Genomic DNA, 283,910 nt, shown 5'->3' with positions numbered 1-283,910 from the left:
AGCAAAGTGGCCGAGTCGTTTCGTGACTCGTATTTCAATAAAGCAGATGCCCCCTGTTTGTTAGGTCTCGTCAAATGGCAAATGGTCTGTACTTATATCGAGTCTTTATACCTTTGTGGTCTCAAGGCACTTTACAATTTGCCTCGCATTCACTCATTTATGCACACATACGCACACACCAATGGAGGCAGAGCCACCATGCAAGGCGCTCACCTGCCACCGGGGAACAACTTGGGGTTTAGTGTCTTGCCAAATGGACAGACAGGAGAACCTAAGGGATTGAACCCTGCTCTACCATCTGAGCCGTAGCTGCCAAATATGCAGCCTCCTCATGTCTGTACTCTTTAAGCCAAGAAAGGTACACAACAAGTATGTGTACATTGATGGACGGTCAAAAAACATGGAAGTAACACGAACTATGCCAGCAGCTCTACCACTTCAAACCGCACACTTGACAAATTCTTAACAGCTGTGAATGTATTGGCCCTCTGAGTCAACAACTACACCAAGCACAACGTGCATATCTCAGCCCAAAGGTCGTGGCAGCAAGTTTGTGAGCATGCAAATATCGGCCGCACGGGTCTGTCTGTTTTTCTTGTGATGCAAAAATCTGGATCAATTGTGTCCGCCCTCTCAGTCCCACCGGATCACACAGGTTGAACGAACTATCTATGCTAGCACGATCCACACACTGTGACTAGGACAGCATTTGAGTCAAAAGGATTATTATGTTCTCCCCCTTAATGATCGGCCCTCCATCGTCTCAGAGACCTACTATCTGATGCTGTTACCTAAAGTGTCTGCAGAAGGCAAAAGGTCGGGGAAAGTGTTAAGGCTCCCGCGAGGAATGATGTGGGTCACTGAAGGATTTTGATGGGATAAAACTTGTCATCCTCTCGGGTTTGATGCTGCAGTGAGGCCTCTGTGGCAACAAGGGTAGCAGAAAGCTTTACCATGTTTTGTTCGGTGCCTAAGTTTGACAAGACTTCCTTTTACTTTTCACCTTGAAGACTGCGTGTGATTGTGTCTGCATTACCTGCTTTATAGATGTCATCCAAAAGCTGAAAAGCATCTTAAAAAAAAAAAAAAAAAAAAAAAAAAACATACAGTAATTAGCATATTAAAAAGGTCAATCAAAAAGAAAATACCTCCTTTTAACAAAACCAATGTGTTTTACCTCACTGTATATATATTATTGATTTGTTTACTCCAAGTTTGCAATTTATCTTTCTCTTTTGTTTCTATGAAATGCTTAGAAAGTTGATGACAATAATTTGTTTCCTTTTTTTCAATGGTACTTTTTTTGTCCGATGGCATTGTATTGTGTTTGTGTGGTGCCCAAACAGTATACTATTCCTCTTTTACCATGCTCTGTGTATGACCTGTTAGTTGCTTTCTGCGTGAGCTGTACAGTCAAAGCGCTTTACAAATGTCCAAGCCCCCTTTTTGAGCTCTGGTTACAAATGCCTTGTTCAGTGTGTTCTTTTTGTTTAACGGGAAAAAAAAAAGAAAAAAAAAAGAGGGGCGAGGGGGGGGGGGTGAAGTAGTGCTGGAAGTGAGGGAAGGGGACTGTAAAGCAAAAACCCCAAACAAATGTGGAACCCTCCTCACATTTACAGCCCTCTTGGATTTCTAAACATAATATAATCTTGACTTTTTTTATATAGTGTGTACAGATGAATGAGAGATCAACATAGGAACTAGAGGATTGATATGTTAACTTCTAACATAGCTGGAGTAGAAAATGGTGTGAATAAAGAAACAAAGTTTCACAACAAAGATCTGTGTGTTGCTTTTTATTTTATTTATTATTGTAGCTGCACACTGGGAACCACTCAACAGCTTGCAGTCCAAAGGGTAATTCAATTAGAGCAGTTCCAACTGCTGACAAAATGCTCTAAATAGTTTAAGAGCATTTGGAAACAAACTAGTGATGCTTCACATCATACATAAATTTCAATGTTACAGTGTAATTTTCAGTGCAGTATGACAAATGCATGAAGCTAAAAGGGAACATGTTTTCAACAACTGGGGGGAAAAAAAAAAAAGAAAAAAAAATCTCTATATAGTTATTTTTAACTAATGGGTACCTGTTTCAATATTATGGATACCAGCAATCATCTGGCATCTGGGTGCACCTAAAGGAAGAGGAAAAAATTAGTATTTAAAGGTGGATAAAACTCATTTTATCAGTACAATATGAGGTTGTTGCAAAGGTAATGTATTTTGCCTACGATAACCAAGAAAGCAAAAGGGTACTCGCCTATTAATTCTCATGAAGATGGGTGAAAAATCAGCACATCTGGGCTCACTAAAGTCTTGTATTCCCAAAATGCAATGTGAAAAATATAGTATATTACTGTTTTCTCTCCTCTCCACAATCAACACTGTGAAGTACTGTTAAGAGTTCACCCAAAGTAATTTCCCCAACCAAAATTAACGGTAATGTACTGCTTTAGATATAACAGGATTATACTGTTGATATTATGGCCGTAAATCAACAGCAATTTCTAACAGTGTAGGCCTACATTAACATGCAGGCAGTAGGTTCACACAAGGTTTCTGGTAACTTATGTTTGTTTCAAAGGAAAAGTCCCTGTAAAAAAGGAGCAATGTAATTTGCCCCATTTCCTCATTTTTTAGGAGATCTGTTAGTAGTTTATGGAGATTTTGATATATACATTGCTGAGAACTCAGCTTAAATATAACATATTTAATGATGAAAATGAACATTATGGTTTGTGTTATGTTTACGTTCAGCCTTTTGTAGTGAGGTTATAAAGTTAAACCACTCCCAAACCTCCAGATATATTTCCCAGAATGCCATCGTCCACTGTACTCCTGATATTGAAATAAGAAGTCTGTTATATAAAAATATCTAAATTATTAAGTTGCTACTATCGCTATCCTCCTGGAGATTTTGTCTGAAAATGTGCACCGTTGTCAGTTTATAAACAATATTGTGTCTCTCTTCTCCCTCTATGATTGCCAGTTTTTCATTCTGACCTTGGCTTTTGTTTTCCTGCATGATCAGAAAGCACGACTGAAGAATTGCTTCAGGCAGACCATTGGCTGACACTCTAGTTTGGGTTCAGGTTTTGGTTTAAGTGGCCTATTGCAATGATTATTGAAAGGCAAATGATCAGATGTGTTCTATGTTGGCCTGTCTTCTGTCTCATTGTCTGTGTACGAGTATTGTTCGTTGCAGTGAGCTCTCAGGGCCAAAGTAACAAATGGTTCTGTTTGCATTCCTGTAACATAAAAAAGGACAATTACAGAGGTTAGAGAAGTAACTTTGTGAAACAAAGTCTTGTTTGAGGAAGAACAAAGCATAAAAGTTTAATTTAATCCAAACGTGGATTTAATTTGTGGGTGGAAGTGACTTCTTGTTCTGAAGCTGACCGAACCTGTGGTGCTGGTGTGAGGCTCAATCTGATCCATCAGCTACACAAACACACACACACACACACACACACACACACACACACACACACACACGCACACGCACGCACGCACACCTTCCGGCCACCTCTTCCTCTCTTGTTCTATTTTGACTGTGGCTTTATTTTTTCTTAATCTTTTCTTCTGATTTGTTCAGTTGCTATTGCTGGACATCTATTGTTCTGTTTTGGTCCTTCTTTTCTCTTCAACCACTCCCCCCCCCATGCTGAGTCAGTTTACTTCATGAAGCATCAAACGTTTCCATCTGGATTCCCACAATATCAAGAGGGACAAGAAAACATGACAAAGCCACAACAGAGAAGAGGTTTTGTATAAAAGACCAGATACAAGTCTTGCTGATGAGTTTCTGACAATATAAAGCATCTTCCTTTATTTCAGAGTGAAAATATGTTTTTGGAAACGTTTGCAAATCTATTCAAAATCAGAAACTGAAATCTTTCATTTATAACTCAATCTGATGCCTCCACCATGATGTGACTTCAGTCCCCCCTAAATAATCAACAACCATCCTGAAAAAACATGATCACAAAACTGCTTATCAACTAGTATTAGCTCAGTTGATAACTAGTTAAGTAGTTGAAAACTAGTTAAGTAGTTAACTAGTTGATAAGCACCTCTACCTCTGGCCAGAAGCATGTTCATGTGAAAGAGAAGGAGTTGCTACGGAATTATTTCGTATGGTGTTATATGAAATGGTCACACCTGAGGGTGTAGTTTATAACAACAAAAGGTAATATTCCACTGAGTGAACTGCAAAAAACATGATCACATAACTAGAATTGAAAAAGAAACTATAAAAACAATTTCAAAATATTACTCTAACATTATAAATAGGGTTGTGATTTAGGTATTTGATATGTGATTTAGATATTTATATAAATAAAATTGAATTGAATTGAAATAGTTGCAAATATCATAAGTGTTACATAATTTCTTTATTTTTTGTCTGATGATGAACAAAGTTGTATGACTTAGTGATGCACATAAAACAGTGACTTGTAATGTCAGACTATTTCTGCTGCCACAGCAGAGGAGAGGAGAAGAAGAGTTGATAAAATGTTGCATTCATAACTGTGGGAAATATATTTAAGGAACATATTTAACATATTTTCCATGCTATCACTGTGATGTCTCTGTTATTCAAAGGTGCAGTTGTGAAACAATAATGTAAAAAGCAGTTATTTTCATTATGTTGTATTGCTACTCTTCATAACACCCCCCATTTGTTTACGTGACAATGTATAGCCTAGGACTGCAAAAATATATTTAACTTATAAACTATCTCACAGCAACTGAAAGATGAGAGAAGAAGAAAAAATAATTTAGTAATGTTGAGACTTCTTATCCACAGAAATACTGCGACAGATTATAATTTTTATTATGTCTATGAAATCTCAAGGATATCTGGACAGCATGATTACAGCATCTCCACTCATCAGACGAGTGCTTTAAGACGGTGTATAAGCTGTATCCCGAGGCCTTCCCTTTCCTGTTTTTACCGTGTGTTTTTCTGAGTTTGTCTCAGTCAGGCAGTGGGAAGAAAAGGTCAATAGCAAAATGAGGAAATCGATGCAGTGAATCATTAAGCTGCTGCCTGCAACCTGCACACTGCAGCGCTGCAGTGCCACACTTTGCTCGAGACCCATTGAGTTGAGCACTGCAGCAGCACTGCTTCTTAAGGTATATAGTAAGAGTGCAAACGGGGGGTTCTATATACAGTCCCACACATTTACTGTGCATGTACTGCAGGATGTGTGATGTGGTGCTGCGGCTGTATAGATTTCCCGGGAGAGTGTGATAACTGTGCTGCAGTCTGGTTTCTTCATAATTGAGGTGTGTGTCGAGAAGTATGCAGGAACACATTTCTATGTCTTGACAATTCAGCCATTCCTGGGAATCGTTGGTTTTTGTGATTTGGCACTATATGAATACAAATTCCCTGAATTGAAATGGTGCACGCATATGTCTATGTCTATGAAACATATCAGTGTGTGTGTGATGTGGTATGTTCTTTCCCAATAATCCTTACTGAGCATTTGGGTGCTGGATTCAGTACCACCAATAAATCATTCACAAGTGGTCTGCTTAGAGCTCTGATACTCTAAATCCTCTCCAGGAGCTTTACCACCTTCCACTGTACTTATGGAAATTATTATATTTGACCTGCTTTGCATTGCACTAAGCGTGCCTCAGGGAGAGCACAGAATTTGTAGTTGGTTGCTCATGAAGCAGGGAGTGGTCCTGTATATTTTCTCCTTAGTCAGTTTGTGTTGAGGCTAAAAATAGCTGACGGGCTCTTTGCAGAATGACAGTGATGTATGGATGCGTGCCTGCTGCCGCTGCTGCTGTGCACTCAAAGGGCCCTATTTTCATACCGGGCGCAGCGCAGGCGGTGCAATTCAATTTTAAGGTGAAATTGAACCTGCGCTTCCGCCAGCTCAAAGCGGGTCAAAGTGCAGCAGTGCCAGTGCGGGACTATAATGTGTGAACGTGAACAGACCTATAACCAACATCCCACAGGTTTGGTGGATATCCAGTGTATTTAATCCCACTCGCATAAATTATTTAAAACAAGGCGACCTCCCGATTCAGTGAATCATGTCAAAAAATTAAGATCTTGTAAATGATCTTGGAATGAAATTACCCATAAAGGAGTAACAATTCAAAAGCCTTTTCAGCAACTCGTCAGGTATAGTGATCTAGCCAGTCAACATCTAGCGAGGCAACAAAAGTTTAGGGCAGTTTATTGATTGTAAAGTTAATTAGGCACACTCTAAGCTTCAACTGAGGGTAATTTACTTCTGCGTGCAGGTTTTTGTCATACATCATTGAGCCTATTCCGACACTGCGCAACAGTTCTTGTAATACCAGGGGAACAGGTATTTATAATACAAGTTACTTATTCCCGAGCTGATTTAACATATTTCATTAACGCTTTAGGGAAAAGGTTGAGTTCAGGGGAAACACAGACTGAAGAAGAAACAGTCGTGGTAGCAGCAGGTTGTAGACTTCCCTCTCCACAGCAACATTTTCCAGCTCATGGTTGAGGGATCCCGAGGTGTACCAGACGAGACGAAATCCCTCCAGCATGTTCTGGGTCTTCCTTGGGGGCTCCTCCCAGTTGGGCGTGACCGAAAAACCAGCAGGGGGCGGCGCCCAGGAGGCGTCTGGATTAGATGCCCCAGCACTGCAGCTGACTGATTTTTTTTACCGTTACCTCAGCTCACCTCAGCTCAGCTCAGCTCAGCTCAGCTCACCTTACCTTACCTTACCTTACCTCACCTGCCTCGAGTTCGTGGTCAGAGGTGATTTGAGAGCTTCGCCTTTTGACTTAGTTCCCTCTTCACCTGCTTTACTGCTGACACAGCCTGTCAGTCTCCCGCTCCATCCTACCCTCACTTGTGATCAACAACCCCCCGCCCCCTCTTCCCCCCCAACCAGAGGGAGCAATCCACCGTTATCCAGCAGAGCACCATGGCCTCAGACTTGGAGGTGCTGACTCTCCTCTCCACCACTTCACACTCGGCTGCAAGCCGTCCCAGTTCATGCTGAAGGTCACGGTCTGATGAGGCCAACAGGACCAAATCATCTTGCAAACAGCAATCCTGAGACACCTAAACCTGACAGTTGCCTCCCCCTGCTGTGCCTACAAATCCTGTCCATGAAATTTACCAACAGGATTGTTGACAGAGGCCACCACCCACTGGAAAAGTGTATGACTTATAGCAGATACTACCAACACAATGACCAAATGGCCCGTTGCAACGGCCCCAGAATTCCATACTCCCGCAGCACCCCCCACAAAATCTCCCAAAGGACCCAGTCGTAGGCTTTCTCCAAGTCAACAAAGCACATGTAGACTGGATGGGTGTACTCCCATGACCTCTCAAGTAACCCTTTAAGTCTTCCATGGCCAGGACGGAATCCGCATAGGTTAACACTCGATATGTACAAATATGACTTTTAGTGGTATGGAGGGACCGGGCCGAGCTTGAGAGCTGCCTTTCTCAGACAGTGTACTGGTGTCACTAAGTAGAGGGGAGTTGTTATCTGTGTGGAGATGTGTCTGTGTATGTACAGTGCATCCGGAAAATATTGACAGCGCTTCACTTTTTCCACATTTTGTTATGTTACAGCCTTATTCCAAAATGGATTAAATTCATTGTTTTCCTCAAAATTCTACACGCAATATCCCATAATGATAAAGTGAAAATAGTTTGTTTAAAATTTTTGCAAATCTATTCAAAATAAAGAGCGAAAATATAACACGTACATAAGTATTTACAGCCTTTGCTCAATACTTTGTTGAAGCACCTTTGGCAGAAATTACAGCCTCAAGTCTTTTTGAGTATGATGCTATAAGCTTGGCACACCTATTTTTGGGCAGTTTCTCCCATTCTTCTTTGCAGGACCTCTCAAGCTCCATCAGGTTGGATGGGGAGCGTCGGTGCACAGCCATTTTCAGATCTCTCCAGAGATGTTCAATCGGGTTCAAATCTGGGCTCTGCCTGGGCCTCTCAAAGACATTCACAGAGTTGTCCTGAAGCCATTCCTTTGTTATCTTGGCTGTGTGCTTCAGGTCGTTGTCCTGTTGGAAGATGAACCTTCGCCCCAGTCTGAGGTCCAGAGCGCTCTGGAGCAGGTTTTCATCAAGGATGTCTCTGTACATTGCTGCATTCATCTTTACCTCCATCCTGACTAGTATCCCAGTTCCTGCCGCTGAAAAACAGCATGATGCTGCCACCACCATGCTTCACTGTAGAGATGGTATTGGCCAGGTGATGAGTGCTGCCTGGTTTCTTCCAGACATGACGCTTGGCATTCAGGCCAAAGAGTTCAATCTTTGTTTCATCAGACCAGAGAATTTAGTTTCTCATGGTCTGACAGTCCTTCAGGTGCCTTTTGGTAAACTCCAGGTGGGCTGTCATGTGCCTTTTACTGAGGAGTGGCTTCCATCTGGCCACTCTACCATACAGGCCTGCTTGGTGGAGTGCTGCAGAGATGGTTGTCCTTCTGGAAGGTTCTCCTCTCTTCACAGAGCAACGTTGGAGCTCTGTCAGAGTGACCATCGGGTTCTTGGTCACCTCCCTGACTAAGGCCCTTCTCCCCCGATCGCTCAGTTTGGCCGGGCGGCCAACTCTAGGAAGAGTCCTGGTGGTTCCAAACTTCTTCCATTTACAGATGATGGAGGCCACTGTGCTCATTGGGACCTTCAATGCTGCAGAAATGTTTCTGTACCCTTCCCCAGATCTGTGCCTCGATACAATCCTGTCTCGGAGGTCTACAGACAATTCTTTGGACTTCATGGCTTGGTTTTGTGCTCTGACATGCACTGTCAACTGTGGGACCTTATATAGACGGTGTGTGCCTTTCCAAATCATGTCCAATCAACTGAATTTACCACAGGTGGACTCCAATCAAGTTGTAGAAACATCTCAAGGATGATCAGTGGAACCAGGATGCACCTGAGCTCAATTTTGAGTGTAATGGCAAAGGCTGTGAATACTTATGTACATGTGATTTTTTTCGTTTTTGATTTTTAATAGATTTGCAAAAATTTCAAAAACATTTATTTCACGTTGTCATTATGGGGTATTGTGTGTAGAATTTTGAGGGAAAAAATGAATTTAATCCATTTTGGAATAAGGCTGTAATATAACAAAATGTGTAAAAAGTGAAGCGCTGTGAATACTTTCCGGATGCACTGTATATGTACTGGTTGGAGTTGCATGGGTAAGCATGTGATATTGATAAATGGGGAACAGTATGTGTGAAATGAGTGAGATTCCTGTTTGGGATTCATGGTAATTGTTGGTGCTACCAGCATTGGTTGTTTGGATTTCAGTGGCGGTTCAACTGATGACAGATCTATTTGCCGATAGATCTACCTGTTTGTCTACCTGTCTGTCTGTATGAACATGTACATAGCAGGAGTGTATATATCTATGTAGGCACACACACTCAAATAGACTTCTCAGAATCGTAATCAACATTTCTGTAAGTGCGCTGAACACACTGATGAGTGTATTGTCGTTGGGGGCTGAGAGGGAGGGATGAGGAAATCCAGGTATTACATGAAGCGGTATCACTACTGCATTTTTTTTTTTTAATGAATTATTTTATTTCCTCATTGCCAAGAGTTCAGGGAGATACTTTGTATTTTAGTATTTTAGTTCCCGGACGACGTAAACTGAAGTTTATGTTCTGGCTTACTTGAGGGATGATTTAGCTTTTAGCCCCAAAACAGGCTTTTACAGCCACAGTTAATGAACTATAAGCACTCGTTATTATTTTCTCAGTTAGAGGCTGAGAAAAATAGCCATCACAACTTAGCCACACTGAACCACACCGACAGTCTTAAATGACATCTTCAGCTTTCTTAGCCAACAGTCCAGACCCCAAACATATTCTGCTAAAGGAAACCCGAACATATTTCAATTTTGAGAAGCTGGAACCAGAACATTTTTGCCATTTTTGCTTTGTCTTTCCCCGAATTCATTATTAAACCAACCATTGCAGTTCTCACATTATTTTTTGTGCAACACATTAATTCAGCTCATTTAACTTGTGACTGAAAACTTTGTTCATTTCTGCTTGTTCTGTTGACGTAGACTTGAACTCTGCTTTGTTAATAAATGTAATTTTCAGGGTTTTGTTTTTTTAGCATTTGATCACTTTTGTCAGTAGTTTTTGTCTCAGCAGTTCTCCACTGGGGGGTGCTGCTGTCCATGACATCACCTGTCCACACCAGTGCTGCCAGAATGTGTGAGATTGTTGCTTGTGTTGATGCACGTTTTAGAAAAAATACTACCAAAGCAAAAGTATACCTGATATTACTCCTAGACATGCTCTCTGTCAGTACTTTACAACCAGATGTGGCTTAAATTCATTCCGAAATCAACATGCAGTGTAACTTCAAACAGTCTACGTTAAAGTGTGAGCACGCTGCTGTTTCGCCGCAGAGTTAGGACTCCTACCTGCCACATTCAAGAGCTTGAAATCGCTACATCAGGTAGAAGAGCCAACAAAGTTTCTAGAAAATACTGAGCAAAACATCACATTGGGACACGGATTGTGACAATTTCTTTACCTGTTCTGACTCATAGTTGGAAGCCTCTCTCTCAGCCACTTCCTCCTCAATCAATATTTCAGCACAAATGGTCTGGCAAAAGCTTTTCACAACTCTTTGTGATTATGAGGAACAGAACAGAAATCACTCTAATGTCATTTTGCCATGTAAATGTTGACATTTACGTGGAATGAGAGGAATGGAAAACTGAATAATTATGTAAATGCCACATATTTTTTTGAAAAATACACAGGTGTTTTATTGGATCATTTGGGGCCACTGTAGTACTGAGGTCTTGAGCTGTTTTAGTTCACTTGGACCTGGTTATGCCTTATAGCAGCAGAACTCAAGTAAAAGGTAATAATACATATCCTTGTCTTACTGTCACTGTTGATTTTGGACATGATGTCACTACATGTAACTATTACTCATCACACTTTTACAAGTTATATAAAACTGTAAAGGGAACACTACTTTAAAACGAGCTGTCGTTGATGGTGTCAAACAATGAAGCCACTGGTACTGAACAAAGTGTATATAATTGGAAAGCAGAGTGGACTTTGTACACATAATGTGATAAACAGTGTTTCATTTTTAGAGTCCTATATTGACATTGACAGAATATCAGCATGCAGAATAATATTGGACCGAAATAAAACAGACATTATTTCTGTATTTTATTTTCACCTGTTTCTGTTCTTCTTCTCTTGCCTTCATTTGTAACACATGCCCCCTCCCCCATTTGATTGGATTGGTCAGGATCAGATTAAAATCGATTGTTCTGTATTGATCCTCAGGAAGGAAATTCAATTGCAATCTCCTCTCACTTTCTCCTCTGCACATGCTTCCCCTGCCCCACCACAGTTTTGAAAGACAGTGTGGTAATACAGCTGATGAATTACATTGAATTTGGTAAATTGGGAGTATTTTTGTAGTATTTGTAAGGTTTTTGTAAACATTTGTTGTTAGAGAAAGGTGATTAACATGTTATTAATTGGCACAGTTTACCGTATTAGGCCTACTTTGATTGAAAAATGCAGATTAGAAAGGCTTTTTAGTAAACCCGTGCATGTGCATGTGCATGTGTGTGTGTGCTTCTCTCTGGCAGCAGCTCTTTTAATATGAATGTGAATGAGTTTGAATATGTAGCAGCAACAGTGTTTTTAATTTAATGAAAGTTCAAGCAGTGTACACTGCTGAAACTCAACTATGTTTCCTGGAAATGTTTCCATAATTGGAAGCCTCTCTCTCAGCCGCTTCCTCCTCAATCATCATTTCAACACAAATCGTCTGGCAAAAGCTTTTACACAACTCAGAACAACAGAATTCACTTTAATGTAATTTTGACATTTAAACTTTGACATTTACTTGGAATGAGAGGAATGAAAAAGTGAATAATTATGTAAAATGACCAATAAAAAAAAGATAGTGAAGAACAGGAATATTTTTTATAATAGAGAAAATTAAATTTTTACAACAATAATGTTTGTACTGTAGAATTGTTATCAGTACCATGTTAATGCAAATAAAAATTGCTAAATTGGGAAAAGGGGCAGGCGGAAACTTATTGTTTCTGTCTTAATCAAAATTCACCACTTTTTATGTTGAAATATTCATAAATGCTCTGTGTCTCTGGGAAGCAGCTGCAAAATGTGTTGTCCTCCCAGCACCAGCGCTGCCGTTTGTACGGCCACACAGGAGGGCGGAAGAATCCACTTTGCATTTTTTTTTACATTTCCAAAAATGTTAGAGGTTTGGGTTTTAATGACCGATACCGCCTGTTTGTGGTACAGGGACCTCCGGAGTGGAAAGGATTTAAGACACCAAACAATCTGGCTGCTCAGCTTGGATCAGTCAGCCACAATCATAAGGTCTGTGTTTTGTCCATCTCGTGGACTGGTAAATGTCATTGGTTGCAGCCCAACTACTGTTCTGATTTTAAGTCCACACCTGGCTAAACATGGTGCAAATGACTGGTAATGGGTGTTTTAAATAAACACCTATTTGATACCTTTCTCTGACATTTTCCGAGGCTTTAGAAATTTGAAAAAATATGTATGAAAGAAAACAAACAGAATCACTGTGCTGTATACTAAATTCAGTTTTTTATCAATGTGCCTGAGAGTGTATCTGTTTTTTTCCCCCCCACCAAAACACCTATAAACTGGGATAGTCTCTCACATAGCAGTGGTGCAATGTGTGGATATAATCACCAAAGCCCAGTTGAGATGTTGATGTCAGCAAGAAGACTGATTTCCCAATTGCAACTTAATCGTATTGCATCCCTCCATCCTCCGCAGTCGGGACTCAGTGAAAAATTTCAGTCTGAACTTATCATATTCAGAATTGAGAAAAATCCAAGAAATTAAGGAATTTCATTGCCATCATACATTTTTGGTGTGACTGGGCCTTTATTAATTCAGTATATTTGGTCTCCATGGCGTGTCAAAACAGATTTCTGTTTGTATTTTTCTTCCCGTCCAGGTTTTAAGTAACTAGCAATATGGTTCACATGTAAAACCCACCTACTATCATGAGGCAGTTTCTGTAAAGGGTATAAAATGTAAAAAGAAAAAGAAAAAAAAAAGTGCCAAAAATTGACTGGATTTCCTCAGCCCCCAATAACAAGTTTAAAAAAAAATACAAGATATTCTCAGGGCTTTATTTAAGGTTAATAATCGGTCCTGGTACCTCGGTGATTACATGTTGGAAGGTGCCGGCTTTTAAAATTCACTTTATGGTCTTTATTGAACAAAAGCTCATTTTCTGATAGTATTGTGGAGTTTCACAACATTTCCACCAACCCACACCATCTGTTATGTATCACTCAGTAATAGAGGATATTCTCAAGCACAACAGTCTAGTAGCAGAAAAGCATGAGCTCTATTAGTGCTGTGCATTTCCTGCCAGTCACCAACAGAGGTCCTTGATTGATTGCAGCATTTTGTAATGCCTTTATAGTGGGGACTTGTTTTATCTGCACAAAACCATACTTGTACAATAAGAGCACCTGAATAGAGATAGGACGGAGGAGAGAACATCAGTATACTGAGGGACACAAGAATCATCTGTCGAAAGAATATTTCAACTACTTTTATTATAAAGGCAAAAATAAGATGATTAAAAAAAAAAAAAAGCTATTTAAATGAAAGAATGTGGGAAGTCATTAAATAGAAAACAGAATTTGTATTTACCTAAGCAGCACTAGCAAATCATGCACTGCTCCCTCCTTTGGGCCCAGGAGGTTTGTATTGGTTCAGCCAATACAATTAAATCTCTCATTCGGTGTGTTTTGATTCATTGTTCAGGATGTGGAAACAGACTTTAAAAAGGAGGAGATTAGAAGACAATGCAGGAAAAGCAGAAAATTTAAGTATTTTGGCTACATTTCTAACAATAACTGACACTGTGGTCCACATGTTCACATGTATCTTTAGAACAGAGTCCTATACATCAAATTTAGTCAGTCAGCCTAGTTAGAGTTTGGCTGTATATTTATGACACTGGTGGTACCTTATACATCACATATGGTTTCTCAGAAATCATTGATATAGTATGATATAGGAAAGCAGTGACTAAAAAGGACGGGCTTGGGTGACTGACAGGTGGCTCCAGATGGGGCTGTTTAGGGAACTGAGAACAGGTGAGGTGGGTGTGGTAGGATGGAGACCAAGGCAAGGAGAGAGACACGGAACTGAGAACCTCAGGTGGAAATAGGGAGAGATACGAGGACTGACAAGGAAAGAGACAGAGACACACAAGGGACCACAGGTATAGGCAGAGGGAGTGACAATAAGAGGAAACCCCCCAAAAAGGTGAGGAAGACAGATAACATCTGGGACAGTAAGCACCTTGTACTGTATACACTGTATTTGAAAAGTAGCTTCAGATCAATGTCTTCAGTAGGAACCTTCGGTCTTAGAGGTGAGGAAGTCAGAAAGTACTGAGACTGAAAATATCGTTAGTTCTGATCTTGTCATAGGATTTGTTCAAAAATAACTTCTCTTCATGGCCCTGCAGAATCATGGTATCCCCAAACCCAGACTGAGAGTCCAAAACACTGAGAATGTCTGTCTCATTAAATGTCTAAGACTGAGGAGTGACCACTGGCCAGAGGTTATTATCCTACTCTCATCTTAGCAGCCCACTCCCTGATTAATTCCTGTATGTGTGTGAGCGTAAAAGCAGCAGTGGTGGGATATGGCCGCGCTGCCTCTGCTGCAGCATTACGGCAAAAATCACATGCCAGGTCATCATGGCGACAGGACTGTTGCCATGGTGATAATCGCCCTCATCTCATCCAGAAGTTGCAGTATCACAGCACTTGTAGATGGGAAAAAAGGAGCAGCAGAATGGGGTAATTTTTAGGACAATATTACCCGTGCTGGTTACAACGGGTAATGCAACGATGAAATAAAGCAGAAACTCGCTAAAGGTGAGTTTCTTAAAGTATGGCTGCATTTGACCTCATTGATATGGCTGGTTCTCGGAAAAGGCAAATGCGATCTAGCGATGTTGTAACAGATCGTACATTGACAAACCAACCTTACATCAAGGTCCATTTAGTTGAACTGAAATCGTTCATGTTTAAATTTCTATTTTTTTTCTGAGCACTTTCAGGACTTGAGACCATAAATGACACATAAATAAAGGGAAACTGAAAAAAGTAAGAGTGAGCCAAATTCAGCGACAAGGGGTGGTGGGAAGGACGACAGCGTGATGCAGAAAAACTCATTCATGCATTTGTTACTTCTCGGCTAGATTATTGTAATTCCTTGCTGTTAGGATGTCCAAATTACTCATTAAAAACCTGCAGCTGATTCAAAATGCTGCAGCAAGAGTACTGACAGGATTTAGCAAGAGAGATCATATTTCTCCTGTTTTAGCTTCTCTTCACTGGCTTCCTGTGAAATCGAGAATAGAATATAAAATTCTCTTGATGACTTGCAAAGCCCTACATGACCAGGCTCCATCATATCTTAGAGATCTTATAGAACCATATAATCCCAGCAGAGCACTTCGCTCTCAGTACGCTGGTCTACTTGTGGTTCCTAGAGTTTACAGAAGTAGAATGGGAAGCAGAGCTTCAGTTTTCAGGCTCCTCTCCTGTGGAACTAGCTCCCAGTTTGTGTTCGCGGGGCAGAAACCCTCTCTGGCTTTAAGATTAGACTGAAAAATTTCCTTTTTGATAAAGCATATACAGTGCATCCGGAAAGTATTCACAGCGCTTCACTTTTTCCACATTTTGTTATATTACAGCCTTATTCCAAAATGGATTAAATTCATTTTTTTCCCTCAAAATTCTACACACAATACCCCATAATGACAATGTGAAATAAATTGTTTTGAAATTTTTGCAAATCTATTAAAAATCAAAAACGAAAAAAATCACATGTACATAAGTATTCACAGCCTTTGCCATTACACTCAAAATTGAGCTCAGGTGCATCCTGGTTCCACTGATCATCCTTGAGATGTTTCTACAACTTGATTGGAGTCCACCTGGTAAATTCAGTTGATTGGACATGATTTGGAAAGGCACACAACGTCTATATAAGGTCCCACAGTTGACAGTGCATGTCAGAGCACAAAACCAAGCCATGAAGTCCAAAGAATTGTCTGTAGACCTCCGAGACAGGATTGTATCGAGGCACAGATCTGGGGAAGGGTACAGAAAAATTTCTGCAGCATTGAAGGTCCCAGTGAGCACAGTGGCCTCCATCATCTGTAAATGGAAGAAGTTTGGAACCACCAGGACTCTTCCTAGAGTTGGCCGCCCGGCCAAACTGAGCGATCGGGGGAGAAGGGCCTTAGTCAGGGAGGTGACCAAGAACCCGATGGTCACTCTGACAGAGCTCCAACGTTGCTCTGTGAAGAGAGGAGAACCTTCCAGAAGGACAACCATCTCTGCAGCACTCCACCAAGCAGGCCTGTATGGTAGAGTGGCCAGATGGAAGCCACTCCTCAGTAAAAGGCACATGACAGCCCACATATACGTAAATCACATATACGTAAGTATTCACAGCCTTTGCTCAATACTTTGTTGAAGCACCTTTAGCAGAAATTACAGCTTCAAGTCTTTTTGAGTATGATGCTATAAGCTTGGCACACCTATTTTTGGGCAGTTTCTCCCATTCTTCTTTGCAGGACCTCTCAAGCTCCATCAGGTTGGATGGGGAGCGTCGGTGCACAGCCATTTTCAGATCTCTCCAGAGATGTTCAATCGGGTTCAAGTCTGAGCTCTGGCTGGGACTCTCAAAGACATTCACAGAGTTGTCCTGAAGCCATTCCTTTGTTATCTTGGCTGTGTGCTTCGGGTCGTTGTCCTGTTGGAAGATGAACCTTCGCCCCAGTCTGAGGTCCAGAGCGCTCTGGAGCAGGTTTTCATCAAGGATGTCTCTGTACATTGCTGCATTCATCTTTCCCTCCATCCTGACTAGTCTCACAGTTCCTGCCGCTGAAAAACAGCATGATGCTGCCACCACCATGCTTCACTGTAGAGATGGTATTGGCCAGGTGATGAGCGCTGCCTGGTTTCTTCCAGACATGACGCTTGGCATTCAGGCCAAAGAGTTCAATCTTTGTTTCATCAGACCAGAGAATTTAGTTTCTCATGGTCTGACAGTCCTTCAGGTGCCTTTTGGTAAACTCCAGGTGGGCTGTCATGTGCCTTTTACTGAGGAGTGGCTTCCATCTGGCCACTCTACCATACAGGCCTGCTTGGTGGAGTGCTGCAGAGATGGTTGTCCTTCTGGAAGGTTCTCCTCTCTTCACAGAGCAACGTTGGAGCTCTGTCAGAGTGACCATCAGGTTCTTGGTCACCTCCCTGACTAAGGCCCTTCTCCCCCGATCGCTCAGTTTGTCTGGGCGGCCAACTCTAGGAAGAGTCCTGGTGGTTCCAAACTTCTTCCATTTACGGATGATGGAGGCCACTGTGCTCATTGAGACCTTCAATGCTGCAGACATTTTTCTGTACCCTTCCCCAGATCTGTGCCTCGATACAATCCTGTCTCGGAGGTCTACAGACAATTCTTTGGATTTCATGGCTTGGTTTGTCCTCTGACATGCACTGTCAACTGTGGGACCTTATATAGACGGTGTGTGTCTTTCCAAATCATGTCCAATCAACTGAATTTACCACAGGTGGACTCCAATCAAGTTGTAGAAACATCTCAAGGATGATCTGTGGAAACAGGATGCACCTGAGCTCAATTTTGAGTGTAATGGCAAAGGCTGTGAATACTTATGTATGTGATTTTTTTTTTTCATTTTTGATTTTTAATAGATTTGCAAAAATTTCAATTTTTTTTTTTATTTCACATTGTCATTATGGGGTATTGTGTGTAGAATTTTGAGGAAAAAAATGAATTTAATCCATTTTGGAATAAGGCTGTAATATAACAAAATGTGGAAAAAGTGAAGCACTGTGAATACTTTCCGGATACACTGTAGTTAGGGCTGGCTCAGGTAGACCTGAACCAACCCTTAGTTATGCTGTTATAGGCTGACGCTGCTGGGGGACCCCAAAACTCAGAGTTCCCTGAGCATCAGAAGATGATATTTTCTCTTTTTTGTGAAGAAGGTGAATAAAATGTTTTGCTAATTTTTTCTAAAATCATCACCAGCTTCAAGTTTACTGATGAATAAACAAGTGCATGTATGCATCAAGGAAGAAGGTTGAAATTTGAAGCTGCCAATTTCTGCATTGGCTTTAGTTGTTCAAATTACTGCATCTGTCATTACTGCAAAGAAACATACTGCTGGATCTGACAACACAACGTGAAAGTGAATAAACGCTCACCAATATCATATCAAACTGAGAGATATTAAGTCTTTGAGAATACTACAGTGAGGCATCATCAGTTCTTACACACAAAGAGAAAAAGCTGAGCTGAGCAGTTCTGGTACTCGATGTGCAAGAGCTGATACTGTTATATCACTAACAGTGGAGCACAAATGAGAATGGACCTTCTTTCCCTCATGGGTAAGAGAGGAGTAAAGCAAATGGCAACGTAATAACTCAAATATCACGTTTAAATTTGTCAAATAAATGACAAAATGATGACATCTCTCCGCCACTAGTGATGGGTCCGAGGTGGTTTTAGCAGCAGCACTAACATGCTATGTGAATAGTTTAACACCATACCAGTAACTGATGTCCAAGAAAAAAAAACAAAGTTAACCAAAATTACAATGTACTGTTGTCATTTTTCTACCCACTGCTTCTGTTAAGGCAAGTTTCCATTTAATAGTCAATGATGTGTGTTTCTGTCACTTTAATTTCATAAATTAAAAAATATCATGTTATTTTCAACAGTTGTTCTGGATGACTTATCTGAAGTGTTATTTTCTGATCTCATTCACAGCGGCTGTACAATGTGTTCTTGTCTCAGCGAAACTGTATTCTGTCAAGTACTGTCATGAGGTGTGGCTGGAATGGACCCAAAAGCAGACACAGACTCGAGTAAAAATACAGAAAAGTCTTTATTTTTACAGGTGGTCAGGTGCCTAATGTCTTTTCCCCGCTCTTTTTCCTCTTCCCAAGTCGGGAGGGAAACTCCACCGACTTCTCACCGGATTTCCGGTGCGACTACGCACTCAACTCTGGTCCGGGCAGGTTCAGGTGGGAGCTACAGACACGGCAGGCAGGCAGCAGAATGGAACGACTTGTGTGGTTTCCCGAGGTCCGACACAAGAGGGCAGCAGACTGGATCACTTGCGTGGTTTCCCGAGGTCCGACACCAGAGGGCAGCAGACTGGATACTTGCGAGACAGGGTAGCAGGCAGGATGAAGTGTGTGGTAGTCCACGACACGTCACCAGCACGGAACGGGAACGGGAACAGATGGCTGGCGACAGGTTGTGGGTGAGGCGATGTAGCTGAGAGTATGATGAGTTGGGTTGATATAGTCTAGGGAGGTGAGTAGTGAGATGTGCAACCTGCAGGTGGTGATCAGCAGGATTGGTGGAAACTGCTAGGACTGATGAGGGGCGTGGCCATGGGAGGTGACTGGAGGCGGGCAGAGGAGGACAGAACAAAACACAAGCACATGGCCAAACACAACAAATACACAGGGGAATGACAGGACACATGAGGAAAGGAGGTCTGGGGAAACAAAGGTCAAAACACACTAGACAAGTACAAACGCCAAAGAAAGGCAATAACTACATTTCAAGAACAGGATGGAAACCTTGCACATCAACGAGTTTTCCACAACACCTCCCTGCAAATATTTCACAATAAAAGCCTTGTCAAGAAAATTAAATGTTTCTGTCAATTTAGAAAACTAGAAGGCTTAAAACAGATACATGAAGTGCTCAGTATGTGGGGTGGATCAGAAAGTTCAGAGACTCACGCATGGTAACGGTGTGCAGCACTTTAAAGGGGCACGGAGGAAAGAGACGTTTTTACCTTGGTGAGTGAGTACTACAAGTATGTACGCTTTCATAAGCCATGGACCGGGTGCGTCAGCAATTTCTCTGGGGAAATGACCAGAAGCGGCACGTCACATTTTGTGTCAAACTCTAGAAATTGGCAATGGAGACCCTTGAAATGCTACTAGAAGCCTACGACAATTAAGCAAAGAGCTTGGAGAGGTGTTCTGAGTGACATTCACGTTTCCGAGGGGCGTAAAATATCACTGTCCAAAACCGAAAAAGGCGTATTAGGCCAGGCGTGCAATCAGGGTTTTTTCTTTTTTTTTTGCCTTGAATTTCTCACACAGGGTTCACAGAGTTCCACTGTGACGTTCCTAGATATCTGAACGAAGCTAATGAAATATCAAAGCAGAGGGAATTAGAAATAAAGGCCAGTTATATTCAGCAGTTAAGGTAAAAGCCAGTAACTATTTAAAGAAACATGATATTCATGTGAATGAATGATAGAACAGTAATATTAATGTTGTGTTATCATCAATAATGCTAGTTTCAGTTAGCATTTGTAGAAGCCAACCCTTTATCAAACAAAAACCTATTGTGGCTGCGGTGGTGTAATAGCCATATCTCTGCCTGCATACCAAGGAGGAGGACATGTCAAAAATTAGCTGTCTAATTTAACTGCCCATCAGTAAGATGATCAAGAAAAGAAAGACTCCTTTTCAAGTCTTTGCTATTTTTAGCCTGCAAACACTGCTGCAGTTCTGCAAGGAAGGAAACAATGTTCAGTGTTATTATTAAAAGATCACACTGAATGACAGTTTGAGTTTATAAAAGCAATGAGTGCATAGCCTCTGTTAATGCCCTCAGGCTGACCCTGCACTGTGCTGACCCTGGATGACTAACCCACCGGTCACTGCAGGCCGAGCTCCAGTTTATCATCCTGCTGGGAACTTGAGCACCCATTTGCTTCCCCTTCCATCTGAAGCATAAACTGCTTCTTCCCTGTTTCCCCCTGTGTCAGTTCTCCCTTTGATCAATGTCTTACTGCAAAAATGTTTAAGACTTTTGTTTTACGTTCAGTTGCAGGAGAAAAGACAGTTTATCATACTGTGCTGCTCTGATCAACCTTGTCAATTTCTGCTGGGACTCCCACAGATGCACGGCATTATCACAGCATGCCTGACAATGCCATGGCAAGCATTTACATGCATGTGTTGCTCGTCTCCAGGGGATTAGAGTGTCATTACCGCCCTCCATGATTCCATCAAGAAATCTCACACTGAGCACTGGATCAAGAAGGGGAGATGCTCTGCAGAACAAAGTGATCAGGTGGTAACAATGACTGTGGCAGGATGTGGTTAATACTGCGTACATTCAGCAATGAACCATGTGAATTGCTCAACCAGCAGAGGCTGTGGCAGTTCGGGTTGCATTGTCCGTTTCCATACTTTGAGTGCCAGAGTAGGAAGTACACTTTTTGCATCGAAGCAGGAGAGTGTGGTAATTGGAGTGGTAAATGGCAAATTTGATCATTTGGACAAAGCAGCTCATACATTAATTGTAGGTGATTCAAATGAAACACATTTTACATTTACAAAATCAACATATTGTAAATTCTGTTTTTCTTATTCGTTTTTTATCAGTGAACACAATAAAACCACAGGAAAACTGTTTTTCTATGAAAGTTTTTTTTTTTATTTTTTTTTTTTTATTACAGTGTAGAAGAGCATGCAGTCTTTCATACACTACAGTTAGTTAAATTCTTAATTTAAGAAAACACGAAAAGTTATTGAACATACTCAGGGTGGCAAGATGGTTCTACCATAAAACTCACGCAATGGGTTGTTTGTTCAAGTAGCGCATAGCTATATATATTGTTAAGTGACTTATGGTGATTGTTTAGAGTCAGAATTAACGTTTACCATCAAGTGACTGAACCCTCCAATGGTCATAGCAGTTACAATGAAAGCAAAATAGGAAGTCAGATAACGTTGCAAATGAGCTGTCATAAAAACTCAACATTTTTGCTGATAACTATGCTGATACTGTATTAGTAACTGTATGAACATTTTTCTGCAATAAATGACAACAGATTTCATCAAGTGTGTAAGGGACTCCAAATAAAAAGAAAACAAATTGACTTTTGTTTTATTTAAATCATTCTGACCTCAACCCTATTCATTCAGCAATAGGGAAATACTGGACCAAAAGATTTAATTTGCCCCCAAAAAATGGTAATTATCAGCAACATGCAGGCAAAACTTAAGTGGTTTTCTGTCTTTCCCTGATGTAAAGATAACTATCATACAGTTTACTCATTTAGAGCTCCTCCATTTCCTCTGATAACTATTAGCATGACTGAAACAAAAATACTGAAACCTTCACTGCAGCATCAGATACTGGCGCTCCAGAAGTATTGGACTGGATTACTGCAATGGTGCTCTGGAGATATAAACTCTAAGGGCAAGTGTTCAATGGTAAATAGTTGAATCAATGTGCCATTAGTGCTCCGATCTCACTAATTGCTGGTGGTCAGTCCAGCGGAAAGAGGGAATCAGGAAAGCATTGATGTAAAATGTTCTTGGAAATTATATTTGGGGGGAAACCACGTGTGCCTTCATCAAATTGATGAAGACTCAAGTTTTACTCTCTGGATGCGTTTAATCGGATCCCGAGGTTTTGAAGCTGAAAAATGCAGAGTGGGGGTGTTGGATTTGTTTGCTACATTGCCTAATCCAGGCAGAACAGCACAGCATCACACATCAACACCATCTGTCACCATTCACATTTTGGAGTCAGCTGCCCGGGTTGCTGGGTATTGACGGGTACCGGCTGTTGCGGGTGGGTATTGGGCTACTAGTGTTTTTATTGTGTTGTTTTTTTTTTAGGAAACCCCCTGCACACTGTGGTCTATCCGCACGGAGTCTGTCTTTGAAGCCGCGGGGGGAGGTGGAGAGGGGTATTTTCTAATTTGCGGGAGCAGCATCAGCAGCACTCTGATGGTTCGCTGCTCTCAGTGAGGAGCGGGGAGGATGCAGAGGAGGGAGAGACACTGATGCGGTGACACATGGCTGCCAGTACCGCCTGCACGCTTATATGACTGCGGCCCCCACTTTCCACTGAGCAGGAAACAGGAGAGGCTGGACCCTGGTGAGACTGAGGGACGCTGCCGCAATCAGCGACCAGGATCAACCACACACAAACAAGCTCTCCGGGACCGGGGACCGTAGACTGCTGATCGGACAGATCAATCTGCTTATTGGTAAGCCCGATGCTGGCTCCACCTGTCTTTAGCTTAAAGCCTTTACCTGCTGTAGGCTATTTTATGATTGCAGATGGGGCTGCAATGATCTAGGGTACTGTAAGCTATATAGGCGAGTATAACAGCAACCACAGTAGCAACAATTGTTCTCTTTTTTTCCAATGAGAGCATGCTTTTGATCTGCATTGCATTACTCTGAGTTGACCATCACATTTCATTCCAAACCAAAACAAAGGTGTTCAAAATTCATCAATTTATCATGTCATTAAAATGTTTAGCATTAAAAAATTTTTTTTTAACAAATTAATAATTGACAGGGCCTTTATTGAAAGCTTAGCCTATAGCTACACATGGTGACATTCATTAGATAAAATGTTTAAACTTAATGTCTAATAACCATCTATAACATTAACTGGTTTTAAGTTTCAAGTTTCACAAAACTCTATTTTTCTATGAATTTGCGAATCGATCATTTAAACAGCCCTGTAACCCACAACCAAAATCATCAGACCTACTGCTGAATTAAAATATTGGCTACTTTTAAGAAGAACCTTGACTAAGAAACATTCCAAGGTTTTTGTGTTTTCTTGGCTTAGTGTAGACATGCTTGTTCAAGGAAACCAGATTGGGTGTGAAATCTGCACTTTTAAATGTAAAATGAAACATCTGGTCATTAGACTCCAGGCTTTCAAAGCGGTGCAAGCTCTATTGGGTTAAAACAAAAAAGAAAGAAGTATATGCTTGTGCAGCCTACATGCATGAATTTGGCATATTGTTTGCAATTCATGAAACACAGGTCTATTAATAATTATTTTGTGTAATGAGCCCAGATGTTTGACTTTTACTACATAGCACAGACTCGCTTTCAGGACCACATTCCATTGTCATGCTATTGGTTCGTGTCACTTTTGGTGTGGTTGAACTATATAGTAATTTAATCTGTAACGCGATTTCTTATTTCCATTCTAATAGCCCTACAGTGTTGCCCTGGGGATTTTTGTCCCTGCCGAGCTGCCGTAGCGATGGGAGATAACATGTCTAAGCGGCTGAAGCTGATTTCCGCTACAGAGGCGGAGATGGAGGAGCGCTCTTTTGCGAACCCCTACCCGGAATGGGACCAAGGAGTCCTCACCTCCAACTCCGAGGCGGACGGAGGTGACAGTGAGCCGTTGGACGCAGAAGGAAAGGTGAGAGGTTCGGCTTTTGCAGCGGTTTTTGTTGTCGTAACGTCTGCGGACGTTGCTAACAGTAAGTAGAGTTAGCTTTGGCCCAGACAGCAGGAGAGAAGTGGTCGCTGGTATGTCACTTTATGTGCAATACTTATCAAACGTTTTATTATTAAGTGTAGTGGGAGGCCAAGATCGTGTTGTCGTGTGAGAGAAACACTGACTTACAAAGGTTCAAACTTCTTCTGTGCACGTCCCGGTGTTGTGCAGAACTTTTTGATCCACCTTCGTAATACAGCCGTGGATGCATTTGTCTGTGCACCTATTGAAAAACATGTATTATTCCCTTTAAAAAGTAATGAAATAAAATCAATTGTGTCACATATCTATCTGCATTCCTTTCATATGTCATCTAGTAAAGATAAGCAGTGCAAACAAAATGATAACTATTTGCTTCCTCTGCAAAGATATTCTGAAATGTCTCAAATTACTATCGCACGTCTTCAATCTTGTAATTCAGCCTGTTTCAACAGAGAAAAGTCGTCACTGCTGTTTGGTGTTATCACGTGCAGCACACTGAAGATGGGCTCCGTAAAGCAAAGCAAAGGAGTTCAGAGAGAGAATGATAGACAACCATGTTAAAGGTGAAGTCTATAAGACAATCTTCAAGCAGCTTTACGGAGCATAAAGCTGCTTGAAGATTGTCACCACTGTTGCAAAGGAGTTTAAGGTCCATGGGATTGTAGCTGATCTATGAACTACTGAAACCTTATGCAATATTTCATCATTAATGTTTGCATACCTGAAATCTACATTAACTAAATAAATTATGAAATAAAGTAAAGAGCTCCATGCATTGCTTGAATAAACAACAAGTTGCATTACAAATCTGTTATCTGTTTCTGGACCTGAATATACACCAAATTTTCTGGGCGCTTCAAATATACAATTGCTGTAGTTTTAAGGTATAGTACAGTTGGTACACATATTTATGTGGGTTGTCCGGGCAGTGTGCTGGGGGGGGGGGGGGATGTCCAGACAAAAATTATTTTGGAATATTTCCACAAGTCACAGACAAAAACAATGAAGTTTTCCAAGAAAAGAACACCATCCTTACTGTTAAACCTGGAGGAGGCCCAGTTATGTTTTGGGTCAGCTTTGCACAGGTTGCCTTGAATCTGTGAGGACACGATGACATCTCCAGCCTATCAAGGAAACAATGCAGTGAAACATGCTGCCCAGTGTTAGAAAGCTCTCCGTCACAGGTCATGAATCCTCATTAATTACCTGATTAGTGATACAATCCTTAACGGAGTGTAGCCAGACTCATCTGTTCAATGCGGGCCTTACCGGGCTGGTGTCGACGAGTGCTGTGACTCTTTCCAAAAATTCAATTCAAATGAAAAAAAAAAGTGACGTTTGAAATGCTTCAGGCAGGGAAGCAATGAGCCGGCTGAAGGTGCTTTGAGTGACATTCACAGTTCTGAGGTGCAGACGGACACCGTCCAGAACCGAAACAGGCGCAGGGTCAGACTGCTGTGATGGTTGGAGGCGTCTGACGGTCCACATTCAGTGCAAAAGTGGGAGCCATGTGCACGGCTGGGACACCGGGTTGTTCCTTTTGTTCTCCCTGGGAACAAATAAACAGACAAGTGCAGTGAGTGATTGATTGAACAGACTGATTGCCATAATATCTAATTAGTTATGTGGCAGATCAACAGAGTAAATACATTGCCAAGCTAAAGATAAAATTTGCTTGAAATATTGCAATAACTCACTTGTTTCCCCTTCCCAGGGTGTTCGGGCAAAATAATTCCCCGGGGGCTCGAGCACCCATTTATAGTACAGGGGAAGTTGAGATATGCGTTACTCTGTTTATTTAGGTAAATTATGTATTGTTGGTTTCTTATATTTATAGCGACTGTAAATATGTGTAAAATACTGTTGATATCTTTGGGTTGGTGAAATAATGTAAATATTGATTGTACATATTAATTGTTGATATATACTTACCTGTAGATGGTATGTCCGGGCTAATTAGAGTAATCAGGTGTATACACGGAGCCCAGTTTGTTTGTGTAGGGTGACTGGTGTTGTTTTAATGTAAAAATAAATGAAACTTCACCCGAATGTTGTATGTTAACACCTACATCTACATTATTGCAGCTTCTCTGGCTCCCTACTACTTCTTTCTGTTCCCCAATAAATTCTCATAAACCTTGATTTTTGCTCTCTGCTCTGGTTTCAGGTGCATCAAACATCACTGACGCACCCGGAAACCACTGCTCACAAAAACGTGTGCAACTCCTGTGGTGAATTGGATTAAACGACAGAATTTGTGACACTTATTCATCGGGGTTTTACCTTCCTCCTGCTTCATGAACGTCACAATACTGTGCCTTGTTCATGCACAAAAGGAGCCGTCTCAGAACTCGTAACCCTTGTAACGTCTATTGCCTGTCTGGAAATGGCCTCATATTGTTTTAGGCCAACAAAGGCAGTAAGAACTAAACTGTCAGTGTGTAGGTGGTTCCAACCCACTCTGCAGTGTTGTGTATACAATATATCTAAACAGTCATAATAATGAATTGTGTTATATTGTGTGTGGTATTGTATTGTGTTGGCGGCTGTAGCAAAGCATTGTGGGATATTGTTAGTAATGAGCTCATTCTCGTCTTTGGCTTTTCTGAACATATGACTGTGATGCTAAACAATAACACTTATTCTTGCATCCGCCGCTCGACTCTGCTTTGTTCTCCTCCACCATCGGTGCCTTCAGTCGTGGATGACCGTAGCCATGACTCAGAACAGAGAGAACAGACCGTCTCGGTCATAATCCTCCATGTCTGAGGACAGAGGGCACACTGTGGTCAGCCTCTCTGGGGTTTTAGCCTTTCAGCCTGTCTGTTCTGTTTGAACTTGTTTTGGGAGAAAATAAGGATTTTGTGACTGACAAACCACCGATTTGAAGCAGAATGTAGGCTACTGGCAGATAAAGAATGTCCTGTATGTTTATTGATGAATGTGTTTCCTGGTGATGATAATGCACAATGGTTGGGGAAAGGATTCAATTTAGAGGGAGGATTGTCTATATCACCCCCCCCCCCCCCCCAACCACACACACACACACACACACACACACACACACACACTCCACAACCATTGATTGACCATTGATGTAGTTGCTGTTGCTGCCCCTTGCATGGCACATATGCAGTCGGTGTCAGATAGGACAAAAGCACTTTATTTTTATCGACAGTGACTTCCTGTTTTGTTTCCTTTATGATAACTGTTGCAAGCAAATTTTAGCTGTAGTTATTTTATAGCTAAATTTGATTTAGGTCCAGTCTTTTGTTGAGGCGTTATAGATGACTCCCTTGTTCACTTGTTCAGTACTCCCTACATAATACACACCCAGTAGTTCACCTTAATAGTGAGATTTTGTTCACTCCTCACCATCATTTTGAGTCAGGACTGACAGCTGTAGAGTTGCGCTGTCATTTTCACATTTATGGAATGCAGACCAAGGAATTATGTAAAAACTAAAGACTCTAATCTCACATTTTTCCTGAGCATACTTTGGTTATATGGATTGTATGGAGCAGAAAGTAGTGCGCAATGATATGTTTCTGGAATAAAGTCAGTCAGATGACAATCCATATAACCAAAGTATGCTCAGGATAAATGAGAGATTAGTCTTTTATTTTTACATACGTCCTTTTGGCTGCAGCACAAGAGTGTCTGCTGCTTTCCTTGTATTAATATTATTCTAAAGTGAAGCCTTGTATTCGAGTAAATGGGCTTTGACAAACAGCTCCTGCCTTTCTTGTGCACTCCCAGACTCGCATCTGTGTCAGTGAGAGAACTCAGAAATCTCTTAAGGTGCTTTTGACTGAAGAAGCTGCCCAGTCCTTCAGTTCACACTGTAGACAGAATTTAGAAGCAGTGTTAAAGAGAATTAATTAACTCCATGTCTACGATCAAACCAGCCTTTAAAGCACAGTCTGACCTACGATGTTAAATTTGCAAAGGGTAAATAGAGCCTTGAGTCTTATGGGGGAAAAAAACTGAATTAACATAGTGTGCTTGCTGAAATTAATCCCATGAATGGGGAAGTACGGGCCATAACCTACCGGCTGATATCGAAGCAATTATCAGACTTACCACCGTTGACTGAAAGTTACAGAAGGCACACACTTTCAGGCGTTTTGTGGCTGCTGGAATTGAAGAAGCAGACGTACTGCAGCTTGATGTAAACATTCAAGCCAGTGGTGCCAGTTTGGCTGCAGCTGTGAAGGGAAGAAGTGTGTTATATGTATGAGGGAGATCAGGAACCTGTTTGTGAATCTGCTATGCTCATGGTGCCTTAAACAGGCCTTCTAGTTGACCTTCTAATTAATATGTCCCAGAAGGAAAAAAAAAAAATCATCAGTTAAAATAATCAAATGACTAATGGCTGAATTACATTTAGCTGCCTTAGTTTCACAGTTGTGGTATTGTGCCTGCTGGCTCACTGTCACACTGGAGGCATACTTGTTTCAGCTCTACTGTATTTACTGTAGACAGACCAAAACCAACGCAAATCTACCACCAACATGTGAAACGGAATCTATGGTCAGATTTCTCTCTTCAGTGAATATTGTAGCTGCCTGACTGTGTCTATCACTGTGATCTTTGCTCTCTCAGGTTAGCGCAGCCTTCCAGAAGAAGGTCCAGAGTAAGATCAAAGATCTCCTGCAGCAGATGGAGGAGGGCTTGAGGACTGCTGACCCCCACGACTTCTCCACTTACACGGGCTGGACAGGTCTGTCCTCGGCCACCACCAAAATCCCAACGAGATGCCAGCTCCTTGATCCGTTGGCCCGACCGTAGCATCCACCGCATTTTGCTCTTTTTCCACTGCAGGTATCGCCCTGCTGTACCTTCAGCTCCACCGGGTCTCCAATGAGGACTCCCACCTGCAGAGGGCACTGGACTATGTGAAGAGGACCATGAGGATCCTGAATGGCCGCAAAGTCACGTTCCTGTGCGGAGACGCGGGGCCGCTGGCAGTGGGCGCAGTGGTCCACCACAAACTGAGCAACACCGCTGACAGCAAAGACTGTCTGTCCAGGTAAGAGGCTGTGGACGGATTGTTCAACACACTGCCTCTGATGTGGGCTACGCTGCAGTCTTACAGCAGTATTTGTAATGCCATTGGGGATGTTTCGTGATCTAGCTGTGTGCTTTGCAAACCTCAGAAAGGATGTAAAGATTTGAATCAGTGGTAGACATGCTAGGATTTAATATTCCTGTCTGTGTCGGACATATTTTAGACACACTGACAAAGAAGGGAATTTTTTTGTACAGCCATGTCCGTGATTATTTTTCTTTTTTTTTCCTTTGATCTGTAGGTATTGGTTGTTGTCTGACACTGTTATACATTTTCAGATATGAAATGGCTCATCTTTACACCCCGGAGTAATGTACTTGTGTACTTTGACTTAAAAGGCTTCAGTTTTTTGTCCAACAAATCTCATGAAACGTCTGTACTTTCTGACCTCACTTACGCGACCTGCACCTTTCAGCTCCAGGCTCATCAGTTTCTACTAAAGACATAAAAGAAAAAGACAACGTATTTGTCACCATCACACTATGGATTTTAGCAGATGTTATTCAAACAGAAAGAAATGTTCATCCCCACTAGGTGGTGCAGTGAGGAACTGCAGCGTGTGTGAAATGAAGCGGATCATTGATGTGTTTGTAATAGTTTTGGGCAACATTGTAGCTCTCTGCCACAGAGGAATACGACCTAGTAGGCTGTGACACACCCGATACCTATCGAATAGATTCACTGTTGGTTTGGGTCTGCGCATGGGACTTGTTATTTGGACCTGCCGAAGTGCAGCCTGTGCGTGGGGAAGTGGGATCGCCGTGTTTTTTTAAATGGTAAATCTGTCTTTAACGATATCCACAGCCCTTTCTGCAGTTCTTGTCCAAACGTCATCACCCGTGCGTTTCTGTCAGACTTCTCCAGCTGCAGCGGTCAGTGCTGAGTCCAGAGTCCGAGATGCCAGATGAGCTGCTGTACGGTCGGGCCGGCTACCTTTACGCTCTGCTGTATGTCAACAAAGAGATGGGAGCTGACACCGTGGATGAGAGCACCATTTCAAAGGTGAGAAACACCCACAAATTCAATACCTTGTTGTATCCCTCTGTTTTTTCAGATTTCTCGTGTCAAGCAACTTAACATCAGGTTACTGATCTAAGTATTACAAAGCATGAACATATTGCAGTTCCCAGGTGTAATTGCAGTCTTGTGATTGCAATAAGTAATATAAAAATAAGTAATAAAAAAATCCCATAAAACTCAGCAAATTGCATCACAATTTTTGAGAAAACTGCTGCAAAATTAAGCATTTTTATTTTCAATAGATTTTGAATCTTCTATTTTATATTTATATTTAGTTAAATGTCTGAACATGCATCTGTAACGTTGCTCTCCGTCTTAACAGAGCTCACTACTGAAGCCAATTTACTGCAAGCAATCCATTATTAGTGACAAGCTGTGATGCGTTCAGGTGTCCCAGCCTAATATTAATGGCCAAGGCCAGCGAGGGCGACCACACTGATCGGACATGATGTGTTACTAGTTAACATTGATTGAGTTTGTTCATAATTGGAACTTTCATAAAGATCTACCCGTATTTCAGGACACGTCTATACATTAATGCAGATCAGTAAATGTCATTGTAATATCTGCTGATATATCTGTCTATGCTTTATTTAATTGACTTCACAAAGAGAAATCTGTAAATTTGTGTGAGCAGTTTTTAAATAACACCAAAATAATTTGTCTGTGTTTTAGTATTACAGTTTATCAGATCATTTGCTATCTGATAAGTAATATGAGATGACGTGCACCATATACCGTATGTTAATATTGACATACATGCAGAATGTGTGAGTTTCACCTTTGCCTCTCTCTGTATAGCCGAGGAGGTGAAACTGTTCTTACAAAGCATCTTCGCATGAAAACAACATGTTTCTTTGTCAGGCTGGGCGGGGACAAAAGTGGACTAATAACCAGGGAAAACAAGTCCCAAACACACACACACACACACACACACACACACACACACACACACACACACACACACACACACACACACACACACAGCGATTAATAATCCCTCCCCAATAATATATTTTGCCTCTTCATCTAAACACGCAAACACTCACTGCAGAAACTGCGGGACAAGCTGTCCACTTTGGTATCGTGCCAGACCAGAAACACACACATACTGTACGCAGACTCACACACACGAGGACTGAAGGGCTCAGAATGAAGGCAGCAGCGGACTCACTGCTGTTGTGTTAGATGATAAGTGTTAGATAGCGGCATGATGATGAGTAACGATGACATAACATTTTGGAGCTTTAATGCTGAAGTTTCTTGCAGCACGAGCCTGTGCTCTCATCCTTGTACCTGCCACCAGCCCACAGCTCAGCAGCGCTCTGCAGGGGTTACCAAGCAGTGGCTTTGCTCCAGGACGCTCTTGTAAAGACGCTTTTATTTTCCTGGCTGTCTCTGGACTCCTACCTTGGTGTTGTTCTTTCTGAAGCATTGTGCAACTGTTTCTTCTTCATGTCAGGATTTTTGGTTGCTGTGCAGGCTGGTTATGGCAGCTTGTAGAGAAGCTCTGTGCTGAAAAGAATAGTTTGTGCTGAGGGCTGTTTTTTAAGGGTTTTGTGGGGTTTTTTCACCAGCAGATGGTCTATTATTTGGGTTGCAGCCAGATGCAGCATCTCCAGTTTGTGACAGCTCCAAAAGAAATGAAGAGACGATGTGTGTGTTCTGCAGCAAACGCCAACCTATCAGTTCATATTCCTGCTGTGTTCATCCCTGCATTTGCATGAGGAACAAAAATCAAATCCAGCTCAATGCTCAAAGATTATACGTCTAAAACCTGATAGATTAGCAGTCCATAATCAATAAATACCCACCACAGCTGTATTCAAATTACATAGGAAACGCTGTGGTTATTGTTTATTTACTTATTTTGGCCCGAGCACCAAGTGGCGCGAAGGCCTTTTTGTTGTGCAAGGAATTATTTTATGTTCCAATTGGTGTCTCTCCTCCATCTCCATGGTGTCCCTTTTTTTTTTTTTTACTTTGGTCCTTTAGAACTGATGACGTGTTCTGAGAAAAGCTTTAAATATTGCATTTGTACACACAGATGTCTGTGTGGTAGTCATTTAAAACAATTCCTCTATCTGTTTTTCTGTATATTTTACAAAGTCTTTATCTTGTAACCATTTGTGCTGAAAGTGGCATGTGGATTTTTTTTTCTTTTTTTTTCTTTTCAGTTTTACATTCTTCAGTTTTAATGGGATTGTTTTGTGAATAACCTCCCTGGCCTGGGATGAAAACAATGTTGTAAATACGATAGCTCTGCCACCTCCCAATCTCCTTACAGTTCACCTAAAAGATGAGTTGCTTGTCGAAATCCAATTTTGGAGCCCATAACCTTTATTTTATTCATGACTTGTTTGACCTTCCCAAGCTGTTGCGGACCTCTTCGGGTTCACGAAACAAAATTTAAGATTTACTCTTTGAAACATCTTGAACAAAGAATGATAGATTACTTTGCAATCTAAAAATAACCTGGATTCAGAACATAAAACATAAACAGATACCCTTTCCCCAGTTTTGTTTGAACCTTTTGATACCGCTAACGACAATTCCACACCTCGTGAGGATCAGTCTGTCCACTCTTTACTACAAACCAAGTAACAACAACCGCTGACCTTATTTTAACATCAATTAATACTCATTTGCAACCTTTCAATCTTCTTAATGAGCTGCTGTGCTGCCGACGGAGTCAAGGAGGTATAGTTGCATCGTTTATGTGTTAACAGTCTCGAAGGATGAATCACTCCATATCGAATCTCTTGGTCATGCAGTTCCTGGCGCATGAGGTAGAACTGTTTCCTCAGTTGGTGTACTACTAACTGTATTACTGACTACTAAGTTGGAGTAAAACCTTACTTGCTGTTTCTTGAATGTCTTTTTGAGCCCGTGATGCAGCTAAGACTGCCAGCTTGTCCTTGTTTTATTAGTGTCCTCAAGAAGCACCTTCAACTAGACATTGTGCCATTCCAATAACAACTGCAATCCATCTTTAACCCCTGGAAGGCCCCCCATGCTCAGATTGTTCCATCGCAATCTGGTTGAGTTTGTCCTCCAGAACTTTATTTTTTGACTCCACCGTGTGTACTTTAGCTTGCAGTTTAGCCAACTTGTCCGTGATGCTCGATGTTTGTACTTCCACCTGCGACACTCCTTCTGTTCCTTCGTCACATCTTCTATTACCACCTTACAGCCATCAAATCTGAATGAAACTATGTTTTAATAGAGTTTAGGGCATCCAATATTACATCTGCCTTCTCACCTCCTTCGTTAACTCAATATACCATCAAACTGATGGACTCTAAAGATGTACAGTATACGGTGACATACCGGCAGGCTGCTTTCCGAACTTCAGCAAGTTTATGTTAGCATATACTGACACTGACAACCACACATTCAAGTAACTCTGAGTCCATGTTCTTCCTGTCCATGAGAGATTTTTGTCACTTTGAAAATGCTGTAGTAGTTGGTGTCACATTGTGAGTGACGTAAGAAATCCAATCTCAGCCGCCAGAGCACATCTGTACAAATGTAATTGGAATTGCATTTCAAATCACCTCCAAGTGTTTTTTGGGTAGGATTTGCAAAAATAACATTTCATGTGTTGTTGTTTTTGCTGTCTGGACTTTCAAAAATTAATCTAGGTCCAATCTGGATGTGAAAAAAAAATGGATATGGGCTGCAAATCCGAACAAGACCTTAGATTCAGCCTGTTCAATTCTCTTAGTACTGGGTACCGTTGGCTTCAGTTTGTTGCAGAGTTTAAATCGTGCTATAAACAACTTAATTCCCTTCTAAATTACATTTCCTCCCTTCGAGAGAGAGAGTCAATTGTTTTTCTAGGCTTTTATGCATGTGATGGAAGTGAGAGAGAAGTGGAGGGATTATGGGTGGTGCATGTCATCACAATACGGAGAAAGAGATGCCAAATGTAAAGTATAGGAAGCCCTTGAAGATTTGTGAGTGTGAATACATTTAAATAATATTTGTTAAAGATGCATCTTTTCTCTACATTGAATTGTAAATTGTCAAGATTAGATTTTTTGGGGGAGGAAAAAAAGGGAGCAGTTAGGACATGGACAGTGAAGAATGAGAGTATAGATCTGTATAGATGTGCAGGGATGAATATAAATCTGCTCTGTCATGAGGGAGGCAAAGCTCTCTGTCTTTCATGGGGACAGCATACTGCTGACTCAGAACCCTGAGCCCCTAAACCCTCATTTATACTGTATATATTTTAAGCAATACAGCCACAGACCCACAGTATGGCTTGTAAGAAAATCTTCAACACAACTGTGAAATGTGTCCATCAAAACCACCCACCAACAGAAATTATCCTCAAAAAGTAATTTATAAGTGAAGCAGATTAGATCTTTTGTCTTTATTTTGTCCGGCTTGCGGCAAAATGATTTTACTGAAGAAATCAGCAAAACATTAAATGTTGTTACTTTTTTTTTTTACATTTTTTTTTTACATTTTTTTTTTATTAATGCTTAACATTCTGACAGTTATATGAAGGAAACTTAAACATTATCATCAATTAATGTTTAAGTGATGTTCATTTTACTTGCATTGAGATGGATTAATGGCTGCAGGTGCTCAGTCAATATTTGAAAAATGGACAGACAAAATTAAAATCAAACAATTGTAATTTTACAAAACCTTTAAGTGTCAATGGAGGAGATAATGATATTAAAATAAAACTTTAGGGTATATTCAGTACTTAAACCCTAAGACTCTGTTTGGTTAGACTAAATTGGCTGCACTTTTCCCCTCTCCCTCTCCACATATTGGATTCCATGTCAGTTTTGCAGCACATGTGTTGCCTGGAAGCAGATGACTGGTACAGTCAGACAGAGAAAGCAGAAAATTCCTAATAATTTCAATTTGAAAATAACAAAACTAAAATTTGATGCAAAGCTTAAAGACTTAACAAACCTGACCTGCAATCTGATAACTGGCAGCAGTTAGTCAGGTAGCAGAACTTAGCCGTTTAAAAAAATATATACAGTGGGTACGGAAAGTATTCAGACCCCTTTAAATTTTTCACTCTTTGTTTCATTGCAGCCATTTGCTAAAATCAAAAAAGTTCATTTTATTTCTCATTAATGTACACTCAGCACCCCACCTTGAAAGAAAAAAACAGAAATGTAGAAATGTGTGCAAATTTATTAAAAAAGAAAAACTGAAATATCACATGGTCATAAGTATTCAGACCCTTTGCTGTGACATTCATATTTAACTCAGATGCTGTCCATTTCTTCTGATCCTCCTTGAGATGGTTCTACTCCTTCATTGGAGTCCAGCTGTGTTTAATTAAACTGATTGGACTTGATTAGGAAAGACACACACCTTGTGACCTTACAGCTCACAGTGCATGTCAGAGCAAATGAGAATCATGAGGTCGAAGGAACTGTCCAAGGAGCTCAAAGACAGAATTGAGGCAAGGCACAGATCTGGCCAAGGTTACAAAATAATTTCTGTAGCACTCAAGGTTCCTAAGAGCACAGTGGCCTCCATAATCCTTAAATGGAAGAAGTTTGGGACGACCAGAACTCTTCCTAGACCTGGCCGTCCAGCCAAACTGAGCAATCGTGGGAGAAGAGCCTTGGTGAGAGAGGTAAAGAAGAACCCAAAGATCACTGTGGCTGAGCTCCAGAGATGCAGTAGGGAGATGGGAGAAAATTCCACAAAGTCAACTATCATTGCAGCCCTCCACCAGTCGGGGCTTTATGGCAGAGTGGCCCGACGGAAGCCTCTCCTCAGTGCAAGACATATGAAAGCCCGCATAGAGTTTGCCAAAAAACACATGAAGGACTCCCAGACTATGAGAAATAAGATCCTCTGGTCTGATGAGACCAAGATTGAACTTTTTGGCATTAATTCTAAGCGGTATATGTGGAGAAAACCAGGCACTGCTCATCACCTGCCCAATACAATCCCAACAGTGAAACATGGTGGTGGCAGCATCATGCTATGGGGGTGTTTTTCAGCTGCAGGGACAGGACGACTGGTTGCAATTGAAGGAAAGATGAATGCGGCCAAGTACAGAGATATCCTGGAAGAAAACCTCTTCCAGAGTGCTCTGGACCTCAGACTGGGCCGAAGGTTCACCTTCCAACAAGACAATGACCCTAAGCACACAGCTAAAATAACAAAGGAGTGGCTTCGGAACAACTCTGTGACCATTCTTGACTGGCCCAGCCAGAGCCCTGACCTAAACCCAATTGAACATCTCTGGAGAGACCTGAAAATGGCTGTCCACCAACGTTCACCATCCAACCTGACGGAACTGGAGAGGATCTGCAAGGAAGAATGGCAGAGGATCCCCAAATCCAGGTGTGAAAAGCTTGTTGCATCATTCCCAAGAAGACTCATGGCTGTACTTGCTCAAAAAGGGTGCTTCTACTCAATACTGAGCAAAGGGTCTGAATACTTATGACCATGTGATATTTCAGTTTTTCTTTTTTAATAAATTTGCACAAATTTCTACAGTTCTGTTTTTTTTCTGTCAAGATGGGGTGCTGAGTGTACATTAATGAGAAATAAAATGAACTTTTTTGATTTTAGCAAATGGCTGCAATGAAACAAAGAGTGAAAAATTTAAAGGGGTCTGAATACTTTCCGTACCCACTGTATATTATGTATATATTATGCCAACAGAGAAAAGGATAGGATCTCTGGCTCCTCAATTACTGAGTTGTTGACCTTCTCTGCTAATTTGCTCCTTTCAGGGCTAGCTTGGCCTTCTGTTACTGTTACACATTGGTGCTGTCATTATGGAAGGCAGTGATGCATGTGTCCAGAGCTCAGTTTGCCCTAGATAAATTTCAAGGGTCAGTGCAATTTACCATATCCAGAGGTTTTTGGGTTAAAAAGCCTTATTTAATGTGCATATATTTACATTCACATATTCATCATGTTGAGCTAAAACATCAACCACAAGAAAGCTATATTTTCAGGTTTTTAAAAAATGTGCCTCTCCAGTATGTGAAATGCCTTTTGAAACTTCTCTCTTAACGTAAATAACTGCAGTCTTGTCATCTTATCAGCCTGTGCCATTGTTTAGAGAGCCCAGTATTCTTATACTGAATGAAAAGGCAACTGCAACTGACAGAAGAGTGAGAAAGTCAAAGATGTTTATCGTCACTCCACTTGTACAATAAAATCATGTGGAATGCTTTGGCTGGGTGGCCCCATAACAAAAAAGTACATATATGAAAACAGTTGAATATATTAACAAGATTTTTAAATACTGCAAAGTTAGCTGGTCACGTCGGTTACAAACTGTCAGCTAATCGAAATGGAAGAGGTTTGGACCTTCTTAAGCTATCTTGTATTTCAATCAAGTAAGCAAATAGGCTCCACTTTTTTAATTGGATGTCATTTATTCTCAGGTTGAAGTTTAAGGTTGTAAATTATTATCAGGCTATCACTAAAAACTGAACAGCTTGTGCTTTCTCAGTTAATGAAAACCTGATCACAGGTGAATCTAGTTATGGTTATTTTTAACTCTGAATTGGCTGCAAAAGGCTAAAAGCGAAACCAGTTAGCTTTGGATTCAATACAGAATTACAATCTTATAAAATGCTATTAATACCAGACCCTTTCTGACCATGGTCTCCCACACTGTGATAGTAACCGGGAGAAAATGTGAGCATCTATTCTGTGTGATACTCACATTTTTCATCCAATGCTGAAGTTTTTCTAACTTTAAATTCATCGCTGTTGTAGAAATATTGTCACATTTCTCAGAGACTTTACACTTAAGTTCAAATCTGAGTAAAAGTTTCTGATAATTTGGATAATTCTGAATCAGGTCAATTGGTTTCCTTCTCAAGACCTTGAGGACACAAGCTTTGTGAAGCTGGAGTCATTTCCCTGGAATGAGATGAACCCACATTCTGCCAGAATATATTTAGATGGAGAGACTTTTGACCTCTCTCTCTCTCTCTTAGGTGGTGACAGCCATTGTGGAATCGGGGAAGAACATGTCAGCAGAACAGAAAAAGACTGATCGTTGCCCTCTGCTCTATGAATGGCACAAGAAGCAGTACATCGGTGCTGCCCACGGCCTGGCTGGCATCTTTTATATGCTAATGCAGGTAGGGTGTGTGTGTGTGTGTGGGGGGGGGGGGATTGCTTACTGTTGTTTCTCTGTCAGATGATGGTTGGATATGTGCACCTCGTTGTCAGTAACTGGGCTCAGAACCTGTGGTCTTCTCCAGAATTGGTAATAATGGTTATATAATTATTTATTTATTATTTTTTGTGATGGGAAAACACTTAAGCATGTTGACCTTTGTGTTGTGGCATTTTCTTCTAATGCAGCCTTAACCTTCAGAAAATAAGGTTGTTGCTTTCCACCTAATCTTTTATCTTTTTGCATCGAATCTTATGCTGACTATCAGAATCAGATATACATAACTACAACCCTGTTTCCATAAAAGCTGGGACATTGTGTAAAATATAGATAAAAAAGAATGCAATGATTTGCAAATCACATAAACCCGTACTTAATTGAAAATAGACCAAAGATAGCATTTCATCAAATTCAAAATTAGTATAACGATAACAATAACATGTCTCTGTTTCAATATCTGATATATTGTCTTCAGTCTATTTGCAATTCAATATAGGTTTTCATGATTTGCTTGTTTTTATTTACATTTTGCACAACGTCCCAACTTTTTTGGAAACAAGAGTTGTAAAATCAAGAATCAGAGTGAACATTTAAATATGAAATGAAATCATAATTTGACAATGACACCTTCCTGACCTTGCGTGACCAGCCAATTTTTTTTTTTTTTTTTTTTTTTTTTTTTTTGGTCTACAGATGTAAGAGCATTTTGGAAAATCTAATAATTTTAACCTGACAAAAGTATTCAACTTCCATCATTGTTTAGTCCATATTGAATAAAAATCCAACTTTTCTTTTAATTTTTGATTCATCAGAATGTTTTACATAAAATAGCAATTAAAGCAGTCGACCAGGGTAACAACTTAACTTCGGGTCTCTCCATATCTGCCTTTAAAAGCTGTCTCTTTCAACAAGACCTCACTACAAAATGTTTACTACTTGATATTCGTAACAATTAGTCAGTCTTCAGTTGTTTAGATTCCTCTTTGAGTTCATGCATTGTCATAATGTCTAAAGATTCAGCTGCAGTCAACAATGAAATGAGGCCAGAAGTTGGAGGAATCAATAGAAGTTTATGACAGCTATACCCTGGGTGTATTATAGTCTCTACTGGTAATGTAGTTTGTTTGTTTCTCTGCTTTCGACTTCACATCATTATCACAACATGAAAACAATGAAGCATGCAACGTTGCTAAAGTGGTTGTGACTGAGGGCATTGTGTTTTTTCATTGACTCAACATGCTAGTTCTGCATGCTACCTAACAACAAGGAAACTAAACCGAGAAAAACACGATTCAAGTGGTTTCAGAAAGCACCAATAATGATTCCTATTTCAACTGAGAAGACAACTTTTTGGCAAAAATCTCCTTCATTTATAGTAATGTGTCAAAATAGGTTAAAAATGTATTGATGTTTATATATTAGCCAAATAGCATAATATTCTCCAGTAAATTAGCTTCATTGTTTCATCTTTTTATTAATAGACTTATTCCAAAACAGTGCCACAAGAAATATCCATTACCATGCCAGTTTGTTAATGTTGCCTTGTTTGGAGCATCTCACTGTCTCCTCAAGCCAGACATCATAAAAGTGTTGCTGGCTGCTGAGCTAAATCACTTCTTTTCTGAGATGCCATGAAACTGTGGCTTGCAAATGAATATGATTGGGGAAAAGGGAAGTTTACTCTTATTATTTCTTGGTCATACCTAAGATGAGAGAGCGAATAAAGACTAAAGTAGATTTGAAAATTTACTTTTTAGTTTTTTTTTCCTTGTATATGTCTGATATAGTTTTTAAATATTCTGTGATTTAAGTATGTGTGGTGGTTTTAGTATCACTCAGTGACAGTTAAACAGTCAGTTTGTTGTGGACACATTTAAAATAGGAGCTGATTTGTGTGTTAATGTGTTAAAGGCTTTGCGGTCAATCCACACAGTTGACTGCTGTGTGTCTCGGTTTCTGTTCACTGATATTCTCATTAACACATCAGATTCCTTCTGGCTGGGAATTAATAATTCATTCCTACATCTGTGTGAGTGTGTGTGTGTGTGTGTGTGTGTGTGTGTGTGTGTGTGTTGAGTCCATTCAGACCAGTTAAAATCGGCTTTCCAAGTATGTGTGTCTGACTTGTGCTCTGTGAAAACAACAGAGATCATTGTTCAGCATAAAAGCGTTCATTATTATATGATTTCAGAATGCTGCTTCGGTGTTTGAAGAGAATTTCTGATAACAGGAAAGCAGGAACTATTTTAAAATAACTCTTTCATAAATGCTATATACTCAGTACTTTTAGATGGCTCTGGATCTGGGGCTTGTCTGTGTGGAGTTTGCCTGCTTATTACCTTATGAGTGTCTGCTATCGCTATCAATTGTAAACCTCTGATGACAATTCTTATTATGCTTATTCTTGTCGTACACGGTGATATCACAGTATTAACGCAGTACGAATTCAATTCAGCTCTGTCTCCGTGTCCCTTCAGCCCGGAGCAAAGGTCCTTCCAGATATTCTGTCCGAGCTGGTTCGACCCAGCATCGACTACGTCCGCCACAAGAGGTTTCGTTCGGGGAACTTCCCGTCGTCACTTAGCAACGAGAGTGATCGGCTGGTTCACTGGTGCCACGGAGCGCCTGGTGTCATCCACATGCTCATCATGGCCCATAAGGTGAGACCAAGCTGTTCTTTGTGCTGTGAAGTCCACTTGAACAATGTCAGTGTGCATCTGTCCATCTCAAACACACAAACAACACTAACACCTTGTGGCATGGCTGTGCACTGCATGGACACTTTATTGTTATATATTTTATATTAAAAAAAAAAATAATTTCTGTATGTTTCCATTTCACGAGAACAATTTTAGAATGTTTTTTTTTTTTAATTTTCAAATAAGTGACAGATCTAAAATGATTTTATTTGCACACTTTACCATGAAACTATGACAAAACTGAGTCCTTTCCACTTGACTGGATACCAACGTCATCAGCCTGGCTGTGCATACACATATACATATACAAACTGCAGCAGTGCACCGTAGGCTAATTTCCTCTTTTTTTTCTTGGTCTATTAGGAAGCCACTTGGCAGCTAATGTGCTGCCATTCGAGCATTCACATTCCTCTCACTAATGCAGAGACTCTTTGGCACCACACAGAGAAGAAAGCATGACAGGAAGCACAGTTGCTAATTGCTGTCTCACTATCACCAGAACATCACAACGAATCAAACAAATTCGTTTTCACAGGAATAGCATTTGAACCGCTTTCTGTTTTGGTCGCAGATTGGTCGGGTGTTGTGTCTGCACACTGTGTTCTGTTGAGCTTTAGTTTTTACAGTAATTCACAGTAAACTGTAGGTTGCATGATGGTTTTAGAAAACACACGCATATTTGATGAAATGATTGTTTGTTTCACTGAGTAAACAATAATGGCGATCTCTTCTTAGACGAGAGATTAGAGGCAGTTTGTCAGTTACATTCAGGTTGTTAACGGGATTGGATGTGGCTGGTGACCAACAATAGTGGAAACAAAGAGTATTGCCACACACTGCTGCTGCCAGCTGAAAGTAAGACGAGGAATAATATTGTTTGCAAAGAGAGAGTTGATGTTTCATCTTAAAGAGGAAAAGGAAACAGGATGTGTTTTCAGTGAGAGCACCCACATTTCATGTTTCATATATATATATAACCTTTTATGAAACTATGTCGCACGTGGAGCTGATGAAGAGAAATGTAGAGGAACCTGAAGACAATTCGTCGCTCATGTCTGCACTTTCGTTTTCATTGTATGACAGCTCTACAATAGCGCGAGTACAAGAACACAGGATGCTGCTTTACAAAGCATCATTTTCCCTGTTTGAAGCCTTCGGGGTCTTCACAGCTGTTGGAGGCTGGCTTACATAATCACATCTAATCAGACAAACTGTCAGGCTTCCACTGTGTTCATACAGTGTCTGTTTGTCTCATCTGCTATATAAACGGATGATAGGTCACCTGTCTGCTCGGTTATGAAATGCAGCAGCATTGCTCTTGACTGGATTAGATTTCCTACCTACTAATGAGGCCAGGGCATGTGGGAACATTGAGTCTTTAATGTGGCCTCAGCTCTTACCTGTTCTCCAAGGAGAGATGGAATATGCCAACCAGTCCCTCAGGAATCATGTTTTGTATAGTACACAGCTTAAATGATACTGGGTGATAGTACTGTAGTCCTTACTGGTTTCCTTGGCTCATATTTTTTTGCTGATGTATTGAGCAAATAGCCAGCAATAATTATAAAGAAACAGTGTTTTCAGCCACATAGTTCAAGGTGAACAAAATGATCAGTTATATCTACGATTTTATTTTTGAATACTGATGTTTTTCATGAATTTGAAGGGAATGTTTTATACAAACTTAAACTGCCTCCCCTGAATAAAAGTGGCTTTTGTTAGGTGAAGCTGTTAATGTGGCTGAATGTGTTTCTTCCCAGGTGTTTAAAGAGGAGAAGTACTTGAAGGAGGCTGCAGATTGTGCTGAGGTGATCTGGCAGCGGGGCCTGCTCAGAAAAGGCTACGGTATCTGCCACGGCACTGCCGGCAATGGCTATGCCTTCCTGTCACTTTACAGGGTGACCCAGGAGAAGAAATACCTGTACCGCGCCTGTAAGGTAAGACAACCAATCAATTTTTTGTTTCAATGATAGGAAAGAAGAGGAGAGGACTCCATACTGTAATATCACGGTAAACACGCTCATTTGACAGGAAATACACCCTTTGGTAAAATTGGAAAAGAAAGAAAAGAGATCATATAAAAATATTCAACTGAAGTCTTATTCTGTGTAATTTCTCTAAAATTACTGCACAAATCAACAAAGTCCTCTTGGTTATACTGCAATCCTTGGCGGGGGAAGGGGAGGGAGGGACGACGACTACCACAGTAACAATAGCTTGTTAGTCAAATCAATTTAGAATTTTCAGATTTTTCTGTATATGGGTGGCTGCTAATATGTATTGTTGTTCAATAAATGTCACGAATTGTAAGATTCTTAATGTTCAATAAAAGTTAATTTTCCTAAATCTTGAGACAACTCATATTTTGGCAAGATACTTTACTATCATTACTGTTCATAAATTCAATTCAATTCAACATTATTTATAAAGCGCCAAATCACAATGCAGGTTATTTCATGGCACTTAACACATTAAAGTCCTTACAGCAAGACTTTACAACATTAAACAGAGAAACCCAACAATTGAACAATTCCCACATAAGCCAGGAGGGAAAAAAACCTCCTCTTTAAGAGAGAAAAACCTCCAACAGAAGGAAGGAAAAACTCCCTTTAACAGGAAGAAACCTCAGACAGAACCAGGCTCAGGGGCGGCCGGCCATCTGCCTCGACAGGTTGGGGTGAGAGGAGAGCAGAGAGAGAAAAGGACAGCATAGAGATAGAAGAGAAGAACTGTTGGTGGAGATGACAAGCGCAGGGCAGAGACATGCAGCTCCATGACGGGACATCTGCAAAAGAAAGAAGAGAAACTACGCGAGCGAGGGAACTAAATGGAGACAACAGACAATAAGAAAAAGCTATGGGAGAGAAAATGATGGTGAGGTATGAGTCAGTTAAAGAGTAGGAGGAAAGAAAAGAAGCTCAGCATGTAACGAGGTCCTCCAGCAGCCTCGGCCTATAACAGCATAACTAAGGGTTGGTTCAGGTCTACCTGAGCCAGCCCTAACTATAGGCTTTATCAGAAAGGAACGTTTTGAGTCTAATCTTAAAGCTGGAGAGGGTTTCTGCCCCTCCAACACAAACTGGGAACTGGTTCCACAGGGGAGGAGCCTGAAAACTGAAGCTCCGCCTCCCATTCTACTTCTGTAAACTCTAGGAACCACAAGTAGACCAGCATACTAAGAGAGAAGTGCTCTGCTAGGATTATATGGTTCTATAAGATCTCTAAGATATGATGGAGCCTGGTCATGTAGAGCTTTGTAAGTCATCAAGAGAATTTTAAATTCTATTCTTCATTTCACAGGAAGCCAGTGAAGAGAAGCTAAAACAGGAGAAATATGATCTCTCTTGCTAAATCCCGTCAGTACTCTTGCTGCAGCATTTTGGATCAGCTGCAAGGTTTTTAATGAGTAATTTGGACATCCTAACAGCAAGGAATTACAATAATCTAGCCTAGAAGTAACAAACGCATACATGAGTTTTTCTGCGTCACGCTGAGGAAGGATTTTCCTGATTTTAATAATATTACGAAGATGAAAGAAGGCAGTTCTGGAGATTTGCTTTATGTGGTGGCTAAAGGACAAATCCTCATCAAATATGCTATACTGTACAACCCCATATTCAAAATAGCTGGAACGCTATGTAAAATGTGAAGAGAAACAGAATGCGATGATTTGCAAATCATATAATTGAATATAGACCAAAAACAACATCAAATGCTGAAACTGAGAAATGTTATTGTTTTATGAAGTAATAAGCTCAATTTGAATCTGATGCCAGCAACACATCTCACAAAAGTTGGGACGTGCCAAAAAAGATTGGAAGTTGTGTAATGTACCTGGTGGAACATCTTACAACGAATTAGGTTAATTGGAAACAGGTCAGTAACATAATAGGGTATAAAAAAGAGCATCCCAGAGAGGCAGCAGTGAAGATGGAGAGGGGTTCATCACTGAAAGACCGCGCGGGCAAACGATTAAAAATAAGGTTCCTCAACATAAAATTGCAAAGAATTCAAAGATTTAATCATATAAGGGACATAATATTATAAAAGGATTCAGAAAATCTGCAGAAATCTCTGTATGAAAGGGACATGGTCAAAATCTAATATTGGATGGCCGTGATCTTCGGGCCCTCAGGCGGCACTGCTTTAAAAACAGACACAATTTTCTACTGGAAGTCATTGTATCATTGAATCATTACATGTGATTCAGAAGCACTGCCGTTTTCTTTGGACCCGAGCTCATTTAAGATGGACTGAGGTGAAGTTGAAAACAGTCCTGTCGTCTGAAAAATGTGAAAGTGTTTTTCGAAATCATGGATGCTGCCTCCTCCAAGCTAAAGAGGAGAGGAACCACCCAGCTTGTTATCAGCGCAGATTTGAAAAGCCAGCATCCGTGATGGTACAGGGATTTATGGCACATGGCATGGGTAGCTGACACATCTGGAAAGGAACCATAAATGCTGAATGATATATTCAGGTTTTGGAGCAGCTAATGCTCTCACCCAGACAACGTCTCTTTCAGGGAACGCCATGCCTATTTCAGCAAAACAATTCCAAACTGCATTCTGCACATATTTAAACTGCATGGCTTTCTAGTAGAAGAGTCCAGATAACCTGCCTCCTATCCATATCTGTCACCCATTTAAAGAATTTGGCACAACATGAAGGGAAAAATACGACAAAGGAGACCCGAACTGTTGAGCGGCTGAAATTCAGGCAAGAATTGGACAACATTTCACTTTCAAAACTCCAGAAAATTGTCTCCTCAGTTCCCAAATGTTTACAGTGTTGTTAGAAGAACAGATGGTGCAAATCAGTGGTAAACATGCCCGGCAGGTGCATAGCAGACTTCCAGGCCGAGCGGGTTTTGTGAGCACACAAAACTTTTTTCACACTCACACGTGCTCCACCTCCTCTGCCACAACGTCCTCGGGGAAACAGTGGTGACTTGACACAAAATATGCACAAGACAGATGTGGTAAAATGTATATATTTGTAATGAATCAAAATCTTGCTAATTAAGAGGAAAATTATCTACTTACAAGCAAAAGTACAAAAAGAGAAGATGGAAAAATGACAACAAAAATAAGTGAAGGAGAGTAGGAAAGGGAAGAATAATAAGTCAATAGTTTGTCCCCTTTGCTTTTGACACTGTAATTACCAGAGATCTTCTCCTTTTTAAAAAGAGGAAGACTTTTTTGCGTCGTGACTGTGCTGCCGGCAGCAATAACTTAATTATCTGCAATGTCCTTTTTTTTTTGCATTTAATCATGCACTTTCAGATACATTTTCTGTGAATGTTGACATACAATTGTTTCTATCTTTCTCCAGTTTGGCGAGTGGTGTCTGGACTATGGGACGCACGGCTGTCGTATCCCCGACAGACCATACTCTCTTTTCGAAGGTACCAAATTCTTGTTCATGCATGAATTAAACTTTTCACTGCATTGATTAAAAATAACTGCTTTGGCATTTTTCATTCCTCCGAATGAAAGTCAGAACTGCAGGTCCTTAATCGATGTAATAATGGGCCTGTGATTTGTTTAACATTAAGTCTGCTGCCGCATCTTCTTCCATCAATGGCCAATTATACAGCATAGCCTCAGTCAGTGTGTCTGTGTGAAGTTAGAGTGGCCTTTCACTTCGCTGTAATGAAAGAATTCAGGACACGACTGGAAGCACAACACAGCAGATAAATTCCTTTGAGTGTAAATGAAGCTCTGAGCCCAAAAAAATCGGATGTTTAATCACTGCTGTTAAAGTCTGAATGACTGAATGTTGATAGAGAAACAAAATACTGTTTGTTATATGGGGAACTACACTTGCAAATAGGAATGCAGCGCATTCATCAGCTCCTTGGCCACCAGCTGACTAGTGACATCCAGTAAAATCATATTACAGGTAGACTTTTTCACTTAATATGTCTACACTGCTGCTATAATTACAGTGGTGTAAAAAAGTGTTTGCCCCCTTCCTGATTTCTTTTTGCATGTTTGTCACACTTAAATGTTTCAGATCATCAAACAAATTTAAATATTAGTCGAAGATAACACAAGTAAACACAAAATGCAGTTTTTAAATGAAGGTTTTTATTATTAAGGGAGAAAAAAAATCCAAACCCCCATGGCCCTGTGTGAAAAAGTGTTTGCCCCCTAAACCTAATAACTGGTTGGGCCACCCTTAGCAGCAACAACTTCAATCAAGTGTTTGCGATAACTTGCAATGAGACTTTTACAGCTGTGGAGGAATTTTGGCCCACTCATCTTTGCAGAGTTGTTGTAATTCAGCCACATTGGAGGGTTTTCCAGCATGAACCGCCTTTTTAAGGTCATGCCACAGCATCTCAATAGAATTCAGGTCAGGACTTTGACTAGGCCACTCCAAAGTCTTCATTTTGTTTTTCTTCAGCCATTCAGAGGTGGACTTGCTGGTGTGTTTTGGATCATTGTTCTGCTGCAGAACCCAAGTTGGCTTCAGCTTGAGGTCACAAACAGATGGCCGGACATTCTCCTTCAGGATGTTTTGGTAGACGGTAGAATTCATGGTTCCATTTATCACAGCAAGTCTTCCAGGTCCTGAAGCAGCAAAACAGCCCCAGACCATCACACTACCACCACCATATTTTACTGTTGGTATGATGTTCTTTTTCTGAAATGCGATGTTACTTTTACGCCAGATGTAACGGGACACACACCTTCCAAAAAGTTCAACTTTTGTCTCACCAGTCCACAGAGTATTTTCCCAAAAGTCTTGGGGATCATCAAGATCTTTTCTGGCAAAAATGAGACGAGCCTTAATGTTCTTTTTGCTCAGCGGTGGTTTTTGTCTTGGAACTCTGCCATTTTTGCCCAGTCTCTTTCTTATGGTGGAGTCATGAACACTGACCTTAACTGAGGCAAGTGAGGCCTGCAGTTCTTTGGATGTTGTCGTGGGGTCTTTTGTGACCTCAGATGAGTCGTCGCTGCGCTCTCGGGGTAATTTTGGTCGGCCGGCCACTCCTGGGAAGGTTCACTGTTCCATGTTTTCTCCATTTGTGGATAATGGCTCTCACTGTGGTTCGCTGGAGTCCCAAAGCTTTAGAAATGGCTTTATAATCTTTTCCAGACTGATAGATCTCAATTACTTTCTTTCTCATTTGTTCCTGAATTTCTTTGGATCTCGGCATGGTGTCTAGTTTTTGAGGATCTTTTGGTCTACTTCACTTTGTCAGGCAGGTCCTATTGAAGTGATTTCTTGATTGAGAACAGGTGTGGCAGTAATCAGGCCTGGGTGTGGCCAGAGAAATTGAACTCAGGTGTGATAAACCACAGTTAAGTTATGTTTTAACAGGAGAGGGCAAACACTTTTTCACACAGGGCCATGTGGGTTTGGATTGTTTTTCTCCCTTAATAATAAAAACCTTCATTTAAAAACTGCATTTTGGGCTTACTTGTGTTATCTTTGACTAATATTTAAATTTGTTTGATGATCTGAAACATTTAAGTGTGACAGACATGCCAAAAAATTGGAAATCAGGAAAATCAGGATGTCTACTTTTTCACACCACTGTATATCTACACCGCTTACTGAAACAGTCTCCTACAACACCCTAATCTCCTGCATGAGTTATTATTAGTTCGTCTACACAGCCGTGACATAAATTTGATATGTAATGCTGAAATTAAATGTGAATTTTCCTCAAAGATCCTCATGGACTATGTATGCAGCTGGTGCAGACCACAAGTGTAGTGATGCATAGTTTAAAAAAGAGATTTTGTCATTCAAATTGATCTTCACTTTAATAATTCAATTTCAATTCATAAAATCCGGAGACTTATCTTTTAATATGTGCCTTTTACAGTCTAAGGCCTTAAACCGTGGATGCATGAAGCTTTCACTGCGTTAATCTCGTGTGACCATGTGCACGTGAGAGATAAGAAGCATGGCGGCGGATGCTGTTCCACCGAATGCAGCGGCAAGTTGAAAGACTCCAAAATTTGAATGCATTTTGGATTTTAAAACTTTGAAGACAGTCAAGAACTGAACTAAAAGCAAAACCCTGTCTAAGATATGCGAAAACAGAGGTGAAATACTGTGTAAATACCAGAAATCTCTTAAAACCATTTAATAAGGCCTCATCCAGATAGGCTGTCTGCAAAAACATCAGAGCAAAAACCCGACCCCGTCGGAGGAGGCGTGTAAACTCCCATTCAGTTTTCCACGTTCCCAAAAAATAACTTTCACAGGCAAAGATATACGCCCACAAACATTTCAGTGAAGTGGTAATCCCACATGTAAAACATAGTGTCACAACTTCACTTAAATTGGCAGAGAGAGTCACACTAACATCACATTCAGAGGAATGTATTTTGTTTCTGACAAATAGTTGTCATTTTTATCAACGATAACTGGAGACTCTCATCTCCTGTTTTACAGACAATAATGTAACTGCTTTGGGTCCTTCCTTATTATATTAATATTGTTAATAATGTACTAAGTTGTACTAAAATTTTAGAGAATCAATTCTGTTTAATGTCCCTAATCCCTAACCAAATACATATTTAATCAAATCGAACCTGAAATCGCATCCAATCAGGACCTTGTGAATCGGAATTGAGAAAGCCTTAATTCATATACGCCCTTCTCACGTTGGCAGTTTTAGCCGCTCTAACCTGTTAACATGGGAACTGAATTATTTTGTTATGGCAAAGACGAAAAGACTGCCATCACCAAACAAAGAGAAGTGTCGCTAATGCAAACTTGGCTTTGTCTTTCCCAAGTCTGGGAGGAAGCACTGACTTAAAGTAACATTATGCAACTGTTTTACCTTAAAGTAACAGCTTTAAAATCCTTTTGATGGTAAATGTTAGGCATTACGCCACCACGTCACACACCAACTACTGTGTCAGTTGCTGTTCAACAGTGTCGGACTTCCGAGTTTTCATCCCTTCATGTCAGAGCAATGGAAGTTTTGCTGTTCATTTAGTTTACTATCCCATGCAGTCTAACTAGACATGAGTGTAAAAACGTGACTGCTGGTTTGTATTGAATTAATAAATGTATTTCATCTGTGCTTCAGCCTTAGACATGATAATCACATACTCGTGGAACTAGAGTTACATCCAGTCTCACATAAACTCTCTAGTGCCTTTTAAAAGAGCAGGAAACCACAAAGTTCAAAGTGACAGTCGTGGATGTTTCTCCCCACAGGCATGGCCGGAGCTATTCATTACCTATCGGAGATGGCAAGTCCTGAAGCTTCCTGTTTCCCTGCCTTTGAACTTTGACCTGCCAGCTGACAAGACATAATGATGAATGGGACAAACGGTGTTTGGCAGTCAACTTGGAACGCTGGGTTGAAGAGGACGATTTTGGATGGATGATTCTTTTGTTGAGGATGGACACTCATCCTGTGGGGTGTCTCGATGAAATACTGTCATGACTTGTGGGTCCTTCGGCTCTGAGACGCCCTGTCATCCTCCAGCTAGGGTAAAGACATGGTCCCCGTGTGCCCTCCTCATCCATTGCAATTTATTGCCAGCTGGTATGGACAGAGAAGAACACACCCTACGCCCAGCTTTTAATATCCTAGCACTTCGGCCATGAGAGAGGCTGTGTCTGTGTGAAGTAAAACTGTGTTGGTTTTTCGAGCCTCTGCATGCTCCTTGTTTTTGACTCTTGGTGTCTCATTTTGTGTCAATGTAGTGATTTTCCTTCTTATAATTAGTAGTGCTTTTTCAGTTCTGCAGGCATTTGTCTCAATGCAGGAATCTGTCTGTTTTTCTGTCATCTGTCATTTCATTAACAAGTATAAACTAGCTCAGTAATAGTTTTTTCAGGCTCAACAATTTACGGGTTGTAAAATCAAACTTCGATTTCACTTCTCTTTCGTTTTTGTGCAAGGAAATACATACTGGAATGATTTTGCAGGTTTTACAAGTTTCACATGTCAGCTGTTCATTTACATCAGAGTGAGTGCTGATAGGAGATTTTCAACTTTCATATTGCACTGAAGATCACAGACTTTACTGACCTTATGTAGCCCGCCTCTTTAATCTTTTCATTCATTTCCTGTTTGTCTTTTACGGTAACTTCCGGTTAAAACGTTCACACAGTCTGCTGCTAATTACAACTAAAGTGACTTCTCAGCAAAACTCTGTAAATTTCAGTTTGATATCAAAGGTTTCTACGTTAGCTCGGTTTGGTGTTTTTTCTTTTTTTTTTACCCAGCTAAAACAGAAAAAGTTTCTCCTTAAATGTGACAAGTGTTTAAGGATTTGGATGAAACGTTTGCAGACAGGATTAGATTCATAACAACAGTCACGTGAGAACAACATTACTTTGCTTTCGAGTTTCAAGATTTTACTTTCAAGTGATTAATTGAGCTCAACTGTCAGCATTTTTTATGAAATCTGATTACACTCAGTTTGTGTAGTACCAATGCGTAGTTATAACGACATCTGTACAGTTCATCCAATAATTCCAACAGCACATGAATGCACAAAAAAATGCCTAATTTTCTCGCAGAGATCTTGTGATAGATGTCATTGCATGAGGATAAAGTCACATGTTAAAATTGTGTGTGTTCATCTGTCGGCGTGTTTCCAGGCTCACTGGTGCCATCGTGTTTGGTGGTGATTCGTATCCAGAAGTCTCTAAACATTAGAGCAGACAAGTTAAGTGTTTGGCCTTTATTCCTGTCTGTATATCTGATTTGCCCTCAGAGTATTTGGTGTCAAGATATAAATGTCTGGTTATTTTTCCTCATCCAGCTTCGGGGCTTCAGTGACAGAGCAGTCACAAGATGTCTTAATTGTTCTTCTAATTTTGCTTTAAGTCGGTGGTTATAAAATGATATAATTCATGCAAGGTTTAACATTACAAAATAAAACTGAATAGAGTTCCTGTACCACTCGTTCAGTGTTTATTATTACTTCCTTTCACATTAAATCATTTAATTTATCTTGTTTTCTGAAATTATATTCATATGTGACTATTTTGAATGGGACAATATTTCACTTTCAAAACTCCAGCAATTGGTCTCCTCAGTTCCCTAACGTTTACAGAGTGTTGTTAAAGGAAGATGTGATGCAACATATAAAATTCAAAATGAGAGTAAATTCTTCAAATCACAATAAAACATTTCAGTTTTAACATTTGTTATGTTGTCTTTGGTGTATTTTCAATTAAGTATGTGTTTACATGATTTGCAAATCATCGCATTCTGTTTTTATTCAAATTTTACACAGCGTCCCAACTTTTTTGGGGAAATGGGGTTGTAATTTTCTAGCAGTCCATCTGAAAATAATCTCATCATTAATAATTAAATGTTAGGCCTCAAAAAGCCATATCTTTGGGGGGCATGTCTGTTTGATTGACAGGCCTGCAGTGCAGTCAGGTTTCAGCAACAAGAGGGCGGGAATAATGTCCTCAGGTTTACGATCAGATCAAAGGAAATCCACTGCTTGCTCCTCCACAGCTCTTGGACATTTTTGGCTCCAAACTGCTCTAAACACTCAAGATGGCCAAAGATGAAACTCGAGGCTTCAGTGTGGCAATGAACAAAATAATCGTTGGCTTCAAGGTTGGTTGCCGCTTGATAAGGTGCCACAGCTGCTCAACTCACAGGGTCAGGGCATGACTTTCAGTGATGTCATCTTCTATTGTAATAGGTCGGTATTGACGAAATAATATAACCTCGTAACGAGTGATGCCGAACAGTTTTGTGGCTCTATAAAAAGTGTTACTTATCCACTAATATCTTATTATGTCATCATATTGACACTCCAAGCAGTAAAAGCAGTTTTGCACCATACAAAATTTATAGAACTGTACCTTTGATGATTTCATCAAGAGAATTTCTCTTCCTTGTGTTGCCATCCTCCGGTCAAATGCAACGATGCCCCCTTTAAGTGAACACTTGCATCGCCCGATTGGGAAACTCCAGGTTGATACTGACTCGAAGCAAATTTGCAATTTTGGGACTTTTTTTCTACACTTGCATCTAGTTGCTATTTTCGTGGCTCAACATGATCTCGGCTGGGCCAAGATGGGTGGAAAATGGCGCAGCGAGGGCTGTGTCGGTAAAGACACACTCATGCATTAGAATTTTTTAGGTAAAATCTCACTTCAATTTCCACCAGCCCCAACCAAGTGTAACTGCAACTTAGCTGACTGAAGCCTATTTTCATGGCTTTAGTGTTTTCCACTAAAGCCATGAAAGCCATGTGCAAATGAACAGAACAATCCAAAATCTGTGGGATTTTAGATCGAAACCAGATTTTTTTTAATGCAACCATCTTATTTAGTTTATCATATCAATAATTTAACTGATTCTTGTCTATTGAAGTGAATGTGAATCAGACAGTTAGCATGCGTCATGATGCAGTAACCAATCCCACCCATATCATGTAAAAGGAAACTCGGGTTAACTACAAATTAATTGCAATTAAATTACACATTACAATTCAAAAGTCTTTTCACCTACTTCTCTGGTTTAGTGATCTTTCCAGCCATGTAAGACCATAGACGTCATTTGCGCAAGAAAGGTTCGAGCAATTTACGTTCAACCAGCTTAGGCCATTTAAATCAAAACTATAATACCAATGATGTTTTGAGCACATTGCTCTTCTTCAGTGTTCTAAATAAATCAAATGCATTGGAAGCCTTGAATGTGCGTAATTTATGTGTGCGCCACCCTGATTTCATTATATTGTGTGAGCGTTTTTAGTTCACGTTGACATTTAGGAAACCTTCGACACTTTGACTCGTTTTCTGCCAGTGAACACTGAGCCCGATGTCACAACGTTCGCTCTGCTCTGCAGGTCTTTGACTGTGCAGTGCTGCAGGAGAGACCAGTTCCACAGGACCGGCTGAGTTTCAGGTTTATGCAGATATGGAAATGAAATCAAATTTGGTTTTATCTATATAAAACTAACATTGGTGATACTAAACCCACATTAAACTCAAATTCAGTGATTGATGAAACCTTGTGGCTGAAGAGTATTGAATTGAGCGTAGCTGCTGTTGGCACATTGTAAGGTCATCTATCAAATATCAATAAAAATGGTATCATTGGTGACAATGCCAATGTTTACTAGGATGGAGACTTTTTTTATGTGGTGGAAGGTAGGTGGCAAACCAACGTAAAAGTAGTAGTAATGCAATATCACATGACTGAATGAAACTAAACATGAATGTGTTAGCATGTTTTGAGCACATTGCTCTTCTTCAGTGTTCTAAATAAATCAAATGCATTGGAAGCCTTGAATGTGCATAATTTATGTGTGCGCCACCCTGATTTCATTATATTGTGTAAGCGTTTTTAGTTCACTTTGACATTTAGAAAACCTTCGACACTTTGAGTCGTTTTCTGCCAGTGAACACTGGCAGAAAACATAGCACGTTTGACATAGCACGTTAGCATCTATCTCAAAACACTCTTGTCCAATTAAAGCCTCACAGAGCTGCCAGCATGTCTTATGACAAAGGGTTTAACATGTAATACTCTCCAGTATTTTAACCTACATGCAGAGAAATTACATGTTTACATCAGTGTGGTAAAACCAAAAAGCTTTAAATGAATCCAGCCAATATTACATTTTATCAGAAGTGAAGTTTATTTACATATTTTACAATCTTTTTATGTTGAAAGCCACAAAACAGATGAAAATGAGGAAGAAAAAAAAAGGTCAACAGGGGGATGATAATAAGCACAGGCAACACAGGGTTAAGATGCTTTTCCAGTTCCAGTACATGTTGCATAGTTTGATAAGATTAAACTGAATACCTTTTCTAATAGTGTACTTTGTCACTGGTTTTCCATTGGAGCCCAGTAACCAGATATGGCTCACAGGGCTCTCTAAAGTGGCATTCCATCAAAACAACAGCACCAGCACCAAAACTGTGTCCAGAGCGTGGAACATAGGAAAACTAAAACATGTCAGTACCGGCTCTGCAATTGTACAAATCTTTTACAACCACATCTGGTGCCACATGGGGAGCCTACTGGATGACAGTTTGTTAATATTTAAGTATAAAAAGACAGGGAAGAAAGAGGTGCACAGAGAAAGAGAGATTTCTAACTGTACGAAATAAGGAGCAAGAAATGGATGTCGTACTACTCATCACCTCCCATTCAGCTTTTGGATCAGTCCAGATTTGTTTTTTTCAGTTTTGGCATCTGAAGATTTCTCATAATTTTACGTCATAATAAGTGTTTGTTGGAATGTCACGTAACATTTTTTAAAATATGTACATGCAGATTAAGAAACTGTCCACTGATTAGTAAACGTGGGTGATCTACCAATTGATGTGATAAGCAGTACATTGTCATCCTTTATAAATCTGTGAGCATGGATTTTCACATACATATATTTTCCACCAAATTACGCCTTTTGGGTACACAATGAATGAACACATTTTGAGATACTAAATCACTGAACCACATTATGACATGGACCTCAATAGTATCAAGAAAATATGGAAATGATCTTCCTTATTTAGCTCCTCATTAGTTCAAAATTTAAACTTGTGCAATAAATGCTCAAATCATGTGGAAATATGATACATTTGATTTTATGAAACAGGTTTTTCCCTTTTGTCTTTTTTTTTTTTTTTTTTTTACTTTGTGCATGTTACCTTAATAAATGAAATTAACCATGTCTTCTAAATTCTGTTAAAAAATTGGGATTTTTTTTTTTTTTTTCAACATGGAAATGCAACAGCCTAGGAACCCCATATGGCTACCAGATGAAATTACAATAGCTTACAGTTTACATCAAGAATCAATGTGTCTCATGGAAGAACACTTCAAATAGATTTGTGTGGCACAAACAGATGATGTCAGAGAACGTGTTTCGTTCACCCGTTTCTCTCATATTTTCTCATATTCAAAAATGCACGATTAGTCCAGACCTGTTGTACCTGTTGTGTTCAGACAGTGGGAATGAATCTAGAGTTTAACAAGTGTATCAGTGTGGTCTTCATGTGGGCTTCCACATGGACTTGAGGCCTGAAGAATGAAGCAAACCTCATAGAAAACAAGAGGTTTGAAAAACAGACTAAAGTGTTCTTGCATAAGGCCCACTGTGTTTTTTGTTTATTTCAGAGTTGGTGGTGCTCGTTAAATATGAGCATCAGTGTGATGGTGGTGGGAACAAAACTATGCTACAGAGCTCAGCTACCTCATGAAACTCCCGTGTCATCATCAAGGTAATTATTGCAGCACAATCGTCCAAAAGAGAACCAAAAGTAAAAGCAGTCATTCTGTTCTCAGCTCAATGACACACAACACTCTGTAAACACTGCAGATAACATGTCACCTTTTTACAAACAAAAGCAGCAAAGAGCCACAAGTAAGCACATGTAGACTGATTTCTGATTAGGATTTGACCTGTCTGCCGTGCTGTGCTCTTTAACATGATTGTAAGGATGTTTGATCTTTACGGGAAGCGTCAAACCTGAACTAAATCTAATGAGACAGTTTTAATCAATTATTGTTTTGCCTGCTGCTATCGTGGATATCACGCTTTTTGTGTATGAAGATGGTCACGCTTAATGACGCTGATTAGCCTTGATCCAGTTTACAACCATGGTGTCATCTCTCTCTTGGATGCTCACATCTGCTCATGTTATTAGTGGAAGATTTTTTTTTAATATGAAACAAATGGTTGGAAAACTTAATGAGTCCAAAACTGTAGAAAAAACCCCATCAGACAGGCAGCTATAAAGCAGGAATCTATTCAAGTCAATAGAAACCACAGTTGTGTCCCAAATCTGTGCTCACAAATATATTCACATTACAGTATTTGGTCATAGTGTAATGATGAATCAGTCAATACACAAAATAACCTTTTCTACTAACAATACGTGTAATGTGACTTTGGAAAGTCACTGATAGTTAGATATTCACAATGAGTTGCTTTTTTTTTTACAGCAGTGAGCAGCTACATCATATTTATTCTGCATGCTGTCAGGTTTGAGTGAGATTAATTTTTTCAGTGTGAGTGTGGATGTGAGGCATGCTGCATTGACAATCACAGATGGTACAGGACCGCTTCCTCCTATACAAATGCTGCCCAGTACTGCCAATGTCTGGGACAAAAAAAATGAGGTCCACATTCTGGGTGATAGCCATGATTATGATGTCAAGTGTAGAGTCCTGAATCCGAGCTAGAGACACATTAGTGGCATACAGATGACGACCCTTTGAAAATGTGCACCTGTTAATCCCTGGTGGGGAAGTCTGAACTCATTATATAAATTAGAAGCCTCGTGAAAGCCATGAAAACAGCTGTGTGTAATGTGTTCTGTTGCAGAATAACCTAGATCAGGGGTGTCAAACATACAGCCCGCGGGCCGGATCCGGCCCGCCAGGGGGTCCAGCTCAGCCCGCCGGATGACTTTGCTAAGTATGAAAATTACAGAAAGACATACAGTAAATTGCATTTCTATGAGAATATGGAGGTTTATGAGTACAAACATTTTGTAATTTTTTTAATCGATCCAGTAATTGCTTCAAAAACAGCGTAAATGCGACGTCTGCTCCGGAGGGAGCAGCGCTCGCTGCTAGGGAATCTGCAGAGGAGAGCCCAGGCAGATAAACAGTGGGCTAATGTCTGAGTTTTTGGTCTTTATGTTTCTAGTTTATTGTAGAAAGACCTTAAAATAGGGTTTATCATCCAACAACCTTCACCAATGATTTAAACATAGAGAAATATTGTCGTTATGTATGCGTTATTATGCTATGAATTTACTGGTCTGGCCCACTTGAGATGAAAGTGGGCAGTATGTGGCCCCTTAACTAAAATGAGTTTGACACCCCTGACCTAGATAATGTCATATCACATGTCATCATGGGTATTTTATCAGTTAATTTATATAACAGAAGGCCAAAGGAACCCATTTAAGTGAGGAATTCAAGACACAGGTGGTTCAGTGGAGTTGCAGGATGGCAAATGTAGGATCCAGTATTTTTTAATCTGAACCATATAAAAGTTTAAATATCTATCCATCTTTCAAAAACGGAGTCTTCCAACTTTATGACAGAGCAACACTACATTTGGAGTACCACTTTAAAGTAGAATGTTTAAACACAAGCATACTGTATGTGTGTGCATGTAGGTGAGTGTGCATTGGAGAGGTTCATGTTGGTAGTGCAGTAATGGCTCTAGTGCCAAAGGATGGATGTCCTGCTGAGAGCGGTTTTATACTTAGCATAGAGACTACATGTGCCCCTTTGCTCCCATACAAACACACTGATCTGGATTACTACTTGTGTGTGTAATTGACTTGGTATTGATCATCATATTCAAATCCACCATCAAGCAGAGGTGGTAGTATGCCAATAATAACACACACATAGTACTAGGGGTTGTACAACAACATATCATTAAAACAGAAATTAGATAAAAATATTTTACATATAAAAGGAAATCAAATAACTCAATACAAGTTAATAAATAGCAATTTAGGTAAGTCTGAAGTACTTTTAATTATTAACTTTATAATGTACTGGTACAGTTGTAAATTTAAACTGGACAATCCTTTTTCATAGTCATTTCAATCTGCTTCAATCACAATTAGGGTTTGATTTACCAGATCCACTATTTTATCTTTAAGACATTTGAGATGTTTGTTGCAACAACTTGGAGGAAAATTTTACATTTCGACATTAATGTTAAATATTTCAAATCAATCAGGTTATACGAGCGACTCGTCGAAACCAAACCAGTCTCCACTGAGAGAGCGTTGAGCCATCAAACAGCATTTCTTCAGAGAAATGGTGGCTGGTTTTATGGTTGTTCTGTGCTGTTGGCACTCAAGTGATTGAGCAGGACTGACAGATGAGGGACTCTGGATCACTGCTGTCAGCTCCATCAGTCAGACAGAATGACCATGTGCATCCACTTTTCTACTTCCTCTCTCTTATTTAGATATTGTTAATATATCTTTATTTTTTATTGCAAAATGTTCCTTTGACACTGACCTCCATTGTTACCCATAATGTGCAGTGTAACATCAAGTCAGCCACTTGTCCTTCTCGGAGGTGTAGCGGGACGCTCATGCAGAGCTGAAAAGGAAAAGTGGCTGATGATAAGTGGTTTTAGTGTTTATGTTCATTGTTAATAGCATGTTGTATGTCATAGCCAGCAGACACTAGTCAAACAGTAGGCAACTCATGCACCACTGTTACACTCTCCACTTCCATTCACTAGTTCTGACTGACACACTTCAGTGCTGTGACTATGGTTCTAGTGCAGTGGTTGATGTTGACTGTCGGAAGATCAACTATTATCTTGATTCTAGCATCTGAGATGTGAGGATCTGTTCCTTTGCCTTGTCTACTGTGATAGTTGATTGAATATCTTTGAGTTTTACACTGCTGGCTGGAAAAGTCAAGAACCATGAGGGGTCCTGAGGTCCTTAAGTAACAGACCAAATGATCACATATCAATACTGTACATAACTCAACAAAACTAGTTAATTAACCACCATGGCACTTTTCTTCACCACAATACACCATTTCCTTCAAATTTATTGAAGAGGAAGTCTAAAGCTGTCCAAGACAGGCAGCTGGTTGATGGAAATACAGTTCACACTGCTCATTAAAAGAGGTATTCTTAGCATTGACCTCTGTCTTCAAACTGTCTGCAAGCTACTGCTCCTTTGTGGAGCCATTCAAACTGCAGTCTGACAGAGGAAGTTAAATAAAAGTGAATGGTGCGACACAGAGCACACTGTGAAAGCACAGATTCAAAGCATACAGCTTGCGTTTTCCCACGCCAGTGCTGATTTGCTATTTTTCGTTGCTCAACACAGAGCTGGCCACAGGCAAGATGGGATGGGACCGGAGCAACACGAGGCGTGTCAGTAAAGATAAGCTCACGCAGTGCAATTTTTGTGTGCTTGCTGAAACCAAGACTAAGTGCAGCGCATAGAAGTATATTTTACTCCTAACGATCTATTTATCCTACACTGCGCCAAAGAGGGGCTTGTGTAGTTGTTCACCTGGTTACCAAAATCATTGGCCACATCTACAGGCGCTCCCAGCACACTGAGCTTTGACCTGCATTTGTTCTGCACCTAGATACGAATGAAAATGGAGCGCTATAGTTCTCTATTAGGGAGGCTTAATAATAGTCCTTCTTATTGTCAAGGCTCTCTTTGAGACCCTTGTGGATGGTCCTGTTGTAACAAAAATGGGAACTACTTGTAAATCTAAACTATATCTACTTTGAATCCCTAATAAAAAATGATAGTAAAAAAAAACGAATTCATTTGTCAAAGTTTACGAAAGCTGAGCTTTCGGCAAAAATACATAAATTCTGTTGGAATGAATCATATTTGCTGCTGTTTTGGGGCTGATGGTATATAACCATTTTGTAACAACACCTGTCCTCCACCTAACAAAAATAACACCAGCTTTCCCTGTTCCACAAATGGGGGTGGTTTTCTTCCAGTATTGTGTATAAATGCATAAATGACGAGTATGATGGACTAAAAAGTGAAAAAGGGACACATATCAGTAGAACTCTACTGGCAGAACTAGTGAATGGCAGCAAGTAGTGGTGAAACGGTGACATACCATTTCATTTCTCATATGTCAGTCGGTCAGTGAGCAGCAAACAGAACCACCATCAGCACGTGACACACAACCAACAATGAGAGTCCATCTGAAGGTGTTGAGGTGAAGTAAAGCCTTCGTCGCTGCTCACAGAGAATGAGCCAGCATCTGCTGCAGCAGCTCACTGTCATTACATAACTTGACTACAAAATGGACCCAGAACTCACTATTAAGTGAGGAGTCAATGTTACAGTAAAATGCTAGATAGAAAATGAATCAGCGTCATCCTTGAAAATGGTTTTCAACAGCCATTTACACACACGCAGTCCTTTCACTGTCTTTTTATAAGTATGCTTTTTAATTTAAATATTATTAGTTGAAACTATTTCTGAATGGTTATCATAATAACCATTACAAATCATGTTATCCAGCATTTCCATAGACAATGAGTGTGCGTGGCATGTTCTGTTCCAGTCTGCACAGTTGTAGCTCTAACTGCATTAGGAGTGTGAAGGAAACAGGTGACCGGACCAAGTCCATCATGACTTGTCTTCAGCTGACCAAGGCTGGCACAGTTCACTGTACAAATCGATCCACATACATCGAGAGTAAATTAAGCACTCCAGATGAAGCTCTATGTGTGTATGTTTGTCTGTGTGTTAAAGAAATAAGTATGTCTGCTTATTGTACCTCTTTTGTTTTGTTTTTTCCACAGGACAGAACATTTTGTGTTTTACCATTCTTACATCTATAAACAGTAATCATGAATTTGCAAACAACTGGCAGGTGTGCCTCATCCTCGTCTTCCTCTGAACTTCCTGATGATTCAGCCTGAGTGCCTCCTTCCCTTCCTCCCTTTTCCACATCAAGTTCCATCCCCTTAGTTCCTTTCTGATGTTACTTCTTGTCATTAAATATTTGTTCGTAGGACGGTGGTGGGTGGTTGCAGTAGGATGGAGGTGGTGGATAGGAACCCATCATCATATGGGCCGAACCGGGCTGCGCAGGGTACGCCGGGTGGGTCATGTTAACCCCCGGGTCACCTCCTGTCATCCCATTGACACCGAAGCCTTGCATACTCCCTGGCTGCTGGGAAACTGTGAAGACAAACAGAAGCGGTGATATCATTCCTTCCTAGAATGTCTGACTGTTCACTTTGTTTCAATTCAAGTGCATTTCAAAATTCAAATTTTCAGAAAAGGGGCAGAAAAATTCATCTTAATACCTGCAGAAGTCAAAGCTCAAAAGTGGACATTGAAGCCTTATATGTCGTTATTTATTCACCAAGTCTGATTCTATTGTACTTTGATGGAACCTTTCAAACCTCAGTGAAGATTTCTTCCACGTTTACTGTCATTTCCAAACTGGAAATGTGTATAAAAACAGCACCACATGATTATACATGCTCATATCTCATATACCACATCAAATTTAACAGCATTATTAAAAAAATATCACATTAAATCCAAACAATAGATGAGTTCTCCAGAAGAGAACAACATTGCTTTTTAGTTGGCTTTAAGATTCGGTTCTGTTGGACTTACTGACCTTACCTGTGGCTTCTAGCGATCACAGCAAGTGACCTGCATTGTGCTAAATGTCATTTAATCAAAAGGCAAAATGTCACATGTAACAACCACTGTGACCAGCAAACGCAGTTCATATTCAGCAGTTTACAAAACGATCTCACCATCCATTTAGTTGCTTTTCATATCACATCAGACTTTATTTTCCACCCGGCTGTGTCTCAATTCACATACTTTTACTTGCTGTTTTGAGTGCATTAGTGCACACTGTCAAGTAAGGAAACAAGCAGCACACTACGAGTAACCAGATCGTACTTGTGAATGATGCGGAGTGAGAAAGATCAATGATTTCCAGTTTATCCAAACTTAGTTCTGTACAGAAAATAAAATACAAATAAAACAGGCATTATGGCATTATGTATGTTAGTAGATTATTCCTTTTGAACTGAAGGATATTTTTCTATTTTCTCCAGTAAATACTTTTTAAAATAGAATCATTCAACCCTACATTGGGTTTCTGTCGTGATTATATAGTGCACATGTGTTCGCAGATCTTTTTTGCTGGTAACCATGCACGGCACATGTAGAAAAATAGATGACGGGTTTATTCTCTGGGTGACGTATGTGAGTCAAGCCTGAGTCTGGCAAACCTGTTAACGTAGCCGCCAAAAAGAAACTCAAGATGCGACGCATACGCCATGCAGGCAGTGTGTACTGGGCCTTAGCTTTTTGTGGGAAAAATTAGACTGGGTTTAGATTCTTTTTCATTCTGTTCACTTTATATGCACATTCATTTTGTTATTTGCACAGTACAAAAGTAAGTTCATTCCCTGTCCTCAGGCTCCTTGTCACCAATTAAAAGGCTCAGTAGAGTTTAAATCTCATGACTGACAACTTCCATTTTCAGTCGTTGATAAAAGCTTTGGTCGACAGGCTCATGGCCAATCACATTAGAGAAATTGCTTTTTACACAGCCAGGCAAAATGTGTGTGTACACCTCTGAATTAATTCTGGTGCTGCCATTTAATGGGCAAGTGAGTCAGTTCCAGAAGCAGCGATACTGCACATGGCCAGGCCATGACATGATGATATGTTTCAGTGATCAGCTGGATGGTTTGGATCATGGCCACTTTTGGCTTTCCATCACTTTGACAAATGTTCATTTTGATCTCATCTCCAGAACATTGCAGTGGGAGGGAGGGGGGGGGGGGCTTCTTTACAGGTCCAAGGATTCTGCTGTTGTCAGCTGCAGTTGTTTTCTGTGGGTCACAGGTCCTGTGTTTATTTAAAAGTCTGGCAGTGGTATCTTTTTTCTTCAGAACTTTCCCCACTGCTGGTCAGTTGCAATTTCAACTGATTTTTCATCTGACTGACTTGAAATTAAGCCAGAACAACCATTGACTTTCATGTGACAACTACCCATGCCAAAGGAAACACGTCAGCAAAAAGTTACATCTGTCTGTGAGTCAGTTGTTAAAACTGACAGCCGCTCTGAACTTCCTTGCCACCGGCTGTTTTCAACACACCTTGGGCCCAGTGGTTGGTGTAAACTAGTCCACCGTCAGTTCGGCTATACATGCTTGTTATTCCAGTCTAGTCCGACATGCCAGTGACCTCATCGTTTTCCCGATAACACACGAAAGCCAGCTGAAAACTAAACAAGAATTCTTGCTGAATCGTGGATTCTGAGATACTTGGTGCAATTGACTGCACTAATGTGCAAGTTGCGTGTTACAGCTACTGATGCTCTCACTTATGTGAATTTTAGGGAGTCCACTCCATTAACACTGAGGTGATTTGTGATGAAAACTGCCCGGTGATACAAGTGTATGCCAACTATCCAGGGTCTGCACACCTTTCATTCATCTTAGCGAATTCTATCATTCTTACAATCTTTAAAGCAGATGCCCCCTTGTACTGGTGGCTGCTAAGTAACAATAGCTATCCATTAAAAATGTGTCTGATTATGCCATACATAATGTCCACAATGAGAAGTCAACGTGTTATTAATGGTGTTTTCAGTCGTGCTGGGTCAGTGACAGAACGCACATTTGGAATGATGAAAAATGAGTTTCAGATGTTTCAGATTACAATCCGGCCTCACAGTGTCAGGAAACACTTTGTGGCGTGTTTGTGTTCTTCACAATGGAATGTCACACTGACCCCATAGATGAGACGTTATTGGACTCAAAACGGAGAACAGCTGGGTGCATGGGAGAGATCGTACCTGCTGTCTGCTCAACTGGCTCCATAGTGTAGTGAGTGTACTCCTACACCAAAACAAATGGATGTGTCTTTATTATTAACATATTTACAATTAAATAATATTCAAAGTTTTTATTGAAATAACTAATTCCCGCTTTTTCCTTTCCTTGCCCTCCCTCCTCTGATTCACTGTGGGCATGCTGGGCGTGGCTCAGCAGGGGGAGCAGAGGTGGGTGCTGCTGGGTGGGGGGGAGACAGCCGTTCCACTGCATCTGCTAGCCTCCTGAGGCAGGCGTTAACGGAGACCAGCAGCGGGGGGCTACAATTGCAGGCAGGAGTTGAGCGACCCCAGCTTCCTCTCCAGCATGTCTAAACCAGCTTGCTGGAGGTCCAGGAAGGGTCGGTCCTCCTCCCTTTGTCCCTGTCCACCTCCTGCCAGCCTTAGGTTGTCTCCCCCCTCTGCTCCCACTCCACATCTACCTTCTGCTCCTCGCCCTCTTCTCCGGGCTCGTGGAGAGGGACGCCTGCGGTGCTGATAGAGACCTGCCTTTAATTAAAACGGACAAGAGTCAATATTTTTTTAATGAGTGCATTTAGTTACTCATTTTGTTTATTTTTTCATGTTCAAATCAAATGATTTGACACATTCTTGATATTGTAGTTTCTCTAATCTCTAAAAGGCTACCTGGGTTAATTTTTTAATAAAATGTAATAACATTACACATAAAGGGGTAATAATTAAAAAGCCTTTTCACTGACTTATCAGGTTTAGTAATCTTCCCTGCTGCATGAGGCTACAGTGTGACAAGGCGTAGTTTATGCAGGGTAAATTAGGGTGATTTATGCACAGCAGGTGAATCTATTTAATTGATGATTGGACAGCAAATTTTGCACAGTCGTCAATGCTACTATGCAATTCAGGTACCAACGCCACAACATCTTTGACATTTTGAGAACATTGCTGTTGTTAAAAATTTATAAAAAAAAAAAAAAAAGTTTAAAGTAAAATTATCCACATTTCCAATGTAACACCTGGTACGTGACATCAATGCCACCGAAACCCTCTAAACTCACAGCTCAGACTATCGTTGCAGCTACCTCCTCTGCTGAGGGCAATAATTCTCATAATACAAGGGGGAGAGGCATTTATAATATTAGTTACCTCTTCCCAAGCCAATCTGACATCATCAGCCTGCAGAGGCCAATTCATAGTTCCATAAATTAGATGTCACAGACAAGAATGTCAGTTTTCTCCTGCGTAAAGTTCGGATGGCATTGCTGGTCTGCTCCTTCGTCTATCATTATGAACCCGACAACAAGCCGCACCAGAGTGGGTTTAAAGGGGATGAGAGGAGTTGATTTTAATTGCCCATGATTGAAGTTCACCGAAATAACAAACAAGTTGGTCACAGGTACGCACTGTGCCTGCACTGCAGAAAATAAGGTCCTAAGTGACAAACTAATGTAATGTTTGATGTACAGAAATCTTTTGGATTACAACTTTAATGATAATTGTTATTCATAAAACAGAATATACAACAGAATATACTGCACCTCCAAAGTAACAGCAGGATAGATCATAAAGTTAATAAAACAAACACCAGTAAGAAAACATTTTAAAAAAAAATGAATGTAGTCATTGGCAGGACATCCTTCCCTTCATTTTGTTTTTGGCCCTGCCACAACTGGCGAAGTTATATCACTGAGATCCCTTGCAACCCAAAACCTCGAACGAACTCTTATGAAATCCTTATCCTATTTGGATTCTCCAAGAAGAGTGTCAGAAATGATTAAAACAAGCAGCCTGTGATGCTGACTTTATGTTGGAGTTCATCAGAATGAGGGAAGCTCGTAATAACCTCCTCCCCTGGTCACCTTTCCAGTATGTAGTCTGCTGCGCAATAGAGTTTAACATCGTGGTTATTATTGGAGTACTCGTTTCAATTTTCTGCTTGGTTGACTGACAAAGTAAAATTCTATTCATATAATATTAAGACTTGAGTTTTATCAGTTGCCCTACTTTCTCCCCAATTCTCCATTTTAAACTGAAGTTTAAAAGATTAGAATTTACAATGATTGTAAAATGTCAAAATTATTGTTCCTGAAGATTTGGTGGTTGCTTTGAGAGTATCAGCCAGAGGAGGCAAGATTTACATGTCTTTACATCCAATTAGCTCTTTTCATCAGACTGCCTTCCAGTCAATTTGTACCGTTTACAAAAGGAAAATATATTTTTGTGAATGTTTTCTTCATCTGTACAGTATGTGTTCAGTTCTTAAGGAGAAGTCATTCCTAACATACACATTTCCCTAATACTCCCTCAAAACCTGTTGTGCTGACTGTGCAAAATAAGTGTTTTAGTCACCACTAGGTTAGATCAGATCTAATTGTACAGATAAATTGATCCTAGTATGTAAGTTTAACATTCATGTTGATGTGGACGATGACAGCCTCAATTCTGCCTTCACTTCATTTTTAGACAGAATTGACTTTTCTCCAAATGTCAACAAGTGTGTGATCACTGTTATGATCACATACTCGATCATGGAAACCGAACATTTAATAGAATTTACTCAAAACCCTCTTTTGCTGAATATTCTTTAAAAGCATTTTAATTTACAACAATAGACTACACAGCATATGGGGTAAAAATGTATAGCAGTAGATATCTTCCTGATAATGCTGTGGCCAAATTTAAGGAGGTGATTCCATTTTCATCTTCTTCAATGCCAATAAAGTGGAGTGCAGCTACGTTGACTTTACTCTCACACAAGTAGATCATCTCATTGACTGCGCTGCAGTCTCTCTGCGTACGACACTCGATACTGTTGCCCCTCTCAAAATCAGACTAATGAACCAGAGGAGGCTGTCCTCTTGGCACACTTCAAAAATACGCTCTTTAAAGCAGACTACGCTAGAGCTGGAAAGGAAGTGACGTTCCACTAATTCAGAGGTATTTCTAAATTAGATCATATCATATAAGAAAGCGCTCTGTAATGCTAAAACTGCATGTTATTCCTCATTAACGGAGGAAAACAAGAACAACCCCAGGTTTCTTTTCAGCACTGTAGCCAGGCTGACAAAGAGTCACAGCTCTGTTGACCCCTCCTTCTTTCCTTCAGCTCTCAGTAGTAATGACTTCATCCACTTCTTTACTGACAAAATTATTATTATTAGGGAAAGAATTAGGCATAACCTTCCTGCCACTGTCAGGAATGTGTTGTCAAGCACAGCAGCCTTAGAAACAGCCATGGGACTGGATTTATACTGACAACACTTCTTTCCTGTTGAGCTCTCTGCTAACTGCAGTAATGACTTCATCTAAATCATCAACCTGTCTCTTAGACACCATCCCAACAAGACTGCTCAAGGATGTCTTTCCCTTAATTATCACTTAATTTATCAGATCAGATCAATTCATCTATTTCAACAGGTTATGTACCACAAACTTTTAAAGTTGCTGTAATTGAACCTTTACTTTAAAAGCCTATTCTTGGTCCAGCTGTTTTCGGAAACTTTAGGCAGATATCCAACCTGCCCTATTTAAAAAACAACAACAACCTTAAAACGTAATTGCAAATCAACTAGGTGATCATTTACAGAGGAATGATGTGTTTGAAGATTTTCAGTCAGGATTTAGAGTTCATCATAGCACAGAAACAGCTGAAACTGGTGAAAGTTAGAAATGATCTTCTGATAACCTCAGACAATGGACTGACTCTGTACTTGTTCTTCTGGACCTCAGTGCTGCATTTTATACAACTGATGACACGATTTTATTGCAAAGATTGTAGAATGTTACTAGGATCAAAGAAACTCCATTAGACTGGTTCAAATCTTATCTGTCGGATAGTTTTCAATTTGTTCATAACAACACGAGGCAAATTAGTCAGTAAAACTGCAAGAATATCCTGAAAGAACTAAAGGTTGGATGGGCTTAAATTTTTTATTTTTGTCATTGTATTTGGCTCCAAACACCTCAGAAACTCTTTCTGTAATCACTTAGTTACTCTAGATGATGTTGTCTTGGCCTCCAGCAAAACTGTGAGGAACCTTGGAGTCATCTTTGATGAGGATTTGTCCTTTAGACACCATATAAAGCAAATCTCCAGAACTGCCTTCTTTCATCTATGTAATATTAATAAAATCAGGAAACTCCTTCCTCAGCGTGACGCAGAAAAACTCATTCATGGATTTGTTGCTTCTAGGCTAGATTATTGTAATTCCTTGTTGTTAGGACGTCCAAATTACTCATTAAAAACCCTGCAGCTGATCCAAAATGCAAGAGTACTGACAGGATTTAACAAGAGAGACCATATTTCTCCTGTTTTGGCTTCTCTTCATTGGCTTCTTGTAAAATCATAAATAGATTTAAAAATGATCCTGCTAAATTACAAAGCTCTTCATGACCAGGCCAAAGACTAATTTCAAAGACTTCGCTCTGAGTGCTGGCCTGCTTGCGGTTCCCAGAGTTTCCATAAGTAGAGAGTGGAAGTTGGAACCTTCACCTTTCAGGCTCCTCTCCTGTGGAACCAGCTCCCTGCTTTCGGCTCAGGAGGCAGACGCCTTCTCTAGCGTTAAGATTAGGCTTAAAACCTTCCATTCTGATAAAGTTTATACCTAAATTCAATCTTAGTTATCCTGTTAGCCTAGGGTCCGGGGGAATCTTCCATGATGCTCTGAGGCCCTTCAGGAGCCTTACATGGCACCGTTACATCTTATTAACTCCATGCCTTCTCTCTCCCATGGTTTTGTTTTCGTTTGTTGTTTCTTTTTTGCAGTTTCACTCGCTCGTCTTGTTTTGTACTTTCTGCTGCAGTGTTTGGTTCAGTGGCCCAAATTGTTTTGCTTAGAATTCATTATGATCATGTTTAATGCATCAATAACATTGATGCTGTACTCACTTTAGTTAATGTTTTAACTAATGTGTTGTTCATGCACAAGATCATGAATGAAAGACTTTGAACTGTTACTTTCTGATGATTGATGAATTATTAATGCATGAAGTAATGCGTAAATCATGCAGGATTTCATCATGAATTTATGGTAGTTCATGTAACTTCATTATAAAGTGTTAAACAATGGTTGTATTAGGATCCTGATTGTATTGGATGCCAACTTAAAAGAAAACTCCAACTAAACTGGTGCAGCTTTTTCCCGTGCAGTGTATTTATTACTGCGGCTATTTGGGCCTCCAGAGCCTGTCAAGTGCCAAAAGCGCTCATTAACACACACATGGCACGGAAAACATTTTAACCCAATCTATGTCAACTCTAAACTCATTTAAGCCATTTCTCCACAGATGTGCAGGTATTAATCCAATTCTCCCAGTCTCACACAATTTTACTTTTTCTTTGTCCATTTATGTGTATTTTGAACCTTCCACCCTTTTTAAAAGTGCATTTTAGTTTGTTTTTGCCACCCTTTCATTTGTTTACCCATCTGAGCCCTACCGTACCTGGTGAGTTCGCAGGATGCCTGGTAAAAGAGACGTTGAAGGCTGGCTCGTCTCTCAGAGAAGATGGATACATCCGTCTGCGAATGAAGAAGCCAGCCCCGCAGCAGAACAACACTCCCATCATCAGGAGCACCCTGAGAGAAAATGAAAGCATATTTTAGAACTTTCAGCATCATCACGGCCTGAGCAGCCGGAGCCGAGAGACTCCAGACTAGAAGGAGGATGGAGGAAAAGATCAGGCTTAAGGTTGGGTTTCACTTTTATTATCCACCTCGTTTCTTACCTGATTATTGCATCGTATACATCTATTGACGACAAAGGTTCCCTACCACTACAAGGATTCACAAGGTTACACAGTGTCGTCGCTCTCTCAAAACCTGTGACTGACTGAGAGCAACATTGAATTCAGTGTGTCATTTGAAGGATTTACACTTTCAAGATAGACATTAACAATCCACTCTCTTGTCTTACATACAGGTGCACAATATTCTTCTGTTTGTGTTGCAGGTTGTTTGAAGGTCTTAAAACGCATTCATTTCTGTTAATTATAATTTTTTTCTGTCCTTTTCTATTGTGCTCTAAGCAGTAAACATAGTGTTAAAATGTTTTTATATTATCAGACTGTAGGTCTGAATGTTGCCTTAAATGGTTGTCTGACTTTCTGTTCATGTATACATACAACTAAGTTCTGTTCTTTCTTTTGCAGATGTCCCGCCATGGAGCTGCACGTCTCTGCTCTGCGATTGTCGTTCTCTCGTATCTCTATGCTGTCCTTTTCTCTCTCTGCTCTCCTCTCACCCCAACCAGTCGAGGCAGATGCTCCGCCCACCTCTGAGTCTGGTTCTGTTGGAGGTTTTTCTCCCTTAAAGAGGAGTTTTTTTTCCCTCCCAGCTTATGTGGGAATTGTTGAATTTTTGGGTTTCTCTAATATTGTAAAGTTCTGCTGAAAGGACTTTGATGTGTTAAGTGCCATGAAATAACCTGCGTTGTGATTTGGCGCGATATAAATAAAATTGAATTGAATTTAATTGAAGTAGTAATCTGTATTAAGACATTTTTATTCATTAAATCTTAGCGGTGAAATAATTATTCATATCCTTCTGCGTAAGTAAAAAAAATACCAATATAGCAATGTAAAAACAAATAAGTAAAAGTCCTGGATGAAAATACCTACTTAAATAATATTACAGAAGTTTTAGCAGCAGTAAACTGTAGCTTACTTCGTAGTAAAAGTATTAATTTTATTCCAGTGACTGATGTTTTATTATTATTATTTGACATCATTAGTTTATTAAAAAATATAAAAGCACGTTGCTGTTGCAGCTGCTGGAGGTGGAGCGAGTGTAAACTAAGTTATATCCAGGTTTATATACACAGACGCCAGATGAATCTGAGGGGGTCGTGAGGTGATTATTGGGAGAGGAAAGGAAAAAAACCAAAGTTTTAATACACAAATTCTGTTTTTAGTTTTTGAACATTTAAACAAATTTTTGGCTTTTCTGACATATTGGATCATTTGGACATTTGTTGAAATTAAACCATTTGAGAGGTTCAGGGGGTAAACATAATTGTAGGGGCAGTTGTTAAACTGAACCATCAACAACTGGCCATCTGAAATGTGACCCCACACACTGCTTTTTGTAAAATGTCACCCCTAGGTTGGAAACCACTGGATTAATCTAATCTATCTGGATACATCTGCGCATATTTCTTGTGAATGTTGGAAGTATATTATTTCTGTTTATTTCATGTATTCCTTTCAGAGGTGGAAGTTTCTTTGTCAGTCTGCACAGACCTGAAGTTTTCATCTGCTGATAAATTCCATCTCTTCAGTGGAGCAGGAGCTTCAGTCACATGCTTCATGTACTTATTACTTATTATTGTTCATTAAGTCTGTTCCATTGCACTTATATATATATATATATATACACATATTAAATGTTGGCACTTAAATTTATGGGCAAAACGTGTTTTTATGTGCAAACCGAAACTACAAACAGGCAGAGGGAGATGCAATTGATGAAATGATAGCTTTTATGTGGGCATTTTACATTATTTAGAAATAAAGCAATTGCTAACAGCCAGTGAAACTATTGTTTCGACGCAAATTTTTATCCTGGCACCAATCCTGGCATCCCACTGCCCTTTGGCAGACAACCATTGATTCTGGCGCGCTACTGTAAAATGAAACTGTTATCGTTGCTCCACTTTATTACTGCCAGCTGTGTTAAAACACAAGTATCACTTTACACCTGTTAATAACACTTAGGCAGAGGTCTTAACACAACCATATCCACCGCACATATCAGATTCAAAATGACCACCTTAGTTGTTTATGACCATAACGAGCTTGAAACTAGCTCAACTATAGTCAACTGTGCGGTGTAGCAGTGTATTACAAAAGTTTTGATCGTAATAATGTTCCAATGCATGTTCCATCCAAAGACCGCAAAAACTTACAACATAGCCTGAAAAATGTGGACAATATTAAAGTGAATGAATATATTTACTAAAACAATCCTTTGTACTGAGCTCTTTTCCCCTCCCAATAACATGGTAAATGTTTTATCTGGCCGCCGCTTTATACACCCCTTTACAATGCTTGTCTCTAATTCACCCATTCACACACACACACACACACACACACACACACACACACACACACACACACACACACACACACACACACACACACACACACACACACACACACCTCACCTGACATTGGTGTGAAAGCCACAGGTGGTAGCGACTCTTTGAATGAATTAATGTGAACGAATGTATATTAATATATATATTAAAATGTTGGCACTTGCATTCATTCTGGTTTAGCATATGCATTCATTATTTAAATAAAGCAATTTGCTGACAGCCAGTGAAACTAAAACAAACCACGGCATTTTAAAAAGAACAAAATGCCCTGAGTACAAAGCCCAGTACAAGAAGTTGAGGAAGCTGCTCTGGAATCAGTATTAGAGTTCACATTTCCACTCTGAGTAAAGGTGGAAATTACATTTCACTTTTCGAAATCACTTTCTTCAGTTCACTGACTGGCATGTTGCTGATGTTCATACTGAATGGTTCAGAATAAATAAAAGAAAAATGTAGCACACACAACTCACCAGAAGTACCATAGTCTCTGGACGGACAGGGCTCTCACACAGCAGCGAGTCCCACAGCAGTCCTCATAGGAGCGACATCTGAAACACAAAGGCACACAGCGAGCAGCAGGTCAGCAGCAGCACTAATACCATCATAATATGATGCAAGCATCGTATTATTGTTATCCAGTCTCTTACAGTGTGCCTATATTGTATTTTATACATTATGAAAAATGTTTGCCAAGAGTCTGAAACTCTTTAAAAATTTTTTTTTTTTTTTTTTTTTTTTTTTTTTTTTTAAGTGTTCACAATTGGTGCCAAAGGTCTGTTTAAAGAAGGTTTCTCTCAGCATGCTCTAGTCTTAACCTGAAAACGTTTATTTGACATGCAGCAAGAGTTTCTCAATGTCTGGATTACGCTGTCTGAATAGACATAGTGTTGTCTACATCTACTGAATTACTTAAACTAAACTCCGCCCCCTGTTAGAACTGTAAATTTGTTCACTCAGTCACTCCTCACTGTATAGTGCAGATAAGTTCAAATAGCCATTGACACGTTTCGGACACTATTTGGATGTTCTGCTGCGACATTATTGTAATCGACATACATCATCACAATGTTGAAATAAAACTTTTCAAGACATATCTGTGCACACATTTACAAAATAATTTGTCAGTACTGTATCCACCTGCCGGATGGGGAGCTGTAACCATATACACATTTTTGATACGACCAGTTCATTGTGAAGTTACATTACCCATACAAAGCAACCAGATATTAAAATAACCTTAAAGCAGCGGTAGCCTTGCCACTGTTTTTATAGTTCACGTACATGTATTTAATGAGTCAACTGAATATGGTTCAGAGAGCTGTTTTCATAATGTCTTCTGAAATTCTTCTGCTCAGGCACGGGAGGAGACGAGCTGCTGCACATCTGAGGAACATAATTATATGCTCACCAGGCAGTGTCAATGGGTACAAAAAAAATCTAACAGGCTAGTTAGTTCTATTTAGAATTTTTTATTTTTTTGATTACATTTTGCTGCCATTAAAGTATGCAAAATTAGCTGTAAGCAGCTCCTGCTTGTAATGTTTGGATGCACAACTATTATTGTATTCCTGTGATACTAAAAACATGATGATTCTCAGGCAGGTTCAGAGGCAACTTTGTCAATTTTAAGACGTTAATATGCAATGGACATCAGAGATGAGGTTATCGTCACGGGGTGTAAAAGTCACAATAGATGCTGTCAATATTTGTTGTGTGTTCAGATTTGACTGACTTATGACTCCGAGAAGCAGTGTGACTTCTGACTAATTCACCTCACACAGCATCTTTGATTCATGTTTAATTCTAAGGGTGGCTTTTGGGTTTTGTCCTGCTTAGATGTCCATGTCTATTACAGATTATGTTGTGTCAATTTCCCAATGATTAAAATGCCATTTAAAATAATGACTTTAATTAGAGAGAGGCAGAGTGAAACCCCCATCCGTCCCCACACACAAGTCAAAGTTACACATGAACTCATTTTCCCCTCTGGAGTTTTCAAATGACCGGCAGCTGTTGGTGATTAAAGAGGAGATTGTCTTTGAGCTGAGCCCCAGTTTGTGAGAGGGACCTGACATTAAAGAGGAACAGGAGGAACTCTGAAGCAGTGAGGAGGAAAGGTTTCCATTCCTGTCAGTCCCTGTAAAGAATGTAAAGCTTCCTCACAGCTTTACTGAGGCCAGACTGAGGAGGGCTGAGAAGCGAAACTTTGAGCCAGCTACTTAGCAGAGCACATGGACCCAGAATCAGCCAAGAAGACCGTAGAAATGGCCTCTGAAACTAAAGTCGGTGATAATAACTGAAAAAGGTTTAAACACTGAATATGCAAAAGATGGCGCCGCGTTAGCGGCAGCCTGTTGCAGCAGCTCCCCTCCCCGAGTGTGTTGTTATTAGTATTTTTTAAGCCTTTCTCCTCTCTTCGGAGTTATTTTTTTTCTTTCTCTCGTGTGTTAAGTTAACGGTCAGACAATGGACCGTAATTTTTCCACGTTTCTGGCTGGGGGCACTGTTATTGTTTACTCGCGTGATCAGCTGATCACACTGAGTAGGCCCCTACTGCTGCTGCCCGGAGCGAGGCCTGAGATCCCCGTTGAACTTCGGAGAAGACGGCGGGGTTGCAGAGCTGGAGCTAAGCTAAAGGCGGAAAGGAGGAAATATAAACCAGCGGTACCGGCGATCTTAATGGGGAACGTGAGGTCGTTGGCCAACAAGACGGACGAGCTCGGCGCGCTGGTAAAGACCCAGAGAGAGTACCGGGAGTGCAGCATCATGTGTTTCACCGAGACATGGCTGCACTCACATTTCCCGGACCACAGCGTGGCCGTACCCGGCTTCAGGACTGTTCGGGCGGACAGAGACGTTGTTCGGAGCGGTAAGAAGAAAGGTGGAGGGATTGCAGTCTGTGTGAACGAGAGGTGGTGCAATCCCGACCACGTGTGTGTGAAGGAACGTTTCTGTAGCCCGGACATTGAACTGCTAGCCGTGGGGATGCGCCCGTATTATTTGCCGAGGGAGTTCACGTCCGCCATTGTTATCGCTGTGTACGTTCCTCCATCAGCTGACGCAGAGGCAGCAGTGGACACCATCCACTCCACTGTGTCTAAACTGCAGACTAAGCATCCCGGTGCATTTTTGGCAGTTACTGGAGACTTTAACCACACCAGTCTGGACAAAGCTCTGCCAACTTTGCACCAGTATGTGAACTGCCCCACCCGGAACAATAAAACTCTGGACTTACTGTATGCTAATGCCATGGATACATACAGTACTACTGCCCTTCCCCCCCTTGGTAGATCAGACCACAACCTGGTCCTGCTGACTCCCAAGTATGTTCCCCTGGTGCAGAGACAGCCTGTGAACACCAGGACTGTGAGGAGGTGGACACAGGAGGCTAAAGAAGCCCTGCAGGACTGCTTTGAGTCCACGGACTGGAATGTGCTGTGTGGACCACATGGGGAGGACATCAAAAGCATGACAGACTGTATCACAGAATACATTAAATTATGTGAACACTCCACCGTACCATCCCGGACTGTACACTGCTTCCCCAACAATAAGCCGTGGATCACCAGTGACCTGAAAGTTCTTCTTAATAAGAAGAAAGCAGCCTTCAGGTCTGGGGACAGGGACGAGCTCAGGAGAGTGCATCGCTACCTGAAGGAGAAGCTCAGGGAGTGCAAGGACTCCTACAGGAGGAAGCTGGAGGCCAAACTCCAACAGAACAACGTGAGGGAGGTGTGGACCAGAGTGTGGAGAGAGACAACCAGGGGGCTCCCTGGAGAGGTCAAATGAGCTAAACTGTTTCTTCAACAGGTTTAGTTCACCACCCTCATCTGTCTCCTCCACACCTCACACCTCCCAAACACCTCTGCTGCCTCCCCCCCTCCCCCCTCTACGCCCCCTGGTGAACTGCATAGAGCCCTCAATCTCAAAGGGCTCTTCCTCCATCGACACCTCGACCCCCCCCCCCCCCCACCCCTCCTCTCTGTGACGACTGGCCAGGTTAGGAGACAGCTGGAGAGAATCCACCAGCGCAAGGCTGCAGGGCAGGACCTGACGGCATCAGCCCCGTGGTCCTGAAGACCTGCGCCGTCCAGCTGGCTGAGGTCCTACAACACCTCTTCAACCTGAGCCTGAAGCAGGAGGAGGTCCCGGTGCTGTGGAAGACGTCCTGCCTGGTTCCTGTCCCCAAGAAGACGACTCCATCTGGCCTCAACGACTACCGACCGGTTGCCCTCACATCTCATGTGATGAAGGTGCTGGAGAGGCTGGTCTTGGCCCACCTCAGGCCGCTGGTGAAATCTTCTCTGGACCCTCTGCAATTTGCGTACCAGCCTCGTGTGGGAGTGGACGACACCATCATCTACCTGCTGCAATGAGCTCAGTCTCACCTGGATGGAATCGGTGAATCTGTGAGAATCACTTTCTTTGATTTCTCCAGTGCATTTAACACCATCCAACCACTGCTGCTGAGTGAGAAGCTACGGGTGGTGGGGGTGGACGCGCCCACCGTCTCCTGGATCAATGACTACCTGACAGGCAGACCACAGTTTGTCCGTCTGGGCAGTGTGCTGTCTGATACGGTGATCAGTGGTACTGGAGCTCCTCAGGGAACTGTTCTGTCTCCCTTCCTGTTCACCTTATACACAACTGACTTCCAGTACAACTCAGAGTCAAGACATCTGCAGAAGTTCTCTGATGACTCTGCAGTGGTTGGGTGTATAAGGGATGGATGGGAGGATGAGTACAGGGCAGTAGTGGAGGACTTTGTGGAGTGGGCGGGAAGGAATCACCTGCTCCTGAACGTGGCCAAGACCAGAGAGATGGTGGTCGACTTCAGGAGGAAGACGACGGCTCCACAACCGCTGAGAGTTCTGGGAGAGGAGGTGGACATGGTTGAGGAGTACAAGTACCTGGGTGTGTCCATCGACAACAGACTGAACTGGAAGACCAACATCAATGCTGTCTACAAGAAGGTGATGAGTCGACTCTTTTTCTTGAGGAAACTTCGATCCTTCAATGTGTGCAGCGAGATGTTCTACCAGTCTGTTGTGGCCAGTGCATTGTACTTCGCTGGGGTCTGCTGGGGGAGCAGCATTGGAGCCGGTGACACCAACAGACTTAACAAACTGGTTAAGAAGGCCGGCTCCATCATCGGCTACAAACTGGACAGCCTGGAAAAGGTGGTGGAGAGGAGGACGCTGAACAAACTTGTCCATATTGGATAATCCTGTCCACTCTCTCCACCACCTGCTGCAGGGACAGCGGAGCACTTTCTCTAAAAGATTCCTCCAGCTCCGCTGTCACAAGGACAGATACAGGAGATCATTCCTGCCCACTGCAATAAGACTGTACAATAACTCACCTCTGGCAAAATCCATCACAGTACAATAACACTGTTGACTGTGTTTCTTGGTTTGTTTGTATATAATATATATAGATATATAATGTACTGTATATACTGTGCATTTTATATTTTATATTTATATTTTTTACTGCTATTTTATTGCTTTTCTATTATTCTATTCTATTCTATTATTTTATTCTATTATTTATATTATTATCTTATTGCTTCTGTATGCTGCTGTAGTGAAAAAAAATGTCCCCTCGGGGATTAATAAAGTAAATACCTACCTACCTACCTATTTATGAGGACCATGTAAATGACACAAGATGTAATAATGACAAGAAATCCTTCAGCTTAACTGCGTGCAGTAATATAATTGACCAGAAGTGATATCTTCAAGGGTCGACAGAGGTGAGGAACCCGTTGGTTTGATGTTTGTGGGAAAATGTTTTACATCCCAAGGAAATCTCAAGAAATATAAACTAATCCATTCAGGAAAGAGACCTTTTGTTTGTGATGCTTGTGGGAAATGTTTTACACATCTAGAGGATGTCAAGAAAACAGAACATATGCATTTTTATTGTTTTGGTTTGTGTCTGCAGCAGCAGTAAATGGCCTTCTATTTGAGCTGATCACCATTAAAAATGAGAAAACTAGAGAAACATGGTGAAAATGATTATGTTATACAAATCTTAATAGCATAGTTCCATGCAGTTAATTGTACAAATTTACTGTACCTTTTTACTGCTGGTCATTTCAACTCATATTTGTTTTGTTTTATTGTTTAAATATTTAGATTTGTTCTTCGACATCTTCAAATTTCATTAAATTAACCAAACTCTGCCCTTTGTTATTATTATTAGCACATAACCGTATTATCCCTACGTTTCTCTTTTCCATCAGAGTTATACCAACATGTCGATACATGTGGTGATAAATCTGCAGGTGAAACATAAAAACAGCTGTGGCTCGCAGGCCCTTTAAGAATCACTCATATATATTTTATTTGTCTTGCTCAAAGACAAATGTCGACATAAGGAGATACGGATTGGAGCGCGAACCCTGCGATTAGTGGACAACCCAGCCAAGCCGCTATATCAACACTATTAAAATCCCCATTGACATTATATATTGTCATTCTTCTAAAAGTATTGTTTAGTGTTCCTTGAACACTGGTCAACAGGGTACGTCGTACGGAACAGAAGAAAGAACTGAACGTTTCCCTCTTCAGTCACAGATTACTTCCAGTCTACACTGTTTTATGACAGAACATTACTACAACCCCGTTTCTAAAAAAGGTTGGTGAGTGTGTAAAATGTAAATAAATAAGCCATATTTCATTGGAAATAGACCACAGACAACATATTAAACATATCAAATGTTAAAACTAAGAAATGTGGTTGTTTTATTAAAAATATATGTTAATTTTGAATTTCATGGCAGCAACACTGGGAGTGCACTGCACTGACATGACAACAAGGCGTATACTAATGTTGCCATTAATCACAGCTTCTGCATCGTAAACAGAACTTTAAAGTTTTGTTTTAAATGGCAAACCCAGCAGCCTGGGGGCCAAATATTCAGAACAGAGGCCAACCTTGATGGCTCAGCCTGTGGAGAGCAGCAGGAAAACTGCATTAATACAGCTCAAACAACAAGGTGTGTGTGTGTGTGTTTCTGTTTGTGTGTTTGCAGAGTAACCTCGGATTTCCAGCCCCTTTGGAATTTCATCACCAGACGAGGGATGGAAAATCATTGAGGCCCCGGGGTCTGTAGCCAGTGGAATCATTGCACCATGCCTTATACAGTAGATATCAAGCCCTGCCACCTTGCTTATATAGTCTGATTCTGTGGCCCTTTCAGACAACATCAACATAACTGCCCCATTAGAGACTATCAAAATTTATAAATAGTTTTTTTCAGATAATAAAATTGTAAGGCATAATCCTGACTTCTGTATTCTGAGCAGTACTAATTCCGAATGGGTTTTTGACACTTATTGGCTGGAGCACAACAGCTCGGTCAGCCTCGCAAATGCAAATGTCTGTCATGGACTGGGCGATCAAAGTTTCACCATTGATCTGCTGAATACCAGGAATATCAATTTCAATTGGAAAGCTCGTCTTAGTATCAATAGGGAAAGCAGAAAAGCCCAAACATCCTTGTTCCCAGCAACTTCCTCCACCCCACTCTTTTGGTCATTACTCACAGTTCACGACCAGAGGTGAGGGTTGGGATGTAAACCAAATGGTAAGAATCTCTTCTTACTTTGCTTTAGGGCTCACCTCCTTCTACACCCCTACAGTCCAGTGACTAACCCTAACACTGCTTCTCTCAGCCTAATGAGGGAAAACCCTCTTGTGTTTTCCAGTTGTGCCAGATGTCTTGTTCTTCTTACTTAGATTGTGGGGACAATTAGGTTAGGTTAGGTTAGGTAGTTACTTTATTAATCCCCGAGGAGAAATTTGTTTCACTACAGCAGCATACAGGAAGCAATAAGATAATAATAGAATAATAGAAAAGCAATAAAATAACAGGAAAAAACATTAAATATAAAATATAAAATGCACAGTATATACAGTACAGTATATATCTATATATATATTATATACAAACAACCAAGAAACACAGACAACAGTGTTATTGTTGTGTGATGGATTTTGCCAGAGGTGAGTTATTGTACAGTCTTATTGCGGTCGGCAGGAATGATCTCCTGTATCTGTCCTTGTGACAGCGGAGCTGGAGGAATCTTTTGGAGAAAGTACTCCTCTGTCTCTGCAGCAGGTGGTGGAGAGGGTGGTCAGGATTATCCAATATGGATAATAGTTTGTTCAGCGTCCTCCTCTCCACCACCTTTTCCAGGCTGTCCAGTTTGTAGCTAATGATGGAGCCGGCCTTCTTAACCAGTTTGTTAAGTCTGTTGGTGTCTCCGGCTCCAATGCTGCCCCCCCTCTCCCCCCCAGCAGACCACAGCAAAGTACAATGCACTGGCCACAACAAACTGGTGGAACATCTTCAACATCTTGCTGCACACATTGAAGGATCGAAGTTTCCTCAAGAAAAAGAGTTGACTCATCCCCTTCTTGTAGACAGCGTTGATGTTGGTCTTCCAGCTCAGTCTGTTGTCATGGAGACACCAGGTACTTGTACTCCTCAACCATGTCCACCTCCTCATGTCCACCTCCTCTCCCAGAACTCTCAGCGGTTGTGGAGCCGTCGTCTTCCTCCTGAAGTCGACCACCATCTCTCTGGTCTTGGCCACGTTCAGGAGCAGGTGATTTCTTCCCGCCCACTCCACAAAGTCCTCCACTACTGCCCTGTACTCATCCTCCCGTCCATCCCTTATACACCAACCACTGCAGAGTCATCAGAGAACTTCTGCAGATGGCAGGACTCTGAGTTGTACTGGAAGTCAGTGGTGTAGAAGGTGAACAGGAAGGGAGACAGAACAGTTCCCTGAGGAGCTCCAATACCACTGACCACCGTATCAGACAGCACACTGCCCAGACGGACAAACTGTGGTCTGCCTGTCAGGTAGTCAGTGATCCAGGAGACGGTGGACGTGTCCACCCCCACCACCCGCAGCTTCTCACTCAGTAGCGATGGTGTTAAATGCACTGGAGAAATCAAAGAAAGTGATTCTCACCGGCTCCATCCAGGTGAGACTGAGCTCGTTGCAGCAGGTAGATGATGGCATCGTCCACTCCCACATGAGGCTGGTACGCAAATTGCAGAGGGTCCAGTGAAGATTTCACCAGCGGCCTGAGGTGAGCCAAGACCAGCCTCTGGTAGTAGTCGTTGAGGCCGGATGGAGTTGTCTTCTTAGGGACTGGAACCAGGCAGGACGTTTTCCACAGCACCGGGGACCTCCTCCTGCTTCAGGCTCAGGTTGAAGAGGTGTTGTAGGACCTCAGCCAGCTGGACGGCGCAGGTCTTCAGGACCACGGGGCTTATGCCGTCAGGTCCTGCAACCTTGCGCTGGTGGATTCTCTCCAGCTGTCTCCTAACCTGGCCAGTCGTCACAGAGAGGGGGGTGGGGGGGGGGGGGGGGGGGTCATGGTGTCGATGGAGGAAGAGCCCTTTGAGATTGAGGGCTCTATGCAGCTCACCAGGAGGGGCAGAGGGGGGGGGGGCAGCAGAGGTGTTTGGGAGGTGTAAGGTGTGGAGGAGACAGATGAGGGTGGTGAACTAAACCTGTTGAAGAAACAGTTTAGTTAATTTGACCTCTCCAGGGAGCCCCCTGGTTGTCTCTCTCTCCCCTTGAACCCAGTAATCTCCTTCATACCGGTCCACACCTCCCTCACGTTGTTCTGCTGGAGTTTGGCCTCCAGCTTCCTCCTGTAGGAGTCCTTGCACTCACTCATCTTCTCCTTCAGGTGGCGATGCACTCTCCTGAGCTCGTCCCTGTCCCCAGACCGGAAGGCTGCTTTCTTCTTATTAAGAAGAACTTTCAGGTCACTGGTGATCCACGGCTTATTGTTGGGGAAGCATTTTACAGTCCGGGATGGTACAGTGGTGTGTTCACAGAATTTAATGTATTCTGTGATACAGTCCGTCATGCTTTTGATGTCCTCCCCATGTGGTCCACACAGCACATTCCAGTCTGTGGACTCAAAGCAGTCCTGCAGGGCGTCTTTAACCTCCTGTGTCCACCTCCTCACAGTCCTGGTGGTTACAGGCTGCCTCTGCACCAGGGGAACATACTTTGGTGTCAGCAGGACCAGGTTGTGGTCTGATCTACCAAGGGGGGGAAGGGCAGTAGTACTGTATGTATCCATGGCATTAGCATACAGTAAGTCCAGAGTTTTATTGTTCCGGGTGGGGCAGTTCACATACTGGTGCAAAGTTGGCAGAGCTTTGTCCAGACTGGTGTGGTTAAAGTCTCCAGTAACTGCCAAAAATGCACTGGGATGCTTAGTCTGCAGTTTAGACACAGTGGAGTGGATGGTGTCCATTGCTGTCTCTGCGTCAGCTGATGGAGGAATGGACACAGCGATAACAATGGCGGACGAAAACTCCCTCTGCAAATAATACGGGCGCATCCCCACGGCTAGCAGTTCAATGTCCGGGCTACAGAAACGTTCCTTCACACACACATGGTCGGGATTGCACCACCTCTCGTTCACATAGACTGCAACCCTCCACCTTTCTTCTTGCACAACGTCTCTGTCCACCCGAACAGTCCTGAAGCCGGGTACGGCCACGCTGTGGTCCGGGAAATGTGAGTGCAGCCATGTCTCGGTGAAACACATGATGCTGCACTCCCGGTATTCCCTCTGGGTCTTTACCAGCGCGCCGAGCTCGTCCGTCTTGTTGGCCAACGACCTCACGTTCCCCATTAAAATCGCCGGTACCACTGGTTTACATCTCCTCCTCTTCGCTTTCAGCTTAGCTCCAGCTCTGCAACCCCGACGTCTTCTCCGAAGTTCATCCGGGATCTCAGGCCTCGCTCCGGGCAGCAGCAGTAGAGGTCTACTCAGTGCGATCAGCTGATCACGAGAGTAAACAATAACAATGCCCCCAACCAGAAAAGTGGAAAAATTACGGTCCATTGTCTGACCGTTCACTTAACACACGTAAAGAAAAGAAAACAACAACTCCGAAGAGAGAAGAAAGGTTTAAAAATACTTAAAACAAAACACACTCAGCTGCTGTAACAGGCTGCCTCTAGCGCGGCGCCATCTTAGCGAATTATGCTCAAGATATGGAACTACAGTTCCCATGATGCTTTCAGGGATATAAACAGGAAATATAACATCGGCATGGATTCGTACAGTTAAACTGTAGGCTACAACTTGAGTCTTGGATTTTTTTTATCCTATATTTATTTACATTTCATCAAATTAGCAGTATTAAAATTAGGCCAAATTAGCTATTAAGAGGTCCTGTTTATAATTTAACCATGGATGTGCAAAACCATTAATGGATTACAGTAACAACTGAGGTGAATTCTCAACCAATTTCTTGAGTTGTATAAAGTTTTATAAGTTATGACTGTCATTTTATATGCAAATATAGTAAGTCTTACTGCATGAATTAAGCCTTTGGAATTTGTCTTGATCGGTCGAGGCAGGGCCATTTCATTTTAAGTGTATTAAACATGTGACACAACATCACATTTCTGTCTTTTAACCTGCAAATTAGCAAATATTAACTTGCTTGATTAAGTTGTTTAATGTGGTAAACACTATTACAGCAAAAGATTGGCGTGTTAGCAGCGTACGTGAAGCGAATGCATACGTTCAGTAAAATTCCTTTATGGGTGACCATGGGCCTTTCTGCAACTCTATTCTATTCCTCCTTCCTTTCCACGCTACCAAATCACTCATTCACAATTTTGTCGTCACTTTTCGAGGGTAGATCAATAAGTTACGAGAGTACTGCTCATTCGTGCGCACACGTGACGTGCATGGAGCAGGAGAAAGATATCCTACCCTAATGAGTAACCGGTACAAATTTCGTGGCTTGATCATCATCAGTTCCTGTGATACACATGTTTTTGTGAGCAGTGCACGAGCAGTAGTCCCGGAACTTATTAATCTCCCCTCGTATTCGTGAAACCCTCTCCTCCTCATCACCACCTCATCCTTCTAGTTTTACAGTCCCAACATCTGAAGCTTCCACTGTCATTTCCACACTGCCCTCACCCCAAACCGGTCAAGGCAGATGACCAGCCCCCTCTGAGCCTGGTTCTGTTGGAGGTTTCTTCCTGTTAAAAGGGAGGGCATTTTATAATCCAGTTGTTGCTCCGGTGGGAATTGTTGAAGATCTGGTTTCCTGTTCAAAGTGCCCTAAGATGTTTTATGGTGTGCTTTGGCGCCACATAAATACAAATTTGAAATTCACCTACTAAACGGCCAAATGTATCTATCAACGGATCAGATTATTGTTGATTTCAAATATGCAACCCCTTGTTGCTATAGCAACACATGAAAAACAAACAAACACCCATAGCTGCCAATAGGTCCTAATACTAATACTGATTGGTCCAAACCACTCTGGTTCAGCCAAAAGCACACAACTTGAAGCCAGACACGATGACAAATCAGACTGCTTTACAAGGTAAGAGATTCAACCTCCAGGTCATATCTTGGGTTGCAGTTTGACCCAAAAATATGACATGACCTGTTGACATGATTTGTGTTTTTGGAATTTTAATATTTTAATTTGAATAGTTGGTACAAGCTTCAAATAAATTTATTACAATCATGAATTGTTTTACTCTTAATTAAAATAGACATGCATGGGTATTGTTTCTCTGCAATTAAAACTATGTGGAAAAGCTTTTCTGGCTTTTTCCTTAATTTATTTGAACATATTTCGGATTTTTATTTGAAAAAAAACCCCCAGATCTCTGGTGTCATTGAATCGGAAGAAATAAACAGATATTGATGGGGGAGGGCAAGAGTTTTTCATTAGCGAGGTAATCTCTCTTCCCTAATGTTCTGTGTCTTCGTCTCTCTTTCTTCCTATAATCACGGCCCTTGCTGTGCCCAGCAGCTAGTAAGCAAAGTAAATTGATGAAAGTAAATTGGAACTGTGGCAGAAGCCTGTCGATTGCCGGAATCAGTAAAACACACTCGGTGAGTTTTAAGCTCCAGTAAGCAACAGCTTTGGAAAAAGCGTTGACTCAAACTTTACTTTAGTGTCCTGCGGTCGCAAATGTTGATGAACCCACTGCGAATTAACATCGTGCACTCTTTTTAGTAATCTGGTTCGACAGCCATCCAAGTTCCAACAAAATGTGATTTAAAGAGGGTTTTTTCCCTTCCTCTAAGAAAGTTAGGATATTAGGTTCATCAAGATAAACATCTGGTGGTGTTAATTCTTCTAATCAAGTGCTATTAAACCATCGCAGAAGAAAAGGAAACAGTAAGATCATTGCTGTGTGTTTTGTAGGAGTGCTGGTTTTAAGAAGTCTGTCCGAGTTGGTTACTTTCACCTGAGGAGGGAGTATAAAAGGGCTATTTCCTGTGATTGCTGACTGCTGAGAAGCCTGACCACTGACCACATGGCCTACATTTAGATTAATTTGCTTGTGTTTTTTTCCTTTATACTTGCATTCCCTCTTCACCCATCCACATATGCTTCCATTACTGATATCTTACATTCCTACATTTTATTCTCAATTCAATTGAATAAACACTCTTTTCTCTTTGGATTTGTATGTGGAGTCTCCTTTGTTGCAAGTCTGGAGCCAGATTTGTAACACAAATAATAAAAAATGTGACAGAAAAAAAAAAAAATCACATTTCTGTTTTTTACGTGTGTAAGGGTGTTTTCTCATCACTATTCACAGATGTTATGTTCTCCCCTCTGAAGACTACTGTTTAATTCACGAGTCCGCATCATTTAATCAGTTATTTTGACATATTTTCAGAATTATGAGTCATGTTTGACATCTTTTATGTGCCTAAAACCAGGCGGATAGAAACACACCTACAGTACATGTATACAAGGTTGGATCCATAAGTTCCAAGGCTGATCCTGTTGGCTGTGAACGATGCATCGCACCTTAACATGCACGGAGCACAGAGAAGCTATAACCTTTGTGAGTAAGTATTCTTAGTTTGTTGTTTGATAAAAATCAGGGCCTGAGTTACACCTGCATTTTTGAGTGGGCTGGCACGATGTTTTAAGCGCCAGAAACTTAACCCGAGAGCGTACATGATTATTTGTGACAAATTATTGGGGAACAGAAAGATGTACCAAGGAGCCAAATCCGGCAAGTAGGCATGGTGGGGAGCGATGATTGTGTTATTGTGGCCGAGAAACTTGTGCGTTTTCATTGCACTGTGAGCATGCTAACTGTCATCTTGGAGAACCCAAGTACCATTGCGCTACAGTTCAGGTCAGTTGCACTGAATGTTTTCCCTCATGCCTCGAAACATCACAATAGAAGTCAGTGTTGACAGTCTGACCATGGGGGACAAATTCATGATGCACCACCCCGCAAATGCCAAAGAAAACCTACCTGGCCTTTTTTTGTGTTTTGGACAGCTGTTATAGGCCGAGGCTAATGGGGAACCTCGCTATGCACTGAGCTTCTTTCCTCTCACTCTTTCACTCTCTATACACTCATATCTCACCATTACATCTCATTAACTTCATGCTTTCTATCTCCTATAGTTTTTGATTTGGTCTGTTGTCTCCATTTAGTTCCCTCGCTCGCGTAGTTTCTGTTCTTTCTTTTGCAGATGTCCCGTCATGGAGCTGCATGTCTCTGTCCTGTGCTTGTTGTCTCCACTCCATTCTGTTGTAAGGACTTTAATATGTTAAGTGCCATGAAATAACCTGTGTTGTGATTTGGCGCGATATAAGTAAAATTGAATTGAGGTCCAGCTATCGTGGTCCACTACTAAGAACCAGTAGTATTTTTTCATGGTGTAGTATCTGTATTTTTTGTAAGTTAAAATGCTCAGAATACAGAAGCATTAACCATTCAGGATTATGATTTACAATCTTATTATTTGAGAGAACATTTTATAAAGTGATGCCCACTAATCTGGTTGTGTAATCTAGTCAGCCGTGCAAAGCCACAGAGTGTGACACTGGGTCATTAAAGGTCAGGGTAATTTACGCACTGCATCTTTGGCCATTTAATTAAGTATTGGAAAGTAATTTTGTCATACTCAGGGTATTTATTAAGACCACAATATCAGTGATGTTTGGAGCACATTGTTCTTTATCAGTGTAATAAATGTATTGCATTGGGAGTTTTAAGTGTACATAATTTACTTATGCTCACTCCTCAACAATTCGACTGTATTGGATGGGTGTTCTTTGTTCACTTTGATATTTAATTAATACCAGTGTTTGGCATCAGTTTTTCATTGAACTGCGTTCTACACGGGGCAGCAGTTCTCATATTACCAGTGCAAGAGGCATTTATAATATTAGTTACCTCGTCCCAAGCTGATTTATCATCATCAGCCTGTGGAGTACCATAAATTTGATGATTATGAGCTTGACTTGATTGGCCATGATTGAAATCGGCAGTAATTATCTACTCCTTCTGCTTCATTAGTGCGCCGCGCTGTGCCAGAGTTGGGCTTGTGCTTGTGTTGACCAAAATACCAAACAAGCTGGCCACGTCTAACAGCACACGTGCGCTAGGTGGACGAAAATAGGGCCGTCTGAGTACAAAGTGAGACTGCAACCATCTGTAATACATTTTTTGTGCCCTGACATGAAGCATTTAGGAATTACAGGGTGGAAGCCATCAGCCTTATTAAAGACAGCAGATGTGGTGCCAGTGGGTCTATAATCAGCCAGATTTAAATGGTCCACAGTAGGATAACGGAGTTAACACATACACGTTACTGTTGTTGTGCTCTGTTATCACCACATCTAAATCCTCATTATGATGCCCTTCATGTGTTTTACAATAACTGCGTTTAATGTGAAAGCAGTGATTAATCTGCACTGTGAATCTAGAAGTGCTAACAAAGCCATTGAAGGTCGGTGAACAATGGCCAAAAGATTATTTGAAAAAAAACAACATATAACTATGTTGTAGAGTTGTTTGAAATCAAAATTTCAAATTTCTGAAGTATGTTTTGGCCACAATGATGGATAGCTGAGATTTTTGTATTCTGAGTTTTGAGTTGATTGGTTTGAAGTTGAAAGAGTGAAACTTACATGAAGTAGATTGGGTATCCACCTTCAAAATACCAGCAGTACTTTTTGGCTTCGACAAACTATGAAAGAGAAAGACAAGAGAAAATAATTATTAAAACACTATGTACACACAGAAATTATTCTAAACATACATGGGACAGAAAGCACAACACACAGTGGATGTTGGTGCTGGTGAAAAACTCAAATCAGACACGGGACAGAGCAATTGAACAGATGCTTTTAGTTAGCATGGATAGCGATGACGTCCGCCTCTGAAGGATTGTTAAATCATATATCTTACCATACCTAAAATCATTCCACCTAACACTGTATCTGCACAATGTAGCCTAACATACCCAGGAAGTTATAAAACATCCTTTGCCATGAAAAGCCATTTTACCATTGCCTGTGTGCAAAATAAACAGTGGCTTTACTCCAATGTTTAATAACCTGAAAATGATGGAGATGCTAAGATTGTGGATGCATTAATGATACAAAAAAGAAATCATTCATCCATCCTTAACTGTCACAAATAAATGGTTGGAAAGGCTTCTTGGATCCTTGAATTGGATTGTGAGCCAGCACCACCATCATCATCACTCAACATGAAGATGGCAAAGTTTCCAAGCCTTTTATGTTTAAACCTCTGACCGGATCTGTGCCTCCTGGACCAAGTCCACAGTTGTCAAAAAGAGGACAGGAGCTGTCACTGAATGATATTGGTATCACCTGCCCCAATCAATGTAATTATGTTCTCAGTGAAAAGGGGCAGGAGCCTACTGTACATACCGGTTTACTTGCGATCAGCGCATCCTTTTTGCATGCTCTACAACAGACCCCTGTTGTAGAGCATGCAAAAAGGATCCGGCCCGCCAGGGGGTCCGGCTCGGCCCGCCGGATGACTTTGCTAAGTGTGAAAATTACAGAAAGACATACATTGCATTTCTATGAGAATATGGAGGTTTATGAGTACAAACGTTTTGTAATTTTTTTTTTTTAATTGATCCAGTAATTGCTTCAGAAACAGCGTAAATGCGACGTCTGCTCCGGAGGGAGAAGCTGCTGCTCGCTTTGTGACCCGTTAAATCTGCAGAGGAGAGCCCAGGCAGATAAACAGTGGGCTGATGTCTGAGTTTTTGCTCTTTATGTTTCTAGTTTATTTTAGAAAGACCTTTAAAATAGGGTTTATTATCCAAAAACCTTCACCAATGATTTAAACATCGAGAAATATTGTAGTTATGTATGCGTTATTATGCTATGATTTTACTGGTCTGGCCCACTTGAGATGAAAATGGGCAGTATGTGGCCCCTTAACTAAAGTGAGTTTGACACCCCTGCTCTACAACATAACCTAAGCTGATGGAGACCTGAGGTGTGTTCCATAAAGACTACCAGTTAAATCAAACTCAATTCAGTAAGTGAATAAATGAAAATTAATCCATTTTCAGGGAATTTAGTTTTGTAAATAAGTCTGATCTAAGTTACCATGGATATGGAAGAAAACCCAGACAAAAACCCAGGCCAGGTTACTTTTCAGTCTTCCCGTTATCTCAGGCTGAAGCAGAATGAAACATGTTTTTCCTAAAAAAAAGTTCCTCCCTGAAGGATCCTCTTTATTGCGGCACTGGGAACAGCCTGCTTTCATATAAATTTTATAGCACCAACTGACGTGTGATGCCCTTAACCGTGTAATTAAAATCTCTGGGCAGATTTAGTCTGTTCTAGTTAATGTGTGTTTTTGTGCATGTATTTGAATGAACTGTGGTTAAAGTATAGACAATAATCAGCTTTCTCTCATGGCTGTAGCTTCATAAAAAAAAAAAACTTGTATTCTCTCCTCAGATGTCATTAAATAAAAATAAAGAAGCATACATTCAGAAATACATCTATTAAAAAAGTAGATAGCGCCATACAGCCAATCTGAATGTATTTAAACAGTATTACCACCATATAGAGCAGGGGTGGGCAATTAATTTCTCCAAGGGTTAAGTATATATAAGAGCAATGACACCTCCAGCCCACAAAGCACACACAACCAATGATTCAAGTCTTAATGAGGGTACATAATTACTGACTTACTGAATTAAAGACTGGTTTTTACTTTGCTATGTTCCTCAAGGTAAATTACTCATAATTCTTTGACACAAGTCAACCTCAGGTAGCAACTTAATGGGGAAGAAACGCCCGACGGAGTTGGTCCCGGTGAGAACTTCTCCCTCCACTGCTCCGCTGCGGCTCAGCAGGTAACTCTCTGGAAAAAACTGATAAATTCACTTGATATCTCTTGGGAATCTCAAAATGTCGTACTTTGCTCCAAATCTGCTTCCTGCACCTGTTTTAGCTGCGGCGTCTCCGGTAGGTGAGTGCGTGGTTAAGAGGATGGTGGTGGTGGTGGTGGTGGGGGAGGGGGGGTGCTAAGGGCTCTGCTACGTGCAACACCAGGACTTCCAGACCACTAGCTCGCTCGGTGAGACGTTTAGGGAACGTCTGTAAATTGGGCTACTGAAGATTACCTGGGTTACACATGCATGATTTACACTTATTTACGTTTGATTCCTAATTTACCATTGAACTCACGTGGACTAGTCAGGGACAGCCAAAGGGCTGGATGTGGCCCGCGGGCCGCACAATGCCCAGGTCTGATATAGAGGCTGTTATATGACTTGCACACACCGCAGAAAATGTTGGCATATGCGACCAATCAGCTGCATTCAGCACCGCAAGCCAGACAACATGAAAGTTCCTGAGATTTTACTTCAAACCTCTGGGCCATATTCAATAAACGAAATAAAGGCAGGCCCGAACTAACCTGATCAATTTATCATTATTAACAGGCTGCCTATGCACCCCAGGCCTTTGAAGTTGATGTAATTAACCTTTTAAAAACACACCTATTTTTTAGGCCTCTGCTCGAAAATTGCATACCCATAATAAAAAGAGTATATCTCAAGGTCTATTTGAATAATGTTGGTGTAATAACAAAGGGAACACTTGTAAGATTTGTTCAGATGTGTAAATATCAGTATATATGTCCATATTATATTAATAGTTTTGCTAAGACATATATGCTGATATTTACACACTTGAAAGGGAGAAGAGGGCTTAAAAGGTTAAACCCCTATTTAAAAAGCAGGCGCTTGCCAACAGTAGGCCTGTATCCAACCTGTCCATTATTTCTGAAATCCTTGAAATAGTTGTTGCAAATGGATTATGTGACCATTTGAACAGGATTGGTTTGTTTTAATGGTGATACTCTGGATTTACACTGCATCACGGCACTGAAATAGCACTGGTGAAAGTTACCATTGATTGTTGTTATTGCTTCAGACAACGGACTCATCTCTACAATTGTCCTGATGGATAAGTGCTGCATTCGATGCCAATGATCACAACACTTTATTACAGACTGGAACATATTATTGGAGTTAAAGGAGCCCCACAAGGCTGGTCTAAATACTCCTTGTCAGACAGATTGTAGATTTTGTGTCAACAATGACACAAGTGGACACAAAAGTGGCACATGGAGTTCCACATGCTTCTGTGGTGGGACTGATACCTTTTTCATTACACATGCTTACACATAGGCTATATTATTAGAAAGCACTGCATACATTCCAATTGTTCTCCAGATGACACCCAGCTGTATTTATTCATGAAGCCAGATAAAATAAATCCGTTAGTCTAACTTCAGCTATGTCTTGAGCCATAAAGGCCTGAATGAGCTGTAATTTTCCACCTCTATTATTTTCCACCTCTATTATTGTATTCACTGAACTCATTAACCACATTTAAATGGTGTTGCCTCCAGCATTACTTAGAGGAACCTTGGAGTTATTTTTGATCAGGATTTGTCATTTAACTCACAACTAACGCAAGTCTGTAGTACTGCCTTCTTTCACCTGTGCAATATTTTCAAAATAGGGACATCCAGTCTCAGAATGACAAAAAAAACAAAAAACAAAAAAATAGTCCATGTACTATTCCGAGCCCACTTTACCTGATAGTATATCAAGTCTACAGCAACATCAATTGTATCATATAAACAAAGCTGGTTTTATTGCTGGATTCCTAGGTAAAATGTGCCATATATAGAATTACCTTCTTAAAGTATAATTTGTTTGGTTAACTACAAAAAATAAAATCTGGTATTTAACTGACAAACATCAGGTTTTCTGAAGGTTTCCCGTTCCCCTGGGTTGAAACCTTTTTATTAAAGACCCCCACTGAGAAACATTACTATAAAACTACTGAGGAAAAAAATCAATTCCATTACCTCCGGTTTCCAGTGAACCTTTCCATGGAAACTGCCAACATCAGAAACAGCAGATATTTTTTTACTGAAATCCTTCTTCCTCATCCAAGCCAGCAGGTTTTTCGAGTACCAGTACATGTACAGGTAAGACATTTTCAGCCGGTTTTGTGGTGGCAGTGGAGGATTCTCATGCAAATGTAAATGTGCAGGAATTGGATCTGGTTATGAAATTGATACAACATTTAATCACATTGCATTGTTATGCATTGAACTCTCTGAAGTCCTGCTGTGCTGAGAAATACCCTGAAGAACTCTGGTAGTTCAAAGCAGCACAGTCAAGTGGTAGGAGTTCTCGTGAAGGAGTCTGGTGCTTCGTCTGAAGATACAAAACACTTTCACTCTGAAAGCAGAAGTCCTCAATTATATATGAACATACTTCCACAACTGTCATGTGGTAATGCACAGGAGAAATCTTACTTCTTTGTGGTAATTTAAATCCTGTTGGGTCTGCAGTTTCCATATTAAAAAATATTTTCCTTGTGTTGCTCAGGCTGATGAATCCGAGCCCAGTAATTACTGCACAGAAATCAGGACTTCACTTATACTGAAAAGGTCACTGCCATGTCTATTTTGGTGATGTGTCCAGCATGGGCGTAACTATGACATAACCACAGCCCCCCAATGCCTACTCAGAATGGCCCGATGGCCCTTGGCAAGTAAAAGTTCATGTAGGGTAAGTTGGTTGGCCACCATAGTGGTCTCAAAGACATTTTGCAGTCTGCTTCCATTTACCTATTCACACACACATTCGCACACCATTGGCAGCAGAGGTGCCATTCAAGGTGCTCGCCTGCCATAAGGAGGAACTTGGTGTCTTGCCCAGGAACACTTTGACACGTGTGGACAAGAAGAGCTGGGGATCCACCAACCTTATGATTAGTGGGCAACCCTCTCTACCAACTGAGCCACTGTCTGGCCGTCAATTCTGACAGTGATTATAGAGATTAGTAAACTCTATAAACAGATATATGCATAGGAGGGCAGATACATTTTAAAAAGCTAAAATGTCATCAGGTTTCATTTTGGCCAGTTTGTTACACCTCTTTTTCCCACCACATGGACCATTTACCTGCATGCAACCAAAGACCACTCAAACTAAAAACGGAAACCAGAAGGCTTCCCGTACCAATGTCCAATTGCCTACAATTTTGCATTCAAATTTCTTCAGAGATTCACAACTTTTTTATTATTTCTCATAATATATAAATGGATGGAGTAATTAGAAATGTGGGCTTAAGTGGAAACAAAAAGCCAAACAAAAAAACTAACAAATGCAGCAAAGAAATCCTGCTACTAAAAGAGATGCAGGGACATGACTGCAATTAAAAGATTAGTAACTTCCCAATTCTCAATTACACGGTTCCTATTTCTTCAGCGAAGATATTCATCATAATAAGTCATGGGATTTTGTCTGAAGATGTAAACAAATGTGTCCACCTCTGTTTTTGTACTGCAGTCATCTAGATTCCTAAAATCTTCTAAATGTAAAAGAGATATGCAGTTCTCTAAATTTACAAGTGGTTTTAATTAACATAGAAGTCAACATAGAAGATCTGTTCTTTTATCTTTTAGTCACATCCAAAATTTGATAAATACAGGCCCTGAGGAATCGTACAGAATCCAACCACCACTCTAATACTGTGTGAGAAGCAGAGCTGCAGGATGGCATGGCAGGTTGAGCTGTTTGGTGGCTCACAGCACCAGAGTATAATAGGTTATTTGTCAGGCCACCAGTAGGTGGAGAATGGGGCCATACTGTGAAACTTCGCCTGAGAAATAATGGCAGAACACACATTGTAGGAAAGTGTGAGGGAATGATGGCAGGGGAGATAGAAATACAGCATAGAAAAGCAACTCATCCTCTCCTCTGAGACATTGCACATCCTCTCTGCCCAGACTGTGTTCCACCGCACTGGTGGTGACTGGTGGGAAATCTCATACCCACACGAAGCACACAGGCTGTCTCATGTTTTTTATATCTTTAGATTTTTTTTTTTAAATCACAGAGCAGCTAGATCAATAGCCTTGATTTTAAATGATGTCCCTTTGTAATATTTGAGTACTGAAATTCTGTGAAAACAAATAAGTTGCAGTGTAGTGGTGATGGGGTCATTAAAATCCAATGGGTTTATCCTCAAGGGATCACTGATAAATTAAGCAGATTCATATTTCAAGATTATTTTGTGTTCAAAGCTGAATTTTTTTCCCTGAAAGAGGTGCTATAAAAAAGGAAAGCTCATGACAAGATTGCAGCCTCCCGAGCAGCCTTGTGGGACTGCACTCAGGCACAGCGGTGACATTTTAACCTGATGATGGCACTTGAGGAAACGTCTCGTCTGAAATACATTTCATGGAAATCCATCAAGAGCTGAAACAATGTTTTAATCAAAAGCACAGGTGTCCCTAAAAATGGAAAATCAAGATATCACCAAGGATACTATTCATTCCCTGGGAACCATGAAAAATTAACAACAATCAATGGAGTAAATGTTGAAATATTTTACTGGATAAGGTCAAACTTTGACCAACTGTTGGTCCTCAGTCTTTGGTTTCATCCTCCGGAGAGAATGTCTCACAAACTACAGGACAACCCTTCAAGTAGCTGTGTAAGTATCTCAGTCAAAACAATGAATTCACCACCAACAGTCACCAAGGTTATAAGGGTTCATCATCTGGGGAACATGAATGTTTAAACCAATTTTAATGGCGATCATTCCAATAGTTGTAAAGCTATTTTTGTCTTGACCAAAAAACACACATCGGTTTTGCTGGAGCCATGTTACTAGTCTGGCTGTCATTTGAAAGAATACATAGTGTAGGAAACGTATGGTAAGTGGACTCAGTAAATTATCTGCACGTTGGATCAGAAACACGATGATTCATCCTCTGGATGTTCTTAAGGGCCAGGAATATCCACAGAAAATAAGATAGTATTAGAGCTAAAATAAAAGGTTCAATCCCCTCCCATCCCATTTTGACTGTATCATGGTGCAAAAGTAAATATAAGAGGGTCACCAAAGTCATTCAAATTTATCTTCTTCAGACTATCAATATCTATACAATACTTAACATCTAACAGACCTACTGAAACAACACATGAGCTGAACATGCTTGAGAGAGGATCAGCCATTGACTTGATATGAGTACCATCCATTTATCTGCCTTCCTCTCTCCATCAATATGAGCACTCTTCTGTCTCCAGTTAAAAGCTGCTGCTGTTCACTCGCAATCCTCCTCTGAATCGAATAGCTTTGGTCCTCTCATGTCACATTATCCCAGACATTAGCCTTAATATGACTCAGTTAACAATGTAATATATGTATTTATGTACATTTTCATATATGTATTTATGTAATTTTTTTTTATATATGTAATATATGTCCATATAATGCACAAGTATGCATTACATATATGTACAAACAATATATGAAACCTATCAAATAATGTAATAATTTCATGTGACATAAATGTCGAGCTCATACAAATATCCATGTTTATGTATGTATAATGCATTTTGATATATGTCACATATATAATTATTTATACATTTGACATGTATGTATTTGTATAAATGTGTAATATATAAATGACACATTCATGCATATCATTTTACACGTGTGCATGTGTCCATGTGTTAATATTATGTATATGAATTGCAAATCCTAAACATTTTGCATTGCTGCAAGGTATAAATGGCACACTGCCATATCTGAAACATTTAGTGTATGTCAAATGTGCCCAAGCAGGACCAAAGGGGGACCCGCAACCAAGCATAATCTGGACGGTAATGTATCTGGTGAATACAAAATAGCTATTAAACGTGAACAAAATGGAAAATGATGATGTTGAAGACAAAAGCCCAGCGGCTGCTGTCAGACACACTGACCAACCTTTGTAAGGAGGAGGAGAGCAGAGCAGAGGTCTCTCAATAATTCTTTGCGCTACGGACACTTCAAATCCAGGTCATTTCATAAACATGTGAATAAAGCATGTAAACGAGAAACTTCGCGTTTAGTGAGCTTAAACTTTGCACTTTAAAATGACAGCACAACAATGGTAACGACAAGCGTAGAAGTCAGCTGCAGCAACAGATTTGTATTATTCACCGAAGTGAAATCAGCTCGCAGCTTCAAGAGTGTCGCACAGCAGCGTTACAGCAAATGCACTCAATTGATTGGAGGGGAAAAAAACTAAAAACAACCTCGATAAAGTTGAAAAGTTTTGAATAATCAATAGCTCATCAATAAAATGCTAAACACGAACAACATTTCACTCCTACCACAGGAAGGTAGACAACGAGCTACCACCTCGTTTTCATTAAAAGTAGTACTCAGAGCTGGACATATAAAAAAGGTCTTCTACTCATTTCACATATCAATGATATTCTTCTGCAAAATTATGCAAAATAATAAAAAAACCAAACAACAAAGTCCATGCATATAGGTTTTAGTAGACAGTGTTGTTATAGGAAACACCTTACGTCTGGTAGGCATGGACCAATGCGTGATTTTGGTGAAATGTGCTATTACACAGATGTGTGACCCTTCCTACATGCACACACAAACACACTGAGTGAGAAAAGAAACTGTACTAAAACTGTTGTTTTCAAAACATGTATTTCATTGTTTTAAAAAGCTTTGTCAGTATTGTCAAGCCTGTGCCGAGTGTTAGTAGATATTAAAATCTTTCACTTCCATAGTTGTAAGCTTTAATTTCACAATTCTTTCACTTTGTTGCTTCCCATCGAGTTTTGTTTGGACCTAATTGTTATCCTGTCCCCAACACTGCCAGCAATGGTTACCATCCAGCTCTGTTCATTGTCTTTCTCTAATTAGAGCTCAGTGAAAGAGCTGACAGCAGAGGAAAGTGTCCCTCTTGTGCTCCCGTGGGACAAAAATGACTGTTATGCAACCATAGAATGCATTTTCATGCTTTAAAGACCAGCTCAGATGGGTTTTGGCTGCAGGACATTCAGGAAGATGAATAAATCAAATGATTGTACGCTGAACCTTAAACCTTTTCATGTAAAGAATGTGTAAAGTGATCAGGGCGTGTTTTGCTTTTGAAGATGCAGGATTTACCAGATGAGGTTGTGAAACAAAACCTTTCTATTGAGGCATTTTGTACACAAAGCATGAAAATATTCTCATTATACTGGATTTCAAGACATTTCTGTCTTTCATGATGATCTGAATGGTGCTAAACTGTAAATTCTGGCAAACTCAAATGGATTATGGCCACAAAGACAGAGGGCGAGTGTCAATACATAGATATTCATTTCAATTTAGTTTTATTTATATAATTTGTTTTTTTCACAGCATAAGTCATCTCAGGGCACTGGGAACATAATAAGGACCCCAACAGAACCTTACAACATGAAGAAACTTCACAGAACCAGGCTCAGAGGTGGGGAGGACCATCTGCCTCGTTGGGGTGAGAGGTACGTGCTGAGAGAGAAGACCAGCATAGACAAAAAAAGGAAAAAAAGAAGCATTGGCTGGTTTGTGAGGCCACTATCCACAGATCAGGAACATGCTACAGATGGGCATTTCAAGAAAAAATACTATTGAGATTTTGCTTGTGAATGTTTGATTATTAATCGACTATTCTAACCCCCTCCAACGCCAAAAACCCAACTGCACATACACAAAAAGAGAAGAAAAGACTTGCGCCGCTAACTTGGGCTCAACGAACTCCATCTAACTCCTAAACTGTTGCCGTGCACAGCTGATAAGAAGTGCGTCTTTAGTTTGAGCTTTGAGATGAGGGCTGTTGTTTGCGCCGCACATCCAACATTAAACTCACTTCTGCTGGCCACTGATTATTGATCAGTGGAGGCTTCATCTGCTCGGTGCTTCACACGCTTGCTTCACAATTGTGGGTCTCAGACAGCTTTTAACTGTACTACCGCCACCTTCGGACGGACGTAAAGCAATACTACCAGGCGGCAGTAAAAACAGGGGAGATGAGGAAGAACAATAGTCGCATATACTAATTCATTTTTTATATTTGAACAAGTATTCAATGATTCAAAAATCATGTTCCATCTGTGGAACAAGCAGCTCCAAAAGCAGAAATACTGTACCTGCAATACGTTAGCGAAAATCTCCTCCACTGCCTGATTCTACATTCCGTTTCATCTCTTTCACCACTCTACACTTCCCCCCTTCCTTCGATCTCCCATCAAACCCCCTCTCCTCACCCTTCCTGTGATATTGATCTCTGCTGACCACACAAATGCTTCAACCATTAGCAAGCAGCAACACACATGAGCATGATGCACATGAGCATTTTTCCTGAAGTGGAGAAAGCAGTCGGGAGGAAACCGAGCTGGAGAAAAGCAGGGCTCGGCTTCCTGTACAAGAAGTATATTTGATTATCTCCTGGCTCAAGCTGAATGTATTAGTTGGCTGTTGTCACTGTATTACAACAGTTATTACAACTGGTTACAGTTTCATTTTAAATTGTTCTCAAATTATGATTAAAGATCTGAACTGCAAAAGGCTAATCTAGGCTGTAAATGGTGATTTTTCTTTTTCAATGCTTGTATCTGTAACCAATTTTGCACTAGTTTTTCAAAACCAATTATTAAAATAACAAAGACAACCCAATCAGATCACACAATACAACCAGGACTACATGAAATGGACAAAAAACAAATATCATGATATATTTTTCCAAATAAGATACACCAAATAATAATATTGTAGGAATGACTGTTGGTGCTTTCACAAAATATTCACACGTTCATGGCATTTTTTCAAACTCAACACTTCCCGTTTTATTTTAAATGAAAAGCCCTTCAGCGTTTTATTAGAACATTACAGTCATGACCGAAGTCGGACGATTACACTTTAGATGAGTAATCCAGTACAACCTCCGGTACTTCACCGCTGCGTAGCACGACGTAAACGGAGCCACGTTTGATATTCTCTCCGTTGAATCGAAATCACGATATATTTCCTCCAATGCATATAGAGTTGATAAAGCCTGGACTTTGTTGTCGGTCCTCAGTATTTTTCACCTTCATTTGAAACTCTTTCCTCTGCTGTTTTAAACGGCTTTGTTCATAGCTGTACCTTACCCGGCTTACTGATTTAAACATGGCAGTTCACTGTACACTTATGTCATCACAGTTCCTTTTATAATGGGGAAAGTACATAACCAGGGGTAGGAGCTAATAGAGTACCACAAAATGGAGTTATAGGAACTTCAAAGGTTCTAAGTTCCCCCTGTGTTGACACACAAAAAAAAGGGGAACTTCCTCCTACTGTTCTTTGAACTGAAATAGTTCCTCTGGTCCAAAAATGCCTCTGATGGCCAGGTGACCCAATGACCTGAAACCCATTCACACCATGAGCACTGTGACCTTAACCACCCACAGGGTGGGTTTCACATGTGACCTAAACAACTTTCAATGACTCTCAAGAAGTTCAACCTGGAACTCCCCTCCTGTTGGTCTGGAATGAAGAAGCCTTACAGATGAGAGGCAAAACAAATTCAAGAAACTAAAGAAGTCCAGTTGCCTTTGCATTTATGTCTGTGAAGGTTCTCAGTCATCCAGGTCATGGTCAATCGAAGTGTTATCCAAAGTACATGCAGTTACATGCTTCACTCAAAAGTGTTTGAAATAACCTGGATATGAAGCATCCGTCACGCAATATAATATAATGTTAGCTTCTGAAGAGATAAGAAGGAGCCCTTTCCCTCTTGTAAAAAGAAGTAAATAAAATCCTGCAACTGTGGTCCAATTTAAATGCATACTGTATATGAGAAACATTAAGATACAATGTGTATTTGGGTAAAGGTAAATAGTAAGAGCTCAGCAGTCTGGTAAGTTCAGAAAATGGCATCACTTTACTAATGTAGCTTTTAAAACCAGAAAAAGACGAGACTTAAGCCATGTCACTATATTCTGATATTCATAATGTAATACGATCTTTAATCTCATGTCATATATAATGATATAACAATATGATGATAATATCTGTATCACCATGTAGGCTGTTTGTTTTCCATTACATTTATAAGCCTCTACTGAATATAAAAGAGAGTAGACATAATAATGCATCATACAGCTGCATGATAATGCAATCACATTCTGATTATACCTTAACGACATCCTTGCAAAGGTGGAAAAGGACTGTTTATTAACCGGATGACTGCACACTGCAAGGCTGCCTCAGCACGAGGATGGGTACGGTGGCCTGCGCTGGTCAAATTGAGATCACAGCTTCTCTTGGTTTTTGTGAGAAATGAGAATGAAGAAGATGCAAAAAAGAGGCTGTAAAACTAGAATAAGTTCAATTTGATTTCAATTCAATTTAATTCATACAGTGCAAAAACACAACACAAGTTGCCTCAGGGGCACTTGGTTATAAAGCACTTGAGTCCCCTGTTTTTTTTACATATAAACCTAAATTTTGTCAAATTAGCTGTTTAAAATGTGCTAAATTAGCTATTAGCAGTTCCTGTTCGCAATGTAGTCGTGGATGATGACAATCACTGTAAGATACAGAAGGAAACTATAAAAAAAGATTCAGAGACAATATATATACAGTATATTGAGGAAATATATTTTACACTGAATCAAAAATCAGGTGCTAAGGGTTTCTAAAGTTGCATTTAGTATAATACCGGTTCCTTTAAGTTTAAATCAGATCCTTACTGGGGGAATCTGAGCTCTGGATGTCAGTATTTCTAAAAGCCTGGCCAAAACCCTGCAATCAACAAGGCAAATGAAAAAAAAAAAAAACTGAATCAGATGGCAACAGTATGTTGACTGTGATGGTTACCTCATGCAAGTAAGTTTTAAGTCACTGCAATTTTAGGTTGAAGGATATTTGTAAAGTGCTTTAGAGGCTAATAAAACATTCAAACAGAGAGCCAACACAAATAGCTGCAGTGAAAGAGAAAGGGAGAGAGGGAGAGAAAAGAAGGTACAAACACAACGAATAGCAGAGCAAAAGAAGAAATATATGGAAATGGAAAATTATTACAATACAAGGTTAATTAATACAGGCCTGAACTATGAGGCTGCTCCTCCACATTAATGCAACTCCAGAGTAGCCAAACATCCATCATGTTTCACTGTGGGTTTGATCCACTCTGGTATCTTTCACTCTGCTGTTTGTCTCCTCACATCCACCCTTCTGTTACTGCCACACATATTTTTTTTTTTACCTTGGATCCATCAATAAAGAGGGCTTTTTTGTTATTATCATGCACTGTGAAATGCTGGTATGTCTTAGCACACTCAAGAGTTTGTTCTTGTTTTCCCTCCTGAGAACTGGAGTACACGGGCCACTCGTCCTCTGAGACCACCACAAACAGCCTCTTTTGACAGGACTTTGGCTGATTAGTTTTGGGTTCTATATTTAGTAAAACCTGTGTCTGTGATTTGCTTTCCTTCCTCTGAGTGAACAAAGTTAATTGTCTGTGATGTGATAACTTTTGTCTGCCTGATCCTGCTTTCGACAGGAACAACTGATCCAGTTTCCAAAAAGCATTGAGAGCTTAGAAACCTTCAGTCCAGAATGCTCAGAAATCCCCTTTTAGCTCAGAATAATCATCAGACATCTGACTCTTCTGATGTCATGTTTTCTACTGTCTCAATGCCACTTAGACAGTGTATATACACTGTAATGTCCCTGCCTGGCTTCAGTTTAATTTATGTTGAAATAATGCAGAAAATGTCAGAAAGTTTTTTTTTTTTTGTCTTCTTCATTCTGATTATTTCCAGGTTTACATGTAAAAATGAAAGATATTTGATGTGCTCTGACACTTTTGGACCCCATTCTTTAAATTAACATTAAAACACTTTGGAGTAAATGTACTTAGTTACTTTCCACCACTGCATCTAGATGTATTATGGTGAAGTAGGACCTACTTATCCATAAAAACAGTTGGGGGCATTGTTAGTCCAGTCCAGCAGATGGTGGAAGGTGACTTTAATTGTAGAATAAATTAAATACTCCTCTGCAGCTGGATGTGTTTAAGATGAAACACTTAATGTCCCATTGACATTTGTCCAAAACCAGCAAGGGCATCATGTTCTCTGACTTTTAATGCAGCAATATATTATGTTGCGTAAATGTGTTTTACTGGTTATAACTATCTTAACCACAAGAACTTTAAACTGTTGTCCTGAAATAATAAACAATATTTTCCTCAAACCGTCGTACCTTTAACGTGCTGTACATGTACAAGAACCCTTTTTGCACTCTCAAGCTATTCTGCCTTACCAGCAACAGACAGTAAGATGCAGTGTTTGTGTCATTGGAGTGACGCTTAAAATAGAAGCTCCTTTTGAAATCAGAGAAACATATCTGCTCTTTTATAGTGATGTTCAGATGTTTTTGCAAGCACTGATTCCAGCTGCTCGACAGCCGTGTGTAATAATGATGGTGATGCAGCAGATGGGCCAGGAGGAGGCTAACAAAACAGAAAAGTAGGTTCCATCCAACATGATGCATCCCAAAGCATTTACATAAAGTGGAGAGCCTCTGAAAAGGTAATGCAGTCACACCCTGAGGATGTATGTGTGCCTGTTTGTCATATCCATTTTACCTCCATGTTTTTTTTTTTTTTTTCTTACCAGCAGCTAAGTGAGTCTTGTGCATCTTCTGCAAGGTAATTTTAACACGTTGAAGGCTAAGGTCGATTTCAAATTCAATGGTGACGAATAAAAGGTGAGCAACAACTGACAATGAGAGCTGAGCCTGAACAGTGGATGCACCTTTAGAGTTTTATATATTTAAAAAAACGGGGCCTACTTTTAACAGTCGTCACAGCTCACTTTCAAAACATTAAAATCTTCCAAACGAAATTGTTAAATGTCAAACTTACATCTGAAATTAGCTGGAATGCTTATTACTGAACACACATATGTCTGAATCAACCTTAACCCTCTGTTAGCATCATTACCCTCAACTCATAATTATTCAAATGAAAATGTTCTGATTACATATTTTGCCTATTATATCAGATTACTGCATTTTAAAGGGATGGAACATACAGATTGGAATAAAGTTCAGACTGTAGTTGGATATTTTCACATGTTTGGTTTTTCTTGCTCTCTGCGTCAATACATTCATTTTGAAATAAAATAACAAAACATTAACAGATAACTGTGTGTGTGTGTTTCCACATTTGCCCGAGTTAACTTGGAGTTTAGATTTTAGATTGATTGGAGCTGTTCGTCAATATGAAGAGAAAAATCATCAAAATGCATTAAAAACCTTAATATACCGATATTTTGGCTGAATAGCGACACAAAATATATATCTCTGTGTCTTCTACAAAGTTGGCTGACTGTTCATTTGTAAGTGAGATGACACTTTTAATAAAACAGGGTGTGATCAGGGTTTTCTTCCTTATTGAAATGAAAAATTATATCAAATAAATAGCTAAAATAATAACTTAAAAAAGATTAAATAAAATAGATCTTTCTCCGAGAATGCTCCTTCAGTTGTTTTCAACTTTGTCCGTGCTACTGGTAGCCTTGTTGTTATTTTATATAATATGTAATATAATGTAGTTTTTACTTGTTATAGGCCTACTAATTGTGACCCATGTGATGAAATCGGGTCGGTAGCATGACTGGATATGTTCAACAAATGACACGGTGCTAAAATCTTAAAGATATTTGACTCCATCGATATCTTTTTACAGTGGATAGCTTAGTTCAGGGGTGTCAAACTCATTTTAGTTAAGGGGCCACATACTGCCCACTTTCATCTCAAGTGGGCCAGACCAGTAAATTCATAGCATAATAACACATACATAACGACAATATTTCTCTATGTTTAAATCATTGGTGAAGGTTGTTGGATGATAAACCCTATTTTAAGGTCTTTCTACAATAAACTAGAAACATAAAGACCAAAAACTCAGACATCAGCCCGCTGTTTATCTGCCTGGGCTCTCCTCTGCAGATTCCCTAGCAGCGAGCGCTGCTCCCTCCGCAGCAGACGTCGCATTTACGCTGTTTTTGAAGCAATTACTGGATCGATTAAAAAAATTACAAAATGTTTATACTCATAAACCTCCATATTCTCATAGAAATGCAATTTATGTCTTTCTGTAATTTTCACACTTAGCAAAGTCATCCGGCGGGCCGAGCTGGACCCCCTGGCGGGCCGGATCCGGCCCGCGGGCCGTATGTTTGACACCCCTGGCTTAGTTACAACCAGACTGAGCTAGCTGAGCAGTTTAGTATTTATTCAGTTTGAGAAACCGCCTCTAGAAAGCAATATAACGGACAAGATCTTGTCTCTGTTGTCATTGCTAAGGGTCTGACTACTTCCTGGAATAGTAAACATTGCATACGTTTGCTTCTACTGACAGGACTGATTGTTTTCCAGGTCTTAGTCACACCTACATGTTGCCATGGAAACGGAGCTCCCGCTAACAAAAGGTTTTATATTTAGAGAGCGAATGGCCCCACAATATGAATGCATTTAGATTCCATATTTTATTGAGATGGTAATTTGTTCCCTCTCATGTAATATTGCTTCATTCAAATCTGGTGGCTACTTTAGCTTAGCAGTTAGTGATTGCTTTTCTCCCTCTCACTGTCCTTCTCCCCACTGCTCGGTGTGTCTTATGTTTAGTTATTCCTCAGCCATCTTTAGTAATAAAGGTACATGTTGGCAAACTAATGTAGTCTATTTGTCATGATGGAGGTAAGGCTCAGATAATTGGAAGCGAGGCTCCGCATCATAAAAGAGCCCAATCGCTAACTACAGCTCAGAGGAGCCGGGTTGTGACCTTCCTCTCACCCCAAAGGCATGAGCATTCCCCTGAAAACCTTAGTTATTACTTCATAACTTTAGAGAATCAAGCAACCAAAATTAAATGGGTCTTAACTGACAGGTAGAAGTGAAATTTACTTTTGATAAAACATGCAGTTTTCTGAACGTTTCAATGAAGACAAATAATATTACATGGGCTATGATTCAAAACCATGAGTGTACGAGATGGGAACCGATATAAATACACTCATCAGAGTCCACCCTTTTACTGCAGAAAAGTAAGAATGCATTTGTATGCACAAAATATTAGACTGTAGTTTGCAAATCAAGGTAAACAAATGATATTGTCTTATTCTATATTTCTGATGAAAAAATATCAATGTTTTGTAAGAACACCATACATCGCCCAGCCCTATCTGAGAGGCCTGTGAGGTACACACTATTGGTACAACGTCAATGTACAACCAGATTTCACCCACGAACAGGACTCTTTGGTAAAAACTAGCCATGAACACTATTACACTGGATTTTCACTATGAATTTGTTTTACAAACGAGACCATAACCTTCTTTGAATAATACATATACTGATGAACCGGGAGATTACGCATACCGCCAAACCATCATCAACCTACAGAAGCATGGGTGACACCCTGCTGCCAGTTCATGGTCTCTTCCTTCTTCAACTACTGCTGCTCATCACTGCTGTGTTAGAAATGCTGCAATCTCAGCGGTAAAACAATTCTCTCCCATATCAAGGTATTTACAGGCTGATTACAAGAAGCAGCTGGTCGTTCGCCATCTAATATTTCCTCAGATCTTGACATGCGCAGTTGTAACAGGATAATCAACATTGATTTGCCTCCTCGGAGTGGTCCTACTGCAAAATAATTTCTCATTGATTACACCTCCGGGCTTCAGGCCAAAATCTCGAGTGTTGATTGGCTGTTCTGCATTTGATCCGGTTCCGCTGCCACCACAGGTCAGTGGATTGAAGATGAAATTGACAGCAGTGGCTTGAAAATGTTTAGCTGCCTCCTCAATTGGCTTTCATCCCCTGTATGTACATGCTGCCTTTCCACTGATATAGCTGTCATTGCTTGGCCCACATCACCGATGCTGCAGATATTTAAATCTGTGCGGTATGTGTGCTCTTGCATGCATCAGCTCTCTCACACTCTTCAGCTACAAGTTTTCCCTGCATGGCTGGCAACCACTGTCACTGAGGACACCTTCATTCGAGTCTTTCCCTCATCAGGCCCATTGACAGGATATGTGACAAGTGTTTCAGCACGTATCTCCTGTGGAGAGCTCAGCTCCAAGGCTGAACACTTGATAATAATTATTTGAATCAAACCTGTTGGTTGTGCACAGCCGACACATTTACTTCCAATCTGTGTGACTGGGTATAACATTTATGACAGGTATCAGGATGATATCAACCACTTATCAACCAGAAAATAGCTGGGCAGCAGGAGTGAAAATGGGCAAAACATCTCATCATTTTATCCTGTGTCGTGTGTCATCAACATCACCGTGCATTTTCAGACTCTCTTTACCCATTATTGTTTCGCATGACAACTTCCAGTGAGGTTGGCAAATAGGAGCAAAGAGTGCTCTTCATCACACCACCCAACATGTCTAGGTGTGACCCCCACATAGCCTAACAGTTTTGTTGTTGTTGTTGGCCTCGAATGCCATTGTTTGTTTACATTCTTGTCTCTGGAAGTTGGCGCCTGGCCCCTCCTCCCTCGTGACATCATGCAGTGCTGTCACCAGCACTGAACCAACCTGAACCAATCATGGCATGCTGTAGCCATGCCATGATTGGTTCAGGTAGTTTGTCGGGTGTTAAAGGGCAATAATTTGCCTTGATCAGACATGGTGACCATTATCAGCTAAGAATACAGTGTAGTCTGAACATCCAAGAAGCTCGCCATGATAACCTCGAAAGACCACCGTTATTTGTCGAAACGCATGTCCAAAAGTGGCAGAAAAACACAGATCCTGAGTATGGACACAATCTTCAAACCTGAGATTCAAACCTAAAACGACATCGCTGAATCTAAAACATCTTAAGCAGAATTCCACACAACATCCTGGTTTCATGAGTGTATTTACAGGCTTTACAGACTTCTGTGTCAAAAGCTGCTGAAAATGAAACAAAACATTGATGTCATCACGACCACTCATCAAAGTGAACACAGCAGCACCAGCACTGGGTCTAAGGGCTCGATTCCCTCCAGGCAGTCGGCTCCCATTCAAAATGGATGTGCTCACTAAGTCGGCGGAATGAAATAAAATAATAATGATGAGAGTTAATATTACATGAATAGACACGAGTGTCAGCGGCGCTGGACTGGCAGAAGGAGCAGAGTTGAGACCACAGCGTGCAGCCTTCAGAGCCCTGTACAATAAGAGTGGAGCTCATAGTCGTCTCTTTTTTCCCCTTAAATGATCCTTAAATCTCCAGCGACATGCAGAACATCCATGACTCAAAGTTATGTTTCTAATTCATTCATTTCAAGAGAGCATCAAGGTGGCATGGAGCCTACAAAGCAAGGAAAAGGAAAAAAAAAAAAAAAAAAAAAAAAAATCACAAAAAGTATAAATGTGTATGAAAAATTAAAAAATTAAAAATCATTAAAAAAGAATTAGACAGAAACAATTGAACATGACAGCTTACAATTGGATTCTGCCTCCTGCCTGCTGTGCACCTATACAGTGTGTGCGTGTGTGTCTGCAGGCCCAGTAACCTACTGAGGAGTTATGGGGGTCTGACACAAAGACAAAGGATGAAAGTATCACAGGTAGCCGACTAGCACATCAAACAATATAATGTGGTATTTTGATTAAAAAAAAAACAACAAAAAAACCTGTGTATTATTCTCCACATGTCTTTCCAGCATGCATACCATCCAACCGGCACCATCCCTATTTGATCTTTGTTTTTGTTCTCATGTCAAACGCATCAGAGATGGGAGCAGCGTTAACCAATTTTTAAGTTAAGATTTCATACATAGGAGGTGTTTTGTTGTGGGTCACTTGCATGCCGAAGTTAAACGAAAGTCCCATACACGTCGCCAATGTTCACATTTAGACTCGACAATGTGTGCACTTTGGCCGTTAAGCGAGGGGATATCGGATTGTTTTAGTTTTGAATTGACTTTGGCGACCAACAATACCAAGCGGCACGTATCGGAGCTGCATCACATGCAGCCCGCTGGCGGACCGATAAGCTCCGAGCAAAAGCACTCATGAGGGCAAAACTCCACCTTCCAACCAACAGGCTCGTCTGTCAAAGCTCCAATAAATATTCAATATCCAATAAATATTGTCCGCTCCACGGCGATAATGGCAGACAACGCTCACCTCTAGAAATAGCCACAATGTCAGGGCTCCATCGGCCAGTGGATTCCTCATATCTCCGCCGGGAGGAGGAGAGTGGAGGCGAAGCTTCGCTGCTGGAGAGAAGGAGACGGACGCGTAGGAGATGCTCTTTTATTTGCTATGTCGGTTTCATCCCCGCTACTGGAGACCCTCCGAGAGCAGATCCAGCCGGTCCGCCAGGTGAGGAGACGGATGAAAGCGACCTGAGTGACGGTCAGACGGTTCACAGACGGAGATTAATGACATGGTGAGAAGCTGCATTATCCTGTGATGTTGTCTTATTCCACGCCCCTTTCCCTGCCCCCCCCCCCCCCCCCCCCCACCACTTCCCCTCCATCCCCGCCCTACAGACACACACCGTCTTGTTTCCATCACTTCGCAGTACATTAGACGCACATTAATTTTACATGAATCTTATCCTCCCCTTTTCTTGAGGAACTTTTTATTTTTTGTACAGACTGTCAGTTATAAGCTGCTGTGCTGTTGCTGCATTCTGATGTAGCCTGTAAATATTACCCGTGGGGGCACTTCCAGAAAGTCTTGTTTTTAAAAGTAATTAACAGATGAATGTTTATTTACATCAACCATGTGTGCAGAATTTAATGCAGCAACAGTTTGACTGTTGCCTCATGATCTGCAGCTGAGCTCTGTCTGTGTTTCTTCTTTTCTTTGATGGACATGCTGATTTTTAATACATTTAAACTATTATGTACCTACATTTCTTTTCAGCATGACTGTGATTTAGTATTTTTCAGTAGCTTTTATCAGTTTCTCCCCATTCCTTTCCTCATTGCCTCCAAATTTGGTGGCATAAACTTTAATAATTAATGCATGCATGTAATTTCACATTGTAAAACTATTTTTGTAAATTGTATTATTTTTGTGATGATATTTGAATACTATCCCTTATTTGTGAATTGCAGATTTGTTTTACGTTAGATCTATTGTTTTTCAATGCTTTTATTGCACATTTAAATTTCATTTGAACTCACTATGTGCACACATTAGATTAAACCTTTCAACATTAATTTGGGTTTATACACTGTCCTCCCCACATGTTTATCATGTGCTTTTTTTCAAGCTTATAACCTGCTTTTAAAATTTAAAATTATTTTCTTTCAGACATGATAATACCCAAACCTGTCAGGTTATGTTTGCGGTCTACAAAGGTGTAAGCGAGAGGAAGAGAATGCTCTCATGGGTGCATGATCCAGAGGAGGTAGATCCTCTCTGGTGGCGGGACTGACAAGAGTCAAATAAAACATGGCATCCCTGTAAAATGTGCTGGTCACAATCAGAAAAAAACAAAACATCAAAAGCTGGCTGAGAACTCCAGGGCAGGTGTAATAGGGAGAGAGGCTGGCTGGATGGAGTCGGGGAAAACCTTTTAGTTCAGGGGTCATTTTTATTCTTGTCCCATTTGTGTTTTTTTGACAGCCAGTGCCAGAAAGTGCCAGCTCAGCAGGCAGAAGAAGGTGGTGGAGGGAGAAGCTAGAGGCAGCAACCAGACTCCCCAATGAAATAGCCAGAACTGAGAAGAAGTATGGAGAAATTGTTACATGTCAGTGGAAGAGGCACAAACACGCAAACAGCAGCCACACATGCGAGTTCTGTCAATTCCTCTAAAACAAGGGAGGATGAATCAGACTTCTCGGCCCTTTATCAGGTTGGAAGAGGAAAAGGAAGAGGCAGCCTTTGAAAGTGAACATGTAAGTTAAAACATACTTATGTCTCTGTCTTATAGAGCTCCAAGCTGTCCTGGACTCAGACTGAGACTTTCTGTTCCTCTGCCATCTTATTTTAAAATGTGTATTTTGTAAACAGTTACATTACTGATAATCAATTTTTCTGTCGATATTGTTAAACTCATGGAATAAAAATATTTTAATGTCATTGTTTGTCTTATTTTAAATTGAACACGTTACAATTTATAGTGTGTATAGTCATTTATTCATATATTTCATAATTTATTTACAAATATTGCTGTTTTATAGTTATCATAAAAATTGAAAGCTGATAGAGTATAGATTTATTTTTTGAGAATTGTTCAAATACAGTAAGCTGCTTTATAATCTCTGTGGTTTGTGAATGGCTGACTGTTCTAAATAACGTATTGATTACGTCATTTATCTGATGAAGATATCGAAAATAATCAGACATTAAAAATAAGTGGTGGATCTGGTCCCCCTCATACAATGTGCCTTCTGAATTGAAAGACGGTTTCCTGTTTCAACATTATAAAATGAACATTGAAATAAACAATGGGAGAGATAGGGAGAGGCTTATGAACCTCAAGGTCACCCTCTGTTTTTATTTTTTAGTCAATAAATCCCATAAAATAACCAACACCATCAGTAACATCCTATATATACTGACATGAAATAGTACCAGCCTCATCCTTGGTCAATATCTGACAGAAATCAGCACTCAGATTGTCAGGCAGCTTCATATGTCATTATCTTATTACAGAGCTACGTGAAAATGGATTGCATAATTTTACATGCATCTACAGATTACACATATATTGTTGGCTGGCATGGTTCTTTCCTCTGTCCTCCAAACTCCACCCTGCCGTTCTCCACCAGATGTCCTCTGATTTACATCCTTCTGACCTGCAGTGACCCCTGTTCTCCAGGCTTTACCAGGCAGCAACTTCCAGGGCTGAAAAATTAAGCCAAGGCTAAAAAGCCACTTGAGGCTCGCTTCGAAAGTGAGTCAATCTCCAGACCCACATGTTAAAATGTCCAACTAATTTCTCCATCTGTGACAACTGTACAGGGGTTGAATTTTTTTTTATAAAACTAAATGTATGAAGGCTTATGGTTATGCATAATTAAGTGCGGGTTGCTTGAGTGACAGATGGGTGTGATGGCTGGCTGCCTGCTGGTTTCAGCAATCAGGCCTCCTTTGGGATGCCTCCACACACCACATTTTTGCCCACTTTTGGATAAGCCAGGAGTAAGGCTGAATCAGGCGCTGGAAAGATGACGATGACCAGAGCCACCCGGAACTGAGATTTTAAAACGACTCTTCAGGAAACCTATGGGTGACCTTACAGTGACTACGTCACTACGTCGTATTTTTATATACAGCCTATGATTCACCTCACCCACCTATACTCCTGCTTCCCACTCTCTCATTATCCTAGCCTGCATATATCACCTATATTTCCCCGTGACCTACCATGTTGGTATACTCTGCATTTTGTGGACTTCCTTGCATCGTGCTACTTGCATCAGCTAATGTTCCATACAGCTAGCATTCATGTCTTCTTATAAAAATGTCACGGAACTATCCTGACAAGGCAACATTTAGGTTCTCTTTTTTTGTTGCCTGAACACGCTGTCGTGGCATTTGCCATGGCTTGGATAGTGTTAGCCCCGCCCACCTTTAGTTACAGTTTATTATAAAAGGCGCTATACAAGCAGTAACCAACAGTGACATCACCCACCATCTTACTAGTTTGAAGCGGTTTGGAGCCAGAAGTCACCATACTAAAATGCGCTGAGAGGATCTGACTAGATCTGATTGGAAACCCGATGACACTACGTCCTGCCCACTGATAGCCGTAACCTGACTGGACCACGGGCCTGTCAATCAAACAGACAGTATAATCAAACAGTATTGCAGCTTAAGTCACTTCCGCATCGGTCTCATTTCTCAGACCTGTTATACACAGTCTGTGGCACTATATTGTTTCCCCTGTCCATCGTTCTGTTTTTCTCCATTTCTTCCACTGTATCAATCCAATTAGCTTTCTAAATGTCTTCATACATCAGCTGTTGAACACCAGTGGGGTGTTTTCAGATTCAGCACCGCGGACTCAAAACAGCTGAGACAGAGAAGACGTAACAGAATCTGCATCAAACAAAGCAGAAAACGTGCTATCTGAAAGATCCCAGGAATGTCCAGAGGAAGAAACACAGTGTCCCCAGAAGGCACCGTCTCATAAACAATCATGACAAAAGAAACGGCGGTAAAATGAGGTGTCCCTTTTTATGAGACACGCTCCAAAAGGATTTTATGTATTATGGATTCATTCTTGTCCAACATATTTTGGTACATCAAGAGCCATATATGGATAATTATTTTTATGTCATTTACCAAACTAACATAACATACTAACATAACAACACAATTCCACACAACCTGTGACAACTAATATGAAGTTAGCAGTCATTTTACAGTCATGTTAGCTCACTCCAACTGACTGATGTCTATCAGCTGGTTTTTGTATACAGTAGTTCCCATAATGTGTCACACAGATTTACTTCAGAAAATAAGATTGTAGTGATACATTTTCTACCGTCCCATTAACCATTACCAGGAAGTTAATTAATTAATTAATTAATAGTTGTCCAATAATAGCCAACTAGAACAACCAATAGAAGACACAATGTCTTCCTTCTGTCTCTAATCATCACGGTTAACCTACACAGATAAATAACTTAATATTTGCTATTCCTTGTGTTTAGAAAGGTTCCAGTCAAAGAGAGGCTGGTGGCCCTCAGAAATGTTTTCGTTTTTCTGCAGTAGTGTGTGTGCGCATGTGTGTTGCACAGCCGCAGGTTCTGATGCTGACAGAAAAGGAGGAGAACATGAAGCTATTTGTGCCTGTCAAGAAGTAAAAACGAATAGCGCACTGGTCAAACCCTTATTAACATTACCACGTAAATAGGCGGTTCAAGAGATGTTTAAATTGAACTTTTTCTATCCCATTCTCCCACAGTATTCCACTAGATATGAATGATTGAGGCAGTTTGTCCTGAATATCACAGTCAAACCACCCGCCTTGTTCCTTGGAGTACTGCCCCTTTCAGACCTAAAGACCAGAAAGCAAAGGTCAGAAAAACACACCAAACACAGGTGCTGATGTTGTATGCAGTAATGGCAGGTCTGTGCTGCCTTCTGCTGGACTACACTGAAATGGAATATCTGCCTTCACACCTCACTGTTTTCTGTGTTATCACTTGATAGCAATGCAGCATGGAACATTCAAGTCACATTAAAAAATCAATTCATTCAGTATTAATTAAGACAAAAAGATAAATACCTATGAATACACAGTAAATGCATACACACAAAGGAAATACATCTAAAGATATGGATTGTCTTTTACTATATCTGTGTTGAATATATTTCTATGGAACATTTTTTGTCTTGTCTACATTAAAACGTAATGAGAAAGAGGACTGGTTAGATGTGACTCTGTTACTGTTCCAGGGAACTAAACACACACACACACACACACACACACACACACACACACACACACACACACACACACACACACACACACACACACACACACACACAGATAGCCTCTCTCTGATTCTTCTTCTGCTCAGTTTCCAGCAGTACCACCAGACAGATGAACCCTGATGAAGTAATTGCAGGTATCAAAGTCTCTGTAGCACAAATTTGCAGAGTGTTAGCTTTCCACTGTGTATTCAGTGGCTTACATCATCAACCTGAAGATTAATGGCAATATAAAGACCTGATGTTGGACAGGGAAATTAAGAAAAGGCAAACAGATAAAACTAAAACAACAAAACTAAAACAACAAAACAAAACAAAACAAAACAAAACAAAACAAAACAAAACAAAACAAAACAAAACAAAACAAAACAAAACCGATGAGTGCCGTAGCATAAAGTGAGGACTATATTCACATAATACTTACCTGACCAGATATCTCTATGATCTCGATTCTTGTGTGAACATGATTTATGATACTATTATGAGAGGCGTCAGCAGTAGCGGTCTTGATGGATGACTGCGACCTTGAAAATGATTTTGTCACTTTAGATGATTTGAGCTCTTTTGTCATAAACTTGATATTAATATTTGATTCATGTCTGTCAGCCTTGGGGACTGTAGCTCTTTGTTTTCAGGTGAATGAGAAACAGGGAACATAAAAAAGCTGCTGATAACAAGGAAAGCTGTTTTTTTTTTTTTTTACAAATTGTGTATATGTCAGATGATTTATGTTTAATAGTATGAAACATTGATTTTAAAAAGACTGATATAAACACAAAATATGGACTTAGGGACCACTTTATAATTTTACTTTATTTCATTACCAAAAAAGAAGGAAAAAAAAGTTTCCAAAAAATAAGAGTACAAGAAAAACAAGGACAAGTAAACAGAAGGAACAACTAATATTAATGTCATTCTTAATTTTTTTCCAGTGGAGAATTTTGTGCTGTATATTCTGAGTGTAATGGTGACAGTGTGTAATTGATTGAAGGATTTGATCCCTTTTATTTTGTGAATGCAGCTCTTCGCTGAAATACTTTAAAGTATAAACATGCTGCTGCTGCAAAAACTGATTTTAATCCAAAATAATAATTATTATTATGCATTTATTAAACAACATGAATAAATGACACTTTGAAGATGAGCAGTTGAACACCTGTCTGAACGCATGCAGAAGCTGCCGTGTTCCTGTCTGTGCTGGTGGGTTTTCTTGTCAGCAGTTGTACACCACCAGTTGTTTCCTACCAGATTGTCTCCTTACATTCCTCGATGTTTGTGAGGTGATTCATATCTCATCTGTAGTGTAACTGTGCAGTCACTTTTCCCTGTTGGATTCAGTTTCAGTTTGCTCTTATTGTTTCTACTCTCTTCTCCTTGGATACTGTGTTGTAGTATTAGTAATTCAGTGCTGCTGCTTGGCAAGTTTAGCCTCCCTGGGAAGATTAAAACTGCAGCATGGCCAGGTTTGCGCACGCGGCACAAATGTTACTATGGTATCAGAAATCACCCCGCAAAAAAACCCCACTGCAAGTTTGAACATGGGGCTGCATTTAGCAGTTTTTGTGTGCAGATTTGAACATGTTTCCTAAGCCTGTCTACTGGTCCACTATGGTCTACACTGAAATATCTAAACAACTATTGGATGGTCTGCAATGACATTTTTGCAGACATTCATGGTGGTCAGAAGATAAATCACACAGACATTGTTGATATCTCATCTGGTGCCACCTGCCAGTTAAAGTATCAGCAACCTAATGCCATCCCCATCAGCTTCAGCTACACTTAGCCACTCAGCATATGTTGGCATACGATCATGCTAAACTAAGATGGTAAACACAGTTATACAGTTTTACTAAATATACTAAACATCAATATAACATAGCCTGGTTATTGTTAGCATGTTAGTCTTTTGCTCAAAGTGCCTTAGCACAGCCTCACAGAGCGGTGGCTGCAGACTTCTCAACACCTTATTACCACTCACTACTTCCTATGTGCTGCAATATAAAATAATACATGCAATAGTTATAAGAAGGCAAGAAACAAGGTCCTCATAAACCATCCTAAAATTGTATACCGACATATTTTTATATCTACGGCCAAATGTGCGACAGTATGCGTGAACTGATACTTGAGCTTGTAGCATAGTTTTATCCCCAGAATTATAGTTGGGTTCCAGAGAGGAAACTAATAAAATTTCTACCCTGTCAATTTAAGAAGGAGTGTACAATTCCTTTGGGGAGATAGCCCGGATAGCTTTAAAACTTCACTACAAAAGGCTTAAAGGAAACATAACACAAACCAATCATTAAATATTGATTATATTTCAACAAAACAGTCATCAAATTAAACGGTCATAATTTCTACCTTAACACAAACATCACAACAAAAATAGCCCTTAAATGTCCATGAAGGCATAACAATCATAAATCAAAATAAGAGTCCAGATCAGACACATCCAATGTCTCTTAAAAGAAAGATTAACTTAGGACTCCAGTCTCTGTTGAAAATAAGTGCATTCAGAGTGTTTGTGTCTGGGATAGGTGTGTATCTGTATGTGTGAAGGGGGGTGGGGGGGGTTTCGTGGCCAGGAAGATGAGGGTTAAAGATCAACGGGTGAGGCGAGGAAGGACAGGGAGAAGCCTGGAGAGTTTCTTTAAATGAGAGTTGTCTTACATCCAACCCAAACCAGGGAGGTCCTCAGCAGCAGCCACACAGGTCCAAGAGGGAGTTGAACAATTTCAGCTCGGTCCACATGCTCCAGGGATCCACTCATCCACTAGGCCTCGGTCTCCAAAAAGGTCAAAGCAGTCCAGCCGGTTCTGGGATAATCCAGGCTCTATTCTTTGAACAACTCTATCCAACGTTCTTTTCTAGAGCAACTACCTCCAGAAACTGAATTCTGTCTTTGCCTATAGCTCTTCTTTCAGTCACTCTCACTCCTCCTAAGTTCTCCTCCATGCTTCCTTTGTCTGTTGATTCTCCCTCTCTCTCTCTCTCTCTCTCTCCCCTTCTCTTTCCCTCTCTCTCTCTCTCGCTCTCTCTCTCTCTCTCTCTCTCTCTCTCTCTCTCTCTCTCTCTCTCTCTCTCTCTCTCTCTCTCTCCTCCCTCTCTCTCTCTGTTCATAGGTGTGCTTGATTTATCATTTCCTTGATTAAGGGCTCTTCCTTACTTTTTTTTTGTTTCGAGCTTCCTTTTCCCCCACTCTGCTACAAAGCCTTGTATGGATTTGGTTGTCAGATTTGTACCACTACTAACTGCTTTGTGTGTTAAATGGCTATTTAACATTTAAATGTTTAATGGGGACAAGATCAAATTAATTTCCACAGGGCAGTAAACACTGTCAGCACAGAGGAGTTTCTGCATAGCTATCCATCAACATGGCATACGAGATTAAATCATGACCAACTCATAGATTGATTTGTCATTAATTAGGCATCAGTCATTAAATATTTCAAAGTGTTTTGTACTGAGGTTTTGTAGCTGTGAAACACCAGCTTCTACTAATAAATAGCAGTGTTATCAGGAGACAAGTTAACTGATGCCCGCTGTCATCCTGCTACCACTGCCACCAGCCAGCTGACAAAACACTGTGTCTTTGTGTGTGTGTGTGTGTGTGTGTGTGTGTGTGTGTGTGTGTGTGTGTGTGTGTGGTGCTCCCAACAGTGGGCTCCATAACACAGGAAGGTAATTGGTGTCAAGTTTAATTAGCGGCTCTGTACTTGACACCATATAGTGCTGCTGTATTAGTGACACTATCAGACAAGCATTTCTCTACATTAATCACTAGCATGTGTCTGTCATGGTCGCCTAGCAACAGGCCTCCAATGGACATGTGGCAACATCCTGTACATCAGGTCTCTCAGAGAAAATTAACACTCATTTTCATGTTTCAGGACAGACCAGAAGCAGCAGAAGATGCTCTCAGGCAAACCGCGTGAGTGGCATAGAACTACTGCTGAGGTTCCGCTGAGCAATATCACCCTTTTTCTAACAAAATAGATCGGAAGCTGCACAGAGGGGCTCACAGTGTCTCAGGAATTTCTGTCTCTGATTAATCTATGAAACATTAAAGGAAATAAGCCAAACAGAAATTTGGCAGTGATGGAATAAAACATAAGTACAATGTGTTGCTGTCTTCTCTGGACTGTATCTCCCATACAGTTCTTTCCATATTGATGTAAACCTGCTAAATTTATTATTCTATTTCAAATTGCAGGTGCTGAAGCACGGAGACTAAACATCTGTTCACAGTCTGCACTGTAGCTCCACTGGATGTAAATCCACAGTATAGTCAGAAGTATTTTACTAAAGCTGTTCCTACATATTTAGAATTGCACTCAATGAATACACCATCTTCCATCCCCTTCACAACGACGTTACAATGTGCCATTATTACTTGTTGCAACAAACTAGTTTCCAAGGGATGTTTTCTTTTCCAAAACAAACTATATCCATGTATATAAAATGCAAATGCAAAAACCGTGAGTTTTTTTGTTGAAAGAAATCCATTCCAATACTTACGCGTTCTCATAATATCCTTCACAATAGGACTGTTGCTTCCATCTAGTGGTAATCTGAGGTAATGCGGCAGCTCATGGTTCGTAAATAAAAAAAAAAAATTGTATTCTATTTATCTATCATTTCGGAGCAACAGAGATTCTACAAGTTCATCCCAATGACAGACCTTTTCAAGAGAAATTTTACATTTTAATTCCCACTTGTTTTATGGAGCTTTCAGATGAATTGTTCGGGTTTCCTTTGCAGATGGAATTGCTCGGTTGGTGGCAGTCATCAAAATGAGAACCCCTTTTCTGTCAGGTGTGAATGTCCTCCTTCGCCATATCAGTTCTGTTAATTCCATTTCCTTCATTCCACGGTGTTAATCTACAATCATACCATTTTACTTTTCTGTGTCTATACCGTTTAATGTTTAGACCAAGCTGCTCTTTGCTATATTTCTGTTTATCTATTTGTCTGTCTATCTCTATCTAATATGCAGTATATTTATCAGAATGTGGCCACACTGTACAGATACATGTACACCTACTGAGATCATAATGTGTACCAGACCAACTCCAAATGTTTCATCACTTTTGTCCATATACACCTAATTTTCACCCATATCCAGATACAGATCACACGTTCATAGCAGGTGTATAATGTTATAAAGACAAGTGTTATGAATATTCCATTCCAGTGATATATGACTTCCAGACAGAGCTACAGATGTTTAATGTCGTACTCTGATCACAAACTAACAGCCACAACTGTCAACAGTTCTGAAATGTTTATTTACAGTACAGGACATTCATGTACAAATCTGTTTCCATAGCAACAGAGCTAATTGTTTGGACATAAATTTACAGTACAGACCCAGTGGAAGTCTGGAGTGCTTGGCGTACAAGTTGAGAATGATCTGCTTCAGAGAGGACTGAACCCTGAGGAGGTCAGTCTGTGTTCTAATAGGAATATGTGACATGGCTCTTTAAACACTTCTGTTAAATACAAACCTGCGTACCAGAATAAAAAAACAACAACCCAGTAACATCTGCAATATTACACAAAAAAGCCTAAAATAAAACCCTGAAAGATCTAAAATCATCAAATTCTTTCTCTGAGCATGGCACCAAATAGAAAATAAAGGAGAGATACAAACAGGGTTGAGGAAGGAGCTGGTTCATCAGCACAGACGAGGAAAAGGACACAACAGTCATTTGGTTCAAGGAAAGTGAGTCTGTGCTCACCGCTATAAGTACAAACAGTCCCAACTGCAAACCCACCCCTCCAGCCATCAGTACACATGGAGAAATATGATGACTGGTGTCAGGTATGTGCTGTATCCACAAGCATTACACACTGTACAGAGATATCAGCTCTGCCGGTTACATGAGGATGTTTGGACATCATCTGCTCACGGTAGTTATGTTTCTATATTAGTCAGAGATACCTTGTTTTCCAGAATGCAGTTTTTCCCTCTGATCAAAATGTGACAGTTTCATTTCAGCACCCTACTGCTGAGGATGAGGACATATAGATAGTGACATATGAAAAATCAGTGTAGACCTTTTTTTTTTAACTTCTCAGGATTGCAAGCCTTCCCTGTGAGATGGTATGAACCAGATAATACATTTCAAGTTGTACATTAGATCATTTTTATTGAATGTGCAGCTTGTTAGAAATGATCCCTTTTAAACTGTTTGTCTGTCAGTAAGTAATTAGAAATCATCCATTAAGGACTCAGACAGGTACAATTTCCTGTGGTCATAGTTAATTCATCCCCAAAAAATTGTTAGGCTCTTTGTCAAAAATGTTTGTGTTTTTGGAAAACCTTTTTTTCCAATTTTCTAAAAACCTGTATTGGCACATGTCTATAAGCTCCACCACCAGTCAGGCTCTATATTATTACAACAGAACATCAAATATGAACTATGTTCTCTTTCAGAAAACCTCCTCGCTGGATCGAGTGTCTCTTCACCTACTTGCTGTCTGTGAGTTTGTGAGAGTTAAAACTGAAACTGGACCAACTTCTTGATCAACGTGCGTTGCTGCAGAATTCTGTCCTATTTTCTGCTCCTCCGGGTTTCAATCCAAAACCGAACGATACTGCATTCACAAACCCGCTTAACAAGAACGTAACTCAGCAGTCCAGAGACTTCAGGTGGAGCTATATTGTTAATATATAATAATAACAATAGAAGTAAGTAGATATATACTTAGATGCATCATTTTTCTATGTGCAGTTATTTCCATGACAGGATCCTATAATTTGCTGGAGAGCTCTAGAAGAACTATTAAAGGGGCCCGGTGGTCAGATTGTTTTATCAGCTGCTGAGGTCAAATTAACTTTCAGTCTCAATCAATGCTTGAAAATCGATGTGGAAATTTATTAATTGTATTTGACTTGATATTGCACACAACTCAAAGTCTCAAACTGTGAATTCTGTTCATAAAAACACAGATGAATGTCTCCCTGTTGGATCTGTGGGTCTGAAACAGCAGCTGTAGAAAAAAGACTTCACTCTTTAAAACAGCGGCAGTTGAAGTTTAGTGTCAAAGTTGAAAAAGTTGCTTTTGGAAATATGTCAGTGTTGTGTGTGTGTGTGTGTGTGTGTGTGCGTGTGTGTGTGTGTGTGTGTGTGTGTGTGTGTGTGTGTGTGTGTGTGTGTGTGTGTGTGTGTGTGTGTGTCGCGTGTGTGCATGTGTGTGGGTATGTGGTCGTAATGAAATTCAACATAAATTAAGCTATTGTTTCAGGAGGTGTTTAGGAAAGTGGGGGTCAAGCAGGGCTGATGCTTATGGGAGGAATACTGTATGTACTTTTAAAATGCACTTAAAGTCCAGCTACTAAAATAACAAAGATTGACCGTGCAACAGTTTCTGATTATACATTTACACAATAAATGGAGGGGAGTTGGTACATCAGTAGGCTTATTTCTGTTACCGTGACAACACTAACTTCTCCTCTGTCAGACGCTGATGGTGCACGAGGTGGGTGGAGGGTCAGTAGATGAACTCTCCAAGGACCTCCTGCAGGGCACTGAAGGGCTCCTCGAACTTGAAGCGTTTGGAGATGCCTTTCTGCTCGGCAGCCAAAGCCTCCTTCTCAGAGGTGGAGCTGGAGGACTGGCGGCACTGACCCAGGGTGTATGCTGCCATGACGATCAACTCATCCGTCACCGGGCCCTCCACCTCCTCCTCAGCTGTGCTTGTGCTGCTGGGAGGTTCGGTGCTGCTGGTGGAGCTGCTGGTGGAGCTGCTGGTGGAGCTGCTGGTGGAGCTGCTGGTGGAGCTGCTGGTGGAGCTACTGGTGGAGCTACTGGTGGAGCTACTGGTGGAACTACTAGTGGAACTACTGGTGGAGCTACTGGTGGAGCTACTGGCGGAGCTACTGGCGGCGGTGCCTGCATCCTGGTCCTCTGCTGGGAGGATCTCCTGGGTTTCCTGAGGCTCTAAGGCCTGAAGCCAGGCGTGGTTGAGAGACTGCTTGGCTGTGGCTCGATCCCTAAAAAAACAAATATACAGAAACCTCTTGACATCTCTCTCTGTATTTGTTCTGTGTTGTGTCAGTGCCCATCAGCTATTTATATTTAGCTGGTGATATCCAGTAAAACACATGGTTTCAAACTAGTAGAACAATGCTTCATTTAGCACTTTAATTGGACACTGAAGTACTCCAGATGTGAGGTTTCCAAGAAGCCAAGTATCCCAAAACAATAAAGGATAACACCCCAAAGAGGCAAAATGCCAATCCATTTTTATTTTGTTGACAATTTGAAGTTGTGTTGCTTCTGTAGATGAGCGAGGTGATGACTCACTGTGGCTGTTTGCGGAGCAGCATCTGGATGAAGGACAGGGCCGCCTGGTCCAGCTGCTGCAGCTCCTCCTCCGTGTAGCTCACATTGAGCTGGGAGATGTTGAGGAACGTCTCCTGTTTGTCTTCACCCAGGAATGGAGAGATTCCCGTCAGCATCACGTAGGCCAACACACCGATACTCCTGAACACATGACACAGAGGAGAAGTCAGACAGGTGAGGGCAAGACGATGCACAAACAGGAATAAGATCCATAACGCATAAAAGACATGGAAGGTTTGAGTCAGATCAACTGCAACATGTAAATTATTCCACAGATACGTGACATGTAAAGACTATTATTATTGGTACTAAAACAGAAATAATATCCACATTTTGATTGAAGTACTAAGTTCGTTCTTTGTCTGCATTATCATTGATGGTCAGTGAAAGCTTTTCTGTAGAGCTACTAGAAGATTTGTTGTTGTTTACTTGACGTGATGCCTGATGAAGGTGTTGTACTCACTCGTTAAAAGAACATCTAGTCAAATGTACAGAGCCCCAAAAAGTTCACGAACAGAGTGAAAACGGAAATGGATTGACTCTATTCACACACTCAGGAAGAGAAACTTCAACGCTAACACTCAGCTGACGTACGAGAAACTCGCATATCAGTAAAAAACAGAAGGGAAAATCTGTCATATGAACACCAAGTTTTATTTATATTTCCAACGACAACTGAAGGTTGTCGTTTTAGGTGATTATATTTCTAATTAAGTGAAACTTTGTGTATAAAAACAGGGTTCATGCAGTGTTGATCAAATTTCAACGGGAAACAAGCCGGGACAATCAGGTCGACAATTATTTATTACTGAACATTTATTTCTTGACATTTATGTCTATATTTATTCAGTATGTCTTGGTTTTATTTAACAATGATCCCTAAAAATATAATCAATCATTTACCATGACACAGATAGCAGCACAAAACTGGTGGATAGATTCATTATTTCAAAAATGACCTGATGCTGCTATCAGTTTCAATATAACCATGAAAAAAAAAAAAAGTTATATCACTGTCCTTAAACAGGCAAGAACATTTTTTCAAGACATTTGTCAATAAAACTTTAAACTTTTATAAAACTTTTTGTGGTGAAACTGAATTCAGTTTCCTGGATGTTGATAGAGAAAAGACATCAAATCTGTGTTGGTCAGTCAAACGAGTGTCATTACTGGTAAATCCAGTAGGGGGCACCAAAGTTGGAGACTCCACAAATTGTACGCATTATGCTTCAAGATGGGAAGAAAACTGAGCACAACTTCAGAGAGACGTCTGGTTCAAAGTGTGATGTAAAAGTTGATACAGGAAATTGTGATGCTTTTAACAAGAAATACCTTAGGATGAACACTGGCTCAGTAAAAGGAGCGTTCATTTGAACAAACAGCTTTTTCTGCTTGGTGGATTCAAATGTGAAACTCATTTTAAACTCAATCGAGTATCAGTCATGTAGTCATGAATAATTTGCTGCTTGTTGTTTTACAGTATTTCATTGCATCATCACTGTAAATTAGTTGTGCTGTTTGTGCTACTTGTGCCTCGTGTACAAAAAAGTATCTTTTTCTGGAGTTCTCTGTTTGGTGCTGTGGATTATATAAAGACAGATAACGCCAACCAAGCTGCAGCTATAAATGCCAAGGATTGTGTATTTCATGCAGTGCATTTGTCCTAATAAAAATAAAAATAAAACAATCAAGAAAACAGACATAACAAACCCACACCACTGCAAAAAGAAAGGCCCAGTGCCCAGGAGGTTGATGATGTTCACTATTAAGTTGAACTCGAGACAAAATAAGCCTCACAATTTGTAGTTGCAAACATTTCTTACCACATATCTGTTGCTGTGCTTATGGGCTCATAATTCAGAATCTCTGGAGCTGTAAAAGTGAACAGAAACATGTCAGTCATCATTCAGCATCAAATCAGAGGCAAAAATTCTTACAGGGTGATAGAAGGTTGACTCACCAACATACTCCGGGGTTCCCATAATCTCTCGGAGTTCCTGGTGGCTGCTGACCATCCTGGACAGACCGAAGTCCACAATCTTTATGTCCCCCAGAGGAGAGCTGCTAGTCAGCAGGATGTTCTGAGGCTGACAGGGAAAACACATGTTAGTCACACACCCACATCTGTCTGATCGGTGCCAGCTGATCTTCTCTCCTTCATGTACACTGCAGAGATTACATTACATTACATTTCATTTAGCTGACGCTTTTATCCAAAGCGACTTACAATAAGTGCATTTCAACCATGAGGGTACAAATTCAGAACAACAAGAATCAAGAAAATACAATTTCTTCAAGAAAGCCAAACTACAAAGTTCTATCAGTAAGTGTAATTTTAAGTGCTACTAAAGTTCTACTGTTCAAGGTAAAGTCGGAAGAGGTGTGTTTTTAGTTTGCGGCGGAAGATGTTCAGAGTTTCTGCTGTCCTGATGTCGTTGGGGAGCTCATTCTACCATTTAGGAGCCAGGACAGCAAACAGTCGTGATTTTGTAGAGTGTTTAGCTCGCAGTGAGGGAGCGACAAGCCGATTGGTAGAAGCAGAGCGGAGGGAGCGGGCTGGGATGTAGGGTTAGACCATGTCTGTTCGCAGCATGGTACGCAAGTACCAATGTCTTGAAACGGATGCGGGCAGCTACTGTTAACCAGTGAAGGGAGCGGAGTAGTGGGAGTGTATTTCGGGAGGTTAAAAACCAGTCGAGCTGCGGCATTCTGGATGAGCTGCAGAGGTCGGATGGCGCTAACAGGTAGACCTGTCAGGAGGGAGTTACAGTAGTCCAGATGTGAGATGACCAGAACCTGGACCAGAACCTGGACCAGAGCCTGGACCAGAACCTGGACCAGAACCTGCGCCACCTTCTGAGTGAAAAGAGGACGTATTCTCTTGATGCTGTGCAGCGTGTATCTACAGGAACATGTTGTTGCAGTGATGTTGGCAGTAAGAGAGAGTTGACTGTTGAGTGTCTCCGAGGTTCCTAGCAGTCAGGGTCGGGGATAACACAGAGTTGTCCAAGGTAGTAGTCAGGTCGTGGGTGGGAGAGTCTTTCCCCGGAAGGAAGAGCAGTTCAGTCTTGTGGAGGTTAATTTTCAGGTGGTGTGAGGACATCCACTGAGAGATGTCAGTCAGACAGGCAGAGATTCATGCCGCTACCTGTTTCAGATCTGGAAAAGAGAGGATCAGTTGGGTGTCATCAGCATAGCTGTGGTAGGAAAAGACATGCGAGGGAACGACAGAGCCGAGAGAGTTGGTGTACAGAGAGAAGAGGAGGGGACCCAGGACGGAGCCTTGAGGGACACCAGTAGTGAGAGGACAAGGTTCAGACACAGATCCTCTCCAAGTTACCCGGTAGGTGAGGTCGTTGAGGTAGGATGAGAACAGGGAGAGAGCAGAGCCTGAGACACCGAGGTCCTGAAGGAGGAAAGAAGGATCTGGTGGTTCACTGTGTCAAATGCAGCAGAAGGTCTAGAAGGATCAGGACAGAGGACAGAGAGGCTGCTCTAGCAGTGTGAAGCTGCTCAGAGACAGCAAGGAGGACCGTCTCTGTGGAGGTGTCTGTTGAAACCAGACTGGTGGTCAAGAAGGTTATTATGGTGGAGATAGGAGGAGAGTTGGTTAAAGATAGCTCGCTCCAGAGTTTTGGAAAGAAAGGGAAGAAGAGAGACGGGTCTGTAGTTGTTTACATTAGCCGGGTCGAAGATGGGTTTCTTCAGGAGAGGGTTCACTCTTGCATCCTTCAGAGTTCGGAGATTGTAGTCAATGTATCAGAGTCATTATAGAAACAGTGAAAAAACACACTGTGCCAAATTAACAAGGGTTGAAAGGAACTGGACACATTAGACACTGGTCTCCTTGTGTCTGTCTGGCCACTGTGTGTTGTTTCAGCGTTAGTTCATGGACGAAGAAGGGTTCAGAGTTGATTCAGAGTGGAGAGGAATTTAGAGGAACTTAAGAAATAAAGAGGCGGCCACTGAAGATAAAAATATAATAATGTGGTTAAATCAGGGCTCTATCAGAGATGCACTTGTCAAAAGTAAATATGATATCCATACATTATCTAGACCCCGATGGGGGGGCTAGAGCCTCTCCCAGCTCACTTTGGGTGAAGGCAGGGTACAACCAGTCCAACACAGGGCCGACACAGAGACAGACAGAAACAAAAACAAAAACCATCCATGCTCTCATTCATATTCAAGGACAATTCTTCAGAATCAGCAGTTAACCTGACATGCATGTGTTTGGACGGTGGGAGGAAGCCAGAGTACCCAGAGAGAACCCACGCAGGCACCAGGAGAACATGCAAACTACACAACACAAGGTTCAAACCCAGAACCCTCCTGCTGTGAGGCGACAGTGTGAACCACTGTGCCACCCTGAATAAGATATATATACATCAATAAAATATGTTTTCTCACTTTCCCCTGATAGCAAGTAGCTGTGCAAGAGTTTGTGTTTCTGTTTGACAACAGTCATCTGTTTCTGGCTCCGACATTAGTAAAAATAATCTCTTCCAGAAATATTGTCTGTGTTATTGTGGATCATTCCCAGAACTCACTTTAAACAAGCTTCACATTGGCTGATGCATAGAAGTCAACAGTTTTCACCAGAGTAACACCTGGGACGCACTGCCAGCAGGGTGTGTGTGTGTGTGTGTGTGTGTGTGTGTGTGTGTGTGTGTGTGTGGCAGCTACCTCACTGCACAGCTGCAGCTCACTCGTGTGTATGTGTTTGTGTGTCTCCTGCAGCATTGCTACTGCCAGCCCTAAGTTTCGTTAGTTTACAGACATGCTATAATGACTGACTGCATTGCTTTGATTAAACAGTGTACATGTGGTCACAGATATTTTCCCTTGATTTGATTTGTTTTTTTAAACTGTGTGCACCACAAACTAAACTACAATCACCTGCATTGTATCTTGCATACATGTTCTTAAATATTGTGATTTTATTCAATTGGAATATATTTTATTGATTGATTTATTATATTTGATATTGTAACACCAGGGACACACTGCCAGCAGGGTGTGTGTGTGTGTGTGTGTGTGTGTGTGTGTGTGTGTGTGTGTGTGTGTGTGTGTGTGGCAGCTATCTCACTGCACAGCCATTTATATTATATATTGTCAGTCTTTTTGTAATTTAGGCAGCTGACCTTTTAAAACTTGTTGAAATGTTGCTGTAAAATAAATGTTAAATGAAGCAGATTTATTTCTGGTCTCAAATCTATGCCGAGCCTCATTTTTATGACTAGTTGATGTTTACAATTTCTATGATGACATGTTTTTCAGTTTGAAAAGCTGATGACCAAATGTATCACAGAGTGGTTTGTTCAAACAGTTGAGGAAGGAGTAAGCAAAAGAAAAGTCGGATTTCCATCTGCCTGGAATGACATCAGTACAGCTACTTCATCTGTAGCCTTACCCGACCACACAGACACAGACGACCGATGAGTCTGTCAGGTTTTAACTGTCACTTCCCAAAAATGAAATGTGAAAATGTTTCTCCAGAGAATATTCAGGTTTTATCTGAACTGACTGGTTCAGTTTTGGAGCTCATTAGGGGAAAAGAGTGGAAATGAATTGACGATACAAGACATGCAAAATTGGGTGGTAGCGGAGAATCGTGTGTGTGTGTGTGTGTGTGTGTGTGTGTGTGTGTGTGTGTGTCCACTGACCTTCAGGTCGAGGTGGACCACATTGTTCTGGTGAAGGAAGGTGACTCCCTCCAGGATCTGTCTCATCAGCCTCTTGACGTCTTCCTCGCTGAAGGCCTCGTCCTCCGACACACACTGGTGGAAGATCTCTCCTCCGGCCGCACTGCAAACAGACATGCATCAGACGACAATGCAAACATGTTCACTTGTTCCTTTTGTAATTCTCCAGTGAAAGAACATCACGTATATCAGTCATTTATTATTTCTTCTGCTTAATCTGTGCAAAGTCAGGAGGCCTGCAGCTGAGACACCAGTGTCATCTGTAATTCAGAGTATTTGTTTGGACTGTGGGCGGAAACCAGAGCAAACATAGGAAACCCAAACTACAGGCTGCGTTCCCCGTTTGTTCTCCATCCTCACCAAAATGAGCAGCGTCGCCCTGCGTCGGGCTGAGTCCCAACAGGCTCAGCAGAAATAATCCACTCTGTGGCCTCACTGTGTGAATGTCTGTGTTCTGACTTGCTGGAGGAGGTGGCAGAAATAGCAAAGCACCTCCAAATATAGCCAACTAATTATGAGCTTCCGTTGAATGAGGCCATTTGTGCTGTTGACAGATCACTTTCCCTCCACCTCCACGTGAGAAAACAGGGTTGCGATCAAAACAAACTTTGTCAACCAATCAGAAATACAGACCTCTTTCGACTGCCTTTAATTTCCTCTGACCTGAGATAAACTCTGATGGATAAACTCAGTTAGAAACTCAAGAAGAAGGAAAGCGAGGGCAGTCAGGAATAGACAAGGCATCCCCTCAGGGTGTTGGTGAATTAGGCTTTATCTCAGAGGAAGGAGAAGAAGAAGAAGGAGGAGGAGGAGGAGGAGGAGGAGGAGGAGGAGAAGGAGGAGGAGAAGAAGGAGGAGAAGGAAGGAGTGACTGATGTTTTCAAGGTGAGATGAAAAGGCATTTACCAACTGAAGAATAAAGAACATAATAAAGAATAAAACTGGTTTTCGCAGTTTCATCCCAACTAAAATTGCAACTGTTGCAAGTAACTCATCATCTTTTTCCCCATTCACGTTTTAAATTAAAAAGCCAGCAGTTAAAACTTAAGTAAAGAGAGGCGTTGCTGCGGAGATGTTACACCTTGTGTTAACAATGTTTGTGAAGGACTGCATATTACTCAGAAATACAGACCGGTGACTAATGAAAGAAAAACACAACAACGTGTCTGAGGAGGATGCTGCCAGAACAGCATCAGTGCACCTTGGCATTGATTCTAGGTCTCTGTTTTCCTGCGTACGCCACACATGCCAACTTGTCAAGGATACACTGAAAGGTGACACATTTAACCATGTCACTTGTTCCACATCTCTGAAGACCGGTGGTTTTTGCAATCTTCTTCTTTCCGCCCTGTAAAGATGAGTTTATGCACTCCAACCCCTCACTATATTAAAACTCTGTGATTGTTGATAGACTGTTCCAGCTGTCAGTCTGGTGATGGTGCCCATTGACATTCACAGTCACCCGAGTCACCACTCTTCTGTTTTTAATTATATATTGCACTCATGCACGGGCGTCACCAAACGTGCAACTATCAACCACAATTTCTGACCTCGATTACTTCACCATGGATCTAAATGCTGGTGTCACTTTACTCACTGTTTCTACTCAGACACGAGTCACTTCCTGCCAGTCCTACCCCAACAATGAACTCTCCTTCAAAGTCACTTTGATCTTTTCCTCTTAAGGTCTGGATTCAAAATCAGAGATAATTGATTCAGAAATGATTTTTGGGGTATTGTATGCCTATATTTGATTGTGACAGTGGAAGTAGAAAAGAAATAGCAGCGACGGTCTTGCCAACTGGGAACTGAAACAGTGACTTGCTTCTCTGGGCACATATATTGATGTAGTGTGCACCCTTAGCACTCAGCTAGTGGATCAGACAGTTGCTTCATTGTATCATGCAGTGCACCTGTGTGGAATTCATTTTGTTTTTGATGTGTGTCAAAGGAGCATTTTTCCCAAAAAGATTTCAGCTCACATTAGTACCAAATGCAGAATACACTGATGCACAACATGAGTGGAGAAACACATCAGACCCATATGTGCTGCAGCATCGACACTTCAGTTTTAAAATTGTTTTAAAATCTTCATTAAGTGGAAAACAGTCAATGAGCAACTGGTTTCCGTAGCAACAATCATGCTATGCTTGGGACACACATGAGAACAGGAGACACTGCTCAGTAACTACTGTGTTTGGGTGGTAGACGACCCCATAGATTGTGTTCTGGTACCAAAATAAAAACGTGGACGACATCCAGCAGTTTGCACTGCTTATAAGCAGCAACATTTGTGTTGAAAAGGCCCCCCCAAAAAACCTCTGGAGATTCTAAAAAAAGGCATGTAGAACTGTCGAGGGAAATGGAAATGAGTCAGTCAACTTAGTAAAATGAAGTCAACTTCAGGTCAATCTTGGGTGACAAACAGGTAACGTCATCGGTTGCTGATGTCAGTCCCAAACTAAAATGTTAATGAGACTGCTGGCACGGACTGGACCACAGACTTAACATTAGAACCTTCATATCACACAGAAATTGTAACAAGTCAAACATGTATCCAGCCTTGCATGCATGCAGAAAGCACATGCATGACATAGAAGCTGGAGCTGCCAGAGGAAACTCCACACAGAAACGCCCCTGTTAGATGTGATGGTGAGTTTCCACTGGAACTGAGATCAGATTTATTTAAAACGGCTTTATTTCTCAGTATTTCATGATTGTAAAAGTAAAAAACCACAATAAACTTGAATACTTTGTTGCTGTGAGGATTTTGTGCTAAACTCTGAGCACATGTGCTGCAGGTTAAAAGGAGAGGATGTACCCGATTATTTTTTTTTCAGATTTTAAGTTCCTTTGAAACTGTGACACGTTAATGAGTCCACAAGTGTCACTATTTATTCATATATTTATTGTAGTCTCTTAGTTGTGGCTGACAATGATTAATGTGTGTCTGCAATGACTTTATAGCAAAGATGAGTGGTTTTACCTATCCTTACACAGATAAACAAACACACACACACACACACTTTTATGCCATAAGGAGGGCATTGTTGTGCATAGACCCAGAAAACACATTAAAGAGGAATGTGAATGTAGTGAGGACCATAAACCAGTGAGCATGAGAAGAGGAGAATTATGATGAATAATTAGGTCAGCTGATGGTTTGTAGGTGTGAAGTGATTGGCTGCTAATCTGTGTCACCATTGCACACACTCTCTCTCTCTCACACACACACACACACACACACACACACACACACACACACACACACACACACACACACACACACACACACCTGCCCATATGACGGCTTTCTGCACCTGCATTAAACAGTTGGAATGAAAGTTGATGCCTCAGTGGATCAGACTGAAATCAACCCAGTGTGACACTCAGAAAACAACAACAACAACAACAACAACAACAACCTAATGTGCCCGGTCTGCTTTGAATGGTCCGATACACACAGTTACTACTTGACTGATTAGAGTAGAGTCATGTCTGTGTAATTCAGCCTTTTATGTGGGCAATTTACCTCTCATATGATACAAAGTTAGTAGTGTGTGAGGAAAAAAGGAACACACATTAAAAACTTCTCCAGCCAATGGAAGATGAAGCTAACTCATCTATGTTCTAGTGTGTCATCCTCTCTTAAAGAACTTCTTCTCTGCATTATTCCATCTTCACAGATTCTTCAACTGTCACCTGGACCGGTGAGTACTGCAGTGTTCACATCAGAGAACACAGCAGATAATTATGTGTCAATCAGGTTTAAAGACCTGTTGGCTTTGGGAGTTGTCCATTTCAATTTTGGGCTGTCATTCAAAATTGAAACTTGAAAAATTGAAAACTCAAAATTGAAACTGTAATTTTTGTTTAATAATTTGAACTGTACAAGCTGCAGACAGTTCCAGTTTGTTTGCCTTTTAGCATTACTTCATAAGGGTTGTGCTCAAATCAACAACAAAGTTGACTGAATTTGTCGAACTTTTAAACTGCTGGCTTTGGCAGCACCGACATAACTCAACAGATGTTATCATGACATGAAACAGAAAAATAGAACTTAGCAAAAGAACATCTGTACATGCACAGACCTGAACTGAGCAAGGGTTTGAAAACATATGGATAAAGAGGTTATCAAAATTATCATTCATTCATTTCTTATTAAATGACTTATTTGGTAGTAATTTCTCGGGTGGCTGTAGAGCAGGTTGGTGGTTCCATCACCAGGTCCTCCTGTCCACATACTGAAGAGTCCGATGGCAGGCGAGCATCTTGCAGCTCTGCTACCATTTTTGTGTGAATGTGTGTAAATGGATGAATGGGAGGAACTTTGTAAAGTGCTTTGAGATGTACTGATATTGATGAGCTTGCTCAATAACAGGCTGCCAGGCTTCTTTCTGTAAGATAATCAAATTTCTAAATGAATTAATTAAAATTAATATGAATGTCTAAGAAGCCTCACTGAATGGTTCATCCAGGAACAAACACGAACACACACACACACACACACACACACACACACACACACACACACACACACACACACACACACACACACACAAAGTCTACTGATGTGATACCAAACAAAAGCTGATTGAGCAGCTGCCTGTGTGTTGTCCCTGAAGCCGTGCAGCGGCTTTGAAGCCCACAGAGAGGTCCGGTTCACGCGGGCCACGGGGGAGTCGGAGTTTGATTGGCGAGTTGCTAATGTAATTAATGAAATCAGCGTCAGAGCAGGCCTGTGAGAATGGATCAATTCAGCTTTGATCAGCCACCCGTTACGTTCAAGCTCAAATGGTTTGGTAAAAAAAACTGTAAACATGTCAGCTGACCTACATAATCTGCTTCATATCTGACCTGCTTTAGTCATCCCATAAACACAATTAAAACAATGAACAGAATGAGGAGGGCTTACACTTGTTATCTGAAGGACGCCTTCCCTCGAAGATATGAAAGTACTGGATATTCCTTTACCAGAATGTCTAACAGGCACTCACTGAAAGTGGAGTAATGGGACTCTATTTGTAAAATCACATTTAAGTTATGAAATGGTGGACCAACAGAACCTCATCAGTAAGAGAGGAAACCATGTCCGCAGAGACAGCAGACACAAATGTGCGTGAGAGAGAGAAGGGGAACAATAAAGTCCCAGTGAGGTCAAGTGAATGCCTCGGAGCAGCCATCAGTCCTGCATAATGTATTCATGTCCAGTAAACGGGACTTTCCCACATCCTAAAGCCTCCATTTATGGCAGAAAAATAGAAACTCACAGTTTGGTAATGAACCCACGTTTGTCCACATGTCTGAAACCTGACATCACCAACTTTGAAGGGGTGTTAGGGCAAGAATGAGGGGTGGGCCCCGACGGAGGTAACCCCACACATGACCCCTGAAACCTGGAGCCCCAGAAACTGAGCTTTCTCCACTGGAATCCAATTATTGAAACATAATTATTGTACTGAAGTGGTTATCAGCCAAACAAATTGTGACAAGTTTGGGGCACTTAAATTGAATGAATTGATGAAACCAAAACCTAAGTGCTAAATTAGCAGACAAAAGTCTGATTCCGAGGCACCATAAAAGAAAGTCAGAAAAAAAGGAAAGTGAACAAGGTAAAAGCAAACTGAGTGGCATTATTCTAAACAGGAATTTTTCTTTTTGACGGTGTTTTCACAGTGCAGTAGTTTACCTGCCCTCTACATCACTAATGATCCGCCCACATCAGTATCGATCCGCCCACATCAGTATTGATCCGCCCACATCACTATTGATCCGCCCACATCAGTATCGATCCGCCCACATCAGTATCGATCCACCCACATCACTATTGATCCGCCCACATCACTATTGATCCGCCCACATCAGTATTGGTCCGCCTACATCACTATTGATCCGCCCACATCAGTATTACTCTGCCAACATCCCTAATGATCCGCCTACAACACTATTGATCCGCCCACATCCCTAATGATCCGCCCACATCACTAATGATCCGCCCACATCAGTATTAATCCGCCTTCATCACTATTGATTCGCCCACATCAGTATTGATCCTCCCACATTATTATTGATCCGCACTGCTCTGAGTGACATGAAACTTTAACCGTTAGTTTCTGAACATTAGTTCAGAAGATTTTAGATTGAAATTTTGGAACCCACCCACAACTATCAGCTGGTAATGGTTACTTTAAATTGTTAAACGATGTGCATATGATTTAGATGACTGTGTGTGGCTGCATTCTGTTTTCATATTGGAACCCCAACACCTTAACCTCGAGCTTGATAGGAACTTTCTGGGTGTTTCGACAGGTCGATCACATTTCAGCCCTTTACATGCAAAAGACTTGTGGCAACAAACATTGTCAGCATCGACTGTAGTGAAGAGCAGCCACACTGTTGAACATTTCAGACACAGATCAGATGAGAGTGTCGTCCTGTGGGAGAGATTAAAAATAATTAAAAATACTGAAATGGATCGCCAAATGAACTTGGGTGGCCATCAATTTACCCGGTCTGCCCGCACATGTAAAGTAAATGGTAAACACTGCCAGGCATTTACTATCAACCAACTTTATTGATTCCTAATATATGTTGTCTGTGCTATACTAGACATTTTGTGTTGTTGTGTTAAGTTAGAAATAAAGTTGCTTTGTGAAGTAATTTAGCTTTTATTTACTTTTGATTGCTTGACAAGAAGCCTGACTTTAACAGAATCATTACGGTTACAAACCAGTTAGTCAGTGTGACTATTAATAAGCTCATCTGAGCAGTGGAGTCATTCCTGTTTTAGCTTTTTTTTCTCTGTTGTGACTCTCTCTCCAGGCGAGAAGCCATGCTTTGGCTGGTTAACTCATGCTGCTTAACTGACATAATGAACTCCCAGCTGGACCTCAGCCAGCAATGAGGCCATGGAGCTCTCTGTTACTCCCATTCAGTCTCTCTGGGTTTATGTCATTAACTATTCCTTCCTCCCTTCCTTCCTTTTTTCCTTCCTTCCAGTGCATCTGTCTTTGTCCTACCAGCCTCCCCTCTCCTCCCCCTCATCATGGCATGAATAGATTTCTATGACCCTCATTTGTAGAATATCAGCCCCCCTCCTCCCTCCATCTACTTCTCCATCTATCCTTCAATCCTCCTTCATCACCGTTTGCCCCCCTGCCCGAAATATCTGTCAGCTGCCAGCCAAGTAAAGGATGGGAAGAAAAAAATAAAAGGCAGGACTGTTATGATGTCGACATCCGACCTCAGGAAGAAAGAAAGCATTCCGCTCTATTTCTTTCTCACATAAAAAACACAGGAAAAATGGAAAAAAGAAGCGAGTGTGCCGTTGGACTAACACAAGCACTAGATTTTATTGGGAGATGATCAACATAATAAAAGTGATTAACTGATGTACTTTACAGAAATAATATGGGTACTAGTCTTTTTCTGTTTTTTTTTTATCAACTTCATTCCACTAACAGATAAGACGCAGCTTGTAATTGTACACACTTCTTTACATTTGAGCACGTTAGATGAGATTTAGAACAATGTCCTCATAAATTCATAAACAGCCTAAAAGATTTTGAGGTGACAATTGAAATAATAACTGGGGAAGGCTGTGACTCAGTCGGTAGAGTGGGTTGCACACTAATCGGAAGGTTGGTGGTTTGATCCCCAGCTCCTTCTGTCCACATGCCTAAGTGTCCTTGAGCAAGACACTGAACCCTAAGTTGCTCCCGATGTTGTACCATCGGTGTGTTGTAAGTCGCTTTGGATAAAAGCGTCAGCTAAATGAAATGTAATGTAATGTAACTGAAAGTGATGGTTGAAATGAACTTAAATGACAGCTCGTTGTAAAAAACAGGAGGAGGTAGACCAACACTGTCTCAGTGGTCCAGCTGGGCCATTGGACTAACTAAGAGAGCCTTGAAAAGAGGAAACTCAGTTGATGTGACATCTGGGACATGGAGTGATCTCAACCAAGTTTTGTCATCAACTGCCCTAATAACCTCTTACTCACACCCCAGAACCTGAATAAACTATGAACCTCACCCAAGGGTGTTTCACTTCACGGCATAATTCAGTTCTAAAACAGCTGGAATCTTGCAGCAGATGTGAATCACTGCAAATACTATCCCACAAACATCAGCAGTAAAATGCTAACTTCACACCGTCTGTTCCAGCAGGGAAATCTCCAGAGTACCACAGAACATCAAAGGATGAGAGCATTCTGCAGTATGATCAGGGTTGGAAGATGCAAACAGACATTGAGACTACAACATTGTTCTATGGTCCACAACAGCTAAGCTGGAATATGTTCTGGGACTGACAGTACAATGTGGCTTGAAAGAAGCTTGTCATAGGAAAAAGACCAGGTACTCCGAACAAAAGCACATTGGGAACTAAAGCGGCCCAGAATATGAACACGATTTGAATTATTTCCCCTGTAGAAGTGAAATAAAGGGGAGTCGTTGCTACATACACTGAAAAAGATCAAGGAATCATGTCCTTGTCAAGCGCTGCAGACAAAAGCAGCGATTGGGTTTGGATTAAAAAAAAAATACAACTGGACTGCAAAATGAAAACCGAAGGTCATGGAGCTAAGGGGAGTGACGTGGGACACCAGGTATCACTCCTTCTGAGGATCCAACAATAAGATGGAGGATGCCCACCTGATGACCCCAAGGTGTTCAATTCAATTCAACTTTATTTACAGTGGTGTGATAAAGTGCTTGCCCCCTTCCTGATTTCCATTTTTTTTTTGCATGTCTGTCACACTTAAATGTTTCAGATCATCAAACAAATTTAAATATGAGTCAAAGATAACACAAGTAAACACAAAATGCAGTTTTTAAATGAAGGTTTTTATTAAGGGAGAAAAAAAAATCCAAACCCAAATGGCCCTGTGTGAAAAAGTGTTTGCCCCCTCCTGTTAAAACATAACTGGTTTATCACACCTGAGTTCAATTTCTCGAGCCATACCCAGGCCTGATTACTGCCACACCTGTTCTCAATCAAGAAATCACTTAAATAGGACCTGCCTGACAAAGTGAAGTAGACCAAAAGATCCTCAAAAGATAGACATCATGCCGAGATCCAAAGAAATTCAGGAACAAATGAGAAAGAAAGTAATTGAGATCTATCAGTCTGGAAAAGGTTCTAAAGCCATTTCTAAAGCTTTGGGACTCCAGCGAACCACAGTGAGAGCCATTATCCACAAATGGAGAAAACATGGAACAGTGGTGAACCTTCCCAGGAGTGTCCGGCCGACCAAAATTACCCCAAGAGCGCAGCGACGACTCATCCGAGAGGTCACAAAAGACCCCACGACAACATCCAAAGAACTGCAGGCCTCACTTGCCTCAGTTAAGGTCAGTGTTCATGACTCCACCAGAAGAAAGAGACTGGGCAAAAATGGCCTGCATGGCAGAGTTCCAAGATGAAAACCACCGCTGAGCAAAAAGAACATTAAGGCTCGTCTCATTTTTGCCAGAAAACATCTTGATGATCCCCAAGACTTTTGGGAAAATACTCTGTGGACTGACGAAACAAAAGTTGAACTTTTTGGAAGGTGTGTGTCCCGTTACATCTGGCGTAAAAATAACACTGCATTTCAGAAAAAGAACATCATACCAACAGTAAAACATGGTGGTGGTAGTGTGATGGTCTGGGGCTGTTTTGCTGCTTCAGGACCTGGAAGACTTGCTGTGATAAATGGAACCATGAATTCTACTGTCTACCAAAACATCCTGAAGGAGAATATCCGGCCATCTGTTCATGACTTCAAGCTGAAGCCAACTTGGGTTCTGCAGCAGGACAATGATCCAAAACACACCAGCAAGTCCACCTCTGAATGGCTGAAGAAAAACAAAATGAAGACTTTGGAGTGGCCTAGTCAAAGTCCTGACCTGAATCCTATTGAGATGCTGTGGCATGACCTTAAAAAGGCGGTTCGTGCTGGAAAACCCTCCAATGTGGCTGAATTACAACAACTCTGCAATGATGAGTGGGCCAAAATTCCTCCACAGCTGTAAAAGACTCATTGCAAGTTATCGCAAACGCTTGATTGCAGTTGTTGCTGCTAAGGGTGGCCCAACCAGTTATTAGGTTTAGGGGGCAAACACTTTTTCACACAGGGCCATGTGGGTTTGGATTTTTTTTCTCCCTTAATAATAAAAACCTTCATTTAAAAACTGCATTTTGTGTTTACTTGTGTTATCTTTGACTAATATTTGAATTTGTTTGATGATCTGAAACATTTAAGTGTGACAAACATGCAAAAAAATAAGAAATCAGGAAGGGGGCAAACACTTTTTCACACCACTGTATATAGCGCCAAATCACAACATAGGTTATTTCATGGCACTTAACACATTAAAGTCCTTACAGCAAGACTTTGCAATATTATGCAGAGAAACCCAACAATTCAACAATTCCCACATATCCATCCCACCGTCAACATCGAGATGCCAATTTACCATCTGGATTAAAACATCAAGTCCAATTAGGTCTACGAACATTTAGTGTACTGAAAATGTCTCTGAAGGACAAAATGTAAACAGAGCTATCATGAATTGAGACAAATAATGTTCTCTCATTAGGTGTCTAACTAAGGTGATTCATGTGGAAATTACTTTAAGACAAACCTACCATCAGGTCATCTCATGTATACTCCGTAATTAACTTTCTCTAATTTTAGAGGAATTAAAAATGGATGTACAACACCAGGCTCACTGTAATGTCTGTCTGTGTTAGTATGGTTTGGTGTGTGTGTGTGTGTGTGTGTGTGTGTGTGTGTGTGTGTGTGTGTGTGTGTGTGTGTGTGTGTGTGTGTGTGTGTGTGTGTGTGTGTGAGAGTATGTGCCAGCTGACTGTGTGTGTATGTCTGTGTGATGCAGAGCATGATCCTCATTCAGGACTACATTTAATTCCAGGATTATCCTTCATCTGAACAACAGCTGGGATTGGGATTATGGATTGAGGTGGTGGTGGTGGGGGGTGGGGGATGGGTGCACTGGAGAGTTTAAAGGGGCATTTATGGAATCTCCTTAACAGGACAGATTGAATTGTATGGCATGTGCCCCTGACAACACATAATCCTGACCCAAATCATTTCTTAAAACTTTAAAGTATGCTGCCATTGAACAGGCACTTACAGGTCAAGGACATTCATTTCACAGACAATTGAATGTGTCTCTAAGAGCACTTCCAGATCCATCAGCTCAATGATCAGTCTGCTATGCGTGCCAATAAAGTGGTGGACAAAACTGATTTCATAATCTGCTTTTTAAATTACATCTGTTTCTAATTCTGGGTCAAACATGACTTCATTCTGCAACTTCAGAGCTGCATTTCAACTGCAACAATAAGATTTTGGAATTCATTACAAATCTGATTTAGAGCCACGTACCAAAAAGATTACAAACAAATATATAAATCCTCTTTTTGTCTTAAAATTTTCTGGGAAGAAAAAAAATCAAGTGTAAACAAAAAACACAAGCGAGGTTTAGATTTTTTTGAAACACAACTGAACTGGAAATACATTTACCTTAAAAGTGCAATACAATCTTAATGTACGCTACTGGGGGAAAAAAAAAAATGGTTCTGTGACCCACAACATACAGTTTGTACAAAGTAATTGAAGGACCCTTTTAAAAGTATATTGTATGTTGCCACTGACAATCCCATCTCAATGCCCAACAATGTAAATAAGAAATACCAAAAACCGGGAGAAATTAATAAAAGTGATGGTCAGTCACACAGCAGCTGCTGCAGCAGTATTATTAACATTCAGTGTTGTTAGATGCTGCTGCGCTCCTCACTCTTCTGTACTACTCAATAAAACATGTTTTTAACAAAACAAAACTGATTAACAATGTATTTAAAAATGGGCTATTTTAGACTGCAGATAATTAAATAGGATGTAAGTTTGACTTTAAATTAAAAAACTGAAGTGGGAGTTTACAGGGAGAATACCTACAGAACCGGCACCTCCTTCCACTTCACAGCTTTATCTGTTATGAGAAATCAGAGCATGAGGGTTATCTAGTCTTGGGCGGATTTATGACAAATTTATAATAGAAAGCCTGCAGTGCATTACAAACCGGGATATGAGGTTGACCAATATCGATACGAAATCACCAGATTTAATCTTATAATCCAGGCACAATCCCTTCAGAACGTAAAAAGACTCAATTACACAAAAGATGTAAGGGATTAACTCGTCACTTCCCCTGATTCACAACAGGAATCCAGCTGACCTCCGGTGCCAACCATATATCTTATCTACTCTTCTTTAAAATGAACAGCTGGAGGAGTTTAGCACTGCATCCAGAGATGGTGCCAGAGTCTCATTTTGTGCTTAACGTATCATGCAGCACAGGACGGTGAATGTGGAGAGCCCAGTTCCCTTCACTGCACCCGACGTTCCCACATTTTTCCCTTTCCATCGAAGAGGTGAGGAGAGAAACAACAACAACAACAAAAATGTGCATGTGAGCAGAGGAGAGACATATTGAACTGCCCATCTGAAGCGATCATTCACGTCTGGTGACGACAGCACAGCTGGGTCATTGGGGTTAGCACTGAAATCAGTTATGGGAGTTGTCATGTACTGTCTCTGCAGTGAAAACACTGCTGTTATTATCAGCACTGTGTGGCTGTTTAGAGGTCATGGATCACAGATGACAACTGATCCAGAATGTGTCAATACCATCTAATCTAGCAGTTTGCAGTCAAAAGTATGAACATGGAAAAAAGTGTGCGTGTGTGTATGGGGGGTGGTGGGTGAGGGGGGGGGGGGGTCAGGGTGTCACTGTGGTGATGGACACAGGCGAAATCCAATATGGCAATTGGAGGGAGAGAGACAGAGAGAGAGAGAGAGAGAGAGAGAGGAAGAGAGAGACTTTCTTGATTAGCCTGGTGTGCAATGAACTCTCATCTCTGTGTCACACACACACACACACACACACACACACACACACACACACACACACACACACACACACACACACACACACACAGGCTATGGGAACCAGGTCAGGCATGACCAGTGAGATGAGATAATCGACAACTGGTGCGGCTACTTTGGTCAACACCCTACAATATCACGTGTGTGTGCGTGTGTGTGTGACTCCCATATACTGGGTCAAACTAAGCTGGGGTCTAGTTGCTCTTTAAGACCTGTTAAAAATGAATTGAACATATCAAACTGCTGTCAGTCTTCCTGTCCCCTTCACCTGTCAGTCATGAACCTGGGATGCAGGAAACCCAACCTACCCGTGTCGTGCAATACAAACTGTGTGTGCATTTGTATACATAACATTGTCACATTGTTGGAATAGCTGGTGTTTGCTGGAGCATTAAAGTTTGGCCTGCAGCTCTGCAGGACTAAAAAGCTCCAGCTATGTTCCCCTTTCACACTCGTCCTTTATGAGTATCACACTGTTTATCACCACTATTTACAGACTGGCACAAATTGGATAAGTTCTCCTGCGCAGTGCCAGGATCAGCTGACCATCTTTCTGTTAGAACAGTAATGGTGACCGATAAGAATGTGTTGGTGATTTTGTTTTATTACTGGTGGGAAGCAACAAGATATCATAATCAAGAGGCAACCGACGGCAACATCACCCGTTGGTTTGTGAGCGACTATTATGAGGCCTCGAGTTCGGATATTGGCCGCCGCCATCTTGCTAGTCTGGAAGAGGAGCCAGAGGAGACCATATTTGAACAAGCTCTGACTCGATCCGATTGTAAACCCGACGATACGACATCCGACCCACTTATAGCAGAAGCCTGACTGCATCACAGGCCCCTCGATCAAACAGACACGTCCACAAATACAAAGTTTATTTTCTAATTATTGACGGGATTATTTTCTGCTGGACTGCTAGAAAACAAATAAGAAGGAGCGACTTTAGCTAACAACACCGAAATAGCTTGTGGAAAATTTTTATTCACTTTGTATTTTGGATTTGAAGTAGTTGCACTATTTGACTGCACAGTCCAGTTTTCATAACAACGCAAGTTGTTATTCTACAACAGTTAAAAATCCTATTTTCAGTGAATTTTATTGAATTACATCGGTGGGTGAGAATCACATTCCAGACCAACAAAGCAAAAACGACCCCATTTAGAGATCCTTGTGGAAAATGCAAAAAAATGGTAATAACTTAACCTACATCACTGTAGTGATAAGTAAAGCATCAGAGCTCTTCACTATAGAAACTACTGTTACACCCTGAATGGTTTTGGTCATTTTAATCTAATATCTGGGGTGGACGTCGTGGTGTCAGGTCACATGTCGAATATTTGGATGAGTGTTTCCAAATTCGAGAACAGGATGCTGCGTGAATCAATAAGAACAGACGCTTTTGACTTAAATTCACTAAAACCAGCTCGTTATCGTGTAAAACATGATTCCAGTTGCAATAATATAGTATTGAATATGAATATGGAATTATTGAATACTTTACCACTGTTTGATCGTGTTATTGGCACACCAAGCACTCTTGATGTTGATGATGTTACTTGTAATTAAAAACGGTCTCTGAACCCCTCATGGCCGGATAAGGAAACAGAATAACGCCACACGATAATGAGGATTCATAACTTTGAAGAATTCTAAGAATATTAAAATAGTTTTCAAATATTTGAAAACTCATATTCTTCATAGTCTTCTGTGAGTGTTTTGTTGTGGTGTTTACTCACAACTCAAGAACCAGCACCATCTCAGACGCCATCTCGTAGACCTGGTGGAGGTTGACCACCCGGGGACTGGCCGTGGCCAACTCCAGCACCGCGATCTCGTGGATGATCTCCATCCGGCAGTCCTGCCCTTTCCGTCTCTTCCTCATGAACTTTGCAGCGTACTCGTGACCCGTGCATTTCTCAACACACTTTCTGACCACGGCAAACTTTCCCCTGAAAAGAAAAAGAGGACCATCAGAAATATACAACAGCTGTGTTTACCTTACTCGCTACGAGGAATCAACCGATTTTGACTGTGAAGGTACCAGAGTAGGAGAAAAAAAAAAAAGAGAGCTGCAATACAGAAATTCACCCATCTGAACTTGCTGGAAGTCAAGGGGTTAATTTTATTTTACTCATGGTTCATGCACCAATTTATTATGTTTGATGTGTAATTGAGATTATTGGGATTATTCTATGTTTCTTCTTTAGTTGACAGCAATGACACTGATTTAAGTCAGTTTAATCATGAATAATGAATCATCGGACTGTGTTGTAGCAATGTCAGTAGTTCTTTTAATATTGTCACCCATGGAAACAACAGCCCAATCTACAAAAATAAGATCCAAGTTATAATTAAACAAGCAAATTTGATACTTAATTTCAGCACTTTTTCAAAACAGAAAATGAAAAATAATTTACAGGATAATAAAAAAGAAAGAAAAAGAAGAGACCAAAAAAAAATATGATAAACCATAATAACAGCTCTGTCAGACTGTATTGACTTGAGCTAAAGGCTACGTTTGGGGCTAAAATGCTTGCACTGACAATGCTAACATCCTGGGAGCATATTAATAGAGCTTCATATCCAAAGAGTTGCTCCTGGTGACCAAAGTCTCAGAAAACAATGCAGCAGTGATGACTCAGGTTTGTTGCAACCCTCCATCAGCTGATTGATCACACAGACAAAAACAGAACTTCCACAGCCTCACATTTGATTTCCCCTGGATTTTACTGTCCATTCTGTGCAATTAGCTTTTTTTTTTTTCTTTTTATCAACCAATCACACCTTTTAAAAGGGTGCTTCATACCCAACAACAGGATAACTACACCTCCTCACTGACGTAAAGTTTATGTCCCTCCCTCACTCAGAGATGCTCTGAGAAGTTCACTTAATCTCTCCGGAGGTATATGACTCCTTCTAGAAGTTTTTACCCTAAATTAGGAGCTCCCAAAGAGGATCTCGGAAGGTTTATGAATACGGCTCTTTTACATTACATTACATTTAGCTGACACTTTTATCCAAAACGACTTACAATAAGTTCATTTCAACCATGAGGATACAAATTCAGAACAACAACAATCAAGAAAGTACAATTTTCTTCAAGAAAGCCAAACTTCAAAGTGTTATAAGTAAGTGCCATTTTAAGTGTTACTAAAGTGCTACCTATTCAAGGTAAAGTCTCTTGGTTAAACATATTTTGTAAAGAAAACTGTGCATGTTATTGGCCCTGCTTCCCTTTCTCTTTTATTATGAATGGTTCAGCATGACCCAGTTTTCTGGCAGACTGCAGGATGGTTTCATGTGAAGACGATGTGTACACGCTGCCCATCCTGTGATGCAGTTGGTGATGGAGATGACAGGCCCACATCGTGCCATCCCTCTAGCTAATGTTGGCAGTCAATGTTTTCCAATAATTATCAGCAGCACCCTCGCCGAACCCAAATGATCCACTGCTCTTCCTGCTTCCGTAATAGAGCTTGGACTCATTCTGTCTTCATATGAACTATTATAGGGAATTAAGCATAGGAGAGAGAAAAACTTTTGTCTTTGCAGTTCATACATGGCTTATACTGCTTGAAACAAAGTTTTTTCCAACTGTGCAGTTGGAAGAAAGACAAAACTCTGAAACACAATCCTTCAAAATGTATCTCTGTCTTAGTCTGTTAGCCACCAAAGGGTAATACAAAGGGTAATGAAGATTTTCATTGAAATACAGTCGTGAATGAATTTGTTGACACACTTCACCAGAAAAGTTGTGTAATTTAAAGTTTTTTTTTTTTTTTTTTATGTATACCTGCATTTCTTTGGTTTGTCACAGAGTAAAAATAAATTTTTGCTTCTTCTACAAAGGTTATTTTAAAATGGCCTGGACAGATGTGTTGGTACCATCAAAACAAATATATCAAAAGAACATGGAACAGAGAAAGTAGAGTAGAGATTTGTCTGAGGAATTCATAGACAAGCATGTTAAAGTTAAAGGCTATAAAACCATCTCCAAACAGCTTGAAGTTCCTGTGACCACTGTTGCAAATACTATGAAGAAGTTTAAGGTCCATGGGACTGCAGTCAAACTGCCTGGATGCAAAATAACAATCTGTTGAATCAAAAATCTAAAGCAAAGTCAAATTTTTATTAAATATGTAATAAACAATGACGGAGGCCAAATACTTATGTCAATTTCAAATGATTTCAAAGAAGAAGGGTACATGTGTAACCGAGCCCGTGGCCCACTGATCCAACAAATGTCCGTTACATTCTCAGCGACATGCTGTTTCAGACATGCTGACCTGAGAGGGTTTCAAGCAAGGCCAGTATAATTTCAGTAAGAAGGTTTTTAAGATATTAATTATGCAAAGCTGTGCCAGTAGACCCCCACAATAACTATAGATCAAAAAAACATGCAATGCATGTCCCCTTTGTTCATAAGATATCAATAAATCTAACTTTCAGAACTGAATCAGGACATTTAGTATTTAGAGCGAGCCACTTTTGAAAAATAAATAGCAGTTGTCGTGTGAATACCTATCCAATCAGCTTTTGATATTGTCCGCTGCTGTGTATTTATTCATTTATTTGTTACATATACTGTATATCATTTGAAGCTGAATGTGATTCTGTGTTATCTCATTTTCAGGTTGTGAACATTAATTTCCATTTAAACTACATCTGCCTCCTCATTTTTTGAGTTTTAGTGATCTAAAATTTAATTAAATTTCAAAAGCTGAACTCATAAAAGTTTGAGAGATTTGAAATTCAGATTAAAACGGTAAATTCAATACTGGACTTAAAATTGCAAAAATAATGTTTAAAAAAATAGATCTAGAAATGTTGTTTATTCTTAAAAGTAACAATTCCCCTTCATTTTCATCCACAGCCTTTTTTTTTAATCAATCTTTTATTTTTGGGGATAGTGGTGTCATAGCTATATGTAATAAATAACAGTACAACCCCTTTTTAAAAATAAAAATAAAAATCACAGAGCCTCTTTGAATTGCTTTAGTTATGATGTGAAAACTCACTCTAAAAACTGGTAGGACAAAGAAGAAACCTTGTCCGGGCAAAAAAAGACAGCAACTGTCCTTCACATGGCTGACACAACAATTTACACTAACCTTGGTAATTCATACAGCACAGCCATATAATATTCCTGGTTGTCAAGGTGCTAATGGAAGGAGAATGCCATTTTGAACCAGCAACGGTTTCAATGCCAAGGTCGCACCGGACCGAGGCCCAAAAAAGAACAAGCAAGGTTATTAAAGGAAACTCTGGAGATATTAATATTTAAGCTCAGAGGTGTGAATCAGGATTCCCATTATGTGCATCACGTAGACTGTGAAAATCAACATCAATCAGCATTTCAGATTTTCTAATTATCAGCTCATATTCAGTTTGTTAGCGTTAATCAGGCTAACTTCATTTATGTTAATGTAGAGTACTTTAATATGATTAAAACCCAAAAATTACTCTTGTAGTTATTTGTAACTTTAGTTATTCACAAATACTGAACCTAAACATAAGGAGGTTACATAAGGAGTTCGATAGGATTCAGCCTTGATAAGTGCTTTTAGTTTTGATAAAATGCTATTGAAAGCTAAACCTATACTTTTTAAATACAGTCAAGTGCTTACTTACCAATTCAACTGATCTGCTTTTACAATATGCTGTACTGTAGCAATAACGTTTACATTTTCACACATGAAGCCTTTTCTAGTTCTATGGATTTTTTTTTTTTTTTTTTGTCAAACGGTCTCTGAAATAAATAACTACATCAACTCATGCTTGGAGCAATTTCCATTGTGTACCATAACAATGTGATCAAACAGCTTTGCAGAAGCATCTTATCATGATGGTAGGTTGAAAGCTGGTGTGGGCAATATACGATATTGTATTGTATTTATATATGAGACTAGACATTGTAGTGATATGGTTTAATTGTTGTCCTTTCCTGGTTTTAAAGGCTGCATTACAGAAACATGATGTAACATATAGTTTCTGTCTACAATCTGTTTTAGCTCCTTCCATGTAGATACTCCCATGTATGCAGTCCTGTACATAGTATTTAACAACTCCAATACCTGCATAGGTCTGGGTTGGGCAAGCAGGCACATGTTTTTGTTGTTTTTTTACTTAATTTTTTTTTTTTTTTTTTTTATATTGTATTTATGTATTTCATTTATACTTGATATTTCCCATGTGTTGCACCGACTTGGTCTGTTTTTCTCAATTTCGTCATACCCTGTACAATGACAATAAAGAAATCTAATTCAGATTATTTTATATTATTGAGAGAACACAGTTTAGTTTACAAAGGATGCAGACAAGAGTGTTATGATAATTTGGTGCTACAGGGGCAGTTAAAATATGAATCGGAATCAGAATAAGCTGGCCTGCAGAACATGAACAAAATAGATACCCAAGACCAATACCCAAGTTGTGACATTAAAACACAATGAGAAAGACTGTGTGGAACCTGGAAGGACTTGTATGAGAGTACAGAGTATGAGGAGCAGCTCTGGGCCTGCAGCGCTGGACTGGGCTGCTTCATCCTCAGCTGGACTCATGTGAGAGTCATGGGGCTGATGCTGCCGGGAGCTATGCATTCCAACACTGACAACATTTCCTGCTTGTTAGATCAGACATCACAGCAGAGACTTGTTACAGATCAACTGCTGCAACTATCTTCTCCTTTTAAAATTCTTTTAATAAACTACATTAGAAAAAAAAATCACTTATCCTCGATCTGATTGATCATTTGGCAGTTATGAATCCATACCCCAGAGACAGAGGCAATATGTACTATCTGAACAACAATAAGGAATCACATACAGTACAGTGACAACTTTCCTAAATGTAAATGATGTGAATCAGGAATGTCCCACTCACTTTACAAGCCTTTCATTCGGTGTTAAATTTGGACAAACATTGCACTCAAATCATATAATACTAAAATACAATTCCTATTGTCATTTATACATTGTCGGCCACCTTGAGAAGAGCTGTTTGAGTCACTTTGAATGTAGTAAACTGGAACAAAAAGATTTGGTTTTTAAATAGTGAATCTGACAGTAGTGATCTTTCAAATTTTACAGTTGTGTTGTTCTGTTGCAGTTTAATGTCTTTCCTCTGTTTACATTGGAAATGATTGTAAATGCGAAACAAGTTGTTGTTGTGACAAACCCTGAATGGAGTAGAAATGTTCTTAAGTGGTGCAATGCAAACGCTGACATAACTGTGCACTGCAGGAACAGGTCCAACAGATTTTATAGGTGGCAAATCTGACAATATTGTTGTCAGTTCTATAGAAACCTTTCAGCACAGACAGAACAGGTCTCCATGGATCCCAGATACATAATCCAGTTCATAACTCTGGTTTGTTTCAATTTCCAAAGGAAATACATTTGTATTCAATAAAGGTTATTCTCAAGGTTACAAATACAAACTGGCCTTCTTCCAACCTGCAGTCTAAAACATATTCAGCTTCTTATGATGTGTAACAGAGAGAAGCCTCGAATCCTCTCGGTGGAGAAAATAATAGTTGATCTACTAACTACTGTCCTCTACTGAATTTGTGTTAATTAACAAATAGCTTTAACAGTCAATTAAGCAGTTTGGCAAACAGTCCAGACATTAGTGGTGACAGCAACGTCTGGGGAACATTGGACTGTTACTTTTCCTGCAGGTTAAAGGTAATGACTTAATCAGTAAGCTGGTTTATTTACACGTGAGATGTTCTGTGCATATTGACGTGGTTATTTACTTACGTGTCATTGGTCTACCTGCATATAGAGTGAATGAAGTGGTCACGTGACATGCATATGTGGAAATGCATGATAATGCCAGGTGTGAGCAGACGTACTTTAAACTGTCCACTTGTGATCAGATCATGGTAATGCTAGGTGTGACTGGGACATGAGGAGTGTGGTTGAACACACTAGATTAAGTTGGTCAGTTCCTTGGCACTCAAACATTTACAGTACATTATGTCATCACTGTAAAAAAAACCACAAATATCTGTCACAGGAGTCACTGATCTATGAACAATCATTTCTCATTTTGCACTGTTGGAAGAATCCTTTTAGATATCACATCATATTGGCAATCATATGAATACATCTAACATTCAGCATGTGTTGCTGTGAATTACAATTGTGCAAAACCATCAATTATTCTTTTATTACCTACAAAGGTCGATTCAAAAGTTCCAAGAATGCTCCGGTTGCGTGTTAACAGCGCTCAGCACCACGACATGCTTAGAGCAGAGAGAAGCTGCAACCTTCATGGGTTAGTACTGCAAGTTTTGTTGTTCGATCAAAATCGGCATCTGAGTTACACATGCTATTGTGAGCAAGGGTCCGGGTGCGACTGTGATTTTTTTTGTTTTTTTTACTTAAACTTCAGCAGATAGCACACAATTAAAGTTTGGGACAAACTCTGGAAATCAGCAATCTAGACCCTTTAAATGATTCAGGAAGCCTAACCGGGTGGGTTGTCTTTGACCTTCATGGGGTTGAACAACGTCAGTGTTTCATTGTTAGAGTTCCCCCCGACTGAAGAAAATGCAAAAAACACGCACATAATAACTGAATGTTCGCCCAGTAACTTTTATTCATTTATTTAGTGCCCGTGCACCCGTTTCTGCTCGGTGTCAGTCACTGATTTATTTTTATATCACATATCATGCTAATTTCTGTCCTGTTTCTCCGCTCTGTCGTGGTCTGTGTCTCGCCCACTCAGACACGCAGCAGAGCGAACACACATGAACGGTACTTGAGTTAATGACAACTGCACTCTACTTGATTGAGAAAAAAAAAAGCGCGCAATAAATGCCAACGTTCAACTATTAAAAGACAAACCTCGACTCCAGACTGCTCAAAATCAGACCAAAATATAATTTTTTTTTTTAAAATGCACCCTACCGGTATTTACCAAAAGTAGCAGTGCTGCCGCTGATCAAGCCAGCAATCCAACTCAGAGCTGCAGCCCCAAAAAGGACAGAGACATCTTCGCTGTCAGTCCTCCTGGCTTTAGGTAATAAAGCCAGGAGTAAAAAAAAAAAAAAATCCCACAAACACGAAAGTAGTTCATGTTTTCATTTCTATCTCTAAGCACAATGTCTTAACATCCTGTTTCACTTAGTTATGCTGTTTCCAGCCAGAAGGAAAGTATTGGTCAAATTCACTCAACATGAAAATTTGACATGTATGAATGATTTTGGGCTTTACTGTATGTTAGTGTCAGTGACTAAGATTTTAAAGAAACGCTACATCCATTACAGAATAGAGTGTGTTTTCGGCCTACTGCAGCTTCAGCTGTCCTTTCATTGGACTCTCTGAAGGAGGTTGTTTATGGTGCAATACGATGCCTTCCTGTTACAGTGACTGCTTTGAGCACTCATGAAAACTCAAAGAGGTCTTTCTATCCATTGGACGGAGTGCCTCTGGCATTTCCTTTTCATTCTGTCAACCCTTCATTTATTCAAACATGCATATATTGTAGTGAACTGGGTAGAGGGCTGATACCAACAGTTACTGTACAACACTTGGTTTTGTCCACTGTCCATCACTCAAACTCACTTTGACGTTTTGGTCCTCAGACCTTCATTCGGGAAAATTCACAGACAAAACATATAAAAAATGAACTATATTACAGGAGAATAGACTGAAGTTGGATTACAGAAATGTAAAATAAGAGGAACAAGTAGTGGATATAAGAGAGGGAGGATGAAGAAGATTTTCTGAACCAGATGTTGTAATTGAGGATTTTTATGATGAATAAATTCACTAATTATTTTATCCATTAGTCTCGGTTAGATAAAAACAAAATAAAAATGTCACCCACTGTAACACATTTTCTGTTTTATCAGATAAACAATCAAAATCCCAAAGATGTATTTTTTAGTCACTGAACAAAATTCACATTGGACAAGCAGGCAGCATTAAATGTCTGACATTTTCATTCAAAAGTTGACTTAAATGCTTAATCTATGGTCAAAATCCTGGCAGATACATTTTTCTAAGCAGACTGAAGTAGCATTAATTAATAGATGTCCCAGCAGTGAGTGCGTCACTGTGCAGGGGTGTTCTCATTTCTGTTCAAATCAAAGATGTGCTTCTCAGACCCTTTGAACACTTTTAAACAACCATCAAACTCAGAAAAATGAGATAAAACACTAAAACCTCTGAATGAAAAGTTTGATAGTGCCAGAGCAGTCACTGTTTCCAGAACAAAAGCTGAAACTCAAAATCCTGCAAATTGTCAGTCCACAGAGTAATGCAGCTCGACCATATTCAGTTTGTGATGTCACAAACGTGCATGTCATATGTCCGTTCTCAGCACAGCCCAGGGACAAACCTTTCACGGGGAAGAAAACACCACGCGGTCATTCCACTCGACCAGAGAAGACCTGCGGTTGGACTTGGACTCAGAAAAAAGTCAGCCAACCTGAAAAGGAGGGTCACTGATATCAATGTGCCTTAAAGACACAAAGCAGCCTGTTCTTGGAAGACACGGTTAAGAGAGGAGCTGTAAGATTAAGATATTGAGATGAAAGCTACAAAACTATCCTCTTGTGAATATCAAGACTTCAAATAAAAAAAACACCCTAAAAGTGTAAGCTATGACACTTTTAGTTCTATCTGAATGAATATGAAGAGAGGAGATAAATTGTCTGTATAGCACTTTATTCACACACTAATGAGGCTGAGCTGCCATACAAGGTGCTCACCATCAGGGATACATTCAAACACATTAATACACCAATGGTACTCCATTGGAAGCAACTTGGGGGTTCATTATCTCGCCCAAGGACACTCCGGCATATGGACAGGAGGAGACGGAGGATTGAACCCCCAACCTTCTGATTAGTGGGCAACCTGCTCTCCCATTTGAGCCATAGCCATCTCATAAAAAAAAAGGTTTCCAATTCACTGACTGTGCCAGAGAATACATCGACCTCACAGTCCATCCCTTTCCAGAATATTCCCCTTTAACTGTTCTGATATCCCACAAACGGTGCTGAAAGAGGAGAGCTGTCAAAGAATACTGACTGGCTGGTGATTACACTGAGTAAAGTGAAGAGAAAGGAGAGAGGGAGGGAGTTACAGAGTGAAAGAGAGATATTGCTGCAAGCCTGTACTCGATCCACGCATACTGGCGGCTACACTGGTCAAATACTTAAATACCATGTAATGTAGCTGCGAATGTATTCTAACAAAATCTTTGACAAATTAATTTGTAGAAACATGTTTCATGGAAAATCATGGTGACAGTGGGTGTGCCCGGCACTAGATGGTAGACGTGTTCATGCGTGTTTTTTTGAAACTACTCGGAGTCACTGTGCCGTGGTTGAGTGAGTTCTGTTTTACAAGGTCTTTATTGGACTTTGTTTTAGACAAACATGTCTAAGAAGCAGAAGCACAGTTAGTTATTAAAAGTCAAATTAGGCTATTTATTTTTGTTTTTATTTGAGCAATCCCTCTGAACTGTTGTGGTTTAAAGACCCCAGGAAGCCCGTTTGGGTCCGGGCGTGGTCGGGCCTGGAAACAGCAGAGAGATGCTGTTTGGTTTGGGAGTCTGGGCCTGCTCTTTAGAAACCATTACTGGGCCACCGCAGCCTTTTCTAAAGCAGCATCAGCACATTTCCAAAGCCAGCAGCCTCATTCACAGACTACACCCTGAACGAGATGGCCTTTGTGCATGTGTGTGTATGCATGTGTGTATGCACATGGACCAAGCCAGAGGTGTTAGCACAGTCACAATTCATGTAAAGAAGCAGTGTAATTGAAGGTGGATGGATATGGAGGGGTTGGGGGCGGGGGGGGGGGGCTTTATGCATCGATGACTTCAAATAGGTTGCGGCACGTAGTAGATGCAGCAGTCTTCCTCAGTTTAACTGGCACGAGCAGTTCAATCATGCTTAGACATCTTTGAACTCAGTTTCCACATTCAAGTCCTGTATGTATCCACTGTAAAGTAAGAACTCCTTACAAGCTGCAAACAGTCTCCATCACTTTGTCGAGCGGCCTCATGTCACAACGTGCAAACGAGCGTCATTTATGTTGCAGTCGGTGACATGATGGCTATGATATTGTGACAGACATGTATGGTAAAGTGTGAATTCATATCAGTGCTGTAGCTGATATACAACAGTAGTTGGCAAGAGGAAGCCCTTCCTCATCCTCATCTTGACTGGATTCATGTCTCCAGAGGAGATGGGGTGAGTTGAAAATGAGCATGTATGTGGGTAATAGACCAGCCTCCTGCAGTTACAATCCCGTCCACAGGTATATCTTTCTCTTTTAAAGTGGATCTTTATTATCATAGAAACAACTGCTTGCCCTTCATTTTCTTTTCTTTTTTCCCTTCTTCTATCAGCTCAGTGTAGCATTTGGCTTTGGTGTAAAGGTGTTTTTGTGGAATTGATAAAATAAAACATGCAAACACCAACAAACAGGGAATACATCAAAAACGAAACATCCCATAAGAGGTCATCAAATGTTTTTTGTAATATCTTTTTGGAGTATTTTCTTCAGCCTACATTTGTTAACACTTTGTTACAACTACAAGTGTTTTCTGTGATTTCTGACCTGATTTGTAGACATTGTGATGGATGACATGGAGACATTGATATTCGCTACAAATTTATGTTACACTGAATGACATTAATATGCTTTTAAATGTGTTTTAAGATGTGATTTCTTGGAGCGTGAACTTTGCTTCATGCAACCCCCTCCTAAACTCTCCTATAGCATTCTAAGGCTTTTGGCTTTGTCCTGCAAAATGTCCATTTCAGACCATAGCCTGTGATTTCCCAACATTTAAGGTGCCACCTGGATTAATGTGTTAATGTTTAAATACTTTAATCCCCCACCTCACCTTGTACAGTTCATCTTGGGAGTTCCTGTATTAGCTACACAGCTCCATGGCAGTGGTTCCTTGGTTGGATCCACGTGGCCCGTGGAGGCTGACTGCAGCCTCATTGTTGGGCTCTGTGACAGACTGCTGGGCAGCCGTGGATGCATTTAATGAAGTAAAGATTTCCACTGGCTCGGGGCCAAACAATGTGACAAGCATCAACGGATTCCCCGTGTGCACACCGGGGCCGGATGAAAGTGTGCCAACTCCCGTCAATTTATTGTCACCAAATATGTCACTCAAGTCAAAGCCAGACACACATTGGCATGATGACCTCAATTGAATTGCTGCTCTGAAAAAATAAAAATAAAAATGGATTAGCTGGCAACAGTGTTGGTGCTCCCAATCCCTGGTGCCATCAGCCATCAAGCATGTACTGCAGGATGAATAAAGTTCTGGGTGGAAACACTGTGTATTAATCGCTCTTTGGAAAAAGTTTAAAAAAAAAAGAAGAAAATACAGAAAATGAGAAAAGTAGAAATGGTTGTAACCATGGAGCATTAGGACGGGCTCTTAGTCTGATTGCCTCGTTTCATGTGCAATCACTAAAGCTCTTCCCGGGACCATATGGGCTAATAAGTGAGGGTCCACGTCTGTCACTAAGACCCACCATGGAAAAAGCTTTGGGTCTTAACCATATGACTGCCTCGCCATTGTCGTAGACACTAAAGGAGCTTGGCTGAGGACCATCTGGGACTCCCACTGCAGAGACGTATTGGAGGGTATTACCTTAAACCCCAAATCCTCACCAAAGTAGTTTTGGGCCATTTCTGTGCGCGCACAAAACACAGTTTTGAGAGGAACATTTCTGGTTTTGATTGTCCCTTTTTTGGTAGTCAATAACTTTCGCAAGTTGAATTGGACTTTGTGGGCGGGATCTACGCTGATGGAAGAGACGAGAGTACTTATTGGTGGGTTTGACTTGGATCCACAGCATGGCTTTACACCTCAATCCCACTGTAAACTATGAAACTTCAACTATTCACTCACCAACCATAGGGACCGGCACGGTTGAAGTTCAGTTTTTGATCTCAACCATGCTAATTCTCGTGTGCTGTTAGTGCATCCTACGTCACTGACTTTGGGCTGCCAGTCAAGACGAGATCAAGGTGGTGTCAAACTAATTAAAGGAAATTAAGAAAGACTTGGCAGCATGACTGTTTTTAACAATAATTTCTGCAAAACAATAAAAATGACTGTTAAGCAACAGAGAAGTGTTTAATTATTCTAAAAATTGTATTTATTTATATATTTTTCCATTTTATTTTAGATTTTGGAACGTTAATTTTCAGTGAACTAGCTATGTTGCATTTTCATAAAATGTCATTTCACATAACAAACATTGTATTTTGACCATCCAGATTCAGCAAGTGGCAAACAAGACATGGGGACTCTGGATGGGTATTAAGGCACTGAAGCATTTACTGTAGACTGTAAACTGTAGACACGCTGCACTGCTACATTCACTGCTGCATTAATTCTTCAAAGCGTCGTTACGGATACTGTAAACCTTCTTTAGAGATTTTGTCTATCGTGACATAATGGTATCATGCAGTTGCAGCAGATTGGTGATTTTTAATCTTACACTATGGATTTCAAAGCTCTTCTAACCTTGCTATGACTGAATGTCTACGTTATGTAGAAACTGGCAGTGTCGTAACGAAATGGACAAAAAAAATATAGATTTTAACTTTCAAAGTGAAAAAAAAAGTTCCAAGTATTTGGTATGTTTCTCCTTTATTTTGATATGAAGGACGCACACGTAAGTACTGACAATAGGAACGGATTTCTTGTGCAAATATAAGCTGAGGTGAGGTTTGTGTGGAGCTGGATTGTGCCGTTTGTAGGTCCAATGAGAAACTGGGGGGTCTCCCCAACAGTTAGGAGAGTCCGTGCAGGCATCTGTCCACATTTCAGTCGGGAAATGCCTCACCATGCACATCACACTCCAAACTTCATAGAGGCACGCTGATAGAATGCTATAATAAGGGTGATTTTTCTCCAAAGTAAATACTGCATTCAGTAAAATACTGTATCATGTCTACGTCCCAGCTTTAACTAAAACTCTTTTTGTACGTCTGATGATGTCCATATGTTCAGGTAAAAAGTCACAGTCACAACATACCAGCAAAGAGATGTGCATGGACAGACAAAGCCCAGTTTAAAGCAGAGCCTTTAATCTGAACAGGCCTCACGGATGGAATTCCACCATGAGTTCAGAAGGCTCAACCGGAGAACAGGCGAGAGTCAATCACAGCACGAACACGAAATGTCTGATCAAAGAACGGCAACCCCTTTATGTGTTATTACACTTATTAATCACCAGAACAATGTCCCGCTGAAAACTAAGCTGAAATCAACAGCTTCAGTGTTCTTGTTGAGCAAAGAGAAATAATCTGGTGTGATGACCTCTGGAAGCTCAGAGGTCAACTGGATCCCAAACCTACTCGGTGAGATTTGATTGCAACAGGAAGGTGAAGCTGTCGTTCTGCAGCAGCTGCCGGCAGACGTCTCTCAGCTCTGAGCATTCATGTGGAACACTGAGCTATATGAAAATAAGTCATAACTACTGGCCAATGGGACTCAAGCATTTCCTCTAGACACAAAACAACAGAGAAATGACACGTGAGGAAACGGTGCTTTGAAAAACACTGACAAAAAACTTCAAGTCTCTTCAGGCTTGAACCCCTGAAACTACACTCACCTATTTATTTACTAAGCACTTCATAAACATATGAGTCGATTGCCTGAAATTGAATCAACAACAGTTTAAACAGTCATTAAAGCAACATTATTCAACTATTTCACCTTAAAATAACAGCTACAAAATCCTTTTCTAGTATACTGACTTGTAATTGGGAGAATGACACCTCCAGGAGGAAGCTGGATCGGATTTTAGACGTTGGTGGAAAACTTTGCAAAAAAAAAGAGGCAGCGAGACGGACAACAAGCCGATTGCTGTTGGAACTCGTAAGTAATATTAGCTGTCTTGCTACAGTATGTCTAGTGATTGATTGTTGAGTCACTACATTGATCATAAGCCAAGTCAGACCATTTGAACAGAGGTTTAGCGGTTACCTGGCCATCACGATGTGATGTCAGCAATATGTATTGTTATATCAGTTTCAGACTGCATTATTCAAACGGAGATGGCTGTGACTCGCCTAGATGCGCTGAATGTCGCTCACAGCTTGTTTGTTTTTTTTGCTTTGAATACAGCCTGGTAACACGGCTGGTATTAGAGTTTGCACAGCCAATCAGCAATCAGTGTCGGTGTTTAACCGTGTTTATGCCGCCCCTCCCTTCACTGCGATTGGACAGCTGGTGACAGTGACAAAGTGCAGTGTTGATATGTTTTTTGATAACTCCTGCTGACTGTAAAAAAAAATTAAAAATATCCCCAAACATCCATCGCTGAGTGCAGAATAAATGCTCAGCACCTCGTCATTAAAACAATTTTTAAAATATACTGTACTCAGGAAGAAAACGCTTTGGTTGACATGAGCCTTCGGTGGTTGCAGCGGTGGCAGAGTGTCGGTGAGCCTTGTCACGTGCTGATTGGTTAAAATTAACTAGGATGGAAACTGCAAACGAGTCCCTATGGAGCGAGGCCAGACCCATATTCATGGAGTGAAAGTGGGTCTGGGTCGCACCGGGCTCGGCTGTGAGCCCAGAGTTGACCAGAAGAGAATGAAGCAGCGGCACGTCGTCTAATTCTAAAGCTTTAATTAGAAGTTGCATTTATTTATTTTATACTCGAGGGGAAACAGATACGAGTTTTATGATAGAACATTAAAGACATTAGTGTTACATATTTTTGTTGTTGTTTAATTTTTCTGTTATTTTGAAACTTGACAAAAATCTTATTTTCAGCATTGTTTTCTCTGCCGTACCAAAAACGCCCTGAACCGTGATCCCAGAACTGAGCGACAAACCAAAACCATACAATTTGTGTCGTGTTAAAATTTAGATCAAATACTTTACATTTTAACTAACAGTCACTGTGCTGTTCAGCCCAACCTTTAGAATGACATATTTACTATTTTAACAAGTTCTACCAAAATAAACTACAGGAAAGGAACTACATCAGATTGGTTCAAATCCTACTTATCAGATAGATTCCAGTTTGTCCATGTCAACAATGAGTCTTCCAGCCAAACAAGAGTTAGTTATGGAGTTCCACAAGGCTCAGTGTTCGGCCCAATACTTTTTACTTTGTACATGCTTCCATTAGGAGACGTCATCAGGAAGCACTGCATAAACTTCCATTGTTATGCAGATGACACTCAGCTATATCTTTCTATAAAACCAAATGAAACTAATCAGTTAGTAAAACTTGAAGCCTGTCTAAAAGACATAAAGGTCTGGATGACCAAAAACTTCCTGCTTTTAAATTCAGACAAAACGGAAGTTATTGTACTTGGTCCTAAACACCTCAGAAACACTTTCTGTAATCACTTAGTTACTCTAGATAACGTTGTCTTGGCCTCCAGCAAAACTGTGAGGAACCTTGGAGTCATCTTTGATGAGGATTTGTCCTTTAGACACCACATAAAGCAAATCTCCAGAACTGCCTTCTTTCATCTACGTAATATTAATAAAATCAGGAAAATCCTTCCTCAGCATGACACAGAAAAACTCATTCATGTGTTTGTTACTTCTAGGCTAGATTATTGTAATTCCTTGCTGTTAGGATGTCCAAATTACTCGTTAAAAACCTGCAGCTGATCCAAAACGCTGCAGCAAGAGTACTGACAGGATTTAGCAAGAGAGATCATATTTCTCCAGTTTTAGCTTCTCTTCATTGGCTTCCTGTGAAATCAAGAATAGAATTTAAAATTCTCTTGATGACTTACAAAGCTCTACATGACCAGGCTCCATCATATTTTAGAGATCTTATAGAACCATATAATCCTAGCAGAGCACTTCTCTCTCAGTACGCTGGTCTACTTGTGGTTCCTAGAGTTTCCAGAAGTAGAATGGGAGGTGGAGCTTCAGTTTTCAGGCTCCTCTCCTGTGGAACCAGCTCCCAGTTTGTGTTCGAGGGGCAGAAACCCTCTCTAGCTTTAAGATTAGAATCAAAACGTTCCTTCTTGATAAAGCCTATAGTTAGGGCTGGCTCAGGTAGACCTGAACCAACCCTTAGTTATGCTGTTATAGGCCGAAGCTGCTGGGGGACCTCGTTACATGCTGAGCTTCTTTTCTTTCCTCCTACTCTTTAACTGACTCATACCTCACCATCTTTTTCTCTCCCATAGTTTCTTATTATTATCTGTTGTCTCCATTTAGTTCCCTCGCTCGTGTAGTTTCTCTTTCTTTTGCAGATGTCCCATCATGGAGCTGCATGTCTCTGTCCTGCGCTTGTCGTCTCCACCAACAGTTCTTCTCTTGTATCTCTATGCTGTCCTTTTCTCTCTATGCTCTCCTCTCACCCCAACCGGTCGAGGCAGATGTTCTCCACCTCTGATCCTGGTTCTGTCTGAGGTTTCTTCCTGTTAAAGGGAGTTGTTTTTTTTCCCTCTGTTGGAGGTTTTTCTCCCTTAAAGAGGAGTTTTTTTTTTTCCTCCTAGCTTATGTGGGAATTGTTGAACTGTTGGGTTTCTCTGTATAATATTGTAAAGTTCTACTGAAAGGACTTTAATGTGTTCAGTACCATGAAATAACCTGTGTTGTGATTTGGCGCTATATAAATAAAATTGAATTGAATTACACAATACAAACACAAGAAAGGAAGCTTAATTAATTTGTGCATTTAATACAACGAAAAACTTATGGAAAATATAATGAAAAATGTTGGATGATATCGTCAACTGTACTGAACACAAAAGAAGGAAGGAGAGCTCCTTCCTGTCGCCATGGTTACGTGTCCTTACACCAAAACAATAGACAACATGTTTGGTGCTGAGTAGCGTGTTAACATGAGCTCCAACACAGGAACTGGTGCCACTATAACGCTGTCGATCACGGTGCTACTGCAGATTAATGTAACCTTTCATGTTGTTCTGTGGCAGCTAATCTCAGTCACAATGTCAGGTCATGCGATGCAAAGCGCCACACACACACACACACACACACACACACTTTGTTGTGGCCTCTTCAGACTCAAACATAAATAACCTAAATAACAGAAGATCAGTGGCGGAAATAATTTGGATTAAACTCTGCTCTTATCTCTGTTTGGACCAGCAAACAAGAGCCAAGACACTCCTGTCAAAGAGCTGACAGAAAACATATTCACGCGAAACAATATGACGCAAGTTGTTCTGTGGGCGATTAGTCGCAGTAAAACCGCATATTCTCATCAAAAAAGGGGGATTGGCCTTGTGACTTTCTTAGAGTCCGGATCCCAGGTCAGTTGAGCTTCCATCAGTGAGCAGGGCACTTCCTCTAATAATTAACCTTCAAGAAATCCTGTGAAACATTAGCTGCCAGCCCAGATCCTGGCATCAAACGAAAGCCCAAAACAAAGCGACCCGGGACGTCTTCTTCACCTGCTAAAGATGTACTTCACAATGACACAACTAAAAAAATCAGTAACCGTTTAAAAGTAATATCTGATTCATATTGATATGGCCTGTGAATGCATATATGTCAGGACATGTTTATGCATCATAACCAGTGCAGCTCTTCTGCTCGTACATGCTGGTTTGCTTAGAAACACTAATATGAGCAACTTGGAAAGGTAAAAGGAGGAACTTTGTAACCTTGGTGATATATTTAGGAGAATATTTATGTAGTCAATAGAACAAACTAGCTGCAGGTCTCAGGGAAGCTACTACTGTAATAATAATAACAACAACAACACTACTTTTAAAAGAATAAAAGCTCAAAACATATCTCTACTTTAGTCTTGAACTAATTACTCTTGGAGCTCTCTTGCACTTGCCTGCACTTGAACTAAAATGCAATGAACTTTAAAATGCATTTTGCTTATTTTATATTTCATAATTTGATGCATTCTTATGCATTTTATCTGTTTCTTATGCATCTAATTTCTTTTCTATATTTTTAAATGTTCCTTTAAATCTGTTTTTATGTGAAACACGGCTTGTTATTATCTTGCTGTAAAGCACTTTGAGCTGCATTTCTTGTATGAAAGGTGCTAACAAATAAAGTTTATTATTATTATTATTATTATTAATAGTGCAGTGAAGAATTGTTACTTTAGGGTAGGGACACAGCCACACCACCTAACTGTCCCGGACTCTGAGCTGTGGAAACATATCTGACAGTCCGGCGGTACCGCGACACGTCCAACTAAAATAATAGAAAATCTAACATGAACCGTTTGGGTCAACGGATAATATTTTTTCTTACCTTCCGAGCTCTTTTCCGGGGATGATGGTGTAGTGGTCGGTGAAAAGTTCGTTGTTGATGGTGGTTTGGATTTCGGTCAACAAGCCGCTGACGCCGCGGCCCAGGCTCGGTTCGGCCGCCGGGCTGTGCTGAAAGCGGGTTCGGCTTCTCGAGTCCCCCGCGCGTGGGCATTCGGGGATCATGGCGTTGTTTTAAGAGCGACTTGGTTAAGTTAAAGTCCAAATGAAAACTTTCACAAACGGCACAATAATATGAAACGACGCAGCTGACTAAACTTAAAAAAAAAGAAGACTTTCATGCGATAGAAGACAAATATTGTTGTAGCCTAAGAGTTCAAAGTATCCGCACAATTTAATATTCTATCAAATAACGCAGCTGAGCAGCTCATTTTCACCAAGTTCAGTCCACACTTGGCTTTTTGTTTGTCAGCGATCCTCAACTTGCTCCTCACTGACACACCGGTGCAGGGCTTTCTGTAACCATGGCAGCTTGAGTTGATTGACAGGCGGGCTGGCCAATTGGATTGGCACGATAGTGAAGGCTAACCTTTCTGCTGCATTCACATGGTAGAAGATAAGCCAACGTTTCATAGCGGAAATAAAATATGTGGCCTAATTTCTGTGAACTGAAACAACCGAACGTATTTCATTTTAGCGATTCAAATTAAATAATGTAATTGTGGAACTGAGTAAGTCACATTTTTCGCGATGGGAAAACCCACCAAATGAATCAATACTTTTACTATTATTTTGATTGTACTGTAAGCCCGAGAAATGTACGGATATAACATTTACAAAAGAAATGCTGGGATAATTGCATTTTCTTAATTTATTGTATTTAATTTAACTATACATAACAATATATTTGTCCTGATCCTTCTGAATGTTTGTTAGCCAATTTTTCAATACACTAATTTAAAAATGTTCAACACATGCATAATTAGGAGATAGGTCATTTGAAAGAAAAACTGTTAGCCCGTACAGTAGCAATGAGCCAATAATCTAATACGGGAATGATCAATATCTGTAATTATGATGATTTTATTGTTACATCCACTTTTGTTGTTAATTTTTTTTATGACAGGAAATTTCCTTTCAAATTACTTTAAATGTCTATGTGTGATTTTATAATTGACATTTAAAATGATAGTGGTGACAGCAATCAGTTAGCAAACAATCTGACTGCAGCCCATCAGCTACTGTCAGCTAGAGGAGTAACTATCAGAGTCATCCTGAATCAACTAACCAACCTCTGCTTTATTCAGTTTAACAGGCTGCACATGCTGCAGATGTGTTTGCAGCTGTTCGTTGTATGCTGAGTCCTTCAGAGCAGACAAACTTCTACTTTATGTTGCTCTTCTGTTGCAAAAGAGATCTTCAGTAGAAAGTTTGTTAGTTTTGTTTATTAGCTTTTTGATAAATTGAACCGTTTTGACACAGTGGTTAAAAGCTGGTTTAAAGAATGGTGATCAACAATATGTTTGGGCCTCTGAAGTGTCCTCGGGCAAGACACTGAACCCCGAGTCGCTCCTGATGGCAAGCGAGCAACGTGCACGGCACTCCTGTCGTCATTGCTCTGTTTTGTGTGTGTGTGTGTGTGTGTGTACGTGTGTGTTTGTGTGTGTGTGCATGTGTGTGCGTGTATGTGTGTGCAAGTGTGTGTGCATGTGTATGTGCGTGTGTGTGTGTGTGTGTGTGCGTGCATGTGTGTGTGTTTGTGTGTGTGGGAGGATGAATGGGAATTATTTTAAAGCTGACTGTTGCAGTGAAAAGTGAGATCCGTTTAGTCCATTTACAAAGCAAACACCAACAGATACAAAACGACTACCAAGAAACACAAATCCACCAGAGAGATAAAAATAATAACAAAAACCATAAAACTACAGACACAAACAACTACAAAGAAACGAGACCTAACGAGTCATTTTAATTCATGTCTTGGTTGAGCTGATGGCAGTAGGCTCTTGTATATTAATATCTAATCTGTACGCAGGGACCAACTATTTCACACAGATTATGTACAGCAGTTGTAAGTGGTAGATTATATTTTTTTTGAGAATTTTATTTGTGTTGGTTGTGTCATAGTGTCATTTTAGAATTTTTCAAAAATAGAAATTATAACATCAACCAGTCCACATGATGGTAGCGTAGTAACAAAGTGACCATTTTATTGAGATTCATAAACAATTGTATGGTATGGTGGAGCAATAGCACAGCCTGAGTATTTAGCAACCCGTTCTCAGTCAAATCAGAACTGTACCTCTTAACATTATGTACATACAGTATGTGTATATTTCGCGTACACAAAACTACAAAACCAAAGAAGAAGAATATGCATGCTTCAGTGTCACCTCCCAGTGAAGTTGTCACCATCCAGCCTGTCATTCACATACTCCCTTTGATAAATTCCCTTTAAAAAAAAAAAGAAGAAAATAAATAAAATACCAAACAGCCGCTACAATTTGCCCCACCTTACCTTTCTGTAGAAATCCCATGATAATTTACTTCTCCAATAAGTTATTCAGATATTTTCTATAATATCTTTTTATCAATGCACTTACACATAAGTGTTACTGGAACATTCTTATTCATTCTTACCCCACAATAAATATCAGTGTTAAAGATCTTTACTGTACGTATTCAACATATCGACCCAATAATAACAACCCTCCTGTACGCCGTCTTTTACCATTTCAACAAATACAAAACTCTCTTATCTTAATGGATCGTCATAAACTGTCAGAACTAAGCATAGATTACTTTCGGGATACATGCGGCTCTGAAATTTATGTGAAAGAAAATTTGACAATGACAGAACCTCAATAATTCAACTTGTCAGCGCCACCAGAGAAAAGGAGTAAACAGAAAAAAGAGAAATTGTGTGAGGTGGAAGCAGACACCGCGGTTCCCGCACTGGGACACGGATGAGCAGCCTGCTAAATAGAAAAAGACATATAAAAACACAAAGGCTTCAAAAGTGAAGGCAAACTCTTTGACTGATGCTCCTCCAAACTGCAAACAAACAAAACATTCAAGGAAAGCGTCGGGACTTCCCCTTACTTATAAATACAATACAGTAGAAATAACAGTACAAAAGATTGTAGAAAAAAAAGACGGGAAATGTGACAGACTCACAGCCTTGTCCTCGTGGATGGAGAGATGAACGGATAAGGCCTCGCCACTGCCGATGAAGGGTGCAGCACAACGGCTGCCACAACAGTAAATAAGACAGAATCGAATCAAACTCCCTCTTTTCATCTGCTTTGACTCATCTTCATATATGTCGTGGTTTTTAAACATCAAACGATGATTTTTTTTTGGATTTTTTTTTCGTGCCCCGTCACCACATCTCATTCTTTCTGCAGTTAACAAGCAAATCCAACAGGTGATATCAGACATCATTTGAGATGTTTACTACGCTACAAATGAAAATGATTAGAAGTGGAGTGCTGAACGTGTGTTATTCAACTGTTCATGTGGGGAACAAAGAAGCAGGAAATGTGACGGGCTGCCGATCGTACACGGCGGTGGAAAGTTCAGCTGTAGCGAATGTTCTCTGTTGACACACATGTCCGACAGTCCTGTTCAGGGTCGGAGGACGGATCCTATCTGAGCATTATGAAGCACACAGTAGAGGTCACAGATGTTTTTACCCTCTGTAATTTAGGCCCCATTCACACTTGTCATTTCAAGGGATTCATATCTTAACTCAATCTCAAGACAAAAAATTTTGAAATTAGAGGATTCGGTGAAACCCCAAAAGTTAGGGCCGAAGCCCTGAACTTATCCAATCAGGCCCCTGTTATTCTAGTCTAGTGAGGAAAGGACTGGGTTTAGGGTTAACAAAAGGGCAAACATTAACTGCGAGTCTGTGATGGAGTTCAAACTCAGGTCTCCTGTATGAAAGATTGTCCCACTAATCATCTGTCCACCACCTCCCAAACCTGCACACTGTTACTTTCCGGCTTTCTCCATGAGTACCAGTAGTGACTCGCGAAGCCTCTCGCCTGCAGAAGAGATGAATAGTGGGCTGTAAACTCACTTCTTTTTCTAACTCCTCACTGACTGAGTACCATCTATGCCCCAAAAACATCTGGAAACAAAGTATCCGGAGTTCCTTGGTAACCTTCCATCTCAATCAGTTGTTCGCAAAGACAAAAGTCTGCAGCCACACTTTAGACAATGAGTTCAGCTTTTCAACCTTTTCAACATTAAGCTAAAATGTGTCTGATTTCGACCCAGTTTTATTGCTACTGAGTTGCATTTATATGTTTTGCTATCAGATAGGTGCACTCTGGTGCTTTCAGGGCGGTTTGGCCCATAACTGCTTAATATTCCCAAACAGATATCAGATAGTTATCTTCCCATGAAGAAAAGTATAAATGGGGTCTCCAATGAAGCTGACTTGATTTTGGAGAGCGACAGGAGCATTTTTTTTTTTTTTTTAAAGAACGCAGACAATGATCTGAACTCAGGACTTCTCTTCCATCATGCTGCAGAACAAACCCCCCAGGCCACATACGAGTCAGTAAGTAACCGAGGCACAGTTTCATTACTAGGCGAGAGATGTAGGCAAGGGGCTGGAGATGCTGAGGGTACACTGCAGTCGGTCACTATCCCATCGAGCACAACAGACTGTGGAACGGATCGGAGTAAAGTTCCTGACTATTGCATATATTACACTGATTTGTCCAAGGGGCCCTGCACATGTCACAGGTTTATTCCAGCACATCGGGTCAGGGAGCCGGTCCGACGGTCCTGGGCCCTTGGTGACCTACATGTTGCTTTTGCACCAGTCGCAACGTTGGAGACAGTAAAGGTTCACAAGTAGAGCGCCTGCTCTTCGCAAAGAGCGACAGGCATAGTGATGGTACACAGTCAGAGAGAAGTTCATCAGTGGAAGACTTGAACGAGAGAACGAGCAGCTCCCATTCAAAACAGCAGGACCGGAGATGCAGACAGCTGACGCACTGCTTCGGCCAACAGGAGAGCATCCACATGTGCATTCTTTGTCATGAAGGGAATCATAAAGTGCCTGTTTGCTCAGTCAGTCTCCACAGAAGGAATCCCAGAAGCCCTTGTGTTGGAATGGATGGCCACTTTTGTTTGTGGGGGAAACATGACATCATTTGGACATTTGAAAGTGTTGCGGGATAGAAACGCTCAGTCTGTGAATGTCCCTCTGCTGTCCTTCCTTTGGAGTGAACCAAAGGGTAAAAACTGAATGGGAGGCTGCAGGTTCCTCTTTCTGGATGATAGTGGTACTTCTTCAGTATCAGAACTGCAATTAAGTATTGCAGTAGTTGTAGAGTCTGTAACTGCCAGTGAGGCCTTTCTACTGAAGGGATTACAGTCTAACTTTTGCTTGGATTTACTGTCATTGTACGGTATTGATTTAAACCAAAAGATCTGAAGATGTTTATGAAGTATCTGTCTGTTGCTCTTTCCCTTATTCCACTGTTTTGGACGTCTCGTATTCTTAAGGAGATTCAACGCGGGCCGAAGGGCAGAATCTGCACTTGTCTCTTCGGAGAAGCTGGTTGACATTGCTTGAAACAGAAACTTCATTGCTATAGTTAACTGAGAGAGTTACATGGGAAAGCGTGTGAGTGTCATACCTATTATTGACACTGACGTATCTCTTCTGTTGTCCAGCTCCTATTTTCCAGCCGATCATTTTTAATCTAGATCCTCAGCAGGTCTTCAGGGATACGTTTTAAGTACATTTTCTTTGTAGTTTAAAAGGCTCTTTCTTCCTTGACTCTTATCTGTAGACATATATTTGTATCTCATTTAGCTGTTTCTGTTTATAAATCGTGATTCTGATAGTCTAGCCTCTTCTTCATCACCTGAAGAATTTTTTAACAACCATTAATTCTTCAACATAAACACAAATAATAAGCGGTGAGGTCTGAAGTCTGTTTCTTAGACTTCTTCAGCTCAATATATTTTTTGACAAAAGCTCTTATAATCCGTTGCTAAGGGTCTACAGTGGTTGTAGTTTTAGGTTTCTGGTCCAGCAGGATCCTACTGGGCCACTGAAGTCCACATAAAAATACATAATAATCCTTGTAGGCTTTCCAGATTAAAAACCAGACATGATTGTTCCTTTGGCATCGGGGCTACTAAACTTTGCATTAGGATGACAAACTTTTACAAATCTGTATTACGCTGGTTTAAGCCACATTTCTAGAGAAGCAAACCACCTGAGGATTTGTGTCTAAACTCTGCACACATCATTTACATTCAAGTTGGAATTCACATAAAATATTTATCAGATTTTGCCAAAATGTCTCACGAACAAACGTGTTATTTTTTTTTAACCCAATTTCTTATTTTCTCTTCCGCAGTTATCATTTAGCGAGTTCAACCTGAAACTCTCTTATGTTTATGAGGGCTGTCAGTACTTAATTTGGTATCTTTTGATGTGTCTCTGGTCAACATTACTTTTATTTATTTCAGATTTTATTGTTTATGTGTCTCTTTGTTCATACAGTAATGAGAAGACTGCAGGTTTTATCACTTGTCTCATTAGCACTTGAATTTTTTTTGTGTGTATCAAAGATAGATTCCAACAAGTTCTAAAGCGCTCAGATGTCATAATAATGTCTTAGATTTTATGTAATTAAATGCTTCACTTGTTTTCAGTGCTGTCGGGTTGCTCTCATTTTCCTTTCTTCTGTACATTTATCTTTGCTTGTTGCTATTTTTGATAGCATTTTCTATTATATTTTCATCATTGGATGAATGAAGCCTTTTGGTACATGCAACATGTGATCTCAGTTCCATTTTACATACCCATCTTTTAGGTGTACATAGACTGAATATATAAATATTTTCTTTTAAAAATCCAGTGTCATGTTTCATATTCCCCACTCTTAATGATTAATATAAAAAATAACAGCAATCCTGCCATGATGTCCTAAGTGCTGGGTGCAGTCATAAAGATCCTCCTAGCTAAGTGAGAGACTCTAACACGTAGAGCCATAACAGTGACGTACATTTATCCACACGACCAAAAAAACGTTTTCCGGTACGATTCGGGTATCTTTACGACATGTAAAGCCATCAGGGGCTGCTTGTCTTTCACATTTGGCCCAGCCAGTGTTACACGGAGAGGGATGTTGGATTTGTCTGTTTGGTCTGTCTCACTCCAGGCCGAACGTGCTGGTTTCCTCCACAGCAATCAGCAGTTTCTCGTACAGCATGGTGTACGACGGGTAGGGAGGCAGGTCGAGGCGGTTAAAACAGGTGTGAGCCCTGAGGGAGAGAGAGAGAGACAGAGAGAGAGAGAGAGAGAGAGAGAGAGAGAGAGAGAGAGAGAGAGAGAGAGGAGAAGTGTGTGGGAGGATGGACCATCACTTTTTTATGACCTTTAACCAACCCTTTATTTATTTGTCCCTCCACGATATCGCAATCCCGTGATTGCAATAATGAACTAAAATTCAAGCAAATCAAAATTGTTTTAAATTCACGCGATTTTTCCAAGAAAAAAGTCGTCAACAGAAGCTCTACTGAAAGTTTTACAGCATAAAGTAGTCTTGTCAAACAAAACTCTGTGCACCAGAGGAAACAAGAACATCATAACATTATTGAATCAAATGCTTATCATCAAAGGAAGTGGTTACATATGGTAAATAAGTTTTATACACACTTCAAGTTGTAAGAGACTGCACTTTGTTTTTGTGCATACAGTAGTCATATGTGTTCAATTACCATTAAATAAACAGCTTCTAAAGCTTATTTTCACAGCAGTAGTCGTTGTTTCTATATTACAGTCACAGACTGTCTGTTCTGGAAACATACAAAACTTTTTTTCTAACTTTGAGCCTTGTGGTTCTCAGTATTAAAAGGTCAAAACTAAAATCTTTCTGTGATGTGCAGCATGATTATTATCACATGAATTAATTACATATCCTTTTTTTTTAGGTAGTGCTTAAAAAAAATACTTTTTTTGTTTCTCCACTCGCAATTTCATCTAATACTAAAAGTTTACCGCAGAAAAACCTCACTTAAAACTCCACAAATTACATCGCAATTTTGGAGAAAATCCGCTGCAAAATCAAGCGTTTTTGATTGCAACAATCACAAAAATAACTCCTGAAGGGATTGTATGTATAAATATATATATGAGGGGCTGGCTATATGAGCACAGTGATGTGCATGGAGCACGGGAGAGGCGACAGCCTTTGTAACTTTTACAAGTTATGTCACTTGATCAGGACCTCTCACACACATTTTTGCGACCACTCGTTTGTGCACATCTGTGATGTCACCACGGCCACACGGGGAGTGGCGGGGAGCTGCGACTGTGTTGTTGCAGAAGAGAAACTTTTGTGAACGGGCGCGTCGTCACCACCACAGTTCAGGTTGTTTGCACTGCATGTTTTCCCTCAGACTCCTCAAAATGTCCCAGTTGAACTCAGCATGGACCGTCTGGCTCAACATCACCACCTCATGTCAAAGAAAACCCACCTGGTTGCGCTCTTGACCTGATGCACCTTCATTGGTCTCCTGCAGCGACGTTCTGCCCCCAGAAACATGGATGCCACTCAGAAGACACCCCACCTGGTCCACTGATTTATTGCCATCAGCTTTCTGAATATCTATGTTGCTGATTTTTCCGTTTTGGACACGAGAGATGTGCTCAAGTTTCAGGTCCATTGTGTTGCCACGAAATGCCCGTCCACGTACCGGGAGTCGCAAAAACGTGTGTAACTCCGGTGCTGATGTTGATCAAGCAAGTTATGGAGGAGAACTGATTATTGGATTCATTCAAATACAAGCTGCTCTCAGACAGAGATGCTGAAAACAAGTTTCCTCCAAAACATACGCAGATGTTCCACCCACTACCACAATGTTGGACCCACGAAGCCCATCATTAACATACTTCTCAGCTGAGCTGGTGGAGAAAAAGCATGTGCAACTGAGACTCCCGCCAGCTGACTTCTTGTTGGCCTCCCGCGCACATAAATGTGATAAAATATGAATACCATGCGGTTTTCCAGAACATATCAATTCAAGCTGTTGCAGTAGGATTTCTTTACTTGGGAATTATTGTGTTCTTCTCCAAGAAGAACGAGATGGTATTTCATCAATTAGTAGTTACACAGTTTCACTTTACAGTAACATAACTGTGCCTGCACAAAAACGCACGGTCATCACATTGTATTTGCAAACCTCCTGTTATTAGTAAAGCCACAGTGTAGTATAAAGTCTCAAGCTGAGTCAAACTGTCACTGTTCTCTGCAGTGAAACCGGAGCCCTGCTCTGTTTCTGCTGAGCGTTTCAACTGCTGCTTACCAAATTAATGTCCTACTCTGAGGGCAGAGGAGCACACCTTGTTAAATTTCTCATCTACCTGCAATGCAGAGGAAGGAAAATACCAAAATAGTCCATCTGCTGAGCTTGTGCATCCTGGTGAACAATGTTGAAGCATTTTCACTGTGTTCAGAGCTTCAAGTGCCGGGAAGGAAAAAATATCCACTCAATCGAAAACGCTGCTACAGTTCTGAGGTAGCCGACAGTTTTACTGCTTCACTGGTCAGCTTCTACTTTTGAAGTCAAAGTAACAACATCCTTAACGATGATTCTACTTCTCAGGTCATATTATTGCTTCAAAGTGCCACAAAGCTGCAGTGGGTGAAGCCCAGAGTTCTATTATGCACACACACGACGTCACAGTTTGTAGTGTTGGCACTTATTAGCGTTTTAACGCTGCTGTGATTTCAATCATAAAGGGATGTGTGATCTGCGTGATTTTAAACGCCTCCACTGTCTCCTGAATATCATAAGAAAGGCAAATACGATCTGAGAGAATAATCTGAGAGCAAAGCTATTAGTCTGAACGAGTTTACTTAAAAGATTAAGTGTGTTTGTGATCAGGAGATTTGTGCTAAAGGAAGCTGTGGAGACTATTTAAGACCATTTCCCACAACACTTAGTTGATTAATCAATTAGTTCGTAAAAAAAAAAAAAAAAGCATCTATTGCTGTTTATATTATCAATTCATTTATCTATATAATTCAATAATTATTGAAGGGGATTGTTTCAAGAAAAAGAATCGCTGAATATATTGGCACTTTCAGGTTCAGCACAAATTTGCAGCTTTTTTGCATCTTGCATTCTTGGATGGGGATCTAATGACAATCCATCAATAAATGAATCATGATAAACAGATTACAATGTGGAGTTCACATATTTCATGATCTTTCATAATCATATCAAACTAAAGTGATGGAATACTCATTGAAATAAATATATGTATGAGGCTTCTTCAGTGTCTTCTGTTGAAACTGTATTGTTAGGAGAATTACAGCCTTCAATAAAAAGAGGGGAAATGTCAGTATTTTGGTTAACAATCATGAGAGGAAAAGAATCTAGTCTGTTCATGACTTCATTTTTGTGATGAAGGAATATGTGCAGGGATCTTCTTCCTGCATCCACTTTGTTTAAACGTACAGATTCAAATGAAAGATGCCTTTGGACGGCTGCTTCGTCTGGTCGATGAGAGATTCAGGTTTTAATGGCACAGATCTACTCCACGGCAAACAGAGACAGAGACAACAAAGTTCCTAAAACTATCAACACACATTCTGGTGGCCACCGGCACATGACGAAACTTATCTAATCTTTTTTTAGTCCTTCAAAACTGGAGATGCAGCAGAACTGTAGAGAAATGCTGCCTCAGCTGTATTTAGTTCTGATAAGATTAAAATGCACCTTTGTAGCCATGAGTGGATTCAGAAAATCATGACAACGTTTAACAGTCAGACAACTAAAAAGTCCCTTCATTCATTGAACTGCAGTGTTTCGTTACTTCATGAGAAAGTTAAAGAAATATTTCAAATTGTCTGACAATTTCAAAAAACACAACTTCAATTGAAACTGGTTGACATGTTTTTGAGATGTATCTTGGCAGGTGGAGTGTATTGACTCGAAGGAAGACGATATGAGGGCAGAGGAGCGTTACATACCTGGGCAGTGATGTGACTTTGCCCCACTTCTCGATGCAGAAGCGCCGGAGGCCGTTGGATCCCCGCAGGGCGGCGAAGCCTTCGTAGGGAACGCTCGACGTCCCCGTCACAAACTGCAGCAGGCGGAGGCGCTGCTCGTTGTTGAAGCGCTCCACAGCGGCCCAGAACCACCGCATCACTATGTGACCGTCGTGGTAACCTGGTGTGAGACGGTCGGGGAGTTATTACATGACATCGGACACAATTTCATTTACAAGCCTGCACTGTACAGTTTAATTCCAAATAACACTGTGCTCAATTTGTGGGCTATTAAATGTAGTCAGAGAGCTAAAAAAAAAAAGCTCCCAATGCAGTCCGACACGCTGTCATGCTGAGAGTGAGACGTTCAGGTTGATACCACTTTCACGTCTGCATGCTAGATATGAAGCTAAAGCCAACAGCCGGTTCCTTCAGCTCATTCCAAAGTTTGACAGCGTACACACACAAAAAAAAGGTGGGTCAGCTGTTGCGTTACGGTGTGACGCGCACCTCCTCTGTACTCCGTGTTGCTCCTCCAGTCTCCCAGGTCAATCTCTACGGTCCCAGCGATGACCAGCTCCAGCTCCCGGGCGTCGAACACCGACACCAGCCTGGAATCCACCACCTGGGACGGACACAACAGCAGCTTCACGCGGTCGCACTAACATGGATATCCATGTGTCACATGAGTTATTAACATCTCTGCGGTCTAAATGAACTCAATTACTCGAAGGCATTAACAAGTGTGTCATTGTGGATTATAATATAGGCCACGTTATCTTACTTTGTTGGGTTTGGCTTTTCAATGCCACCTTATTGCCGTATTGAAACTCACCAGGAGCCCAACGAGTGTTTACCTTCCATTCTACATCGCTGTAAAGTGTTTTGTATCACCTGAGAAGTGGACCGGTGTGGTTTACCTCGTAGAAGCCTCTGACCAGCGCCTCCGTCTGCTGCACCACCCCTCTCTCCACCCTCCACTTGGCCATTCGCTCGATGTAATCCTTCTTGTTCTTCTCAGTCACCTGGAGGTTGGAGCCGCCTGACTTCAGCTCCCGCTCCGTCACCTGGCAGCAACACGGGTACACAGCACTGACTCAAACTAAGAAACTAAAAATCAAACAACTTCCGAAGCAGGATCATGAATTAGAAATCTAAATAAGTCAAATTGAGAAAAAGGTCTTTCATAGCAGGTGCTATTTAAACCAGATAACATACATTCTTTTTTTTCAATTCACCTCAAATTGAAAGAGGCCTTTCAGTTTTATTTTTACGTTGAAACAACAACCTCTATTTTACAGTACAGCTGACACTGTCATCTACAGTCACACACACATGCTGACCTGGCCAAAAACCTCCTCATTGACGGTGAAGGTGAGGTCTAGAATGTCGGTGATGTCGTTGTCCTTCATCCACTGCAGAGACTGGTGGAACTCCTCGTCCAGATACTCCAGGTCGGACAGGTCCGTCGGCCTAGAGGACAAACGCAGCTCGTACACACAACCCACGAAGCTACACGGTAACACCCAATCGGTTTTCTCCCACACTTTCAAGTCAGCTTTTTGAGAATAACAAACAAATGGCAAATGGGGCTTTTTATAGTTCATACAGTTGGAAAGAGAAGGACCAACTTATGGAACAGAATCTAAGTTTTCTAGGAGTTCACTGTGGATCCATGCATGCAAGCTGCTTAAGTTGTGTGTGAGTGTGTGAGCATGTGAGTGTGTACTGACAGTCTTAGAAGGGCCTTGTAGAAAGGTCTGGTGAAGAAAGCATCCAGCAGGTACTGATGTATCAGAGCCAGGCCCAGAATACGACCACTGAAACGGAACCTGGACACAAACACACAAACACAATGAGCATATATATTAGTATACAGCAAAAACCTTGAGAACAAGCCAAGCGGTCTTTGCTGGGAGAGAACATTGTGTTGTAACTGTTCAGAATTTCAGTGCAACAATAAAGATCTTAGCTAATGTGGCGGTCATTTTAGTAGTTAAAGTTTTTTTTAATATATTTATATAGTTTCCAATATTTTCATTCAGGCAATCCTTTGCGTATTTAATATTTGCAGCGCATGTCACAGCATCCCAGTTACTTTCAGCAACCCTCATTTGCAGCTGAAAGCAAAAATATAGCTACTGATGATAAACACTCAGGTTTTTCATGTAAACAAATAAAAAAAGCTTGTTAAAAGGGACATCAGTGGAAAGTTTTTATTTTGAAACAACTACAGGAAATTGTGAGAATGTTGCATATTACAGATTGTGCTCTCATTTATTCATTCAGATTTGAGTGCTGCAGTTTACATTTGATATTCACTGGTGGTCCCAGGAACAGTAATGTGAGGAGAGGAGATGCTGCGGCATCATGGGATACTGATAGCCAGTTATTGTAAAACATGTTCACTGTTCTGTGTTCTCAATTCACTGAATGACTACAGACCCAATAAATTGCATGTTGTTATGTACTTGATGCTACAATCTCGTATCTCGTTCAATGGAAAAGTGATTAATGAATCAAAAAGTGTCAGTTGATTGGAATAAATAGAGAAACTGTAGATTTGGAACCTGGGGGGTCACAACTGGAGAGATACAACTTCCAGTATGTGCTCACATGTTTTCTCAATCAATACATTGATCAGTAGGCACTGCTTCATAAAAGATGTGTGTGTGTGTGTGTGTGTGTGTGTGTGTGTGTGTGTGTGTGTGTGTGTGTGTGTGTGTGTGTGTGTGTATGTGTGTGTGTGTGTGTGTGTGTGTGTGTGTGTGTGTGTGTGTGTGTGTGTGTATTTCCCAGCTTACCATTCCAGATGGTTCTCAACAAATGCTGACATGGGGCTGATCTGAACAGTGTAGGTGTCGTTGGCTGAGTATTCAAAGAGACCGTAATATGGATTAAAGAGCTCCTGAGACAAGAGGAAGAAGAACTCTCTGGACGGGCCGCTGTAATCTAATCTGAAGATGCAAGAAAACAGAATTATTTTTTTTACACATTTAGTTCATTGTAAATTTGAACATTTGAACTAATAGTAAAGTCTTATTTTGACATTAAAAGACAGCTTTCGTTTTATCCCACTTTAACAAATGGAGTAAGACGAAGTACCTATAATTAACTGACTTTAACAATATATAACTGTTGTACTTCAATAAATAATGTTTCAAAATTGAAAGCAGCATTTATTGATGTCTTGGCCACTTGGGGGCAGCAGACAAACTTTAACGTTTTAAAAATCTGTTATGGTTAGGAAACCGTTTTTCTTTTACACCTGACATTCATTTGCAATTCATGTCATTCATGTGGAGTTTTGTTTGTGACCACTTGATGATATGAGTCCAAAATTCACCGAGAGAATAGCACAGAACCCACCGAAGTACAACGCTCTGCTACATCTTTGGTCACCCATGTGTGTGTGTGTGTGTGTGTGTGTGTGTCTTACCCCTCTTCCCCCAGGAAGGTGACGTAGAGTTTGTTTCTCTGCAGCTCTTTGCGTGAATACGCCATCACTTGGTTAAACGTTCCTTCCAGCAGGTGTTCTCTTCTGATCAGCAACCTGCAACAACCAGGACAGATCAAACATGGAGAGTCGGCCAACAACCCCCTCAGGACAACGACAGGGAAGTTTGTAAAATCTTTACAGGATTTGGATCTTTATATGTCACAAATTAAAAAAAATTTGGTGATGAATTCCAAAATGGGATTACAATTAAATCTTTCCAATTCTATTACTATTATTATTTATAACCCACATCTCAGTGAAACCAAAAACATCTCGAGAACATCACCCCAGTGTCCTCAACTATTTTGTTTTGACATGTAAAAATACACAGAAAAAAAAAATCTATATATATTGATGATAATTGATGATAATTAAGTATCTGTGTCAGAACTGCATCAGAAAATATACTAATACAATGTAAAAGGAGATTACAGTTTAATAATATGGTTTTGGGGCTGTCAAACATTGAGTTTTGTTTTGATATTACAATAAGTTGTTCCCTTTGTGTCATTTCCACCCAATCTTACTTGATCTTTCCAGGTCCCTGACCGTAGCCTTTCGCTTCTAGTTTCCTGTAGAAGTTTCGCAGTTTGGCTTCAAAGTCTCTGCGGTAAGGAGCTGGAGCCCTGGCTCTCTGTAAGCCTACACACACACACACACACACACACACACACACACACACACACACACACACACACACACACACACACACACACAAGCACGCAATAGAGAGTTTTTAAATACAAGACCGATTTTGTGATATTAAGGATATGAGGCTTCATGTAGGTCAAAATATCTGACACAGTATATCTGGAACATGAATTCTTATCAATAAATTGTGCAGATAAAAGGATACAATGTCTACGATATAATCATGACTTTTGTTTGTTATCAGCTGCCTTCCACATCAGCTGGAAGCATGAAACAAAGAAGCCCAAATTACTTTTTTTTCCACCATAATTCCACAGGTCATCACAAAGTTTATGTATGTCAATCAAGACAAACAGGCAGAGCTAGATGTGATTGGCTGTTTGCTACTGCAGAGAAGGCGACAACCATGGCTGTACATGACTGTATAGCAAAACAGAAAAGACCTGAAACAAACTATGTTTTCGAGACAAAAGCAGGACAGACACTGAGAAACTGGAGACTCCTGGCTCAACACAACATTCTTCCTTTTCTAAAGCAACAGACTGACACAACAAACACAATTTAACACAATAATTGTCATGATATGTGTTGTATAAAGTCTGATTAGTGCATTTGATATTTATTTGATATCGTGCACGCTTCATTTATCTTCAAGAGAAAAAAGGACCTGATGTTGTCTATTTTACTAAAAAGGAGAGGAAATGACTCCACTGTATTATTATGGACAGCACGCTTCAAATAAACAGCAATTCAAAAATTTGAGTTCATTTCAAATTTCAAACCAATGGCATTCAAATGCAGGAAAATCATGTCCTCTGATGGCTATATGTTTAACGTTCAAGCATTAGCCTCAAGTTTATGTCCTGATAGTAATCATTACTACCAGACTGCTTATCACTAGAATTTTCTTATTATGTAAGTATTAGGCCAGAGGACATCTCCCAGTCTGGCCTTGGCTTTACAGCAGAGCAGACTCATAAGTAGCTGCACACTGAAAATACACAAATCACACCTGCTAAACACTTGTTATTACTTTGGGTAACACAGAAGAAAACCCAACGCTCTGAGTCTGTTTCCATTTCTCTTTAGTGGGTCTGACCATTTATTTATGAGTCAAGGGCTTTTTTTTTCTGCCATATTACATATTTTTCTCTCCTCACACTAATAAATAACAGCAACTACCAAACATAATAGAAACAAAATGTTTTTTCAAGAGACTTTTTGACCTTTAATAGGCCTCGAGACATCACTGAACAGTCGAGATGATCTCACTAAACTTGCAAAGAAAAGAAAAGAAAAAAAAAAATCAAACGGTCAATAATGAATGGAGGGAACTCTGAAGGGACTTTCTTCCACTGAGACTGACTGATGTGCAGCAGTTCAGCTGAGCTCACTATGTTTTTACTGTTTTTCCAGGTCATGTTTCCACAAAGACAATAGTACAACTAATGAATGAAGCACAATTACAAACCAGGCTTCCCTGCTGTGACCCAATTTCCCTTTATAGAAACCTCCCATCAATAACAGGCACACCACAACACACACGCACGCACGCACGCACACACACACACACACACACACACACACACACACACACACACACACACACACACACACACACACACAGCACAAACAGGCACATGTGCAACCATACACACTTGCACAAACACGCAAACTTGCGGCCTGCTTGAGGTCTGCTGGAGCTCATTAAGATAACATTAGTGCCCCCTAACACAGCGGGCTCTGTGAAACAGTAATGATTGCTGTAATGGGGTTTCTGCGTGTGACAATGTTGAGTCTCCGTCGTCAACAGGGCTCCATAGTGGGTCTCTTGCATTTGAGAGTAACTATTCCTGTGATAACACACACAGCGGCTTCAGAAGCCAGGCAGAAAGCACACGTGTGGGTGAAGTGTGTGTGCATAGAAACACAGGTAGCTTGAAAAAGTTTTGAAAATCTCCACATATCTGCCATAAAAGAAGAACCACTAACTTCTACTACTATTTGGTTCGTGTGTCACAGCTACCTGCCCTCTGACTAATGTGATAAATCATGCAGTAACATACAGTCATATGTGACCAAATATTGTTGCCATAATATACAGTATTACAAGTTCACAGAAGGGTTCACTGAGATAAAGTTACTTTCTAAGTACCACAAAGAATGGAATTATAAACCTGTTTTACAATTATAAATTCTGAATGTTTAACTTGGTAGTTAACAGAGGAGATTGCTGCTGGAGCAGCAGTAGTGACTGCTTCCCTAAAAAGGACTGAGCAGCCTCCTACAGTACAATCCACAGTCTCCCTTTTAGTTTATAGAGTAGGTGTGGAGGTAACGGTGAGGTGAGCTTGAAAATTCTGGAAGAAAACTGTGCAAATGCACATGGAAACCTCAGGGTTTGCAGCCGTTCTCACCATACGCGTCTCCCTGTTGGTGATTGGCCAACTGGTCTGTCGGAACCTACAAACAATCTCTTGCTTTTCTGCATCCTTACAAAAAAAATTCTGGTATTAAGATAACCAACCAAAAAACCAACGTGTTGTACAACTGTGTCACACAGTAACTGTAAAAGACGGTTCACCGCTGACAGATAGTTGCAGAGAATTTCAAAGGTAGGCTGTAAAAACTACTGTTGTAAGGCATGTTTTCATCCACTGTCTGTAGGAAGTTTTTGATTTTAATTTAGCTTTAAGTCAGCTGTATGCTTCACACCCATCATCTCGCTGTAATTACGCAGATCAGTCCGTTAACAGGTCCTACCAGGAGAGTTCTGTGGCGAGGAGGCGGGCGAACAGCGAGGGGAGAAGCTGAAGCCGGGGTGGATGGGATGAGACGGAACGTAAGACATGATTTCCTCTTCAAATAGACTGTAAAAAAACAAAGCAAACAAGACGTTCTTTTCTATACAATACAAAGTCCAAACATGACATAAGGGTATGATTAGTTTAAAAAAAATACAGTGGATGCTGGATGGATGGCGGGATTAGGGTTGAAGTTCTTTACCTTAACAGGATGACCAGGTCGGCATCACATGACAGCTTCTCCACCCCCTGAGTCCCTTCTGTCCGGATGTAGTGAATCTTCTCCCTGAACAGTCCAGAAGAAAGTGTCATTCATTTTCATTTAAGTACATATTTGGGTTCAGCACTAAGATCCATTCTGGAGCCGAGACATATGCATCTGTCTCTGTTTTTCTGCATGACCTTTCCTGTCTTTGTCTTTACTTTACTCCCTCAGGTGTATTCTCAAGTGCTGTTTTGCAGTGACACATTTGAACTTTTCCTTGAATGTTGAAACCATTGTGGGATGGGATCAGATTATTTTAGCATGAATTCAAAAGATAAGCTATAATCAAATCTACCTAGTGTGCCATGTAGCAGGATGACATCATCAAAACTCTCCAATGGAGTTACCCAAAGTCTACATGACTCGCACTTTCACTCATCTTTGTTCATTTGTATTAAATCGGTTAAAAAAAGCACAAAAAAAAACTTGGGATCAAATAAAGCAAATTACAGGTGAAAGTCATCTACAAACAAAGTTTTCCGGCCCATCACTTTTTTTCGTGTTGGCCATTTTTCATGAATTTTGAATGAATAGTGATTGTTTTCCCAACAATCTGCACCTAATAACACAGAATGAAAACGTGAACACACGGTTTTAGAAATGTGAGTCTTTTACTGAAGCATCTCCAATGTTGCGTTGGCTTTTGGTCATTTGGTTGCATCAGTTCCAATCCGTCTCCCTGCTCCCTGCATAGCATGATGCTACCACCACCATGCTTCCTTTTTAGGCACAGCGTTAGCGGGTGATGAGCGTTCACCAGACATACTGCAGTGCTCGATAATAATAATAATAATAATAATGATGATAACGATAATTGATAATAATGTGTGCAAAAAGTACAAGTAAATGGGTGTGAATACTTTCTGAAATAACTGCAGTTATGTTTTTACACATTCATGATAAAACAGACAGATGGTGGAGTCACATTAACAATACACAAATGTAGCAGTGTTTTAATCTGCCTTTAATATGCAATGAAGAGACCGGACCGAACACAAAGAAGAAACGCAGCAGTAAACATAGTGAATCTTTGAATGAGTGGCTGTTGAAATGTCACATTAGCAGCAGGTGGAAGACTTTTTTGCATTTCAATATTTTTGAATCAGTGTGTGAGGAAGATGCTCTACCTCAGCGCGTGGTTTCTGCTCAGGCTGGGCTGTCGCTCCTGCAACATGTCGAATATGTTTGGCTGTCGAAGGAACGCCACTATCTTGTCATTGTAGGCTGGTGAGAGAGAGACAGGAAGACACGATAAAAGTCCAGAAAACAGATATCTGTAGCAACTAGTGATCAGCGGTAGCCTCAAAGTGACAATAAGAAAATTCAAACAGGGCCTACATGGAGCGGTCAGTGGCTGTGAGTCAGAGTGATGCTGGCTTCTTATGGCGGCTACCAGGCTGTTTCCAGGCCTGGCCATCAGAGAAGCCCCGCGACTCCTGGACACGTCAGAGGCCTGGAAACAAACAGCAACAGGAAAGGCTTTCACCGACAGACAGCTGCTGCTCAAACTGAACTAACACTCATGGTTTTAGATTTTCAGAAGTGACCAGCAGATTTTTTTGGTTTCTCATCTGTAAGACTCGACAAAAGGAGACATTTTAGAAATATAGCCTCAGTATCTGGACACCTACATATAGCATTGTGGTAAATATACTTATTCACTTATCTAATTTCTTAAATTTAAGTCTACACAAAAAACACTCACAAAATAGACATTACTGCTCATTGTTACATTTGTTTTTAGGCACAAGTACCAAATCAAATGAGATGCAGCTTAATTTATAGTAAAGAGACATTATTGTGGTAATAATCTTAATTCACTTTTAGCAAGAAAAAGTTTAATAATTCCCTTAATGCATGCTGCTGGTGAACGTATCCTGGAAGTCTTTTTCAAGTTCTCCATCTGAACTGATATTGAAAGTGAGTAAACATGGAACAGTTGTGGAAGTGCGCTATTGGCCTAAAGCTGCCAAATCTGGTACACCAGCTCTTATTATTGCTTAGCAGCATCTGGACAGCCTCTCAGTTACAGTAAAGGTTCTGCTTTATACAACCGCTCTGCAGAGCAAAGCAAGAGAGTAGAGTTCAGAGTTCTCTATCAGGAAGGAATATCTACATACTGTAGATGTAACTAGAGAGTAACTTTGAAGTGACAGATGTGGGTTGCAGTACCTCCCCGGCGCTGTAGCTGCGTAGTCTCTGCAGGTGCTGTCTGTGGGCGAGGTGGCCAGGTAGCCGGCCGTTCTGCAGAGGGATCCGAGGGTCGATGAAGGTTGTGGCTCGACTGTTGTGATCTACAAAAAAAGACTAAAAAAACAAACAAAATAATGGACTGAAATAAAAACATTCTAAATTGTATATAGATTTTAAATGTTGTACCCAGACAGAATTTATTGGATGATATACCCAGCACACACTCATACCCGAATCTGCTGCTGGTAAGTATCACAGACCCAGCATGCAATGGGCCCTTCCCGTTTGCATTCATTTAAATCATTGGGCAAGTAATGAATTAGAGCTCCCATGGCTCCATAAAGCTGTTATCATTTCCTTTAGCCTTTCTGGTGAAGGGGTGTGCATGAGAATGACATTACATGACATGACACTTGAACATGAAAGTGTCTTCATGAGTCATTTTAATGCAAAGCCGACAGTGTTTGAGATGTCTTTATCATGACAACTAATTAATCTCAACTATGACTTTTTCTAAGTCTCATGAATATATATTTTGTTTTTTATGACAGGTTATGTCATCTTAGTTAAACGTGTCATAACAAAAACATCCATCCATAACAATTTCAAATTAAAAGTCATATAATTGACCAATTGACACAAGTGTGATAAACTTTTACAGTCCAAAGTTCCAAATTCACTTTGAAATGCACTTTCAAATGAAACATCATAAACTTTGAATTAGGGAGTCTTTACAAAAATATATTAACGGTATAAAACTTCAGACAGGCGTGATGGCCTGACCTTCTCCGGTGGTCATACAGCTTAACACATTCAAAGATCAGTACAGGACTGTCTGTGTTCTCACCTTGCATCATTTTGCTTTTCTAGCATTTCAGAGCACTGCTGACATCCATTAAGGGTTGTTCTCCGTGTGTAAGGTGTCCTACCTTGCCCTGGGGGTCGGTCTTGATCTCCCAGCCCCTCGGCAGCTCCACCTGTGTGTCTGCAAACTTGTTGAGGAAGACCACCAGGTCTCTGTTATGCTGGTAGCGCTCAAAGTTTCTGGCGTCACGACGCACCTTCAGGATCATGTGCTTCACACAGCTGCTGCTGGTGAACATCCGGTAAGCTGCCTGTGGAGAGAAAGGCCATTTACAAGTTTACTTATACGTTTACTTATATATTAATGATAAGGTCATGCTGTAGAAAAACAACTGTAAAGCTCTAATTCAGCACAATATATGGCATATAGGTGATTAAATGTGTGTGTGTGTGTGTGTGTGTACAGTACTCACGTAGTTGCTGTGCAACACAGTGAAAAATTCTGGGTGTGTAATGAACTTGACAGCAGGCGACTGGAGGAGATGGCTGATCTTCTGGTGATTGACAGGGGAGGCGGGGCCTGCAGACAGACAACAGGTGAGTTAGCAGGTGTGTTTGATGAGTGACAAAAACTTAACATTAAAATGGATTCAATTTCAATTCAATTTTATTTATATAGCGCCAAATCACAACAGAGGTTATTTCATGGCACTTAACACATTAAAGTCCTTACAGCAAGATGTTACAATATTATACAGAGAAACCCAACAAACGGATGATAGCACAACAGTCACAGGGAGCGCACTGGGGTATATAAAGATACAGAGGCAACAATAACCTCATGACATCAAGGCGGCCGTTGGACCAACAATGTGATATTTTATAGAAACTGCCAGCAGTGGAATGTAACTAAGTACGTTGTACATTTATTCAAGTATTGTATTTCAGTAAAAGTTTGAAGTGCTTGCCCTTTACCATTGTATCTTCTTTTTTTAATGGCATCGTGAATTTTAAAACCTATAACGAGCTTATAAAACGTGATGCTTTGTCATAGAATGAATTACAGAACAGGAAATACAAATAAAGGTGAAATGATGTCAATTAGCTGATGGAAAACACATTTTTCATTTAAAATGCCACATTTCATAGTAACAGTTTGTCAAATGTGAGGATTCAGTGTTTTTTTCTTTTAACTATTTTAATTATTATAAGTTTTTATAATCTAAACGTTTGCACTCTTGGTTGGACCAAACAAACATGGACGTTTTTATATAATTATCGATTAATCAATAATCAGCAAAACACTGAAAATATTCATCCTTAATAAAAATACTCAACATCCAGCAAAATCCTGCCTAGTCATTAAATGTCATTATATGATATATAAAAAGCATAACAGTCACACAGGGACGTTTTCTACATTGAGTACTTATAGTTTTAATATTGTACATTTTCTTGAAACTATTTATTTTGTATTTTTACAGAGTGGTTTTAACACTGAATTCATTAAGGATCTAAATATTCTGTTCACCACTGGACACTTTATAGACAGTATTAAAGGAGCTTTATTTGGACAGATTTTGATTTTATTATTTTGATTTCACAATATGTGGGCAGAAAACTGATATGATTGCTGTTTTAAAATAGAATTTTATCCCGTCTCATTTTTCATGTAAGATATTTAAGTATTGTGGCAGTTAAACCATAAACACAGACTTATAAAGCATCTAATCAGCTTCTCTTTCATAAAGAAGAACATCAATAAAACAATGGAGCACAAGCTTTAAAGGTTGGTCTGATAACATTATATTATGGGATTTGATCTGACAGTAAACTGTCCGTCTTCACTGCAGCTTTTAGTCTCCTCCTCCTGCTGCCAAATCATCTCCTCCACTTACCAGATGAGGCACAGTTCATGTCCATTTACTCCAACAGGAGTATTTGTGAAAAGGCCAACACTAAAAGGTTTGGACTGTGGTATTATATGTATAAATATTTTAAATCATGTGGTGCGATTTTAAATCACTGCAGAGTGATAAAGTACTGCATCAGAAAATAGAGCTGCAAACAGAAAAGGTAGAAGCTACATTAAGCCTACAAACAGTTAACTCAGTAATCCAGAGAGCTCGTACACTGTTGGACACACAGCCGGACCGATCTCTTTAATGTGTTGTTGGTATGAAGGAGTGCAGGTGGTGTGACTTTAAACAGAGACGAGGCTCGGTGCTGTACCTGTCTGAGGAGGGTCGGAGTCAGCCTCGGTGCTGCTGCTGCGCTCTAACCTCGGACCCCCACCCTCCTCCTCTGTGGCCATGGTTCTCTGGATGTTCTGGTACCTGCAGGATCAACGGCACGTTGTCAGAATAAAATATGACACGTAGCATTCTCTCACTTCTGAAGTGTTAAGCATCTAAATCACATCTAAATGTTTTCAAACCTGGGATAACTTTAAATAGATTACAGTTATGTGTAAGGTAAATATCCTGCATATTTTGTCATGATCTTTGTTGTTGTTGTGCATTGCACTGCAGTTCAAAATGACAGAGTAACTGGTTTGAGTTCCCTTTCCAGGCACCAGATGTCAGCCTAACTCCACTTTAGGAATTATAGTTTACAATACTGTAATGAGTGAGACTAAACTACTTTCCAGGTCAAAAAAGACTATCTGGTTGACAAAAACACAGCCAAACCTAACTTAATCAAATGTACAGTAAATAGTACATTGGATGCCTTTTGATATTTGCTCAGTAGTTAAGTATTTTAGCCAAAAATATCTGTTTACTGGTTCCAGGCACTTCACTGGACAATATTTATTTGTATTCTTATTTTATTTAATAAATACATGCACTGTATTTTATTTGGTGATGTTCAACAGTTAGATCAAAACTTTGCAAGCCAACATTGATCACAAAAATAATAATCATATCAGAAAAGTAGAAATTTGAATACTGTACAATTCCACGCTAACAGGGCAAATCAAGCTGCTCAGAAAGATGACGTTGTTTGGTAAATAATTTATCTTTACTCAACTACTTCCATTTTATATCACCTTATTAAAGGAAAATATTTCCTTCTCTTTACTCAGCAGATATTTTCCAGATGAAGTCTCTCGTAACTTTTAAGATGAGGATTTTACGACTGTACACAGAAAACCCATAACCACTTCATAATAGATGATACATTGTTCAAGAATGAACAACCCAAATGTATATACATTGATTGAATTTAGCTGACTAATTTTACTTTTGTTGATAATTATTTTTTATGGAAGTACACATATTTTAAATTCATTGATATGAAGGAATAAATTGGGAGATAAATGAAGCAGTTCCTGTAATTTCTGCTGTCCAACACTATGAACTGATTCCATTGGAGCTGTTTCTGTGTATTCCAGCCTGACCTCCGGTTGAGCTGCTCCATCTGCTGCGTGGATCCTGAGCGGGGGATGCCGTGGTTACACTTGCCGCCGTGGCTCGGCCTCTGCCAGGTGGTGGTCCGGTTGACGTGGTCCACATAGAAAACTCTGCCGTGGCTGTCGATACGAGCCTCCCAGTCTGCGGCCACAGAAAGGCGGTGGAGAATTAGACAAATGTATTAACCAAAGTACAGTTTGGGTCCAGTGTTGAGGATGAAATGGAATTGTATTCCAGTTATCTGGATGCCACTGGCCCTCAAGACTCTTGTTGTGAATCAATACTCATACTGTTCACTAAACAATCAATAGCCTCTGTGGAACCTTTACAGAGTTTAGTTTAAAAAATAATTTGATACAAAATCTGAGGAGCTCTTCCACTTGTACATAAATACAGATACAGTACATTATTAATATTAACAAAAAGAGTCCACAAAACAATTCATGACATACTTGCAACAGAAATTGATATACTGAGGTACATACAATAGTAGTGTTACTCATCTCAGTAACCTGTAATTTAATCAACTTTATGTATGACTGAAATATTAAATAAATCCTTACTTTCATGTTCATTCACTCTGCAGCTATATTATGTTGCTAATACACAGTCACTGGGTTTCTTCTTTTAAGAGAGGGAGGGATTTTTCAGATTTCTTCTACTTTGATGTTGTACATCACACAACCGAACCTGATTGGATAACTAATCCCTTCAGGCTGGGTTTGATGCCTTTGAGATCTTTTCTGACAAGGGATTGGTAATAATTCAAGGTAATAGAGCAAAACATTATTTATTCTTTTTGTTCAAAAATGTAAATCTTAAATACAGTGAGGGAAAACAGCAACTAAAGTACAGCAAATGTAAGTCAGCCCACACATTGTGTGCACTGGTGAAAAGTGCAAACTAGGACATTTCATTTAAAGATCAGTGGTAGAGCAACACAAATTCTTTGAGGGGAAAAAAAAGTAAATTATTTTTGGATTTATTTTTGGATCTTACTAATCAGAAAGAAAGAAAGAAAGAAAGAAAGAGCGAAATAACTTTACATGAATGCAATGACATTGTTGGATTTGGTTGACTTCACTGTCGCTCTGCTCCTGTTCAAATGTGGAGTGAAGGAGGGCGTCCTTAAGGTAGAAAAGCAGCTTTTTTAAGAGCTGATCAAATCCAAAGCAAACATTCAGGAAAGTGTGATGACTGCTGTGATACCGTTTAGTCTGGGCTCATTGTGTGCTGTGGGGAGATCTGAATTCATAAAATGTAACAGCATGCAGAAGCAGAGTTTGGAAGGTGCTGTGATTTTGGCAGTCTCATGAGTGATCTGGCTCCTAAATGGTCAGAGTGTGAATGCAGCAGACAAGAGCTACAGCTTCTCTCAGCTCTGACTAACTGCTGTGGGAGGAGGAAGAAGATGAAGACTGTCCCCTCAGGACAGAAAAAAACCTCTGTGATGTTTGTCACGACTGCTCTGTCTGCCCCCCCTCCACCACACACACGCACGCACGCACGCACACACACACACACACACACACACACACACACACACACACACACACACACACACACACACACACACACACACACACAGGTTTTGCCGCCCAGTTCCCTTCAGCCTGGTTTGATGTGACCTTACAAAGATGCTCCCCTGTTCCTCTCAGATTGAATGATTGCAATCAGCTCAAACACAGAGCGCAGCTGAGTGTCACTGAATGTAAATGAAGTCCTTTGACTGTGTGTTGTAAGTGTGTATCCAGTCCATGATGTCAGATGCTTGAACACAGACTAAATACGCACTGTGAGCTCCACATACTCAAGGTCAGAGAGGACATAATTCATATTCTGTAGGAGATTATTTCTGCAATTGACACAAGAATGTGAGATTTCTGAATTGTGCAATAAATAAATTTGATCTTGTTACTTGACATGTTTGAGCTCCACAGATGCTGTGCTGGAGGGGCGGTGATCTGAGTGGTGAAATGTCAGTATAACACGAATACAGATGAGCAGGAGTTTGTGACTTCACATCTGGTTTGTAGCCAATTGTGTTTAAATGCCGCTTATACAAGTAGAAAAAATAAATGTTGTATATATATATATAAAATTTGATGGACATTTAGTACTATTTTCTAACATTTAATGGACTAAATGATTAAAAAGAAAAAAAATCAACAGACAAACTGACAATTGGAAATTGACACAAAGAGCATTATACATAGTGACATTTGTTAATATGTGCAGACAGGCAGGTGTAAACCTGCATACCATCCGTGTACCTGGTACATGAGTATATTCATGAGGGAGCAGATCACAGCTGTGTCCTGCCGGGCAAACACCACAGTATTGTCCTTCATAACTTCTGAATCTGCATAAACATGGCCCCATTCAGGATTAATATTAAATCATTATGCTGAGATCATTGCAGAACAAAGTCTGTTAGTTTCTCTAAAAACTGTTGGTGTTCAAATTTTGTTCAGAGTCTGACCTTCTGCACATCCTGATATTCTGTCTCTGGCTGTTAAACAGTAATGTTAACTTCTGAGTGTTACGTCTATCAGCACATTCACTTGTGAGTTACACATTTTGGGAAATCTGATTATTAATATTTCCCAGAGTGAGATGAAAGGATAGATACTGCTCTCAGATCAGTGTGTTGAGGGCAGAGCTGCTGTCACAATGTGGTAAGTTAAACTAAGTATAAAGACTGGGAGCAGGGGGAACCTCTAGCCTGGCTCTAAACTGAAGAAAACCCCTCTAAAACTCACTAATTAACACTATGGGCAAGTTACCTGAAAACTGTAATCAGTTACACATTACACAGTAATCCCATTACTTTACAACTTACTGAGCAGCAAAGTTATGTTACATTAGTTTACCTTTGTGAGTCAGCTGAACTCCACTATATCCTTCATATGACATGTGAGAAATAGAAATTAGTTTTGACTAGCACGCAGTTCAACAGTTTGGAGTTGGTTTAGACTGGGTGATGTTCACGCAGCTCTTCAGAAGTGATAAACCTCAGCTGGACAGCCAAGAAGAATAGAAATATAGGTTTTATTTATATTGTTTGGCTGACCTCCAAATGCCAAAGTAAGTTTGAGTAACTTTGATGTAATTGATAGATTTAATGTTAAAATTCCTTGCAACTCTTTACTGAAAAAGAGTCCCCGCGCTGCATTCCTACCCAACGCTGCCAATTATCACTTTGGGCCAGATTTACTAAGATCTCAAATAGTTCCAAAAGTTTGCACATTTATTTTGCACCTGTTTTTCGGGTGATTTAATGAAGCGTCACTTACGTTTAAATGAGGTGCCTGCTTGTGTTAAAAGTGATTCCAGCCGGTAAAAAACAGAGCGCCCGCAAAAGGAAAAAGAAATCTGACTGCATTAAAATAAAAAAAATCTAAATATAACAAGAGCAAAAAGCTATATGGGTATCAGTGAGGAAGTCAATGCTGTGGGAAAAACAAAAAGATGGCAAGATATTAGACGAAAAAAACGGCTAAATAATAAAACGTCAGCAAATAAAACAGGAGGGACGGTGGATGATACGCTTCTAACAAACACTGAGCAGCAGATCCAGCTCTTTCTTTGATGAGCAGCTGACTTTGTTTCATTCAGTGCCTCGCGAGTGGAAGGGAACCTCATGAAGTCACCAGTGAATTCTGTGGGACACATTCAGGACCTTGGACAGCACACCTAAAAAACGGGACTGGGAGGGAAATCCAAGCAGAGATACGCTGGAACGACCCAGAGGCAGGACAATGCTGAGTCGTAAGAAGTTCTGTCATTGCTGGTGTTGCGTGGCTCTTCTTTGTTTTTGGCTGTCAATCATCATTCAGTTCATTCAATAACTCAGAAATGTCATTGCTGAACAAACGTCTGAATAATTTTGGCCTCTGACATCTCAGAAATGTTTTGAGAAAATTTGGTAAGAGCAGTAAGTAAGTAAGAACAGATGTCTCTCCTAATGTTCATATGTAATGATTAATACGTGCCTTTCAGTCGTAGTAAAATAAACACACACTCACTTCTCCTGTTTCTCCTTTCAGGTTTAGTAAATATCGTTGCGGGTGCTAAATGTATGTATTTGCATTTCCCCTCCCAGTATTTTGCACGTTCAAGTAGAAATGCCCAATATTACATATGCAGGCAGGCAAACACGCAAAATGGACAGCGTGTGTTAAACTGCACATTTAAAAGAATCCTCACAGCACATCGTTAGTAGATCAGCTTGGACATTTATTTGCAGGTGAAGTGAAGTTTGCACGTGATTTTACACATGTGAACCTTTAGTAAATCAGGCCCTTAGTATCTTGTGGTTTTAAGTGTTAAGAGTTATAAGGGGACCTTTTCACTTTTCCACTTGTGGAAAAATGCAAAACAACCAGATAGAGGTGTTCTTGAGGTGTCTGTATTTTAGAAGGTGATAAACCACTGCTGTATAAATCAAAAGAATCAGACAGCTAACTGTGCATCAATGTATGACAAAAAAAAAAGAGTTAACAAACTGTGTAACGGAAACGACACTCTGATTAGGGCACTCAGTTGAATGATGATGTAACAGCTAAGTGAAGTTTGAGCCTTTCTGGGAGCTGACCTTCCTGCTCTTAATAAGCTGAGACCAGCAAGACATCCAAACCCAACACTGAGAGCAAATCCACTGTGAAGCACGCAGCAGAAAGTCGAATAAAGCTTTACATTTAAAGCTCAAAGAGAGTGCAGGCAGGGAGAGTGTGATGAGGATGACAGCAAACACAGAGGAGATGGAACATGTTTGGAAAGCAAACACAGGGGCAGCATGCACACACAGACAGCCACAATAAGTGCACACCAAGGATGAGACTCCAGAGTAAGACTGGGAGCTGTAGTTCTTACTTGGAGGTAAGGCTTGGTCAGTGGCAGCAGGAAAATGGTTTAGGTCATGGCTGGGTCGCTGGACTGGAAGATGGCCAACAGGAGGGGGGAAGCCTGAGCCTACAGGACACCAGAGAGACAGTACGGGAGAAATCACCATCCTGTCGGCATCTCCATGATCTGCCACACTAAAAGCCTGTATCTCCTGGAATTCTGTTCATACAGCGGATGACTTCAAATGTCACACACTCTGTAGCGTCAAGGAAAGCCGAGGGTGTGAAGGTTGTAGGTGTGGCGTGTAGATTAGTTGATTAATGAATCAAGAGAAAATGTATTACCAATTAGTTTGCTATTGGATTTGCTGCTTTGTTTTATCTGACATGTTTTACTTGTATATCATCTTGATGTTTTATAAGCCCATACAATTAATTGGTTGAACAATCATTAATGAAAATATTCATTGGTTTCCTGTTTACAGATCCAGCAGCAACAAGAGCACGGATTTAGATCGCCATCTATGGCCACCTGGTAAACCTCAGTATTTAATGCTCCACTGTGTTCCACTGCAAAATCTAAGACTTGATCACCACTGTTGATGCACAGTTGGCACTGTGCATCCTGGGAGATCGATCAGGAGTGGACAGTTCACACCTAGCATCATCATGCGAGTGACCAGATCTCACTTCCCCTCTCCATATGCAAATTAATATGTGTATCAAGTACGTTGTAAATAAACAAGCAAATAAACAAATGAACAGAAACGGAAGGAGAAAATCGAAGAGACAGGCATTTAGTCTCATTTTAATGCGGCATCTATTAGAAATTAATGTTGTATTTTACATTTGTAAAAGTCTTAATGCTTGAGTTTATAATTTACAACCTTCAGACTTCAGATTATTGAATTATTACAGCAGGTGTGAGAGGATCGGGCTCTGCGCTGCGGTGGATAAATGAACCGTGGGAGGGAGCGGCGGATCTTCCACATCTGTGCTTGGCATAATGACACAGGATTATTTTTCAAATAACAAAAAAATAAATGTAAGAGGAGCAGACAGTCGCCTTCAGGTGTAGAAAGTGTTGTAGAAGAGAACAGAAACAAACATAATGTAACAAACCTACTGGTGACAGTTACACGTGGAAGAACCGCGTCAGATACGAGCACAGGATGTCACATGTCTCTGAGTACTGCTTCCTGTCTTTCTATTTCTAATGCAGATGACATCAGTTGATTAGGATGTGTTCACATGGCTAAAACAATGTGTTCATATGTGTCTGAGAGCACCTCTGAATGTGGCCTGAGCAGATCTCAATGCATCCTTTGCATTTACACCTGTACTTTGATCTCACCCAGGTTGAATGGTAATGATCAGCCTATATGAATATTCCCTTAAACAATACACAGGGTGCTGTGAAGCATTGTTTATACAGAAAATACTGATTGAGTGCAGGCACTAAACATAAATCCAGAGTTTTGCAGAACTGTCAAAAAAGTTGACGTCAAACATGATATTACACTTATTTCCCTCTGATCTGCATACTCGTTGGCTACCAGCAATCTCTTTTGAACTTATCTCCGACAGCTTTCCTATCAGCTTTTAAAAAGTATCTTACGGACTGAATGTATGATCAGGATGAGGAAAAATATGCGTTAATGCAAAATGGAAATACACACAACATGCTTTGAGACGGGGATATGTGGAAGATCAGCTGGAGCCAGTTTGGTGGAAATGTAATCCATACAATGCCATCACATTAATGAGGAAGCATCCCACCCCACTGGGAAGACACAATATCACCGAAGCAGAGACACTGTGGTAGCAGCTGTTAAATGTCTCGTAAATGAGTGGATACATGATTGCAAAAGGCTGCAACATCAGTGTTCTCACAGCAGGTTGGACGGTGGGAGAAAAAACACACAACAGACAGAACTGCATCACGATGACTGAAATACCTTCCAGACAAAAAGCTGAAGCAACGCTGGCTTCACAATATCTACAACATAACTGCAGCAAAAGTATTTATTCTACCTCATATCAGAGAATATAGAAGACACAACACATGACTGCAGCCCTTGAGGTTATAGCAGCAGCATCTTCCACACTTACCCGAGTTATCTGCCAAAAATGTGAACTTGTTACAATATGGAAAACAAAACAGAATGTACATAATTACTTAGTGTACATGCAAAGCAAAAGTAGATGGTTTCATATGATCTGGACAGATTAAGATCAGTGGGGCAGTTTGATAACCTCTTGGTCAAAAGAGATAGGTTGTAAATCTGGTCACCTTCACCCACTGTTGCCTCACAGCTGCACATTCATATGTGCACAACTCAATTTGGTGTACTTAAATATGACAATTTACGTACCAACCGTTGTCAGTCTGCAGGGAAAACAACTGTCAGTGATCTAGAAAGATAATCACAACATTCAATGCTGCTCCACACATTACTTCAGTATCACCGTGTAAAACTATCTAGTTCTGACTTCATCCAATCAATTACAGACATTTGCTTTCTTATATAAACCAAACCATCCGACACTTGTGTTCGTCCCACTTGTTTGGGCCATTTTATAGAAGGAATTTCCGGCCCATTCACTGAACTGTTAGTGAGCAGTTTTCCTGGGTTTGGCCCCATTTGAGAGGTGGCACTGATCCCTGTTCTCAAGGAACTCACAGGTTGACCAGGGTCTGTGCTTGCTGAGCAGAGTGTGTGACGTGCTACAAACACAACTAGCAGAAACTATAATTTGAGAACGCTGGAAAAGATTTTTGGGAAAAATCGCAGAGAAATGATGTCTTCCCCACTGTCAGCTTTTAAAAGCATGTCTCATCCTTTCCCGTTGGTAAAATTAAGTGGAAAGCTGAACTCATCACCTTTGCCCTAAAATCGTACAAAGGTTCATTTATTGAGGTTATGGGAAGCTTCACGTAACTATGAATAACCTTGGTATTTATAGTGTTGTTCTAACTTAGTAATCGTAAGAGCCCTTGAGGTTCACTGAAAGGTTTGTGTTGCTATAAATACGGCCCCTGAATAAAACATGTATGACCGGGAAATGAGATTAGGAGTAAACCAAAGTTGTATATTTAGTGTGTATTTAATTTAATAGGATTATTTTCTATGGGAAAACGTGTCGTTGCATTTGATCTTTTTTAATGACATGAATGGCAACTGAAATTATGTGACGATTTAAATTCCGGCCTGTGACATGATGACATCACAGATTCACTTCATCATTAAGCTCCGACTGACTCTTGTTTTTGAGTTGCTGTGCAGGACAGAGCCGACAGGGTCGACACGAACTCCAACAGCTTTACACAAAAATAACTTTTCACAGCAACACCCTTGTCTTTAAATAGCTGCAGCGCCACTCTTACCACAACATTACTCGTGCACTTCCTTGTTTACTCTGCTGCAAATTGGTCTGTGACCGAGTTCACATCACGCTAGAGGAGATGGAAAACCTTCATCTCATCTTCTCAACACCCACACCCAAAATCATTTGCACTTATGATTCAAAAAAGGACTTGTAAACTCAGCACAGCGCCCATAATTTGATCGGAGCTATTTCAATTTGTGTGAATGCATCACATCTGTCTATCAGGCCTGGATGAACTTCATGGCTTCGTCAGACTCTACAAAAAAATCTCAAATGGCACAAAAAAAAGAGCACTAACCCAAGTCTTAAATATACATAAAGGGTTTCCAATAATCACACACTGTTGTGATCATTAATATTTAATCAAAAAGCAACATATCAGATCAGATGTATATGAAAATACCAAAGTAGAAGGAAAAAATAAATAATCCTCTCTGGCTGCATTGTGTGAGTGTGTTTTGATGGGACCAGGAGGGGGAAAATGAACAAACCTGGCAGGAAGTCTGGCATGGCTGTGATTCTATTTCAGAGGAGTGGAACTTCATTTTGTTTCTGCAAAACTGTGTGTGTCTGCGTGCTTGCTTGTGTGTGTGTGTGTGTGTGTGTGTGTGTGTGTGTGTGTGTGTATGTGTCTGTGACCTACTTTTTTTTTTTATCAGAGTGCATAACAGTCCTCATTTAAAATGTACAAATATAAACATATCAAGGCCAGTCAATCTCAGTTTCCTGCAGGTCATATACAGCAGCTAAAACCAGAGACAGTAACAACTAACCGTCTGTTTTTCTTCTGATACTTCAAGCTTTTTCAATTACAACGTAAGCAATTTCTCTTTTTTCAAGAATGTTACTTTTATTTAGATCTGTACAAATGTTACTGATATTCTGGAAGTAATTTGCTCCTGCCCCCCCCCCCCTCTCTCTCTCACACACACACACACACACACACACACACACACACACACACACACACACACACACACACACACACACACACACTCCCCCCAAACAGTAAACGAAACGTTTCTCGGTTTTCGTCGAGTTTTCATCAGTGTTTCGGTGGCACCCTCAAACTGAGCCTTGTCAGAGGCGTTATAAACAATTTACAGAAATGTTTGTGAAGGTTTGAGCTTGCCTCTTTAGCCTACACCTACGCTGCAGAGTTAGAGACAGTCAAAGCTCGTGACCAAACACAAACACGCTGGAGGGTGTCCTTTTATATTCTGGCTGTCAACTATCTGTAAGTGGCCTCGACATAGACACTATTAGGTTGTTTGAGATACAATGAACTGTGTCGAAATAAATTGACCAAATGTTTAATTTCTTTGTTTGTCAATATCCGACACATTCAGAATTATTACCACTTGTAAAAGTTCTATTTTAAAAGGCCAGTTTTGTGTTTCTCTGAAATATAGTGCAGTGCTAACAGTGTTACTCATTGCATTCTTTGTCAGCTATCATAAATGTCTGACAACTAGGGGCTTGAACTAACAACTACTTGTCAACAAGGAGAATATTTCCCCAGCACCAATTCCATCGGTAGTACAACAGAGTCATTTGGAGTTGAGGGTAAAAGTATTGAGTGATATTTGTGTGGCAATGCTGTTTCAATACACGGACGCCAAGTATTGACAGTTTGACTGTGAGTCAATTGCTATCAAGCTACCAATTGATAAAACTTTAAACTTCCTGCAGATTTTTCACATTAAAAACCCAAAATGCAAATGAGGATTCAAGCCATTGAAAGTTGTAGATTATTTGGAATGTGAAACACCTGTCTTAGAATTGTTGAATTTGACTGATAGTAAATTATCAGATTGACAATCGTGGAAGCATGGCATGACCCTTATTGTTTTTATCAAATAAACTTAGGTGATATTCTAAGTTTACATATAACATATATAAAGGCCACTATTTGAGAAGTATCTGGCTATATGGCTGTAGTCAGTTAAATCATTTTACAAGTTCCAATCAATTAGTGACTTGCTCAAGATCATTAAGTTTGGCAGTTTGCAACGTTATTTCCTTTTTTAATCTTTAAATAATGATTTAAGAATTGAACTTACAAAAAAAGTATATAAAAAGTTAAGTTTTTGTTGCCATTTTTTGAAAGTTGACAATACAAAACAGGCCAGGTATAAATACGCATGAAGACTCCTTGCGGTTGTTGTGTATTTTGCTGTTGTGTAGTATGTGCCTTAACATTTAGGTTAGGTTAGGTTAGGTTAGGTAGTTACTTTATTAATCCCCGAGGGGAAATGTTTTCGCTACAGCAGCATACAGGAAGCAATAAGATAATAATAGAATAATAGAAAGCAATACAATAGCAGTAAGATAGCAGCAATTTAGCTACTGGGACTTGTATTCAGATTTATAATCTTATCATATTCCACCTCACATTTACATTTACTTCATTATTTATAGTTTCCATTTTGTGATTGGCCAGACTCTTGTCAGTGTTTGCACTTTACACACAATCCAAGCAGTTGGTCAGAAAACAAAGCCTGCTGCTGCTGTATGAGCCCGGGATGTAAATCCAACGCTGATGTGTTGCTTTCTGAACTTCTGCTAAATTTCTCTGCTCTTATCTGAAAGGATGTCAGTGAGTTTTAACCCAGAATGAAGCTGAGACTTCAGCAGACCACCGATAAAAAGATCATGTTTAATCTCACCGATGCTGTTCCTGTCACTGGGCCCGGCCACAGCTGGCTCCCCCTGCTCTCCTCTCCTGGCCTCCTTCCACCTGCCCGTCCTCCTCTCCTCTCCTGCCCCTTCCAGCTCCTGGCCCTCAGGGCTGTGACCCACGTCAGGTACTGACTCAAAGGCGCTCTCCTCATCTTCATCTTCGTCCTGGGAGGAGAACACGGTGCTGCCGGAGAGTCGGTTGCTGTCCACTGAGGAGAGGCGGGTATGGCTGCAGAAGCGATTCCTCCCCTCGTAGCCTGAGTTGCTGTAGCACGACGTGCTGTAACAGGAGGTGCTGTAGCAGGAGGTGCTGTAGCAGGAGGTGTCACAAAACTCACACTCGTTTTCACCCGGAGCTCTGTGGGTGCTGCCGCCGACTCTCCTCCCTTCTCCGTGACTGGAATCCCCCTCCTCACTCTCCAGGCAGGAGGGAGAGATCCTCCTGCCTGCTGCATGACCGACTCCAACTCCCTCTCCTTCCAGGAGCTGGTTCAGCTCAGAGAGGCGCTCAATGGAAAGGCTGCGAGGCAGAGAACGCCGGCAGCAGGGGCCTGGACACTCAGGAACCTGCGAGAACATACATAAATTAGTTATCATTACATTAAAGGGGAGAAGTTGGTTGGCCTGACATATTTGGATTTCAAAATCATACACCGTGGTAGAATTACCACAAAATCCTCCACCGCTTTCTAAAAGAAATAATAAAAGTAACATTTTGTTTGTTTGAGTTTTTAAAGTCAATTTACAGGCTGTAAAACGTTCAATCACAAAACAAAAAAAGGATTTAAACCTTTAAAAGAGTAGAAAACAACAGCAACACAATGGCCACGTCTGAGGAAAGAAAAATAACCTAAATTGTGATGTACAACAACAAAACACTTTCTATTGGTGGAACTCTAAAAATTGTTTTTGGAACAGCAGATAAAAATATATATATAATTATATTTTTGTCATACATAAATAGTCAACAGCCAGGTTTGGTCAGGATTCTTACTAGACACTGGGAGACACAGAGAGGGAAGAAGCAGAGGTCTGGGAGGACACATGTCCGGCCAGAGCTAGGAAGAAGGACTTGGAAGGAACCACTGATCAAAGGGAAGTAAAGGATATCTGACTAGGAAACACTGGAAACAAAGACATTTAATTTTGATCAATATTGTAATTCTTTTGAGTTTATTAAACCTTATTCTCCTTTTAACTTGGGTCTTTGACAAGAAAATAAAGCTGGCTTTTGTTTTGAAACCTTGTGTTTTTGCTTGTTCTCTCAGTCATACTGCACTGCCTCCCCTTACGCTGCCATAGCGTGGCATCACAATATATGACTTATTGTTAAAAAGGTACACTTTCAGTGATTGAAAACTTTTTCAGTTTTCAGTTTCCTACTCCCCATAGAATGACATCTGTTTGTTTGCCAGTTTCTGTGGTACAAGCATCAACTAATTCAGTAACAAGCTATGTGCCCTATGTTATTTACAAGCTCATCACTGTCCCTACCTGAGAGGGAGACAGGGTCGTATCTTCATCTTCCTCGTCCTCCTGCCCCTCCTCCTCTTTAGACGTTTTAAGCGTGGGCGATGTGGCATTGGTGTCCAGAGTAGTGCTGCTGTTGTCTCCCTCTCCGGTCTGCTCATCCTCCTGGCTGGGTGCTCTCTGCTGGGCCGAAGGGAGGCTGTGGAGGAGGTGGTGAATCCGGATGTAGTGGGATCGCGGTGTCTCTAGCTCGCCGCAGGCCGACGCAATTACCGTCTCCAGCTCTGACACTGGGAGAGAACAGGGGCGGTTTTTACGGCGCGAGGGAGCATTGGAGTTGTAATTTGAGAAGATGGTCGGGCAGGAATAGGGAGCACAGCTTCTTTCTCCTCCCTCTGTTGCCTCCTGTGGCCCTTCAGCCGGGTCTGCTGGGGCGTCTTGGGTTACAGTGTTTTCCTCTGAGGGAGCCTCCACCGCGGTGGCCCCATCTTGTGTCACTACGGCAACAGGGTTGGGAGAGTCTGTCTCGGGTTGTGTTTCATCACCGACCTCGTTTCCTTCTAATGTCACCTCCTCTTCTGTCTGTGTTGCAGACTCCTCTCTCAGCTCCTCTCGTCCTTCCTCCTGCTGCCCCTCCTCCCTTCCATCCTCATCTCCCCCCACGTTGCTGCTCTCCTGCTGTTCAGTGGCGGCCCCCTCCTCTTCCTCCTCCTCCTGCTCCTGCTCCACCTGAGGCTCAGCGGTCGGGGGTTCCTCCCTCACTGTGCTCTCCTCTTCCGCGGTTCCTTGCTCCACCTGTGTTGTTGCCTCGCCCTTCTCGTTCTCAGGAGGTTGGACTTCCTCCGGCGGGGAGGCTGATGCTTCTGAGGTCTCAGCATCAGGAGGGGCATCCAGTGGGAGATCAGGCATGTCGGGACCCACACTCAGTGTGTCATCGTCAGGTGCCTCATTTGCATGGTTTACATCGGCTCCGTTTTCCACCTCCGGGCAGGCTGCCTCTATGACTAGAGAGACTTCCTCATCATCTGAGAGAGGAAGAAGAAATGTTTGTATCACTGTTCAGCAAATTCACTTTTGACAGTTGCTGCCTTCAAACTGTTTGTTTTGCAAGGGCACCATCGCTGCATCGTGACGAGCGTTGCCCAAGACAGTTATGATTAAGTTAACAAAATACGTGTAGTGTTTTTTTCCCCCTATAGTAGAATGATAAGTGGGTGCAGCTAGACATGACCTGAGGACATTCATTCGACTTCACTCAGCTCACTGTGGAGACGCTACAGATGTTATACTCCTTTTTTGAAAACCTGGAAACAGACTTTAAGTGTAAAATCTGTGAAGTTTCCCTTTAAAAATGGCAGAGCTAAATTAATTCCCTACTTTGTCTTTTGCATGGTCTCATCATGACATTCTAAGCAGCTAGACGTTTGCATAACAAATACATTTTTGGATTAAATGTAATTAATACTTCTGTAACTTTACAGATATTGTTCGGACTGTTTTTTAAATATGCTGCTCGGAGGTTTTGTTTTTAATTTGGAAAAAGGCACATTAATATAGTTTTGGCTTTGCCAGATAAATAATGAGGCGCTCCTTTAAAAATACATTGAATATTATTGTCAACAATATATTTTATTCCTTTTTCTGTTAATGTGTGAACACAAATTATTGTTCTTTTCATGCTGGTCTTTGTAGCACTGAAAGGCAAGAAGCATGAAACACAGAGATTCACCTTTGTGATATTTTAGTTTATCCAATAGTTGACCTCCCTTTTTTCCCAAACTCACAAGTTCCATTTGAAGGCAGCAACTAGAATAGTAGGTATATCTTAATAATCCCAAATCATTACTCAAAGAAAACTAAGTAAAGAAAACTAATATCTGCAGACTACAGTATTTAATAACTGGAAGTCAAACGTCTAACACCAGGTGACATATAGCAAGAACCCTCCTCCCAAACTGTTTCCTGTTGACATTGCACTGGCATACTGAAGAGATATTAATTTATATAAATTAAAAAAAAAAAAAAAAAAAATACAGGGGGAGATAAAAAAAAAAGAAAAAAAAAGCACTGTTGTTGAAGCCTTGAGCGTTTCAACAAGGATCAACAGTGATCATGTGAACAGCGAGGGGAGATAGCAGGTAGCATGTGTGTCTATGCTGTGAGATGGGATGATGCCTTGTGTACCTGGGTGAATAGACGAGCTCAGCTCAAAGCGGAACTGCAGCTGGCCACAGACATGATCTGTGGGCAACCTGCGACCCAGCGAGTAACTCACTACTCGATCTCTGTGGACAAAAGACAGAGACAGACAGAGGACAAATTAAAGAGGGCTGAGAGACTCAGCAAGAAAATGACAGAAGTGAAATTGCAGAAGTAGTAATCATATTTTTTGATCAGAAAAGCAAGCATAAATGGAAATATCGGCCCTAGTGAAGAAAGAGATGCTAAAATCAGACGGTCACGTGAGATTTAAAGTGTCTCCATCCGCCCACATCATCCACCTCATCATCTGTCTGTGTGAGTCACACACAAAATGTCCCCGGCCCTTATGGACCTGAATCATCAGGCACAAACAGCCAAACTGCGGCTGATGACAGATGTGCTGCTCTCAACTTCAAACAGTAAAAACCTCTGGATGAGTGTGTATGCTGTGTGTGTGTGTTTTACCCGATGGCATGTTTTTCCAGTAGCCTCTGAACAGGGACCGACAGCTTCCCCAGGAAGCGCTTGATGATCGGTCGACTCTTGGCAAACTTATCCTTCACCTCGATTTCCAGGACGTCGGTGGGCAGAGACACAAAGTTAAACCTCTGTGGGAACAGACAGACACAGAGGAGATGACATGTTAAGAGTCAGAACGCTCTGTGATATTTGTGAGTGCACAACAAGGTCATTAAGATCTCAGATGTTTTGGCCAAACATCTCTCCTACAAGCTGTCCAAAAAATATCTGAATAATCTGGAGAAGATATGTTTGGTGGGTAGCCTAACGTGTAACATATGGAAATATTTAACAAAACACATTATGTTTATACTGGATGTGTCTGGAAAGCATTTCATCAATGTTTGACTAAATAATTCAATTATTTAGTCATTAGTATTGCGTTTTTTTTTCTTTTCTCCCAACAATATCCACATCCAGCTGCTAAAGAATGATAAACATTTTTATGATTATGTTTCAGCACATCAAAGCACTTGGATAAGACGAGTGAAAGACTGCGGTTGTGGTTAAATATTGAACAGCTCTGTTGCTGTGTGTTCAGACCGAACTTGAAGGGAATGTTAGAGGCAGCACAAAAAGTCAGTGGAAAGACACCATTAAAGGCAGATTGGGCCAAAGCCAAAGACACAGAGCAGAAAAACACTTCAGCTTTATGAATCTGCCTCATGAACTTACAGTGAAAAAAAAAGAGGAAAAAGAACAGAGGAAAACAACAGGAGGAACTGGAGCTGTTGTGGAGTAAAGAGGCAGACGTAAACATACTTAGGTAAAATTTCTGCAGACAAGCAGACCAGCTTCCAGTGAAGGTAAAGTCATAGTGGGGGTTTGGAGGGAAAAAAACTGTCCATCTGTCAAATATAAGTGAATCACAAAAGTCAAATATTTGCTTTGCGGATGCGGATGGTGATTCTGGTCTGTAAACTTTGAGTATCTTCTACGGGGGGTCCGATCAATCGGCCACCGATCATGATCGGCACAGTATTAGCCATAAGAAGTTTGATCGGTGGTCGCTAAAAAGGCCCATCAGAGGAGCTGATCACATGACATAAAAGCTAAAATGGCTTCTCTGGTCTGTAAGTACATCCAAGTGTCTGAAAAAGTTTTTATTTTTCGTATTAATAAAAAAAAGATACTGCTTTCTAATATTCTGGCCGTCGGACGGCAGCAGCAGAACGTTGATGTAGAGGAGCAAGCGGCTCTGAGCTGCAGAGGAAGCACCACGAGCTGCTCCTTGCATGCTCCGTCTGCTGAATTGCTGGATGAAGATGGGGAACATCAGCAGCAGATGTTCTTCTACCTACCGCAGCCAGATGTCATGTGAAGCGGACAGCTGCCTGTTTTTTGGCAGGACAAAATAAAAGTGACTTTCCCGGTCATGCACAAGCAACAGGAGACTGCACATGGAATATGTTGCACATGCTGCATAAACATTTGTCAATTAATGATAGTTTATAATTTCTTCATTTTTAATACAACAGTGTTGTTAAGAATATTTGAATAAGTAAATACACAATAACGAGAACGTTTCAAATAGGCCCTGTGATCAAAGATCGGCCTGAAAAATCCTGATCAGAGCACCCTTAGTATCTTCCAGAACCCGGTGGATTCTGTCTTCATACAGTCTCTAAATTTAAATTCTTTAAACTTTGGTGAGAAGAACCTTTTGAAATGAGGTTAGGCATCCCTGTGGCAGCCCACTGGGACTGAACTGATGGCTGAAATATTCAGGTTTTTGAAGGCACTAACAAAGAAACTAAAGCAGTGTGATTGATATCTAATAAGGTCTGTATCAATCCTATATATCAGATCGGTAAACCAAAGTATATGAAGGATTTGAATTTTTCCAGATGAAAAGTTCAATTAATCTCAAAGTCATACCACTAACAACCATATAGTCATACCGCCAGCATGACCAAAGAAACCAGCACAAACAAAAGACTTCCAGCTTCCACATCTCATTTCTGTAAATTACACACTCAACCACAACTGGCTTGCAAACTGTTCACAAATTCCAGCAGGAATGTTCAAGAGTTACACAGATAAACATTTCCCCTTCGGCAGATGAATTAAAAAAGCGAAGTCTGCAGATACATCATTCTGCACAATGAAGCTCACACATCACAGTCGAGAAGCAGAAAAGCAGATTTTTGACTGGGAGGTCAAAGCATGTTTTTTTTCCCGAGCCACCAGTTTTACAAAGACTGCAGATTACCATGAGATTAAACTGAGTTTGAAATTCATAACTATCGAGAAAATCCACAAAATATTCAATAAAATGTGCACAAAGGCCTGCATGTCTCTCTGGCTTCATTCACTTGCCACATTGGTCTATTGAACGAACGCTACAGTGTTACACTAGAGTAAAAATGACTTTGTACCCTTCTTAATTTAGGGTTTATTTTTCAATTGGAGATGTATGTGGTGTTAATATGAAATAAATAATCCCCCTCTCCTATCCCCTGTCCTAACTTCTGCCTGTCAGAGGGGATCTGATTGCTGGCCAAGCTTTTTAAATGTTGCTTCAGAGCTTGGAACTTCAATTGTCCAAATCCTCCAAAGTGTTTTCCCTCCATTACCAAAATACAATTCAGAGGAAAACACTGAGCACAGCTTAAAGCCCTTGGAGAAATGCTTCAAAATTGCTGGCATTCAAACTCTGAACACTGGCACAAACCTATCAGCAGCTTTGTTCCAAAAATATTCACAATGGTCCTCCCCTTCTAAACCATACTGTGGATTTGTGAATATGATTCATGTCTCCAGATAAAGATCCCGCTTTCCTTGTCTCTTTATCGTCACATTCATCACTGCTCTGATGGTGAAAAACAACTTGTGTGTCCATGCCTTTCCACCAGTTTAAAACTGCAGCACATCAGGATTGTAGATGTTACTGCAAAGGAGGAAATATGTTATAATAGCTTTCCTCCTTTGTTTTTGACAGGATTTAGAATATCTACAACTTAAAAAGATGAAGCCTCCTAAATCTTTCCAGTTGGATCAATTATTTCAGTGCTGATGTAGAGGGCGCCACGAACCCTCAATAAAATAAGGTTCAACCTGGCTCAAAGGCATATTCGTGGATGATCCGTGGAGGATTTATGCTGTTCAACTCATGTTTGCAGTATTGAAAGCTAATATAATTGCTGCTGTACTGACAATACAGAGTTGTAAACTTCTCTCGTATAGTTTCATAAAAATTGGAGACAAAACATTCTGACAACCTGCTTAAAACACTTAAAGCTCTGATCTGTTGAATCGTGACCTCTATGTGACCTTTGAGGAGACCTGTAGTTTCTGGCAACAAGACATTAGCAGCAGTTATTTAGTTCTCTTTTCCTTTAAGTTGTGAGCTGCAGCCTTCAAACTTGTCCAAACTCCTGATTCACATAAAATCCTCATAAATCACTTTGTGTAGTGTTACATGTCATGTCTGTGTGTGTGTGTGTGTGTGTGTGTGTGTGTGTGTGTGTGTGTGTGTGTGTGTGTGTGTGTGTGTGTGTGTGTGTGTGTGAGAGCATTCTATGTTTTGAGAATGAATGTACATTTTTTGCATCTACTTTAATCAAAAGGTTTTTTATGGCAACATACATGTGTAAACATCTGAGTGTGGACTTTTAAGGAGTTCTTTAGCTCATCAGAAGGATTCTGCTGTGGAACAGAACAAGCCTGAAGCAGAGGTGGAGAATGGCATGACCTTCGCTCAGGTTTCTATGCTGAACTCTGTCTCTCTGTCATTATAATTTGGCTTTCCTGTCTCTTTAGGGCTGAACAGCTTTATTTAATATTGACATATATTTCAACAATACAAATCTAAATTCAACAGTACAAACAGAAAAGATAGAAAATGGGTTTGGGTTAAGTTCTGTGACTGATGGATGTGTGTAATTTCCAGCGTTGCTGGAGGTTTTGAGGACCATATGAAACCTGAAGGAAGACCAAGAGACTGGGTTAAAAAGTACTTTACCTCCTCTGAATGTTTGGTAATTTCTTTTACAGTTTTACATATTCTACAAAAAATACAGAATAAAGACCCCAAGCAATAGTAAGATGGGAAATCCAAGTTCCCTTTGTAGTAAAGACACAAGCAAATACAATGTAATTTGTCATATGTTAACTTTTATCAACACTAATCAGTTAGGGCTAGAAACCTTCTGAATAACATAATCCTGACCCATAGGCTTAATCAAAGAACCCGCTTCTGGTACTTCATACAGCAACTCAAAATGGTGCCAACAAAAAGTAAAATTTTGGACATACCAGGAAAAACAGTCGCCTTAATTTTAATCCTACATTTCTTTTCATCATAATTCTTTGGAATAAAAAATGCTTGTGATGAACAGTGTCCAGGAGTTCTTTTAAACTGGTCGAGAGAAGTTAGGCTCTAAAATGGTTGCACAGAGACCGGTGAGTTTTGAGTAGTTCTGGAATGACTGCAGCATCAACCAGGGATAGCAGAGCTGTACAGGAAGCAACATCAATTATTTAGAAAAAAAGAAGATTCAAGTCAATGCTGTTTTAATTAGCAATATCTTCATTTTGCATTTTTGAGGCTGGAAATGACTGGAATAGTGCTGGCAATGACTTTGTTTCTAATTTGTTTTCATACATCATTTTGGCAATTCCTCTTTTTCTTCTTTCTCCACTATCAGCAGACTTTCTTTCTGGATTTGATTTAGTTCATATTTCAACAAAGTCTCTGAATCTCCATCTACTTCAAGCTTCAACTTGATCCTATGTGTTTTTCAGCTGCAAATGATCAGATAGAATCTGAAGGGCGGACACCAAGATTTAATTGAATGTGTGTGTGTGTGTGTGTGTGTGTGTGTGTGTGTGTGTGTGTGTGTGTGTGTGTGTGTGTGTGTGTGTGTGTGTTTATCAGCTGTGGCGGTAGTAAATTGTAGCTGCTGTCTTCTGCTAACCTTGCAGCTGAGCAGTACTTCAGCTGCTGTTGCAGTCTGTGTTTGAATCATATTGGCTGTTTCCTGATGCCTTTAGATTAGAAAATGTGTTCCTGTATGTCCTGTGATATTTCATTTTCAGCCACAGAGGTGGGGAACAATTGAAAACAGATCGATGAGGGTGGATGCAATGGATGAAACAAAGGTAGGAAAGCATAAAAAAGTCAAAAAGTGTATTGGTTGCATGGAATGAAGTCAGAAGATGAGAAGAGGAGGATGAGAAAGGCTGGGCTGGGGAAATTTGTGTGCAGAGTGAAAAAGGAGGAGGAGTGAATAATTTACAAGGTGAGCCAGGAGGAAGCGAACACAGGGAAAGTGTGTATTTGTGGGTGAAGAGTGAGGGACAAACCCAATAAAGATAGCGAGATTGTATGAGAGAGAGAGAGAGAGAGAGAGAGAGAGAGAGAGAGAGAGAGAGAGAGAGTGTGTAAGGAGGAGGGATTGTGTGTTGTTGCAGCAGAAGTATGCCATATTAATCACCAAGAAAAAAAGTGAAATAAAGATGAAGAACAGGAGGAAGACGGCACAAATAGGGAAAAGCAGGAGAAGTTTAAGGGATTAAGCAAAATATAACTAGAAGTGAGTAAAAAGCAGCGTACAGATCATGTGATTGATGTGGATTTTCAGACCAGAAATAGTTAATCAGAGACCAGACTTAAAGAGAAATGCCTCCAATATAGTTCTGTGCTTTCACACAAAGAAAGTTTCAAATCAAAGCAGCAGAGGGAAAAATATTCTGACTTTTAGATTGTAGTATTGGTTTAACCTTTAAAAACACAGGTTCATACATTTCCCACAATGCAACCTGACAGTGTGTCTTCATTAGACTCTTCCTGTCTTCATGTTAAAAACTCATGGTGAGCTAACCTGGATGACATCACTTTGCCATCGTGGGGGTTATTTTGTCACAGAAAACATTTCACAGCTGTTTTCACAGGATGAGTCCAACTTTTATGATCTTTTATGATCTTTATTTATAAAATCAGTATTTTATACTATACCCATGAGGCTGTCAGGATGCTGAACTCTCTCCCCCTTGCGACATAAAGTCGGAACTTTTGCATTATGGACCCGTATTTGCACAACATTATACATATACAGTATATCCTGCAGTTAAGCATCACTGTGGTTGTTGTCTGTTTTTGTTGCTACGTATTTATACTTTTCTTGATTTACCTTTGTATTTTGTACACCGTGGGACTGTGAGAAACAATATTTAGATTTCTCTGTATGTCTTGTACATATGGTGAATTGACAATAAAGTTGACTTTGACTTAAATGAATTCCGTTTATGTAAAAACATACAACTTTGTTTTATCGTTTGCTTACCTTTGTCTCGACTTTCACACTTACATGTTAGCACAGTTACTTGTGCAGCATGTGAATTTTAACAGGGTAGTGTTTTCTCATTTGCACACTGCCATCCTACACTTACTGGAAATTACCATGACATTTGGATGTCTCAGTCACAAACATATCTGCTGGCTTTGTTTGGTTATTTTACCTAAATGTGTTGGGCACAATAAACGTATTGATGGCTTCTATCCTGCAGCAATGTAGTGGTACTCAGTGAGAAATGAACAATTTTGCGAGGACATGTAAAGCTTCCATTGGTGGTGTTTGCTGCTAATGATAATGTGCAGTGTACTCATACTGCATTGGTATTGCCATACATGTCAGTGTGAACGTACTTATACTCTAAAAGTAGCCAGTCTAAGTAAGTATGTGAACTGAGACACAGTCCATGAAACTCAAGTACTTCCTGTCTTGCAACTGCAACTTAGAAAAGTTGGGACTGAGTAAGGACTGAACATGAAACATTTAGGCTAAAAATCTACTGGTCCTTTCAGAATGAGTTCAGTTGAGTAGCTGGAAGTCCTTTCAACCCTCAAACCATGTTCAGAGATACAGATGATCATGTCAGATTTTACTGACCCTGTTTTGGGTTCCTGGTTGACAGCACTGCACTTATATAATGCTGTTGGATTCAGGATGGACAGTTAAAAAAAATGCAGCAGAACCAAATATCTTTGTTTGATCAAGCAAAAATCATATATTAAATTGATATACTTTTTTTCTTGATACATTTTGTTTGTAATAGTACTTCCGAACACCTCAGTTGCTAGAAGGACATTAGTAGTATATTTGTAACGAATAAATATGACTTGATTATATTATTCACTGTAATATACTTGTATAACATAATTGATTTCATATAGGACAGAATATATGAAATTAAATAGGACAATTGTATGTATGCTGTGTCACACAAAGAAGCTAAACATAGCACGATGCTTCTTTTTTTTTCTTTTGTAATTATGCTTGCATGCTTGTACATTATTGCATGCTGTGGGCACTGAGCACATTTCAATAGCAGGACAACTAAGAATTGAACTTTAGGAATGTAAAGCCAATAAAGCTGCCAGATGTCAATGTCTTTGTTTCTTCTGCTTCACTGGACAGATACAAATTTTACCATCACGACATCGCAGGTCCACTGTATCTGTTCCTTTCTGACTTGAGATGAAAACAAACATCCCTTCATTCAAATGAGCAGGCCCGTATTATTAAGTGAGAGAGATATTCAGGATCACAGCCGCCTTCTTTATTAGTAGAAGGTGCACAAACAGTAAGCTCAGTTCTTCACTGAGGCCCGGTGACATTATCACGGCACCACTGCTGCTAGCCGGGCTTGGGTCAGCCTCTCCGATAATGGGACTTCATCTCAGCACCACACGCTATCCATGCAGCAGTACGGGCTATCACGTGGCACACAATGAGACACAGTATCAGTTTGCATGCCTCTCCACATGAAAAAATATTGATCGTTACGTGGTAATAAAGGTCATTTTAATCAGGTTCATATTATCATCTATCTATATTATCTAGAGTACTTTTATAAAAGGTGTTAGTTTGGTGTGGAAAAATAAGGGTCACTGGGAGGCCAAATCCTTTTTCATAGCTGCATTTTGTCTTTTTTACAACTAATTTAGATTTTCTTTTAAAACATTTCATCTATAAAATGTACACAGTATGTTGAAAAGCACCTTTTAAAAACGTTTTTCTCTATACTTCCGTAAAATGCATATTGTACTCAAACACTGTTGAGTATTGACAGTAAAGGGCTGACTTATATGCAACTGCTATTTTCACATTAATATGCATAAGATGTGTAATGTGCATAGAGTTTTATCCCCTGAGCAAATCATTTGGAAAAATGAAAATGAAATCATTTCATTTTACATACAAGACAATAAGTAAACATCTGAAGCCATCAACATGTGTGGGCATGCATTTTCCAAATTTTACATTTCACAATGAATTAATGAACTAATGTATTCAAATTAAAATGCACCATAAACATCTTTTATGCAACAAAAGAGTTAAATTCTGCTGATTATGAACAATCAATTCAGTAGCATTAATCACGGTCAACACTGATAAACCTTACCTCTTTTCTACTCTATTAAATGTACACTTTCCAGACATCTGCTGGAGTCATTTGTTTGCCATTGTAAATTGTATTATGACTTGATTTGATCACCTGTATTTTATCATAGAGTCAGAATAATCTCTCAAATCTGTGCAGTGATGGACTGCAGTATGCTGACTGAGCTCGCATGCTGTGGAGATCCATTAGAGTTATAGAGTGCATCACTGCCAAGCAAGCTGAGCTTCACTCAACATGGGAGCAGTTTGGAAAAGGAAAGAGGGCTTAGAGCTGAGTGGACGCTGCCAAGAGGGACACAGCATTAAATCAGTGCGTGGAGCCTCCCGAGGGACATAATAAAAGGTAGTGACTGTGCTGTCAAGCGTTCGGATAAATAAAAAACAGCTCCAGATTACGCACAAATCACTGAGTCACTTCCAGCGTTGTTCTGGTTCAACACGTCCATTTCATAACAAATCCCATTTCAGTGCAAAGAAATTTACGAATTACAGAAGAGGTCAATCATATTTGTTGTTTATGTGTAACTTTAATACTCTGAACAAACAAAATAGTGTCTCCTAGGACACGTGATGACAGCACACATGGCTAACTGCAGCCAACCCTGACAAAACACGGCACAGCAGCCAAAGTAAAAGTGGCTTTTTTAGGCTACTGGCAACTTCGGGTTTGTTCCTTCTGTGATTTTTCAAATTGGCTGAATGAGGAGGAGGAGGAGAGCAGGGACATAGTGACATAACATTAGAAAGACAACCACTACTGAGACATACAATTGATAAGCAAGAGTTTACAGTAAGTGACTGCAGAGAAACATGATGCCTATTTTCTAGTAGCTGCATTTATCAGAACTTTCAAAATGAATCGAATCAGCAGAGAATATATATTATGTGAAAAGGGTCACCGGGAACAATACATCCACAGAGAGCTGTGGACCAACTTTGCTCCAAGGAGTTTTAACTGTCCATGTTAGTCCTGTTGTTTTAGTTTTACAGTTCAGTCTCACTGCTTTCATAGAGCTGGTCCCAGCAGCAGGAGACAGCCGTGCTCAGCAGAAAAACAACGTCAACAGACACACAGCTGGAGGAACTCATACAGATGTGAGCCAGAAATTACAGCTGACAAAGACCATAAAAGAACAAATTGCAAATGGTGCTCCATGTTAGACAGATGTGAGACGTTAGCCCCCCCCTTAAAAAAAAAAAAAAAAGAAAAAAGAAAGAAAACTAGAGAATAATGATATACAAGACGTTGTTCCTGTTTCTTTTTTTTTTTTTTTTTTTTTTTTATAACAGATTATGAATGGTGCCTCAGAAATCAGTGCTTGGTCAGTTTTTACGCACTCTTACACATAGATCTAAAATCATTTTCCATTTTGATGCTGATGAGACAGCTCTATATTAAGTCAGATATATCTTAAAAAAAAATCAGAATGGTCTTAAATTGTTATTCATGAATGGATTTCAAGTCGACCTCTAGCCTAAGTGATATTTAGAATAAGTAGTCCATGTATTGGACTGTAACCTCCTTTTCCATTTTCCGTTAAACATTTCTGTCCACATCCTGCTGTTGTTGTGTTTCAAGGATTTGTACTGTGTGATTCAAAGCTCCTTGTGTCTCTAAACTGGTTTCTGTTTTCATTAGACTTGATTGAAAATTGCACTGATCACTTTTAAACTCTAACAGATTTTGAGCCAAGTTTTATTGTGAGCTGTAAACCACCTAAAGATAGCTCATGCGAACAAAGAAGGCATTTGACTCCCGAAACATCTGTATTGTTTTGGGCATATTTTCTTTTTCAGAACATTCATAGCTTTCAAAAATCACATCAATTACATTGAACATCATAAATATTGCAAATTTCTTTGCAAAATAGTGGAAACTTCCAAGATTGGTATTCAATTGAGTCACATAATAATGCATAATGCACAACATGCAGACATGTAAGAGGCTGGAAACATCGTGTTTTTGACATTTTTGCTTGGAAAATGACTGAAAAGATTAATCAGTAATAGTGATTCATTTTCTGTTGATCAACTAATCAATCAATTAACTAATTATTTCAGTGTTAATCCAGGAAAGACTATGAGGAAAATGTGACCAATATATCATCTTACTATTAGAATTTATCCTTAGCTTGTGGTGTTCATTGCATAAAGAAACATAATTCATATTGAACTAAAATCTTTTTTGCCACTGGTAATCTGTTGAGAGGTTTTGATGAATAGAAACCATTCATTTGGAAGTTAGGAAATAAATACAGATTTTGAATTATGTAGACTCGTTTTTTTCTTCTGGAGCACACTCAGGCTGAAATGACAGCATCCCTTTATGACAGTGATTATGATGAACTGGAAAGTTGGGAGCAAGAATATTGCATTACGTTTCAGGGGCTGACATTAGTGATGGCTATGTCTCACCTTAAATGCTGCACTAATGACACTGAGCAGGAAATATATAAACTATTAATCTCAAGTAAAAAGAGAAAAACAGTTTGAGTGAGCCAAGATAAGTGAATTAAAGTAGCACTGACAGAGGAGGGCAGGATATTATCAAAAATCCCTGGAATAAATTCATTCTAATAATAATGCTGACCAACCAGGAAAGCTGACCGACGACTGGTAAAATTTAAATGGTTGTTTTGAAGCGCTGTTTTTTCAGTTAAAAGTAATCTCTGAAAACATTTGAAAATCGAATTTTAGTCCTCTCCACAGCTGAATCAAAAGCTTGTATGTAAACACTGAAAGCAGTTGAGCTAAAATTTGAAAAGTTGGGGATGAAAGCGGTTGAAATGTGAGTCAAGCTCGAAGCCATGAAGGCAGCTGAAGCACAAGAAATTAGTAAAAATAGATATCAATCGTTGACATGTCTGTAAATACAACCAGCTCAGCTTCTCGAAATCCGAGTCAGCTGAGATTAAAATGGCTGAGCCTGCAGTTCAGTCCAAAGTCATCCGAATTGTTGTCACGTGAATGTTGGTCTCAGCTGTATCGTTTGAGCTAAGTTAATTTTTTGAAAGAAAATGCGCCCTTCAAACCCGCTGGCAGGCTGTACTGTTCAGAAGGGGAGGCGGAACCTCTGGAGGTTAACTTTGTTAGCGGCAGGTTTTCTGAGTGGTGAGAAGACTGCAGACTATCGTGATGCGTTTCCTCTTGCAGCAGGAAAAAAAAACCACTATATTTTGAGTGTGCAGGAAATAACATTATGTAAAAAAAAAAGAAGAAGTTAAATGCTGAATCTTTAGGAGCATTAACATGTATGATACTGAATGAGTCGATGCTCTGGTGAATTCTTACGTGTTATGTTTATATATTATGTTGTATTAGATTACTATTACCACTAATCTATTGTGCCCATTATAGGATTGATTCTAGATGTACTTTCCAGAAACATGTTTTTTTCAAGAAAAAAATCCTAAATGAGAAAATCAATTGGCAGATTTTTTTTTTTCCACAAAGCAAATATAATTTTCATGGATTACATTGATCCTCTTACTCTGCTGCTGAAACCAAAGAGGAACCCAATCATCCCTTCTCTACTGTATGCTGTGCAGTCTGTTGTGCTGGGTTTATATTAGGAGCTTGTCAATTGTTTGATGATAAGATAATATGTCCTGCATAAATATCCTGTTATATTATTAATGTTCTTACCCCTAAATTTTTCAACACCAGAACATCCTATGAGTGGTGCAACACTACCTTCAAAAATGCCATGAAACATTTCTGTTATTTTAGTTTATTTAGCTGTTCCACTAATAAGCTGTACTTGATTCTTCATTTCTCTCTTTTTTTGATAATTAAAATGTTGAGACCATTTGGTCCTTTTGTGTCTCTTTGCCGTCATTTGCGGCTGTTTTTATTGGTCTTGAATCTCCTGGTGCTCCTATTACAACTCCCTCTTGCTATCTTTAGTCTCTTTACAGCTGTTTAGCATCTAAAAGTGGTCCTTTCGTGTCTCTTTGCTGTCATTTTTCATCTCATTGTTCTTTGTCTGCAGTGATTTTCCATCTGTATTCATTTTGTATCTCTTTTAATGTGCGTCCATCCCTCTGTCATGGCTGGTTTGCATCTCTTTCTGTTTTGCATCGAGTCAGTTTCTGTCGCTTTGTGGTCACTTGATTGACTTATAGAGCATCACTTTTAAACAGAGGCTCTGGACCGGGGCCCCATGACTTTCATGCTGGCACTGGAAAAAAAAAAAGCTCCAGGATTGATGTCTTCAGTTAAACAAATTGTCTTCTGTGTTATCCGATGTTTTAGACTCTCAAACTAAACCCACACAATGAAGACGGTGGCTGTGGTAATGTTGCTAATGCTATGTGATCAGGAACGAGAGAGAGAGATGTTCTGCTTAAACGCAGTTTGTAAATGTGAACTGGATCTGCTGTATCACTGCATTATACTCACAGCTGCAGCATTAAAAACTCAACGAAAATGTAGTTAGTCCTGTTGACTAAAACTGACAAAAATCAAATGACCCCAATTTGACTCAACTTAATAATCATTTTTAACTCAAACTAAATCAAAATTCCAAACTTGACACTGGGCATATGATTAACAATCTTTAATATTAATATTGATAATAATAATAATAATAATTCATAATTTGGTTTAATCTAGGGCAATTAAACCGTGAACCCCTAAATTTTAGCTAAAGAACAATGACTGTGTTAATACCATCATACCATCAGACATTCACTGAGGAGAGGACCTGTATCTGTGTGTGTGAACCAACACAGTCTGGTATGAACAGGTACAAGCTGCCTTTCTACTAACCTTGAGCTCCACGAGGAAAACATCACTCTGTGACAAGCTGTAGCCTCCAAAAGCTTAAAAGAAAACATGACTAAAAACACCTCACAGGACAGAAACCATAATAGCATGAATAAAAAAAAAATCAAAAGACTCAAATTCATGTGGGTATATGTGTGAAAAAATTACAAGACTAAAACCTCCAGGTATCCTGTTTTCTAGCTCTTTTTCGAGTCAGAGATGGTCTTTGTGTACAGATTAGGGAACACGTGCATCCAGAGAGGTGAACTTCCTGGGTGCTATGTTCAAAGTGAAACTGTTCTCTACTTGCTCAATAACATCAGGTGATTGTCAGCAGTTTAAAGCCTCACAGAACTGTATTTGGCAGGTGTGTGGACATGATCATGGATGAAACTATACGAATACTGATAATACCATTTCAACGATTGAAATGATTGAGGAGAGAGTAATTGTTTAGATGTGTGTGAAGCTGTGTGTGTGTGTGTGTGTGTGTGTGTGTGTGTGTGTGTGTGTGTGTGTGTGTGTGTGTGTGTGTGTGTGTGTGTGTGTGTGTGTGTGTGTGTGTGTGTGTTTGTGTGTGTCCACCTCTGAGCTCCACTGAGGGTTGACTGTGTTGCAGACCACTCCGGAGCGTTTCTCCTGGCCGTGGTGAGGCAGCGAGGGGAAGATGCTGTGCTTTCCGGGCTGGATGGAGAGCTTCAGGTACGGGTCGGGGTTGAAGAACATCCCCTTCTTCAATCCAACTGCCTGGAGGTCTGAAACATGAGGAGGAAAAAAACAGTGAGTGAGAGGGTTACGTGAAAGGACACAGACGTGTTTGTTCTCTGCCATGACGACTCAAACAGCTTCAAACTGATTATGAAAGTGACACAATGCAGGATTTACATTGGTAAGTTGCAGCTGTAGGGTTTATCTCTATGATTCAGATAAAGCTGCAGTATGCATTAAGGAAAAAAGACTTGCACTGAGGCTAAGCAACAACATCAAAGTACAAACACAAAGTATTTCAAAGTCTTAAAAGAACTGGTCAAAGAGAGAAACAGTTTTCTATTGAATTAGGTATTATAGTGGGGGAGTTGACATTCTATTTCTCTTAGAAACATGTTTTGTCATTCAGTATATCCTTAGAACCAGTGTTTTTACTCCCAATTTATAAAGATATCTGTCAGACAAAGCTGAAGATGAATAAAAATACACTTTGAAAACATATTTCTATCTGAGGCTTTTGAATATAAAAGAAAGAAAAGTTTAACAACCTGGTAAAATATTCTTCAAATGACATCTAACTCATGAAAAAAAATCCTGAATTCAGTCCTAATAATTGATGCCGTTAACCTGATTTCACTTCACCACAGAGTTCTGCCGACTTCAGCCCTTGTTCCTTTTGTCCTGACATGCAGTGTGTGCCTTTCTAAACCTACATCGCAATAAAGTGTGCAAAAAAGCAAAAGAGTCTTTCTGAAGAGACTCTAAATAAATAAAGTATTCTGTATTTCTCTGCCATCATTTCATCCCCGGCAGCACTGAGCATGCTTTGAAGCAAAACAAAAGACCGGAAAAGATTTTGCTCTTAAAAAAGCCAATGTGCAGGGCACAACTGCACGTTATTTACAAACTAAAGGTTTTTGACAGTTATATTGTAATGTGGTTGTTTATCACTTTGTTTTTTGCTTGTTGTGAGTATTTTGTAATTGTACAGTCTCAGGTTCACGTTGCATGATTTTACTCTCTGAAATAAATCAAATTGAATTTGAAGTTAGTGCGACGTTATTTCAGTATAGTAACTGTCAAAGATCGTCACCTTCAACTATACATCTGCTTCTGGGTAAACTAGCGTTGATTTGAGCATACCAATGCTTGCAGACAGTGAAGACTTACAGTGACAGACATTGCTCAGAGAGCTGCAGGTGAAGGAAGGGGTCAGATGAGGACACCACATGTGAAAACATCGGTCACAGGACTTAAATGCAGGAAAAAGCAATGCAGGGATTGATGGGAAAGGAAACGACAGGTGTTGGTCGCCTACCTGACAAGGAAAAGTTAATGAGTCTCCTGTTTCCCATTCCATGGTTGACTTCAGGACTGACCACTGGCTTTAACACCTGCAGACACAGAAGGACATGAAACATGAAGAGCTGTTCATAAATAAAGAGAACACCAAAACACATTTAAAGCATTCTGCTCTTCCACAACTGCATCTTCTTGTGGTATGAAGCGTTTATGATGGGGAAAGTGGGCCACTGCAGCCAAACAACAGTACATAGCAGGTTAAAAAAAAAAAAAAAAAAAAAAAAAACATATATATGTATATATATAAATACATATATGAAAGTAGGAATGGCCCAAACGTCCAGTGTTATTTTAACACTTGTTTTTTTTAAGCTCCATTTTCAGCCAGTCTGACAGCGTCCTGTGATCAATACTCTGTCTTCATTATCCTGACATTGATTTTTGTATCCAGGAAGAGGAGGGGCATGGGGGATGGGAGGAAAGAGGAGGAAATGGAGAAGAGTGTACATATTGCAGTGTTGTGTCAGATCCAGCATGCAGTGGAAATGTTTTGCTTGACGTCCCTTACACAGTAAAACCCAGTGAAAAGGGAGCAGGGAAAAAGAACAACTGACAGGATGGCAAAGATGCCTTCAGGTTTACCTACTGAATTATTCAAGTAGAGTTTTTACATTATCTGGATTCTTTTCTCTGTATTGGGGCAACATGGCCACAAAATAATATCACGATATTTCAGGGGTATTTCAGTAATAACAATATTCCTGACTATACAACAAAATACTACAAATATTTTGTTCAGTAATCTCAAAAATACACTGTTGCAACAATATAAGTGTTATAGTTGTATATGTCAGCATTAAGTTAATAGTTTGCCTCTAAATAGAAAACTAACATGTTACTGTCGTTTGTTATAAATCTGATCTTTTGAAACCAAACCACTTTCACAACACTGAAGTCGCTTCTCTTTATGGAACTTAGACCCCAAACAACTTTTAAATTGTCATGTTGGCACCCTTATTAATGAGTTAGAGCAGCCACGCAGCCTGCATGAGACGCATACCTCACTAGTCATTCCTCGCACCTCCAGCACATTAGAGAAAACGGCTGTTTAGCACGGACACAGTTCAAAAAATATACAGCAAAAAAATATCTCTGATCACATCTGTATTTTAAAATCAGATCAGAAATCCAATGTGGGCTATAATAATATCATGGCCATAATTTAACAGCTGAAGGGCAGCATCGCATGTGTCTGTGCTTGTGTGTCATGCTTTAAAAAAGTGACATTACTGCTTTTTGGTCTTCACTTGTTGGATCTAAAATAAGAAAATTATTGATGGCATTTATCAAAGGAAACCTCACTGATTTAATGACGGGACCGGCGGTCGCTGTGCCGCAGCCGACACACTGCCCGTGTGGACAGACACGCAGACACACACACACACACACACACACACACACACACACACACACACACACACACACACACACACACATATGCGAGCAGCAGCTGTGCAGCGAGGTGGAGGTAACGCACACGGCATGCAGGAGGCGTGTCCTCCACTCATTCTTCCACTGCGCAGCCGCTTTCAGCATAGGGAACTAGGGAAGGATGTAAATATGAAGCATTTATTATGTTGTCTGTGTTTACAACCTTCATATAGTGTGTTCATATGCTAATGTTAGCTAACTAGCTCTGATCAGAAAGTCTAACCGAGGCAGGTACTTGGACAAATAAGAACTCTGGGCTGATGATGGTGTCAGATGAATCAAAGTGATTCCAATTCATCCGGAGTGGAACAGTGTATCACATTTAAGGGATTCACACAGGCCAGTTAGGCGACACCGCTTTTATCACTAAAAACTAGGTTAAGAGCAAACTGACAAACCTGTATGAAATGTGCACGTGCTACTCATTTATTACCCATGTGCACAACTTTGTGAGTCAATACGGTTTTAAAAATGGTTACACAGTCCATGTAATTATCCATGAGCATTAAAAAAACAAATCCCACTTAAGCATCTGTTCAAAAGTAACAAACAGTTATTACTTCTCGTGCTGTCAAAACTTATACTCACAGAAGAATAAAAGCCTTCTGTGAGAGATACGAGTCTGGCTGGAGAAAGCTGCTGTGAACAAGGTGGTGTTTTCTGCTTAGTTTCTCACTCCAGAGAAATTGCAAACCTAGTTGGTGACTTTAAGACTGGATTTTTCCCAAACACCTGTGATAGATGTGTGTAATGGATACAGAATTCACAGAGTGTGACTAACAGACAAGTGGCAGTACCATAGTTGATATCAGACAGCAGGTCAGTGCTTATCTTCAGAAAAAACATTTGAATGACAAAAATAGTGACTTATTTTTAGCCTTGCAGCGTCATTCATCATCAAGCAAATCACCGGGCTGTTTTTAACACTCTGCCTCCAGCACCATGAGACACACTTTTGTGGTTATAACTGAAATGTCAACAACTGTTGGATGGATTGCCATAAAGTTTGAATGGGATATTAATGGAACCCAAAAGCATGAAAGACGTGATCCCCTGACGTTTCTGGCACAACTAGCAGGGTAACAATTTTCGTACGGTATCTTGACGACTATTCGACTGACTGCCATGAAATGTGCATGACATTCACATCAGCCTCAGCAATGTGAACAAGCTAACACACCAAACTATGGTGAACATGGTCACCCGTTACAGTACCAACAAAGAGAGGACCAAATGCATGACACCGAAGACAAAAGGTAGAACAAAAAAAAGAAAGCTTCACTTACAAGCTGCAGTAAAACTAAAAACTAAAAACACCTTGAACTTCCCACCAACAGTCGTAAACTGACTGCACCACAGACCTGTCAATCAAACAGACACGCCCCCAAAAAACACATCTTTTTGAGGCTTATTTTCTATTTATTGATGGGATTATTTTCAGGTGGACCGCCAGAAAGCTAATAAGAAGAAGTGATTTAAGAGATGAAGTTAGAAGACATTTTCCTCCGTCCTTAAAAATACTGCAGTTTTTCCACACAAAAACTCTGAATTACCTCTGAATTATGCAACTGGCTGCAAAGAACAATAACAAGTAAATGGACAGTGAAAATAACAAGATAGAGGGATAAGGGAAATGACAGATGTTGGGACCAATTCATTTTAATGAGATGCTAATCTGCCTTTTCTGAGTACAGTCACAGAAGGAAGTGCCAGCACGGGTCCCCTCGATGATTCTAATCTCACAGATAAACCAAACGACAACTTCATCTGTCTGCGGCAGACTTTACTGTATATAACCTACCAGCAGCTGCAGAAAGTAGAGAAGACACTTTAAAACATATCAGAGGGACAGTATATAAATTATTCAAGCAACCTTTAGGTGCTTTAATAATCTTAAATGATGTAAGAGGAGAGGGATTTTACACAACCAACCTCCCACCTCCCTCCCCACCCCCTCCACCCTCAACCGTGACACGATTGAAAGAGGCAGCTCACATTTACAAAGTGGATCCACATCTAATTAGAGGTCAGATCCACCAAGACTCCAGACTCTGTGAGGGTGTGTAAGATATTCTAATACACCCCAGTGCATTTTAAGACAGAGAGGCAGAGTGATGTAACTCAGTTAGTGAGGATACACAGAGAGACACAGTAGGGAAGAAGAGGTTGTGCCAGCTCAGTGTTGAGAGGAGGTCTGGGGGTGGTGTGTGAAACGCCATCACCCAATGTCAACCACTCAGCAGCGGTTGTGGGACGGGTGCTTTATGCTCTTAAACGGAGATAACAGCAACTTTATCTGACAGTGGCTTTCATACGTGGGGATGCAGTGAAATGAAAGTCCTGTTTCCCACCTACAAGCTGAACTGTACTGTGCAAGAAAGCCAGTAAACTCATTTTTATGTTCCGTGTTTTTGATATTTAAGTCTTAATTTAAGTCTGACATATTCAAAACAGATCCAAGGAGTCAATCAAATGATGGAAACCAAAATTCTAAACTTTGATGTGACCCACAGCCAGGTTGGGTCTGGCTTGAATGCAGATTACAAAATAAATTTGAGTGAGATGTGCTGTTTCCATTTGCACTTGTGTTCACGTTGAAGTAAGATAATCCACTCCTGACATTAGCTTGGTAGTTAATGCCAAGAGCGGTATTGATCTTCTCATCTAAAGCCTCGATCATACAACGGGACAGAGGGAGCGAGGATTTACACAGGGATGATGCACACATTAGCACTCCTATACATATAAAGATTGTGAGTCTGCAAATGCACTTAATGCGCACACAAACATCTACACAAAAGCCTTACAGCCACGTAGATGCAGAAACGTATCAGTTGTTCTTAATGACTTAAAAATGGGATACATTTAAATATGTCTTGATTGTCTTGATATTTCATTGTGTCATGACCAGATTGAAGCCTCCCTGTGTCCGATGCAGCAAATCAGCTCTAAAATAGAACCTCCCTGTTTTATGACAGTTACGTTTCTTGCAAGATTTCATCTTTTGGTCTGTGAACGTAGAGAACATGTGACCGACCTAAAAAAAAACAAGTTTTATCTCATCTGGCCAAAGGACATCCTTCGAGAGGCAAGTTAGCACATCAATATGCATTTTAAGAAATTCCAATCTGTTTTTTTCATGTTTTTCTTTCAATAGTGGAGACCTGCTGGGTCTTCTTCCAAGGAGCACCACTGCTGCTCAGAGAGCACAGCATGGTGCAATCAGACACTGATGTACGTTGTATGGTGCCTCTTTGAAGGTTTTCACGACTGCATTCCCACTGATGCTACCAGCTCTTCTCTACTCGCTTCTGGTATCGGGTACATATCTGGATTTTGTTTTCCACAGACGATTGCACCCCCTGAAGAAGCCATTACGGCAACACTGCATGAAACTGCCATCATCTTCAACAACAACAAAATCACCTTTCACTTTTACCGTCGAACATTCCACGGACCTAAATTGTTAATAAAGTTAAGTTTGAGCACCGTTACTCTTCTTAAGACTTCAGTAGTATGTGCACAACACCCTCGGGGACCAGCTTTGCTCTGAACACCCGCCCACTTTATTGTTTTGAGGGAGGCAGTGCTTGGGGGTTCAGTGTTCGACACCAGACAGGTTTCATTACTACCACTTGTAAAGCTTTTTAATGTCTACAGAAACATTTATCTACCTGCGTAACACATTGCTTCCAGTAATGGAGGGACAGGACACACTTTACTGTCTATAGAGAGAGCGTGGCCATCACACTGTGGAAGCTTGTGGTCTGCCGTGATTTTAATCTCACCTTTTAGTATCGGCTCAGCTCGCTCGGAACATTGACGGAGGCGACACTAAAACTACTACCAGGCACCAGGTACCATCCACGGACGATGGAAAACCAACAAAGAAAGCAAGTAGAACCAAACCAAGCCGGTACCTTTAATGGAAAAGGGGCTTTGGTCTACCATTCACACCATAAAACCTTCTGTTCAGTCAGGGGTTCATTCTCTTTGCCATTTTAGAATATTTTTGTAGAAGATACAATTATTTATTTATTTTCACCCTTTCTTTGCTTTACTCTGTGAATTTAGATATACATATATAACATACATAACTAATTTAATGTCAGCACTTTCCAGGAGGTGTTCCAATTTCTAATAGGTTTCATATATTGTTTCTTCCTAAATATACATATGATATGCATGTATGTGTAATTATACATTTCAAAAAACTAACATACATACATAATCATACATATTCATATAGGCTAGACACATATGTCAATGTATGAAATCATTCCAATATATAATGTCATATATTGTTTCTGCATATGTAATACATGTTTTTGCTTCACATGTACATTCATCATAGTGACATTTAAGATGTACATATGTTACTTGCGTGCGACAAATGACAGAAAGCTAAAAAACTATTTCACAAAAGGTTGAACCATTTCTTTAAAGTTTCCTCGGCTCTAAATTAATCGAATGATTTAGGAGATTTGGTGCATCAGAATGAACAACAATATATCACGAGTCGCAGACTAAAGTGAATGAGATACAAAGCAAACTCCATACCCCATTAGTTAGCACAGCATCATATTTTTCAAGAAGCTATTAACCCACTGTATTTTATCATGTATCGCATTACACACTAATAAACTAGATTCTGAGACTCATTACTTGACTCAAATTTGGTTTATAAGCCATACGATATGTCACGTGTCTCTCAAGCTGCTGCAAGGAAACTAAATAGATGACTGAATGTCAGAAAAAGACATGGACAGAGTGAATATTTAGGATTACCCAGGCTATCCAGCTGAGCCTTGTCCTCCTCCCGCTCCTCCTCTCACGGTGACTGGGAGACAGCAGTCCCAGTTGGAGACACATGCCGTCCATCACACACAGCCACAAACAAACACTGATTCCTCTTTGTCTGCAGCATCTGACAGTGTCTTATTAGCTACAACAAACAAAAAGTCAACGCCGACAAATCTCTCTCCGCTGCTGTCCTGTCCGTCCATCTCCTCTCTTCTTGTGCTCTCCTCCTCCTCCTTCTTCTTCTTCTTCTTCTTCTTCTTCTTCTTCTTCTTCTTCTTCTTCTTCTTCTTCTTCTTCTTCTTCTTCTTCTTCCTTTGTAGTGTGAGACTCCAGAAGTTTGACCCAGTGCTTCCCACCTCTTGCCTCTAAAAGCCTGAATGACTACCTGGACTGGACTAGTTTCTGCTATCTCCAGTCGCTCCCTCCCACCCCGGCTTCCTTCCTATGGTGGTTATTTTTATTCCTTTGTCCTCAGGAAGCAGGTACAGATCAAGTTCTGGGTCCATCAGCATTTCCAGCGGCCCACGGCAGCAGAATAGGAAGACAAGCATGGAAATTCAATCACCCGGCTGGACACCCTCTCTGGATATCAGGGGGATGACTGACTGAGGCTTCAGAAGGACGGTGACATGTGTGATAAACTGATATGGAAATTGCCTTACTGCTGGTAAAAAGTATTCTTCTGATGATTTTAATGTGATCACTATTTAATTGGCACTGAGCCCTGCTTATATACGGCACTAGTTACCCCTTGAAGGTTGCAGATAATGAGGCCATAGGTTTAGATATCAGAGATGATTAAAGATTCAGGCTGAAGGGGGAAAACTAAACTAAACTTGCCTTTTTTTAGAGCCGAAGTTAGAATGCTAACTGAAATAAATGTATGGATGCCTATTATTAATGGACGGAGGAGCTGCAATTTATGAGATGTAGTTGTTTAATGAGTTGTTTGCTCACCATCTCGTCTGTTGATTGAGCTCATCTGTCACTGTGCTGTGGGTTAAAAATGAAGCCCCATGTTTTTTATTTCCCCCATAATGCACCATTAAAAGTAAGCTGACTTAGCTACCAGCAGCTCGAGTTTTCAGCGTCATCATGGACAACTATCTATGAATTACTCTGATGCCGAAGAAAAACGTACAAATGTATTATTGTCAGCTAAGTTCCTGAGTTCCAGTATGAGGACAATATTTTTACTGTGATTTAAATGAGGATTTATTGAGGTTTTTAACCTTCAGACATTGGAGCTAATGATATTAGCCCGAGAGAGTGTAATTCACACTTCATTTAAAAATGTGGGTTTTTGACGCAAATCAATGCATTGACGGTCTATTACAGCTGCTGCTGCAGCTACTGCATCTGCCTATCATGTGGGTGAGCAGACAATCATATGACATAAACTACAGTAATTAATTTCTAACTTTCTAAAAAATGAACTGAATTACTGTTGTTTGCCTCATGTCTCTCCCTCACCAGCCTTTCATTAGTGCGGCCCTTTTCAAAACTACTTTATCAGCTAGCAAGATACGATAAAATGCTCAGAAATGATTGCACTGCGTTGCAGAGTCTGTTGCCCCCTACAGAACACTGATGTCGTTACGTTGCATTCACCATTTAATTACTAAATATTAAAATGAAAAAATGTACTTAAAAAAAGGAGAGCTTATCATGGTGGTCAGTAGTAAGTGAAAAGGTGCACATCGGATTTGACAAGCACTGCCTTCAGTGAAGGTGATTACCACTACATGACTTCACCTGAGGGAATTATGGCTCCATCAAACTCATATGGCAACATCCCACAACAAGCAGAAACCACAACTATAACAAAAAGGTTAATGTAGAAGGTTAATATTTTCACTTGTAGCATTTACTGTCTCCACAAATCAAAGCTAATTGATAGACTGTAACCACATTTTTTGTATCTATAACCTCTTGGGGTTAATTTACTGTATTGCACATATTTCTAGTGTTGTGAAACTGCGCAAGCAGCTTTTGGTTCCCTCAGCAGAGAGTTTATCTGATGCAAACTTACAATGTGTTTCTAAATTTTATTTACCGCACAGGTACATGTCACCGCCACTTATCTTACATCAGTCTTGTGCCTGTGTACACAGCAGCACCAACAAAACGTGCAGCATGGAAGTAAAATGAAATGAGACGTCTGATAGGATATTGAGGATATTCACAACTCTAGCTTTTCAATGTGACTTAAATTTGACAGTGACGATGACGCATAATACAATGTAATGTAATATAATACTGTCTCTCATTGAAACAGAAGGGGAGGGACCATCAACCTGTTTTCAAACTGCTGAAATTGGTGAAGAAGAAGAAGCTGCAGCTGTTGCTGCACAAATGGAGAATTGTACAAGGCCACGTAAAAATGTTTATATTTCACGAAGTACATTGTTGTTGGCCATGAGTATGTTTAATTTAGAGGGCATGGAAACTTCTTTCATTTTAGGTAAAATAACTAAAAGATATTTTGGTAGGTGGTGCCTACAAATGTTGCGGTCGTCAATTCTACTAAGTCCACAACAGCCATGTTTGATTTGACACAACGCTACACGGTCCAAAATAATTTAGTACATTAGTACCAAATGAATTAGCACTAAATTGAGACACAAGACTGAAATAGTACTCTAACTAATCTGCTAAAGTGTCTAACTTCTGGTGTTTTTGAAAGTTACCAAACAGTTTCAGGTCCCTGACATCCTCTTTCTGGGCTGACTGACCATGATTTATGTGTTGCTGGGAAAATAAAGATTAGATTGTAAACAAATCTTTGACCGAAAAGCGGTGCTGGGAAAAATCTTCAGAAGTTCACAAGACTTTTTTGTGTCCAAGATTATTTAACCTCGGATGTCACTGTTGTTCAGGCAGAGCACTGAAACCGTGCTCATGTCAGCCGATCAGTATCAGCTTTCACATCGTCATTAGCTTACTGACGGATCATACACTCAGCTCCCAGCTGACTAGAATAATCCAAACCATTGTTCTAGTCTGAATTTAAAATCTGTCACATTACTACTGCATTGCCAACACCTCCTCCACTACCCCTTTCTCCTTGTCATGTCATTGAAGCTTTAGTTATCTTGCTAAGCTCAATGTCCACATGCATTTCTGTACCCGAGGCTGTATCCTAAGTGTCCGGGGGATTAACTCTCAGTGGAATCCTCAGACACTTTGAGAGCTCCCTCCAAGAGCAGAGGCTATTTCTGCCAAATCTAACTGTTACAGCATTTGCAGTCAGTGGTCACTTCTTTGAATGAAGTATATTCGGTGGATGCTGGTATAACACTGTACTTTCATCATGTGTTACTGCAGCTTAGCAAGTTCTTGATGCCTGGAAAGCTTGAGTGACATGAGCCGAACTTCCATTCCAAGCAAGGCAAAAAAATACAGAGTGACTGATGAATCTCTACAAAGCTGCATGTGTCAGTATAAAGACCTGAGGTGTGGTGAGACTTACAGGTGCAGGGCCCTTCTTGATGGTTACGCTGGGTGTTGTTGCCCTCAGTGCTCCAGTGACACCATGGTAGTACCTGAAGCAGACCTGAGTCTCCGCTGTGGACGACACACAGGATATAAATGACGACGGAAGGAAAACGAAGCTAGAATTTGTTTCCTTTTATCAACATTCCCACTCTCCATCTTGTCGCTTGTTTACTTGGTTTTAAACTGCACCTGCTACGAAACAAAAAATGGGACTGATTGGGTGGTAATGATTGGTAAATACTGGTGCGGATACATTTTTAAATCATGTTTTGTTAGAACTGTACAGATGTTATGACATTTCCTTGGTGGACTTTGAATAATGAATGAACCCAAATGAAACTTGAAATTGCACATGTATATTAATCAGTGATGGCAACATAACATTACATAAAACATGTTCTCTGTTTTTATAATTAAATAAGTTGAAACAAGATATTTTAGCAGCAAATTTTATGTTAGGGGACATATAAATCCTTTATTACTTAATTCAATTTCCTGAGTAATCTGTGACAGCTGACAGGTGAAATGAATTACTTCTGCACTCTATCAGAAAACAGGAGGTTTGGGGGACACAAGCAGATTAAGGTCATAGTAAAGCCCCATGTTTTTCTGCTAGTTTGGCCAGACAGATGCTTTAACAAGAAGTGAGCACAGCAACACACCATGCAAGCTGACCGGATGGAACAATGTAACAGAGGAAAAGACACAAAATATTGTCCTTTCAGTAGTTTGGTAACATTTACTTGTACATTATTTAACCAGTTAAAGTGGTCAGTTCAAGCACTCACTAAGAAATATGTAGAAAACCTGGGGAAAACCTGGGGAGATTTAAGGATCCTATTAAATGCTTGTGACCAAATGACAAAAACATAAATTGACAAAATATCTATAGTAAGAAGTGTTGGTGTAGGACTGGTTTTAGTCCGTATAGGTTAGAATCAGTGTAGAAAGTAAAAGACAGGAATCATTACATGATATTTGTTCTAATTATCATCCCTGTCCACTCCAATAGGAAGGATATAATGCTCTCTGACCAAATACAAATCATTTTATTGACGATATGATAAACACTACGTGACCCATTTAGAGTAGAAATCGAAGGAAAACTCAGTTTTAGATGGATGAAATGCGGTTTTCATATTACAAATGGGCTTTTGGTTCCTTATTTATCAGGCGCTTCAGAGTGAGACATCTACTTTTAGGATTAAAAGTCCAACAAAAAAATGTCAAGTCTAACAGGTCCCCTGATGCCAGGATATGGTGTTTAAGCAAAGGGAGTTTTAGAGTGAAAATCTGTTTTGAGAACACTTAACAAGCTTACAAAGAGATCATTTTCACAACAACAAAATCATCTTAGAGTGTGATCTTGCGCATGTCCAGAGGAGACCATGTGTGCTCACAACATTACATACAGCAGGCACGTTGTAGCTGTGCTTAAGTGAAGATTCTGTCAGAACCAACAATTTGACCAATCACAGTTCAGACTGTGATTGCACTAATGGACCTCAGAAATTAATGTGCGTGACGACAGTCCTCAGTGAGAACTCATTTCATATATCTCTTGTATTTATCATGTTTTTGTCTTGTCAGTTAATAACATCATCAGAGACATGTTCATAAGATGCATTACCCAGAACTGGGTGACATTAATAGCAGCAATGACTAATCGACAGAAATGGATTCAACTATTTGTTAATCCTTTCAGCTCCACAAATGTGAAGCCAAACGTCAAGGAGAAAAATGTTAACAACGGAAACAGAAGGCACGTTTTAATAAATGAAAAAGCAGCTGGCTTTTTATCTGACATTAATACCGCTGTCGACAGGACGACCTCAACCTAAATTAGGCTGTACTCCTTTTCTAATTCAATTTCATGTATATAAGGTGATATGTCTGTAGTAGTAGCATCACTTTTCTTTCAGGGTATTTGGTAGTGGTATATACCAGCTGTACTATTTGTATCAGTTTTAATATATGGTTACAATGCTGTTTTGAGGGCCTCTCCTTGCTGACAAGAATACATTTTTGAGGGGAAGTGGAACACTTGACTCAGTTTAACAAAACACCTCCACTCATATAAAGCAGAAGCTTTTGGAACAGGCACCTGCACCTGTGATATACAGGTTGGTCCTACTGAGTGGAAACACCTGCCTGGTTTCTGTTTTTGCATCTGCGTGGTCTCTCACTCACATACACAATTCTCCATCTCCCTAAAGGCAGGAATTGTAAACCATTTGTGACTGTCTTCCTGTGCCCGCTCTTTCCCTCCCTCCATCCCTCCCTCCCTCTCTCTTATGATGAGGCTCTGTAAAAAGGCCTGTTACTTTTGCAGAGAATGTGACAGCACTAAGTGGGCTCACAGGCTCAGTCCGCTTTATTCTTTGAGACAGAATACAAAAACTGAGCAGTAAAACTGGAGAAAACATTAAGATAACTAATATCTTGATACATTTTTTTACAGTTATTTTTCTGGAAATTAAGTAGCAATAATAATGGTCCAATGTAGGCAGTGCATCAGGCTGTAACACGTTCAAAAGAGGATCAAAAGGTTCAGATCCTGCTACTGTCGTGCAGCAGCTTGATGCGCACGAAGCAAAAAGCTTTAACCTTTGTGAGTAAGTATTCTAAGTTACAGCCGTTGTTGTGATCACTGGTCTGCCTCACCTGCAATTCATCTACCTACCTGAAACTTGAGCAGAAAGCACACGTCAAAGTTTGGGACAAATTACTGGGAAAGAAGTCACAGAGAGCTGAATCCGGAAAGTAGGGGGGTGGGAAGCAACAATTGTGTTGAGTGCGAGAGACTTGTGCGTTTTCGATGCGCTGTGAGTGGGCACATTGTCATGTTGGAGGACCACAGTGCCATCCCGCCACGGTTCAGGTTGTTTGCACCAAATGTTTTCCCTAAGATGCCTCAGAATATCGCAGCACAACCCCGCAAATGTCAAAAGAAAACAACCTGGTTGCCCGACTGACCTGATATGATTTGGTTGTGGACAGCGACGCTCTGCCCCTTGGAGATATGTTACTCCAAATACCTCTCTGGGGCTCATTGCTTTATTTTAATCTGTTGCAGATTTCCAGTGTGTGACACCGAATTTGACGTGCACCCTATGGTCATGTCCACAGAGAAATCGCAGACGCATCTGGATCACTGCTCACAAAAGCATGTGGAACTCAGGTGCTGATTTGGATTAAGCGTATTTACTCACAAAGGTTAAAGTCATTTGTACTTTCTTTCACTGCTTTTCTGTTGTTTCTGACACTCAAAGAAAAAAATTAAGGGCTGGTTTAATTTTACACACACAAAAATGGACGCTGGGTACACAAGACAGCTAATAAAATTTGGATGGAAGGGAACAATCGGCTTAACAGCATCACATTAGCGGTTTATGGAAGACTTTAACTCAAATGGATTTTAATGAGAAACTTATTTCCTTGGAGGAAAACTGTTTTCTGCTCAAAAATAAAAGAAAAAGAGACATGTGTTATGATACTTACAGTCACTGAAGTGGGAGCTGGAATCAATTTTCCAAACTATCTGTCCCTTGTGAGATCCATTGATGCCCCGGTTTTTATAGTCCAGAAAGTTCTCTGACAGAGTTTCATCTGGAAAGTAAGATAAAACTGTTAAAACCAACTAATGAATTTCTTCTATCTCATATATCTCTTATATTGTTAACATACTAGCAATTGATAATTAAAACACATTTACTAAGCGCAACTGAGACTGCTGGCAGTATTATTAGTTCTGGAAATATTAAGCTATAAACTAAAATGCTGGACAAACTGAGATTTGGACTTAATGATGGTGCTCAATGAGAAGTCAGGGGATCAAAGAAATTACAAATCAGCCTCTGGGGATGATGAATGTCAGCAGCAAATTGTTAAGATTTTAAAGATAAAATCAAAAAAAATGCTTCGAGGTGGCATTACAGGAAAACTTCCGCTCTTCATTCCTTTATTTTGTATTTCCTATAGACTGATCTGGCAGCTCAGGCGTTTGCCCCCCGTTGCTCTCCCCTGGTTGAGACTGTGGCCGGCGGGTCCAGTGGTTTGTCTTGCAAGACGGGGGTCACAGTCAAAAACCTTTTCTAGTCTGGGCCTCGTTCCCCACCAGATAACCGTGTGTCCCCCACCTCCTCCACCTAAATGACACCCTGAGGGCAGCCTCCTTCAAGGGATGACAGACTTGACGTTGGGATGTGTGTTTGAGGCACGCATTATTTTTCATAATGCAAAAAAATAAAGAATAAAATATTAAATAAATTGAATTACTTGGATAACCTCATCCCAACATCTGTGATCTAGAAATACGAAATTTGTATGTTCAGATTTCGAGATTTGAGATTTATACTGCCAAATCATAATGTGATGACCATCACAACAACACTGATACATTACAGACAGGTTATTACTCATTCTGTATAGTTTTCTCTTACTTTACATGCAGCTATACATACATCATCAGTTACTGTAACAAGTCTTACCTCATTGCAGAGAGTGAAAAAAAAGAACGATGGCTAAACATGATCTAAATACTTTAAGACAAAAAATATGTACTTTTTACTTTGGATGTAGCTTGTATGGGATTATTTTAGGGGCTAATGTCATTAAATATGGTTTAAACTAAAACATTCAAAGTCATCAAGTCATATCTCACTGACCAACAAGATACATTCCGATCCAGTCTCCAGCATCCACTTCCTCTTTGATGTCCCATGTGATCACCAGGTCTTCAGACTGGCTGATGGTGTAGTGGGAGCAGCTGATGGTGAGGGTGGAGCGGGCATCAGGGGAGACCAGGTCAGTGTCGCTGGTGGAGCGCGACAGACCCAACATGAAGGCCTCCTGGTTCAGACCATTGACAGCGTAGGTCTCCGGACCATAGCTGTGACGAACCGCATCCTTGCAGCGCTGGCGGGTCTGGCTGCTGCGGGTCGGGGAGGCCATGGCCGCCAGGCCCAGGATCCGATTCTGGTACAAGTTCTGCAACAAAATGCACAGCATGATGCTTTCAGCCAAATAAAAAGGTGAAAGGTGAAGGTGATTCAACGAGAAAGCACACACATGAATTCATGTTTCTGTTCTCTTATTTACCAGCTTTGTCATCTCAGAGATCTTTGTACAGCATGTGTGTTGCATAATTTGTATTGTATGTGGTTGAGGAAGGACTCGTTTTTAACAAGTGGTGTTTATGAATTGGGTAATTGGTAATAATAATACATGCTTAATGTACCAATATTAGGGAATAAAAATGTCCATTGTCCACAACATACACAATGATGCTACTACATCTGTAATATCATCACGAATGTTGTTGGATGCATATCTGTGGTAGATTAATCTCTGATTGGTCATCAAGGCTCTAATTTCTAAAGAGGTTGTTGTAGTATGTGAAGTATGTGTTGTTTAAAATAAGTGAAATATATCAAAATATACTCAGCAATATGAGTTCCAATGCATTGATGACGTATTTGAGTTTATGTTACTAATTTAAATGGACATGCATGTCAGTGTGTAAAAGAAGACTGAATTCAAACATTACTTTCCTTCCTTTCATGTGTACGTTTCCTGCTAAAAGCACAGCAGCTTGTGTTGGCCAACACAACACCAGTGTGTGAATCTGAATGAAGCAGCTTGCTTTTTAACTGTGACCAGCAGCTGAAAAGCAAGCTGCTAAATTAGTCCGATAACCAATGATAGAGAAGCTTTACAAATACAAAAGTGGAAAAGCTCATTCACAACAATCGAGACTTGTTTGGGGGGTGGGGGGGTTGTATTTTAAATATTCTATTATTTCTAAAACTGTGTTACTACAACCTAAAACAACAGTGGACCAGTCTCACCTGGCTGGAACCTCCTCTGTTTATTAAGGTCAGTATCTGTGATTCAGCTTAACCACAAACTGGATATGATGCACATCAAGTGCACATTCTCTATTTTGTGACATAATAGAAATTATATTTTACATATTTACTTAAAGGTATGTATAAAAAAAAAAAAAAAAAAAAAAAAAAAATGAAATAAATCCTGTAGGGAATCCTATAGGGATATTAGCCGAGGCCGAGAATAAGAACGTAAGAGAACAAGTCCTCGTGCGGTCCTGCTGAAGAATAAAGCACATCTCTCACTGTCTTCATGACACATGTTTGGCATAACCAATACAAAATGTAATTTGTTAAATTTGTTATTTTATAGATACAAACTTGGTTAAATAAACCACTTAATGTAATGAAATACTAAGAGCATGTGGTGGAACAGCCAAAGTGTGTGTCATACTCCCGTGACTGCACTGGAGGATGTTTGACGCTCGAAGACACTCGTGCAGACATTTTTACCAAAAATGATAAAGTCCACAGAGAGGAAGTTGTATGTGGTCGGATGGAACAAACACAAGACTTTCCCCCACCAGACCGCTTTTCAAGTCTGTGAGAAAGCAAAAGTCAACAATAATTTCTTTGAAGTAGCATAAGTAATTTACTTATATAATGATTAAATGGTAAGTACTTGATCACCTTTTGGTCTCAAAGTGCTTTAACATGGTTTTCTCATTCACACACACTAATGAGACAGATCACCATGCAAGGTGCTGCCATCAGGAGAACATTCACACACCAATGGTACACCATCAGGAGCAACTTAGGGTTTGGTGTCTTGCTCAAGGACACTTGGGCATGTGGACAGGAAGAGCTGGGGATTGAACCACCAACCTTCTGATTAGTGTGCAACCCACTCTACTGTCTGAGCCACAGCCTCCCAGTTATTACATTACATATTTAACATATGCGTTATGCACCGTTTCTGACCTGATGTTACCTAAATTAGTTATTTGAACCCAAACCGTGATCTTTTTGGTGCCTAAACCTAATCACGTGGCTTTGGATGGTACAAACCTAAAGCACCTAACTTTTCACGCCCTGGTGAGTCAAAATGATTGACTTCTAATCATCTAGTGGACTGGCAGGTGTATAAGACCCTTTGGAGTGGACATATTTCCTTATTCTCAGAAGTGGTCTCGAGTTTGTCCTCCAGTTTCCGTCAGCAGAAAATGTTCCAGCCAATTTATTTCAATGCAAAGCAGATGTCCTGATCTCTCCCTTTACAACTGTTTAACCTAGAAAAGTGTCTCTTACACAAAATCAACATGCGGCAAAGAGATGTTAAAAAACTGTATAAAGCAACAAAATCCAAGGTTTACTGTCTGTCGTTGGATTTTACATCCAACACAGAAAACCTTTCTGAAGCTGGTGTCATAAATCACATCATGTTAACGTGATGAAACTTGTTCACAGCAATTTGTAGAGATATTATTTGGACATTCGCGCAAACACACAAATGGACTGTACAAACCCAAAAGGAACATGCAAGTGTGCAAGCATCAAAACATGTTTTGGACCAATGCACACAAAAGCTATTAAGTGGGCAAAAAGCCATCATTAAGGCAGTTTAGTGAGGTGGTGGGTGATGAGAGTGACACCGAAGCGACTGGTCGTTTGAGGGAAGGAGACGTCCATCCAAAGCAATTTAGTTTTTCGTTTTAACATTAAATATTTAAATAAAGAATGTGAGTCCAGGAATGTTTGCAGAGTAATTCATGTGGAATGGATGGTTGAATTGGAGCAGAGGGCGGCACATACAGTAAATTCCCTTGGTCAGTTTGTTGATGATAGTAAGTGGATCTGTTCAATTTGGAGGTTTCACTGTCATCTGGGTCAACTCTGGCTCTGAGGTACAGAACCCTGGTGTCTGCTCGACAACCGTCCGGCATTAGCTCTCTGAGATGATCAATTGGTTTAAAACAAATTGTACATATATTTAAGGCTTTGGGATGGCCTGGGATTGCATGACTGCGTGCTTTGTAAAATCTCTCAGTCCATATAACAACATACATTTCGGCATTATAACATTTGGGATTATTGTGGATCCGTTTGTTCAACAAAATGCCACAAAATTTGATGTGCTGAATGTCGTTTTGAACACTATTTTGGAAACGTTTTAGCAATATTAAATGTACTTCTATTGAGTTTTATTTATATGGCACCAAATCACATCACAAGCCATCACAGCAGAGCACCTAACATAGTAATGTCTGTACAATGTTACAGTAGACATGCAGTGTATTTGTATGGTGACAGCTGCTCTATGTGGTCGTTTCCATGCCTTCCACACAGAATTGTAATTAACTGCAAAAGGTCCCTTAAATAGTGACTCTCCAGTCATAGATCAGCAATCGTAACTACGCATAGCAGGCTGGTCAAACTTTTATGTTTTTTTTATATTTTCTAATATTTTTTTATACAGCAGCATAACAAAGAATACACCTTAAGTTTTTCTCCTCTAACATAAGCTGCTAATGTTATCATGCTAACAGACGTTTCTAGAACTCAAATTCATTCAGGTGTTATCTCAAAAGCCAAAGAGCATAATGTATTATTAGATAATCTATTGGGATTGCAGGTTAAATTAGAAAAATTCAGGAGTTCAGAACTGGAACATCTTTGATCACTCAATCACTCATTCAGTGACATTATCATTGTGGTCCAGCCCAAAAGTGAAATATTGGTTGGTGATGGTATTTAGAAATGACTTCAGTGAGCAACATTCAGTTATTGCCAGTAAGACCCTGTAAATGTGAACCTTCCTGAGCCTGTAAACATGCTTTTAAGGTGTGGTGTGACCCAGTGAGAGTTCAGTGTCTGTTCAGTGTGGAAGCTTTGATCATTTCAAGATGCAGCCTCATTACCAGAAAGCCCAAACATGAGAGAGAGAGTTTACCATCATGCGAGCTCAGATCAGATCAGATCAGATCAGAGGATGCTCCAGTTAGAAAGCAGCTTCGGCGTACGACTCAGCCGGCCCTGACGGATCGGTCTAAATGCTGAAGCCTTTTGTGCATGAAAATTGGTGATGAAGCACGGTTATCTGCACGCACAGCGCTACTTATTAATGTGTTGGCTTGTGCCACCATGACATATTAATATCAGTGAAAAGCCAGCATTATTAGGAAGTTATTACAATACTTTTTTTTGTTTAATTGTTTTTCTACTGTTAATTTATTATGGATTTTTTTTTTTTAAGTTCAAAAATGCAATACAGTCACATTATTTTTTTGGCAAGCAAATGATCACATTTAAAGGCACCGAACGTTAAAACTAAATATGCTGTACATATATGTTTGTATTAGCACCAACCGTTCAACATCCCATAATCTACTGACAAACTGTAGGCTGGGTGGAGGTAAGCAGGCAAATGTAGGAGGTGGTGGGTGATGGTGGATGATGGTGGGTGATGGTGGGTGGGAGGGAGGGGGCACTGACCTTGAAACTATAGAGCTGCATCAGCATAATGACCAGTCAACTCAAAGCAGACCAAAACCTGAGGGAAGTGGGAGGAGAAGGGCGGCGTGTTACAAACCACAGAAACAAAAACCAGAGGCAACAAATGTAGCTGGTGGAAGTGTGGCATCTGTGTGGCCTCATGTTAAAGGAAAAAAACAAAAACAAAACGTCATCATCATCCTTTCATACTTCATCTTTGCCAGATAAAAATATGAATAATTGAGCGGAAGGAGGAGCACAGATGGACAAACAAGGGGAAACAGGACGAAACAGAGAGACAGAGACAATGGTGAAACGAGGACAACACAGATACAACAAACACAGCATCTCATGATGTTTAACTTCAAATATATTCATCACAAGCAACAAAAACAACATCTCATCAGTTTGCATGTGCATCTATGGATGGTCACATGGTTTGTGTTGCTGCAGTTTAAAGGCAAGCCTGCAAAAGGAAAAAAAAATATTAGCAAACAATGTGGTCCGGTGAATGCTGTTGTTTGTGTCCTGAATTCACTGCAGTACTCTTCAACACCTCACTGAGTGTTTATCAGAGGACCTCCGGTGATTTAATGAATCGTGCTCAAAAGATGTAATGAGGCTAATGGAGGAGTAAGGGACATGTTGATCAAGTGCACGTCCGTGCAGTGCTGAGAGGAACGCTCATCAGGAGGATGACGTGAAAAAAGGTCAACCCAGAATGTCCAGAGTAAAAGCAGAGCTCTCAGGTGAAAAGCTAAGCAACAGCTGTTTTTCGTATTGGCACAGGCTGCCCACCGCCAACACCGACCTGCGATGGTTAAAGAGTGAAGTATTCAGTTTGTTAATGTCCTTCAGGTGAACAGAAGATACGACTATTCACATGGCCAGAAATCCTTTCCAAACCATTAAATGGGCAGGCAGCTGCCTGTTCTCATCCATGCCCCCACCAGCACTCAGCATCACTGAGCATGACTTCTCCCAAACCTTTACTCCTCTACGGTTTTTATCTACCAGGCAGCCACTTCACCCGTTTAGGTCGAGTCCCATTGCTGTGCTATCAGTGTTGTCGAAGGGCTTCTGTGGATCTACTGAAATGAGACTTCATAATAAACTCCCTGTTCTATTCTATTGCCCAATATAATAGGCTGCAAGCATGTTTTTTGTTGACATATTGAAGGAAGGTCTGACCTCTGACCCTGGAGAGGAAGCCCTAATCTGAAATGGTAGAATCCATTTTCAGTTACCCCCTATCCTGATGTCGACATGTTCTTACCGCCCCCTCTGTATTATCTTACCATAGGGACTAACAATTAGCACACTGACGTAGGAGGACAAATGTATCAACGCAAATCTTTGACATATATGCAAATTAGTAAGAGCACAAAGAAATACTATAGAAAGGTTTAAATCTCTACAGTCTTCATTAGTTACGCACTGGCGTATTAGTGTGGTGCCGTAACCAGCTCCTCTAACACACATGTATCCTAATCTCCTGGGAAATATCCCCGCTCGTTCTTCCTACTTGATCTGACACTCATGTAATGAATTGGTATAATCACATTGGAGATAGCATGATTGTCATTTCAGTGCACATGTAAAGCACACGAACCCTCCACTCTGCAGCTGTTCCATTTTCCACGTTTACTGAAAACTGATATGTACTTTCAATACTGTTTCATGAAAAAGGTACCTGAAGGTACATGGTCAGTTACTACAGCCTGGTACAATGAAATATCAGTTTTGCTGCCAATGGTGGACCGACTCTCCTGAGAGAAGTGGATCATTCAGTATGGTTCCTATTGTAGAGGGACGGATGGTGACAAACACTCAACACATGACATCTTCAATCTATCTTGAAGGTCCTTCTCCACTTAACCTCATGGTCAAGACTTCAAGAAGTCTGAGTGCTCTGAGATGAAATAGTTTTGTATATAACTGCCTCTGTTGGGTTGACATTCAGGTGAACCAATAAGATAAAACATGTTAACTAGGGAGCATTAGAGGGGCCTTTAGACGTATTTACAACCTTTGAACAGAACCAGGCTCATTGTTTGACTCTGCTTCTAGCCATTATGTACAGCTAACTATCTATATCTGTACAGTACTCTCAGAATGATTTTTCCCCAGCAGATCATGTCAAAGCTGGACAGCATCATTTACAACCCAGCAGCAATCAATACAGAATGGCCTCATGGCGATTAGCTAGCAGCAGAGGACTGTCAATGCAGTTCATCCAATATCAAATAATCTCCTGTAACGACAGCTGAGAGTTAAAACATCTTAAAAATGAAATAAGCATCTACATACCCTTCCTTAATTTAATATTGAGTAAAGAGATATTATGGCCTGTAGATAAAAGAAAGACTGTTTTATGTTTGTTTATATCCCCTTATGGCACGTGTCAGCATAATACTCGTCATACAATCGACTGCTGCTAACTAATAACTGAAGGTGCTCCGATCGATCGGTCCGTATCAGCTCCAGAAAGTTTGACCTGCGGTCTCCAAAGAGCAGATCAGAGGATCCGATCACAGGACGTGGAACTCTTTGCTTGTAGCTGAATGGCCTCACGGGCAGCACCGGCCTGACAGTACATCAAGGTGTCTGAAAAAGGTTGTTTTTTTTCTTCTAATTAATAAAAAGGATACAGAGAGGTATTTCCCTGACCAGAGCAGCAGAATGGCGACACGAGTTAAGGAAAGAAGCACGAGCTGCTCTTCGCATGCTCCGTGTGCCGAGACACCAAAATTGCAAATGCACCTGGATCTGCGCTGCACCGGGTATGAAAATAGAGCCTTCGGTGTGCACCTTCCTTTAGAAAACTGCTGTTAAACATGTTCAGAAGTGCGATGGCAGGGATGGAAACTAGTCCATTACTATTCAAAGGGATTCGGTATCACTGCTACACAAACAGAAAGAGAGAGAAACTCACTGAAGCCTCTGACAAAGCTGATGAAGAGCCTGTATTTGGCTTTCATCTTTGAGATGTGTCTGGTGACAATGCCAGCCATTGATTGCTGAGCTGTAGACGGACCATCTACCCTTAAATGAATGTCCATACTGTAGTTGTGGCAGACTTACAAGCTTTACCTGGCAGAATTTGCGCTGTACCTCATTTTCTTTTTTTCTTTTTTTTTACAGGAGTTCCACACAAATATTTTTTCTCCAGCTGCAGTTCTCGTTGCACGTTTCTCCCCCGTTTGCACCGTGGCAATTAATCTCACCGAGCCACACACACTCCACCGCCGAGCCACACACACTCCACCGCCGAGCCACACACACTCCACCGCCGAGCCACACACACTCCACCGCGCCGAGCCACACACACTCCACCGCCGAGCCACACACACTCCACCACCGAGCCACACACACTCCACCGCCGAGCCACACACACTCCACCGCCCCGAGCCACACACACTCCACCACCGAGCCACACACACTCCACCGCCGAGCCACACACACTCCACCGCCGAGCCACACACACTCCACCGCCGAGCCACACACACTCCACCGCCGAGCCACACACACTCCACCGCCCCGAGCCACACACACTCCACCGCCGAGCCACACACACTCCACCGCCCCGAGCCACACACACTCCACCGCCGAGCCACACACACTCCACCGCCCCGAGCCACACACACTCCACCGCCGAGCCACACACACTCCACCGCCCCGAGCCACACACACTCCACCGCCGAGCCACACACACTCCACCGCCCCGAGCCACACACACTCCACCGCCGAGCCACACACACTCCACCGCCCCGAGCCACACACACTCCACCGCCCCGAGCCACACACACTCCACCGCAGCCTCGTAGCACTGCATGCCATGTTGTTTAATGGCAGCTTAATGTAGCCTGATGGCTCTACTGCAGCAGAGAGGAGGAAGTTCCAGTGGGCTGGTTAGCTCGCTTATTTTGAATGCCTGATCTTTTTTCAATTTTTTTTTTTCAAACTTGTAGTCTTCAGCACCGGCTGAAGCTAATTCCTAATAATATCTATATTATTAGGATCAGCCCATGTGACTGTCACTGTTACTTTAATGATAAAATGTGGGCGACAGATCCAAAACTGTGACTGTTTTGTCATGCCACACACACAAAAATAAATGTAGACGCCTGTTGTTATGCCGTCCCTGGTCTTCCCTGCACGGCCCATGTATAGAATAAACATAAAATAAAGCAATAAAGTCCCTTGAGTTTGTGGATACTGCTGGGTATTTTGCACACAATTCCAAATTCACGCAGGTCTACTGTTGTTAAAATGTGGTAAAGTCCGAAAGACTCTGACAGAGTTCAAAAGAGCTGCTGTTTCACACCCACAGCAAAAAAGTTCTTACAGTATGAGCCTTGATACAGCGTACTGATGCTCGCCGCAATCTGTTATCATAACAACCACAATCTATCTAATCATATATAACTAATCTCTAAAACAACTGTTCTTCAATTTTATTTTATTTTTAAACGAATGTTTCAGCTTCTGGCTTTCACAAAGACTAATAACAGCGGATTAAACACACATTCAAACATAAAACTCATGCCAACATTTTATCGCTCATCCAACATATATACAGGGGGGAGATTCCATCTCTGTCCGTGTCTCTCTCAGCAAAGTAGCACATATACTGCGAATCAATACAAATTCTATAAACAGCTCTTTATGATGAAAACAGCCAGCAGCCTCTCCAAGTATTTATCTGAGCTTTTTCTGCATTATGACTGGAACAAGGCAAGATTTAAAGACACAGTTCTGTTGCTCAGTTTCACTGCTGACGTGGTGAAATTATACACATTATTAGATGCTCCACTTTAAAATATGAACTGTGTGCACTGTAGGGTTGAAACAAAAAATAAATATCTTAATTATTGTAACAATTCATAGATTTTTTTTTGTTTTGTTTGATTTATGTACAAATTTAGGGAACAATGCTAACCACCCTGCCAGGAAGCAACATTTTGTCCTCCTCAGCATTAAAAACCCAATTATACAACATTTTCCATCATATTAGAGAAATAAATTCAGCAAATCCTCTCATTTAAGAAGCTGCAACCAGTGACTGTTAACTCAAGTATGAAAACAGTTGCAGATCCCTGTTCTCTTGATTAACTGACTAATTGTTAGCGCTCTACTCCATTATGATCATGTACCTTGCATTTATGATCGACTGTGTGCTTTCCTCTGGTTTGAAAGGGACAAACAGGCTTCTGTTTATGTTGTTACGTAATACGTAATTTGAACAAATGTATTTTGAAATTTGGTGACAGAAGCACCTCCAGGTAAAGCACTTTAAAATCAACATAGAGATATCAAGGTAATATGAGATGGCAAAAATTCAAACAGCAATGATGACCACTGACCATCAGGATTCCCTTTAATTACTCCCTCCGTATCACAAGATCCTAAACTACACTGATGATACCCTTGTTTGGTATGTTGTTGGTTTGATTGAAACCAGGTCTGAGAAATTATGATGGGCATTTTGACTGTTTTTTGACACTAATAAGCCATAATAATTAATAGAAACAAGAATGCACACATGAATTAACAGTGAAATAATCTGCAGCCACAACCCTTGTTTCTAAGCATCTAATCTTCATTCAGAAGTGGCAGGTTTTATATCATAATTGATAATAGTTTTGGTGAATGTCACAAATCTTTCTGTTAACAAACACCACACGTTTCTGTTTTGTCATGATTAACACATAAAAAAGACTGTTGGTTCTGCATGTGTCTGATCAGTATCACAGAGCTACATCACTGTACAAGAGGCTGAGTCACTCAAAGAAAAACCTGCCTTCGTCAATGTCATACTGGTGCTCTTTTGCATTTTCACAATGCTCACAGAAATGAAATGGAAACACAATCGAAGCAGCGTCTGTGTGGGGTTGCAGTGGGATAGGGAATAGTCCACATGCTTCAAAGGGTAGCATGAATAGAAGTAAATAACGACAGAGGATCTGGTAATAGGCCTGTTGTCATAGGACTAATTATCATCAACTGCCTGAATTCACCTCTGGGATAGAGCCAGCCAATGCAAAGCTTCATCCAATTAAAGCAGCTATCAAGACCAACATTACACAAAATAAAAGCTGCATATATGAGGCAATATGATCCTTAACTGGCACTAAACTATAGCAAGAGAAAAAATATACATACTCATGACTGTGTTCAAAATAGCTTGTGGGAAATCACTAGCATCCAGAAATAGAGCCGAACAACAAAATACCATAAACTAGTTTACCCTTCTTATTATTGGCAGAATTGATCTTGTGTTTCTAAAGCTTTTGGTAACACTTCACAATGAGAAGTAAAATGTAGCCTAAAAATCTCTACTATGTTAAATAATTTTAGATTTTTCTGCATTGTGGCAGTGGTTAGTGTTATGATGGTCACCTGGTAATAATTTACCATACTGACATCTTGACAACCACCATCCGTGGTGATAGGCAGCTCAAAGTCACATCTTTAAAAATGCTTCCGAAAATGTACATGTTCTTTGTTTTTAAACCTTCCTCGATAAAAACATCTGCATGACGTCAAAACACAAAGGCAAACAAAAGGAAATACACACGTTGCGTGTTGCTCTGGTTAGTAGCCTATTTAAGAGGATTTTGAGGATGGGAATCCCCCACAAAGAGGGAAGGGGGAAACCTCTCGTCACATACTCGTGGTAGGCTACTACATCCTTTATCAAGAGAAACTAGGGCGATGCTGTATGGCCCTGACATCTTTAGCGCAAACATATTACGCCAAACACCATTCAGGAAATCCATGAATTTAATGTTTCGCTGCTTACCGGAAAATGTAGATATTGAACATGAAAGATGACTCGGTGCATTCCCAGAATGGTACCCAATCTCTGATTCGGTTTATAACAAATAACTCACAATGACGTGATTTAGATAATCGATTTCATGTAATGTCAACTTAACAGAATGATGTTGCTCGCTGGCAACGGCAGAAAATTAAGCTAAAAGACAACCGTGTCTGGCCGAATGTAAACCACTTCTAAAAGGCAATTTCGTTGAAGTGCTGCTTGGTATATAATTGTGCTCCATGTTGCAGAAAGAAACCGAGGCAACCATATGTTTTTAAGTAATCTCGCATTGTGCTGCTACCGATAAATCACTCGGTGTTGACAGAATTCAGCGCATCGTTTCCTCCACACGGGAGAGAATGACACATAAGCGGGTTACACAGAATGGGCCGCTGCTGGAGACTGATAGGCTACATCAAGTTACCTCATACAGCAACAATGGAGACGACCTACCTGGGATAAAATAACCTGCCGGTGGATCATTCTCCAAAGGTAGGGGTGAGAACTCGAGGAGGTACACGTTTACTAATTTCCACGGAGCTCCATTTCGACGGTAAAGGGATGGGGGAACACATAAACAGCGTAGCGAGCAAGGGCCGATTAGGCACGCGAGAGAGGCTCGAGTCACATCCTTTCCTCTTTCGCTGGACCAAAATAAAGCGAGCCAGCGTGCAACGTACATGTTCCGCCCACCTCTAAAATTAGGCATTACAAAACCAAAGCCCGTGTCAATTCTGGTCCATATTTTTCATGGAAAATACAGTTGATCTTACTAACATGACACAAATATGTCTGTGAGAAATAGCTTTATCTGTTCTTTTGTTTTTCTGTCACTGTAGTCATTGCAACGTTAAAATGGGATTTTATTTTTAACGTTTCATTTCCGGTCAAATTCGAGATAAATTTGACTAACTTGACAGAGCTGGGTACCAATGTCTCACAGCCAATCAGAAAACGTTTTTTCCGCATCGCGTGCGCTGCCTCCTCGTCTCTGCCCCTCTCCACTCCACCTACTAACGCGCACGTAAACATGTAGCCTACATACATGCGCGACGTGGCACGCGCTCACATCCCATCCTCCCTTCTCGTGCATCCTTCTCACTGAGCTGCAATTGATACACGATGCACTTCAGCTCGCCTTCGGAGAAATACTGTTCACCTCAGATGTTAATATTAACTTTTAATACCGTTCACTTCAGCATTCTGGTATTAGAAAACAGTTGGCTTCTCGGTGCTAGGCAGAGAAATATTATTGTTATAGGGGTAATATAGCCGACTTTCCGGGACCCCAAAATCTCCCAAACCTCCCCACCCATCCCCGTTTTTTTCCTGGATAAATTTATTCAATTTGTTATTTGTTATTTTGCTGGTTGGTTGTTTTCGGGATTTATTTATCCAATTTGATATTTGTTATTTTGCTTCAAATGCCCAGTGGATCATCCATTCCCAACCTTGCAAGGTTTTGCTTATTTATTTTTTTACAACGTATATGTCAAGCCATCAACACACAAAACCTCAGATAATGTCTTATCTTTCCCTCACAGGAGTATAACTTAATGCTACAGCCAACAATTACTTTCATTATCAATACAATTATTTTATTGTATAGTCAACTGATTGTTTAGTGTTTAATATCTCCAGGCTGTTGTAGCTGTTCAATATTTACCTTAAACCACTTTGACAGTATATTTAAATTACTGATGATTAAATGTCTCATTGTGTGAATATTTTGTGAAAGCATAGTCATCCCCACAATATCCATATCAATATCGACAAAAATATTGTGATATTTGATTTTGTTGATAATACCCAGCCCTACATTCATATATCTAATCTATGACACTTCTATTATCCATTATTAAGATAAAAATTTGATTTTACACTACAAGGCTAAAAAGCGACAACCAGCATCTACAGAGACCTCGTGGAGACTCAATATGCAGGTCAATAAAACATAGTATTATGAAGCCAAAATACTCTTACAGCCAAAACAGGCCATTTTTTCCCCCCATAAAGTTATGTGTAGTACAACAATATTTATTAAAAGATTAAATAGCACGTAAACCATAATTTGTGTTCAGAATTGGCGATAGAACATATGCAGTGTAGGATGTTGTACATACGTAGAAACATCATGTCAAGTAGTAAATACATCAAGAAAAGAAGTGCTGGAGGAGTAAAGCAAGAGCTGTAGAACCAAAGAGGTGGTATGATGTAAAGACTCAGAGGAGGCAGGAGGAGAAATGAGTGAAGGACAAAAGCGCCAACATGGTATAATGGCAGAGAAAGTCCCGGAGAGGTAGCGTGAGTGACCAGTGGAGGGTTCTGTGATCAAGAGTGGTGCTTCTGAGAAAACTCCATCTGTTCAGTTGTCTTGAATGGAAGGATCATTCCCAAAGAGGATGAATGCAAAGACTCTGCTCTCTATACATTCAGTCAAGTGTCTTCCACACTATCTTAAGGCAGAGGAAAATACTTTCAAGCACCTCTGACTCGAGAAAGCAGAAACAATGTCCTCAGTTATATATTGTTATGATTCCGGCTGACACCTAAAAACCTGTGTGCTCTTAGATCTGAATGAAATGGAAGGGGTTGATGGTTGTTTTATCCTTCTACTGGCTCAGCCACTGTATCAGCCATTCTATTGCCTTTAAATGTGGCAGCAGCAGAGATGTAATCAAACACATTAAGGTCACAGGTCACAGGTTACTTAACGGCATGTGTGCAAATGATTAAACAAACATTCTGCTGACTTTGTTAAACATGTATGGATGAACTGCTGTAACACCACTGGAACACTGGAAGCTTTTACCCGCTCTGACACACCGAGACACAACAAATAAAATACATTTAAAAAAGCTATTTGAATCCATCAGTGGTTCAGATTCAGTATGGACAGTATTCCAAACATCATTGTTTTCATTCCAGCCTAAATGCTAACATTGAACAGATGCAATACATGGAGACAAATTAAAGTGTTGCATAATTCAGTATTTTCTAAATTTTTGGACTTGTGTCAGCTGGAGCTGTTCTGAGCAGGGCCTGTTCAGGACACACACTGCTCCCTCAGATGTCTGGTAACAGGGTGGTACTCTGCTTGAGAAGACGAAAGTCAAATTTAGTTTTTTTTTCAAATGTAACAGATGTGATTTAGATGATGTAAATAAATGACTCACAACAACAACAATGGTTATTTGAAAAAGAGACTTTAATTGGCCTCTTTAATAAGGCATGCATGGGAACTCTTTAATTTTTGAAGTTTTCAACCACGCTTTTGTACCATGTAATAAAATGTCAGTTTTTCTCATGTATTATACATGCTGAAGCCAAATAGGTTTTCAGAATTTCTCTTTCTCCAACAGGTTTTTGTTCAAATAAACTCACGTAGACATGGAAAAGTCGTACCGAGGAAAAGTGGAGCCTTTATGTTGGCAGACTGTTTCTGGCCATTAGGATGGATGTTCCAAATACAAACGGAAACCATACACTTACATTTTAGAAGTAAGTTTGTACATATTTTAAGTGTAACAACAGCCGTCTACACTCTGTCACTTAAAAACCATGCCCAATGGGTGCATATTCAAAATGAGCTTGAAATTACAAAACATAGCTGATTTCAGTTCAAATGTTGAACAGAGCCACCACAAAAAACACAACTTTATTTATAAATTCTATAAATACTCCAATTTTAGTGGGTCACATTACTATGTAGTATTTTAGGGTTTTAACATTTTTCAAGATGAGGTCTTTGTCGTTTGCTTAAGAGCCTCTGAACTTCAAACTTTTACTGTTTATCTAATCACTGCTCTCTAACTTCGTAAACCAGAATACTGTAGCACTAAACAGTCAAGTGTTATCCTGTAGTTTATGAGCTCGGCAGGTTTATAAACCACTGTTGGGCTTTAAAAATACAGTTTCCTGAGACTTTGCTTACAGAAGCAAACAGCTTTTCCATACTTGAATCCCCACCGCGTCGTTTTCCTTTAATCTGGACAAAAATAAATAGACATTGCTTTTATTTACCTTCTGTTTGCATGGTATTTTCATTGCATGTTTTAAAAGAGAGAAGGTAGGGAAAATACTTAGAGGTAAAGACATATTGAGATATATATATCTATATATCTATATAGATATAGATATATATATGGATATATATATATATCTTATATATTAAGTCAATATATAAGATTTAGGCTTACAATGTGGTATTAAGTGCATAAATCCATGGACCCAGTCTAACCCTGCGTCGACAGTCCAGGCTTCTGCTGCTGGTGTCATGTTGTGGGGAACGTTTCCTTGGCCACTTAATGCCAATCAATCATGGTTTGAATGCCACAGCCTGTCTGAGTATTGTGTTGCGGACCATGTGCATCCCTTTATATCCACAATTTACTCTCTTCTGTAACATGTTACCAAGCAAAAGTTGTCTCAAAATGGTTTCATGAACATGAGAATGAGGTCAGTAGACATCAGTGGTCTCCCCAACCACCAGATCTAAACCCAGGAGAACCCATTTGGGACGTGAATGATGTGTTGCAATCATGTCAACATGGAGCAGAATCTCAAAGGGAGGTCACTAACATGTGACACCAAGATCTGCTGCTGTTTGAGTGCAAAGGGAGGCACCACCCAGTATTATAAGGTGTTTCTAACAAGGTGTATATGCAGGCTTGCTGTCACTTGAAAAGCTTCATTAGTGTGTAGGCTAATTGTGTAGACCTGTGTCTCCCTCTCACTCTACAGGTTTAGAGGGTTGACGTAGTTTAATGTCACGACCAGGATCCTTGACGGTCTCACATCAGCCAAACACTGGTTTCTTTAGATAGAGTGGTCAGCCACTCCTGCAAAGACAAAAACTGATGGCATCACATGCTCATTATCTGGGTAGGAAACAAACAGAAATCTACAGAACAGAGCTAGATTCATTTTTCCAAAATCTTTTACCATCTTCCTTCCGACAGATTTCAATGCCATCCAGTTTGACCTCTTTGGGCATGGAACAAACCCCTCTGGAGTGGGATGAGTAGAGATCAGAGTGGCCTGTTCCTCTGGTGGCATCTAGTGGACAGAGGCTGGTGATGCATCTGCATTACATCACTTGAGTATCTACCCTTACAACGATTACAGAGGAATTGGTTAATGCGGCTGCTCTTCAGCGCAGAATATAAGCCGAGTGTTTCAGCAGAGATGGTGAAACACTCGCATGTGAAATGACTGTGCAAGCACTCAGTTTACATTCTGCCTATGCTCTTGTGTAGGAGGAAAAAGGGAGATGGAGGGGAGAAGAGAGTGGGAGACGGATAATTTGCCACAGAGAATGTAAATGAGTAACCAACATTTACATCTTCCTGGGTTGGCTGCACTTGTAGTCCTCTGGTATCCCTCCGTCTCCCTTTCATTCCACCCCCTCACATTATCTGCCATTCCCTTTCATTCCGTTTCACTTTCACTCACTCACTGTCGTCTCCCATCCCTCTCTTCCCCTGCCTTAAATGTCACTTATTCCTCCTCCTTCTCCTTTATCCACCTCTTGATTTCTTTTTCCGAGTCCACCCGTCAGCAGCTCTCCATAAAGGTGGATTCATTGAAGTACAAGACGCAACAGCCGCCTATTCATCTTACCAATGACTGAGACATGAGCGGGAGGAAGAGGAAGAGAAAGGAGAGGAAGTCAGGATGACTTTTTTTTTATGATGTCCAGTAACCACACAATCAGAGCTGCTGAGGAATTCACAATACCGTACTTTCCTTGAGCTGTACAGTCATGCAGATTTGGAGGTGTTGAAATGGATTCAATTGGATTTTGATAGATAGAGTGAAACAGGAGGTTGGACTTTTGATATACTTTAAGAAATTGATGAAAAGACACGCAAAAGCAAAACAAGTTTATTAGTCTGACACCCTTCTACACAAAATACAGAGAGTTTTACATACAATTTAAAAGGCCTCAGGACAAGACCGTAGGATAAGACATAAAATAAGGTTGTGAGTTATATAAAATTAAACATATACTTTTTTATATGTAGTCTTAGCTTCCTGCTATTTCTCAAAATAATTGATATATGTAGCAGGTGATGTCATGTTTTCCTGTTTGGTGGCACTATTCCATCGCTGATACTTAAAATGTTAGGTGGTGAGGTGTAACAGGACCCAAACACAGGCACACAGACTCGGGTATAAATTCAGAACACAGTCTTTATTGACACAGGGGTATGGTACCTACAGTCAAAGTCTTCTTATTCCTCCCGAGTCGGTAGGGCAACTCAACCGACTCTCACCGGTACCAAGTACTAACCAGGCCCGACCCTGCTTAGCTTCGGCGATCAGTCGAGATTGGGAGCACTGACTGATCGCACAAACTGGAAGCAGAAACAGGGTACCAGTTCCTGTCTCTGAATGGCTCGTCAGGCCACTAACTTCCAGCCGGATCGACGACACCGTTCCCCCTGTTCCTGTCACCGGACGGATCTCCGACGCCAGACCACCAGTTTCCGGTCGGTTCAAAGACTCCGTCCCTCCCGTTCCTGTCTCCGGACGGGTCGCTGACATCGGGGCACTAACTTCCGGCCGGATCGACGACACCGTTCCTCCACTTCCTGGCAGTATCTGGCAGTATCTGGCAGTACGGACCGATGCCTCATGACTGCAGGGGCAGGGCAGATATAGTCTGGGGAGATGATTAATGGAATGAGCCACCTGCAGGTGGTGATTTGGGGAGAGTGGTAGCAGCTGCTGAGACCGGTGAGGGGTGTGGCCATGGGAGGTGACAGGAGGCAGGGGGAGGAGGACACAGAACACATGGGGACACAATAACAAACAGACAGGGGAAAGACAGAAAACATGAGGAGAGGTGATTGGGGACAAAACAGAGGAGCAAACAGTAGGAGCAACAGGAATCCTGACATAAAATCAATGTGGATAAGAACATGTTCCTGCATTCAGAAAAATCCCTGGATCTGAACCATGTAACAACAAACAGCAAATATATTAACACTGTCAGTAGTGTCATACAATTAGTTACCTTCATGCGGTATCCCTTCATAGCCACCATTAACATTAACAAGTGTTAACTCCAGAAGACTGAATGGTGATAAAGGGCTAAAGCCTATCTAACCAAGTGGTTTGGTTTGTGTGCCTAAACCTAACCAAGCACAGGTGAAAAAGACTGCCCCATAATTCTTAATATCTGTGCCATGTTCCCTGCTGACAGTAGGGCGGGTAATTCAGGAGACACTCCTGTGGGTCATACTCAGAGGTCGTTCTGGTTGAAGGAGTTGTTGACAATCTCTGGGAACTGCTTCAGCTCCCCACACATCATACACAAGTTCCACGTCAGCAGAAAGACTGAAGGAATGGCATGAGGAAAAAACTGGGAAGTGAATCTCAAGTGGCGTCCTTTATCTATAGCTTCATTCATGACTGGAACTAATGGTAGATAACACTGACCATGAATAACATGAAATAACACAGAAGAACTGGTTATGTTATTTGTGTATTTTAGCTCTATTTCTGTTCTCAACCTTTACACCTGTCTCTCTTATCTCCTGATGAAATAATCCAATGAAATGCCCATTTTGTTTTCTGAGCGTTCTAATTTTGAAAATCCTGATCTAAGTGAGGAGAAGAAGAATGTGGAGGTATTTGGGTTTAATAGCAGGGACATTAATTTGACTGCAGTTAAAGCAGCCAGATCTCAATCTGTTTACCTTTAAATTGACACTGTCCTCTGTATATTTTGCTTTAGGCTGGTGATGCAAAGCACTGTTGAGAGTAATTAAAATGCAATCTTTTCTTCCTTATTAGAGAGTCGGTTCTCCAGAGATTTTGTGGAACCATTGAGGTGCATTTGGGGATAAACCAAAACCTGACTAAAGATGTGGGCTTCAAAGTAAACAATTAAGATTTCTTTTTAAGGGTTTTAAAACAGTTAAAAACGGTCAATCATTCTGTCAAGTTGACATTACATTCAAGGGGTATTATATTAAAAAGAGTATTAAACCAAATAGTCCAAAAACAATGTGCTGTTGTGACGTACATGAGTGATACCTTTTTTTTTTTTTTAAATATTTATGCACTGTAACTTACAAGAATACATATGTATTACTCTCTGTGGCAGGCATATGGAGATATATAGTGATGGTATGTGTAAGATAAGTGGTAGTACATAGAGAAGGTGTTTCCACCTCCACATTCGTCCTGTCGAGATCCGATCAGAAGTTGCCAGCTGTAAGCCGTGCGTTCCCACCTGGCATTTCATGCCTCTCCAGATGCGTCTCGCCTGACCACTTGTGATCGCATCTCACTTCCCTGCTCTGTATGTAAATGAGCACGTTCTACACCACGGAAGTATACAAGTAAATAATCACAAGAACACAAACAGACAAGAGTAGTGTAAGCAACAGGCATTTGACAAAATGAGACATCTTTGCTCACTGAGCCTCATTTTAATGCACCCTCTGTGAGACGTGTTTCATGTTTGTCTGAACTCTTGAGTTTCTAAGTCACAGCCTAAAGCGTGAGGACCTGATCGGCTCGTGTCAGATTACTTCATTGTTCCAGCACGTCTCCGCTGCTTTGAATCAATAAACTGCACGAGTACACAGTGGTTCTCCCACAGCTGTGTATCGGATGTGTGGCAGAAGTTACACGATCTGAGCAGATGTCATTGCGTCCTGGGAGCATTTCCACCTGCGATCCGATTTCGCCATGAAACATGTTGATGCGAGGTGGAAACGGGGTAATAGTCATAATATTGTAGTGTAATAACTATTAAATCTTCCTAAATTATGTTGTTATATAATTACAGTATTATTACATAGTATTTTATAATTATTTAAACATTGTTGAAGCTGCATTGATTGATCATTTTTGGCAACTCGAAGGCAGCAGAACAACGCTGATCCATTAGGCCTATCCACTGACAGATGTTAGCAAGGACATGTTAGAAAAGACATTTACACATCCAGCAGAAACATTCACAGGAAGTGAAGTTTTTTTTTACCTTCTGAAGTCCAACAACCAGCCTCCTTTTAGCCAGCTGAGAGAAGCATCTGACTCTTTATGCTTGATGGTCTTTTATTTTCACCAGCTTATCAACTCACTTTTCTGACATTTTTGCGAGGCAGACACAGCTGAGACTTTAACCTACTTCATCGTGACAATGTGTTCATGTTTGACAATTTCTTGTTGATAGTGGTTTGTGGGGTATTTTATTAAATTACTTTACAACCAATCAGTAGAGAGTGATGTATATCCCCAACATACTTTACACAATTGCAGTTCTTAGTGCTTTTCACATTGATCAAGATATATGGGTTTGGAATTCTGGGAAGCATTTTTGATAATGTAAGTACACAACTCAACAAAATATACAAATAGGTGTGGTTGTTTTAAACATTTGTGGACATGTGTGAAAAAGCTATGTAACATACCTTTAATTATTCCACTGGGAGCCAATTCTTATGACTGTAACTGGGAAGTTAACTGATTAGGGAGATGACATTCCAGTTTGTGATGCTGTTGTAAAACTGATGGTTTTGTCTGTTCCTCCAAACAGGGAAATATAATACATTTTGCAGAACTGGAAACAGACTGTAGAAAAAAAAGAAAAAAGGAGGCAATCCTAAAAAATGAACATAATGCATTTGTAATTCACGTGTCGAGGTGTGTTTGACCCACTCATATTTCACAGAGTTATTTGGTCCATTGTTAATATTGAAAATGACATGTGCAGCTTTAACACAACTGTAAAATGTAAAAATGATGCAGGTGGTTCCCTACAGGGGGCCATGGCTCACTGAATCAATGTATGTGAATTACAATAAAGGGTTATATAATAGGCTCGCCCTTCACCACATAATTGTTCATTCCTCCAGTAGAGATCCACAGATGTGGAGAATCCATAAAAAGGAACATAAAAGCTGTTCTGGGACCTGTTGGTTTTGTACTTCCCATTTATTTAGTTAATTGTAAGACCACACAACAAATTACATTCATAAACTTCATCAAGCAGTCTGTGACAGTTTTACTGCACAGAAACAGTCCGGCTATCCTGGAAAGTCTTTATCATCAAGCCCTGTTAAATAATGGGAGCATTCCTTTAAAAGCTGCTACACTTTAAAATTCACACAGGATACAACTGGAGAGAGAGGCACACACACATGCAAGGCACACAACAAAACAAAATGTCACAGAAAGAAACCACTTGTTATCTTGTTGAGATGAAATCATCTGCAGTTGTCCTTGGTGTTTTATCTTCTCCCAGCACTAGAGGGCAGTGTGGTCCTTCTCCACAGCCAGCACACTGCTGTTTTTTTCTCACTGTTTTTGAAGTATTGAAAGGGTTCACTGTATGTTCTCTATAACATCATGTGGTTGTATCTATCTCACTCTCTCACACCAGTGCACAATATTGTGTTTACATAAGAATTGAAAATGTGTGTGTGTGTGTGTGTGTGTGTGTGTGTGTGTGTGTGTGTGTGTGTGTGTGTGTGTGTGTTTGTGAGGGTGATAGTTGCAGTATTGGTTTGCCCTGTCTGTACCGGTCAGTGGCAGCAAGGCGCAGCATCTGCTGGAACAAATGAAACATCTTCAAGTGCCACCAACCTTTCCTCTCCCTCCTCCCCCACCCTCTCCTCTGTGTTTGTCTTGCTCCTCCTCCAATGCTGCGTGGCTGTGAAGGTGACACAATCAAACCGTGACACTGTGAATAGCTGACCACTAATACTGCAGCTGCCGCAATCACAGTTACTACAAGTACTGCTACTACAAGCACTATTCTTACCACCATTGTTAAAATGACTGCTGCTCCTAACACAACCACTGTTACTGGCACTATTGAACTGCTACTGCTGCTGCTGCTGCAACTGTTGCTTTTATTACTGTTAAGAACAACTGTTGCTAATACCACCAGTCATACCACTGTAGTACTTCTTCTCTCACCATTAGTAAACCACTAATGCGACTAATGTGACTGGTCTTGATGCCTCGTAACCACTATTACTGCTGCATGTGTGCAGTGAGGACTAACACTACTGCTACTGCCGGTACGACCACCACATCTACTGGTGCTGTCACTGCTGCTATACTCCAGCTGACTCTGCCAATGTTTCTACAACACTATTACCATCACTACTATCAATAGTGCTGTTGCAAGGTACTAAAACTATTGCTGCTGGTAACACTAATAAATCGACAACTGCTGTTACTGCCATAATATTCCTTTTACCTCTGTTTCAAGTCCTCCAACATATTTACCATATTTAATAGTCTTCCTCAGCAATTAAATGTGCTAAAAGATTTGAAAAAAGTGGTAAGTGGACCTTGAGTTAAGATTATTTTATCAGACCAACAGATTCTAAGTTATGGAATAAGCTTGCACGCTACTGCTAATGCCACTAATAGTTGTACAGTAGTAGTTGTTGCTACCATCAGCGGAAAAATGAGCATACTAAATGATCAAATATGTCAAAATGACTTACTATAAACAGATACATAGACAGATAGACAGACACAGAAATAGAGAAGATATAGAACACAGATATTCTTGCACAAAACAGTTAACAAGGTCGGTAGAGAACATTGTTTTTACAAATATACACACAAGGGTAAATCAATAAGTTACGAGACTACTGCTCGTGCGCGTGCTCTGAGCACAGCACTGTGACGTGCACAGAGCAGGAGAACGATATAACCTTAATGAGTAACTGGTAGAAATTCTGTCACTTGATCATCTTCAGTTCCTGAGTTACAGGTGTTTTTGTGAGCAGTGGACCGGGTGCGTCTCTGGTGAGCCTGGAGAGGTGTTCTTAGTGACATTCACGTTTCTACGGGGCAGAACGGCGGTGTCCAAAACTGGAAAAAGCACATCAGGTCAGGAGAACCAGGTGGGTTTTCTTTGACATTGGCGGGGCTGTGTGCCGTGAATTCATCCCAGGAGGGTCGCAGTGAAACCATGGAGCTCTGCCATAATATACTAAGACGTCTGATGAAAAACTTTCAGTTCAAATGACCCGAACTGTGGCGATGGCACTCAGGCTCTCCAACATGACAGCACGCCCGTGCAGAGTGCATTGAAAATGCACAAGTTTCTCTCCCACAACAACACAATCATCGCTCTTCACCACTCCTATTCACCGGATTTGGCTCCTTGAGATTTCTCTATTCTCCATAACTTTTTCACAAACTTTAATGTTCGCTCTGCTAAAGTTTCAGTGCGAAAAATATCGCAGACGCACCCGGTCCACTACTCACAAAAACGTGTGTAACTCAGGAACTGATGATGATCAAGTGACGAAATTTGTACCAGATACTCATTAGGGTTATATCTTTCTCCTGCTCCGTGCACGTCACGGTGCTGTGCTCCAAGCGCGCGCACAGGCAATAGTTTTGGAACTTATTGATTTACCCTCGTACATTATATACATAAGTCTACAATACTACAACGACATACTATGGCAAAATAGAATTTATAATGTACTTCTATTTGTGAAAATTTTATGAAGAATGTTCATCGGGCGTTGCCACTCAGAGAATTAGTCTCTTGGTGCAGAGGGAAGTCATTACATACATATTGTTACCCTGGTGGGCAGGAATGACATCCTGTAGCGGTGAAGAAGTGGACGAAAAACACTCATCTCTCTGAGTGCTAGGTCATGAAGGCAATGCAAAGTGCTGTCCTTCTGTTGAGCAGCTACATGTATATTGTCAACAGCAGTGGCTGCGAGACAGGAATCGCATGGACAAACAGATTCCTTAAAGGAAGTGCACGTCATGAAGAACACTGAATGGACACAAACCTGCAGAGGACAGAAGCGCCGGACCCATCCAGGGTGCTCACCGCAAGGTTTAGTTATACAAAAAGGTTTTCTGGCCTGTGTTTGTTGTGATGTATAAGCCTCTTGCAGAGGGACGTTGTCCGTGTGCGCCCTAAGCACCTAACAATGTTGAGTAGCGTTGATGGGAAGCAACAGGATTGATCTGTCATTGTTTCATTCAAAACAAGTTGTTCAGATCAATCAGATCGCTGTCGACCAGCAGGAAGAGCAGCAGAGAGGCATCCAGTGAGTGGAGTAGTCAGCTCTACTACTGAAAGAAAATGTGAAATAAATAGATGAGTTCTGAAAATGTATTTTACTATACTGATTCAATTAAGATACTGGTCCACTTTGCCTTTTTAGATAGCAAGGCCTGCAGATAGAAAATGTACACATGTAAAGATTTTCTGTGGGACAACCCAATTTGCAGAGTTAGTTGCAGAGGTGTTACATCATGATTCTGATTCATCAGCAGTTTGGAAAGCAGATGGATGAGCTGCTGATGCAGATGGACTGATAATACATGTGAAGTTGAACTTTTGTATAATACAGCTACTTGTTACCTCACAAAAAATGTAGTGCAGCGATGCAGCAGCACACTGCTATTTCTGCCCAGACAAGTGGCAGGGCAGCAAAATGTGGCCCCTTTCTAATCGACTGAGGAACTGCATACATCATATTATATTTTCAAAATGCTACATCTGTGGGTCAAGTATTACTGATGACTAGAATTACATAGTCTAAAAGGATGAACTTAAATATCTCAAGAATGGTAGAAAGTATCAATTTCAGTTCGTAACGTCAGTTATCTGCTTTGTATAAAAGGTAGCGATTTACATACGAGTGTGAGATGGCCATATTGTCCAGCTCCTTCAGTGCAGACTGCTGAAGAAACTCAAGGTTCTCCTTCTGTCTATTAGCTCCAGCCACTGTCATGATTAAAAAGGATCAGACCACAGGTAGATAGCAATATCACTCCATTATTTATGGATGGTGTTGAGGCCCACAAGTCTCATCTTTTACCCAAGCCAATTCCAGCCCTCGAAAATACAATCCAGCGTGCAAAGTTTCCCATTGTACTTGAACAGTCCTTGAATTTCTTTTTTTCTTTTAGCTCATGGGTAGATATAAAATTGAACCTTCTAGCAATGGGAACAATTGTATAGATCCACTTTGGTTTGATTAGCTCAGTATCAGACAGAACATGACAGCACCACCACGTTCTGACACCGATTATTTCCATTGGCTTGCACCATGCTGTGATGGCTTTTCACTGTGTTGAGCCAAGCACACGCTTGGCGAACTTGTGCGCAAAGTTTTGATCTCTGCCATGAAAAACAAAATGGCGAATTTTCATATATTGTGTGTTTGAATTCCCTGAATACACAAAAACAAGTTTGTGTTTGTAGATCTATGGAGGAAAGTCCTACATTGGAAACTCATCTCTAACCAACTCGAGCAGTTTTAAAAGTCAGGTAATTTGTAGGTTGGCAAGGGTTGTGTACTGGAGCCTCTTGTGCTGTGTCTAAAAGGGCCATTGATCCTGTGTGCTTACAATTTACATGACAATCAAACATTCTTGCAAGTGGAGCTGTAATTACTATCAAAATATACTCAAAGAGAAACTTTCCCAACAGCTAATGCATCATAATAAATCCCATGTTTTAGTGTTTTAATAGTGTTAAAATTATCTATGAATGATCCCTGGTGGTACATTAAAACATGCAGATTCACCATTTAGAGGCAGATATACAACTTAAACATGCAGCTTTGAACGAACTAGTTATGCAAGACACAGTAAACGACCCTAAGTTGATGTAACCAAGTAGTTGTCTCTCGTGAGCACACCGTAATAGATTTTTACATTTTCTCCCATATTCTAATTTATAACTCTTTCAGTATCAATTTAAACAATGTCCTATTTACAGAAGTCTCTTCCTGTACAACTTCTTAGAGCATTAATTTCCTGCAGTAACAAGGACGGACATACAGCCATAACATCCAATTAGTTGTATCAGCAGTGCCCACAGCCCATAACTTCAATTAGAGAGGTGTTGAATATTTCTCTAAATTAATGTGTTGAGGTGTGTTTCATTTGGAGATGGGAAAACATTGATGCTTGTCACCAATGATGATACAGTAATGGACACAGTCTGGGGAGGGGGTTGGGGGGGCAATCAGCTCACCTCCCATGCATAGAGCGAACATAATGTCTACTTATGGCTAACACTGCCACTTAAACAATAATCGCAGCAATATACATGTACAGTTTAACACAAAATCAACATTAGATCCACAACCAGCGAGTCTGTTTGTTCTGCTTCACCCACATTCTACAGTCGCAGAGGAGAGAGAGGCAGAGAGGGAAAATGGCATGGAGCTGTAATAGACATACGCTGCTCTTGTTTGTCCCAGCAGGGAGGAAGGCGAAACACAACAGTTACCCAACATGATCTTCTAAAACACAGCCGCATGATGGGGAACACGAAAAAACATCAGCTCCTTCACCAGGCTTCAGCTGACAGACTGTTGGGTCAAAATCAGCTTTTGCAGAGAAAAACTCTACATTTATGACTTCATACTTTCCATTTCAACATTATTCTTTTATACAGAAGCGTGTGTATAAACAGATGTGTTCAGTGAGGCTGTTTATTTGGCTAATTCAATCCAGACATATGCGACCTGGCCGTGATCGGGCCACAGGTGGCCAGCAAAAGTACAGGTGGAAACACACTCAGGAAGCACTGAGCTCTGATCTGTTCAGACCACATTCGTAGATGGAGCAAAATAAATGTCATTAAAAGGTCATTTATAACTTAGTTCATCATTCCCCACACCCCATCTAGCATTTGCAGCCTTCAAGGACACTGTGTTCTGTAAACTGAAGGTCACGGATGCTTTTTCAGCTTACTAATTGTGACAAAACTTCTTACCTTCTTTATCAATCAGATGGACCACTTCAGGGTTAACATCATACCGCCTGTCGCTGCTGCGGACCTCTGTTGCACCTGATTTCTGTCTAAATTTGTTGAGTTGCTTGAGGCTAATATCCCTGCATGCTCTTATGAATACTGAGTTGCACATGAGACCCTCATCCAGTCCCCTTGACATTATGCCCACAAGACTGTCCAGAGAGATAATAGGGGCCATACACTCAAATGTGCTCTCTATTATTAATATCTCTCTTTTTTTTTTCAGACCATTTGAGGCATTCTGTGCTTCAGCTGCAGCTCAGGGAACCTGGCACGCAACCCAGAGACATAAAAAAAAGAATCCAGACCAAATATCCTTCACAGCCTGCAGGTTGCCCTGAATATAGACCCTTATGCAATGAGCTATGAGGGCTAATTCAGTGGGCTGATTTCCAGTGAGTACTCAGATTTTGCACTTAAAGCGGTATCTGTAAAAATTAAAGTAAAGTAAAAGTCTGTGTTAAGTGAAAGTTCAAAAGTTCATGTTAAAAGCACCCCTTATTCAGATACCCTTGAACCCTTTTAGACTCATATTTTACTGGATTATACTTATAGATGTATTAATGAGTACATCACTAAAACGGCAGGTAAAGGTGGGGCTAATTTACATTAGCATTTGCATTAGCAATTACTGTATATACTGCTGGGTAGCTGAAGGTAAAGGCTAAAGACCCTCTGTAGCTCTTGAGCTGTGTTTTGTATTATTAGTCAGAATATTTACCATAATATCTTATTTATAATTAAAATACAGTAAAGTAAAATGTATATCACTTGTGTCTGAATTGTTGGAGTAAAGGTGAGTTCATCCAGTTTTTTTTATTTCTATCTTAATTTCTTTTTTGTGTGTGCAGTGTAACAAAACCAAAGACGTGCGGCAGAATTATAGACGTCAGTAAGAATAAACATGCAGATCTATGTGAAATATTGTAATATAAGAGTCGTTGGAAAGTGTGTGGAGTCTTGTACTAATTACCCTGATATTAGTGGTTTTGCTGGTGTGGTGTATCCAACATCTTGACAACAGATATGCCCGGCACAGTCAGAGTGACCACAACACCCGAGGATGAAACATTTCAAAATATTCCTTTTACAATTCTCACTGATGCACAGAAGCTGCAGCATTTTGTATTTGATGTGATTTTTGTGCCATTCAAATTATAGCATGCAGAGTTTAAGTACTTCACAAAGTAGAGGTGGAGTATTACTTTAGTGAAATAATCTGGTAGATTTGATTGGTGTCAGGGGTGCCATATTGTTGTGTAAACCATAATTCAATTCAATTTAACCATGTTTTTACTGAGATTACAGATGTAAATGAGCCCAGCTGCAGTTCATCTGATTAACATAACGTTCTGCTAAATCAAGTCTGATCGTGCTGGACGCTTTTGACACGTGCTCGGAAAGTAACGAACCAACTTGGAGACACTTAAAGGAACGTAAGCCTGTATTCATCCTACAGGACAATGGATGTGTGTGAGGAAATATGAAATGGCCCCACATCCACACACACACACACACACGCACACATACTGTCATGCTTTATTTTCATTGTCATCAGTCATGTATGTGTCTATGTTCAGTTTCCAATGTTCTGCTGTCTCTTTATTGGATTTTCATTTCAATAAGTTTTCGCTATCATTCAAGTTTAAGTTTGTTCACCGTGTTTTAACTTTGTCTTTACTTTGGATTCAGCTCTGTGCCTTGTCATTAGTTTGTTTTTGGACTCTTATTCTTCAGATTTTTTGTATTTAGCCTATTTGGGTCATTTTTTGTTGGATTTTTGAACTCTTGTTTTGTTAAATGAAACCTTCTCATATACATAATGCATTGTTGTACATTTGGCTAATACATGGCTAATGCTAAAACCCTTGTTCATGCTTTTGTCTCATCCAGCCTTGATTACTATAAGACACTTTTCTGGAGCTTATCAAAATTTGACATTACCCAAATACAACGAGAACAAAATACTGCAGCTAGGATATTAACCAACACAGCCTTTGAGGTAGTCTTCGTGACACTGAGCTATAATAAAGCTATAAAACTAGACTTTCAAAGCCAACTGTGGATTTTTCATCGGTGGTTCCATACTTTAATGTAAAAACGTGATGCTGCCTCTTTCTCTTGTTGTCAGCTTTCAGGATGTGGTCACCTTTTTTTGACGAAGCTTAAATTGGAATTGTTCCATAAAAAACGGGCCTGGGAGTACTGTGCTGACACTGAGTTTGAGCTCCACATTGTGGCCGGACAGAGGACCCACTGTGTGAGAAAGTGTTGTCGAAAGAGGGTACAAGATTATTAAAACATGAACTGTGCCTGCTAGACTTTAGGGAAGCATTCAAGAGAAAATTTGAGAACACTGGGCTTTGAAGTTTAGTAGATGAACTATCTAAGCGTGTAATTTGATTATAGACTGTGCCTGTGTGAAACAAGTCCTGCGCTCCAAATCGCCTACTACTTCTATTTGCGTACTGCAGCTAACCTTACAAAGTATGTACTGTTGCATGTAGTATGTTTACAATTGGGACATACTACTTCATCATAAAATGCATCTTGAACTTTGACCCTCTTGGTCATATCTGTCGCAATCCATAACGTGACATTTGCAGTAAAAAGAAAAAGGATGAGATTTGTAATGAGCACATTTTCTTTTAACATCTCTTCTTCTCCTTCTTCCTGTTGTGGGCGGAGCATTAGCGCCACCAACTGTCTCAGCGGCTTGGCCGATGTGACGTATCTTCCGCTGCAGAGGATTGTGGGTCAGAACAGCCAGAGTAGCATGCTGGTCTCAATGCTACAAAATACAACTGGATGTAGAACATCCTGGTACTTTTGGTATACTACGTTTAACATACTATGTATAAGGACATACTAATGATTTGAAACTTATTATATTATGTATGTATATAATAATGGGAATTAACACAATGTTGGATCCATTATTACAATCTGTTGTGAACCAAGACGATATTTTCACTCACAAATGTTAATTCTTTTTTATTGTGCTTGCTGCTGATCAGTGCTATTCTCACTGAGGGAAACAAACACCCAATAGAATTATCATCTTTCTCCTTCTTTGCATTTCATAACATTCTCTGTGAATCTTGTGGTCTAGAACTCATGTGATGTCTGTAGGGCAGGAACTGAGGGATACTTGGCCTTATGCCATTTGGATTTGTCTCGTCTCAGCCGCTCTCCCTATAGGCTACAATCTTTATCAAACGTCCACATACTGCAGGATTGGTACAACTGCATGCTGTGTGCCACAGGTTTTTAGCAGACTTTCAGAGTTTCAGCTTATCTTTGAGCAGCATTACCACCCCGACAGCCCGAAGGTGTCCCCTGAGCTCCATGTGCATCAATAGATTGATCTGGAATAGCCAGCGCCATGGCTCCCGGATGTCATCTTTGAATGGATGTAACAGTGCAAAGAGGCTCTTAGAGAGTTTTCCAGGAAGAAACCTCATGTCCAGTGTCTGACTCGTCCTCCTTAGTTTTTTTCAAATAGTCCTTAATTGTTGGAGTTACACACGGCCTGTTTTTTACATTCTGTCAAAAATCTGACTTTTCCCACAATGCTTTGCCAGAACCACACAGACAAACCCTGCCTACACTTATCACCTGCAATTGATTGCATAATGTATTCTGCCAGAATAACATCTGCTGATTCAAACAGCACCACAACTAAAACTCTTTGCCTCTAAGCTATTTGACCCCAAAATTGCCGATAGAGATTCCAAGTTTGCAGAAATTTAAACGAAGAAACAAAGGACGAGATGAGGAAAAAATGTGCACTACATAATAATAGCAGAAACCCAATGTGGGCTCTAATTATATCATGGCCATAATAAAGGTGAAGGGCAGCATTTTCCCGGTTCTCTCAATCTCTGTCTCTACTTTGTGTCGGTGTATCTTGCACAGAATGAGGGTAAACAAAAATCACGTGTCTGCTTTTTGGTTACAACTCATCACTTGTGGGACTTCAAACATTCAATACTGATGGCCATTAACAAGGGGAAACTAAATGAATCAATGAGAGGACTGGTAGTAGCAGGACTGCTGGAGGCATACACATGCAAATGAGCCGCAGCTGTGCAACATGGGAGACGTTGCGCGCACACCGTGCAGCCTGTGTGTCCGGAGCCTAAGGGTCAGCATCTGAACATATGTTTTTGTTTTTGTTAATCATAATGTTGATATTTTTTCTGTTGTATTTCATGCTATAACTTTGTTAACTTGCTTAGGCCCCATTGAAATCACTGATGCTAATCTAGTCAATGAGATATTCAGTTATTGGCTGCACTTCAGATGCCGTGCCTGTTGTCTTCTCATTTACTAACCTCGAGGAACACGCTATAACATCAGGACTCAGTCACTTAGTAAAAGATGTTTGGTTGAGCGACTGTCAGAAAGCTGCCATTCATCTTCTGATTTATTTGTTCCTATTGTGCTCTCCTACCTAAAATCCTGCTGCTTTTTGCGTGTCACATCTGGTGTCATTATGTAAGTGCAAGTGTGGACCTCTTCGGTAAAATCCATCAACACAAAATTTTACATTCTCACATTTAAACACACAAAGCACATTGTAAAATAGATTGAAATACTCTTCTTGTGAAAGCTGAGAAGATCTGTAACCATTTTAAAGGTTTTCTAAACATCTAACCTCTGTGTCTTCCTGGAATCCTTTTCCTAACCCAAACCTGGTAGTGTTTGTGGCTACCATTGTGCTTTTGTTGTTGTAAATGTAACCACATGTTTTTTTTATGCCTGCATCAAATCTGCAACACTGACACAGCATGCTGTGGACTGGTGGGTATATTACATGCTTGGTGTGGTTGGCTCAGTATGAGCTAGAACATCCACATCTGCTGGTCCCCACTTGCCCAAAATTAAAATCATTTCATCAGAGGGTTTTAGACATGGCTTTAGTAATGTAGCCCGTCTACTATCCAAATCAGTAGATGAGGCCCTGAATTCTTTACTTAATTTAATTGTGTTCGGATAGCTAATTATCTCTGTATTATTAGTCTTGGCTCAATAAAGAAACCTGGTACCTCACAGATATAACTTAACAGACTGCTATAACAATATAGCTACTAAATGCATGTACTAACTCTTTAACCTTTGAAGATAATAAACACACCCAGAAACCGTTTTAAAATTACATACAATAGTTTCCCACTTTAATCTAAGGCAAATGAATCAAAAATAAAAAAAAGGAAAATACGTGCCTAGTGCTCTACACTCACTGAGACTCCCAGCTGCTTCAAATCAAGATTGAAGACTTTTCTGTTTGCTGCTGCCTTTAATTGAACCAGATTCAAGGATGTCGATCAATTTCCTGCATTTCTGCATTTTACCACTGTATTTTATTGCTTAAACTGCACTGCAACTTTTATTCTATTTTTTAGCTTGTTTAGTGACTGTTTTTAATGTTTCAATCAATGCTCTTAATTGTCTTTAAATTTCCTTTTCTTTTTCCTTATGTTTTGATGCTTTCAATGGTTTTATGTGAAGCACTTTGAATTGCCTTGTTGTTGAAATGTGCTATACAAATAAACTTGCCTTGCCTTGCCTTCCACACTTTTTTCACTATGACCATGATACACAAATACACATGCACACCCCAGTAAAAATACTTAACTAAGCAAATTAACCTTTAAAAATAACAAACGTTGCAGGCCTGGTTCGATGCTCGGGCTCGTGGAGACCAAAAACTTCACGGTCACTTCACTCAACTGAGCAAAAACAAATGAGAGAGTGGTACCTTTCCTGAAGTAATGCAGTTCAGCAGACAGGGTTACTGGTCCATAGGCCTCAATCCACAACAGGAGGATGCAGGGGGGTATCCAGCGTTGCCAGAGGAACTCTGAGCATTCCCGGGTAGCTCAAAGCGCTATCTGGTGGTCCTCTCTCAGTTCACCGTCACAACAGTCCAGACAAAGCCACTGAGTGGAGCTGGGTTAGACAGCAGCAGGCTACCGTCCGTACACGTGCCTAATTAACTACTCGCTGAATTAACGAGCAGAATATAGGTCACAGCATATCAAACTTTGTGTGGAAGTTCACTGCTACTTCTCTAACAGGAAGTTCTCCAGATTATCTTGCTGATAATTCAAGATTTAAGGAACATTTTACACATTTTATCACACACAAATGAAATATGTAGTTTAACCTTACTTTTTAATAAACTGTATTTATTTATTGAATCAAACTATTTATTAACCTTTGATCTGTGCATGTTTTTTACCTGGGCTACAGTAAGATAAATGTCCCATTCGCTTGCCGATCCCCTTTTGGGACATTTCAAACGGAGGTTCATGGTTGAATAGTTCAGAAAGAGTCCAAGTAGGCATGCACACACACACACACGCAGGCATGCACACACACACACACACGCACGCACGCACACACACACACACACACACACACACACACACACACACACACACACACACACACACACACACACACACACACACACACACAACCATAGGTCTTTCACTTTGTCAGGATACTCATCGACATAATTTATTATTTGGCCCCTAACCATAACCTTATGAACCCTCGGCTATTATTCAGGCTAATTACACGACCTTCACTTTTAAGCTCTCATCTTGGTCATTATAGAGACTAGCCATCCATGCTATATCTTGTTTCTTTCAGAGCATTCCAGCCTATCCAAATCAGTCATCGTTTGATCTGTTGATACTTACATAAGTCTTTATATCACGGAAAAAGGATCCATCCATCCATTATCTATACCTGCTTTATCCTGAACAGGGTCAAGGGGGGGATGGAGCCTATCCCAGCTCACTTTGGGCAAAGGCAGGGTACACCCTGGACAGGTCGCCAGTCCATCATGGGGCCAACACTTTTAGACAGACCGAAACAAAGACGGTTTACGCTCTCATTCACACCTAAGGGATATTTGTAGAATCATCAATTAACCTGACGTGCATGTTTTTGGACGGTGGGAGGAAGCCGCAGTACCTGGAGAGAACCCACGCAGGCACATGGAGAACATGCAAACTCCACACAGAAAGGCCCAGACCCGGATTCAAACTTTTTCGCTGTGAGGTGACAATGCTAACCACTGCACCACTGTGCTGGAAAAGGATGTATTATGAAATTGTTATGGTTTTATATGTACAGTATCTCACCATATAATGCTGGCAGTAGATATATATTTTTTTATAATTGTGTAGAGGAGATTGTATAAAATCTGGAAATATCTGAACTATGTTTGTGGGACAAACATGCAATTTGAATAAATATGTGCTCAGTGCCTGACGGAAATAAACGTCTTTGTTATAGTCCAGTAAATATTGAACATCTTTTGACCACAACTTTTGTATCACTGCTTTGAAAAGCACACACATTATTTATCTTTTAAAAACTTATTTTATGGGCATTTTATGCCTTTATTTGGCGTTGACATTTGGGATGGACAGCATTAGAGGCATGGGAGAGCAGCTGAATGACATGCAGCCACCGTTTAGCTGACCAGGACGTGAACCAGAGATTTACACTCAAGGCATACGCTGATGTGATATGTGTTGTCAGGTAGGCCTGCAAAATGTCAGCACTATGTTGGAGACAATACAGGAATCAGCTGTAGTTTCAGAACTGGATTAGTTGAAAACACTTTGTTGTACACAGAAAAAAATAGTATAATTAGGAAGGGTACATTCTGGTGTTTATTTTGATGTGCGGTTATTATGCTGCAGGGGTTTGACTTGTCTTTACAACATAAATATTTACTAATATGCAACATTCCCACTCTGTTTGTAAATGTGTTTCATGTTTAAGCAGTGACAAGTTCATGTGTATGCGTATGAGTATTGGTTGTGGAGATGCAGAGCTACATTTGATGCAACTTCAAAATCCATTTCCTCTTAAACACTTTGTTACAGACGAGACACGGGCATTTGTTGGAAAGCCAAAGTTGCCCAAGAGTTTCATAGGATATACAATCTATATATAATTTGGACGCAATGAGTGACCCTCACCCTAACCCTCAACTAAACCTGATTCTAATCTAACCTTTTAACCCTAAAACTTAGTTTAGGCCATATCTCCATTAAAAAGTCATCCGTGGCCACCATTTTGGGAAGGTCAGGAAGGCCTTTTGGATATTTTGGGAAGGTCAAAAGTTGACAATTAAGAGTATAAATCATGTTTATGATAAAGTTTGCATGAATTATAACACTTAGAACCTTGAAAAAACATTTTCAGTATGAGCAACAGTCTTATTTGAAACGTGACACGACAATTTTCCCCTTACACTTCAGTAGTATGTCTGATACCATATGAAATTAGACAGTCACATCTTTCTGATCATGCCAATAAACAATACCAGCAAAATAACAGCTAGAACCAGCAAACAATTTGAAATAGAACCTTATATTTAACAGCAACACAAATAATTCTAGGTTTCAGTTTAGCTTTCTTCATCAGAAACTAATGCTTATACAATCAAATATTCGGTAAATCAGTGTCTGTCATATTCCCGATGGCAAATTTGTCAATTTTTTTCTCTACTGACAGGAGGCTGATTTGTGAGATGAAGAGAATTTTGAGATACAGAGACTGAATATGATTAGAACTTGTTTTAAAAAGATCTGATTCCATGGCCTTTGTGTTTTGCCAAAGTTTCACTATTCAGAGTAAGAAACATTGTGACTGTTTCAACCATTGTGTAGTAAGAAAACATAATATAAAGGACATCATTTTTTTGTGTATGGCGTATTTTGTTTAAAGAGCCATCATGACGCATAAACAGTTGCATCACTTGTTAATAATCAGAAAAACTGTGGCACTCTGTCTCCAAAGGGCTAAACTGGACAGGCTACCTGGTACTAATAAGACTAAAATGAGTGAAAATTGTTGTACTTCATTTCTAATGCGAGACAAACCTAATAACCTTCTGCATTTTAGGTTATCCAAAGTTGTCGTTATTACTTCATGTGCTAAACTTTAGGACACTGCTTCTCTTGCACCATAATAAATCAGTGCTAAATAATGAAACATTTCTCCTGTCAGAAATAAAGACTGAGGATTACTGACTTTATTTCTGAACTGTATTTTTGAAAGTTGTCCCACAATCCACAGAAGGTCCACAGATGTCACACTTGCAAATGACAATTACAAAGTTTGCTCTTTCTACAGGTATTATTTCTCACAGTATAATACCTGAGCCAGCCACAGGGTTGTGTTTTTCTGTAGAAATACTCACAACTTTATCTGTCATATGGAAATTCCAAACAAGTGCCGGTATCTTTGCTGCCGTCTGGTCTGTTGGTTTCCAAGATTTTCGCCTCAAAGGTCATAAAAAACCTGTACCTAACTTCCTGCTTCTTTATTCCCTGACAAGGACAGAAACTTGCTCAGAAGACGTGAGCATCATAAGTGGGTGTTTTGCTGCTACACCTTGGATCATTGAGCTTTCTGGTGAAGCTTGGTTTGTCGGTACATTGATCTGAAGCTTTAATCAGAAAGCCCACATCCATTCTTGCAACGCCAACTCACATCACTCTAAAATTGTTTAGTTGGTTTGGTCTACAAGAGAAAAGAACGGACTTTCTGGTTTTGAAAAATCTTACCAAACAATGAATCCAGAACGGTGGGTGAGCCTGTGTGAGGGTTCCTGTCTGATCCTAGTATATAATATATATAGATATATACTGTACTGTATATACTGTGCATTTTATATTTATATTTTATATTTTTTACTGCTATTTTACTGCTATTTTATTGCTTTTCTATTATTCTATTATTATCTTATTGCTTCTGTATGCTGCTGTAGCGAAACAAATTTCCCCTTGGGGATTAATAAAGTAACTACCTAACCTAACCTAACCTAACCTGTGTTTCCCTCTATTTTGTCCCCAATCACCTCTCCTCATGTGTGCTATCATTCCCCTGTCTGTTTGTTATTGTTTTGCCACGTGTTTGAGTTTTGTTTTGTGTCACTCCACAGTACCCTACTCCGAGCTCCACCTTCTGACGCGCCTCGCTCCATCAGCACAGCTGTGCCTCATTCCAGTGATCACCACCAGCTGGTATATATTCTCCGACCAGTCTCACCACCGACGTCAGTCCGTCCGTTAACCTACCCGACATCCCGTCCCGTAAGTCTGTCCGTCTCCTTGCCTGAGATTCCCGGTTCTGACTCCCTGTCTGTTTCCTGTTTCCTGCTCCTGCCGTTCAGCGTCGAGCTACAGGCATTCACCTGAATGAAGAAGATTCCAGTTCGTTCCATGGAAATCAGCTGTTGAGATCTTGGCTTTGTAGAACCTCGGACGTCACACAGTCGACTCTGCTTTTCTGTCCAGCGTCGAGCCTCGGGTATCGCCTGTACGAAGGCTTCCGGTTCGTTCCTCGGAGATCAATCCTGTGTAGAGCTTCAAGTGTCACACAGTGACCCAGCCTGTCTGCTGCGCTCGGGATTTCCCCACGAAGCTCCGTCACCTTGCCACTCACGGAGGAGGACCTCGGAATTCCCCCAGCAAAGCCACACTCCCGCTGCGTTCTGTCTGCCTGCCTGCCTGCCGCAATCGCGGAAGGGAGAGAGAACTTGGACTTTCTGTTTTGTGGCCTGTTTGTTTTCTGCCTGGAGACAATAAAGAACCCTGGTTTGAGAAGGAATTCTGCTGTCCTGTATCTGCGTTTGGGTCCATTTACACACCACATCTTAACAGCCTGTGGCCGACCAATGAAAGCCTTGGAACAGGAAAGCTCTTCAACTGCCTGTCACAACACAAAGACACGAGGATGGGCCACATAAATGAGCTTTACTCACACAAGAAAGGATTACAAATCACATGGTCCATGCATGTGAAAACACATGGGGAAAATTCCCGGAAAAAAAACATGGTTAATTCCAAGCAGAAAATCACACAGAAGCACTTGACATGAGGAAAATGACTCAACAATCTGGTGACTAGTGGTAACTGAAGGGGAGTGGGCACTGACCGTGGGATTGCAAATGATGTGCAGCTGGGGCTGATTGGGGAACTGGGTGCAGGTGAGAATTCACATTTCTCCCGTTTTAGCTTTACTGGCTCCCTGTAAAATCAAGACAAGATTTTAGGAGCTGTCTCCTTACCTACAAAGCTCTCAATGACCAGGCTCTATCATATCTTGAAGACCAAAACAGCCCTTTGCTCTCAGAGTTCATGTTGAATTGTTGGGTTTCTCTGTATAATATTGTAACGTCTTGCTGTAAGGACATTAATGTGTTAAGTGCCATGAAATAGACAGAATGGAAGTTATTGTACTTGGTCCCAAACACTTCAGAAACACTTTCTGTAATCACTTAGTTACTCTAGATGACGTTATCTTGGCCTCCAGCAAAACTGTGAGGAACCTTGGAGTCATCTTTGATGAGGATTTGTCCTTTAGACACCACATAAAGCAAATCTCCAGAACTGCATTCTTTCATCTACGTAATATGAATAAAATCAGGAAAATCCTTCCTCAGCGTGATGCAGAAAAACTCATTCATGCGTTTGTTACTTCTAGGCTAGATTATTGTAATTCCTTGTTGTTAGGATGTCCAAATTACTCATTAAAAACCTTGCAGCTGATCCAAAATGCTGCAGCAAGAGTACTGACGGAATTTAGCAAGCGAGATCATATTTCTCCAGTTTTAGCTTCTCTTCATTGGCTTCCTGTGAAATCAAGAATATAATTTAAAATTATCTTGATGACTTACAAAGCCCTACATGACCAGGCTCCATCATATCTTAGAGATCTTATAGAACCATATAATCCTAGCAGAGCACTTCACTCTCAGTACGCTGGTCTACTTGTGGTTCCCAGAGTTTCCAGAAGTAGAATGGGAGGCGGAGCTTCAGTTTTCAGGCTCCTCCCCTGTGGAACCAGCTCCCAGTTTGTGTTGGAGGGGCAGAAACCCTCTCTAGCTTTAAGATTAGACTCAAAACGTTCCTTTTTGATAAAGCCTATAGTTAGGGCTGGCTCAGGTAGACCTGAACCAACCCTTAGTTATGCTGTTATAGGCCGAGGCTGCTGGGGGACCTCATTACATGCTGAGCTTCTTTTCTTTCCTCCTACTCTTTAACTGACTCATACCTCACCATCCTTTTCTCTCCCATAGTTTTTGCTTATTGTCTGTTGTCTCCATTCAGTTCCCTCGCTCGCATAGTTTCTCTACTTTCTTTTCCAGATGTCCCGTCATGGAGCTGCATGTCTCTGCCCTGCGCTTGTCATCTCCACCAACAGTTCTTCTCTTCTATCTCTATGCTGTCCTTTTCTCTCTATGCTCTCCTCTCACCCGTACCGGTCGAGGCAGATGACCGCCCACCTCTGAGCCTGGTTCTGTCGGAGGTTTCTTCCTGTTAAGAGGGAGTTTTTCTTCCCTCTGTTGGAGGTTTTTCTCCCTTAAAGAGGAGTTTTTTCCCCTCCTAGCTTATGTGGGAATTGTTGAATTGTTGGGTTTCTCTGTATAACATTGTAATGTCTTGCTGTAAGGACGTTAATGTGTTAAGTGCCATGAAATAACCTATGTTGTGACTTGGCGCTTTATAAATAAAGTTGAATTGAATTGAATTGAATTGAATTGAATTGAATTGAATTGAATTGAATTGAATTGAATTAAATTGAATTGAATTGAATGTTTAGTTGTGGTCACCAGAATTCCCCAAAACAGAATGAGAGTCAGAGCCTTTGGCTTTCAGGCCCCTCTTCTGTGGAACCAGCTCCCAGTTTGGGTTCAGGAAACCGATACCCTCTCTTTTAGGTCAGGTTTAAAACTTTGTTATTTGGTAAAGCTTACAGGCTGGCTCAGGTGACCCCAAACCATAGTTACGCTGTTATACGCCTCAGCTGCTGGGGGATGCACTAAGCACCTGTCCTCTCGCTCCTCTCTTTTACTCTCCATACATTTATATTTCAGTATTGCATGTCATTACCTTTGTTTCTTCTCTCTCGTGTAGTTTTAACTTTTTCCTCTCTGCACTCTCTTTCCCTGTATCATCCTGCTGGTGTCTCTGGCTCCAGAGTTGCATGTTTATGATCCCCACCAACATGCCCTGTGTTTATTGTTTGTTGTTTCTCTATACTGTTCTTTTCTCTCTCCGCTCTCCCCTCACCCTACCCAGTTGAGGCAGATGGCTGTCCACCTCTTAGTCTTGTTCTGTCGGCTATTTTCTCCTGTGAAAAGGGAGTTTGTTGACTGTCTCTCTATAATACTGTAAGTTCTCTACTTTAATATATGCCTTGAGATGGCTCATATTGTGATTTGACAGCATATCAATACAATTCAATTCAATAGTGTTAAATTGGTACACATGCTAAAATAATGGACAAAACCTGATTGAAATACTGTATGTAGGGAGTTTTTTGTTTCCGTCTTCAGTAACATCAAATAGTTCATTTAAAGAAAATACTGAAACAGGAGTACAGCGTGGGGGGAACTCCTTCCATTGCCCATTTTACAACTCAGTAGATATGAATAACTAGAACCAAATGCCTATTACAATTTTCCTGAGGTGACAGTTTAAAATACCCCAAATCCAAATATATTCAGTTCACAGCAATCCCTCGCCACTGTGCTGCAAGTTAGAGATTTTTCAGCACATTTTACTTCCTTATCGCAATTGTTGCAATTTCATGGTGATTACCAATGGATTAATCGACTCTTTTTTCAGCTCTAGAGGAGTTTCGATACTGTATCCATGAGGTAAAATTGTTAGTTTAATAGGTAAATCTTACGTGGTTGGTATTTTACATTATCTATTGATTTTGAATGGTTAGATATCACCAGACACGCTAATGTAGAAAGTTTTTGTTCAGATCTTTACTTTTAAATATTAAAGATAGTGACAGGGTGATATGAGCAGGCAGGTCCTCTTGGCATTTTTTCAACATGAAAGTGAAATGCTTTTATTCATGGCTATGATTGAGGACTGGAGGACTGGACGTATATTTCCCTTTGTGATTACAACAGATAAAGTTGTATTTCTAAACACCAGAGTAAAATACATAGGTTGTGCTGTTATAACTGAATAAGTGAGGACAATAAAATAAAGTTCAGTCAGAGTGGAGCAGCCAGCAAGTGATTACTGATATCACGGTTTTATCTCTGTGCCAATGATTAATGTCACACTCTCCTTCATGCGCCACACTCTTTGTTTAATCTGCTGCTGCCTCCTGCTGCAGGAATATTCCCCCTCCATTTAAGAGATGCACTGCTTTTTTAAGCTCTCCATTTTGTCACACATAAATCTGTGGACTGCAATTGTTATTACAGACACCGCCAACACGTATTATGAGCATGCTGTCATCAGTCATTATATGAAACTATGAGCTTAATTTACCAGAGGTTAAATGTTGCTTGACCACTGTTCAGTAAAAACCTTAAACAAAGATGTTTGTGTCAGGAGTCCGGTTTTCCTCCATTTTGCCCCCGATCACCTCTCCTCCTGTGTCCCCTCAGTCCCCTGTCTGCTTGTTCTGTGTCCTCCTCTCCTCACCTCCCGTGGCCACGCCCCTCACCGGTCCCAGCAGCTGCAGCCACTCACCCCAGATCACCACCTGCAGGTGTGCTGCATCTCCCTGATCACCTCCCCGGACTATATGTACCCTGCCCCTGCACTCCTCTGGTTGTCGGTTCATTAGCTAGTCACCCGTCCGTCCTCCGTCCGTTCTCCGGCCATCCTGTTCCCGTTCCCCCGGCTCCTGTTCCACCTGCAGAGCTACCTGTCCGAGTCACCAGTTGGTGGAGTTGCCCTCCCGACTCGGAGGATTACAGACTCTGCTTTTTCCAGAGGTCCTGTCCGCTGGTCTGCCGGCTGCCCTGCCAGCCGTGTCTCCCTGGATCAGTCGGTTGAGTTGCCCTCCCGACTTGGAAGCAAGTGGACACTATAGGTGCCACCTTTTGGTTTGTTTGTTTGTTTTTATTTATGGAAATAAAGACTGTATTTTGGAACCGATACCCGAGTCTATGAGCCTGGTGTAAAACACCCACCACACAGCAGTTTGGGGGCAACACTGCATAATCCAATATATGTTTTTACTATAAGCATTTTACTCTGGCACTTATGGTGCTGACAAAAAAACTTGCCATTATCCACACAGGGCCGGTTTTTCAATACACAAAGTGCCAAATTGATGCTGAACAACATTGCAAGGGTCAACTTCCTCAATATCTACCAAACGTCTCACTAACTAACACTATGCATGCTATGCTCATATACCAACGTAAAATCCACCTATAACAAAGCCTTGGCAACCCAGTGACAGTGTACAGTATCTCACTGGGGTTATCACCGCTGTTTCGTCCAGTTAAGCCCACAACACCTCGAACATCTTTTTTCAAAGCCACAAGATTATACCCGCTACACACGACCACCATAACTATTGTTGTATGTAGTTCAGTCAGTTACAGCCTACAACAATCGAGTGGCATCGGTGAGTTGGATACGACACGACATGCACTAAAAAAAGGGAAAAAAATAGATCCAATTACTATCTTTTTATTCTTTGTATTTGTGTAGAGGAAACAACATACTAAAAGAACACAAATATGTCTCACATCTCATCCCATCAGCCTACATGCACAATTTAACTTCAAGATTTATGATCACTATTTGCTACAATAATTAGCATTATAGCATATATTTGGTTCCAAAGTGTCCTGGGGTAAAACATTGAACCCAGAGTTGCTCCTGGTGGAAGTTGAGAGCACCTTGCATGGCAGCTCTGTTGCCATTTGGTGTGTGTCTGAATGGATGAATGGGAGGCAGGATACTGTTACGGTTTTTAAAAGTTTAGTTTCAGGTTTACAGTTTTCAGTTGTTTGCTTCCTCCTGCTCCTCTTCATCCCTCCTCCCAGACTTCACTTGTGGTCCTGCAGCTGCTCCTCCTGTTCCATCAGCATATCCAGTCTATATGAGAATTTGGAAATTGGAATTAGCTCAACAGAAAACGACCACAAGCTCTGTAACTTACAGGAAGGCTGATGCTCTTTGACACTGAAAACAGTGAAACATGTATTAGAATCAAGAGTATTCTATTATAGCTGCGAATGGAACCTGTATCGTCCACTGCAACATTACCAGTTGTCCTCAGCAGCAAAAAGCATCATCACCATCACTCAGTCTTTGGGACATTGTGTTTCTTGTTCAACTTGTGCAGAATTTTCCTCACTTCCCCTGCAGTTAGCTATTTTCTTTAACCAGCACATGAAATGAAATTATTTTTTTCTCACGTGTGTCAACAAAAAAACAGACAGCATCAGCACACTGATGGCGGTTTGTGAAGGGAGCTACAATAATCCCCAAACTGTTGCCAAGTAGCTAAATTGACCCCAAATTCCTGCATTGTGCTGGAGACTGGCCTCGGGCTGTTGATGAAGAGGCATCTTGTCCCAGCTGGATGTCACTTATTGGTGGTGGACCGTTGCTGTCCCTTCAGGCTGTGGATCTCATTACTCAGATCCATCCGCAGCAAGTTCTGTAATTAAATGACAACATGGGAGCTCACACAATGATTGTTATGGTTTGGGTTTATTGAGGTCAAATTGACTTTTCTTTAAACTGAAGTAAAATGTTTGTCATTTAAACCTCTCCGAAAATTGGTAACAGTTTTTGTACAACTGTACCTGGCTGTATTTTTAAAAAAATTTTTTTTTATAAGGAATTCACCACTGCACACACTGACTAAATGTACCAGAGCTCTTTGTGTTGATCTTTAAGTCCCTCCCTGACACAACATTGTCAAAGCAAATAGTTTGGAATATTTTCAAATCTGAATAGTTAAATTGGCGTGTACGTCGGCTCACTGTCCTGTGTGTGTGTGTGTGTGTGTGTGTGTGTGTGTGTGTGTGAAACCAGACATGAATGTTCGTATTGTACTGTTCTCCAAGTTTTTTAAAATTCTTCCTCTCTACAATATCTATATGACAACAATGGACTGTTTAAGGTTTGTTCAGGTAAGTAGTAACTAGTTAATCACATTTATTGGGGTTCAGCCTTAAAAAGGTTGACGCCAGTGAAGTATAAGCAATTTCTTTTAAACTTTTTTTTTTTACTAAAAAATACTAAAAAGTTTGAAAGCATCTTTTTCTTTTGACTCTTACAATGAATAATGATGGTAAAAAAACGATTGTTTGGCTGTGCACGCACTCTTATTCCAAAGAAAGAAAAGAAAAGAACTATTGAATAATTATTGTTCCTGTGGTTGTTGTAAATGTTTAAAACTGTTTGAATGTAAACGTTTTTTTGTTTACTTTATGTTAGTAGTAGTAACTATACGTAAGTATGATGGGAGCAACAGAGGAAGTCAGGAGACCACTGTTTGTTTCAAACTGACATTGTTTTTGGGTCATACTAATTAGAGCAGACCTTGTGCTGTTTAACGATACTAATTACTACAGTGACATACAACGACAAATAACAGCATGACGATTACATAGTCTAACTATCCAATTTCACCTCCTATTGGGGAGTTGCAGGAAATGCAAACAGGAAATGTAGGGAAATAAAGTAGAGGAATAATTTGCAGCAAAGGTCTGGTCAGATGGAAGTCAAGCAGGGACTGCTGAGGGTGTTTTCAACCAATCAGCTATCAGGTTGTGTCAGAAGATAGTGATAAGCCAGCTATAGTATAGTATATGGTCAGTTAGGTCAGAGGACTTGTTGCAAGAGAGAAAATCAACAGAAAATACAAATGTTGTGATGCATACATCTCTATTATCAACAGAATAAAAAGTTAAACATCATGGCGTCACTATTTCTCAGAGGCTAACATGAAATATGTTTTAGTTTTAAAGTTTAAAGTTTTACTTAGTTTGATCAAACATTTGACAACCAAAAGATCTTCTGTTTACACAGACATAAAACAGAGAAAAACTGCAAGCGAATCTTTACAAAGGAGGAGCTGGAACAAGTGTGCGTTTCATGACCTGGTGCATTTTTAGATAAAGAATTACAAACAATTAACTTAATATTCAAAAAGAATATTTTTTTTGTGGCTCGACGAGTAGATAAATCAATTCTTCATTTCAGCCCTGATTTGGTTTATTTCCTAAATGTGCTTTAATCAGGACCAGTATTGACAAGTGGTTTGTGACTGACCACTTCTGTAGAATACATGGTATGACACACATTTGAGTGTTAGTCCTTCAAAGCGTCCGAAAAATTTGGTCTTTCCTCTTTATGAACTCTAAAGAAACTATGATGATCTGACGAGCAAAAATAAACACATAATCAGATGTGATGGTTTAATTAACTGACTTTGTTCCTCCACCAGAGAAACAAAAGATCTGCACTGTGTTTGTTTATTCCACCAAGACAGAGATAGCATTATCACGAGCAGTCAAGGAGGACTTCGGCACTCGGAAAAACATGTGCTTGTCTCAGGACCTTGTTACTTATATTCTGTTAAAATTTCTAAAGGCACCTTCATTGTTATTTTGCTGTTTTTCAGGAAGACATACAAGCATTCCAGTTGGTTAAACAGAGTAAGTCTGTCTCGATAACAAAGAAAGTTCAAGCGTTTTGATTTGTGCATCATAGAAGATGGAAACAAACTGTTCCCGTCTTTCATGGTGCACCTACAGGGACTCTTTCCTGTGTTTGTTTACCTCCAGCTGTGTTTGTGCCTATGGAAGTGAATTGTATTACACCACCTCCAATGACCTTCAAATACTTATAATTCTTTGTCACATAAGGGTGGAACTTTTCAAGGAAAAAAACAAAACATATTTGATAAAAAAATATAACAAAACCAAAAAAGGCAAAGAAATCCTTGAAACCAGTCCTGCACAGTATGTGGTAGAAAGGAATGACTGAGTTGAGAGAGTGAACAGAATCCGTCCCTGACAGGAGAATCCGAGTGTTGCTGGCTGGACCAGTGGGCTGGCACTTCCTGTGGTTGGCTCAGCCTGCGGTCTTTGGCACGCCGTTTGTCTCTGCTGCTACCCTGCGAGTAGCCAACTCTCGTCTTTGACAGTTTTAGAGTTCGGTTTTTATTGTAGTGATGACTGTCCTTACAACATAGCTGTAAAATGACAGGTAAAAATAGACAACAGGTTAGTTTTCTTATCTGATCTCACTGGCGGGTCTCCACCTTTCCTCCCCTGCACTGCAACTCATCAGTAAAACCTGCACTACGACAGTATGAGAGAGAAGTTCTGAACCTCCGATCGTAATACCTGACAGCATGAAATAAAACTCCAATAGTGGTGGGAAGGTGTTTGTGCTAGAAAGGGCAGAAATGAATACAGATGAGTTAATATCAATAAAAAGAGTGTCACGACAGGTTCATTTTTAGTTCATAAGCTGTCTGTTTTACAAAGAAGACGACATACAAAACTGCAATGTGAATTTAAAAGGACACATTTTCTGTCTAAGTCTACTATATACTTCTACTCTACTACATTTCAGAATAAAATATTGCCCTTCTTTACATATATTTGTCAGCTTTGCTTGCATTAAGACAATGTTAAAAAAGTGACGTTACGAATCTGGTTTTTGGTTTTCACTGAGTTTGTGAACACACATCTATTGGAATATACTGTATAATTAACCTTCTTTGAATGCACTTGAATACATATGCAATGAGGAGAGAGACACATTGCAAACACTGAAACAAATGACATGCAAATTTAAACTTAAGCCCTGAGTGCTCGTGTAATAAATACGGCAGCGTGCGTTAAATCTGTGCATGTAAAACAGGTGCAAAAGCATTAAGTCATCGAGCTGCCTTGAGCTAAATGCCAAAACAACGTAGTTTAGTGTGCTTGCATACTAACATGTGCTAATTTGCTCTGACCATAGCAGAGGGAGATACAACATAAAATGAATTACAAACGATTGAAACATTTTAATTTTGACCTGATGACACCACTATATAAAAAGTCAGGGGTTCACCAAAATAGCCAGGATTCATCCTCTGGGAAACATGAACGTCTGTACCCATTTTTTTGACAACCCATCAAGTGAATATTAAGGCATTGAACAACATCAGAGAAAATGTCGACCTGTTGGTGAAGCTACAGATAAAAGAGTCGGGATCACCAAAGCTTCATCATCTGGACAACATGAATAACTATAATACATTTCTGTTGATGTTTACGACCGTTGTGGAGATATTTCAAAGTAAGCCCAGTGTCACCCTGCTGGTGGCATGACAGCAAAAATCAGGACATCAGTGTCATCTTGTAGGAAACATGTCTGTTTGCCATGCAACCACCACAGCCAAAAAACAAATTGAAAACACGTGCAATATGCAATACATTGCATTGTAAAAGACAAAACTTTTTTCTTTTTGCTTGTGGATCCTTATAAAAAAGCAGTGTACCTGGCTTCCATTTTCTGTTGTTTTTATGTTTTTGTCTTGTCTTTGACTTCTTAGTAGCTCCACCAAGCAGAGATTTTCTTTCCCAACTACTCACATGGTTTTAAGGAAATTACCAACTGTAACGGTTTGAGGCCCCAAAGCAGACAAATTCTCTAATGCTTTTTATAAAAAAAAGAATTACATAAAAGTGCTAAAAATTCATTAAGATGTACACATGCCTTTCCTCTACGACTGGTCATCAAAGTTTCAGTTTTATGTTGTGAATCCTCACTAATTAAATCTAGCAAGCTACATATGAACTACACATGTATTTGAAACATTGTTCATGAGCCAAATGACATCAGATCTTAATTATTTTCTTTATTTTCTATAATTTTTGATGGTTTGGAGCAGAAAGAGTCTCTTTAATAAAAGACAAATGGGATCAGGACGTATGAATGGGGAAAAGAAAAAAGAAAAAAAGTTTTCTATCTTTTCTATATCTAAAAGCTGAAGCTCTCCAAACTTCGCACATCACAACAAACTGCTCCATGAAGCTTGTCAGTGTGCAACATACTAGACAGTGGTTTTGGTTGGAGATTCCCCTTTAGGTCATATGTCTATAAATAGCCACCTGCCCTGCAAACCTGTCTGTTCTCGTTTTCTCTACCCACCCTCTTTCTTTGTCTCTCAAACTGCAAACTTTTAGCCAGCTCCATCGCCCTCAGCCATCCATCGCCATTCTCAATATAATCATTAAACATTGTTTTACACTTAATTGAGGTTGTGGTCCTTGCTTGTTAATAGGCAGCTACTGTACACGTGTAACTGTGCGAGTGCGCGGTGGGAAACGAACAAATATGTCTGAAAAGAGGTGGCAACAAAAACAACATTTAATAATTTTCTCATTTTAGCATTATTGTCTTTGTGTATCACACTAAATGCATTAGATACATCATAGTGTAAACAATTATGTGGTAGCTACCACTCTGAAATGTGGCAATTGAATCTGCCCGAGAAATAAAACTAACCATTTATCTACGGCTTGTCTATCCACCTGCCGGTAATATTCACATGGGGATAAATTAAGCCTTCTGAGAGAACAATTGAACATTTCCAAGGATGATGACACGCTTTGAATAGAAAAGGCATAATAATAGGACAGTAGATGTTGTCAAAACTCTATGTTGACTCACCTGGATGAGAAAGACTGACCATCTGGCATCTCTGGCAAATGAAAGGTGACCCACTTATGTGTTGAAAAGGTAAGACTTTAGCATTAGGTACACAAAATGGTGACTACAGTAGCGGCTGAGGAATGAGTACGGGGCAATTTAGGAGCTAACTGCTTATAAAGGAACAGATAAGTTCCTTTATATCTTTGTGTAGTACATATGTACTATAGTTGACTAATACAGTGGGTACGGAAAGTATTCAGACCCCTTTACATGTTTCACTCTTTGTTTCATTGCAGCCATTTGCTAAAATCAAAAAAGTTCATTTTATTTCTCATTAATGTACACTCAGCACCCCATCTTGACAGAAAAAAAACAGAAATGTAGAAATTTGTGCAAATTTATTAAAAAAGAAAAACTGAAATATCACATGGTCATAAGTATTCAGACCCTTTGCTGTGACACTCATATTTAACTCACATGCTGTCCATTTCTTCTGATCCTCCTTGAGATGGTTCTACTCCTTCATTGGAGTCCAGCTGTGTTTAATTAAACTGATTGGACTTGATTAGGAAAGACACACACCTGTCTATATAAGACCTTACAGCTCACAGTGCATGTCAGAGCAAATGAGAATCATGAGGTCGAAGGAACTGTCCAAGGAGCTCAGAGACAGAATTGTGGCAAGGCACAGATCTGACCAAGGTTACAAAATAATTTCTGCAGCACTCAAGGTTCCTAAGAGCACAGTGGCCTCCATAATCCTTAAATGGAAGAAGTTTGGGACGACCAGAACTCTTCCTAGACCTGGCCGTCCAGCCAAACTGAGCAATCGTGGGAGAAGAGCCTTGGTGAGAGAGGTAAAGAAGAACCCAAAGATCACTGTGGCTGAGCTCCAGAGATGCAGTAGGGAGATGGGAGAAAGTTCCACAAAGTCAACTATCACTGCAGCCCTCCACCAGTCGGGGCTTTATGGCAGAGTGGCCCGACGGAAGCCTCTCCTCAGTGCAAGACATATGAAAGCCCGCATAGAGTTTGCCAAAAAACACATGAAGGACTCCCAGACTATGAGAAATAAGATTCTCTGGTCATTCTCACATGGTCATAAGTATTCAGACCCTTTGCTCAGTATTGAGTAGAAGCACCCTTTTGAGCAAGTACAGCCATGAGTCTTCTTGGGAATGATGCAACAAGCTTTTCACACCTGGATTTGGGGATCCTCTGCCATTCTTCCTTGCAGATCCTCTCCAGTTCCGTCAGGTTGGATGGTGAACGTTGGTGGACAGCCATTTTCAGGTCTCTCCAGAGATGCTCAATTGGGTTTAGGTCAGGGCTCTGGCTGGGCCAGTCAAGAATGGTCACAGAGTTGTTCCGAAGCCACTCCTTTGTTATTTTAGCTGTGTGCTTAGGGTCATTGTCTTGTTGGAAGGTGAACCTTCGGCCCAGTCTGAGGTCCAGAGCACTCTGGAAGAGGTTTTCTTCCAGGATATCTCTGTACTTGGCCGCATTCATCTTTCCTTCAATTGCAACCAGTCGTCCTGTCCCTGCAGCTGAAAAACACCCCCATAGCATGATGCTGCCACCACCATGTTTCACTGTTGGGATTGTATTGGGCAGGTGATGAGCAGTGCCTGGTTTTCTCCACACATACCGCTTAGAATTAACGCCAAAAAGTTCAATCTTGGTCTCATCAGACCAGAGAATCTTATTTCTCATAGTCTGGGAGTCCTTCATGTGTTTTTTGACAAACTCTATGCGGGCTTTCATATGTCTTGCACTGAGGAGAGGCTTCCGTCGGGCCACTCTGCCATAAAGCCCCGACTGTGGCTGCAGTGATAGTTGACTTTGTGGAACTTTCTCCCATCTCCCTACTGCATCTCTGGAGCTCAGCCACAGTGATCTTTGGGTTCTTCTTTACCTCTCTCACCAAGGCTCTTCTCCCACGATTGCTCAGTTTGGCTGGACGGCCAGGTCTAGGAAGAGTTCTGGTCGTCCCAAACTTCTTCCATTTAAGGATTATGGAGGCCACTGTGCTCTTAGGAACCTTGAGTGCTGCAGAAATTATTTTGTAACCTTGGCCAGATCTGTGCCTTGCCACAATTCTGTCTCTGAGCTCCTTGGACAGTTCCTTCGACCTCATGATTCTCATTTGCTCTGACATGCACTGTGAGCTGTAAGGTCTTATATAGACAGGTGTGTGCCTTTCCTAATCAAGTCCAATCAGTTTAATTAAACACAGCTGGACTCCAATGAAGGAGTAGAACCATCTCAAGGAGGATCAGAAGAAATGGACAGCATCTGAGTTAAATATGAGTGTCACAGCAAAGGGTCTGAATACTTATGACCATGTGATATTTCAGTTTTTCTTTTTTAATAAATTTGCACAAATTCCTACATTTCTGTTTTTTTCTGTCAACATGGGGTGCTTAGTGTACATTAATGAGAAATAAAATGAACTTTTTTGATTTTAGCAAATGGCTGCAATGAAACAAAGAGTGAAACATGTAAAGGGGTCTGAATACTTTCCGTACCCACTGTATATATTATAATAATTATGAACCTGTGTCCAATACTTAGTTATATTATTAATGTAAATAGTGGTCACTTTTAAGCCGTCCTGATCAGCTTTTATTTTAGTTTTTAATTATGACTATGTGGAATGTAAAAAGGGTCACTTGTGTCAAACTCACTGAGAATTATCATGCAGTTCCCTCTACAATGTTTTAGACACTTTATTTAGCAAATCTTTTGGATTTATACCCGAAAACCTTTCTGTTTTTGTTTTTTTTCCCAGCATTTTCATCAACTTAGGTTTCCATCTTTGATTTAACTTAGGAACTAGCTGATGAACACAGTGTGGCATTTAAATAGAGGCTAAAAAGCCAGACTTTCCATCCAGTAGTCGAAGACCGAACACAAAATAGAGAGGGGCTCCAATAACTTGAATTCGGCTGGTGTATACGAACACAAGGACAGAATGATGTTGTTCTGTGTCTCATGCATGTGTAAACAGGCAATTTTCTGTGCTTTTTAAACAAACTGAGTTATTACTTGAATCCATGATTTCTGCATAATCCCCATAATTGCTGATGCTGACTGTACTTTTAGTAAAAAAAGATGTGTTGGATTAGGGAACAACATAACATCTGTCCTGTTGATGGTTTTAGAAGTAGCGGGGAAGTGGAGCTGATAGATCTACTGCTGTGTTTTGCTAAAACCATTCTCTTCACCTTCATAGTTGTAATTCCAAGCTGGATGTATTGGGAATTTCTGACAGGTACAATATCTCTAATAAGCCAAAAAGAACTACAACCAAACAGTAGTAAAATTGCTTCAAAACCATGTGTGCTCATAAGTATGTAGAAATAAAATGCAGTATTAACAGAAATGTGTTAATAATATTATGCAGTTGTGATTCAGAGACAGTAAAACAAATGACCTGCTGAGAAGGTGAAAATGGTTTCTTCTCACAACCCAGTATCACGGCAAAGCGTCAAATAGACACACCAATACACTACAGCAAAACATGAGATAGCTACACTTGGCAATGTCTAGGCGTGACAGTTAAAACATTTTTTTGTAGTGGACAGGTGTGTCTATTCCATGCTTTGCTGTGACACTGAGTTGTCTCACATTAGGAAAAGAAGCTAACCTACAACAACATTAATGTAAAAACAGGAAATATATACAATGAAAAATATAGCTACACATGTACTGTGCAGTTAGGTTTACATTCTGACATGTCATAGAATAATGAAAAATAAAAAGTTGCAGTCCATTTAGGTTCATAAGTTCCCATGCCGTGCTTAACAGCACCCATTAAAGACTTAAACAGCCTTCATTGTAAATGCTGTAATTCCTGTCCTGTGTATTAAGATGAAATATAGAAGAATGATCATATGCCACTGCATACAAAATATCTTATGTTGAAATATGTAGGATAATATCAGCTCATACTAATACCCCTGTGAATTCCATTACTAAATATTTGCATTGACAAACAACACATTACAGATTCTTCTGGTTAGGGGTTAGCATTATTAATATTTAATAGATTTGATAGCTGGGGGCTCAGTTATAGTCAGTTTTAGTCAATAAGCCATTATACGATTCTTATGTACCAATTT

At 40.4% G+C, this 283,910-nt stretch overlaps 4 protein-coding genes across 9 annotated transcripts; 1 reads left to right on the top strand and 3 right to left on the bottom strand.

Moving 5' to 3' along the window:
• Positions 1 to 22,709: 22,709 nt before the first annotated feature.
• On the top strand, positions 22,710 to 52,488 carry lancl2 (LanC lantibiotic synthetase component C-like 2 (bacterial)). The gene is made up of 10 exons (XM_069151261.1): positions 22,710 to 23,170; positions 24,143 to 24,357; positions 29,023 to 29,140; positions 29,242 to 29,449; positions 30,343 to 30,490; positions 38,467 to 38,613; positions 41,129 to 41,311; positions 43,111 to 43,287; positions 46,682 to 46,754; positions 50,540 to 52,488. Exons 2-10 carry the CDS (start codon positions 24,193 to 24,195, stop codon positions 50,614 to 50,616), a joined length of 1,296 nt encoding a protein of 431 aa, XP_069007362.1. The 5' UTR covers positions 22,710 to 23,170; positions 24,143 to 24,192; the 3' UTR covers positions 50,617 to 52,488.
• Positions 52,489 to 54,924: 2,436 nt separating this feature from the next.
• vopp1b (VOPP1 WW domain binding protein b) lies at positions 54,925 to 109,435 on the bottom strand. The gene is made up of 5 exons (XM_069151260.1): positions 109,140 to 109,435; positions 88,723 to 88,781; positions 73,208 to 73,285; positions 70,086 to 70,219; positions 54,925 to 61,993 (listed from the first exon to the last, which is right to left on the bottom strand). Exons 1-5 carry the CDS (start codon positions 109,188 to 109,190, stop codon positions 61,794 to 61,796), a joined length of 522 nt encoding a protein of 173 aa, XP_069007361.1. The 5' UTR covers positions 109,191 to 109,435; the 3' UTR covers positions 54,925 to 61,793.
• Positions 109,436 to 119,688: 10,253 nt separating this feature from the next.
• stk17a (serine/threonine kinase 17a) lies at positions 119,689 to 162,095 on the bottom strand. The gene is made up of 7 exons (XM_069151259.1): positions 161,663 to 162,095; positions 143,170 to 143,382; positions 128,437 to 128,578; positions 124,731 to 124,857; positions 124,594 to 124,642; positions 122,732 to 122,911; positions 119,689 to 122,418 (listed from the first exon to the last, which is right to left on the bottom strand). Exons 1-7 carry the CDS (start codon positions 161,842 to 161,844, stop codon positions 121,917 to 121,919), a joined length of 1,395 nt encoding a protein of 464 aa, XP_069007360.1. The 5' UTR covers positions 161,845 to 162,095; the 3' UTR covers positions 119,689 to 121,916.
• A 1,709-nt stretch (positions 162,096 to 163,804) lies between these two features.
• On the bottom strand, positions 163,805 to 243,151 carry LOC138199293 (E3 ubiquitin-protein ligase HECW1). 6 transcript variants are annotated; one of them, XM_069151254.1, is made up of 30 exons: positions 242,971 to 243,151; positions 235,692 to 235,749; positions 231,039 to 231,360; positions 229,873 to 229,980; positions 226,346 to 226,440; positions 216,596 to 216,671; positions 215,155 to 215,324; positions 201,341 to 201,483; positions 200,858 to 200,958; positions 198,698 to 199,698; positions 197,191 to 197,770; positions 191,160 to 191,258; positions 186,272 to 186,425; positions 185,104 to 185,207; positions 183,345 to 183,451; positions 182,997 to 183,182; positions 182,047 to 182,181; positions 181,213 to 181,327; positions 181,002 to 181,098; positions 179,812 to 179,895; positions 179,569 to 179,675; positions 176,682 to 176,796; positions 176,095 to 176,208; positions 175,460 to 175,612; positions 174,389 to 174,487; positions 173,999 to 174,128; positions 173,576 to 173,722; positions 173,166 to 173,280; positions 172,638 to 172,836; positions 163,805 to 168,921 (listed from the first exon to the last, which is right to left on the bottom strand). In XM_069151254.1, the coding sequence occupies exons 2-30, from the start codon at positions 235,716 to 235,718 to the stop codon at positions 168,810 to 168,812; spliced, it is 4,995 nt and encodes a 1,664-aa protein (XP_069007355.1). In that variant the 5' UTR covers positions 235,719 to 235,749; positions 242,971 to 243,151; the 3' UTR covers positions 163,805 to 168,809. The 6 variants fall into 6 exon arrangements, with proteins under 6 accessions (XP_069007355.1, XP_069007356.1, XP_069007357.1 ...); XM_069151255.1 differs by lacking the exon at positions 242,971 to 243,151 and adding an exon at positions 238,776 to 239,000; XM_069151256.1 differs by lacking the exon at positions 242,971 to 243,151 and adding an exon at positions 238,785 to 239,000.
• Positions 243,152 to 283,910: the final 40,759 nt, after the last annotated feature.

The sequence above is a fragment of the Embiotoca jacksoni genome, unplaced genomic scaffold (genome assembly GCF_022577435.1).
Source record: "Embiotoca jacksoni isolate LCO1_2020_lvr unplaced genomic scaffold, fEmbJac1.0.p SCAF_17, whole genome shotgun sequence".
NCBI lineage: Eukaryota > Metazoa > Chordata > Actinopteri > Embiotocidae > Embiotoca > Embiotoca jacksoni.
This window is presented reverse-complemented; position numbering and strand designations above follow the sequence as displayed.

Bases quoted from the DNA above. Each gene is read 5' to 3' on its own strand.
- LOC138199293 (XM_069151253.1), bottom strand. From the start codon at position 243,000: ATGATCCACCGGCAGGTTATTTTATCCCAG. The intron at 181,328-182,046 runs GTACTGCAACCC...GTTTGTTTCCAG, and splicing joins GCAGCTACAGCGCCGGGGAG to GCCTCTGACGTGTCCAGGAG. The intron at 176,209-176,681 runs GTAAGATTGGGT...TGGTTGTTGCAG, and splicing joins CAGGGACCTGGAAAGATCAA to GTTGCTGATCAGAAGAGAAC.
- stk17a (XM_069151259.1), bottom strand. From the start codon at position 161,844: ATGATCCCCGAATGCCCACGCGCGGGGGACTCGAGAAGCCGAACCCGC. The intron at 143,383-161,662 runs GTAAGAAAAAAT...TTTTCTTTTCAG, and splicing joins CCCGGAAAAGAGCTCGGAAG to GGGAAAGTTTGCCGTGGTCA. The intron at 128,579-143,169 runs GTGAGTAAACAC...GTCTGTTTGCAG, and splicing joins ATGGTGCTGGTTCTTGAGTT to TGCGGCCGGAGGAGAGATCT.
- vopp1b (XM_069151260.1), bottom strand. From the start codon at position 109,190: ATGAGGAATCCACTGGCCGATGGAGCCCTGACATTGTGGCTATTTCTA. The intron at 88,782-109,139 runs GTGAGCGTTGTC...TCTCTTTCATAG, and splicing joins CATTGTGGCTATTTCTAGAG to TTTGTCGAAGCCAAAAAGTA. The intron at 61,994-70,085 runs GTACGGTAGGGC...TTGTCTTCACAG, and splicing joins GCATCCTGCGAACTCACCAG to TTTCCCAGCAGCCAGGGAGT.
- lancl2 (XM_069151261.1), top strand. From the start codon at position 24,193: ATGGGAGATAACATGTCTAAGCGGCTGAAGCTGATTTCCGCTACAGAG. The intron at 24,358-29,022 runs GTGAGAGGTTCG...TTGCTCTCTCAG, and splicing joins CGTTGGACGCAGAAGGAAAG to GTTAGCGCAGCCTTCCAGAA. The intron at 30,491-38,466 runs GTGAGAAACACC...TCTCTCTCTTAG, and splicing joins ATGAGAGCACCATTTCAAAG to GTGGTGACAGCCATTGTGGA.